Source organism: Ptychodera flava, chromosome 9, assembly GCF_041260155.1.
Source record: "Ptychodera flava strain L36383 chromosome 9, AS_Pfla_20210202, whole genome shotgun sequence".
Classification (NCBI taxonomy): Eukaryota; Metazoa; Hemichordata; class Enteropneusta; family Ptychoderidae; genus Ptychodera; species Ptychodera flava.
This window is the reverse complement of record NC_091936.1, coordinates 41,508,963-41,731,799: the sequence shown is the minus strand read 5'-3', so window position 1 is coordinate 41,731,799 and position 222,837 is coordinate 41,508,963. Positions and strand designations below refer to the sequence as shown.

General features: G+C 37.6%; 7 protein-coding genes and 1 pseudogene across 13 annotated transcripts; 5 read left to right on the top strand and 3 right to left on the bottom strand.

The window, feature by feature from the left end:
* Positions 1-397: 397 nt before the first annotated feature.
* Positions 398-13,548, bottom strand: LOC139141043 (cation-dependent mannose-6-phosphate receptor-like). Of its 2 annotated transcripts, none has more exons than XM_070710614.1 (9): positions 13,379-13,548; positions 11,389-11,641; positions 9,785-9,826; positions 9,229-9,289; positions 8,850-8,974; positions 7,489-7,573; positions 5,419-5,528; positions 4,369-4,495; positions 398-3,587 (listed from the first exon to the last, which is right to left on the bottom strand). In XM_070710614.1, exons 2-9 carry the CDS (start codon positions 11,577-11,579, stop codon positions 3,528-3,530), a joined length of 801 nt encoding a protein of 266 aa, XP_070566715.1. In that variant the 5' UTR covers positions 11,580-11,641; positions 13,379-13,548; the 3' UTR covers positions 398-3,527. The 2 variants fall into 2 exon arrangements, with proteins under 2 accessions (XP_070566715.1, XP_070566716.1); XM_070710615.1 differs by having other exon boundaries at positions 413-3,587; positions 13,338-13,517.
* A 233-nt stretch (positions 13,549-13,781) lies between these two features.
* LOC139141041 (sterol O-acyltransferase 1-like) lies at positions 13,782-36,623 on the top strand. 3 transcript variants are annotated; one of them, XM_070710609.1, is made up of 14 exons: positions 13,782-13,917; positions 23,824-23,897; positions 24,954-25,084; positions 25,247-25,309; positions 26,044-26,094; positions 27,092-27,199; positions 27,645-27,994; positions 28,379-28,602; positions 29,660-29,887; positions 30,885-30,983; positions 31,394-31,529; positions 32,491-32,633; positions 33,077-33,623; positions 34,497-36,623. In XM_070710609.1, the coding sequence occupies exons 1-13, from the start codon at positions 13,869-13,871 to the stop codon at positions 33,146-33,148; spliced, it is 1,728 nt and encodes a 575-aa protein (XP_070566710.1). In that variant the 5' UTR covers positions 13,782-13,868; the 3' UTR covers positions 33,149-33,623; positions 34,497-36,623. The 3 variants fall into 3 exon arrangements, with proteins under 3 accessions (XP_070566710.1, XP_070566712.1, XP_070566713.1); XM_070710611.1 differs by lacking the exon at positions 25,247-25,309; XM_070710612.1 differs by lacking the exons at positions 13,782-13,917; positions 25,247-25,309 and adding an exon at positions 23,411-23,662.
* Positions 36,624-38,771: 2,148 nt separating this feature from the next.
* Positions 38,772-83,940, bottom strand: LOC139141038 (telomere-associated protein RIF1-like). Its single transcript, XM_070710606.1, has 33 exons — positions 83,785-83,940; positions 79,606-79,773; positions 79,124-79,288; positions 78,712-78,749; positions 77,973-78,076; positions 73,523-73,617; positions 72,938-73,220; positions 64,587-64,725; positions 64,024-64,175; positions 63,318-63,438; positions 61,333-61,509; positions 59,932-60,042; positions 59,272-59,429; positions 58,643-58,726; positions 57,614-57,684; positions 56,754-56,934; positions 56,193-56,297; positions 55,874-56,023; positions 55,235-55,337; positions 53,904-54,052; positions 52,912-53,072; positions 52,008-52,256; positions 51,580-51,685; positions 51,040-51,285; positions 50,095-50,261; positions 44,006-47,453; positions 43,306-43,467; positions 42,735-42,863; positions 42,352-42,497; positions 41,832-41,910; positions 41,331-41,402; positions 40,503-40,578; positions 38,772-40,063 (listed from the first exon to the last, which is right to left on the bottom strand). The coding sequence occupies exons 2-33, from the start codon at positions 79,719-79,721 to the stop codon at positions 39,588-39,590; spliced, it is 8,019 nt and encodes a 2,672-aa protein (XP_070566707.1). The 5' UTR covers positions 79,722-79,773; positions 83,785-83,940; the 3' UTR covers positions 38,772-39,587.
* Positions 83,941-84,014: 74 nt separating this feature from the next.
* LOC139141040 (retinol dehydrogenase 7-like) lies at positions 84,015-134,592 on the top strand. 2 transcript variants are annotated; one of them, XM_070710608.1, is made up of 5 exons: positions 84,015-84,395; positions 116,495-116,824; positions 117,276-117,531; positions 118,325-118,488; positions 133,505-134,592. In XM_070710608.1, exons 2-5 carry the CDS (start codon positions 116,503-116,505, stop codon positions 133,735-133,737), a joined length of 975 nt encoding a protein of 324 aa, XP_070566709.1. In that variant the 5' UTR covers positions 84,015-84,395; positions 116,495-116,502; the 3' UTR covers positions 133,738-134,592. The 2 variants fall into 2 exon arrangements, with proteins under 2 accessions (XP_070566709.1, XP_070566708.1); XM_070710607.1 differs by lacking the exon at positions 84,015-84,395 and adding an exon at positions 105,842-105,991.
* Positions 134,593-144,388: 9,796 nt separating this feature from the next.
* Positions 144,389-148,823, top strand: LOC139141314 (uncharacterized). Its single transcript, XM_070710941.1, has 3 exons — positions 144,389-146,407; positions 146,626-147,528; positions 147,978-148,823. The coding sequence occupies exons 1-3, from the start codon at positions 144,389-144,391 to the stop codon at positions 148,821-148,823; spliced, it is 3,768 nt and encodes a 1,255-aa protein (XP_070567042.1).
* Positions 148,824-153,684: 4,861 nt separating this feature from the next.
* LOC139141037 (very long chain fatty acid elongase 6 pseudogene) lies at positions 153,685-156,048 on the bottom strand (annotated as a pseudogene).
* Positions 156,049-164,745: 8,697 nt separating this feature from the next.
* On the top strand, positions 164,746-182,043 carry LOC139141036 (guanine deaminase-like). 2 transcript variants are annotated; one of them, XM_070710604.1, is made up of 13 exons: positions 164,746-164,938; positions 169,552-169,640; positions 170,933-171,104; positions 171,877-171,964; positions 172,562-172,664; positions 177,602-177,737; positions 178,346-178,453; positions 178,763-178,860; positions 179,256-179,323; positions 179,858-180,007; positions 180,431-180,558; positions 181,219-181,246; positions 181,532-182,043. In XM_070710604.1, the coding sequence occupies exons 1-13, from the start codon at positions 164,819-164,821 to the stop codon at positions 181,594-181,596; spliced, it is 1,353 nt and encodes a 450-aa protein (XP_070566705.1). In that variant the 5' UTR covers positions 164,746-164,818; the 3' UTR covers positions 181,597-182,043. The 2 variants fall into 2 exon arrangements, with proteins under 2 accessions (XP_070566705.1, XP_070566706.1); XM_070710605.1 differs by lacking the exons at positions 177,602-177,737; positions 178,763-178,860 and having other exon boundaries at positions 181,532-181,795.
* Positions 182,044-186,297: 4,254 nt separating this feature from the next.
* LOC139141035 (uncharacterized) lies at positions 186,298-205,149 on the top strand. 2 transcript variants are annotated; one of them, XM_070710602.1, is made up of 5 exons: positions 186,298-186,866; positions 189,079-189,206; positions 197,913-198,025; positions 198,399-198,620; positions 204,175-205,149. In XM_070710602.1, the coding sequence occupies exons 1-5, from the start codon at positions 186,589-186,591 to the stop codon at positions 204,319-204,321; spliced, it is 888 nt and encodes a 295-aa protein (XP_070566703.1). In that variant the 5' UTR covers positions 186,298-186,588; the 3' UTR covers positions 204,322-205,149. The 2 variants fall into 2 exon arrangements, with proteins under 2 accessions (XP_070566703.1, XP_070566704.1); XM_070710603.1 differs by lacking the exon at positions 186,298-186,866 and adding an exon at positions 187,374-187,577 and having other exon boundaries at positions 204,175-204,464.
* Positions 205,150-222,837: the final 17,688 nt, after the last annotated feature.

Genomic DNA, 222,837 nt, shown 5'->3' with positions numbered 1-222,837 from the left:
TTCCGAAAATGCCATCTACATTTTCATTGAGTCTGTCTGATCTGAAGATAAGTGTGAGGTCAAATATTTACCATAAGTATTAAAATAACATACCTAAAACATATTACATAAAGACAATGCCACAATAAAACTGAAGACAACAAATCAAAATACTGTGTGAACTTATCTGACTGCAGCAAGTTTTTATTCAAAAAATTCTGCTTGAAAGGTTTTACATGCATTACTCACACCATGCACCGAAAACTCCTGCAATGCATGCTGGTAGGATTCCATGAGAGCATAACATACACCGTAACTGAGGAGAGGTCCTCTGACTTGGCTGTTGCTCTCCCATAAAAGGATACTCAATAAATGAACTTTAAAAGAAATTAGAAAACTGCAGTCTTTGAGACTATGTAGCCATGCAAAAGTTGAGTAATTACAAGATTTAATTTTTAAACTTAAAACATACCACAGCAAAAATATGAATTCATGTAGCTTCCTTAGTCCCATGGACTTTACGGAGCAAAAAAACCCATAAAAACATAAATAAATATGTACAGCAATCTAAACTTTACAAGTCACATTCTAATGCTTTGCTGAGGACACAAAGATCATAATTACACAGAAATGCAAGTATCTTGCCTTCCTAAATATCAACCAAGCATATCCACTCTGTTTTTGTCATGTTTTTTTCTTTGTCCTGATGGACAAATAATATTTTCTTTTAAGCCAAAGTTCAAGGTTCTGCAAAAACTCCTGGAGTATGGATAATAACAAGCCTCAAAGCGTCCAACAATCCATAAATACCAAAGTGAGCTTGTAAAATTAAATGAAAAGAATCAAAATTAAGTCATTGACAATAGTGATACATTCACAATTGCATATAATCAGCTGCAACCAGACTAGAAAACTTTCCCTCAATGGTGATAAAATTGTTATATGTATCTGTGTACAAGTTGATTAACTATACATGAACAAGTTGACTCAGCACTTGCATAAATACAAGATATTTAAGAAGTACTTTTTTATTGGTCAAGTTTTGAATCTGATATAAAAAATACACAATTGAGCCATTACCTCTAAAGATTGAAAATGTCCTGATACATCTGTTAACAGCTGGCATAGAAACCAACTCTCTGTCTGTATCAAATATTACTCTTCTTATTGACTTCTGATATCTTAGAAAACCAACATAATATTTGGAAAAAGAAGTTTGGATAGGAGACAACTGAAATCACATTAATCATTCATCTCCAATATTACATTTGCCTGAAGTGTGTGCACAGTGAACGACAGAATCACAGACTGAGGGGTATTGAAGCTTGGCTTTAGTGCACGATAGAGTCCCTATAAAATTTAACCAATTCACCCAAAGTCCCGGTAAACAGGTCCACAATCAACATTGACAACAATGAGTTTGGGTGAAACCATGGTGATGAAGGGGTTAAGGTTGACTTAACTGCACTTTATATTTCAATTTTCAAACCTGACAATCTGTGCAACTACCAATAAAAATGAACGTTGAATGGCACTTTTGCTCCCCCCCCCCCCCCCCAATACATTAGCCTCTGAGGTTTTACGTAAGTGTACCATTTTTTAAAACACATGCTTCAAAAGAAGGACTCATTGATTTTGCAACTTGAATATCTCATGTCTATGGACTCAAGCTGTTGAAATAGCAAAGTAAAAAATCCAAATGCTTTAGACTTTGATAAACTCTGTGACCATTGGTTAGCCTTGTTGATTTTTTTATATGTATACTGATGAAAAATGTAAGTAATCCTAACATTTGTAAGAAAGTTGGTAGGAGTTCTAAAATCTTTGAGTTGTCAGCTTTTCATTTTTTTACATGCATTCATTCTTCATATGTATTCTGGCATTTTTATTGCAACAATGTTAATTTTGAAAGCGTGTACACTAACGTTTCATGACCACGTATCAATTTCATATCCCTGAAATGTGATCTACTGCACGTGTAGTATTTCAAACCATTATTCCTGTCATAAAATCAGTGCAAATCAAACCCTTTCTTGATGTCATGAAATAGTCCCTTGAAATAGTTCCGCCTTACTTCACGAATAACTTAAGGAAGGCACATATCTGATTTTTCTCAGCAGTGAAATGAACTGCCTTAAACTTTTGCTATCTTCTCACCCAGTTCACTCTAGTTCCCTGTGAACAGGGCCACAATCACTATTGACAGCAATGGAGTTGGGCAAAACACAGTCCCTCCACAAGTGACTGTGGGCAAAACCATCCGTGGAGACTTACCGATTTAGGGAAGTTGGTTAATTTGATACAGCCTTGCAGTTTAATCAATCCCAGACTCCCTTGCACTATAAATGTACAGGTGCCTTCAAGATTTAAAATTACTTCAACTTGTTTAATGCTGATGCTTAACTTCCTGAAAGTATTTTTCATAAAAAACATCAAAATTAAAAATGGATAATTATATAATGAGCATGGTCAATGCCAGTAAGTATATGGCAAGACTAATCTGGTGATAGATACAGGGATATGTTCATGCACATCATGACATCCTTAATACTATTTCTTTCATTTGCGAAGACTGAGATGTTGCATGTCATGCTAGTAAATATCCATGAACACTTTTAATTTTCTGATGTCAGATACCGCCTATATCATGTGGCATATGCTAAATAAAAGGCAGAATCAAATCTATGTGTATGATCTTATTTCTGTAATTTGTTGTTGGCTGCATGATAATTTCAATTTTGCAATGTCTTTCTCCTACATTAAGTGTAAGTGGTAGACTACAATAACTTCAGATGTAATGGCACAAGCTGATGTGCCCATGGACAGAAGAGAAATGTTCTCTTCTTGTCTCTTGGTGGCGCTCTGCCTAATCAACAGCCTTTCCCATCAAAAAGCTTATCCGGGAAACAGTGATAACTTTACATGGGATTATTAAAATCTATCACAATGACAAACAAATGCAAAAAAATTGTCTTTCTAATCATTGGAAAAAAAGAATTACAAATCCGTATATACTCCTAGGTCAACTGCACCCTTGCAGCCTTTCACAATCACTTGAACTCTTGGAGCAAATGTTGAATTAATGCTGCAACAGGAAAAATTCTAAATTTAAAAGTACGGTGGATATATATTGTGTAATGGGTCATTTGTATTGCAAGTTAATGATTCACAGGCAACAAAATTCCATATCCTACTGGTTATGACCTTTCTTTAAAAATTAAAAATGCCTACACAACCCGAGCTTTGATAGGTTCCCTTTGCTACTGTAAAGAAAATATACGTGCATAACTTGTACAAATTGGCTGCAACTCAAAACTAGCAAACTTAAAGATCTAGCGGCATATTGTAAAGAGGCATACTCGGCTTCCTCTGCGAGGACAAATTTTTTCTGGTGAGATCATCAGATTTCTTGTTTCTTGAAGACAACACTCCACACTTCTGTGACTACATCTAAGGCCCCTGGAGTAAAATCTGTTTTTCACACAGTTCATCAGGATGTCCTAAGTTGCAATCCAACACAGAGCACAGTTCAAGTGTTGCTCTTCTTGCTATATTTGTTGATAGGCATCCTGTTTCTTGCAGGGGCTGATTGCAAACAGAAAGCCATCCTACAAAGTAAATCAACACAAATGCCTTGGTGACATGAAGAAAATTCACAGTATAGCATGATGTGAAATGCGTAAAGGAAATACTTTTCTATACATGGGTCTGATTACAGTTGACATTTGATCAAACATTCTTATGGTTGACATATTGACAGCTGATATGCTCAAATCTAAGACTTTATGACATATTATGTCTTTGTGTCATGTCAAATTCCTGGTAATAGTTTTGTGAGATATTCATCTGACTTTAGCATGTTCGTTGGTAAGTACATGTTGACTGAATTATTGAATGATAAAATACAAAAGAGACATTTCATTTATTACATGAAGTTTGGTCAATATCATGCCATGCTTGAGTAATTGCATTTTGTGCAGCAAAGATTCAAATGCGGACACATCGTGAAGTGCAGTATGGCACGATGTTTTCATACTATCCATCAATCATCAAACAGATGGGCAAAACTGTGGTGAACTGGGAGAATGAAGCAGGGAGCCACATTCTACAGCTAAGTGGGAGCCTCTGACAGAAGTGATAGACACTATGTAATACAGCAGTAGGGGTATTTGTAGTGGTGATGGTTGAACCCTGTAGAAGTCAAACTAGCAGAAGTAAAGCGTACTTCATTCACACAAACAATGTCAAATTTACTAATCTTACCAGATACAAAGAAAACACAGACAACTGTGATACATGTATGTCTTGTCAATAATGGCGTACGCTGAGAAAATCTGAAATCACTGATTTTGTAAGGTGGCTCAAGAACAGCTAATAATGTAATATTACCTTTATAAGATATGGTAGATCTGACCAGAATGACGCATTAGGTATTATCTCAGTACCATCTTTCTGACGTGCATATTTATTCACTAAGGCTCCTCCTATGAAGTAGGTTGCTAAAAGTACAAAAAATCTGGGGAAAAAAATGGAAAACAGCAGGAGAAATGAAGAACTGCTCTGTTAGATTGGAAAGGACAGAATTTCTAAAAGAAGCTGGCTCAAAATCTGTGAGAACTCACATAAATAACAATCTATGGTATGTATTAATCAACATTTTCTATCACAATGCCAAGCTGTGTCTTATACACAACAATCATCAATTCCTGATATAGAAGTGACATTATGTGATGTCAATGTGTGGATAATCTTACATATCACCCTTCAAAATGAAGTCAAAAGAGAGGCATAAATCCATTTGCATTGGAATATATGTATGAGAGCTGAAGTAGCAAAGCATACATGTACATATACACACATGGATAAGTGTATTCAATCATGTGTACTAATACAATGACAAACTTGAGTTGTTTTTTTTCATTGGATTTTAGACATAATGACCAGCTGTTCACTGGTGTTGGCTGGCCATTACCCTGATATCATTTTCCAAATCCATAAAAGTGAATAAAGTGTTCCTTCTGTAAATTTCTACTTCCCTCTAATGCCGAACAGTGACAATATACCATCTATTTCATTGTATTTGAAAAGTTTGGAACAAACAGCATAGATGTAGGGTTTGCATATAATGGTACCTTTAAGTAATTGGCTGATATTGCACTATACAACTTCATTATAGACATGAAACCTATGGAAATATTGAAACTATGTACAACAGTCTTTGTTACAATACTATGACAATGATATACGCCAGAATATGATAAAAATTACCGTGTTCATTACCATATCATTGCTGGCCAGCTGGAAATGGATGAGAATTCACAGAAAGCCTACCCCTTTAATGGATGAAAAACTTACTTATGGGGATAATGGCTACCCAATATCGGTAAATAAACAGTATATTTGGCTGATATTTGGTCAAATGAAGACAATGATACCTACATTATGCATAGTATACTGCCTGCACTCAAACCTCCAGACTGAGGGGGAGATGGGGCCACTCCTCCTTCACAGACACCAGGACAGGCACATTGCGTAGTTATCTCATATTTCTGCAAGTCACATGTAAATACAAAATGAATTTTCAATTGGACTTATTTAGATCTACAAGTAAATGAGATAATTTTCAGTTTAAAAAACCTCCTACTAAGGTTGACCCATTCTATGGCTTTCATTGATGACGTTGGACTATAACATGGTGAAATATCCTTGTCAGGTTATTACATGAAAGTAATGAAAATATATCTATGGACCTTATAATGGCTCAATCTTGATCGAGCTCTATTTTGAAACTTTATAATTCCCTCCCCTTCATCCGTGACATCACAATACTACGACTTTAAATACAATATTTAATACACAATACACAATACTACGACTATGATGTTTTTAAATCTCATGTTAAAACTTACCTTTTTAAAGATTATTTTTATTAGTATTTTAAATCTGTAACTTTTTAAACTTTAGCTTGGTATGTTCTGCGCCTTGAGGTGTTGTTTTTACACGGAAATAAATATTATTATTATTTAATACTGGTTAAACTTACTGCACTTTGTAAAAAACTGCACTGATCAGATTCCAGAGCACACAGTACAAAAGATTACTACAACGAGGGTTACATTTCTTATAACTTCTTTTACCTCTATACATAAGCAATAATGTAAGACATCTAAAGAATTGTTAAATTATATCTTGTAAAACTTTGTTGAGATGCACGTACTTCAGAGAAAATTCATATGTTTATAAAAAGTAACACTACGGGTACTTACAAGCTACCCTCCTTTTGGGAAGCAAGTAATAACAAACTTAAAAGGTCATTCTAAAAGTGACTTTGTCATTTTCGTTGGAAAAAATCAACCTCCATTTGTTTCAAAAAATAAGTGTAACTTATCTCCCCACTTTCTATCACATTATTCTGTATGGCCGAGGACACCATATATGGAAATTTTAGAAAGATGCTATCTCCTCTCTTTATCAAACAACGGTTTCCCAAGCATCAAAAATGGGAACTGAGAAGACCGGTGTGCTTGAAAGAATGTTTTCAAAACTGTCAAAACTAGTCTATTAATTTATCTACACATGGGATATATGGTAGACTGCACTGAGGAATCTGCAATGGTACAAATTATAGTGAATCATGGGATATCTCCAGTACTGTGCAGCACTGCGCATTGTGTGGCACAAGACCACTAATTAATTTCCCATAGGCCACCACAGTAGCGTTGAGCTCAATTTTCCTATTTTAAAACATTCAGTGGCACGAATCCTCTTAACAGGTGTTAGGTCAATGTCAGCTTGACTACTGATTAATTTTTCGTGTGGGCAAGTCCACGGAAATTTTGAGATAGCGATGAAAATAGTGTCCTCAGTGGTGTTTTTGACAAAATTCAGGCTTATTGTTATGATTTCTATGGCCCCTAGAACTCCTCATATTACCACTGAATGCTTCAGTCATTATTCACAACAGTCTGCATTTTGATTCAGGCAGAAAAATATCTTTACAAAAATTCTTGACATTAAAGTTCAAACTTTAACAAGCATCCATGCAAGTATCAAAATTTCAAGGTCTGCACTATTTTTCTTCCAAACTATCTTCATGGGTAACGGACCTGGAAGTGAATTAGAGGTCTTGTGCCATGTGACTTGATAGCTTTTAGATTCATCAGTTCTACCTACAAAGGTATATGGGAAGATTCATCACTCCTTGCATCATTATCCTTCCCCTAGATTCCTTTAATGCATACTTGAATTACAGATCTTCCTGTCTAATTTTGACTGTCATTCCCTTTGATGGGTTTAATTGACTCAGACTCAAGAGACTCCTTGTTCATTATGACTGCTAATTCAAATGTTCTTTTTCTAGTCAATCTTAAAACTCTTATTGAATGATACAAGCTGTGCACACCAATGATTTAATTATGTTGCTACGTGACAGCTGCCAAAGTTATGAAGCTTGATGAGCAAATGGAGAACTTTTTCCAATTCTTGAAAATCTGATAAGCTGATACTTACATAGTATGTAGCTACTTCTTCACCTGCAACCTTTATCTTTGGATTTCTGGCATTTTTATCACATTTCAGCGTCACTTCAGCCGTCCTGGAAAGCAATGATAATAACATTTTCATTTAACCTGGTGTGATGTATATCAGACACATTCTCATTTCTCATTGGTCTATAGACAGTGACAACCTTCTACTATATGTTGCTGATTGTGGACATGGTAGGGTGCCACATGTTGGACAGGATGTGCTCACCCTTTCCGGAATATCCAACATCACATTTTGATTTTATGACCACAGTCCACATATCCTTCTTTCTTGGACTCTGTGATTTTGTGTTTTGTGTTTGTACTTTGTCTGTCAATTGTATGTTTGTTTGAATTTTGCAATGTCTAAAAGCATGGCAGTGAAAATGAGGTTTGGATTTCATATAGAAGTATGTAGGCAAATTTCATCCCTGTGGCATATCTATACAAGAGCTGGTTTCAAGCCTTACATAAATGTTGATTGATCAGCAGTAGTAGAATAATGTGGCAGGATTGTGGCGATGGCAAAATTTTTATTTTCAAAGGCATGAATTCCTTCAAACAATATATTATATTAAAGCTCCATAAGCTGTATCTTTTGGCTATATTTTCAGAACTTTTGTTTTGTGGTTTCCCTACACTTTCTGCATTGAATCCCTAAACTGTAATTTAATGCTAAGTATTTAGCATATCAACACAACCTATATGAGTATAATCTACATTGTTATTGTTGAAAATTGTATTCAAGTCCAGACTAGAATTCATTTGTAAACAATAAACAATGATCACTACACACATACAAGCTGTGATGACAAAAAGAATACTCGAAATTTCAGCATGACAAATGGATTAGGGTCAGACACGGTAGTTGATATACAGAAGCAGAATACTGAAAAGCTTGCCACAAGTTACAGCTTATATCCCTTTTAAATGATTAAATGTGACTTTTGAACACTGTGGGGGTTTATCAATTTCAATCTCAATTCAATTTTCAATAACTTTTCCAGGATTTTCCAGGAGGCTTTCAAATTCAATGACTGTCTGGGAGCATACAGATCCTGTTTCAAAGCTCATCCCCACCTGCAGTCCTGCTAGCCAACCAGACAAAACAATGCACCTGGAATAGCATTGTACACGTGGAGTTTCATTGACAGTGAAGAGCTTTTTAAAATTTAAAAAAAAAAAGATAGAGGAAACCTTGCTACTGTGCTAGGAGATTAACAAGAGAGGACAAGTTCAGCACATCTATGTGGCAAAAACACAAGTAAACTGAATTTTGCATTGTATCGGTATGCATTGCTGAAATATGAGATTTTTATCAGTTTAATCTCTCCTGAAAGAATGTACCTTTTCACGGTGTCCTGTGTGTCTGAATATGTGAATTTCACATTATTTGATGTATCCACTGAGTAATCGACACTCTCTTGAGTTCCAAGGGTATATTCTGATCCATCACTGACAAACTGACATGCCTGTCAACCAAGATACAGAAATTTCAACAATTACTGAAAAAAACAAACAAAATGAACGTATTCACGTGCTGAGAAAGTGAGAAAAACTGATCAGTTGACAAAAACAAGATATACATGTACTGATGGTTGGGCACTAAGTATAGAAAACAAACAAACAAACCAGGTGAATGGCTTGAATGAGTAGCAATGTATGTATTTGTGAAAACACTTGAAATTCTACATCACTGTGAATATCACATCACAACTATACTTACAGCTTTGTTGGTGCAGGAACCACTAGAAGAACCCTGGCTGAATGGAGTGCAGGGATTGTAACTGTGAAATGACAGGACATCAGTTTGTAAATCAAGCATCATCCGAATTACAGATGTCCCCACGTGATAAGAATATGATCAGAGTACCAGTAAAGGATGACTTCTTTCACTCGAATACTGTATGTGGCTTTACAACGGGGAGGTGGTACTGCTACAAGCATGCTCTATGGTATACACAAGATTCTGCCTCCAAGACATTGAAGTGTGTCAGATTTTGGTAGTCATTTGTATGCTTATTTTTAATATTATTTGATATTGAGAAACATTCTGAAACGACCTAAAAAAATTAAAATATCAAAAACGTGTGAAAATTATCCAAAAGGGCTAGATGTACAGTGAATAGAGTTTGTGTGCCTCGTTACCTAAATTCAAAAACATTAATCACTTCCCAATCCCACTGATATGAGTTCAATCACTTCATGGGAAACAAAGAGACTATACCAAAAGGTATGGAGTGATAGGAGTAACGGGGTAAGAGTGGAGGAATGAAATATACCTGTACTTATGTGAACTGTCTTCTCCTTGTACCATGTTGATCCTGGGAAAGAGATAGAAAAATAGTATTATACTTCAGGTACAGTAAAACCGGTCCAAACCGAACCTTTCACAGAGACTAAGAAAATTGTCCAGTTTGGAAAGGTGTTTGGTTTATAGAGGCCCTTTTAACATAAAGTTCCATTGCAATGAGACAGGGAAAAGGGTTCAATTTAGATAGGTTTCCAGTTTAGACAGGGTTTGGTTTAGATAAGTCTCAGTGTATTTTGAAGACCTCTATAACTACATGTATAAGCTCTATCCTGAATAACTTAGTTTAACAAATGTCAGTTTGCAGAGTGTTATGTGAATACATGGTATCCCTTGAAAGAAAACTTAATTATCTACATGTATTTCAGAAACCTGACAGGCTTTACTAAAGTAGTGTGTGCCTTTGAAGTGAAAGACTTAAACTTTTGCTCAAAATTTCAACAATGAAACTCTCTACCATTTTCTCACTAAATCAAGAATAAAAATGAGGGATTAGCATGCAATGATTTGCACTAAAAAAACTTTACATAACATTTACAAAAATTTGAAATTCAGCATGGCACCATCCCTTTCTTAACTCTATTGGGAAAAATAATATATTTGATTTTAGAAAAACTAAGACAATGAAAAGTTTTCTTACTCAAAGTTTCAAATGAGCCTCCACAAGAGGTAGATCAGAAAAGAAAAAAATTGAGAGTCTAAATATCTGCCCCTTAGGAACATTCTACCTTTTAAAAAAAAGCTAATGAAACAATTTTGAGATCAAGTCATTAAACAGCAGTATCCAAATTGCAGCACCAAAAATACTGCTCAGGGACAGTCTGACAGATGCTGTAAGGTCAAGTCAATGGATATCATAACATTTACCTGTACATCAATATATCTTATTGATAAAAGCCAATGAATATCATCATATTTATATATGCCTATGTCTCTTCAAATGGTAATGTTGATTCTATGAGTCATAGTAAAGATGTGCCAAGTCAGTTGATATACATTGAATGAAAAATGTAATGTTTGACAAGTTATACCAAACTTGACCTGGCAGTAACAGAATTGGAACAGACAAGAAGAGGATTTCAAATGAATTGGAACAGAATAGAGATGCGTCCAATACAGATTTGACAAATCTAATAAAGATTTCTAACAATATCACAATAATTTTGGATGACCAAGAGATGAAAAACACACTCATGAATGATGACATGAACCTATGATTAGTAACTGCAAAGTAGTTGTAAAGGTGAGATATGGCTATTGATGCTCCCCATTTTTTGAACATCTGTGTAAACAAATAGATTTTCATTGATATTTGGTGTCAACAGAATCTTCTTAGGATCTCTACAAACGTTTTATACTCTCACAGTCCCTGTTCACCACATGTACATACATCTATTACCTACACTGATGTACCCCTAAACAGTCTGGCTAGGCCAGCCACAAGGCAAATATGTAGTGAGACCAGCTGCGCTAGGCTGAACTAAGTGCAACATCAGAGCAGGAGAAGGCCACAGTGTGTAGCCAGCCAGAGGCTATGACAGAATCTATATCAACTGACGTTGTATTTCAACTTACAGAGGAGGGTTTTTTGGAACGATGGCTCTCAGATCAACTTGGCCGAGTGAAGTTCCAGAGCTGTCCTTGTAATCACATGCACAATAATTCTGAGCTCCAACTAGGGCTTCACACTTGTCAGAGATCACACTGGAAGGCAACAATGTGATCACCACCGCTAAAACCAACTGAGAAATGCTTCTGTCAATCATGATGCTTCAGGTACTGGGCATCACAGGGCTTCCAAGGAAGTTAATCTTTTCAAGTCTGCTGGCTGAAATTAACATATGGTACAAGGTGTAAACACTACATGACAAAACACGATCATTTTCAGTATGGAATAAAAATATTGCGAGGAAAACAATGCAGTATATGGACATGGAGTGTTTGCAAATATTGTATTATTTGTCCAATTCTGTAGTAATCGTCATCTTTCAGGACACTGAAAAAACACGCCAATTGAGTTGGCTATCCAGCTTTCCTCTCCGCAAGACCCTAGTGTCCCAGTCTCGTCATCGCCTGGATTATCAATACTTCAGCACCCCAGCTGCTCCTGATCATCCTATGCAAACCATTGTCTTGTCTGATTTTTGTTCCCGTTTGATTGCCTTTTGTGTAATTTTCTGTGAATGGGATTTTAGTATTATTTGAAAAATAAATACAACTTCTTCCTGTTCTTCCCAAAATGTCTTTAAGAGCAAAATATTTCCCCAACAATCACGAAGCATTATGTGCAATGTACAGTGTTGTTGTTGACAAATGAAATCTAATCTGTACTTCAATTTACTCACTAACTTTGTATGACATTGACTGATATGGTATTTCCACATGATTTGGGGAACAGTAGAACAAAAAACTGTACTTCACAAGAGCTGCAGGTCACCTCACATGAGTAAACTGTGTTGGGGTAGTCTGAAAGTAATATCTGTTACTGACAATGACCTTTTGTTTTGCATGATTATTTTGAGGCTTATATTTATGTACTTTCAGAGCTATGATTAAAAGTAATACGAACGCTGCATTTGATATCATAACTTGCTTGTAATCCTGAGCTCTGATTGGCGGCAGATACCTTATACTTGCTTGAAATTCACGCATAGGGACACGGTCCCGATAACTTTACATTTTTGTGTGAAACTAATTTGTTACACAATAATATAAAATTTGATTTACCACTGCCCCATGTTCTCCTCAAAATGTGCAAAATTTCCCAATAAATAAATAGTAGCGGGACACTGTGTCCCCTGATTTAAAATTCCTGGCTGCAACACTGAAAGAACCCAAATACTGAAAATACATGACATGTAAAAGTTAGAGCTAAACAGAGTTTTCATCATCAACACCAAAACTGTTACTGTTTCAGTAGCTGCATCTTTAGCATGCACAAGCCATCCCTTTCCTGTAAGCATTGTTGGGCATGCATACGAGAAAATATCACTTGGTGGAATTTTAGGGACTGGCAATGTATCTCACGAAGACGAGGAGAAAAGTAAATGTGTAAAAAAACTGGGATGCTTGCACTTCTTCCAATTACATAAAAATGATTCAGTATGCAAAGTACCAGGGTGAAATGGAATTGTAATTTCTATTGGGCTACCTCTCCCCCATCTGTAGCATTTGGAAAATGATGCATCGATAACGTAACTTTATCAAGTCCCTTCCTTGCTGCTTTTAACCCCACTCTCACGAGCACTCTCTGGGGCAAGTGTGCTAGGTTGCGCCTTGGTCGTCGCTGTTTTGGGAAACAGTTCGCGCAAATTCAAAATAAAGCCCTGAAGATTTTGCTATTGGTTCTGATAGTCATGTCAGTTCACTTGATGATAGGTTGCTGTATTGAAATAGCTGTGCAAAAATCATAAATACATTGAAATATAACGGTCAGGAAGGGGCAATTAATGCAGCACTCTGGGTTCACGTAAGTACACGTAGTTCGCATCATTGGACTCAGTACTAACCAAAGGATGTCTTACATGTATCATAAAGCAATAGTCAATCGCTAGTTCTTTCTGACCTGTCATACACTTCTCTTGACATACAACCTGGTTGTTCAGTCAGAAGTGGGATTCCTTTCTTGAAGTAGTTCAAAAATGAAAGTTCCTGGGGTCAAGATTCAGGATGAGTGAGTTCCGTGTCAGCCTCCAGTCTCATGTGATGTTTAATCATGTGACCAAAAGACCCTCTAACATGGTGTTTCTGCATGGCAATTTATGGAAAGTGTGGTACAAACAATCATCAGATTGGGAACAGATTTGATGTAAAAAAATACAATTTAAATATAACTCAGTCAAATTTTCGCAACACTGCACACTTTAATCTCAGCTACAGCAAGTTGTGTTAATACTGTACTTTAGACTTGGTAGAGGGCGCAAGTGCATGTAGAAAAAAGGAAATACTAATTATTACGAACTTGGGGAGTGAACTTACTTTCGAGCCTGTGTATAAAAGACGCCGTAGCTTCTCCACAATGTGAGAACAAATTTGTATAACAGTGAACGTACAACATGTCAACAAGCCACGTCCACGACAGGATGCGTTTCTCTCACACGAACGGTAAGATGTTCAGATATAATCACACCCAATTCTCTCTCTTTGCAGTATTTTAAAGAGAGACCGTGTATAGTAATTTTAGTATGAAAGGTGACGTTTGCGTCCCAAGCCAAAACATCGACCATCGAAGCCGTACTCGAGCTCTCCTCCATCATCATCAACTTTTTTCGCGCCGCCGATTGTGTATGATAGCCTGTGCTTGAGTTTCTGAGAGCATGAGATCAATTTTTGTTGTTTTTAGGTTAACAGATACATTTGAAATAATTTCATACATCTGAAAATAACACTTGCTAGCGTGAGTCCATCTTCCATTGCATGGCGCGGTTTTTCAGTGACAGTGTCTATGGTTATCGGATCAGATTCATAGGGTATTCACTAGTACTCTAGTAGCGTATTTTGTACACAATTTATATGATGTAGTTTATGTGTCTAAAATAACCGTATTTGTTTGTTAGAAGACAGGAAAATGAAACAGGTTAGACTTTCAAAGTCAATAAACAACGTAATCAATCGATTACACAAACCCGGCATACTTCAAGTAGGGCTGTGTAAGTAAAGGTTAGTTCAAGGTCAACAAACTTTAGAGGACGGGTGAGGTTAAGATTACGGTATCGCGATCGCGTGGGAGTGGCTAGTGGGGGCAACAAACTTTTCCTTCACAGAAATGATACGGTGGCCAACGCAACGTGGACGCTCGTATTATTGCAGTAAGAGGTTGTGACTCATTCATTCATGAAAATAGTCGAATACGTCATTTTGGATCTGACGTCATCAAATTAGGCAGGAAGTTCTGATATTAAAGGATCAAATAAAAAAAAAATTATCGAGGATCAATGATAATTTAAATCATCACCTCTTAGTCTATGCTGTACAGTTTTATTATCTTGAATTCATTTGCAACAGGGGTTAACATAATTTGGTAACATACTATTTTGATTAAATCCATGTTTTCTCAGATGTGAATTTTTCTCCATAATGGAAAGAAACATTTCTTTTGTGTTGCGTGATTACTCCAAGGTAGAGTACTGCACGCTGTGTGTATTGTCATAACTTTCATCCTACAGTCACACAAGTTTAAATTGGACTTTTCATGATGATTTGAAACAAGTTTTCATTGAAACGGTGAATGAATCTGACGTGTGAATTTCACTTTACTTTGGAAAGTATTACAGGTCGTTTCTACCACCTTATACAATTGTTCATCCAGAACGGGGTTTACCACAGCACCTTGCTATAATTTCAAGAGAATGAATTCAAATTATTGTTCAGAGAGTTGAAATCTTTTATACCAAATATACTTTTAATTTTTTTTTAATTACCAAAACAAAGACTTAACAAAAGTTGCTCAGGCAACCTTGAAAACTGTTCCAGAAACAAGTGAAACAAATAATCAGGAGTTACATCTATGATAAGGACACTTCATCAAAATGTAACAAATTCAAGGTACATGCCAAAGACTTGGTTTTGCTCAAGATCAATCTGATTAAATCAGAAGTAGAGATGTTAATGGTTGTTACCATATATTCATCATGTTGCCTATCACATCTACTGTTCTGCCCGCAACTGAGGGGAGCCAGATGACTCCCTTTTGAACTATAACAAGCGGAATGAGACTTTCCCAAATTCTGCAAGATCATATATTTATATACCCTAGATCAAAACACTTGTATACCATACTGTTCAAAGCAAAACTTATTAAGGTTTGCTTAAATGTTCAGAATTGTTTCAGGGTGTTTTCAAAAGGGCAAAACAACTGTCGGACTGTGTAGTTTATCATTTCCCTTCTACCAGTATTTCAGAACTTTGCATGAAATGCTATAATATGTATGTTGACAGATAGTACAGTAATGTTATCGCAGATACTAATTCAGATATTGCCAATTAAAAGAATATTTCTATCTATGTAAATAAATTAAGTACAATTGTTGTTCTTATTTGATTTACTTTTATCTGAGATAGAGAATTTATAGGTCCACGGAGTGAAACGCATTCAGTGCTGATTTACAAGAGGGCAACACACTTTCCATCAATCACACATTTGGCGTCTATGCCAAACTGTTCTCATTAGAGGTGTCATGCATTTTCACATGTCCTCAGGGTTCAGGGTGAACAAACTTTCTTGATAGGGCAGTAGGGAACAGGATGCTCGGCTTAGCACTGTGCCACAGCTAATGTTGGCATCACTCATTGTTGTATGTGATAGGAATTCCAGTAGCTTGGAGAGTCACTCAAAGGGCATTTCCTGTCAAGGACAGGCGTGTAATTTGAGGAGAACAGCAAAAAGAAAATCTTGCTGTTGCAGACAAACCTATTCTATGAATATTGCTTGACAGAGCTTACCTTGCATTGTCCCATAGACATCCGAAGATTTTCTTTTATGGATTTTCTTGTTATACAGAACTGGCTGGACATGTGAAGTGGCTTGCCATTCACTGTACATCACAGCTAAAATCTGTGAATAAAGTTTGTTGTTCTCAAACTGGACAATCAATTCGTTGCAGCTTGATCTGGCAATTAAAAGTAAATATGGCTGGAATTTTCGCAAATGCTGCGTTACCATGACTTTGCAGTGTATATTCATAAATCTTTGTTAGTTTGTATAAATTCTCACATTTGTAGCTCTCCTTTTAATTCCTCATGTGTATTTTTTCTTAATTTTCATGATTTTTTAGTGTTGTGTTTGGAATACCCGTTTCGCAGCCATTTTATAACTTTCATAAATCTGCAAGTACTCACATTTTCCATATCTCCCAGGCTCCATTTTGACCACTTTATGTAATTATGTGAGATCTGTCTACACTAGCACTGACCTCATTCATCACCTTACTTGAACTTCTGTTGAACCTGTGTGCCATGTTGAAATAAGAAGAAAACTAAGGAAAATAAATACACAATCTAAACAACTACCTTGAATCTGTCAATATTTAAAACAATTTCATGTTCTTGGCCTTAAAATGTCATTGCAGTTCGTTATTTAGATAGTTCATACAAACTAAAGAAAAACATTTGTGTACAATGTATTTTGAAATGTTTTCATTGTCATCATTGAATTTTTCCTGTGAAAGTTAAGTTGGTCATTAGCTTATGTAAAGAATTTACTTCAAATATTGGAGGCACCAGGGAGGGATAGTGGTTTTACTGTAGTGAGACTCGTTTGTAGACTTGTGTTGATAAATGAATTGAATATTTTCTATTCAAAGATTCAAATGCAGAGTTCATGGTCAGTGCATTGACCTTGTCCTTTCTTCAACTTTACCACATGTTTAAGGTATACGACACTGTTGTGTGTATGGCAGCTCAGGACTCACACATGTACGTTACTAAAAGTCACTATGAAAGTGCCGTGTGAAAGCAGTGAGTTACCTCTGTGTGTTGGCAATTATTCAGTTACACAAAGAATGGCAAGCATGCATATTCAAAAAAGTCGAGAAGCACGCATGCCCCGTGATAGTGAGTGAATAGCTGTACGGTGAAAACTCACAGCTTGCTCATTCATGCTGAACAACGTTGTGTTCTACTTCAACTGATCAGTGATCGCTATTACCTTACTGGCAGAGTGATCTTTAAGATGAAAGCATTGCTGCTAAGTATCCATTCATCAGTTAGGATTGAGATCACCAACTTTCACCCCATTTGTTGTTTCGTGCATGTCTGTCTCGAAGTCTTCTCGTTCCAACCATCCTCTGTTTCTGTAAATTGAGTTAATTGCTTTAATCCCAATTGTTGGTTGCTACTGGTATCTATTCACTTTATAAATACTGGCCACCTTAAAAGTTACTTCACAGTTGTGAACATGTATATTTCCCGGCTAATGTGCTTTAAGGTAGCATATGCCTAGTGCCTTGTCAGTGAAAGACTTATAGTTACACTGCCTCAAACTTTTTGCAGTGAAACTTTCAGCCTTTCTCTTATCTAATCAAGAATACAGATCAGGGGTTACCATGTCAATATTGGTACTACTAGAAAAGCAAATTACCTGACATTTACTGATATTTTAAATTCAAAATGACCGCCATCCCTGTGTTAAATTATTAACAAATTAAAAATCATTTTTTTCCCGATTTTTGAAAAATTAAGATGGTAGAAATGTTTCTTACTCCAAGAGCTTTAAAATAGTCCCCGCAAGTGGTTGATCAGAAAAGAATTGTTCAAGTTTTTGGGTCCAAATATCTGTACCCTAGGCTAACTGGTAGAATTATCCAGAACTTAGAAGATGTAAATACTGAACCATCCATTTCTGAAACAAAAGGAAATTTGCTGGGGAATACCCTCTGTTTACTCAATGAGAAATGATTAAAGTTTTGATTTTCACCAAAAGAAGACGGTGAAACTTAATTTATGAGTCTACAGTTGCAGTAGGCAAGTAAAGTATTATAAAAATTTGAGAGTTCAAATATCTATCCCCTAGACGTCAATTTGTTGTTGAAAAAAATTACAATTTTGATTTTCACGAAAATTGAGAGAATCCATTTCATTTGTGATATTCAAACGTAACCCACTCAAACTGTAATAATTATGGTATTTACTATTAAATCATAAACATTTTTAGAATGTTGATTGTCCTGAAAATCAGCTCAATCAACGCATAGTATGAACTGTGCCCAAAAGATATTAAAGTAGACAAGTTTTTATTTTGATTGATTTGTGTTCTCAGTCAGCTTATTAGGGAGAATCGTGACTGGGTACGTTTGTTGGGACTGTCTGGGTGGGTTGGGACTGTCTGGGTGGGTTGGGACTGTCTGGGTGGGTTGGGACTGTCTGGGTGGGTTTGGACTCTCTGGGTGGGTTGGGACTGTCTGGTTGGGTTGGGACTGTCTGGGTGGGTTTTGACTCTCTGGGTGGGTTGGGACTGTCTGGGTGGGTTGGGACTGTCTTGGTAGGCTAGGACTGTCTGGATGGGTTAGGACTGTTGTATGAATTTGTAACTGTGTTACCAGAAGGCTTGAATTCTAAAACACATTGACCTCAGCTTTCAAGATCTTGTTACAGCTTGTTTCTCTTTACTGAAACAATACGTCATGTCTTGGAAGTTTAGATTATGAAAAGTGCAGTCTATTGCAGACTTGTTGCACAATAAAAATGTTTATTCATTTGATAATTTTCAATGCTCTGGTTCAGGGTGTTATAGAATTGTGACCGGTATGTTAAAAATCACACTACCGCCAGGGATACATATTTCTGTCACTGCAAAACCTACCCCCTCTCTAAATTCACCGACGATAACACCTTTGTATTTTCAGAAATGTGAATTTGGCCAATTTCACTGTTTCCTTTTAATACTATTGAAAAGTTTTCAACTGACCTACATGTACAGGTAGTTCACTCAGAAGTAAGTTGGTGGAAATAGAATTTGTTGAAATGTGAAGAAGGTTATTATGGTTATATATAGTAACTTGTTCCATTGTGAAACCAAAGTATGAAGATAACTCCTGCCATAAACCTCAATGACTGCAAAACATGCAGTGGATGGTCAGTGATTGTCATTCTATAAATATGTGAAACTTTGCACCCACGTCCATTGTTTACAAGCCTATGAGTCTAAAGAGACTACTTTAATGATCATACTTGAACAATGCTATTGTCCATGCATTTACAAAGTCCATCCTTGATTTACAATTATAATAATTATATTAATAGTTCATTGTTGAACAAAACTAGATAGGCTTTCCGTACCATATTACATGTAATTATTCATTTGGTGATTGTTGTTCACCTCAGCAGGACACACTGTCATCACTGTGAAAATTTTTGTTCATTTTTCCTCATTTTAGTCACTGGTTAACTTATTACTGTTAAATCATGATGCTGTCTCTTGTTGGTTGTAATCGTACAGAAGTCACAGGTACCTGTACCTACAGAATAGACTAGTGAATCAACCATGGTAGGAATTATGGCCATGTGAATAAAAAATCCACCCCTTCCTTTGTAGGCCAAAGGTCACCAATAGCAAATGGATCAAGAACAAAAAGTTCAAAAAAAATACAAACCTGCAGCATCTTTCCATAAAGTGATTACAACTTCCCTCTTGTGTTTCTGTTTTTCCATGCAATTCTATCGCTGTGGAATACATGATTGCACGGGAAAATGCGTTTGGTCGTCTCACTATCTTTCTAACTCCACCGAATCAACAGGTCATGTGATAATCGATATACTTGACAGTTTCCAGATTAATCACAGATTGGATTTGTTGATAAAATTTGTACAGGTTATCATGGTTTGTAACCACCATCTATCTATCAGCTAAGTATGTACTTTGCATCACACATCTCAAAACAAAGTTAATACTGCTGCCATATTATTTCCTGGTTCTTTCTGAATTTTTATTTTATTCCAGTCATCTTTTAACGGAATAAGCCGTCAGGACTTTTGAGGTTCCATAAAGCAAAATTGTAGGGGTTTAATACTTGCAGCACTGTAATGTTGTTCAATAAGAAGATAATAAAACTAGTGAGAATTAACATTCTGTAAATCAGTAATATTGTCTTTGTCCATTAAAGAAAGCAATCTATTATTAATAATAGAAGGTGAGTACTGACTATTTACATACGATAACAGTCTGCAAATACCATTTCCTTATGAATATGATTTTGAAATTTGAAAATGAAAAATTTTGCATATGGCAAAGCTTGAAATGCGATGACAAGCTTTGTAGGGAAATGTCTGATTTAGATAGGATGGAAACATGTTCCAGCACATCACATGCATAGGCAAATAAAAAACTATTATTATACTTACTGGTGAAATATAACTCTCTCACAAATAAGTCATAAATTTGCATATACAATACATGTCCTGTTCTTTAATGAAAGGTTTAATTACTTCTGTTTCATAACCGAGAATGAAAATCACAAGTCATACTGCAAATATTTGTTTTGAGAAGCCATTGGCTCCAAAGTCAACCTGTCGTTATTTACAATGTTAAGTCTGTAAGAAACTTTTTATTAGCTCACATTTGGTTATACCAATGTGAGTTTATCGTATAAGCTGAAGTCGATGGCGTCTGTATGTATGTATGTATGTATGTATGTATGTATGTATGTATGTATGTACAGTATGTCCGTCAACATCAAAAACACGCAAACCGCTGCACGTTTCAGCTTGGTATTTGGTGTGTGGATGCATCCTGGGCTATAGATGGGATTTTGTTCAAATGAAGTCTGCATTGGCAAAATTATGCAAATGAGCTTACAAAATGTGAAAATGGTCAAGAATTAATATCTCGAGAACCGCTGTTTTGATTGCTTTGAAAATTTGTGTGCAAGTACCTTAGGTAAACCTTATACAGTTTTATGAATATTGTGAAGATATCCTTAATTTTGTATTTTTACTGAATTTTTTGGTGATTTTTCTCATTTTCAGTAAAAATTCTTCTTCTCTGAAACCGCCAGCTCAATCGCTCTCAAATTTGGGTTGGACCTTTGTGAGGGTGGTACTCTTCTAATTTGTTGAAATTATGACAAAATTGGGAAAATTACTATTTTGGAGCAATTTTGTCATTTTTGGTCAAAAAATCTTAAACAGTATTTTCTTTTTAAAACTCCTGGACAGACAGCTTTTATATTTGGTACACAGACGTACAGAGATGACAATAGTTAGATATGTGGAAATTGTCCTCAAATATACAAATTTGTATTTTTAAGACAATATTGTCATTTTTGGTCAAGAAAACTTGTTCTCAAAATTACTTGTTTGATAGCTTTGTAATTTGGTATAAAGTCCCGAGGGATGTTATTAGATAAATTTTCCGCTGAAAGTGTTTGGAAACCCCTAAATTTGTATATTTTAGGTAATTTTCTCAGTGTGTGACCTTAAATGACCTACACTAACCTAGGATATTTTATGAGACAGTTTTGAAGGCTGTGAACATAATTTTGTCATATTTGGTATCAATTTGTAGAAAAATTTGAACCAGAAAACAAAGCTTAGGTGAATTTTTTCATTGCGGACCAATTTTTGCAACTTTTCTATGTATGACATACAAGAACTGATGAGAAATTTGGATCCAGGATAATTCCAGATGTTGTAATCACCGCCCACAGTGGAAGGCATTTCACCATCTGTAACTAACTTAAGTGCTGTTTACATTAGAATGATAACACTCACATTGTATTTACAACCACAAGGTTGTAAATACATTTCCTGTCATCTAGTGTTATGTAATACCAAGGAATGGAACATTTGATATTCAGGAGGGGTAGGGTCTAGAAGATTGATGAGGTAGCATTACTTTTTTACCAGATCCCTTGTACATTTTTTTACCCACTCCCACCTTTTCTTTTTATCAAACCTTCTCTGTCTATTTTTTGTTGTTGATATTTGCTTATGTATTTAGGATCTGCTTGTCCCATTGCTATAGAAGTTGATATGCATGTTCCTAAAGATGACCTCCATTACCTAAGTTGGAGACCTTATTTGCTTTTGTCATTCTTGTTTTTCCTGGTTTAAATATTTCTTGAATGGACCAATTCAAACCGAATGTGAGCAAACTGTCCTTGACGGTATTTTTTTCAAAAAAGGAATAGGGCTGCAGTGAAAACGTAAATTTCTGTACAAGTTTTAAAATGCATAATACAACCTGTAGACAGGTGAAGATTTATAAGATTGTGAATATCAAAACAAATGTCCCCGAGGCAGATTTTCAAGTGCTTGAGTTAAATATTTGCATATCAGTAAATCATCCATGTTGAAAACTGAATCTGAATCTGAAATCAAGTAGAATCACTTGATAGCATATCACCAATATTGGCAATAGACATTTTTCTATATTTTTCTTAATGTGTGTGAAATACCAGGTGATATTTGAGAAGCAGTGTTTGTATTGTTGGGTGACTCAATACTGCATCCTTTTGACCAGATTAATGTAGCTAATAGGCACCCCTTGCTGCGTAAACGAACAGGTTGCATATGTCTGTAGTGAAGATACCTGCACATAATTTGAAATACTCTATACACAAAATTTTAATCATTAATATGAGTCAGAGCACTCTGCTTCAGTGGTTTAATACGCTATACGAAGATAATAGATATGGATTCATCATTTCAAATTTCAGTATTTATAATAAAATGTAGATTAGTTTTGATTTACAGATTCATGGTGGAGAGGTAGAAATCATGGCTATGCTACTTTAAAGATGTGTCTGCAATTTTCACATTTTCACACTTCAACTGAAATTTATGAACCCATGAAAATTAAATACAAAATGTTTTTTTCTTTTCAATGATCAATATTTTTCAAAATATTCTTGTTGATATCCATTATTTCCCTGATTATTCTTTGAACACTTGTCAATAGATTCAAAATGTTCTCCTTACTTCAAAATTTGCAGATGATATGCTGTTTGACCAGCAATGAGGTTGCTATTATATTATGTAACTGAGAGCACAACTCATAATTTTCTCAGTCAGCCCCTTTATTGGCAGGCTGTCACCCCCGTACCATTCGACAATGAAATGTTCCATGATAGTGCCATTTGCTATCTGACCCAGCTGTTTGCCATTTGGTGATGATTTAACAAAATGACATGGTCATAGTACAATATGCCAGTGTCATTGGTAACCTGTGTCTGTACCAAATTATTCCATTTCTGCCATTCTGTTAGTCATCGAATTGGACCAAAGGAAAGTTTCAAAATGTCTATAATTTCACAGCCATTATGACTGCTTCCCTTTATTTGATGGATGAGAGTGTGTACCCGGTCAACTGATATGGAGCCCAAAAAAAGCTGGAACTCTCTGAAAGATTTCACAGGTTTGAATATTAACACAAGTTTGAATATCAGTCAATTTCAAAGTCCTTAAATGTACAATTCAAACGAACAAACCACCTGTTGTCGAATATACCTATATGCATATTTATATTGTGTGAATTCTATGAATTTATCGTTACATTCTTGTATATTTCTTTCCTAGGTGTTCTTAGTCAGCCAGACCCAGCTGTCAGGATAACCAGCACCCATGTACAACAAATACGAGACAAAGCACAGGTAGGATATTTTTAACCCTGTACCCTGTACGGTCAACCCTCTGTTCAGAATGCTGTATCTTCACTGTCTCATTTCACTATACATTAGACCAATTAGGTCATGGATAGTCTTTGAGTTGTACCAAACCTTTGTGGTGAAGTTAGATTGGTAACATGTGCACCAAACATTTGAAAGTTTCTGTCTGTGCGGCATTCATCAGTTTACAAATAATAATGTTCTCTGTGGGCAAAATCACTCAAAATAGTCATTGTAATTTTTCGATTTGATGATCCTGAAACAAGCTCCTCCTGTATTCTTCTAATAGATTTAAATGTCCTATCGCACTTAAAAGATTCATTAGAGTGTACTTTTAAGGGCAGTTAAAATTCAGTAACTCATTAAGTTAAATGTAAAGTCAGTGAGACAAGGTACTGTACTGTATAGGATTTGTGAAAGGTTAAAGTGATTATATTAGATACCAGTCATGGAGTCTCTGCTTGTATGTATTTGCACTGACCAAATACAATACACTATTATGACTCCGCAACTAGCAATTCTACTCGGGAACCCCTTTCCTTTATAATTGTCCAACCTTACTGACAGAAACAGAGTTTAGAGGATTTCCAAAGCCAAGATTGGTTTCAATCCCAGTGCTGTAACTCTTCAGTTTGATTGATATATGTAAGAGAATGTTGAAGGGGGTTGAGAATTTGAACTATTACAGATACACAATTGGTGTTTTCAGAAATTTATTTATTCACTGTAGAGTTAATTTTTTGAAGAGTATATATGCATGTTCATGTACTGTATGTCACTGATGTTGGACTAAACCGTGTGTTTTTCAATATAATTTTTTCTGTTCCTTCTAAATGTGTGTTTAATTTTGTACAGAAGATGTCCAACATCTCATGACTGTAATTGCTGTGGAGAAAAATCCTAACATATGGCCAATAATTGAAAAGAAAAGTTAATGATGTAATGTATTAATTTTTTTTAATGTGTGAATTTTTTCTCCATGAAATATGATCTGTTAACTATAAACAGAAATTAACCTTCAATTTTTTTAAATATTTTCAGAGTCTCAAAGCAGAATTCATTGAACAGTTAGACAGTCAACTTGGTGATGTGTTTGCTAATTTTATCGATGAAGTTGATGGAACCAGGTCTGGAAGATCCACTCCAATAGAGGAACCAAAACACAGAAAGAAGTAAGTGTCATGTTATTTCAATTTTTTCCGGTGACTTTAAAGAGGGAGTTATCTTTGAATTGTACTCAACGCTTTGTAAAAATCAGGATTGAATTTTTACTAACTTTCACCTGTTTATCTTCACTGTATTTTTTTTCCTGCCATTTCTGTAAATTTATCCAGTTTTGCCATCAATGGCACACTCCGCAATGCATCGAGAGGAACCAGGCCTGTAGGACTGGCAAAGTAAATATGAAATCCTAATTTTAGTAACTTGCACACTTATCATTTCTTGTTTGCAAGTTTTGGTTTGATTTACATCATACGGATGACAGTCAGGTTATGTTTTGTGTGAATCTGCAGCTGTCATCTTTTTATTGCCATGTAATTGCTTATATTATGAAACAATTATTATAAACCAATCTCACAGCTTGTCCAAAAATGTGTACCATAATATTGCCAATCATTACACTTTTATGTTCATATGCAGTGTTGCAAATTTTCTTTCAGTGTAAAATTTGGTTTGTACATGTATAATTAGGTTTATGCTAATATGATGTCAAGATCTAGCACTCATGGAAACAATTATTTAAATATTTTTATCTGACGTGTTTGTATTTGAGTTTTTTTTTAGACATTGTCAGTGTGTTATACTGTATACGAAGAAAAATTCAGTTATGAAAAATATTCTGTTGCTTTTTTGCTAATTGAATCTGGCATGAAGCTGTACGATTCTGAAACATGGAAAGCTTTGTGTTTTACTTTTCATTTCTTTGTTATGCAACAACTGCTAAGTTTTGATATCAGAATAATTATAGATCAGTCTATTACATAGCCATTTTATGCCAAAGATGCTCTGATCGAACACTTTTATAAGTGGTACACGTACGTTTGTCACGGTGAGTGTTGTGAACTACGTGTGATTTTGTGTGAAATTCAGATTTTTATATTTTTTGTTAATGTTGTGTTTTCTCCAACAGGAATAGAGAACAACAGGTGAAAACATTTGTTGCAAGGCGGTCAGTCCTCACGTAAGTGGCAAAATATAAAACTGGAAAATTACTGTTGGTAATCGTCATTGCTTATCTGATAACAAACAGTTTTTAATGATCGTGTTGTATTTCGATGGTCTACCAGTACATCACTGAAAGTATGATCAGGCACTTAGTGATAGGTGTGAAATCACTAAATCTGTCGCATATTGTATGTTACTGAATCAAGGAAAACAAAATTATAATATTTTAATTTTCATTTCACGACCCCACAGCCTTGAAACCTTGAGATGTTCAATCGATGTAGTCTGTCCATTCATGGCAATATTTGAGTAGATATTAAATCTGTAATTTCACCAAGGTATGAGCTTTGCTCCCAATGGTACCAGCCATAACTGTCATGATAGGAAGAGCATTCCACCATAAGCATTTTCAAATGGTAAAATAGAAATGAGATTAGTCCAGAGAATAAGTATACTTTTATAATGCACAATACTTTATGTCATAGCAGAAATGACTCACACACAGAGGGCAGTATTATGCCACAGCTGTCCCCCCTCCCCATTCCATATTATCAATAATCTGCTAAAAAAATTGCAACAGCTTGAAAGTAAACATGTTTTCCATACGTCTATCCTTGTTTGACCAGACAATCAATTCTTTCTTTTATGTGATCATGTACAAAATGTAAAGACGGGTCACTGTATGCTATTTTGATAGAGCCTTATGCTTGTAAAGTATCAAAGAATATATATTATCAACCAGAAAGTGATCTTAATGTTCAACTATGTTGATTTCAGTTGTTAGAAAAATTTCAATATGCCATGCGACAAGCATCTTTTGAAGTGTCACGTGATGTTCCTGGTTTACAAAAGAAAGATCGACAGCAAAAAATTCTCTCATGTATAAGTATTAACAAAATTTCATTGCTTGGATAGATGAGATAGCAATTTTGCTCACCAATTATCAAAATGTAATCTCTCTCTCTCTCTCTCTCTCTCTCTCTCTCTCTCTCTCTCTCTCTCTCATATCACAGGGAACTTCTTGAAGTGAGTCACATCAAGACAATTCAACACGTGTTTATTGCTGTACTTATCATCTTCAGTTTGAATACAATTGTCTACGATATTGTTGACACTGGCAGGTGAGAATGAGTTCTAAATACATGTGTTTTTGACATGGACGCCAGCACAGTTAGAGGGCACTTCCAGTCTAGTGTATTTACAATGGCTAACACAATGAATCCAGTTTGTAGTGAAAGTTCTGTTTACAAGTGTGCTTTACTGTCAGTGTGCGTTATACTCACAGTTGCCATATTTTTACATTCTTCATTGTATGTTCATTCCCATTCTCATCAAAGGAATGGGATTTGCTGTTTTAGAAACCCTCGACACCAGCTTTGACGTAGACTTTTGAAAAATGATTCCAGAAATAGGTATAAAGAGACACTCCATTTCCTGACATCTGACGAAATTGAATATAGAATGAATGAATAAATGACTATGTTTTTGTAGATCAGTATGTTATCTCTTCTTTCAATAAAGACACAAATACCATGTCTGCTCTTTTCTGTTCTCACATTCTTTCAGATTGCAGTTAAACTTTGAAACGATAACATGGGCCTTTGGCAAGTTTCCAGTGGTGATGTGGGTTTGGTGTTTGATGCTTATTTCCACTATGCTCCTTGTCTTCCCATTTTTCACGTTCTGGGCCCAGCATCGCCATTTTCAGTCACGTCTTCCGGACGCTTTCTGGCTCCTTCTGTACACTGCCTACCAGGTTGCCTTCATAGTACTCCCAGTCAAAGCACTCCTGATGTATGAACTCCCGCCAGCATCTACGATATGTGTGGTTACGGAGCAGGTTAGGTTTATAATGAAGGCTCACTCATTCGTGAGAGAAAACATCCCGAGGGCTCTAAGTTATAAACCTCATTCAGGTAACTTGAATGTTCAACTGTTGTTACGGTAGCAGTTTTGTCATTATTCTAATAACGTTTGCAATCAAATTGAATTCATATGTATAGAGATGTGGTGCCATATTTTGCATCCAGGCATCATTTCATTGTCGTTACTATAATGATAAAAGTATAAATGTATTGGCAGGTTTATGATTCATTCAATCGCTATTCCTATTTTTTTCATTAGATGTGTGATAAATTTACAGCATTCAAAATTACCATGAAAGCCGCTGTCCCTATATTCCAGACACCAACATTAAAGTCAAGACCAGTATGGGTGAAAATCCCCTTTGCAATAAAATCAGCAATGTTGCAATAAAATCAGCAATGTCATATTCAATCTTTGTTGTGCTGTATCGACAGACACTGACTTGAATGTGGAAGAGGATACAGACATGGATGAAATAGGATCAACATCATCGAACTCTGATTCCTCCGGGGCCTCTGCCTTGTTTGACGAGAGCTCTCCTTGTCCGGGATTCTCACAATATTTGTACTTCCTGTTTGCGCCCACGTTGGTCTACAGGGACCACTATCCAAGAACACCCTCTATTAAATGGAACTATGTTTTTTCAAATTTTATGCAGGTGAGACAAAAATTATCTTCCTAAATCATGTAACACGCTTCGAAAGATAGGATGAAATGAGAAATAAACATAATCTGTGTGTACACATTTTACATGAATTACATGTTTAACTCCATCATCTGTAATCTATTGTATGAAGTCAGTTGTTTTCCTATAGTTACCTCACTCTGCAGGTAATAAGTCAGAGAAGAAAAGTATGGAAAAAGTCTCAAGCTACCTTATTTGCAGAACAAATTTTCATATTCCTATTAGACATTTCATCTGCGCTTTGTTGGTATGAGTCTGCCAGTTTGATTGAATACTCTGTAACAGCCGACCATATTCACTGAATTCTGTGATAAATCGCCTCTATGACTCTTTTGCCAAGCAAACATCAGACATTATCATGCATCAAAATATTCAAGTCTGAATACTACATGTACCGTACATTCCATCAAAACTATGAGGATGTAAGGTCACCAAAGGGTCATGGGGCTGTTGTCATAGCCACACAACTTGGACCCAGTCCTTAGGCCGTCAATCACAATCATGCTTTCTGTTCACTTGGTACATCATCTTCCCTCCTTAAGGAGATGAATATTATTACTCTCAAATTTTTACAATTCCTTTCTGGTGTACCACTTGTGAGGGTTCATTTTAAAGCTCTTGGAGTACAAATGATTTTCACCGTCTTAGTTTTCCAAAAATTGAAAATTTTATATTTTCCCATACCCTCCATACAGTTAACACAGGGATGTTGGTCCATTTTGAATTTCAAATATCGTTATAAAATTTTATGGAATTTTTTTCTCTAGTACCAAAATTTGTAAGGTGACCCCTTGATTGTTATTGTATGATTTGGTAAGAAAATGGTTGAAAGTTTCATTGAGGATAGTTTGAGTAAAAGTTTATGTCTTTCACTTTTGAGGTGCATACTGTCTTAACTTTATCCAGAGTATTTGATGTATAGTAATGTTGTCCTCTGTGGACTTGCCATGACTAGAAATAATATTCATTCCTTTGTGAACAAAAGCTAATCTCGATTTTACATGTCATGAATTTTTTCACTCATTTTCAGGTCGTTGGATGTCTGTTCTACATTTACTACATTTTTGAGAGATTTTGCATGCCAGTTTTCCAAAATTTTGGCAAAGAAGAATTGACGATACGTAACCTAACCTTGTCTGTCTTTGGCTGCATGTTACCAGCTACCTTGGTTCTTATAATTAGCTTTTTTGCAATTCTTCATTCCTGGTTGAACGCCTTTGCTGAGATGCTGAGGTTTGCCGACAGAATGTTTTACAGGGTGAGTTTACATCAAAGATCAATAGTGCTGATCGCAAATGACATCATTTTGTCTCTCATTGATATGCATAAATAAATATTTGTCTGCATTTTCCGCATAAACGATAAAAATAAAACCTGCTAATGTTACAATAGCTACTAAAAGTCACACTTATTCGTATGAATTTATGTCTGAGTCTACAAGCTGCAACAACAGCCGCACATACAACAACAAAATTTGTCCAACTTTTAGGCAGCGTTGTCCAAAGTAGCATGCATGCAGCTATATTTAGTATTCCTGATATTGCGATCAATGCTATTTTGTGGACAGAATTTGAAATGCATTGTCTTTCACTACACCTGAACTGAAAATCTTCAAAAAAACTGAAATGAGTAAAATTGACCATGTCTCATGCACTGGATACAGGCTTCACTTTTTTGAATACCTGAAGGAACTCTTTTTACAGTGTTTACTTGAGTTTATGGATAAGCCTCTGTCACAAGATTTCAATAGCTTCTTGTACCTTTTTTGCCCTTTTTGGCAATTCGCCAGTTTGTCCTTTGACATCTACTTACAGGAGCTCCAATAGTTGCAAACTTGTGCCTTCGGCACGTCTGTTATACTCTTTAATACTGGCTAAAGACTAGTCATGATATTAGAATACAATCAAGTCCCATGAAAGTAAGAGATGACAGAAGTTGTCAAGAATCATCTACATCACCATCTAGTATAGACTCTACGTATACCTGGTGAAATGCTGTAGATGTTAGCAATCCACAGTTGGCTGTATTTCGTAAGACAATATACCAAGCGGAACTACAGACTTTATTCTGTACATTCTCTGATCTTGATCTATACTAACAGTCAGTCTAGAAATTTTAGCATTGTGAGTCAACAATCTGCAGTCCATACATACCTTGTTTCCAGTTTTGCACAAACAAACAGATTTGTACTTCCATTGTACATAGTTGCCACATGAATACCACGGTGATAACTTTGTTGATTTTTACTACTGCAGGATTGGTGGAATTCGTCGTCATTTTCCAACTACTACCGTACATGGAATGTGGTGGTCCATGATTGGTTGTATACCTACGTCTACAGAGACTGTCTCAGGGTAAGCAATGACTGCTGTCCTTGTACTTTTCATTTACAACATAAAATAGTAAAGTCCTGACTCTACGGGTTCTGTTCCTCTTAGCATAAATGTTATTATATTAAAGCTTTGTCAGTACCCGTGAATTTGTGACGTCATACCCTCCAATTATTACTGATAATGTACCCGATTATCCAGTACTGTGGCCCAAGATGTTTTCTACATCTACAAATTCACTGGCATCACCAAAACTATGAAATAATAGCAATAATGTACCCCTCCCAGCCCATAATGGAATTAAACAAACTTTGTAGTCCATAATGTACTCGGCTTTGCCTCGTACATTATGTCATGCAAAGCCTGCTTTCATCTTGCTTTCGGCATTATTGCTTAATTAATAATGAACAATACAATTTCTTCTTTGTTTTCAGGGTTTAGGCTACAGCAGACGTGCCTTGGCGATGTTATCAACGTTCTTATTTTCAGCTGTTGCTCATGAATACATCTTAATCATTGCATTCCGATTCTTCTATCCGGTTCTTTTCCTGATGTTTGCCGGCATTGGCTGTAAGTTCTCTACTAACTTTCTCTGATTTCTGTCTTTGAATAAAGTAAAAGATAAAACCTTGTAATTTGATAAGTGATCATCTGAACATAAACATTTCTCAGTAACAGGGTGATTGAGGAGAATGACCATGTTTGTCATTTTTTGGTGAAAATAGTAAACAGAAGTACATATTTACTAAAAGTGTCATGTATTTCAGTTGCATTTAAATATTTCAGCAGTAGATCATTCTTACTGTGAGCATTTATTCAGTCAGAAGGAAGACTTTTCCAGTTTAGACCTTGTGACCTCTTATAACTCTGAGTGCCAAAGTCAATTTTTGTCACCTGCACCTTTATAATAATGTGTATTAAACATAGGCAATTTTTTTCAGATCAAGACCATTCATTTTCATATTTTTCCCAAAATTTTGATAAAAAAGTACCAAATAAAAGTTTTGTCCGTTTGATCCAAAATTATCAAAACAGTTACAGAAAAATTAATAAAAATTGGTATAATGTTGTACGCAAAGAGCTAACTTCATGTCGCATTTGATACTGTAATCATCTGAGTATAGGCCCTTGCTTTTGTATAAGCCTCTCCACTGATTTCAGAGGATTTTTGCAAATGCTGTACATCCGTGTATAAGCTCCCACTCTGGTTATACTAAAATACAAAATGGTCAGGAAAGTATAATGGGTTGTTATAGTTTGAAAATTACTCTTCAAAATCAAAGAAACTATTAAAAGACGTTTAAACAATGGCACATTGAAGTTGCCGTGACAGCATTGTAAGGAAATTGGCATGTTTTTCTAGTACCTTTATTATTCTTGGACGAGTACAGTATTCACTACAAAGTGCAATAAATATGGATGATGAAGGCTTCAAAATATGACTAAAATGTTTCCAGATCTCTGTAATAAAATATTTTGAAACTTCTTCAGTTAAAAAATATATTTTCTCTTGTTTTGTTTTTTCCCGTAGTTTCCTTCATTTTCATAACGGACAAAGGTGTAGCCAGGGGATGGAATGTCTTCATGTGGGTGTCCTTGTTCATTGGGAATGGACTCCTGATGTGTCTCTACAGCCAGGAATGGTATGCCCGGATCAACTGCCCCCAGGAATCAGTAAGTCAAAGAATTTACTTGTTTTTCCAGTTTATTATTCACTTATTTTTAGGATTACTTTAATAGTGTAGACAAATACTGCTAATGTATGTCAGATGTCAGTGTAGTGTTATCAAGATATTATGTAAAGTGTTATAGACAGAAATTATACATACATATATAGAGTACATAAATTACATACATGTTCATATATATATATATATATATATATATATATATATTATATATATATATATATATATATATATATATATATATATATATATATATATATATATATATATATATATATATATATATATAACTTTAGTCCCTTAGCTGGGGGGCAGGGTATATTTGCATCAGCCTGACACAAGCGCATTGAGTCATGCTTACTGTATTGAGTAACATTCAAAGAGTTCATTGAGACAACTGACACAATCTCTTTATTTGTTGCTTCACAGAGTGATCTTATGGACATGTTCACTCCAAGGTCATGGACGTGTAAATATAAGCCTGTGTCATCATCATCATAGTCAAGTTCAAAGTTCAAAGTTCACACAGGTCATCTGAAGAGGAATGATGACCTGTTGGATTTGTCACTCAGGATGAGTCAGAAGAGAAGGCATTAAGTGTCGACTTTCAAAGTTCAAGAGAATCGTATGATGACCTTTGACCTTCTAACCTGCAGTTGTCAACTTGATCAGGAGAATAGTGCTATGACCATCGTGAGGTCTTCTTGAATTATCATACAGCTGCATTGCATGTACTTATTCAAACCTGTAACAAACAAGTGAATGTGATATCATCAATCAAAGGGATGGTGTTCAGAGTTCAAAAAAGATATTGAAAATTAATCAACAGCAATCAATAAGTCAGTAGCAATCACAAAGATTTACCTGTATGATCGATCTTATCATTTATGTTTTTTTGAAAGGTCTATCTGTAAGAAAATTTTATTGTATAGAAGAATTTAATTATAAAGTAAGTAAATTGCAATTGCTTAAAGAGGCCCTCCCACTTGGTAACATTTTTAAAACACATTTTTTTTATGCCAACGGTCGATATTTGACGCGACTCCGCGCGGTTCGTGAGATATCGATAAAAACATGTCATTTCCTGAGCGTATTTTTCACATCCCGAAGTTTTACGATCGTTTCTGATTATGACCTGAAATCCCCCGAAAGTGTTTTGTTGTGCTGATTGACGATATTCTAAGGAGTCCAAAAACGTTCGAATGACGCAATTAATTTACCTCCTACTGTGATGACTTTATATACATCATTATCAATGCCTTTACCTCTGGTAATTCTTTTTTAAAACTTCTTATTTTTTGTCGTTTTCATTATTCTCAATCAGTTGTATTAAATTTTTAAACAATACCACATAGATATCAGTTTTTACGTGTAAAATATTAGTTGCCTCTGATGACTACATTTTGTCGTCTGCCACACAGTTACGCGTGGTTCGATACATAGCGGCCGCCGCGTGTGGTTTGCGCGCATACCACGCGGCGGCCACTATGCATACTATGTATCAACCGCACCTATCTGTGCTAGTCACCTATGCAAATTCTGATGGAATCAGCAAACTTTGTATGGGACATGACCACTCACCAACGAGAGTGGTACTGCTGTGGCGTACAGCAGCATCAGCGTAGACTCGTACTCCATAGCGTAGTTGACAATGGCCCCAGTGCCGAAAGTTCTATGTTCGGAAGCTGAATTCAGGTGGGCCACCGGAATTCAAACTTTAACTTTTTTGAGGATATGTTTTTATTGATATCTCGTGATCCGCACGCAGTCACCATGTCAAATATCAACAGTTGGCATTAAAAAAATGTGTTTTAAAAATGTTACCAAGTGGGAGTGCCTCTTTAAAAAGAGCACATTTTAAGAATAAAGCATCATTATGCATGCGACAAAAAGATGTTTGCTGTTTTTGCAAATAAAGTTATGGTGTCAATACCGAATTTGCACACAACTTAGGCCAAGTACTTCACAAAATGGAATCTTTAAATGTAATATGATCTGAAATGTAAATTAACATCAATATTTCATCTTCACTTGCTGAAAATTTTTTAAGATTTTCTGGAAAAAATGGCTTCAAAGTTCACCATTAGAATGCAATTGTTCAGTGTCATAAATTCTTTATAGGATAATCAAAATTTAAACTACAACTTAGTTACCAGGACTTTAATGTGAAAACTATTGTCATCTGAGATATACTAATGAAACGAGTCAATTTGAATTTTTCTCAAACATTCTCAAGGTACTAGTTTTCATGAATTTCTACTGTTTCCATACTGTTAATTGAGAGGAAGTTTTCAGCAGTATTAACATTTCCTTTGTGTTTATTTATTGTTTAGATAGATATTTAGAGACGAGTTTGTCTCATGAGATCAATGCAAAATTTCAGAATTTTCTTGTAATTATGGATGGTGTCTTCCTTTGTTTCCATGACGAGTGCCGAGAACAATCCTGTCAGTGGTGTAGATTTCCAGAACCAATTATGGTTATCTCCAAACATCAGCAATATCAGGAAGGTTATTTTTAGCTATTTATTGAAATTTTTATCAGTGGTACAAGGTCAGGAACACATTTTTTGAGAGACGTTTTATTCAGTTGCAGATCATCAAGGTAATTTTCTGTCATCATCATTATTTGGTTATCAATTTATATCACATTATATCATTTCAAAATGATTTTGAAGACACTGTAATTTGGTTATTTCAAGGACAATTTGTATGGAACATGTTCAACTAGGATGGGATTTTAGCTACCTCTTGACTTCTTCTGTGGTTATATGGTACTAGTGTGGTATACATTCTATGGCCAAATCTTACAAGGTACTGTGTGATTGGTCAGTATCTCGACACTCCTTTTTTCAGACCAATCGGTGAGTGTGTATCACAGATATATAGATATTACAACCAATGGGATCATGTCTTCTTATGCATTGCAGGTTACCCTTTTGTTGTGAATCTATTGCAGCTGATTTGAATCCTAGAGCACACTGACAATTTTTTTTTTTCGGGAAAGTTAGCTTAATCAGGTATATGCAACAATGAACATGTATCATTCAATTCATCCAATGAGTATTGAGCACAGAGCAAAAAACATGTCTTTCAGTCCAGCCATTCATGCCCTATACTGTAGTCTGAATATACTCTTGGAAAATTATAGTGCAAAGTGTAACACTGGGAAAAGCTAATCAAGGTGTTTGTATTGCATGATATTTTGAATGTTCATCTCTAACATGGATTTTAATTCACTAAAACATGATGCATCGTACATTAAGAATATATTTTGGCTGTTAAATTTGCTCTTCACGTGGACTGGTATTCACAAAAAATTCCTGTAAGATACAACCCTTTCATCCCTTATATTTGATAAATTCCCTTTGTTTACAACAGATTGGTGAGACCAATATTCAGGGAAGTAGGGGTGGCAGCATTAAAGCAACCTTGGAGTCAATGGGGTTAATTGAAACACCTTATTTCACATGTCAAAATTCAGGTAAATTAGATGTATATAAATGAGGGGCATGAGTTTTTTTAATTATTAAAATGATGATTTTCAAACAGACAGGCATGGAATTTTGTGCACCTGTTCTATCAGGGGTGTACTTGTCATTTTTTATGACATACTATGTAATGAAATGTTCATCTTCAGTGTTGATGTGAATTATTGTTTAACAACATGATCACAGCATGATGTGTCTTTTTTGAGAAATTCTAACTACTTCGGGAAATTTTAGCATGATCTTTCATCCCTTTACTCCTTGAAATAAATATCTAACTTTTGTAGTTTAATGAAAACAAATGCTGCATTTCTGTGTTTCCTTTGTGCTTGTACATATAATAGAGATTATTTTTGATTGTTACATGTAATGACTAACAGAGTACTGATTTATTAGAATGTAACTGCTATCTAAATGTTTTAGATCTGAAACCATTTACCTTAAAGACTACCAAAGGTTATAAATAAAGATATTGCTTCTCTCCGTTAATGTTGTCAAGTTTAGTGATTTGCCTTTTCAACTATTGTTTTGGAATCTCTGAACACAATCAGAATCAGTCTTGTATATGCATAGGTTAAAAAATTTGTACTTTACTTTCACATAACTTATAGCGCCCTCTAGCGATTGTCTGAATGAATGCGCAAATTGAAGTGCTCTGTGGAAATGATATTTTCTCCATGCATCAGGGACAATCAAGTCTGTTCCTAACAATACCAAGAACAATATCGTTTGGTGAGAGAAAAAAATCTGTCCAACGGGCCCAGCCCACCCCAGTTTTCTCCATTTGACAATTTATTTCCTCAGAATCTTCACACTTGCAATATTGCCCTTGTTTATTGCTGCAGACGCAATAGCAGTGAACCATCCACAAGGGGCCACACCTAGGTTTAGTATTCTACATAACAATGATAGTGTGTTGATTCATAAAATTGTAGGATCTTACCCTCGGTAAAATTACAATCCTTGATGTACTTGAGAAAGGTATTAGGAATTTACTTGATTCAGAAAAGTTCCAAGAAAGTTGCATGGCTGTGATGAATGATGTAAATTTCTGTACAGTGCAACAAACTCTGTGTGTATATGAATGTATTTGATGAAAGCGACGTCAACATCCAAATACAATGAACTGATATTAACAAGCAAATCAAAGGCGTATCTGTGATACACTGGCACAGGTGGAAAAGGCAATTAAGCTCATTTTTAATTTACAGTAAAATGTTTTTATCTCCAGATGTTTTTGTATCTAAATTTTTCTATTGAGATCAGCAGATAGTTTTGCTTTCTGTTAAATGTAAAACTATTATTTCTGTTTTATGAGCATGTCCCCTTTGGGTTTTCATAGATTACCAGTTTGGTTCAAATCTGTAATAAGTGTGTGAGGCAGGGAAGAACAAAATGATCTGCACATTCCTCTGTGGATTTCCGGTCTACAAAAACAAAATCATAGCATTTTCTGTGGTCAAGGAAACAGTGCAGACTTTGCATCGCATCCACATATCCATCCTTCTATGGATACAAGTGCACATCAGTTTATTTGCTGTTTCATGTCTCACACAATTATTGAGCAGCATGGCATGCACAGTATATTGTAGATTTCCCCTCAGTAAAGTTCACCATATCTTGCAAAGTTCATAGACAAGGTATAAAAAACCTAAAAATAAAATTCTGAAAACGTACTTTTAAGCACATCACTCTTCTCAATTCTCATTTTAAATAATTTTGGAAATTATGCATGATTGAAGAGAGTATTTTTGTAAAATTCTCCACTGATTATGTCTTCAGCCATACAGTATAATGTGATGAAAAGTAGGGAGAATAGTTGCACCTGTTTTATGAAATAAAAGGATATTGATTTTTGCCAACGGAAATGACAATAGAAATTTGCATGCTGACTTTTCGAAGAGGTCCCCTTCAGTTCGTCATAACTTTTGCTGCCTATAAAGTATGGCATTTGTAGTACCTGCAGAATGTTACTTTTATGGTTGTTTTTGGAGATTTTTTGGGGAAACTTTCATTGAAATATCAAAACATACTTTTACTTGATTATCTAACATTCTGATGCTGCAATTATTGCTTATACGCAGAACTGAAGTTATAGAAAAGTAACTTTCAATGATACATATCAAGGAGAGCTGTAATTTATTGTATTGTGTGTTGTACAAATTGATGATTGGTCTCACTGAGAAATGGACCAATCACAGACAACCTTGCAAGATCCCCTTTTCCGATTGGCTGTGAGCCCTATGTTCATATCTGGCAGTTGGACTATGAGGGTCAACATTGTTCATCCACAATCACCTGTTTGGATAAAAGTAAAGTGAATTTACCATCCAGACAGACTTCCCAACATTCTTCTGGTCAATGTCGCAGGTGCACGTGTGTAAGTCTCTTGTCTCAGAGCGCACTGAACACTTGCTGACCTTTGGCCTGTCTCTTTGAAGGCCAGCAGACCAATTAATTTGAGCAGACATCCTACATTCAAGAATCCAGTGTGCTTTTTAACCTGTTCACCCCCAATTCCCTGTAAACAGGTCCACACTCACCATTGATAACAATGGGATTGGGCCAAACCATGGTGGTGAAAGGGTTAAAAATTCTGAACATTATAATAAAGATGTGCAACAAAAACAAACAAATATTAATATGAGAAATCTTTATTTCCTTTAACAACTTTTTTACAAATTAGTGATAGAAAACTAGAGCAAAACTTCTGCAATAAAAAGCACCAGTGTCACTTAAAAACAGCAAATTTATCTTCGTTCCAAAAAATCAATTTGTACAATGAGTCCTTATTCGTTATCCAATGTTTTACTGAACTAGCTAATCTACACATAAAAAGTCCAGTCTGCACAAAAAACTTGCATGATAGGATTTTGAAAAACAAATTATCAACTTCAAAAATAATTTAACATCTCCCATGTGTCCCTCTCTTAACATGACAGTAACAAAAATGCAACACCAATCAGAAATCCATCATAATATTGTAATATCAAAGATAAATAATTGTGTAAACTAAAATCAGAAAGATGCTGATTTCAGACTTTCAGAGCATGGAACTTGAGAAGTGAAAACGAGGTTGCTTTCAACTATAAAATTTTGATAATTTCTGTAAACTCTTGAATTACAACATGTTTTCTCAAAGAACAGGAAAAGCTACTCATGAAATTTTCAGTGACAGTAAGCGGTGACTGAGCTCAAAGTAAAGTAAAATTGGCCGACAAAAAAAACAAACAAAACAAGTAAATATCAGATTAATAACTGGAATGATTCCTACGGCAACAAGTCAATGCAGACAACAGATACAGCCAAAGTCAAGGTAAAACAACTTTAGATGTATTGTACCACCAGTCATTTCTTATCTATACACTTGCCTTGCATCAGATAGCATGGCAGTGGGCCTGACTACATTGTTCATTGTCTATATCGCACACATCGTCCTTTGTAGTTTTATTTTTATTTACACTTTGACTTGAGAGCACCGACGATCATGCTAAGCAAACCATTCACTTGCTGATGAGCTTGGAATATCTCTTCACTGGACAATTGCCTTAGGTGTTCCTCGGTGATTTCATCGGTGAGATTGCCAAGCCTCTCCATGAGTCGCGGCTTCTTTGGACTGCTTGGACAGTCTGGTTCCATAATTTCGATTTGAGTTTCGTCACTGACATCTGCGGCTGCAGCGTTTTCCTGTTCTTGTGATTCACATTTGTCATCATTGTGAACGTTTTCTTCTTGACCACATTTTTCCTTTTCTGGCAGTTCACTTCCTTTGTTGCTATCATTCCTCTGTTCGCTGCCTTGATGTACAGTTTCACAACTCTCACTGACATTGGAGGAATCTGTCTGCGACAGTTTGTTGATTTCTTCCAACAGCTGACTGGAGTCTTCAAGAAGTGCAGCCACCTCCTTCTCCTTCTTGTTGTCCTCATCTGCAAGGGCAAAGGTCATAAATGGAAACCAAAGGTCACTTTCATATTGACATAATTATGAAAGAGACCTTAGGTTGCCCTACCATTTATGAAGAAACCTGTCTCACGTTATCTGAACGTATGGTGAAAATTAAATAATTGAACCTGGGTACTTTCATGGCAATTTTGATAATGATTAATGCCAACAGACAACATTGTTTTCGGTAAAATCAACAAAGCAATCATTCAATCACCCTTAACCCTTTTGTGTAAGCATTGTATTGGTGAATGTTTCTGAGAAATCTGACATCTTGTGTGTAATATAAACTTTCAGTTAAGGGGAATTGGGAAGGCTGGTGCACGGATGAGAGATATTTTTCAGCACAAATGATTAGAATGAAAGGTAATACCAAGGCAGCATAGGGTGTGGATGAGGGGTGTGAAACAAGAGCATGGATACCTGTTCCTTTGCTGCCATTTTCAATCGTGGCAGGAGCCTGAATTGACGACTTTGTGTTCTTGCTGTTTTTCCTCAGCTGTGGAGATAGAAGGGAAAACATTATCTGTAGCTTATTGCTAGCTCAGGTGAATAGTTGACATAACTGACAGATTCTTGTTAATTTCACAAAATCTATAAAATGTAAGACAATTGAAACCATTCCAAGTATCTTCAAGTTTAAAACTGAGAAAGATAAATCTAGCACCTTTCCTTATTACAAGACTTATGAAACAGAATCATACAAAATATTTCATATTGCGATATCACTCATGAATAGGTTCATGAATAGGTGTGCCTAATCATGCAGTGCAGTTTGCATAGTCCAAGCACAGACTTGCATCCTGGTATTTTTAATGCAATGCAGTATTTAAAATTCAACACTTTGCTTCATGGTAAAATTAGATCTTTTGTTGTGGAGTAAGTGACAATAGCAAAATAACGTTGCCAGGAGAATCAGTCCAACTATTGAAGTCATAAACGGAGGGTGGGAACACGCCAAGACAATACTACTATTAGTGTACCAGTGTAGAGTAAAAAGGAGGCCCTCTACCCAATCTCCAATCTTCAAACGAAGCTAGTTTTTATTTTTTGATAAACATCATTTGAGGATTGCAGACCGGTCAGACTGCCCTGATTTTTTATTCCACACTGTTACAACAAGTAAATATTCTTGCCAGTGATGGTCTGAGTGCTAAATGAAACCGATGTTGTCATACTAATGACAATTCAAGAATGTTTGGTTAGATAGAGATTAGAGATTCCAGAATTCTTTCAGAAGACATACTGTACCTGTTTTTCAAACTTGCCCATGACGGTTTTGATAGTTTGCACTTTTGGTGAACGAATGGGAAGATTTTGAACCTGTAACGATGACAAAGGGAAAGTCAATATCAAAATGCTGCCATGGTTTTTTTTTTTGGCATCATGATGATTAGGTACGTGTTAAAAAATTGTTACTTTTGTTTCAAAAAATCACCGAATATGGACTGGAAGATAGTAAAGTATTGGTGGTGGAAGAACCAAGTGTTGAAACAAGTCACACCATCTCCACCATTCAGTGTTTGTCAGACTTTCTTCTATTTTTGTTCAGTACATCAAGTAATCAAATTGGCTTCTAATACTACCACAGTCCATTCTTCACATAACCTGCTCACCCCACCTCACTGTGAACAATCCACCAAATAGCCACTGACGACAATGGAGTCAGGCCAAACCATGGTTGGAAAAGACAAACTTTGCTTTGTCTTGTAGTTGGAATTTGGCTAAGCATTTAACACAATTTTTACTTACTTCGCCACAAGTAAGGGAGCACAGGTTCCCAACAGTGTGGATGTTACGAGCTCTTACAAGCTGACCAAGACCACGTGACCTAGGGTTAGGGACAAAACAATGAATTGGTCAATCAGAAAAACAAAAACATAATTACAAGTTTGTACTCAATGTTTTGAACAGCATTTCAAAAAATTACAAATTTTACTTAAGAATATTCTGGGAATGCAATCCATTCATTTTAACATTTCAACAACAGCGAGTGTAGCTTGACTATACACTTCAATGAATGCCTTGCACTGAAGTATAAACTTCAAATAAACTTTGGATAATTGAATATTTGTCAGAAGTTTAAATAAGAACCAATAAATTATACAATATTGGCTCAATGTTTGTGGGAATGGCAGCATTCATTAGTACCCATTAAACAATACTGTAACATACAACAACAAACAGAAATGGTTTATAGACAGAGTAACCCAAACAATGATGAGGCACTATTGTAGAAGGCAGGTTGGGAGAGATGTGAACGGTCACTTACCATATGGATGATGTTAACTGTGGTAAGACTTGATCCACTGGTGATTTGCAGTCATTCAGTTCCGGATAAACCTGATCCTGGCTATCCCACTCCTCTTCCTGAGAGCTTGCTTGGCTGCTTCCCTGTAAGAGCTTTGAAATCCGGCGCTGGAAAGATAATCACATAGTGTGCGTATACAGGAAGACTGACAGATAGAGGGAAGATTCTATACAGTAATGACCATAGGAATCTTCGTCTTTTCATTTGACAGCCTTACAGAAGACTTTAGACTCAACACCTGTTTGACAAGAACCACTGCAAGCAAAAGACACAACTCATTGAGACATAGCCAGCAATAAATAATCAATAACAATATATAAATAAACAAAATAACAAATAAATACCTTCCTATTTGTAGATGTTGGGGTTATAAATCCATTTTTATCTTGCTGCTGACCACTGATTGGACTGCTCCGATAACCACTGTTCACTGTCTTACCATAGCTGGACTCTCTCAATGGAGTTGTGATGTACTGCAAAATTAGGCAAAATTCCAGGCGTTTCATTTAATAGGACTTTTGTTCATTAACAAAACTTTCCATAGATGACAAAGTCTCCCATTTTATCCCCATCAGTCATGACTGGGGGGATGCGGAAATCTTTTAGTATTTTCAAAATTCATTTGTCTTTTCCAAAAAAAAAATCATGGTCATACTGAGACATACAAGTATGAGTTAAGACATCGTCAGAAATAACAGATTTTCAGGTTACGTATTATTGAAATCTTATGTTTCTATTATCTTCACTTCAGTGATCAAAACAACACTTTGTCAATCATAGAAGACTGTGAGTACTTTTCTACTGTACATGAAAATAAAAAAACAGCACTGTGCCAAGGATTTGTATATTAAAGCATCACAACATGGACATCGTAAAAAGATGAGAAACCCTCAATAGGATATGACCTTGACCTACCTTGGATTGTGAGGTAATGACCTTTGATGGTGTGTCAGTAACCAATGGTGATAAGGCCGACTTATTTAATTCTAAGCACCTATTGACAACTTTTTGTTCAGGTGAGTTGCAGTTTTCAGCTTCATCTTGTTCCAAAGGCTCAGCAAAACTAACCCTTCTCAGCTGAAAAAATGTCATAAAATGAGTTTACTACACAAACAGAATGAAACGGTGCATGATACAAGTCTCCAGATTATTGTATGATGTATAATTAAGTACTAGAATTTGAAAGGACCACAAGTACAAACAAAACCACTTGCGTAAACACACAAAGAAATATGTGTATTTGCAAACACGTTTGTACACATGGGTTTGTTTGTACTGCCATCATGTTCTTGGGTGTACTGAGCCCTGAAGAATGCTGTGCCTCCCGTGTATTCTGGGCTTCAAGCATTGACAAAGTAGTGTCATGAAAGAAGATATTGTCTCTTTCTCATAATTAGCTTTGAAAAAAATTAGCAGCACATAAAGAATTATAAGAAATTTTCAAAAATTGTGGTTTTGTTAATTGTAAAATTTACATCATTATCAAATCTCGTTTTTTCTTTAATACATGCCAAAACTATTGACAATATTTGATATGTTCAAAAGCATCTCACAAAACGGTTCAACATGTATAAAATTACACCTACATGTGATATTGTACGACCTTTGACTTTACCTTATTTGGAGGTGATGGTGAATCGGTACATTTCCTCTTCAGAATTCCACCACTTGGTGACATCTTGGGGGAGAGGACCTCTCTTGTCAACCTGAGGTGGGCTGGCGATGTAACCCTTCCTTGTGGCGAGCCTAAATCACTCTGCTTTTCACGAGATGATGGCGATGACGAAGGTGACAAATTTGACAATTTCGGGAACACGAATCTTCGGCTAGAGACAGGCGAACTTCTTGGCGATGAGAACGCAGTGTCTTTGTATGGCAGTGTTGAGGCTTTGGCAGTCGATCTAGGCGGGCTCTGACTACTGTCTATTCTCTCCACCTCATGTTCAATGGCAGTGTTTCCTTCATCAAGTTTACTCTTTGGCTCAGAATTTTCAACAACTGTCTTGATATCTGTATCTCTCTCCTCTTCTTTGTTTTCTTTTCCGACAAGGCTGGCCAATGGCAAGTCCCAATCATCATCATCACTGTCATTTTTCTCCCTATCTATATCATCCATCTGTTCACTATTCAAGATGACTTCCCTTGCACACTCATCACCATTGTCCTCTTCTTGTTCAATTATCTTTTCACTGCTGGCAGTGTCTTTATCATCATTTTCCTCCTGACAGTTAATCTGCCCATCACTTGCTGTGTCTTCCTTGCCTTCTACATTTTCATTTGTCTCTTCATCTGTCTGTTCATCCTCAGTCTCTTCATCCTCTTCACTATCATCTTTAACATCTGTTTCTTCTTCCCCATTTTGTTCTTGTACAGGACTGTGGAGACTGCCTGACTTTCCTGTCTTAGATTTCTTTCCTTTAAGACCATCTTTGGGAGACAGCTGTTTCCTAGCATCAGGTGACACAGTGACCATTTTTCTCCGAGCAATGGGAGATGATCCAAGTGTACGTCTCCTTGTGATCATCGGAGACTTGCTCCGTGTGACCATGGGAGATCTGTTTGGTGACTTCACTATTCTTAGCAGTACTCTCTTAGCTGCCTCTTGGTTTGGACTCCTCTTCTTCCGACCGACCAGTCTCTTTTTCCGGCCACTGAATCTTGGAGATGCCTCAGCATCAGCTTCAGCAGTTTTAGCATCATCAGAAACCTTTGGGATAACTTCAGAGTCAGCATCTGTCTCTGGAATTACACCCTCTACTTTATCATCATAAATCTCTTGTACCACCACATCCTTGCCTTCACTGTCTATCATGACTGGTTCGTTGACAGATTCAGGATCATCGCCCTGGTGATCAGCATCTTTCCTGTCATCAGTATCTGTGTCACTCTCTTCCACTCCCTCCTTGCCTGAGTTCACCTCAACAGTGCTGCAGACAACTGACGTCTTCTGTGGTTTGTCACTCTCTTCACAGTTTGTACCTTGATGCACATCACTTTCAGGTGCCTTGTTATCGGTCGCATGGGCTTCATCAGTCTCACATTTTTGTTCTTCTTCCGTATCCTTCTGGGAGGCAAAGAGATCAACACTCTCCATTGAAGAATTATACAAGTTGTTGACCTCATCTTTTGAATCGTCCTCCGTTAAGACATCTCTGTCAGAATTATTTGAAACTTCCTGATCTCTGTCCTGGGATTGTCTGCAGTATTTACTGACTCTTCTTCTTACAGGTCTTTGGTTTGTTGAGCTATCTCTGCTGCTCTCTGTCACCTCCTCGATCGTCGACAAAGGTGTGTTTTGTAGTTTGGCTGGCCTGCCACGTTTTCTCTTTGGGGTTGGCTCTCTCATTGGTTCTTCACACGACTCTGTTCCTGAATGTGGTGATGTTACAGCAGTCTTATGTTTCGGCTTCCTTCCTCTTTTCTTTTTCATCAAGGGTGACAGTTCCTGAGAAGAGATGTCAGCACCGTACTCTTGAGATTCCGTTTTTCTCATATTCGCTGCATCACCTGCAGAAAACCTTCTCTTTTTAGGTGGCCTGCCAACTTTTCTCTTCGGCGTGATGACATCTTTTGTCAATTCCTGAGATGACTCAGCTTTTTTGTGTTTTCTCCCAAGCTTCTTTTTCACTGGGGAAAGCTCCTGAGAGAAAACATCACCATCGAGCTCCTGTGACTCAACCTTGCTTTCTAATCCCTCATCAGATTCCCGGCTTGCTGTGTTTTTATTCCCTTGATCCCCTGTTTTACCACATTCTGTAACTGAGCTATCCCCATCATCCTCTTTATCCTCTGGCAGTGGGGTTACTCCTTCCATAGCTTCTGCATCCAGGTCTGGGTCCGCGACAACGTTTTTCTCCTGAGGTGAGTTGCCGATTATGCTTCTGCGCCTCTTTGGTTTCCTTCCTACAGAACAATGAGATTCCTTACCATCAGCTTTGTCATCATATTCTTCGCATTTTTTACAGGGAGACGATGACTTTGTATACTTCTTATTCTTCTTGGGACTGTACCTCTTGATCTCATCCTCACTCAGGCGTTTCAGCTTCAGCACCGGTGCTGACAACATGATTAAATTTCCTTTCACTGGTTTGGTCTCTGCCTGAGAATCAGCCACCGCAATGATCTCAGAGTTACTCTGGAGATCTGATGCTGAATCCGCAAACAAATCTAAGGATTGGGTCTCGGGAACAAAACTTGTCACCGGGCTCTTCACCTCGCTTGAATTATCAGCATCATCAGTTACCTTACTTTCAACTTCAAGACCAACTTCAACAACATTTTCTGATGTATGCTTTCCGCTTTCCTCCACGGCATTTGTTCTTATCAGAACTCCTAAGCTACGTCTTTTACTGTTAGCTGCAGCTGAATTTTCCTTTGGTGGAGTTCCTGCAATCATATCCTCATTTGTGGTATTTAGTTCCACGGTCCCATCTCTTTCCTTTCTGACATCCAACTCGGAAGCTTGTTCCTCACTAGAGATATTCATATCTTCCACAGAATCTTGTTCCACAGTTTCTGTGATGTCATTGTCTAATTTCTCCTCATCTTTGCGTTCCTTGGGAGTTTTTAGCCACTTGGATTCTGACACAATATCCAGATTTTTGACCTTGGCCTCAGGTTGACCTTTGGAAATCTCGTCCCTTTCAATTTTTTCACTCTTACTTTGCTTGGCTGCATCATTTCTCATAGACATTCCTGGATCAGACCGGGTCAATGTTTCGGAATCATTCCCATCATTGTTTTTGTCATCATAATCTCGGACATCAGAGAACAGCTCAAAGACGTTTACATGTTTATTTGTTCCAGAGTCAGTACCATCAGGTAGTTTTCCCATTTTCTCAGGGTCCTTCTCATCCTTGGTCTTGGTCCTCTCTATCAATCCAAAAAAACTAACTCTTTTACCGTCACTCTTTGCTTGTTCCTTCGTATCAAAACTACTTTCAGCGTTGTCTTTGTTTGCAGAAGTGACGTTAGGCACAACGTTGGTTTTTTCCCTGTCATTTTCATCTTGCTCTGGGTCACTGCTCTTAGAACTGGTGTCTTCATCCGACAGAGTTGGAGTCCTGTGAAAGATCGAGCAAACAGCACAACAAAGTGTAAGTCCTATTTCCTAGAACTCTGACATTTCAACGGATACATTCTGAAATTTAGGTCAAAAATGGCAGTTTAATAACCCTCAAATTACATCTGAAAGAGTAAACTTAAGATGGATGGGGCGTTAAGCCTTCTCTACCTTGTATTGGTGAAATTTATCATGGTTAATAGAACACATTACATTGTGCTAATTATTACCTTTCCAATATTAGAAAAAGGTATTTGAAATAGTGAACCTGTTACCACAATTAAAGTCAGGGTTCATACACTTCAAGTAAATCAAAATTCCAGGACTTTCCAGGAGTTTTTTTGCCATTTTCCAGGAGTATTTGTGGTTGAAAAATGCCATTTTCCAGGAGTGTTTGCACGATAAAGCTTGCAATTTTAATAAGAATCATACACTAATTGTTTCTAATGTTTTCATTGTCCACAAAACTTCAGCCCATAAGACATCATTTTGCTGACAAATGCAGTCAATGACGAGTTGACAGGTTTTGACGGTGACGACATCTTGAATAACATCGCTGACGATTGAGACAGTTCACAGTAAGTGAGGCTACCCACAATTCTCCATGATCTGTACACATGGAGATCACTCACTGAACTGAAGCAAATTTCTTCTGTACACAGAACAACTCGGTCCATATTTCAAAATTCTGGCAACATAGTTCTGATCATCATAATTTTCTGATTTCTCACTGTGAATAATGAGATAATCAACCACTTTTCCTCGGAGGAGATAGCAATTTTGTAATTTTGTCGACATAGATTTTTGACAGCCATACACAATATTTTCCAGGAAACTGAGGGAATAAGTTGCATCTGTGTTGGCAAAAGAAAGAGCATTGATTTTTTTAATGTTCGTAACAAAGGAAATTTGCATGTCTGACAGGTGGTATGATGAGACCATCTTAGTTGCTGATAACTTTATCTTGACAAGTGTGCAATTTTTAGTACCTCCAAACATCGACTTCTCATTCAATTTACTCTTGAATTTTAAACATAATCAATAATTTAGGAACATTAAAAAAGCCTTTAGCAAAAAATGTCTGAGTGAACAAATCAAGGGGAATTGTGGGTAGCCTCACTTACTGTGCAGTTGCGAGTTGCGAGTGTGGTGTCAGGAAAGATAAACTCAGGGAAGGCTTAGAATTAGTCGATGACTTTACATTTGATGAAGATCGGGCAAAGAAATCATTAACTTTTTATTTACTTGCTCCTGTTTTTTTCCTACCGGAGCTCGATGTTTTGCTCCTGTAGCTATAGCATGGCTTTTCATAGCCCCGAGTATGATGCTATGTGTTCCCTGCATTATAAAGCCTCCCACTACAGCCCTGCTGAGGTCCATAGACATGCGGTCCCAATTTGGACCGCACACGAAAAACTACTTTTCTAACTACTTTCGGCCGAAATCAACTCAATTCCAATCTATGCCTACCCGAATCACTCAACCCCTCACAGACTGCAAAACAGAACTGTTCGCATGACGTCCAAAACCATAAGTTTGCTGGTGATGCACGGTGAAGGGCACAAAGGGCGGCAATATCTCGCATGAATGTGCCGAATGGCAAGCCACGGGAACACAATGCATCATATGCAGTGCTAGGCTTTCCGATACATCGAAAGTCTTTTCACAAAGTTTGCATCTTGCTGCGAATTTATCTTGCGCCCGCTCAAGCCATCCTACGTACTCGGGCTGTTTCAACCAATGATCGCTGAATAAACACTTTGCAGGAGGCATTGCTGTGACTGGTGACCCGAACAAGCTTTAAATTTCAACACGGTCCCTCCACAACCTACTCATGCATACTTCAATGTCACTGTACGTGCGTGCAAAACCGTGGATAATGGAATACACAACATGGTCTCGCCCACGCTAGTACAAGGGTACCCCTTTACGACATTATAAGAAACACTACTACGCTTTCCAAATTTTGTCTCGGGAGGGCTCCCCACCTGTCGCAAAACATCTTTTCGCATTTTTGCAATTTTGACGTTCGACAATTATACTGTTTGACGTTCGCCCTTACGATCAGGCCGTTCTCGACTATGTGCGATCGTAACTAGCGATTTTCCAGGAGTTTTCCAGGAGTAAATTTTGATTTTCCAGGAGTTTCCAGGAGTTTCCAGGAGTGGTTTTAAATTCCAGGACTTTCCAGGACTTTCCAGGAGCGTACGAACCCTGTAAAGTACTCTTCGATAACAAATATTGTTCTCAACCCTTTCCCTGCCAGACACAATCACTTCCACATCAGCCAACTCAGTGAAAAGTGATATTGAGCAAAATCAATACGTATTTCAACCCATTTGACTTGGTCTGTTCCAACAGCTTCAGTCCATAAAAATAATGTTTACAGTATCTGTGATTTCAGGCGCCTTCAAACAATCAATTTTTTGTTAAAATGCACCAAATGAGACATATTGTGCTTCACTAGTTTTAATGAACTTGACCTGATGCTGAAATATGAACTTGGCAGGAACAGGGTTAAAATTAAAAGCTTACGCTACATGCCAGAAAACATAATAAATGTGTTTCTTGATAACAAATTTCCTGTCACCTAGTGTTGTATAAAACTGTATCTTTCATGAAATACTTCTATATGAACTTACTCTTGAACACTCTGGCTTGCCAACAGTTCAGCCATCAAGTTTGTGTCCTGTGAAGCGTCAAGGTCATTGTACATGGCTGGTACTACTGTGCGGCTCCGCAACACTTCCTTTTGATGCTCAGTCAACACACGTTTTTTCTTCGGTGAAGGGGCAATTTTCACAAACTCCTGATGAAGGAAAACACAGCCAAATTTTATTGCAATAAACAATACTTTGGTTTGATTCTGTCAGAGAATCCTTCAACATGTGTTCTGGCCATGTGATATGTTGTATTCAACTTTGAGGTTTTTCACAAAATGAAAGTCTGTCAGTAAATAAACGTATTGGAAAAACATGCTGTATCAAAAATTCAATACTTAATATTGTATAGTTTTATACACGTTGTTGCATTTCACACACAAATATGACAACAACAATTATGTGCAACTGAAGTTATATGTAACTTCATATTACGATCAGTGGCACTTTTGCCGTACTGATTACAGGCTCCATAACATTCAAAGTCACTTGAAATTCAGGAATTTTTTTAGCAATTTTCAAGGAGTCCTTTTTAGGGCCAAAATATTATTTCCAAGATACTTTTTTACAATACATTGTATTCCTAAAAAAAACCCATTTTTTAATGTCGTGGCTAACTATCTTGTCATTTTTTGAAAATTCTGGATGGATTATCAATTTTCCAGAACTTTCCAGGACTCAATGTCATTTTCAAGGACTTTTCCAGGACATTCCAGGAGGCTTTAAAATTCAAGGACTTTCAAGGAACATATGGACCCTGTGATTAGAAATATTTTTCTGAGAGTAAATATTTTGATGCTGTAATTTTATGAACGGTCAATTGTTGCTCAAAACATCACAGAGATGACAACTGCAAATAGACTGCATGCTGAAATTGGTGATCTGCTTTGCTGAAGTGTTGTATGATATGATATTAGTTTTACTAACCACTTTACTGTCTTCATCAATAGACAAGGGAAGTTTTCTTCTAACTGTAGCATTTTGTGGGGAGGTGAAACCTTTACTCTGTTTGCTGCCCCTCAATGGAGACGCCGTTCTCTTGGGAGAGGCCACTGACGCAGCTACAGTCTTCCCTAGGAAACTTCCATGCATCTTCTGTGGTGATGGACGGCCAAGGATTGGAACACCAGGAAGGACTGGAGCTGGAGGTGCCATAAGTTGGGAGGCCTCGCTCTGGAAAATGAAAAATTTGTTTTAAGTTTGAAACAGTATATGTACCGTTATGTGTTGCACATTCATTTTTTAAGCATAATAAGGTTTGCAAGAACTCGAGTTAACATCACATGGTCGGATACAATAATTACAAATTGCGGAGATATGCTGGGTATTTTTTCAAACTGTCTTCCAACGACAATCCAATGCATAGGAGGCTTTTATTGTAAAATGGTCAGATTGTAAGTATCACTTTTTGTTTAGTTGAAGCTAAAACTACCATTTCATGATCTCAAGAATTTTAGAATGACTAACATCATTTGCCAGACTGAACGATGGCTCTTCAAGCATTTCTATATCTTCCTCTTTGAAGCCTGGTAAGATTATTGGAGTCTTCTCTCTCAGTTTCTGTAGGCACAGTCTGGAATTCAACAAAATAAAGAAACTTTATAAGTTACAACTCTCAATCTGGTTGTCCACATACCAAATGCCAACACGCTGCAGTATATTCTAGTGGTGGTTCTACATTCTCAGCACTTTCAGCTAATGTTATGGAACATATTTTACATGACCCCAACACCATGTAAGGCATCAAAACTAACCAAGATATCCTTCAAAATAAAATTGCAACATCTCTCAATGCCCCTTTACTGCAATAATTTTACCATATTGTCTGCAATAAATTTGGTTTTAGAGGGAAAAAAGGAAAGATGATGGAAAGGTAGGAAAAGTTTCAAACTTACTTCAAACCTTTGGGATATTCCAGAGTCACAGCGCCGGCAAATGTAGCATTCCAACAGACGAGTGACCTGTTTTTGATGGCTCTCTTTGGATGATGCAGCGTTGCCTCAAACAGCGGAGACATGACAGACAGCATGGCAGTGTTGTACGGACCTTTGTATCGGCTTTCTACAGCAGTCAGAATGTCTGTCAACAGCTTTTCAAGTTTCTGGTTCAAACCCGGGGTGAACAGTCCACCGAATGATACAGGTCTGAAATGAATGAAATTAAATTTTATGTTTAACCCTTTCATAGTCATGGTTTGGCCGCAACCTACTTGTTATCAATGGTGGGTTTGAACCATTTACAGGGAATTGGGTGTGAACAGCACAAATTTTTACATGAGATGGGGAGACTTGTGGTAAAACTTGTAATTTAGGACAGAAAAAAGAACTAAAAAGGCGTTCTGACAGAAAAAATCTTTCAAGACGTATCAAACTTATGGCATGCACTTCATTTCCCTTATGATATTTTATCAGAATATTAAATTGTTTACAAATCACCATAGTAACATCAACACTCTGATATCATAAATCTTGAGATCAGATTATTTTGTGTTATGAATGAGCCTTAAATTTATTTTGATACTTAATTCTAAAATGACTTAAGGTGGAATCTTCTGTTGTGAGGGTTTCGAATCTTTGCTTTTATGTTGGCATTAAATTGCTGCTGATGTGCAGTGTGCTCAGAAGGTTATATCTGATTGGTCAATTGTCACTATTCAAAGCAACTTAGGGAGTCTATTTCTATTATTCAATTATGACGGCCAGATTCAGCAAACCAATTGGACAACAGCTTCCGAGCATGGATTTGCCAAGCACACCATTTGAACAACAGGAAATCAAAACATGAAAAATTTTCACTTACACTACGGATGCCACAAAGACATTTGCAATTGGCTCTGCAAGCTTCCCTAGGACATCTGCTATCATTGTTGCCATGGAGATGTGAGTGAACAGTGTTGATAGTATAGTCATCATGCCACTGACAGCAGAGGACCACAGCTGAGTAGTTACAGTGCTTGAGTTCTGTGAAAACATTTACGTTGGAAGATTTCAGTAAAGGCAGGGTTGTAACATTTAATGATTTCAATTTTTATATAAAAAAATGCTATACTGTAAAAGATGGCTGTATGAGTGAAATCCATGGTAAAATAGTGTAGTAAACCAAATGTTGTACAAGTCATATTATGCTAACGTGTACTACCATTATCACTCCATTTGTTCAACTGCTGAGTTTCACATCTTTATATCTAGCGCCCCCTATGGTATGAATATTCCAGTAAAAATAGCAGCCTACACAAATGATGTCGCCGCATCGCTCATATGTACAGTGTATATTGATTATTTTCTGTTGCAATTGTATATTTCTCAAGAGCAAATCTACAACTCCAACCCTCCAAGGTTATTTTTTTTCTGGTCAAGCTAATGGAGTGATTGTTGTTTTCATGATTAAGTTTTAATATCATCTTAAACATTCACCCTTTCCTGGGTCCCACAGAAATTTTGTTGCTTTGCTAACTTGGAACTTTTGTGAAATGCACGGTTCCTCTGAAAAGGTAACAAAATAGAAGAAATTCCAAGCCTGTGAAGAACAAACATTATCTAATCTGTAATGCGTCTATTATTTAGTTAAATTTAAAGGTGAAATTTCAAACAGAATTTGTGGGTAGGCTTTGACTGTCTATGGAAATCAAAACATGCAAAACTTTCTCCTTCGAGTTAGTGAACAACTTTCATTCAGTCAAAATGAACATTTGAGTTTTAAAATTTGCATCAGAAGTTAAAACGTGATAAAAGTAAATGTCAACACTGATAATATATTTTTTTGAAAAAGACAAAAAAGCTTTTCGAATCTACCTTGGTTAAGACTCCAGTAAATGATGTACTTCTTGTATCAGTGAACTGGTAGAGAGCGTACAGTAAATTGCACAGAAGATGTATTGCAGACGTCAAGTTCCCGAGGGGTCGATGACCTCTCCTGTTCAGCTTCGCAGGACTTGCGAATGCTGAAATCACAACATAGGAATACAAGTGTTTTCCAAACTGTTTGCACGAAAAAAAGGTAGCTTGAACAACTAAGAACTTTTTGTACAGTACAGTCATTGAGTTCCCAGTATCATCATAGGATATAGTCTAATTACTCTGGGAGGGCTGTTGACAGTCACAGGTTTGTTACTGAATAAAAGCTGCAAGCAAACAAAAGTGGACACTCCTGCTAAAAATTCTGACAAATTTTGTCAGCGTTGGGTGCATTGCTGTTGATATAGCTTGTAATCAGAGTTGTTCATGTCACTTCAAGTGTTCATTCGTAACATTGGCAGTCTACTATAAAGCTGATCATAAATATAGGTTCATGCATATTACATACAGGGTTCGTACATCTTGGGACAAATAAAATTCCAGGGCTTTCCAGGGTTTTTTGACCAGTTTTCCAGGGCTATTTCAACTAAAATCAAATAATTTTCCAGGGCTCTTGACCATGAAAACAAATTTATACTCGACTGCTATCGACACACCGTACCTATCTACTGCTTTAATTCCTGAGCTTTTTCTTCTAACTGTATAGCTACTGATTGTATTTCAGTTTGTTTTTCTCTTTTGCAGTCTTAGAATTTGCACTCCTATCCACAGACTATTTAACTTTGCGACAAAAGGCATTTCCCCGTAGATTCAGCTTTCTTGGAATATTTCTTATCAGATTTGTTAAGTTTAACTACATCAGTCTCAAGTATCTTCATTTTCCAGGGTTTTCCAGGGCTAAATCATTTTTCCAGGGTTTTCCAGGGCTAAAATAAAATTCCAGGGTTTTCCAGGACCGTACGAACCCTGTATATAAGAAGGTAATGACCAATTTCCACAAATTTTATCTTCATCTGTTTTTGTTTACATGTGCAGTTCCTGGTCAGACCCTCTTCATGCAATTTTATCGTTTCATACCTGTGCTGGTTGCCAAGTTTTTTTTAATGAGTCATGCATAAATTCCATGAGGTTTTCTAAAATTTTTATGGAAACTTTTTACATATTTAGCATACCCCTGATGTGACTGTGTTTAGAATTAGCCTCATTTAACAACCCGTGATACTTGTATCACACTAAAAGTTCAACTCTAAGTAAGATTGTTTAACTTGACACTGGGGTAGGATGACAGGTTCAAGAAATAGACCAAATGAAGTGAAAACGCTACTCACCACCACCACTTGCAGACTGCTGGTGGTTGGAAAACACAGAGAAGTCCACAGTGTGAATCATCACACCGCAAAGATGAACAACAGCATCGACAAAATTCATGTCCTGTTGAAAACATTACATTAACAAATTTTACAAATGCTCATGTAAAGAGACTGAAAATATGCATTATAAGCAAGTGTTTGTTCTCCAAAATTAGAGTTAAAAGAGCACAAAATACTGTCATCAAGACTTAGAAAACAGGCAATAATGAATGAAAAAGAGAAACTGGAAGCTAAGAGAGGATATACACTGGACTTTCAAACTGCTACAATTCTTTTCTGATCTACCACTTGTGGGGGCTCGATTTATAGCTCACAGATTAAGAAAAAATTTTCCCGTCTTAGTTTTGCAAAAATCAAAGATTATATTTTGCCCTTAAGAGTTAACACAGGGATGGCGGCCATTTTGAATTTCAAATATCAATAAATTTTAGGTAATTTGTTTCTCTAGTACCAAAATTTGTACTGTGACCCCTGATTTTTATTCTCCATTTGACAGTTTCATTGAGGAAAATTTGAGCAAAAGTTCAAGTCTTTCTCTTGAGGCGCATAATTCCTTACAGTTTCAGTACGTTTGAAAATAAAGACACAGTCACTCACCATGAGTGCATCATCATCCAGAATGGAGAGTATTCTCTGTGACAGGTCTTCACAACACACATTGGCTTCAGCTGTGGCAACCAATGCAGCACATCTGGCAAACGTACGGTACAGTTCTGACCACGTCTTCAGTAAAGTTTTCATAGTACCCTACATACACAAATGAGAACAGGTCGACTATGTGAGTTATGGACACCACTCACATACTAGGGAGGCTGGGGGAAAGCATATGAACTGGGCAAGACATAAGGTATGGTTAATCATCCACATTGTGGATTAGCATATATTAAAATTTGATTTTACAGAGAGGTTTGCTTACCTGAGCTATGTTATATGTAAATATTCTGTTGACAGGCAGTGTCAACGCCACGTACATAGTGCTGAAATCATGCTCCAATGAATCTCCTTGGTTGACTTCATTGCTCTGCAAAAAAAATGATGTGTATTTCATCATTTACACAAAGACAGTAACTACACTTACCAGTGTTACATACAAGTGGTATAGAAGGGTTAGCGATTTCATCAAGTCTGACAATGCATCATCTAACTTGATGAATTTCACAATGCAGTTCTGCATTTTACAATCAGGGAGCTTGTCCAAAAGTTATATGAGAGGAGCCAGATGTCTTAAGGTGTGATAAGGTAGTTTTGATTGTATAAGCTACATGGTTGGCTCTTAGGAAACCCTTTGAATTCAAAGTTGACTGACCTGGCATGACCTTTTAGGGACCTAAGAAGTCACTTCCAGTTAGATTACAAAATGATCTGGACTTCATGAACTATCAGTTCCTGGGGCAAGATAATTTCAGCTATAGAGCTATAGGGCTGTACATTGTCTGACGTGACAGGTACCAAAATGCTATTTTTTGGTAGACAATACCTGTGTCACATGATGCAAGAGTAGGTTCACCGTTATGCTCCAGATTCTCCACACGATCTCCTTGTTGTCAATAGATACCGCTGCCTTATCAAGCATTTCCAGAACGGAAAGAGTAAATCGAAGTACCGATGTTGGATTGTTCATACCACATTCTACCAGTCTTTGCATTATGCTGAAATATCTGATAAAAGAAGAAATTCATAAAATTTCATGTTAGGCTGATCCCTTTGGGTTGGCCAAAACCATGGTTATCAGAGGGGAGTGTGGACCTGCTTACAGGGCATTTGGGAGTGAACAGGTTTACCTTTTCATTAGAGGACTTTGACACATTGATATTCCTATTGTATAGTATTGGACTGTCAATGTATGAACTTTCATCAGTTTGTTTAACTATCCTGGAAAAATTTCATTGATTTTAACACCAATCCTGTCAGACCGTATCACTTCTCCTTGTGATGAGTATGTAAACAGCAGTACTGAATCAAATATATATGTATTTTCACCTTCAAAAACAATCTAAAAGTTTATTTTTATGGGAAGTACATTACATTCTTTTATTTGAGATACGGCATGTTGGTGAAAATAGCTTTTGGCTCTTCACAACTTTTTCTTGATTTGGCAGACATGGTGGGTCCCACTGGTTAAAACTTCACACAACAGTTCATGAATTGCACACCCTTCAAAAGACATTATAACGTCTGTAAAATCCTAAGAGTAAGGGCAAACTTTCACATAATGTTCTTGACTTTGGTGTCACATATTGAGTATCAATCTTTCAATTGTGTTTTCTTTCAAGGTGTTCTGCTGAGTTTCCATCGGACTGGATGCTGCATATTAAAATACAACCAGTAGACGCTTACCTTTCCAAATGAACTGCATCCAGTAGGCTGTGGTGGAACAACTGTTGTATCAAGTACAATGCTGGTGTTCCCTGTGAACAATATTACACACAACAAAAATTACACAACAGAAGGCATCCACTGTAACAGCAGACAGAGTAAAGTCATCAGACTTAATTTTAAATCCATTCCTCCATCACTCTCTTATGACATGAACTCAGATCCGCAATTATCTTGTTCAACGACAAAAACATTTTATCTTCAAGTATACGATGAGGATATAGTGAATTTACAAAATAATCATTCTCCTTGATCCAGAAAATTCATCTACATTTAAATAAATTTTGATATTTCATAAAATACAAACGCAAGCATGATACAAGTATTATTTGCTTTACTTAACATTATCATACACCTGCGTCTGTAACCTATAGAGTTACGTAATACAGAAAGTTTTGGTATCAGAGGACACGGAATCCAACGACTTTGATGCCAAGTACAATTAACTTTGGGTGTTATTGGACATGATGTGATCATAGACCTCATAACACCTTTACGTCAACATCGGGAAAAACGGGAGCAGAACTCCAATTTTTTTACAAAAAATTTATACATCTTAACATTCAGGTACTTCATGCAGTGAATAATAGCAAGTGCAAAACCTGTGAATTTGAGTGAAATTCTGCTGGTCAACTACAATTTCTACCAAGTGAACTGCGCTGTGCAAGTTTGAGTTTCGTTTTGTGTACAGAGTGGACTCGCTGAATGCATTCCTAGCCTGTTTGCGATCGACAGGCTCCCTCAAAACGCTATATTTTTACTTTTTCCAGTTAAACTGGACTAAAAAGCTGCATAATTATAAGGTTAGTTATTCACAAGATACAGGGATTTATGTCCTCAAACATTGTTTAGTGAAGGTATCGTCTTCTACATTATGCGTCTTGGACAATACCTCCACTGCATGATGTACTCGGACATAAATTTCAGTATTTTGTGAATAATCTTATGTTATTGAAATAGAAGAACTCATGAAATGACAGCATTACTTACATGCATCACTTCAGCATTTCCAACGTGGTAAGATGGCGAGGTCAGGGCTTTCTGTGGTAAATTGCTCACAATTTCCAGTAATTTCTGTAAATAGAAAGTATAAAAATATTGAAACAGAAATGATTATCAGCAATGAATTCAGTATTTGGCACTTCATCTGAAAGTGATGAAAATTTAATGATGGAAGTTATTACCGAGTTGTAGACAACTTTTTCAAAAGGAAACTTGTGTCTACATATGCTCTGAAAATAGACAGCTAGGAAACTTTAAAACTGAAAGTTGATGCTGCACTCCTGACTTCATACAAATGATTCACGTGGTAATTGTTTGAAATGAAAGTAAATGTGGTCCCCTGATCTCACTTTCAGGGAAAGAGAAATTAAGATAAATTTGATCAAGCCACATACGTACAGAATTTTGATGAAGATGCACAGATATCAGTAGGGGGACTTTAGGTTAACTCCTGACAAGACTAGTGACAGAAGATAAGATGAGGAAAGCACAATCATGTATGTCTGCAGACTACAAGGTACCACTAAAACAAATTTGTGACATGATTTTAGGCGGGAAAAAACTAGTTCGAAGGTCACAAAACGTTGAAAAAACGTTGAGTGCTTGAATTCCCTTACCAGTGTAAAGCTGGGAGTGAATTTCTCAGAATGTATGATGGACTGCAGACTTGTAAGATAAAGTGTAAAAATGTCAACAGTATCTTTCTTTGGTCCTCCCATTAGTAATGTTTCCATGTGAGATGACAGACACTGCCATATGTAAAGGACAAGAGATTCTGTTGGGATATAAAAAAGGTTTGATTATTCTTTTGTATTTTGGTGAATGACTTGTCAGTCATCAAGAAAAGATAACATGGACAGGGAAATCCAGAAAGTATATTTGGGCTCGCACTCACTACATTTTATCTTTCAATGTAAAAATGTAACTTAGTGAAGTCCAAAAGCAATATGTTTGATGCCATCAAATATCATAAAGCAAAGATTACAAATAGCTTGGCAGCATTGGACATGACACAGCATAGCTACTGTACCTTAACAAGTCAATTTGCCAGGATGGGATGTTTCTATCAAACCGTTCTAGATTCCCTACATTGACCACTTCATGTATTACAATGTAATATACTGGTCTTGCAAAACAGAAATCAGAAATACACAATACCGGACTGGAAGGGGGGGGGGGGGGGGGGGGTTTAAAAGGTATTAGGCCTTTATATGCACAAAAGCTCAATCTGTGGGTTGATTGTGAAGACTGTGAAACCAAAGAGCATGACTACTGACCTTTCAACTCATTGCCAATGCTGCAAAATATCTCTGCAACAGTTTGGATGAGGATAGCACCAACTTTTGTAAATGTTGAACTTGAACTTATCAGGAGATGCTTCAGAGGATCTGCAATCAAATAAATGGTTACATCTTCAACAAGTGACAGAAGTCTTTGAAAAGAACAAGGAAAGACCTAACATCATTTTGTCAAGTTACGGTAGAAGGCACATTGGGTACAACTTTTCAGGAGCTAAAATATTTATAACATTTTTCATGTGTGCCACTTGTGTCATCTCGTTTTGAAACCTTCTGTAGTTAATACTTTCACTGGATTCTTTCTATGAAAATGATAAATTTCCATAAAGTTAACAATGGGTATGGTGGACTTTTTCATTTCAAATGTCGGTAAATTTCGATTACTTTTGTTCTAAAATTTGCATTGTGACCTTAATTTCTATTTAGATACTATAAACAGTGCACTTTGGTATTTGGTTGCGAATATAAGGACCCCAAGGCTGAAAATGGGCACATTTGTCTGATATTTGCTTAGTGTTTATTTCACTCCCAGAGATCTTATATCCGGAACCAAATACCAAAGCACACATTTTATAACCTCATTACAATATGATAATAACGTTAAATACAAGTAGACAATGTTTTTTTTGACGCTGTGTTGGGATGAGTGTTTAGGAGCCTCAGCACAGACTCTAAAAGAACGTGTCAGTGTGAGCCACATAGCGCACTGATGCACAATCAAAATCAAACTCAAGCTGTAGACCTGTCTGACACAATGGCAAGTTGAGCTTTCAAGCTGTAATTTCCAAATTTCTGCAAGCTTCCAAATGTGGTGAAGGTTGTCTTGTCGTGAATATGAACCCCGTCTCCAGCCAATCAGATGGCCAGATTTGAGCGAAGCATATTATAATCTTCATTATGAAAGTACAAAGGTGTAAAAAGTTTCCTTTAGGAAATATTCAGAAAAGGATTTAAACTTTGTTTCAAGGCTTGCAGTAAGCTCAAATCACCATGATGATGAATTCTCATCCTACAACCACTCTCTTGGGATTCAATTTCTTTGCCATGGAGATAAAATTGGAAGAAACACCCATTGTTTGAAAAAAAATCATTGTTGCATATGCATTTCATAGAACACACTATACAATAACACATTCCAGATGAAAACACATGATTACACTTCCATTAAGCTTTGTTTCTTGTGCAATCACTATACAAGTATACCATGGAATATATGCATCTGGAAAATCATACGGAATTCAAATCTGGGTACAATAAACTGTTCAATACAGAAAGAATGACCTTTACGGTACCTGAAAATGAGCAAATGCAATTGCAGGTGGGTCAAAGGTCATTTGAAAGAACAAACTGATGAACTATTACATGTAAAAAGGGACTTACCAATAGTAAACTGTATCCCCGGTTGGTTCACTGCGCTGTTGTCAGCATTTTGGAGAAAATGTGCTATGATTTCTACACCTTTCATTTGCAAAGATTTGTAGGTCGGCTGCGAGGTGGCACTGTTCACAGTACCTTGAAGGTCTATCTGTGGAGTGGCAGGGCTCCCTCGAATTCCAACTGTCAGTGAGAATGAAAAGTCACTAAACTAAAACCTGTTTCGATGTAGTTTTACTTGACGATTTTCTGACATTTTGGATTTTGTTTACAGCTTTATCACAATCAAGTGTACAAAATGAAAAAATGATGTGTTATGGTAAAATTGTAAAAAACAATACCATTTCAGGGAATTTAATTAAATAGATTCTTTAAAATAATCACAAAAAATCTATAAACTAAAAAAAATCATGAAAATAGCCCTAAAATTGACAAAATTATGCCAATTTTACAGCTCAATATCTAGCTAAACTAGCTAAATTTCATGTTATGATGGGTAATTTCCTTTTCTATTATATTTTCAAGACAATGAATTGATGTGCTATAATCTATATCTGGTATGTACTGCAATAAGTAGATGTATTTAACCCATCATTCAACATGAAGCAGAATTCCTTTTCAATATGCGTGTGAAAGTGGGTCGGGATAGCCTGATCTCCAACGTCATCATAGAGTGGACACACTTTCAAATAAATTCAGTCTGGTGACTGAGAACTGTATCAAAGCCCCTGGGAAATGGATTAATTATGCGGGTTTGAAAATATTGTTAAATCTATTTAAAGGAAAATGGCAAATCAATGGGCCTGTATCACAGTTCACTATAATTTGTAGTAAAACACAAAAGGTATCTGATGACGGAAGATGCAGTGTCTGCGGGTTTGAAAATGTTGGTGAATCTATTTAAAGGAAAATGGAGGAAGATCAATGGGAATAATATAGGTCACTTTAATTTGTCGTAAAACAAGAGTATCTGATGATGACTCCGTTTATCAGGGATACTGTAAAATTTATACCAGAAATACTCCTGGGTATAGCCCTGATGCTAGTACAGAATATGAAATAGGATAGCCTGTCTTATTGTGTGAACTAAGAAATGTACAGATTATGACCATACAACATATGTAACTGCTAAATATGTAAAGTTGAGGGTAGTTTAAAATCAATATTGACCCAAATATTCAGATCATTTCACAGGATGTTAAATTCTGACGTAGTATGAAACATTTGCGTTCCAAAAAATTGTGTCACTTTGAATTCTACAACTCAGAAGATCTAACTGTATGTTTGATGTGGAAAGAAACGTTCATGTATCTCAAAAATTAAGTCATTTTGGAATAGGGAACCGAGAAAATCTAACGGTATGATTACATACAAACAGTGACTGTATGCTGTTTTATGGTGATTAGTTCATTAGCATGGATAACCCTGACTGAAATTGTAGGGTTGTTACTAAAATACAGCAACACGTTGCTACTGACAGAAATTCTCACAAATTTTGTCTTTGCACACCTGTATTTGAATGTATCCTTCAGCACATAATTTTTTTAGTTTCATTGAGAAGACTGACATCAAAGTAATTTTCATAATTCCTGTAAGATTAGTTTCCGGGTCTCATCCAAATATTCAGACAAATATTTATTTTTGCATATTAATGAAAGAAGTATGATGTCATTTCCAAACTGCCATGTTGGTAAGAATTTGTTGTCTCCATCATTGTCAGGAGAAAGCAAATATTTTAACATTTGGTGACCCCCTGGACCAACATAAATGGAAGTCCAGCATTCCAGTTTGCAAGTTATGCATTAATTTTTCATAAATAAGGTAGCACAGTCAAATGCGTTTTTAGGACAGCTTTTCAAACCCTCAAATTGTATGGGGCTTTTTTGGGTCTACCAATTGTGTGCACTCATGTTGAGGCTAATAAGATTGAAGTCTTTTAGATACTGTTTAGAGAAAAACTGTAAGGATACATATGTAGCATGAAATCTTACCGTTTCTGTGGTTATGAGGCGTTGATAGTCTGCTAAGTGAGCAATTTGTCACTGGAGTGCTTGGACACTGTAGGCTGCTTGCTGACAAACCAAGACAGAACTGGAGCAGTGGTACACATACCTGTTGGAAGAGTTGTAATCAACATTCAGATTGTCTTATTTCTAGATATAGTCACATCAATGGAGCTTTGTTGCTTTACAAGAACTGACGTACATTATTGTGCATACATATTTAAAGATAAAAGAACCCTGGCAACTTTTCTCTCCGAAAATTTTGTCAGTTTGTGAAATATTCACATACGAGAATACAATGCCAGAAAATTTAAAATTTCGCCTTCTATTGAAATTTTATGGAAAACCATGGGTACAACCTGGGGAGTGTTCAGTGCTTTGTTGCAAAGAATACGTCATGAGAAGTGACCCCATTTCACAGAGGCCGAATCCAGGCTGATAATGGTTCTACTCCGGAATAAAATGGATGCGAGGTGTTATTCATACTCAGTACATCCACAAAATCACATGATGGCGGTACAAACAAACCCATGTGTACAAGCGCATACAGAAATACACATATTTAAACACAAGTTTGCGCATGTGGGCTTGTTTGTACCGTGGTCCGATCAAATTCCTGGTTTAACCTATTGGAAACAGTGGGTAGGGAGGGACAAAACCATTGTGGTGAAACTGTGAAAGAGGGGTTCCTCACCTGGTCAAAATTCATGTTCAACATCACACCTAGAGCCTGAACAAGATGCCACCAGGCATCAAATTTGGCGAGGGCAATGTTCTCATTTTTGGTGGCGGTCACTTTGAAAGGCTGGAGCAGCAGTTTTAACCTCTTGTGGTTGCAAAGAATGGCTGGAAGACATGAATAAAGATGATGGTAAAGAAAAAGAATGCATATCAGCTCAATATTATGGAGAAATATAACCAACCAGAAATTAGGCCAAAGTAAGCAAATTCTTGTTTTGCATCCACCGTGAATTCAAACTTAAAAATTTAAAACAAATACAATGTTCCTTTATTTTATACTGTTCTCTTACTATGAACATATTCCTGAGACTGCATGCCTCAGGTAGATGCCATCTTATATAACCACATTGTTCAATACATTCAGTAGGGTAGCAAAGAATATTAAGTTCATTGCCACGAAAACTTCAAAAATCTATGTATGCACTGACACAAAACATACAAGAGTTGATAAACAGTGCTAATGATGGAAAGACTGAGTGTGTATTGTAGGGGTCTTGGATGGGATGTGAAACTTACCTGTATCAAGTGCAAAATTGTCAATCAAGTGTCGCCATGCCTGAAATGACGCACACCTGACCTCTGGAGATGAACTCTTGAATCCCTTTTCAACAATGGCCAGCAACCTGTTGATCAAACTGCCAGCTTTGTGTAGTTTCTTTGAGAGGGATGAAATAGAACAAGACTTTGTATCAGACATGAGTTGAGAAACAAAAGGCCTGTTTCAATAAAAGTCTTCACAAATGAGCACAAAGAAGAATATAGTTCATTCTAGAACCTGAACAGATTTGTATAACTTGAAAAGGAGAAGTTTAATCTTCTGAAGGATTTAATTTCCATTTTGCAAAACAAGCAAGGTACGAGGTAAAGCTAGCTAAACAAAGCTTTAACATTTCCAGAAACTGAACACACTGCCCATAATGTATAACAGAAATAACAAGTCATCGTTGATGACACAGTCCCCACTTGTTAATCAGTATTTTGATTACAGGTCCTCAAAGAGGATAGAGTCCTCTTCACTAGGTCTGTGATAAAAATACTTTTGAATGAATTCGCTTGATACATGTCTGAGTTATGGTTCAGGACACGAAAAAAATCGTAACAAAATGGTCGCACAGCGGCCATATTGGATCGCATCACAAAACAAATTGATGTGCATAGCTATGACATTGGTCGATGTCCTTGTACCAACTTTGAATAAAATTGGTCAAAACATGCGGATATGCCTGAGAAATGGCTCTGTACATGAAAAAATACCGTCAATGACGCTGTACCTTCTCTAATGTGTGGCCAGGTCAGGTAATTGGTTGTTGGCATGGAGTTGTTGGTAAATAGTTGATGATGTAGGGGCATGAGGTGGGATATGGACCCAAAGAACCCAAAAGATGATTAAATACATCAATCAAAAAAATTCTAAGCTGCAGTATAAACTGCCTAAAGATAGTTCAATGTGGAAAAAAGTTAAACAATTCAGAAATAAGAATTAACAGTCCAAAATAGTAATGACGCACTTCCTTACTGACCTGAGTGCATGTGAAATACACAACCTGGCATCTGTAAATTAAATGTATACCAAGTGATCATTTCCAGTCACTTTTAACTGTTTTTAATGGATTTTCCAAAGAGTCCTGTGGAAATGATGAAAAACGCTTATCTGGTCTTGTGTTTGTATAACCTCATGGCTGATAATTGTCATAGTATTGAAAAAAAATTGAAAGTGAAGAAATTACTGTTTTTAATAGGCATATTTTCCTTGAAATACATGACCGTGTAAAGAATATATGCTAAAAGTGTTTAAGAGTAAATTTCTTTTCAAAAAATAATTTAATTTGTGACCAAAGGATTTTTATTCTTTGAGTTTACAAATTCAAACATTGCAATTTGTTCAATCATCTTGTGCAGTGCAAAATTTATAAATGACTGAAAAACAAAAAAAATTGGCAGAATTACAGTCTTTGTGATGTAAAATTATGGGTTGACATCACGATAACTGTTAATCTGTTTGAAGTACTAATATACTATAATTTAAAAAAGAAAAATTCATGCAGAAACAGTAAAATATATTGTCAGCAATGTAGTGTTAATTTTGACTTTACATCAAAATATGCCTTTGCTGGATACCAAATATATAGGGCAAAATATCAGCCATGTTCAGCAAAATCCACACAACAGCATTGATCCTTTTCTAATTTGATTTGATTTGCTTACGTTATCCTTGTATGACAGTCAGTACAATATGGAACTTGAACACAACACAGTGAATAAGTATGCTATAAATGAAATGGTGTGGCTGCATCCACATGCAGCAATAGGTGTGCCTTTGTCTCTCACCCCTCATTTCCAACCTGTCCCATTCCTGAAAAAATAGTTTGGTCTCATATTTATAATGTTAATAATTTCTGTATTTGTTAAAATGTGCGCATCTCAAAAACTTTTGATCATAAACATTTTCATTGTTTTTTATAGCTGACCAATCAGTTAACCTGTTTATTTTGAATATTTGCGCATTTTTCCTCAGTATTTGACATTTTCTGAATACCTTTTTATTCAGTTTGTCATTTTCTAAAGTTAAATGCTCCATTGTGTGGTCAAGCTTTCCACAAGCATCAAATGTGGTACTCATATAGGAGGGTCTGCCTCTAGAGGGCGGGCATCATGAACACTCCTGTGTTTGTTGGTTAATTCCTCCACGTAAACTTCTGATTGTACTGTAAACATTGAACATGGCCGACGTCCGATTTTCCTGTCTAAAACTTTCACTCATTTTCGTTCATATGACTCTGAAAGTCCAGGAAACGATTGGGAAGAAAGAGTTATCTTGAAATATTGAGGTACTCGCCGATATTTTGCAAAATTAAATGAGAAAAAATGCAAGGAAAATGCCGACAGGCTTACACAATGACAGTTTTCAGACTCGGAGGCATATGATCATCTCTGCAGATTATGCAACAGGCCCAGATCACGTGAGGCCATGAGGGGATATCCACGCAACTCAGTACCAAACACTAGCGCTCACAGAGTGAGCAAACACAAAGTGAGTACCCCTAACGTCAGCTCAGTAGTCTGTAATAGATTGTAGTCAACTAAGAAACCTTGGAGAAAGGCTTAACACTGTGGCTAAGTCCCTTTTGATTTTTGTCATAGCTCAAAATCGTTCTCCCACACCTCAACCTGAGCCATGAACACCCCCACCAGTTTATGATATGACCCATCACAATGGCATGACGTCAACGGATCTTGACAGACGGAAGTCTTGACAGACGGAAGTTCTTGACAGCAGCATATTGGTTTTCAACTCAAATACCTTCTCTGTCTATAAATAGACACGAGAAGGTAAAAATCGTAATAAAATGGCCGCCTGGCGGCCATATTGGATCGTATCACAAAACAGATTGACGTGCATATGTATGACATAGGTCAATGTCCTTGTACCAACTTTGAATAAAATCGGTTGAGATATGCCTGAGTTATGGCTCTGTACATGAAAAAATCGTAATAAAATGGCCGCACAAAATGGCCGCACAGCGGCCATTTTGGATCGTATCACAAAACAAATTGCCATGCAGAGCTATGACATTTGTCAATAAGCTTGTACCAACTTTGAATAAAATCGGTTGAAACGTGCCTGAGTTATGGCTCTGTACATGAAAAAATCGTAATAAAATGGCCGTCTGGCGGCCATATTGGATCATATCACAAAACAAATTTACATGCATATCTATGACATTGGTCAATGTCCTTGTCCCAACTCTGAATAAAATCGGTCAAAACATGCCTGAGTAATGGCTCTGTACATGAAAAAATCGTGATAAAATGGCCGCCTGGCGGCCATATTGGATCGTATCACAAAACAAATTGATGTGCATATCTATGACATTGGTCAATGTCCTTGTACCAACTCTGAATAAAATCGGTCGAAACATGCCTGAGTAATGGCTCTGTACATGAAAAAATCGTTATAAAATGGCCGCCTGGCGGCCATATTGGATTGTATCATAAAACAAATTGACGTGCATCTGTATGACATTGGTCAATGTCCTTGTACCGACTTTGAATAAAATCGGTTGGAACATGCCTGAGTTATGGCTCTGTACATGAAAAAATCGTAATAAAATGGCCGCCTGGCGGCCATATTGGATCGTATCACAAAACAAATTGACGTGCATCTGTATGCCATATTAGTGGTGCGGCATAACCAAAATTTTCATAACAATTGTGCATTTTGTGATAAAAGTATGAAATTTGGTACGAATGTAGATTATCATGATATAAATCAATTTGGATACCGAGCCACCACGAGTTGAGCCTCGTTCTGGTGTGGCGGCCATTTTTAAATATGGCGACCATCAGTCACTATAAAATCCCATAGTTGCTGCTCTACAGATGATTCTGTGGTGAATAAAGGACGTATTTCCATCATAAATGCCTTTTAAGATTACCACTTGCATATTTTTTTGTTTTAAAATCAATTTGGATACCGATCCCTCACAGGTAGAGCCTCGTTCTGGTGTGGCGGCCATTTTTAAATATGAAGACCATCAATTACTGTAAAATCCCCTAGTTGCTGCTCTTACGGATGATTCTGTGGTGAATAGTGGATGCATTACCATCATAATTGCATATTAAGATTACTATTTGCATTTTTTATTGTTTTATAATTTCATTCTACCAGAAAAACGGGTTCTCTTAATAAAGTTATTGACAATATGTTTGCAACAAGGCAAAAGTGGAAGATTCAAAATTGTCAAATTGAATGTTTTATACGATGATCAGCTGTCAGCTGTTCTGTGTAGTTAGGCTATCAGAAGGTACTATTCAGAGTTTTTTTTATTTTATTCTTATTTGTAATCGTTGATGCACCAGTTTTTAGCATTTTTAGAGTTGTAGCTGGTACGTGCGACACTCGCCAGGTTTGCAAATAGGCCTAGATCGGCCCATGGCTGTCGTGGGGAGGGTATGATGCGTCCGTGCAATATTTTGACATTGACTAATTATCTTTTCTAATTTTTATAAGTCAGCCATTGCTAAGTTTTGCAGGGTGTTAAATCACAAGGCCTGACATGGAAAATTGTGCGGGGAATTTAACCCAATCTCTCACTCTTGTTCATCTACATTCACGCGTAGGTAGGCCTACATACCAAAAAGCACAATGATATTTACTGTATAACAAACCTTCTAGTTTTAGCTTACTTTAAAAACAATAACATTTTGAGCGGAAATCTCTTATATGTCCCCATAATTGTCAATGCTAGAGATTTATCATGTAACTACAATTTTCCCGTTTAAAATTTGACCACGTGGAGAACACGATCATATTTTTATATCATTTTTCGGCTATATGTATTATATTTTATACATTACTTTTCATAATTCATTTCACATGAAACTGATCTTGTGTAATTAGATATGTATTTTATGATTTAGATATTGGTTTTAGAGTTATTTCATTGTCAATGGTCTATTAATGCATAAATATATATATGGATTCATGCCAATAATATTTTGAACTTGGTATATTTTGGTACTAATTTCTTGGTCGTACATAATTTGTTGTTGAAATGCAAAAACGTGGCACCATAAATTAAATTGTATTACTCCACTTTCTTTTGTTTTAACAAACATGAAAGGTAGGGAAAGCAAACCTAAAACACAATGCTGCACTTTTGTCCGTCATGTCCGTGCTTGGCACTCCCCGGATCTCTGCTTGCTTTTGCATGGCTAGTCAGCTGGCGAGTATTTTATTCCTTTCCATGGTGTTTACATAGGCTGAGACAACAAGTTTAAACGACAATCCTAAATATTTGCCAATCATTTTCTTGTTATCCACTTGATACATACACCCAAGACCTAAGCAAGGTAGCGTTGGCTGCATGGCCAATTATCTGATCAAATGGGAACCTTCCCATACAAATAGTGACAATCCAGTCCAGATTGAAACATAAACCTTAGAGATTTTACGCAGTTCAGTATTCACAATAAATCATTTGCACATTCAGTTACACACAATTACAGAAAAGCTATTACCAAATTTTGAACGTTTTGAACATGTCAGCCCAGCTAAATCTGAACTACTTTATAAAGTATACTGAGTGTAGAAGCAATAATGAGATCGATCAAGTATCAGATACATGCTTTTAAACTATAGAACATCCTTTGATTTAATTCGTAAAGATTAGAAACGATAATTAGATCGGTTCAATATCGCATATATCCTGAAAATATTTTACTGAAGAATGCCATAAAGTACTTAGGAATGGATAGCAAAATTTCTGCTTATTTATGAAGTTTAGAAATTATCATTAGAGCATATCCCTATTTTTGTTAATGAAGAAAGCCAAGCTATATGACATATCTTTAGACACTTATGCTAATTTATGAAGTTTAGAAACGATAATTAGAGCAGCTAAATATCAGTTATATCTATTCCATATTATTTTGTTTATGAAGAAAGTCCAGATTTCTGATATATCTATACAAGTTTTTCTTCAGGCACGCCTAGGTAATTTTGATGTAATATATAATGTTTAGAAACGATTATTGGATCAGCTAAACTGTTGAATTAGCTGTTCTCATTGATACAGTTTAGAAAACAAAACTTTTAAAGGCTCAATTCCGCACCTTGCTTGTCATTCAGTTGGTTGTATAATTCAGTATAATGCCTTTCTTTTTTCATCTCCATTACAGGGAGTAGAACACATACCATAATTAGTTTTCAAAAATTGCTCTGCCAAAAATATTAAATTAGAGTTCCACATAAGAACTTTTCAGATCAAATGTTACAAAACAAACTTGAAACAAAATAATTTAATACGTCTGTTACAAACAAAACGGATTTCATATAAGCATTATATTGCCTTCTGTATTGTGTGGAGCAAACACAAATGGTAGAACGTAAGATAAACCATAATTTGAAATGTAATCTTTTGGGGTATTAGGTAAGTCTTGGTCCTATTTCATGAAAACTGTAAAGGATATTTGTATATTACAAAAGGTCACCTTAAAGAAAAATAAATCGCTTTACTAATGATACCCCACAGCCCGGTTATGTATAAGTTAGGCTCGGCATATGACTTAAACAAAGACAGGTTTAACAAAAATGTCCGTGGGTCTCAAAATCGTGATTTTGCGGTACCCTTCAACACATGTCTGTGACAGCTATTGCGTCCCAATATTTTTTCAGTTAAAAGTCTATTTCATATTTGTGACATGGCTTTGTAGCAAATAAAACAGATTTCACACAAGGCATTGCCAAAAGTCTATTTCGTATTTGTGACAGGTTCTTATAGCAAATAAAACAGATTTCATACAAGGCATTACCCTTTATTATATGTCTAGGTTAAAAAATGGTAGAATTTGACGTTTAACAAAAAAGATGCGATTCGTAATACTTTGACTTTACAGTTCCCTTTTCCAATGTTTTTTTCTGATAAAAGTCTCTTTCATATTTTTATATGTCTCCGTAGCAAATAAAACAGATTGCATACAGAGAATTGCCCTTTGTAATATGTTTAGGTAAAAATTGGTAGAATTTGAGATAAGCAGTGACAGTAATTTGCAATATAAAGTTTGGGGTATAGGGTAGTTTTGGTCATATTTTATAAAAGCTATGGAATATAATGCATACTAAAATATGTCATCTAAAAGAATAATAAAATCCCTTTCCAATGTTAGCCCACAAGCTAGGTTATTTAAAAAAAAAGCTCAGCAGATGACTTACAAGAAGACAGGTTTAACGAAAATGCATGCGAGTTGGCAATACTGTAATTTTGCGGTACCCTTCAACATATGACCGTTAGACCTATAGCATCCAAATATTTTTCCTATCAAAAGTCTATTTCACATTTTGACATGTCATTGTAGCAAATAAACAGATGTCATACAAAGCATTGCCTTTTGTGTTATGCCAAGGTAAAAAATTGGTAGAATTTCAGAATTTTTGGGTATTGGGTAAGTTTTGGTCCCATTTTATAAAAGAATCTATCGAAGATATTGCATATTACATATGTCATTTTAAAGAGGAATAAATGTACATTTTAATGATATCCGACAAGTCAGGTTACGTTAAAAAACTTAGCAGATGACTAACAAGTACTACAAGAAAATGCATGTGGGTAGCAAAATGGTTATTTTGCGGTACCGTTCAAAAGTCGACCATAACAGTTATTGCATCCCTATATTTTTTCTGTTAAAATTCTATGTCGTATTCTAGGGATCCCAAGGCTTCTACTAAGACAGGTTTGTTATCCTTTGGGTGCAAGTAGACCCCTCTAGCCCACGGCCTAAAATTTCTTGACTGCTGACATAGCGTCATCCTTTTATAGGATCTAATACCATGCATTTTATGCATAAGAATTGTGTTTTTTTGCCTGTATTTACCCGTTTAACAAGTCAGGTGGTGAAGAAAATTTATAAGAATTTTCAAATAACGCTTTTCACAGTTTCTTATTGAAAATATCCAACCTAAAGTTACCCAACAACATCTGCAGTTGACATTTACTAGGTGAGAAATACCTGTCTGGCAGGCATTTTGAAAAAATGGTTGCCATGGCAACGTTTTGGTAGATTTTCAGTGGCTCGGTATCTGAATTTGTTCAGTACATATTAAGACACATCTGAAACAAGTTTGGTGCTTTTATCACAAAATGCACAATGGGTTTGCCATGCCGCACCACTATGCCATATGAAGTAATCCTTGTATCAAGTTTGAATAAAATCGCTCAAGGCATCTCAGAGATATCTGCGTGAACGGACAGACGGACGGACGCACGCACGCACGGACATGACCAAACCTATAAGTCCCCCCCGGACGGTGTCCGTGGGGACTAAAAAGTATTTTGTAGACAACCATAGACACCAAAACTTCACATTACCTCACCAAGTAGATCAATGAAGTACTGCCAGATATGTAGGACGTAAATCTCTTGCCGACTGTCAAACAACTTGACCATTTCTTGAATAAAAAACGCCTTGAGCTCCGGCACCAGGGTTTTTACTATCTCTGGCTGGTGTGACATCAGTGCCGGAAAGCCAAGTTGCATAGCATGTACGGCTCTTTCCCGGATCTTACAAGCAGAGTGCACGAGGAGAGGGTAGACTAAGTTTCCCCATCTCATGGCATGGACTTTCATGCTCTCTGGTAGCTGCTCCAACAACCTGACAAGAGGGCAATGTGGAAAAATAAAAGTTTGTAAATTCTTGTAGTTGTATAAGATAGCAGTGGTACAGCCTACGGACACTAATGTGGTAGTTACAGTAAAACAGAACTCATTTTACAATTTTGTTTTCAAATTTACCGATGTAGGATTCTATGTAATATGGCTGGGCAAGGCTGGAACTTCAATGTAGCTAAGAGTGGATCATTCACGATGCTACCTTTATAAAGGGCCCTACCGAATGTTACTAGTAAGTTGGGACAGTGAATGCAAATCAGAATGTCTTTTTTTCAACTTGCTCACCTTATTATTGCGTTGATGGCTTCATGCTCCACTGCCATGGATTGGTAGCTACCTTCAACCAACACATGCTCTATGGCACACAGTATACTATGCAACTGTGAATAACAACATGCATAAAGTCATGTCACATGTAGCAAAATGGGTAATTTTATCAGGCAAAATGACACTTATTTGACTGCAGGGTTCACACACTCAAAGTCACTCAAAATGTTATGAAGAAGTTTTTCAATTTAAACTTCTTCATAACATTTTGTACACAAATCAACAGCTTTATTCATTTAATTCTGTGAAATATCCTTCGAACTTGTGTGGAATTTGTCAGAATTTTCCAGAGACAATAGAACATCTATTTTACAACTGTAACCATACGAAAGCCCTATGGCAAAATATTATGCATGCAATAGGTCGATCACTAGCTCTCAGTTCGACTCCATCAAACCTTTGTATGATTCTTGGTGATCCAGCAGATAATCTTAATGTGAACTTTATTTCTTTGGTAATTCGTAAATATATTTACAGATCAAAATTTGCAGGGCAACCCCCTTCTTTTCGGGGTTTTATTTTATTCCTCAGAAAAATTCATGATATTGAATTATGTATAGCTAAGTCCAAAGCAGTGTTCTCCACGGCGCCTTTTAAATGGGCGGTGCGCCCACTTTAATTTCACGGCCGCCCAGATAAAATCTACGCCGCCCAGTATAATTTTCGGCCGCCCATGCTTTTGAAACCCACCGTCAGCCTTTGTTCTGGGGTGGCGGGTTTGGTTTACGGCAATGTTTTTATGCATTGCTTTTGTTTGTTTCCGTATTTAATTTCAATAAAGTGTTAATTTAAATCAATAAGGCACATTTTGCTGTTGTTGTATGTGTGAATTTGTCATGTTAGTACCTCGTCAAGATATGTCACGACGATCATAGCGGAAGAAAGACCGCGAGAGAAGCTCGACCGACTTGTCAACCCATTCACACAATAAACTGTGTGGTCGCATCAAGATCTAAGTGCTGTCTCGATTGCTTTTGCCGAATTTCCCCCCAAGAAAGTACTTACATTTAAAATAATTCAGGGTTCTCCCCAGCCCAAAACAGCGTCACGGCCCGCGACGCTATCGTTCAACCCCTTTACTCCACCGACCCATCCAAAGAAATTGTAAAGGACAGAAAAATTGAGTAGTCAAAAGACAGCAAAAGTCAGCGACGATTTCCGCTCTTAATTGACGAAATATTTTGAAATCAAACTGATTACACATTCCCTAGATAGAGAAGTGGCAATTTGGTGAAATTTCTGTTTGACTCACACCTTGAAATAAAAAGTAAACGTGGAACGAAGACATCATGTATGCTGCCGATCAACAGCGTAGCATAGCACAGGGTTCATACACTTCAAGTAAATCAAAATTCCAGGACTTTCCAGGAGTTTTTTTGCCATTTTCCAGGAGTATTTGTGGTTGAAAAATGCCATTTTCCAGGAGTGTTTGCACGATAAAGCTTGCAATTTTAATAAGAATCATACACTAATTGTTTCTAATGTTTTCATTGTCCACAAAACTTCAGCCCATAAGACATCATTTTGCTGACAAATGCAGTCAATGACGAGTTGACAGGTTTTGACGGTGACGACATCTTGAATAACATCGCTGACGATTGAGACAGTTCACAGTAAGTGAGGCTACCCACAATTCTCCATGATCTGTACACATGGAGATCACTCACTGAACTGAAGCAAATTTCTTCTGTACACAGAACAACTCGGTCCATATTTCAAAATTCTGGCAACATAGTTCTGATCATCATAATTTTCTGATTTCTCACTGTGAATAATGAGATAATCAACCACTTTTCCTCGGAGGAGATAGCAATTTTGTAATTTTGTCGACATAGATTTTTGACAGCCATACACAATATTTTCCAGGAAACTGAGGGAATAAGTTGCATCTGTGTTGGCAAAAGAAAGAGCATTGATTTTTTTAATGTTCGTAACAAAGGAAATTTGCATGTCTGACAGGTGGTATGATGAGACCATCTTAGTTGCTGATAACTTTATCTTGACAAGTGTGCAATTTTTAGTACCTCCAAACATCGACTTCTCATTCAATTTACTCTTGAATTTAAACATAATCAATAATTTAGGAACATTAAAAAGCCTTTAGCAAAAAATGTCTGAGTGAACAAATCAAGGGGAATTGTGGGTAGCCTCACTTACTGTGCAGTTGCGAGTTGCGAGTGTGGTGTCAGGAAAGATAAACTCAGGGAAGGCTTAGAATTAGTCGATGACTTTACATTTGATGAAGATCGGGCAAAGAAATCATTAACTTTTTATTTACTTGCTCCTGTTTTTTTCCTACCGGAGCTCGATGTTTTGCTCCTGTAGCTATAGCATGGCTTTTCATAGCCCCGAGTATGATGCTATGTGTTCCCTGCATTATAAAGCCTCCCACTACAGCCCTGCTGAGGTCCATAGACATGCGGTCCCAATTTGGACCGCACACGAAAAACTACTTTTCTAACTACTTTCGGCCGAAATCAACTCAATTCCAATCTATGCCTACCCGAATCACTCAACCCCTCACAGACTGCAAAACAGAACTGTTCGCATGACGTCCAAAACCATAAGTTTGCTGGTGATGCACGGTGAAGGGCACAAAGGGCGGCAATATCTCGCATGAATGTGCCGAATGGCAAGCCACGGGAACACAATGCATCATATGCAGTGCTAGGCTTTCCGATACATCGAAAGTCTTTTCACAAAGTTTGCATCTTGCTGCGAATTTATCTTGCGCCCGCTCAAGCCATCCTACGTACTCGGGCTGTTTCAACCAATGATCGCTGAATAAACACTTTGCAGGAGGCATTGCTGTGACTGGTGACCCGAACAAGCTTTAAATTTCAACACGGTCCCTCCACAACCTACTCATGCATACTTCAATGTCACTGTACGTGCGTGCAAAACCGTGGATAATGGAATACACAACATGGTCTCGCCCACGCTAGTACAAGGGTACCCCTTTACGACATTATAAGAAACACTACTACGCTTTCCAAATTTTGTCTCGGGAGGGCTCCCCACCTGTCGCAAAACATCTTTTCGCATTTTTGCAATTTTGACGTTCGACAATTATACTGTTTGACGTTCGCCCTTACGATCAGGCCGTTCTCGACTATGTGCGATCGTAACTAGCGATTTTCCAGGAGTTTTCCAGGAGTAAATTTTGATTTTCCAGGAGTTTCCAGGAGTTTCCAGGAGTGGTTTTAAATTCCAGGACTTTCCAGGACTTTCCAGGAGCGTACGAACCCTGATAGCATAGCTTACAGGGAACTGTCTGTCACCGTACCGGCATTCGATGCATTCGTTGGCTGCACGTAAAAGCAACTCAACTTTCCAGAATCAAACGGTCAGTATCTTGTGAAAACAGCAACATAGCAATGAAAATTGTTATCGTCAGCGGTAAAAACTCTTAACAGATGGAGCGTTAATTGCTTTAAACAAATGAAAATGCAGAGAATAAAATCCTAGATCGCGTGCGTGAATAAAAATATACTGTAAACAATGGCGGATATGACATCAGAGTGGAACTCTTCTATTTTGGTACCGGGGGTGCGCGGGGTCAGAGAACCCTGATAAACGTACTGAAAAACGTAGTATTTTCCTAGCGATGCTGTCATGGGAACTTGGATGTCTCATTGTTTTACATCTTTTAATGGTTTCTTTGATCTGAGCAGTTTTACCAACTGTAACGGTATATTTTACTCTCCTAACCTTTCTTTATTGGAGTTAAACAAGGGTAGGAGCTTATGCAACTTAGTGAGGATGTACTAAATTTTGAAAAAATCAGTGGAGGGCTCTGCTCCATGAGTACCCTGTTTTGTCAATTTTTGATGAACACAAACTATATGTAAATATTATGCAAATGATTATGCAAATTAGCCACCCACTTAATTTTTTTATTTGTGGAGAACACTGGTCCAAAGATAAGCTTGACACTCATAATGAAAAGTGGTCGCCTTTTCTCGACCTTTTTCAGCAAATTTAAAAAAGCTGACTCTGTACACCACTCTGTTCTTGTTTCCCAGTTTTGTTTTTGTCTCTTTTTGCTTCTTTGTCTGCTGTTCTGTTTTTTTTTTGTCAATAAAAATTTTGTTCATTGCAAAAAAAAAAAAAAAAAGTCACTGAAAATTCAAGGAACCCAATTTTCCAGGACTCAATTTCATTTCGAGGACTTTTTCAGGACTTTCCAGAAGACTTTGAATACAAGAACTTTCCAGAAACATACCAACCCTGTGACTGTTTCAATTGGCTCTTGGAGAAATTACATTGATAACTATAAAATGAGATAAAATACACTTGAAAGCATTAAAGTTTTAGATAAGTATGATCAAGGACAAGGGATGCAACTTTCTACACCCACAGAGACACACTCACAGCAACACGGCAAAATCCTCTCTGCAGTCCTTACCTCATTTTTGACCACATCTTGGTTGAAGTTCTGTTTTGATATACACCACAGTGCTCTGGTACAAGTACATTTGTCAGCGGTTTTCAACAAAGTATTGCATAGAACTGGACAAGAGACAAATAATACAACAATTTGGTAACATGGAAATGAAAGCTTGGCAAAGCCATTTAAAAAATATTTGTGCCGACTAAAAAGTATGCTGTCTAAACTAAGGAGACCTAACATATTTTTAAGGTACACAGATGTCCCAAATCAAGACAGTACCGGGGGGTGGTTGCAAAAATGTGCTACTCTCTGGATCAAACATTGTATTTCTTCAACAACATTGGCTGATGCAGTAAAAAGTGACAAAATTAGATATGTACGTGTTCAACACTGGAAAAAATTCTCGTACATTAGAAATTTGCACCAAATTTCTTATTGTGCAGGACCCATTTGACATTTGAATTGAATGAAGTACAAAATTTTAAAAAACCCTTCCTAAAACATTACAATTACTCCTTCAAAGATTAGGTATATTATTCTTTTTCCAGGCAGTTTTTCTTTACATGTTTATGTGCTTAGCAATCTTACTGTGTACTAGAATGAATCCTACAAACCATTTTCCACTTGCCGTTTCTCGAAAATAAGTTTCAAAACTAAGAAAGGGATGAGGCAAAAGATCATTCTTTCAGCTTCTTTATCATGCCCTGAATAGGTCAATTTTCTGTCTTTTACCAGATGATCTCTGTAAACTCACCTTTCAAGAGTGATGTTGCATCCTTCTGTGAAAATGCTCTGAGTAAATATAAAATAGACAAATAAAATAAATCATACATACACAGGAAAATTAATCACTGAAATGCTGCAAACAACTGACGTGTTGATTTCCTCTGATTAAAGTTGTGTTTCACTGTCACTACGCTGTTGGTTTGTCAGTGCTATCACTGCTCTGAGATGAACAAACGGTAAATCAGTAATTGGTTGTTCTTTACTGTACATTCCAACGAACAGACAAAAAAAGTGCATAAACAGTGCTGTTATGTTAGTCTTTAAAAATTAATGTATTGGCTAAATTTCCACAGAGTTCCGACATGACTCATCTGATGATAAAATACTAGTGTTCATTGCTAGAAAGTTATCCATAGTCACATGCTGTGTGAATCAATTACCTTGATATGTCTTGGTGATGAATACAAAATCCAAGTGCTTGAAGAGAAGCTTGAGATAGTTCAGCATGATTGTCAAGCATGTCTCTCTGATAAACACTCACTAAGTTGGTTGTCTTCTGACAGATCTCCTTAGAAAGAACTTCTTTGACGTCATTACGGAGTCGACTGCAAAGACAGGTTTGTGCATGAGCTTTGGACTTGTGACTATATATAACTAGAGGTTGAGTTTTCCTTGGCATTGGAGATAACACCAAGTATTTTGCCAAAATGTACAAAACATGTTTTGCAAAGAACAATTTCATGAACTAACGGCAGCTTTATGCAAAGAGGTGTTGATCACTATACCAGTTCATGAAAATCATCACTGTCGCTTTGTGATTTCTCTATGTCAATCACTTCCCCATCTCACACAAAGATGGAATTTCCTTTTGCAAAATTGGACACAGGGCTTGGTAGAAGTTAAAAGGTCAACTTTTACTTACTCTGTCAGTGTAAGATAGGCATCCACTCTATCATCAACCACTGACGTTTTCTCCTCCAGGGTTTCCAGTAACGGTGAAAGGCCACTGGCAAAACTGCCTTCCACTGTCACCATCATTTTGGAAAATGGCACTGATCACTTTTCAGCAGTTTTCATTCAAGTCTTGATTCTGTAGAAAAGTTTGTAGAAGAACATCATACACCTGGTACAGTAAATTTACATTCATGTTTACAGTAGATACTGACATGTAGCAATATCATGGTATACAAATGATGCCTTTTGCATATTTTTGATGATGGCTTGCAGGGCTGTCAATGTTTTTTCAGAATAGAAGGGTACAAGTGAAAGAACAGGAGGGTACAGCCTTGTGCGGAGCGAAGCGGAGCAAAGCGTGCGCGGAAGCGCACGCCGGGGGAGGCCAGGAGGGGGGTGTCCCCCCTCCTTAAGCTGAAGCTTTTCTAATTATTCATCTTCAATTGGTGGCCTGTGGTGGCACTTTTGAGGGCAATTTACTGTCAAGTTTATTATAACTGAAGTATAAAAAGTAACATGAAATTGAATCTTGTGAAATAAATTATGGAAGACAAACAGGAGTATTACAGAGTTTATATGTTTATTGATACACCAGGTTATTATTATTATTTGCCTACAAATTGTGTTGAATTACAACCTGCTTAATAAAGATCATAATCTGAACCATAATCAGAATCACTGGAGTACTCATCTAAGCCCAAGGCTTGTATCGGTATAGCAGTACCAGCTGACAATACCTCAATATTGTGTGATTCTCAGGCTGATGAAACAGTAGCTTCAGCAGAAACCACATCTGCAAAAACTATTTCTTCAGATCACGGTCCCTCCACAAAAGACCGTGTTCAGATGTAGCTTTAGAAACTACACCTGCAGAAACTATTTCTTAAGAAACAACATCTGCAGAAAGTAATTCAATAATTGTAATACGTTCCCATTCAAAAACAGCTAATCGTATTAGAATCTAAAAAAATCTTGTCCCCACTGTAAAACTGATGTCATAACGTCACGACAAAAAATTCCGATCTGCGTCTGGTTGATACTGCTGTAATTTTATTTTGTCTGTTTCAAGACCTCTCCTCAGAGTTACGGCTATGAATTTCCAGTGTGAAAATTTACAAATGTAATGGGGTAAATACGAGACCATTACCAGAGACAATTTGAGTAGACGCTACGTCATACAAACAATTACAATACTCAAGTTTACATCCACTAATGAAATTGCGTGCCTTCGTTGTCCGTCGGCCTCTCAGTTGACAAGATTGAGAGTATGTTGATTTATTTACGTAGTAAATCCTTGCGCGTGAAAGTTAACGATCAAATATTTTCTCCTGATGACTATCATAGTATCTATTCTGATATCCCTCACAATAGTCAGAGTTTTGTCGAAACCCACGCCTGCCAAGTGGGTAGGCTCACTACATCATACATGCATGTTATATCCATATCCAAAACATGGTTTACCGCCGCGCCGCACATACGTGCAAGATACCGCGAAAGTATATAGTCAAGCCTAGCTAAATTTTGTGATTGCCCTAAACATCTTGGTAAATGATTTTGAAGGATCGGAATACCGATATTTGCTTTTGAGGAAAGATTTCGGATGTCGAAAAATATTTATCAAACTTCAATACTCGGGCCTTCGAAACAATCACAGTACACAGCATGTACTACCGTATGAATACATTTCATAGAACGGCGGCTTGGTGCAAACAAATTCAGTGGTAGTCAAAACTCACTAAAAATTATGTCAATCCCCACAAAGTTTGTTTTGCGTTGAGTAAACGATTCTTACTCATTGTAAAGAGCGTTCACGATCTGCAAACGGGAAAACAAATCAAAAATTCCAGTCGCTAAATACACGTAATGCTATGGCATTTTGCTCAGACGCGGCGTGAAATCTGCATTGCATGCTATACCATTGATGGATTGAAACCCCGATCACTGAAATTCCTCAGGAAAATGATTTACAAATATTGACATTACTTTTATATCCAGAGCTAGTGTGAGCCTCTGGGGGGTCTTTTTTGGACCCATAAATCCAACGAGGCTGTCGACTTTCGTAGCCATATCGATCGTGTACGTCCGAAAACCAATCAGAACACGTAAAGCTTTTTGACAGTACCGATTAAAACCAATCAGAAATCGGCTACCAACGAGCCTTAGGGGCTGCGCCTCTGTAGCACAGCGCAGCCAACGGTAGAATTTGGACAGGAAAGAATTCATAACGTGTGTAAAGATCATTATTGCAGGCCTTGAATAGGGAAAACAGGCGGCGGCAAGACCTGTGTCAGACGGCGATTTGCCGCCGGTGACCGGCTATAATTGACAGCCCTGGGCTTGAATATAGAAGACCTTCCATGATTCTATCACATTAGCCAATAGATACTTAGGAAGTAAATGAAAATTCTAAGGCAGCAATTGTTCCTGCTATCCTTGGTGTACTCTCTGATTCAAACATTGAGTAAAGGGTATGAATTTGCCTGTTGTAGCAGCAAGGAAAGAGAATGACCGTTGGGATTTACCCTCAGAAACTTTGTACATTTTAATATGTAGGTAGTATTGCAGATGGGATTTGTTACAACACAGACAATCTGATCCTTTCTATCTTCAATGCTGCCATATTCCAAAACGTAATTAATTTTCCTTGATAGTTACTATTTCAAGACGGACACAAAGCGATAACTCTTTCAACGGTTCATCATGGCTATTAAAAAGCTACTGTTTTTCACTGTGACAATTTCTCCAATGGGGTGTTTCTGCTTTGTCTATTGTGTAAGTTCAGAAAAATGGGAGTGTCCGCTGGAATTGCTACTTCTTCCATAGCCTAGGGTTACAAAGCTAATTCTCACTTCAGGCCAGGCAGTGGACCAACAGGTTACAAGTGTACCATGCTATTGATATGGCAATATACCAAGCACGACTACGGCAAGGTGCTGTAGTTCTTCCTGCCAAATGTGTTTGATTTCTTGCTTGTATCAGTTGTGCTTTCAAGCCAGACAGCAGAAAGGTCCTTGAAATAGCTATGTAAACAAAGTCTGTTTTTGAGTGACAAAGCCAAATTTCAAGAGTTGCAGTTGTTCACAGATAGAAACACATTACACCAACAAATTTGCAAAATATGTAACACCCTGCAGCAATCTCTGATTTTGAAAAATCAATGCATTATTAGTCTAGTATTTCTCTCCTTCAAACACGTGGATATAATCATGGAGGCAGTCTCTGCTACCTCCATGATATAACGAAGTGGCACAGTAGAGGTTGGTGTGGTACAATATGCTTCTGCATGCCTGCCGATTTTCCTACCCTACCATTGCTAACACAACAGCCCAGCCGCTCCTCCCTCCCCCCCCCCCCCCCCCCCCAATCTGGGAGTTAATTAACGTAAACAACCACTGCACTGGCATATTTACCTAGTATGTTTTTGATATTATTGGGCTAGTGATACTTTGAAAGCCCAAGTTTAACACATAACGTTCACTGGAACTCAACCTGCACATCTTCACGTGCAAAACTGCTATGCCCAACCGATATCGAGTACGTCTACTAGTAAATTATATAATTTATTATAAACAATACTCCTTTACTGATTACAAACGTTGCACGTTCATTCAACAAAAACATCAGGATTCAGTTTGCGACACGGAAGAGTTCATTCAAATGGAACGAGTCTGAAACAAAGGGTAATTTTATGACATCTTGACGTTTTTGGATTATACCTACAACGTTCATAAAATAACCGACGACTGTAATTCGCAAACAGCTATTGCACTGAGATCATATCATGGTATAAATTTGCAACTGCAGTAGGAAGCTTAGAAGTGGCCAGTGAGATAGTGAGAAATGAGTTCACAACTTTTACAATTTCCCGCTACAACCAGCGGTGTTGTAACTGCTTTCAAAGTCTAATAACGATAGGGCAAACAAAGACTACGCGTATAAAAAACCTTTTGCATTTTACTATGTAATTTACGTGTTTGGGTTTCTGTAGTTTTGGGGTAGTACCGAAAAAACGCGCCAAAAAGTCATGTGTAGTTTTACCCATCCGGTCGGCCATTTTGATCTGACCGTCTCAAACTCGAAGAGTGCGCACAGGTACTTCGTCCCAAACACAGCGTAACCTTTTTCCCTCTGCAAGGGTTCGACTTACCAAAGTGTTATAAGTGAACGTCAGACTGTAATGGCTTAGACATATCCTGGAAAACGTAAGGAAATTTGCAAACACTTTACACGTCTTGGTCATTCCACCATAACTGTCGTATCTAGCATAGTCAGCAACGTTTGCCGGGTCTGCAGCCAATGCCCGGATTTCGCGCGAAGTGACGTCACGAGCTACGCGCCAAAACTTGTTACGCTACGCATGCTGGGAACTACAGGGTCAAAGGTTACTGGAAAGGTCATATCACGGTTATTTGAGGTCGTTTACCTCGAATGTGACCTGATAACGCGCTGCAGCTGGGCTCCTACCAATAATACCAATATTACCGAGAGATGTGTTTACACACTACAGCTACGCCACAGCCCGGCGATGACAGCTACAAGCGCCGCTCTCCGCTAACGCCAGGATAATGCGATACTTGGCCCGCAACTGTCAACTGAGCTACACAGGATCTGTAGGATGTCATATCGTAAAACCGTCTGAGTTGAAAGTCAGTGAGAAGATTTCACCAAGCAAGGAAAGCAATTGAGCACTTCGATCTGTTTATGACCTCCAAGGTATCCTGTTCTGCACATCGCGTAGCAAGCACTGCAATTACTCGGGTAGGTCATTATTTTTTTCATGCCATTTCGCTCGAGGGCAACGACCGACCTCGCATGCACTCAATATCCCGTATTGACAATGCACACACAGTTCGACGACGCAATTCATGTCACTGCTCGCTGCAAGAATGCGAATGAAACTGGTTGAATGTACCAGAGTGCGTAAACCTAGTAGTGTGAGCTCTATAGGTCCGACACGGAGGTTTGTTTGCCTCTATTGGTCTGGGGCCACCAAATTTATTCATATAATCGTTGCTCCATGAAGCTGCAATACAGTAGCTCGAGGTTTGCCTGGCTTTGCCTGGCTATTATTTGAGTTTTGCCGTCCGACCCGAATATCCAGGCAAAACCTCGAGCTACTACTGTACTGCAGCGATGCTCCATGCAGCTAGGAGCTAAGGAAGAAACAAATGTGTTTCCCTCTGGTAGACTAGTAAACACTATCATGGAAGTAAGAAATCCATGACACTAACTGAATTTTATCGTAAAGCATTTACGCAGGACCACCATTACCATACCAAGTTTGCTTGGATTGAGATCTACACAGCCATAGAGACCGCTATAGAGTGACACTTTAGAGGGGAGGGCAGTCGGGGAGAGGTGAAGAAGTCCGCATTGTTTCAAATTCCTTTCATTCGGTACGACATAAATAACTGTGGCCCGTAAACAGTAAAGCAAATATTAATACAGGGTGTCCTTTCCAAAGGTTGAAAATACACAGGTTAAAGTACATGTTAAATTAAAGCCGTACATCATTAATTCATTGCTAGATTTGGTTTTAAATGTCATTAATTAGACGTTTTTGTATGAGTGTGAATGTGTATAACCCTATTTCACCTACTGACTTTAAAAGTAGGCAGAGAAAGAGGCGTGAAGTAGATGAAAGGGAAATTTGCATAACTGTTACAAAAATAAAGTGACCCTCAAATCACTTTATTAATTAAAGATGTTTTGATGAGGCTAGCTTTTCACCAGAAACGCCTGTATTGGTAAATGTTACTGTTATCATTGGAGTTTTGATATTTGAAGTGAAAATAAGTGGAATATGTTCAACAATCATTTCAAAAACTGAAAATTTTAGTTGTGTTACTAATACTAAAAGGTACAACTTCTGACTAATTTTTCACTACTCTGTCACAATGTATCAACTACAGAATTTTACTATAATTCGATCATCATGGCCAATGCCAGTGTCCTGCTTGCCAACACTGCCTGTATATGTGAAATGGCCATTGTTATTGTTGATAAATGTATTCTAGTCCGGACCTGAATACAAAATGTAAACAATAACAATGCAGATTATACTCACATAGGGTATATTTATGAGCTAAATATTAGGAATTTCTCCATGGTTCAGGGATTCAAACCAGAAACTGCAGATGATGCACAGAACAAACAAAATTTTAAAATGACCAAAGTTACAGCTGATGGATCTTTAAAGGGGCAGTGAACAAGAAACACACTAGAGCCAAGTTTACAATTTAACAAGTGTATGCAATGTTTGTTCTCCAGAATTTATTTTGTATTTGTGAATTTCTACATGCTATAGCTTGTGCTAGATATTTTTCTGAAACTTTTTGCATCTTGTTCATGAGTCTTCATTCACTAGTATTAAGTAACAATAGCTGTAACTTTTGATGATTTTTTTCACTCCTATTTTTTAATGTCAACTACAAGTACAGTTTTTTGCTACTCACCACTGGACTGTAAGCTACCAGAGATACACAGTGTTACCAGTTACTGTCAACTCATCTTTACATGTATGTTGTACATGTATGTATGTCGTCAATAATATAACAGTGCAGTCTACATTGTAGACTGAATTGTTATCGACAACTGAATTCTGGTCAATACTACTGAAATTCAAATGTAACAAATAACAGCGCATTTTACACGAAGGATATGTTGACAAGCTATTAAAATGGTGTTTCAACATGCTTTGAGGAGTAGAACAAGAGCTTGCCATTGACATACAAAAAAAAAAATAATGAAAAAAATCATTAACAGTAAGTTACAGCTAATGGTCTTTGAATATATGGTGAGTTGGGTTACCAGCAAACATATTTTTTCTTGGTCTAATAGAAATTATGATGAAAACCCTGTGAAATTTTAATAGCCAATCATGACAAGTAGTCCAAATTCCTTACTGAGCAAAATAGACTGTAGTAGTAACCCGGAATGTGAAAAGCCAAAGAAGGAAAATGTTTAATTCTTGACAGGATGTAATATTTCCTCTGTTTTTAAGAACCATAAAAGTCCACTTTTCCTGGAACTGAAATTTACCAGTGGAACTTAGGCATGCACCAGCCATCAGCCCAGTTTGTCGGGAGTGTTTTGCTGTTGGCTGTTCCAACCCTCTACTACAGCAGCATCGCCAATAGCCAAACGCTACTGACATACATGGAGGGCTGCCACTGCCTTATTAGCCTAGATCCTTTCCGTCCGCTTGCACTCTCTCATAACACCTCACTGGCAATGCACTGTGGTCCAATGCTTCTACCAGCTTATTGACCCTCAACGATACAGCCTAGTTACCAATCCCTGTTGGGTTCACTATAATACCTAGACCAATTTAAAGGGGAAGCAGTATAGGAAGAAATCATTGCAACTGTATAGAAAACAAGGGAGTGTGAAGAGAGTAGTTCACAAACTCTATCCCAGCAAGTCTGTTGGTCGGTCACCTGGTCAATGACCTCCCACTGCAGGAAGCTGTTTGGAATTTTAAAATGAAAGCTGTCTACTTCTGAGCTGAATCCAGGGAGGGGATTATGCTGTGTTACATGTGGTCAATTGACTGGAAAGAGAGAATGTCTGGGAGTTCATCGTCCCATTGCTAAGTGCCACAGGGAATTTACAGACTCAGACAAGTACAACTATTAAAGTGCTATTATTATACATCTGCGTCAAACCTAGTATGGAATAGTAAGTCTAGGTATCAGAGGATGCAGAATCAAATAATTTGACCAGGATATAACTTTAGGTGTTATTGAATGCAATTTGACCTCATGACACCCTAATATGGGGAAAAACAAGAGAAGAATTTACAATTTTTTGCAAAAAATATACATCTAAACATTGAGTACTTTACGTAGTGAACATTATACAAGTATTATTTGGTTTACTTAGCATTATCACACAACTGCGTCTGTAACCTATGGAGTTGTGTTATACAGAAAGTTTTCATATCAGGCCAATGGCATTCCAAAAACTTCGACACGAAGCACAATAATTTTAGGTGTTATAGGACACTATTTGACCATTGACCTCGTAACACATTTATGTCGACACCAGGAAAAACAAGAGCAGATTTCCCATTTTTTTACAAAAAATATACATCTTAACATTCAGTAGGTCACCAAGTGAATAATGGTCAGTTCAAAATCTGTGAATTTGAGTGAAATTGTGCTGCTGAACTACAATTTCTACCAAGTGTACTGTGCTGCTTTGGACAAGCTGAATGCATTTCCCAGACTGCTCGTGATCACGCGACACAGTGAATGAGTGGCATTTTCAAAAGACTATGATTTTGACTTTCTGGTAAAATTGGACAAAATATTGTACAATAATAAGGTTATTCAAAAATACGTGGATTTACGTCCTCCTACATTGTATGCATCAGTATTGTCCCTGGACAGTACATCCGCTGCACGATTTACTTGTACATAAATTCTGGTATTTTGTGAATAACCTTATATTATTGATAAACATAGTATATATTATATAAATACAAATAGTTGTCAAGTAACATGTCATGCAGGTATTATGTGGAATATTAAATGACATATATTATCATGAAGACTGTCAGTATATTAATTTTTTTTTTGTGGTGTACTTTTTGCTGAAAAAGATATTTTACTTTATATACATAAATACATACATAATATACATGTACATAATGTACAGACATACATTCATGTATGTACACCCCTTGCATGAATTAGGTCAATACCACGATCCAGTCACTTTTAGTCAGGTGTCTGATTTTTCTCTAATACCTAAATGTTATTTCAGATTTGCAATGTCTCATGGGCAATTTCATCTTGTGTGACCTACTCTCAGTGAGTAAGCCTTTCATGGAATCAGCATATATATATATATATATATATATATATATATATATATATATATATATATATATATATATATATATATATATATATATATATATATATATATATATATATATATATATATATATATATATATATATATATATATATACACTCAAATGTAAATACAAATGGAAGGACTTTTATTCAAAGACTGCATGCAGTTTACAATTAAGACTGCACTCATAGGTACTGAGAAAACTTAAGAACGACATAAAATTTGACTTATATAAGAGGATTTTGCCAAAATAATGGAGGATGTCTTCAATAAGCATTAAGGCAGGTCATATATATGTCCATTAATTAATCATTCCAATTTTCGGTCTGCATGTATCAAACAGATTCCTCATCATAATGAATAAACCATTTTGCTTTGCAGTGGTTGAAATCAGAAACATTTAGTGTGTTAATGCCAAACAAACATCAACTAATTCTTAGTACCGGGGAGATATCGGGAGCATTACGATAAGAAATGGACTGAGAAAGCGATGCATATACTGGTAGTACCAGTACAATGACCCATGCAAAGTTCGTTGCCCCACGTCAACATTATTCATCAAGACTACAGCTTGTACAAGGCAGACTAGTGCACTGAGAAAACTGACAAATTAGATAACATCTGATTGCATAATACTTAATGATTGACAGCTGTTAGGTTTGGTTCATTGAAACAGTAGAGGAGACCGCATCATTTTTTTGTTGTCAATATGAAAGTTGCACATTGTTCACTTTCATTCAGACAGCAGCTAAACTAGTAGTAAATTGTGGTTAGATGTTCTCCATTCAGATTATATTTGACTGTATTTTGAGAAAAGTTGTTTGTAAAGATGAAGATGTTACGTTCATGTGGCAATCACTAGAACTCTTGGAAAGTTAATGTACAACACATTTGTGCATCTAATTCATCGGCTGGTACAGCCTCATTCTCAATAGTTTTGTCCGTGTTCTCAGCATTGATGTTATCAAATCAAAACTTTTTCCTCACCAGCACAGCACATTCCTAATTTGAATTGCAAAACGTCACTATAATTTTATGTGTAAATTTAGCCTTGAACAATTTTCATCAATTTGAAGCAAACAGCCTAATAGCATCTGAATTCTCACAATTAAAAATACCTCCAATATAGAGTGGTAATTTGTCTTAAAGAATTGAAGGAAATCAATTCTGCTTCTTGTACACATACCGTACATCACCCCTGAATAAAAGATGTGTATACAAACCAGTTTTTTTAAATCATCTATTAAAATGTCTATTTTATTAGGAATTCATATTGCACTGACTGGAAAATGCTGAACAGCTTGAAGACATTTGACCAGAACTGAGGGTGGCATATTATTCCTTGGTACAGATAACAGCAAAAGCAAAATGTAATATCGAAAATTCTTTGCAAATTATTGTCATCAACAAATATTGTACACTGTGCGCACCATACTCATGAATATTCATATCCCAAGTGAGACTGTCAACAGAAAGGTACAGTTGCTGTGTCCAGTGGCAATGACGCAGCACTACCCTGGTCATTTCCATGATGGCATCTGGCTAGGCTGGAGAGAAACTATGTTGAGTCTTGGTGGGGATGAGAAACTTTGATGTCAGCATAGACTGGAGATCTTCTGCTGTCTATGATGCCAGGCACTGTTTTATCATCAGATAATTTTGTCAATTTTTATCTGAAGAAGCATTGATGTTATATCAGATGCACAAACTCTGATACTGAACCTAAAAATAGCCCTGATAACACTTATGCACAGCTGTCTGTACTGAATTTTCATGCATAGTTGTGAGTGGAATAGATAAGTTAGGAAGATTGTCTATTGAAAATAATAAAAAAAACTTTAATGGATTTTCTTTAACATATCTTATTACACTAATTTGTGCAATGTCAAATTTCTTTTTCATATTTTGATACAGATCAATGTAACCAAATTACTAATTAATAGCAGTTTTAATACAACACTGGCCAATTTTCTGTTGAGAATATCAACATTTTCACAAAAGACAAATGTCCAATCAGATGTAGACTGAGCCTATTATCTGTCAACACATTCAGGTACTGCATGTAATAATTGAAAAATACATAAAGTTTTGTTTCTTTTCCAGTATAGTCATGATGACATCACATGTCAAAAGCCTACGGTCCACTCAAACATGGTGTAACATGATGTTGCTCATGGAATTCTGACCGAATAACGGTAAACAAGTAAAAGAACAATGGAACAAGTAGAAAAAAGGTCAAAAAGGAAAAAAAAAACAAATAAACAAACAAATAAACAAACAAAAACAGTAAACAAACAGTAAAGAAAAACAAACAAGTAAACAAGCAAACAAACAAATGACTGATGGATCAATTGTGAGACTTCCTCTAGAGAAGAGGACCATGTCATAGCAAGGTGAATCTAGTCTGTTTCATGGAAGTCTTGCAATTGATCCGTCAGTAGTTTGTTTGTTTGTTTACTTGTTTGTTTTTGTGTTCTATTTGACCGTTTTTTTTCTATTTTTCAATTACTTATCTACTGTTATTCAGTCAGAGTTCCCTGTGCATGATGATCATTCTCGGAACGTTCCTGGAAAACAGAATGCTCACATTGTATTTACGTGAAACGGGTAATTGACAGTGACATAGTCCCCATTTGTAATTGGGAATTTGTCAGTGGAAGTTAAACTAAACTGTCAGTCAATACGATGCATATGCAAAACGAAATGAGCATACCAAAGACGAGTCTGTAACTGATGCCCATATTTGATAGTATTGTAAGCAAGTATAGAAATTAGTATAAATAGCATAGGGTTATGTCCTTCTACCAAGTTGGACAGAACTAGGTATGCCATACCCACAGGTCCGTGTAGTTGCCATGTAGTTACACAGAGAGAAGGGAAAAGTTTGGCACGACTTTGCCCTCCGGAATCCTCAGACGATGAAAATCCACGTATATCAATTGACGCATACAGTCACAAAACTATACCGTCCTTCGATAGATAAATACCTTTGACGTTAAATGTCCAACTCTTAGACTCGTTAATCGTTCTTAAGTCCCACTTTTGGCCCCAAACTCCTGGTCAGGTACATTATCAGGGTCATACGTACGTCAGACGTTTTGAATGGGGCAAATTACCCATAGTTCAGTGCGGATTAATTGGTGTTTTATTTTAACTCGTGACCTTTGCTGAAATATTTTCTAAAATACTTACCTACTGACAATGGTAAACTTTCCGTGGCTTGGGTTTCTTCGAAACGTGAATCTGGACGTTGTACACCAGTATGTAGCCCGTTTGATAGCTGATTTAAATTTAGCGGTTGTGGGGTCACAGGTTCATGTGAAATGCTAATGAGAACTGCGTTGCTGCTGTACGTAAGAGCCTGATGACCAGGGTGACCAGAGTTTCGGGCTGATATTGAGACTAAATGTTGGTTTGCCCACTTGTAACTTTAGCGTTAAAGGCAAGAGGTATTTTGCTATTGGCGTAGACCTTTTATTTGACTTTAAACTACATATTTTATTGGATTCATGGTCCGGAGGGCAAAGTCGTGTCAAACCTTCCCCTTCTGTCTATGTATACTGCACTGGCAACTCCAGGCACCTGTTTTCATACCTAGGCTCTTGAAATGTCAAAATTCAACTTATCTGCAAGAAAGTAGTTCAGGCATGTCTGAGTAATGGCTCTTGACATGAAAACTCAGAAAGCCAGATATGAACCAAAAATGCCCCGATGTTCATCGCACAAGAGACTTTCTATAATTAGCTATTGATACTACTAAATACCTTTCTTGTATGATCATCACCTGCAGCAACTTCATATTAATACATAGTATTTGATTTTACAATTTATTTTACTTTTCCCATCGGCTCTTCAACAGGGACACAAATTGTATATGATATTAATATATACACTGATGGCATGTTCATGTTCCATTTCCATAACATCCCCTCTTTACACACGTATACAGGTAAACCGGATTATCGTAAATCTATCTATGCAAATGTAAAATAGCTACGCTACTGATCGGACGTGCCGCGTTTGGTCCCAGAATCCCATAATTTTGCCATGTTTCAGGCATTCATTGTCATTGAATCTTGCATATGATGTCTGTGAATATATACCGACTAAACGTGAATCAAAAATAAACTGAAAAAATGTTCCGTTTTTTGTCGAAGAACACATATGTTTCAAAATATGTTCCCTGTATGACCATTTGACCTCTCTTTCATATGTTACAAAAGTGCCCATCATCATTATTCAAATATCTCACACGGTCAAAGTGATGCTATGAGAATTCAAAAACTCCCCACCCCCAGTGTATGCAAACAGCAGCGTCATCAGTAATTCCCCTATTGTGTGCCCACAGTCCTGTAACTTCGCGTTTAAGGGGATTTTGACGTATAGGCCTATCCTGTGTTTTTTGGACAAATCTATTCATATGTGAATTAATACACAAAAAAATTAATTTGCGCAACATAAGAATATAGAAATTACAATTATCATTATTAGTAGCTGCTTTTCTGTTTTTCCAAGCTGTGGAAAACCTCCAATGCTGTGATTGTCCTACACTCTACAAAGTTTATCAACATCGGAAGTCAGAGTCAATACACGTCTTTACCGAACTCATTACAGTCCACATACAGTGGTTTTCCAGCGGATGTCGTTCACAGATTATCATTATCCTGACCCATCGGTAATGCTATCACAGAAAAGTCAACAAGTATACCTTTGACAAAATCTATACATTAAAAGTATCTTTGCCTCGATATAAAGCTATAGAAAATTGAACTCTGTAATATTTTCAGAAAATTTTATTCTGCAGGGCCAAATTGTCAATATTGCTTTAAAGAGGAGTCGTAAAGTATCTTATAATTCGGCACATATTACAAATAGGCCATGCTACACATGATGTGACAGCTGTTCTCAATGCATCAACAATCATTTAGTTCCCTGAATTATTCATATTTAAGCAAATTACCGTTCACCTGTGACTGCAGTGGTCATTGACATGCACGCGCACTGATTGTGTTTCATTAATTATTGATATGAGAACAGCTTAAGGTTTTCATTACAGCCATCATGGAACAGAAGTGTTCAGTTCTGGCTTGCAAAAATGACATTGGTCTTATGACACTGGTGTGTTTTAATACTGATTGGTTTAAATATTGAGATTGTCTTCCAAAGCAGTTATTACAATGTGAATGAACCAATCAAGAATGCAATATATACATCCTTCACTTCAAAATTTTTTTTCATCTGGGGTCCTGATTTCTGACAGTCAATTTATGAGACATGGTCACAATTTCATTTGCCTCTCTTTTTAAAAATAGAATCATGCGAGTGCATGTTGTAAATTTTTTTAATCACTTAAATTGCAGTAATGCTGGAAGAAACAAAACTAGAATCATTCCATGGAATTTGGTATTTATGCAAATTATTAGCCAATAGAAAAAGAGCATAGATGTCAAATGATGCAGATTTAACCCTTATACCATGGTTTAGCCCACACTCATTATTAGGCATAGTGATTGTTGACCTGTTTACAGGGCTTTTGGGGTGAACAGTTTAAAATGACGGAAATAGATGAACTTTCAGAACCAAAGTTGAGAGCATTCGCATTTTTTTAAAAACGTTACAGGTCAATGTACTTATTCACTGAGAAATAAAAGGTAAACAGGCTTAATAAAGAGACTGCAGCAAAAGGACTATAAACTAAGTGAAAACCTTTGTACAAAAGCTTTTGTGCAATCAGGGCTGGTTACGGTGGAGTTTAGCCCATGATATTTGTATTCAATAGAGCCACAACATGGCTGTCTTAAGTGGCTTAAGTGTTTTATTGATTATTTGAAATGTGTTTCATTTCCAGGAAAGGAACGGTAAGAGTAATTTTTTTGAAAAGGGGCATTTAAGGTGTCATTGACCTCCAGTTCATGTTCCTGATGAACTTTTACAGGTTAAAATGAAAAAAGGTCAATTTTGAAACAGGATGTCATTAGAGCATTTTCAGAAAATAAAAGCTGATGGAATAGTGTGTATTAAATCTGTGCCACAACTGAAAACCATTAAAATTACATCCATTAAAAATTAACCAGGAGCCAACAGCGAATTAAAAAAACAAGAGTGTCAGGTACCGTTGCTACTGAAGGTCATAACTCTCTTGTATAATTTAAATTCTACCTCATTGTGGGGTTTGAGCTCCATAAATATCGCTGTGTGACTTAAAATACTCTGCATAACTCCAGTGGCAAGTTCTTTGATCCATATAAGATGTGTGGTTCCGGAAAAAAAAGAAATTGACAGTTAAAATCATTTACAGAGTATGTTTGCGAGCAATGCAATTACAGTTTACATGTCATTATGGGATCGACCACAAGGTCTTGAGGATGAAATTTCTAGCATTAAAATTTTTTTGGGTCACATACCGAAATTTAACAATTCAAGATTTTGTACGGTATGTATATTTTTTCCAGAATTCCACTTTCTTTTCAGAAGACAATTGTGTGAGTGTTTTTACTTTTGTATATGTAACAGAGGCTGCAACATGACTTTCTAACACATTTTGCTCAACAGAATTTGCTTTCCCTATTTTTTACCATCCTTTGACAACGTGTAATGGTCAAATCCTAGCACCTAGGGGGGCGTCTAATTTGTGATTGCCACCTCTGTGCTAAGCCTTGACCTATTGTTGTACTTTGTCCACACACATACAATTTCAGTAGGACCCAGCCAGGGCTAAAATGACACCACGTAAGTTTTCTGGGAATAGATTCACTGCATGTTCACACTTGATCATATGAACTCAGTGCCTCGGGATCTACACCTCTAACTGCGTGATTTAAATAGTATAATGATAGTGACGCTTTGTTCCAATTGTGCCAGCCAGCACAAATGACATGTCCGCACATATAAGCCCTATAACTGCATAGGCTTCCACACCAAGTATCTCTATTACTTGTACCAACTCCTGTCTGAGAACTCACACCTCAGGTCTTACACAAACTATTAATTCTATACTCCATGAAGATTAGAAGAACCAAGTATAAAAAGATTTCCGGTACAACTTAGCAGGAGGTGGAAAAATGAGATACCTTGAGATCCATTGAAAACATTTTATTAGGGGACAAAGCCCTATGGGGCTTGTCCCCTATTGTATTTACTCTGGATCACTTCTTCTTTTTCCTCTTCTTCCGACAATTCTTTGCAAAGCTAGATCTCCAAAACCGTTGCGCGCAGCCTTTTCAAATTTGCAGGGCATATTAAGCATACTGAGTACTGGTGCACCTGACCCTTCATATTTTGATTGGATACATGACCTGGCTGTTATTAATTATTAAAAATTTTAATTTCACCTAATTTGCATAAAAATTGAAAAATCGAAAATCTGTTAAGAAACTTTTTAGACCATACTACCTAGATGCTACATACCAAATTTCAGGAATTTTCACCTTGCCGTTTATGAGAAGAAGATTTTTAAAGTATTATTTTTCTGATTTTTCAATAACCTTTGACCTCCCCTATACCTCTGCAGCTAAGCTATACCAATGGCTTATTCTGGCCTATGTGAGAGTCCTGGGGGGGCCAGGGGCTAGTGACTACTGAACAATGACCTACAGGGGATCAAACTGCAAGTCAATATTTTGAGGATGAACTTGACCTATGACCCTGGCATGTTTCTCTACCACATTGATTATGCACATATGTAATTCCAGCCTTCAAACTAGTGCTAGAGTTCTGATTTTTGGTACACAAGGACATGTATCAGTGTTACGGTTTTTTAACAAAATGTCACATGACCAGCTCATCCTATACCTCATTGATTATGCACATATCTAATTCTGGGCAAGCCAATAGAGCTGGAGGTCTGATTTTTGGTATATAGTGATAACCATTGAAAACAATTTTTTTGACAAAATGTCACATGACCTTGATGACCCTTGACCCCAAATATACATATCTGTCCATAACTCAGTAACCACAAGGGCTACAGCCTTCATATTTGGTATGATGGGAGACCTTATGGTACCATAGGTCATGCCTCATTAAATATGCACATATCTAATTTTGGGCAAGCCAACAGAGCTAGAGGTCTGATTTTCGGTATATAAGGATAACTATGGGATACAATTTTTTTGACAAAATGTCACGTGACCTCGATGACCTTTGACCTCAATTACACATTTCTGTCCATAACTCAGTAACCACAAGGGCTACACCCTTCATATTTGGTATGATGGGACACCTTATGGTACCATAGGTCATGCCTCATTAAATATGCACATATGTAATTTTGGGAAAGCCAACAAAGCTAGAGGTCTGATTTTTGGTATATAGGGATAAATATGGGATACAATTTTTTTAACAAAATGTCACATGACCTTGATGACCTTTGACCTCAAATATACATATCTGTCCATAACTCAGTAACCACAAGGACTACACCCTTCATATTTGGTAAGATGGGATACCTTATGGTACCATAGGTCATGCCTCATTAAATATGCACATATCTAATTTTGGGCAAGCCAACAGAGCTAGAGGTCTGATTTTTGGTATATAGGGATAACTATGGGATACTACGGTGGCCCAAAACTACCTGTTCTCCGCATTCAAAGTCTGCGTCGCATTCAATTGTTTTTCTCTCACATATGTCTCCGCATTCAAAGTCTGCGTCGCATTCAATTGTTTTTCTCTCACATATGTCTCCGCATTCAAAGTCTGCGTCGCAATCAAATGTTTTTCTCTCACATAAGCTTATGTCTCCGCATTCAAAGTCTGCGTCGCAATCAAATGTTTTTCTCTCACATATGTCTCCGCATTCAAAGTCTGCGTCGCATTCAATTGTTTTTCTCTCACATATGTCTCCGCATTCAAAGTCTGCGTCGCAATCAAATGTTTTTCTCTCACATAAGCTTATGTCTCCGCATTCAAAGTCTGCGTCGCAATCAAATGTTTTTCTCTCACATATGTCTCCGCATTCAAAGTCTGCGTCGCAATCAAATGTTTTTCTCTCACATATGTCTCCGCATTCAAAGTCTGCGTCGCAATCAAATGTTTTTCTCTCACATATGTCTCGGCATTCCAAGTCTGTGTCGCATTCAATTGTTTTTCTCTCACATATGTCTCAGAGGTATGCCTCAGTGTACGTTATTCCGCGAAGCATAATTTCTATCGAACAGCGCTCTCAGACGGTCGCTATTGACAACGACGAACATTGTATCAAGTTATTTTCAATAGATTATCGATCGAAAATTTGTTTGGACGCCGCTTGTGCCGGCCGGGCGCTCGTGTGTTGAGGTCACGTCATAAACATTTCCACAATAACCCATATATTGACTTATACACTTAAATATCAACATTGAAGGTATCCGTTGGTTTCCTGTACTGAAATTAAATCGACGACAATTTTTTTAGTTTTGGTGATACTTTAACGTACGTTTCGGCACATTTTGGCGCACCTCGGCGTAGTTGGCGCCATTGTGAACGGGGGGGGGGGGGGGGGGGACTACATGCGAGTGAGCGAGACAACAATGTATCAATTTCGGACAAAAGGATATCGATCGATAACGTTCACTGCACGATTACAGTGGAGACTCTACGCCCGTTCGCCTCTGTTCTGTGTTATTCTTGCAGTTTACTGGGATTTTCATAGTTAATATTCGCCAAATTTGGTATTAATTAGGGACTGGACACAAATTACAGGGGGGGGTGGGCCGGTGTTTTTTGGGGGTGGGTCGCCATTTTTCGCGCAAGCATTTTTGAAGGGTCATAAAATTTTGTGCAAGCCTATGGGGGAGGGTCACCTTTTTTCATGCATCAAAGCTGAAATTGCATGTGCACGTTATGGAATACTGAAAAAAGAAAAAATACCTCCTGGCACTTTCATTTTCTGCCATTACCATTTTCGGCGCGCCCTTCGGGCGCAAATTTGAGGTATAATAAACAATGTATTGATGATCCAAGCAGCCACATTGATTTAAGTTGTCATGATTTCTACTTATTCAACACTATTGTGCATAACTGTCCCCTATAATGACTCTTTCAATAACAATTTGGGAGATTACTTATTTGACATCATTCTCCCATTGACAATACATTGGGTATAGGTCGGTGTCAAACGTTCATGTTGCTGTATGTACATTTTTTAATTTTTTGAGGACATTGACAGAATACAAACTGTTCAGAATAGTGCATAGTGTCATCAATAACAACTGGAAGCTTCAGGTCGAACAACTTTTGAATAACAATTTAGGATCAGATAACCTATGAGTTATTTGTAGTTTCCTCATAGCCTACAATATATAGTGAATCAACATTTTGGTGAAATTCCAAAATCAAATTTCTTGCACAACCATGGACTTGAAACCACTCTAGTCTAATCATGAATATTAATACTAATAATTAGGTGTACATAAATGCACAGGTTTACCAAGTTTTGTATTGGAAAAAAATTATTCATAGTTTCATCATACACTGCCATGTATAGTGAATGGACATTTCAGTGAAATTCCAAAATCAAATTTCTTGCACACCCATTGACTTGAAACTACTCTAGTCTAATCATGAACATTAATACCAATAATCAAGTGTACATAAATGCACAGATTTTCCTATTTTTGTATTGGAAAAAAATTATTCATAGTTTCATCATAGACTGCCATGTATAGTAAATCGACATTTAAGTGATATGCCAAAATCAAATTTCTTGCACAACCATTGACTTGAAACCACTCTAGTCTAATCATGAACATTAGTACCAATAATTGAGTGTACATAAATGCACAGATTTACCTATTTTTGTATTGGAAAAAAATTATTCATAGTTTCATCATAGACTGCCATGTATAGTAAATCGACATTTAAGTGATATGCCAAAATCAAATTTCTTGCACAACCATGGACTTGAAACCACTCTAGTCTAATCATGAATATTAATACTAATAATTAGGTGTACATAAATGCACAGGTTTACCAAGTTTTGTATTGGAAAAAAATTATTCATAGTTTCATCATAGACTGCCATGTATAGTGAATGGACATTTCAGTGAAATTCCAAAATCAAATTTCTTGCACAACCATTGACTTGAAACTACTCTAGTCTAATCATGAACATTAATACCAATAATCAAGTGTACATAAATGCACAGATTTTCCTATTTTTGTATTGGAAAAAAATTATTCATAGTTTCATCATAGACTGCCATGTATAGTAAATCGACATTTAAGTGATATGCCAAAATCAAATTTCTTGCACAACCATTGACTTGAAACCACTCTAGTCTAATCATGAACATTAGTACCAATAATTGAGTGTACATAAATGCACAGATTTACCTATTTTTGTATTGGAAAAAAATTATTCATAGTTTCATCATAGACTGCCATGTATAGTAATCGACATTTAAGTGATATGCCAAAATCAAATTTCTTGCACAACCATTGACTTGAAACCACTCTAGTCTAATCATGAACATTAGTACCAATAATTGAGTGTACATAAATGCACAGATTTACCTATTTTTGTATTGGAAAAAAATTATTCATAGTTTCATCATAGACTGCCATGTATAGTAAATCGACATTTAAGTGATATGCCAAAATCAAATTTCTTGCACAACCATTGACTTGAAACCACTCTAGTCTAATCATGAACATTAGTACCAATAATTGAGTGTACATAAATGCACAGATTTACCTATTTTTGTATTGGAAAAAAATTATTCATAGGGTTTCACCATAGACTGCCATGTATAGTGAATCAACATTTCGGTGAAATTCCAAAATCAAATTTCTTGCACACACATGGACTTGTAACCACTCTAGTCTAATCAAGAACATAAATATCAATAATCAAGCATACATAAATACACAGATTTGCCAAGTTTGTATTTTAAAAAAATTATTCATAGTTTCGTCATAGACTACAATGTATAATGGATCAACATTTTATGCGAAATTCCAAAAACAAAGTTATTGTACAAGAGATGCACGTGTTACCACCCTCTTCTAATCAAGCACAATTATGTCAATTATTCAGGGTCATATATACACAAATAGTGCATATTTTTAATTCTGAAAATTTTTTTTTACAGTTTTGTCATAGACTCCCATGTATAGTGGATCAACATTTTATGCGAAATTCCAAAAACAAAGTTATTGTACACAGATGCACATTTTACCACCCTCTTCTAATCAAGCACAATTATGTCAATTATTCAGGGTCCATATATGCACAAATAGTGCAAATTTTTAATTCTGAAAATTTTTTGACAGTTTTGTCATAGACTCCCATGTATAGTTTTGTCATAGACTCCCATGTATAGTGGATCAACATTTTGACAGAAATTCCAAAATCAAATATCTTGTTCACATGTGCACTTGTAAACAACCCATGCTAATCAAGTATATCTATATCAGTTATTAAACATCTGTATATGAACAGATATAGCTAGTTTTATACTGGAAAATACACGTTCGTAGTTTTCTTATAGTCGACTACATGTATAGTGAATCAACATTATCGATAAAATCTAAAAATTACATTTTTTGTACAGGCATGCACTTTTTACCTGCCTCTTCAAGCAAAGTACATTTACATGAATAACACGTATGATTTGATATTTTTTGGACAACGCGTTATATCGGCCACATTTTGCCTTCCTTTCGGGAGGGCGACTTAAAAAGTATAGCAAGTCAGAAGGGGGTCTTTAACACATTGTGGGTTTTTTGGGGGGTATTGAGTAACAGGGGAGGGTCACTTATTTTCATGCACGGATAAGGGGGAGGGTCACTAATTTTTGTGCATGAACTTTTGAAGGGTCACTATTTTTTACGCAGCGGTTTTTCGAAAAACACCGGCCCACCCCCCCCTGTAATTTATGTCCAGTCCCTTACAACAACCTGACTGGTATTTGGTCTGTATAATTTAAGAGACGCTAACCGATTAAAATGGGTCAATATTAGACCCTGATTCTGCATATGCTCACGCTGTAAGATCGCCATTTTATTGAGGGCAGGAGCAAAAATTCAGCGATCGGAAAAATAAAATGCAACTAAAACAAGTTTCGTCGAGAAATTCAAAAAACTAAAACGACAGCAATTTTGTATATATATCAAGGAAACACCGTGCCACTTTTCACTATAATTGGTTCAGAATTGAGAAATTTGAACGAGCGATAGTTGTACGGTCTGTTCAGTACATTAAACGCAATTGTTTTCTATGGGAATTCGAGCAGAGTAGACACATCGTAAAATGAAAAATACATCTGAAACCAACGGTTTTTTTCAGATGTATTTTTCATTTTATGATGTGTCTACTCTGCTCGATTTCCCATAGAAAACAATTGCATTTAATGTACTGAACAGACCGTACAACTATCGCTCGTTCAAATTTCTCAATTCTGAACCAATTATAGTGAAAAGTGGCACGGTGTTTCCTTGATATATATACAAAATTGCTGTCGTTTTAGTTTTTTGAATTTCTCGACGAAACTTGTTTTAGTTGCATTTTATTTTTCCGATCGCTGAATTTTTGCTCTTGCCCTCAATAAAATGGCGATCTTACAGCGTTTGCATATGCAGAATCAGGGTCTAATATTGACCCATTTTAATCGGTTAGCGTCTCTTAAATTATACAGACCAAATACCAGTCAGGTTGTTGTAATTTATACCAAATTTTGGCGAATATTAACTATGAAAATCCCAGTAAACTGCAAGAATAACACAGAACAGAGGCGAACGGGCGTAGAGTCTCCACTGTAATCGTGCAGTGAACGTTATCGATCGATATCCTTTTGTCCGAAATTGATACATTGTTGTCTCGCTCACTCGCGTGTAGTCCCCCCCCCCCCCCCCCCCGTTCACAATGGCGCCAAACTACGCCGAGGTGCGCCAAAATGTGCCGAAACGTACGTTAAAGTATCACCAAAACTAAAAAAATTGTCGTCGATTTAATTTCAGTACAGGAAACCAACGGATACCTTCAATGTTGATATTTAAGTGTATAAGTCAATATATGGGTTATTGTGGAAATGTTTATGACGTGACCTCAACACACGAGCGCCCGGCCGGCACAAGCGGCGTCCAAACAAATTTTCGATCGATAATCTATTGAAAATAACTTGATACAATGTTCGTCGTTGTCAATAGCGACCGTCTGAGAGCGCTGTTCGATAGAAATTATGCTTCGCGGAATAACGTACACTGAGGCATACCTCTGAGACATATGTGAGAGAAAAACAATTGAATGCGACGCAGACTTGGAATGCGGAGACATATGTGAGAGAAAAACATTTGATTGCGACGCAGACTTTGAATGCGGAGACATATGTGAGAGAAAAACATTTGATTGCGACGCAGACTTTGAATGCGGAGATATATGTGAGAGAAAAACAATTGAATGCGACGCAGACTTTGAATGCGGAGACATATGTGAGAGAAAAACATTTGATTGCAACGCAGACTTTGAATGCGGAGATATATGTGAGAGAAAAACATTTGATTGCGACGCAGACTTTGAATGCGGAGATATATGTGAGAGAAAAACATTTGATTGCGACGCAGACTTTGAATGCGGAGACGGGTGAGAGAAAAACATTTGATTGCGACGCAGACTTTGAATGCGGAGACATATGTGAGAGAAAAACATTTGATTGCGACGCAGACTTTGAATGCGGAGACATATGTGAGAGAAAAAATATTTGATTGCGACGCAGACTTTGAATGCGGAGACATATGTGAGAGAAAAACATTTGATTGCGACGCAGACTTTAAATGCGGAGACATATGTGAGAGAAAAACATTTGATTGCGACGCAGACTTTGAATGCGGAGACATATGTGAGAGAAAAACAATTGATTGCGACGCAGACTTTGAATGCGGAGACATAAGCTTATGTGAGAGAAAAACAATTGATTGCGACGCAGACTTTGAATGCAGAGACATATGTGAGAGAAAAACATTTGATTGCGACGCAGACTTTGAATGCAGAGACATATGTGAGAGAAAAACATTTGATTGCGACGCAGACTTTGAATGCGGAGAACAGGTAGTTTTGGGCCACCGTAGGATACAATTTTTTTGACAAAATGTCACATGACCTCGATGACCTTTGACCTCAAATATACATATCTGTCCATAACTCAGTAACCACAAGGACTACACCCTTCATATTTGGTAAGATGGGATACCTTATGGTAAGATATGCTGTACCTCATTAAATATGCACATATCTAATTTTAGGCAAGCCAATAGAGCTAAAGGTCTGATTTTTGGTATATAGGAATAACTAAGGGATACAATTTTTTTGACAAAATGTCACGTGACCTCGATGACCCTTGACCTCAAATATACATATCTGTCCATAACTCAGTAACCACAAGGGCTACACCATTCATATTTGGTATGATGGGAGACCTTATGGTACCATAGGTCATGCCTCATTAAATATGCACATATCTAATTTTGGGCAAGCCAACAGAGCTAGAGGTCTGATTTTTGGTATATAGGGATAACTATGGGATACAACTTTTTTGACCTTTGACCTCAAATATACATATCTGTCCATAACTCAGTAACCACAAGGGCTACACCCTTCATATTTGGTATGATGGGAGACCTTATGGTACCATATAGGTCATGCCTCATTAAATATGCACATATCTAATTTTGGGCAAGCCAACAGAGCTAGAGGTCTGATTTTTGGTATATAGGAATAACTATTGGATACAATGTTTTTGACAAAATGTCACGTGACCTCGATGACCTTTTTTCCATAAATATACATATTTGTCCATAACTCAGTGACCAATAGTCCTATACCCTTCATATTTGGCACGATCTTAGACCTTAGGATGCCACATGCAGTACCTCATAATTGTGCACATTTCCAACTTTGAGCTAGCAATAAACCTAGTGTTCTGATTTTTTGTTGGCAGATGTAACATAAGGAAAGAAAATTTTGTTGCAAAAAAGACGTGTAATGGTAATGACCTTTGCCCTCTCTGAATACATTTGCCTTCTTTTTCCCACTTAAGATTGCTTTGGCCCCGGCATTGCTGCTTGCAGCTATATTTGTTATTGTATCCAACAACTTTCAGAAACCACAAAAACCACAGAAATAGTTCACATGATTGGCTGCTCAACAATTAATGAATACTAGTTTGGCTGACAGTTCACTTACAACCACCTGTTCCATTTGAATGAAGTTGACACGTGTAGGCACACAGTTATTGGCCAATTAAACGAGGAATGTCAAAAATGTCACTTGGGTTTATGTTCCAGGCGGCCCAGTTCCAGGATGTGGGTCTTAATATAACGCTAAGTTCACTGACCAGCTGACCAACATCGGAAGATACCGATAATCTTTAAATGCTTCAAGAGTTTGTCTTCAAAATTGTTTCAGGGAAAGATTTGACAGTTTCCATGGGAATCTGAAAGTTTAACAATTTCAATCTCCAAACTTGATAGATATTTGAAAATGCCAATATTTTTCGCTTTAAAGAGAAATTTTCTAAATTGTTTGCAAATAGGGAAAAGAATGAGTTTCTGTATGAATTCAATAGTTTTATCATAAATCATTAGAACACTTTCCAGTGGAAATACCAGAAGATCTCCCCAATTGGAAAATTATCCATTTGCCCTGATGTTTCTTAAATAGTTCAGAATCCAGCCCACATTTCAGCCTCAGAGAACCCAAAATTATTTCACAGCAATGTACACTTGATCTTAAAGTTTGAGAAGAAATGGAGAATTTGCATGTGGAAAGACTCAAACTGTGATGCTGCAGTGAGACATTGGGTCGTAATTGTTTAGTCACTGGTTTGACATTAAGTTTAGGTAATTTGGTGTAATGGCATATTGAAAAATATTGCAAAAATATTACCAGTGATCACTACAAAGTAAAATTGTATTCACTTGTGTCACTCTGGCAGTGCAGTAACCACAGTTCTTAGTGTGCAAATTTGCCATTTTCCGTTCAAATTTCAAATTTAATGACTTACGATACCCTCAAAATGCTAGTCCAGGATGCTAAGTATGCACATGCAGTCACCATTTTCTCGTCACATGCATGGAGATACATTTAACTGAGGTCAGATAAGTGACCTACTTTTGTGATATTTTGTAATAAAGTGCCCTGGATTAAACTCTGCCTCTCTTTTATTACTAACGATTTATCACAGCAGCAAGGGAGAGGAGTCACACCAGGGCATGACAATGCTCTGCCGGTCAATGGACTCCATGCTCTGACAACCTCATTCAAATCAGAATTTGCATGTCACACAGCTTGGAAGCCGTGATTGGCCCAAATTCTCATTCCTAATTAGCAAGGACCAATAGCTAGGCCAGGGAAGTGTGCTTATAAGGAGTGCATTCATACATAAATCTATGCGTATGTATTTATATATATAGCAAGGAGGGTTGTTAACTTCACAAGCATATCTCCATGCATTTAGACAGCTTGCAGCTTTCTGTTGAAAGCAGAGGGTGTACAGTCGAGGACAGATCACCAGGTGAGTTTTGCCGAGAGTTCCTCAGTCCAGGCTTTGATTGGCATATGCAAACTTTTGAAAGCATTTACCCAACAAGCCCTGCAGGTTAGTGCATTTGCATGATAAAAGGTTGGCTGATAATACTCTGTCAGGAGTAACATGGAATACCGTGAAATATTGTAGCTCATATAGATAAGGAGTAAATTTATTCATAAAAGTCTTGTCAACTTGCTTTTGTTCTTTATATGGAGAAATTTTTCACCAACTATTTGCGAAAATATTGCAATTTTCTTCTTAAAAATGACAATAATATAAAATTAGAAATATCTTGGCTTGCCAAGTAATAATTTAAAAGGAACAAAGTTTTTTTTTTGTGATGACAAGAAAACATAGATTATTTGCATAAAGTCATTCAGTGTACAAAATGAAGATAGTATATAACTGCAAAAGTGTCAAAAATTACCCTTTGCTGAATGCAGAATGATGATTTCGTCTGTGACCTCTAGACAAAATTACTTTTTCCTATTCTGAAATGCTTTACAAATAAACATAGCCACAATGTCAGGGACAGCTGCTATCTCTATCTATATCAAGGGCACCACAAAATGAGATCTCATTACAAAAGTTTGCATGAGGTCAAAACTTTATGTAACAATGAATGTTAGACCATAAATGGTCCTCAGTGTTGTGTCTGGAACTCAATTGTTCTGTACAGACTGTGAACTGTTTCACTGAATGTTTAATCTTGTCTGATTGCAAGCCAAGTTAAAGTTGTGCACAGTTGACCAGTATTTCATCATGTTTCAAGAAGTCAAACGACACAAACTACTTTTCGTATTAATTGAAATTCATGGAAAAAGCTCAAAGAGTAACTTTGTCCCTTTAGAGTAACACAATGCAGCTATCTTACAAACTTATTTTAGCTTTAAAATGTTTGTCAGTGCCTTTGTTCTTCATGCACCACAGTTACTGGCCCAGGGTTTTCTCTTGACTGTACAATTGTGCATTTCAAGCCATTTTCTGCCCTTTAAGCACAGAAATCGCACACAAAACACAGCAAGCAAACACGCCCATATGATGGTGTCCCAAGTTCACAGTGTTGTGACCTGTGAATTTGCTGAACATTGTTTCTGCCCCTAAATGTCAAGTCTGCCCCCTAATTTTGATGAATGGGGCAGAAATTGCCCCTTTCAATGAACATGCAGAGAAAACGCTGCTGGCCCAGCAGCCATGCAGGTACCAATATTTTGGAAGAAGAATTCAAGTTTTTTTTCCTCATTTGCTTAATAGCGCTGATTGCGATTTCAGGTTTGTTATTAAATATATCTTCATGCATGTGACATTGGACATCGGTGCCTGAAATTCAGACAAATTTTGTTGTTGGATGCATGGCGGTTGTTGCAGCTTGTTGTCTGAGCCATGGATTCATATGAAATGTGACTTTTAGTCCATTGTAACACCAGCAGGTTTTATTTTTAATGTTCTTGTGGAAAATGTGAATAAACATTTGTATTTGCATATTAATGAAAGACAAATGACCTCATTTGTGATCAGCACTAGTACTATTTGTGAGAAGGAAACAGTCCCTGGTAAAAGGACTTTGACTAAAGTTTTTTTGTAAATTTTGTAAAATGAAGCAGACAGATTTTGCATGCGTACTTGCATGTACTAAGGGCATCCATTCTTGTGTTCATTATCCAGTGATGACCCTCTCTGCTTGGAATGGTACAGATTTGTCCTTTGAGTGCCAAAATCAGTTTTTGTCGCCTTTTTCAAATATGGCCCAGTCAATCCTGTTTCAGATTTTTTCCAAAATTTTGATCAAAAATTGTAGTCCTTGAAAAGTGATATCAATTTGGTCCAAAATTATCGAAAGAATTACAGCAAAATTCATAAAAATTGGTAAAATGTTGCATTAAAATTTTGGTGGGAAAAATTACAACTACACTCAAAGGGTTATTTAAAATCCAGGTCATAACAAATAATAGATGCCAGAGCTTAGGAGCTCAGCATTTGTATGGGCAATTTCAGCATCATCATGAGATGAGATACACTTAGCTAACAGTACCTCATTGCTGGTATAGATTCACTTTGCATTCAATAGTGCTGTTCATGGTTTCTCATTCGTTACTTAAGCAGAAAATGCAAGTAAATTTTGTCAGCATGGCATGTATGGCTGTTGTGGCAGCTTGCAGTCTGAATCGTTCATATATCTTTTAATACTCATTGTAACTCTAAAAGTTGGCTTCTAAATTGTATTTTTGTCACAAGGTATGTGTAATTTCCAAAAGTGTAATCTAAAATTGTTGACAAATATTAATTTTTTGCATATTAAAGAGAGAACAATGATATCATTTGTAAACACACCTATTACATTATATTGAAATCACTTCAAATACTGCCTACCGGGGCAGATTCTCAAAAAAATACTACACCAAAATATTAAAGCTACACTGGCTGTAATTTGTGATATCTTTTCCTGTATTTTTCTTGTTTTGTAAAATATAATCTCTTATCTCAACTCCAAAATAATGATAAAATACCTGATGTCTATCTTGTAAACACTAACTTGCACAATGCAATGTCCGTTGTGTAATTGTTGACAGTTCAATTTTGGTCATGACTTAGAATTCATGTGTTAATAGCACTTACCATTTTACACACATCGCTGTGCTGGCAGGGTGAATATTGAGTATTGTAACATTGCTTCTAAGGGAAGATTAAGGAAATTTATTAATTTCAAAGAATGAAAGTAAAGAAAAAAATAATCAAAATTCATAGAAATTGCCCCCTCATTAAACCAAATCAAACTGCCTTTATAATTGTATTTATGGTTGTCTTATCAGTAACCCAGTTTAATTCTGAAATCGTTGTCCAGGGCAATCATTTCAGTCAGAAACAGATGCAGTGTACTTGCTATAACTGTATTTAATCATTTAATCATTATTGTCACAGCCAATCTGCTGCTTTCTGTCAGTATTTGGAGAAACATCAACATGTTTGCAAGGAAATTAAACAGTCTAGATTATTGATGAGTGCAACACAGAAGGTCCTTATGTTATCATTTACTAAAGTTGTCCTGTAATTTGCCGTGAAAGCTATACCAGTAAACTAAGCCAGTGTAAACGAAATGGTGCCAAGGGCATTAAGGGCATGTTATGTCAGGGCCTTGTTTGTTTTTCCCGTCTACAAAAATGTCAACAAAATGCTCTCCCTTTGATGCCCTTTCCAGCATGTTGACATATGTTTTGGGGACAAAACCTTTCATGATCCTGCTAAACCGATTTCTGTATGAAGTCTGGCAAGTCCTCAACAATTAAAAACAGTTGTAATAATATGACCCAGAGCCAGAATGTACCTTTAGCAGTGTGTTTTTACACAAAAAAGATTAAGGCTGACTCAAGTTTACTGTGAACAAAGAAGTTGAAACTTAGCTGTAATTTGAACAAGTTACTTATTTTGTCAGTCTGAAGGACAAAAGTGATGTATAAAAGTACAGGTCCTTGACTGAGACATGAAAACAAAATCAGTTCAAGGAAAGTACATCCATGAAACAAATTTTCAGAAGAAAATTACGTCTTACGTATTTCTATACATAATATTGCAGACTCACATGAATAGACTCTTGTGTAGCATGTGGAAATCAGCATTACCATCTTGTGCCAACTCTATTGTAATCATTTTTTATGAGTCATTAATTTTTATGTTCCCATGTAAGGCACTGATTGCTGGTCATGCAGTTCAACTCACAGATCATTTGTTTTAGAGGGAAATAATTATTGCTTAGAGAATCTGCTCATGTGTGTGGTTTCATCACTAGTTTTGGGGTAGCAGAACCAGAAAGCGTGCAAGATGTAAATTTTCAATGCAAAATATAAGCAGTGAAAAATGTAATGAACGTACCTTGGCTTGGAGGTATGGAAGCAGTCTTAATTGTTGACTGTACCGTATAAGACGAAGTGCAAAATATAAGAATCAGCTGTATGCATCAAAGTGAAGTGCTAATGACAGTTGTAAGTTTGTTAAAGTATATTATACGTATGACGTCGGCCATTGTCAGCAACCATTTAAATGCAGCAAATATTTTCCCTGTTTTCTGCTTTCATTTTTTGAAAATTTTCATCATCATTATGACCAGCAAATTGTACTATGACTGTATTGATTTGATCAATTGATGATGTATTCTGCTGTTAACTTGATTGTGTTTTTTGTTAACTGATGAATTCAAACAGCTGGTGACACGTCATGTATGTTTGTCAATATTGCATGTCCTGTAATTAATGGGCTTGATGTCCCTTTTTAGGGATGCGTCCTTGCCAAACGTAAAGTTAAAAATAGACAAGTGTGTCCTCCATTTGCACCCAGTGAGAAGTACTGTTGCTGAAAGGCCACTCTGGGGATACAGTATTTAACCCTGAGCACCTATTCCCCCCCCCCCCACCCAAAAAAAAAATATCAGGGCAACATTTTATTAATTTTTATGAATTTTTCTGTATTTTTTCCCATGATTTTGGACAAAATGGACATAAATTTTTATGGGCTGCACTTTTTGACCAAAATTTTGGGAAAAATATGAAAAAAAATTGTTTAGATCTAAAAGAAATTGTTGGCGTTGTATAGTATAAATGCAACAAAAATCGACTTTGGCATTATTGCATTCTGTCAGTTCACATACATTACTCTAGAAGTGTAAGTTGTTCAATAACACAGTTCTGCTCTTCACCTAGATATACCATTTTGGTATGTGTATGTAAATTAAGGTAGAACCTGCCTCCCGGACAGATATTGGAACTTTCGAAACTTTTGCATTATTTTAGCCTACCACTTTTGAAGGCTCATTTTACATGTAAAGCTTATGGAATGAATCAAGTTTTCAATGGCTTAGTTTTGTGAAAATTGAGAATTTTACAGATAACCCAGGCATGGCGGTCCTTTTGAAATTCAAATACATGTATCAGTAGATATTGGGTAATTTGTTTCTCTGGTAGCAAACTTTGCACGGCAACCCTGATTTTTATTCTTGATTTATAAAGAGAATGGTTGAAAGTTTTCTTCTGGAAAATTTGAGAGAAAGTTTAAATCTTTCATTTTCAAGGGGCGAACTACGTTAATGTATGTTTCTATCCATAACACCATAGGTATGATGCAACATACAGCAGTTTGCCTTTTGGATAATGTTTTTTCTAAACCCTTTTGAGTCAATATAGGAATTCTTGAAATTACTTCGAGTCAGCCCAGTACCAGAACATTGTATCAATAATAAGTAAATAACTTGCTTTGAAAAGAACCTACTTGAGTCAGTGGCATAAATGTATTGATGTTGCTCAGAGTTTCAGAAACTTGACGATTTAAATCCAAGATATTACCTCAGTATTTGGTATGCAAAACTGCCTTGTATGATCAGGTCAAAGATCAAGTTCCCTTCAGGTGAATATATGACGAAAGTGTCTAAAACTTGGAAATTAGATAGAGCAGGGAAATGGTCAAGGTCAGGCAGATAGGAAGGAATTCTATGAACAACTTCACAAGTTTATATTTTGGGCAAAGTAAAATGTCTGGACTTTATACAATATTTCAGAGTGAATGTTCTATGATAGGTATTTTAATCATTTTTGCTAAAAAATTCTCTCTGTGCCTCTTAGGAATTCAGTAAATAAAAATAAGTATAATTTGTACCATGAGGTTATTACAAAAATATCACAAAGGACACAAGGACATTGGTGAAGCATATCACCTGACACAAAGCTGGGGCAATGCACAGTATCAATGTCCGAGTGCATCCTTTGCGGTATTTTCGTGATAACCTTATTATTATACATCTCATATTCATGACTGGGGCGTCAAATGCATCAAGTATTGACTGTTTTCATGCAATGCCAACAATTTTTTTCTGATTTATAGTACAAGTTTGAAATGCGATCCTAAATGTGCTTCCGTTCTGGTTAGCCTGAGCTCTACATCTACAATACGAAACATATTCTGGTACTTGTCCAATGGATCCCTTGAAATTGTTCAACAGTGAATGCACAGATTCAGCTGCAGGTGGTTGGGGCTCCTGGAAATGGTAAATGTTATGGAACATGCTTTCCGTACAACTTTTTAGTGCGTGCACAATCCTATTGTTCTCAATGGTAGATATAATAATGGCTTTTATGTTATCTTTAACAAGACTGCTCGTTAATTTTACACGTTCTCATCCACCACTTAAACATTTTGTGAATTTCAGTAAAAAGACAATTTCCTGCCCGTACGTTTTGTTTCCTTTTTTGTACCTTTGCGTGAAACTGGTTCTCATTCTCACTTTGCTCACTGTTAAAAAGTTTACGGTAGGTTCCGTTGCAAACTAATGTCCTCAATGACCGGAAAACCACAGTGACATGAACCTTCCCACCCCCATTTCCTGTTACAATGAGGTCGGACGTCCCAACAGCAATCAGAAATTATTAGTGTTTTGGCCATACCTTTGTGGATAGAGTCTGAAGTCAACATGGTTCACTGATTATACTGAAAAAAGTAAAGATGTGGTCACCACACAATGTAACTGAAGTGCGTCTTTTTGTTGTTGTATGATGTACTTTAATTTCTGCAATGCCATTTTCCTTTGCTTTGATGTATTGAAATCTGCTGACCAAATCGGTGCAGAATAAAATTACACAGCTCTCTTTTGAACAAGCCTTTTCATTATTTTCTTCTGAAGATAACATGTACTAGTACAAATCCGAATCGAGATAAAAAGGAAATATGTCTGCCATCTGCAATGGTATTGGTTGCATGCAGATAGCTTTCCAATCTGATAAAATCAGATGTAGAGATGGTGACGTATCTTGTTCTTTGTTGTTTTCCTAAGTCTGTCACCCATCTGGCACATTCAAATCTCAATTTGTATCAACCAAACCAGCCGACCGATCAGAAAGAAGTTTTCAACCACCTCTTTTGTTATGGTTGCAGCATAGGTAACCTGATCAGCTCCTTTAAAGCATGAGATTTGAACACTATGTTCTATGGCAGCAATGTTTTATGGCAGTCAGTCAGATGTAATCAGGCTACTCATAACTCCTGCCACTGGCAGATATACACAAGCTTCAGGTACGATGCACTAGGTAAATGCGATGTGGAGTAAATTGTACTTAAATCAAGTGTATACCTGCCTGTGATGGTAGAAAGCAGATTTTGAAATTCAGCAAACCTTTTGAAATAAAATTAAGAGTCCTTGGCTGAGTGAGTAGTGAGCAATATGCATAAATTGTATGCACACTCAGCTATGACAGTGAACTTCAGAACTGCACAGAAGAAACAAAGGTGGAAATGTTGCCATCTCTCCATCTGATTTGAATCAGTTTGATAACTTTCCTGTCTTAAAACAAGTGTTTGCATTATTTTCTTCCAAAGAATGACATCTCCATGAAGGAAATATGTTTGCCACCTTAAATAAGATTGGTTGCAGATAGTTTTCCTGACATTAAAAGGGAAATAATTGTGACTTTTGCTTATGTTTTCATTATTTTTGTTCCGAAAAATGCTGAAATGCAAAACATTAGCCTCAATTTTCAACAGTAACATTGGACATTACTGTGTCGATAAGTTGAATACCTGACATTTCATGATGATTTTGGAGGTAGAAAAAGAAACTGTATTGCATGAAATACCGTATGAACAAATGATGGAAAATATATCAATCGTTTGCTATTCCCACTTTCAGAGTAAACCTCCATGCTCTACATGTACCATGGTTTGTGTATGTACATGTTGACCTGTACTAAATATTTATTACAGGAAAAGTTGTTTGTTTGAAAAGGAACATACTACTCAAAAACCTCAATTGTGCATATCCTTGTGCCTCTAGCAAATGAAATCTTGTTAGACGCAATTCAAGGTGCAATAGTTCTGTATATACTCCAATGGAAAACACACACTTATTAGTAAGTGGTCAATAAGCATTATGAGCAGGTTTAACCATAGACAGTAAAGAAACACTCATACATGCTTATTTATGAGTCATACATAAATGGTACCATTAATACATTTGTACCCTTTGAGTGCTGTAATTTTTCCCACCAAAATTTAAGTGCAACATTTTTATCACATTTTATGAATTTTTCTGTAATTTTTTTTAAATTTTGGACCACATTGACATCACTTTTCATAGGCTACTGTTTTTGATTAAAATTTTGGGGAAAATCTGAAAAAACAATTGTCTGGCTTATATTTTATAAAGGAGACAAATATTGACTTTGGCGTTCAAAGTGTTAATATAAACCCTGGGAGTTACGTGCTTATATTATTAAATGCTTGGTCAAAATAAACAATGCTAGACACTAACAAGCCAGGCAATTGCAAATTTGTAAGACTATTCTGAAAAAAAAGTTAGCAGTGAATCTTTTCGTAATTTGAACACTGTACTAAAGTTTGTGTTTAAACTGTCAGAAAGAGTTTAAGGATGCAGTAAGCTCTGATGGTTTTCTAATCTTATGATGCTGTCAAGGCAAAACTGGTCATTGATCACTTCTTCAAGTCAGCAAAATCAAAACTGATTGGTTACTCTATCCTTGTACCTATATGGTGAAATTGAATAATTGAATGATTTTCATCTGGCGTTTTTCATTAGCTGGCAAATGCTAAGAATCTAATGTAACTTCATTCACATTGCTGTGGTATTTTTACCAAGCAATGCATTGCCTATTGCTTTAAGGTAGTATGCACCTCGAAGGTGAAAGACTTAAACTTTTGTTCTAACTTTCGTCAAGGAATCTTTCAATCATTCTCTTTCCACATCAAGAATAAAAATAGGGGGTCACCATGCAAATTTTGGTACCAGAGAAACAAATTACCCAAGTTTACCGATATTAGAAATTCAAAATGGCAGCCATCCCTGTGTTAACTCTATGGAGAAAAATTAAAAAGATTGAATTTCGAAAAAGTAAGACGGTGAAAAGTTTTCTTTCACCAAGAGCTTTAAAATGAACCCCCACATGTGGTATATCAGAAGAGAATAGTAAAAGTTTGAAAGTCCGAATGTCTGTCCCGAGGTGCGTTCTACCTTAAAATATAGGATTATCCAACATTTTCAGAAGTATTCATAGGCATAAAGTATTTTAAAATAAATGATGTTCTACACATATCCTGTTTTACAAAATGTAATGTATCTTGCATTCGCATGCCAGATGCATGCTGAATCTTCAAATTATTTTGAAAACAGAAAGACTGACAACATTTGCAAGGTCTGTACACAATTGAATATTTTGAGTCATGAATAGGTGAAACCTGGTGACTGTGAAAGTGTAGTAAGTGTGCCTGAAATAAGGGTTTCACTGCAAATTGTCAGCAGGTTAGTGAAAAATAATACGGCCGGAAGTGAGGGCATAAGTTGGCAGGCTGTCTGAGCATTGAAAGTATTCACGGCATTCTGGTGTATTGTAAACAGACATACCATCATAGAGCCCTTGAGGGTACCTTATACAGACTGGAGATGAAATCATGTACCCTACTTTACACATCAATAGTCCATGAATGGATACACCATCAATTCACAGATTGTGGTGGCCGATGAATGGGATCGATGTCCTCTAAGTGGTTAGGGTGACCGCTGCTTGTGCTAATGCACGGAAACCTGATCGTTTCCACATGGAAACGGAATCTTGGCTTCTGTCTTCCCCCCCTCTTGTCCAGACAGACAAAGTAGACCAGTGTGGTTAATTTGGCGGAACAGACTATTTAAGCAAAATGTTTGGGGTCCTAAAAATTCAACAATGTGTAAACATTTTTGGACCCTCCATTCTCAGAGCCTGGATGTCCGATTCTCATGCACTACAAGTCTGTTAGACTTCAAGATAATGTCACTCAGTGGTGTTCCTTCCACACTGGAGGAGGTCATGTCATGATTATGCTGTCATCGATCAAAATATAAGGATAGCAGAGAAAAAATAACTAAGTATCTAAATTAGACAATGAAATGACATTTTGTAAAGTGGCCGTAAAAAGTACATATATATCTTGGGTTTCAGTTAACAAGACTGCTGTAGATCTTTCATAATTAATATGCTGCTTACCTTTATGTCACAATTTTCACCACAGAGAATTTTATTTACTAGTTATCTCGTTGTTGTTGTTAATTTTGTCTATGTTATTATTTGCTGATAAACTTGAAGAACACTGATTGTTGATGTTATGACTGTTGTTGCAAATACTAAAAGCAAAGCTATTAATTGGACTTCCAAAGCTGAACAGTACCATGGAGGTACTGAGTATACAGTGCCAGCTTGCCTTATCCTGTACATAAAAGGAAGGAGTATAGCATTCAACAATGAACTCAGTACACCCAGGGTACTTCATAGCTATTCAAGTAGTAGTAGTTTATTGTATTTCAAGGCCTTTATAGCTATGGAAGCCAAAATACAACGTTTATAATACAATACGACTGAAACAACAACAACTTAGTGTTCTTCGGATTTATCAGCTCTAATGTCAGCAATGAGGAGCTTTTTTTACACATCTTTCATAAAGTTCCATACTCTTGTTGCATCACAGAAACCGAGATGTATTGCCTTCTCTGCTGTATTGCCCTCTTCATAATCTATAAAATCTGCGATTGGCTAGTGCATCGACCCATCATTGATGGCATTCCGTCCAAATACGTCCTCATCACAGGATGCGACACGGGCTTTGGGAACCTGCTGGCTCAACGCCTGGACAGAAGGGGTTTCCAGGTCATCGCCACATGCCTGACTGAGGAAGGCCAAGGGAACCTGAGGACACAGACATCTGAGAGGTTGCAGACAGTTCATATGGATGTCACAAGTGATGAAAGCATACGGAGAGCTTTCCAAGAAGTCAAGAAAATGTTGCCAGAGGACACAGGCAAGTAAAAGCACAAACAAACAAAGTTCAGAAAATCTGCACAAATCATGTTTTTCTTGTTATTATTGCAATAATTATGGTTTTTGTTGTTGTTTTTGTAATGTACGATTTATGGCTGTTTTATTGAATTTTCAATATTGTTAGTATTGGCAAACTTGCAGACTTACCATTGAATCTACTTATGATGAAATGAATAAAACCTCTGTTAAAATTGTACATAGTGGAAAAGAACAATGCTGCTTACTCTATTCTAATAAATCGACTCCTTGGCAAAAGGAAATTCAGCAGAATAAAGGAGCTTGTTTTATCTCCATTTAAAATCTTGCCAACCATTCCAGACACTTCAGACCAAATACTACAATCTGCTCACTTGTGAAATTTGAGCAGCTAAAATTGCTAATTGGTATGAAGGAAGTACAGTGATTGTGTAATTTCTCCTTTCTCTTTTCAGGACTCTGGGGTCTGGTGAACAATGCCGGGGTGACAGCAGTAGGTGGACCGTGCGACTGGCACAGACGGGAACATTACCAGAAATGTTTTGATGTCAATGTCTTTGGACTGGTCGATGTCACCATAGTTTTCTTACCATTGATTAAGAAAGCCCAAGGGAGGATTGTCAATGTTTCCAGTGTGGTGGGCAGATTTGCCGTCAGTGGTGCATACTCCATGTCCAAATTCAATGTGGAATGTTTCTCAGATGGATTAAGGTACTGGATTATGTAAAAGTGGAGTTCAGTGATTGTGAATGGAGGTGGGATACGCACCATGTGGCTGTCCGATACATCATCTGGCAATATATTACTGCAAACTACCAATATTTTGACATCTTTGCAAGTCAATTATGAACAAACAGGCCTCAAAGCGAATAAGTCATTGACAGAGCTGCATCTATAGCCTGAATCATTTTGGGGCAACATTAATTATGAGACACCACAAATTATAAATATCTTTATGTAAAATCCCAGATCTGTTATACCCAATCACAGTCCCTCCAGGGACTGTGGCCCAACCAATTTTGTACAAAGCCAAGAATGGATATTGCTATCATTAATTTGTTGTAAAGAATTATATAGCAGAGGAACTTTTGGCAATCATTTTGTTTTGCACAATTAATTATTTAGGGAAAATACGCAATGTCACTCTTTGCTGATAGATAGGTTCTCAGTCTAGCACTTACACACCAGTATTAACCCTTTGAGTGCCGTAATTTTTCCCACTAAAATTTTACAGCAACATTTTACCAATTCTTATTAATTTTTCTGAGTTTTCTTGATAATTTTGAACCAAATGGACCCCACGTTTTATTGGCTGCAGTTTTTCATCCAAATTTTTGCAAAAATATGAAAAAATTTGACTGGGGTATGTTATTTCACAAAGGCGACAAAAATTGACTTTGCCAGGTGTTCATAGGGTTAAAATTATATTATTTCGCCAAGTTAATTCAATGGCATTTTACAGATCTAAATATAGTCACATGTCAATTTTTCTTTTTTCACACAGAGTAATCATGAAAAAGTTCAATGTAGCAGTCAGTATTATTGAGCCAGCATTTTTTGACACCAATATGGTATCGAATGATAATATGATTTCACCCATGGAAAAGCTCTGGAATCAACTCACTCCAGAAGTCCAAGAAGAATATGGGCGAGAATTTTTTGACAAACGTAAGTAACAATAATCATATGCTGCAATGTTTTTTATTGCGGGCTCCTGCAAATATAATACAGTTCTCTGCCTGTCACAGGGTAATACATTAACCAGGGTCCGAAGCCCCTGCACTGTACATGGTTCATTTGCATACAATACATGTGTATATAAATATGTTAAACCACCAAGCTGAATACATAATTCTGAATGCTTGCTTTCAACATCAGCTCAGGAGTACAATACGAATTAACAGTTGATACTGAACAAAAAATAATAATCAAAGAATTATTCAAAAGGACAGACTGATGCACTACAGTTGCTTGGAGCTCAAATGGACAATAATTCAGCAATGTATAACATTATAGGCCAAAATATTGTTATTGGTCCTTGACATTCAGCAAAAGTGATGTGGCGACATGTTTTTTCTCCTTTTTTTCTTTCCTCTTTTCCTGTCTTTTTGTTATTCCTAACAATGCTGGTTTGTGGTTTGGCACTATTGATGCAACAGTTATTGTCTTTTATCACTGGCTGCATAATACTTCCGTTTTCTTTTTAGCAATTTTGGACATGCAAACAGGGATATCAAGGATAGCTGTACTGATCAGTATGTAACCGCCTCAAAAAGACATGACACGCAGGTTCTGAAATGACGTGCGCAGTGACCAGAAACAATCTTTTTTTTTTGGCTTTATATAAGCATGATATTGGTGTGTTTCATGTTCATTGTCTTCATAAAAAAACCAACCGTGTCAGACATGAATACAGGTGAATATAGAGGAAAGTACATGCCCAGACACCTTGCCTGAAGATCCGTAGACAGCTGTTGAAACCAACTCCCATTTGCACTTCTTGATGATCATCTGTAGCTTTGCAAAGATTCCTACTGATATTAATCGGTATTTTTTGTTGCCTGGAGACATATCTTATTCAGGAAGCAATTTTCAAAGCTACTACATGCTCATTATACAGGAAGCTAGTCCAAAGCTCTAAGTGAGCCAAGATTTTTTCTTGTTGGAAGTGAAATTAGAATAAAATTCTTCGAGACTAGATGTACAGCTCAAGAGTATCATAAGCTTTCTTAAAGAACCACGATATCATTTTACCAGATATGAACTGAAAATGCTCGTGTGTTTCATTATTATTGCAGTTATGTGTAAATTTGAACCTTTGGCACATGTTTGCAACTTCATTGAAAGTATTATGATCAACATAATGAACAATATTCACCGCCCATTAACTCTAAAAGATCATGAAGTATACAAATATGTAATTAGCTAGAATAAAAATACCTTCTTTGACTGCTGTCATTGTACCACCACTTTATATAGCAAGTGTAATTACCTTTAGCCAAGTCCTTCAAGCCATATATACCAAACTGTGAAAGCTCATTAGATATGCAAATTATAATTAGCTGACATGAAAATGTGAAATGACTTTCAATATTGTTTTCACCTGGTATAATCATCAATGTACAAGCATGTTTTGCCAACTTTGATCAAGTAAATCCAAGTATATATCCCTAATTAGGAAAGATCATTGAATATGCAAATTAGGAATTGGCTGAAGGAAAAATGCTTAATGATTTTCAATAATGTTGTATCATAGTATCTTTAATGTATATAGAAAGTTTTGTCATCTTTGGTCAAGTCAATTCAGATGTATATCCCTAATTGGGAAAGTTCATTATATATGCAAATTAGGAATTGGCTGAAGAGAAAATGCTTAATGGCTTTCAATAATATTGTATTATAGTGTCTTTAATGTACATAGCAAGTTTCATCAATTTTGATCAAGTCAATTCAGATATATATCCCTAATTATGAAAATTCATTTAATATGCAAATTAGGAATTGGCCGAAGTAAAAATGTCTTTTGACTTTCAATAATATTATATCACAGTATCTTTGATGAATACAGCAAGTTTCAACCACTACAATGAAGTTAATTCATATACCGGTATATATCCCTAATTAGGAAAGTTCATTAAATATGCAAATTCAGAATTGGCTGAAGTAAAACTGTTAAATGACTTTCAATAATGTTGTATCATAGTATCTTTAATGTATATAGCAAGTTTCATAAATTTTGGTCCGGTCACTTCAGATATATATCCCTAATTAGCAAAGTTCATCAAATATGTAAATTAGGAATTGGCTGAAGTAAAAATGCTTAATGATTTTCAATAATGTTGTATCATAATATCTCCAATACATGTAGCAAGTTTTGTCAACTTTGGTCAAGTCAATTCAGATATATATCCCTAATTAGGAAAGTTCATTAAATATGCAAATTAGGAATTGGCTGAAGAGAAAATGCTAAATGACTTTCAATAATATTGTGTCATAGTATCTTCAATACATGTAGCAAGTTTGGTCAATTTTGATCGTGTCAAATCAGATATATATCCCTAATTAGGAAAGTTCATTAAATATGCAAATTAGCAATTATCGTTCATGTCACCCCTTAATGGTTCCCACTGCTGATATATCTTGGTGTGATCAACATTTGTAGCAAATCTCATCAAATTGTGTGCAGTTGTTTTTAATGTATATCCGTTTTTTTTTCTAAAATCATTAAATATGCAAATGAGCAAAAAGTATGCAAGCCGCACCCACCAAAAACTAATCAGTTCTTGCCATTTGCTAACTGAATCTATGTACCGGATTTGATTCTGATCTGATGAGCCGTTTTTGAGATATCGGACCAACAGACAGACAGACAGACAGACAGACAGACAGACATCGCTGCGACATATGGGACTTCTTAGTGTGTTACCCAGTTCCTGTTCCAGTTCTGTCATACTGTAGCTCAAAAATTCTTCATTTGCATGTTAAACATGTACATGAACCAGATATGAACTGAAAATGCTCACGTGTTTCATTATTAGCTACTATAGACTATAGTCTATAGAAGCTATTGGGATGGGTATCCGTCCGGCGTCCGTCGTCAGTCTGTATGTATGTATGTATGTATGTCCGTTTGTGAGGCGTCCGTCCACTCAAATATCTTGAGAACCGCAGTACTTACTGATTTGATATTTGTTGTGTAGATGAAAAATATGATTTTGAGAAACTATTTTTTTTAATTTTTTGATATTGTTGAAAATAGGCAAATTAATGCCAAAAAAGGTGTTTTTGGTAAAAAATCTTCTTCTTCATAACCGCTGGTCAGACAGCTTTGTTATTTGGTATACAGGTTCCTAGGGGTAACCCAACTTAGATTTGTTCAAATTGTGATGAAATATGCAAATGTGTATTTTTAAGGAATTTTTTTGTCATTTTTGGTCAAAATTTGACTTACATTGTATGTAATTCTTGTACTGTATAAACCCTATCAATTCACCCAGAAAAAAATAATTAATATGATTTTAAATAATTGAATTAATTAGGAAATCATCAAAGCCAAAATAATTCTAGTGCAGAATTATCAGAAAGTTCAACTTTTTTTGACAGTTCATCTTGGAGGGTTAAAACATGTAAAGGCAACTTTCCTGAATCCTAGTCTCGCATGCCAGACCTCGAACCTGCATGCGACGCGAGCGGCGAAGCCGCGAGCAGCGAGATACCGCAGGTTACGAGGTCTGGCAAGAACCAACTGCTCAGGAATGTGATGACGTCAAAATTGGGCTGTCTTTCCTATGCTAATATTATATAGGGCTCAGCCCTTGGTGTCGCGCCAGGGGTTAAGATTGGCAATGTTATTTGTATTGATTCATGATAAACTGTAATTGTTACTTCATAAACGTTTATATGACAACTATGCCCAGTTTCCCTCTGATGAAAGCAGTTCACGTACTTACAGTGTTACACGACGTCAAACCCTGCAGCAGGGCAGGTATAGATTTTCTGTAGCGTGTAAAAATTTTGGACAAAAATTGGCAATTTTTACAATGATAACAGCCTATTGCGTTAAACAAAGGACGTATTATGCAATAATTATCATTGCAATGGTAACCGCACTGCCCACCTTCCACTTGCAAGCTGAAAACTATAGCGTTCCGTCTAAAAACTTGCAATTTTTGAATCTAATTATTGACACAGGGGGCGCTCTTCTATAATTCAATCCCAGCATTCTTTGCGTATGCCCCCGTTCATATGCACGACAGTTTTCTCCGTTTATCTATATCAACGATACTTTGTATCAGCGACAAGGTGTATAATAACATTTACTGGCTAATAAAAGAGGTATATTTTATAAAAGGCATGTTATATCATAGTAATTTGTTTCGTATTTGTTTATTTACGAGTACTCAAAAAAAAAACATGGCGGCGCCCATGAAAGAAGGCCGAGGGTACACTTCCGGTTACTCGCATAGTATATTATGAATAAGCGCATGCGTAGTCAGTAAGCCGCTGGCGCGACTAATAAGTATAACTTTGGACCACCGCGTACAGACGGCCATAACGCATTTTCACTGTACTTGTCCACCACGTTTCACATATCTGCGCCGAAAAAACACTCAAGCAAATCAACGGCGAGAATTTATTTGTGAGGCCATTTACCACCAGCTCATCGGCAGTTGAATGGGGCCAAAATCTGAGCTTCGTTTGAACGGAGCAAAATGAAAAAGCAAGCTCAATAGAGGATGTCGACGATCAACAAAATGCCATCGCAAGCATTGAAGCAAGGCCGGAGTAATCTTAAAATTAGAGATTGGCCATATCTTGTCGGCAAATTCACGGAAACGTCGTCTCCTTCCAGATAATCTATCATGGCTACCTCCTGCTTCGGTTTCAGGCTGTCCATCACCACTTTCTTCAACGGCATAGATCATTTTTGCAGATTTTTTTTCATAATGGTTACTGGGGATAGCGTAACCGTGATTTCATGAAGCCGTACTGTCAACGTAAGGCGGTTTACTTCGAATGAAACATTTCTGGATGAATGACACAATCATTCAGTCAAATTCAAAAGGCTATTTTTAGACGCTCCACCTACATTCATGAATAAACAACAGATGTACTCTTTCATCCAGCCGATTTTCGAAACATTCTATTGGACAGTATATATAGAACGTCGGTTCTAGCCAGACCTCGTAACCTGCGGTTACTCGCTGCTCGCGGCTTCGCCGCTCGCGCCGCACGCAGGTTTCGAGGTCTGGCATGCGAGACTACCTGAATCCCAACTTTGACATATTCTGAACCGTCATTTATTGTGCCCTGTATGTTATCTAAAAGAAATTGCTCAAAATAGTCAATAGAGATAGAGATAGAGAAAGTTCTAATTTCCATTTATGGTTGACTTGGTAAGGATAAAATAAAATTACTTTTTGAGGAAAAAAATAGAGTGGTCAATTAAAAGAGTGGTCAAAGTGATAGGGTTTTTATGGTAAAGCTGGGCCATAAGATTCCTCATGTGCTATTTATAGCAATTATGCAATCTGTGTAAACAGTGCAATGAAAGTTACATGATTCCTTATAATGCTTTTGATGACCTTGAACTTCTTAAGTTTCAAACGTTTGTCTCTTCACTTCAGTGTGCTTTCTCTGAGTATGTACAGTCTCAACTTATTCAACAGAACTCACTTACAATGTTAATCAAAGATATCCACCTTCTTCATCAATACATGTGTCACAAAAGGTTATTCTCTACATAACACAGCAGAGCTCTGTCAACTGTTGAGTTGCTTGTTCTTTCAAAACCGCTGGTCAGACAGCTTTAATATTTGGTTTACAAGTCCTAGGATGACCTAAGTGAGATAATTTCATACAGTCAGGAAATACTTAATTTTGTATCCATGTCTATGGTAGCTTCAGGGACTTTGGCCCTATGTTATATTGTGGTTATGTGTAAATTTTAACCATGGCCACATGTTTGCAACTTCATTGAAAGTATTATGATCAACGTAATGAACAATAATCACCGCCGATTAGGTCATGAAGTATACAAATATGTAATTAGCTGAAATAAAAATATTAAAGTTCTTTTACCACTGTCATTTTAACACTGTCATAGATCACTACTTTTAGTCAGGTGGCTTAGCAACCAAGATCGTTACACGAATGACAAAAGTGCCAAATTTGCTACAGAGGTTCACATATATATGTAGATCAAAATTAGCTATTGCTCCAAAAATTTTGGCCACCGGAAAGGCTCGATGACGTCATAAATTCAAAATGGCCGCCATTTTATTCCTTAAAAATGGTAAAATACGCTTTATTCGACTAGTTTTCAATATTTTTATTGAATATACTGACACAAACATTCTCAATTATAAATAAAACATTAAATTGACGCAAATAAATTATTATGATGACGTCATAAAGCCAAAATGGCCGACCAAATTCAAAATGTCTGCCGTAACATTGTTTAAAATGTTAAAGCACTCTTAATTAAGCATGTTTCAGCATTTTATCGCCTGAACTGAAATTAACACCCCAAATTACAGACAAAACATATAATTGATGCAAATTAATTATTGTGATGACGTCATAAAACCAAAATTGCAACCGAAAATTACAAAATGGTCTATTATGAAGTTCACTATGCTTGGTACCATAGCCCCTATACGTGACAAGATGATAGTTTCAAGGTAATGTACAATATGTATTAATATTCCATAAACTCAAAATAAAAGATAAATGTACCAAAACTTAGCCAATAAGTTCAACACAAGTAACAGACTCTTATGAGATTATTTATTATTAAACAATAATCTGTGTTTGAAAAATCGAATCGATATAAAAGGAAATGAAGGCAACCTCACACACAAGTTCAACCTTGTTTATGATACGGTATATATATAGTGAGTAGATCAATTTGGTTTCGTGATAGGGAAACATGGTGAGAAACCAATGAATCGATAGTGTTTTGACCCTCGTAATGTGACCTTGGTCCCAGAAAAAAGGTTTTATGTTGGTGATTCCTCCTACCGGCATTTCCGGCCAAAGTGAGGTCCCTTCTTCAGTCACTTGAATGGTCTTGTATTCCAACATGTTTAGTTTGATGGTAGCCATCAAAGAGAGATTAAGATAATTATGTTTTACTATGATTGTTGCGTGAATTGTAGCTCAGGTCGTTCATTTGTACTCTCCTTGTGTTTGAATTTTGCTTGAAGGAGGATACGTTATTATAGGTTTTCTGGAAAATCATGGCCAGCGTATAATCATCCTTCATTATTTTCCAGTTTCTTATCATATAGTTTGATTGGGCTGGTTATGATGAGGTTGTGCTGACAAGGTTTTTGTTACATCATTACTCTTACTTTTGTTGATGAAGGATGGCTGACGTTTTGTTACATTAACTTCTTTTTTGATACAAGTTATGTCTTTCTTTTTGTAATCTCGTTGTTGAAGTTTTTGCGTTGAGAAATTGACCATTTTATGAAGTCCATATTGTTGTTGCATGTGCGAACATATCTGAGTAATTCACCTTTAATGAAGCATTTGAAGGTTGGTGGCAGATAAATATCATCAGATGGTTCTGTGTTGGTTTTACAGTGGAGCCATCTCTCTCGATTGCGTCTCTGGCATTTGAAGACCACAAGGTCGAGGTATGAGATTTTGTCGATAAAATGTTAAATTATGAATTCCCAAGTTGAACGTATGGTACAGGGTGTTGCACTCCTCGGCAAATGTTCTGAATGTTATAAGTTTATGTTCTGTTCCTGAGTAAATCATGAAAATTATACCTTTTTAAACGTTTCCATACGAATATTTGACCGGATTTTGGATTTAATATAGTTTTCTCCGTTTCATGGTATGTTATATTAGCTATTTCTGGTGAGCCCATGCTTCAGCCATAGATTTGTTTGTATTTTTCTCAGTTGAATTAAAATATGTTGCGTTTCAGAATAATCGACAGTAAGGCTTTCATTTACGTTGTTGGTGGGGTTTTGTATCATATCAGTTGACTGGTAATGTTTCAGAGTCCAACGCTGCGATTGCTGTATTTATGGCTTCATTTTTGTCATATTTTACTACATTGATAACACTTCTAATGTTACCAGAATAGAGTTTGCTTGTATTTTTATTGATTCTAACTAGTTAATGAAGTTTTTGTGTCCCTGATATATGTAAGTCGTCTTCGCATGATTGGTTTTATGACAAAGTCTAGAAATTCCGAGATTTGGTTTATTGGGCTCGAGCAGCCATTTCTATTGAGACGTTGGATAATGATTGTTCCTTCTGCTTGGGTTCTGTATATTTTGGCAGGGGATAACATCGTGGTGTACAAATTATTCTACTTATGGGAATGGGGAAACTGTAAATCATCTCGTCAATGATCTTCTTGTCGCAGATAAACGATATCATATACAATTTCCACCTTATATATAATGTCGCCAAGTCTTGTCTTAATGTACAATAATAGTGTACATTTCGCAGCTGTCTATAACTTTCTTTAATGTCATTTGTCGTATTCAAAATTGCTGTGCCTCTTACTTTATCGATGGGTTTTATTGTGATTTATTTGTTTTTAGACAGATTGTTCAGAGCAGTCTTTCCTGCTAGACTTATGTTCTTTCTGATGTGGGTTGCGAATGGAATTTCCTCTATCGATCTAAGTTGCTTCGAGACAGTTTTACAATTTTGGGTTTTCCGCTGTTAGCAGTGTCGACGTTGGATTTATCTTAGAACATATGTCTGATTGATTGATGAATTGATCGTTTGTTTCTCATGATATTGCACAATCTTATGATGCGAATAGATTTGCTGATATCTGATAGGACAATTTTTTGCTCACGTGTTTACACACGTGAGCATATGTCGCAGCGATGTCTGTCTGTCTGTCTGTCTGTCTGTCTGTCTGTCTGTCTGTCTGTCTGTTGGTCCGATATCTCAAAAACGGCTGATCAGATCAGAATCAAATCTGGTATATAGATTCAGTTAGCAAATGGCAAGAACTGATTAGTTTTTGGTGGGTGTGGCTTGCATACTTTTTGCTCATTTGCATAATTAGTGATTTTAGAAAAAACGGATATACATTAAAAACAACTGCACACAATTTAATGAGATTTGCTACAAATGTTGATCACACCAAGATATATCAGCAGTGGGAACATTAAGGGGTAACATGAAAGATAGTTGCTAATTTGCATATTTAATGAACTTTCCTTATTAGGGATATATATCTGATTTGACACGATCAAAATTGACCAAACTTGCTACATGTATTGAAGATACTATGATACAATATTATTGAAAGTCATTTAGCATTTTCTCTCCAGCCAATTCCTAATTTGCATATTTAATGAACTTTCCTAATTAGGGATATATATCTGAATTGACTTGACCAAAGTTGACAAAACTTGCTACATGTATTGGAGATATTATGATACAACATTATTGAAAATCATTAAGCATTTTTACTTCAGCCAATTCCTAATTTACATATTTAATGAACTTTCTAATTACTTTTAATGAACTTTCCTAATTAGGGATATATATCTGAAGTGACTGGACCAAAATTGATGAAACTTGCTATATACATTAAAGATACTATGATACAACATTATTGAAAGTCATTTAGCAGTTTTACTTCAGCCAATTCCTAATTTGCATATTAAATGAACTTTCCTAATTAGGCATATATATCTGAATTAACTTGATTGTAGTGGTTGAAACTTGCTTTATACATCAAAGATACTGTGATGTAACATTATTGAAAGTCAAAAGACATTTTTGCTTCGGCCAATTCCTAATTTGCATATTAAATGAATTTACATAATTAGGGATATATATCTGAATTGACTTGATTAAAATTGATGATACTTGCTATGTATATTAATGATGCTATAATATTAACATTATTGAAAGTCATTAAGCATTTTCTCTTCAGCCAATTCCTAATTTGCATATTTAATGAACTTTCCTAATTAGGGATATATATTTGAATTGACTGGACCAAAGTTGATGAAACTTGCTATATACATTAAAGATACTATGATACAACATTGTTGAAAGTCATTAAGCATTTTTCCTTCAGCCTATTCCTAATTTGCATTTTCAATGATCTTTCCTAATTAGGGATATATACTGGGATTTACTTGATCAAAGTTGGCAAAACATGCTGTGTACATTGATGATTATACCAGGTTAAAACAATATTTAAAGTCATTTCACATTTTCATGTCGGCTACTTTATTATTTGCATATCTAATGAGCTTTCACAGTTTGGCATATATGGCTTGAAGGACTTGGCTAAAGGTAATTACACTTGCTATATAAAGTGGTGGTACAATGACAGCAGTCAAAGAAGGTATTTTGTATCATAGCTTATTACGTATTTGTATACTTCATGATCTTTTAGAGTTAATCGGCGGTAAATATTGTTCATTATGTTGATCATAATACTTTCAACATAATGAATATTGTTTATTATGTTGATCATAATACTTTCAATGAAGTTGCAAACATGTGCCAAAGGTTCAAATTTACACATAAACTGCAATAATAATGAAACACGTGAGCATTTTCAGTTCATATCTGGTTCTGTCTAGGCACTTAGGAATGGGAATAAATTTCAAGTTTGTGCTTGATGCTTTGATTTCAACATTTGGTAAGGTTTGATTTGCAAGATTTTTGATGAATCTGAGAACCTTTCTGAGTTCTTGCTTTTGTTTAATCATCGAATTTTTGTTTATGTTCTTCCTGGGGATTTTTCTTCTTTTGGTTTCAAAACAGCAAAACGATACCAAAAACGAAAGGCAAAGACGCTTTTCATAAATTCACGAAAGCTGCAAAAACAGCAAGGTGAGCTAGCTTCAAAAGTCAACAAAGTCTTCTCTTTGTTCATAAAGCCCTGACGAAACTGTCTTTTTTAGGCCAGCACATCCTCCAGAAAGAGAACTATTGCAGCACAAACTTATGTGTTTGTCACCACACATTGAGACATAAAAAAACCCCAGAAAATTCAACAAAGGAAGCAAATGACCAAACTCACAAACATAAAACCTTTTTTCGGGGGCTAAGGTCACATGACCAGGCTCAAGGCATGATCTATTCACCAGTTTCTTGCCATGTTTTTCGTTATCATGAAATCACACTACTATTGATCTACTCAATATATCGTAACACTTCCAAAGGTAGAACCGATATGTAAAGTTGCCCTCATTTCCTTTAAATTGATTCACTTTTTCAGACAGAGGCCATTGTTAAATAATCAATAATTTCATAATAGTTTGCCGCTTGTGTTGAGCTTATTGGCTAAGTTTTGGTACATTTATCATTTATTCTGAGTTTACGAATCATCAAGACAAATTGTACATTATCTTGAAACTATCATTTTGTCACGTAAATGGGCTATTGTACTAAGCATAGTGAACTTCATAATAGGCCGTTTTGTAATTTTCGGTTGCAACTTTGTTTTCATGACGTCATCACAATAATAAATTTGCATCAATTGTATGTTTTGTCTGTAATTTGGAGTGTTAATTTCAGTTCAGGCACTAAAATGCTTGACACAGGCTTCATCAACAGTAATTGAACGTTATCACACGATATCATGGCGGATATTTTGAATTTGGTCGGCCATTTTGGCTTTATGACGTCATCACAATAATTGATTTGCATCAATTTTATGTTATATTTGTAATTTGGGATGTTTGTGACAGTTTATTCAAAATAATATTGAAAACTGCCTGAATTAGCAGTATTTTACCATTGTAAGCAATATCATGGCGGCCATTTCGAATTTATGACGTCATCGAGCCTTTCCGGTGGCCAACATTTTTGGAGCAATAGCTAATTTTGATCTACACATGTATGCGAACCTCTGTAGCAAATTTGGCACTTTTGTCATCCGTGTAACAATATTTTTGTTAAGCCACCTGACTATTTATATAGCAAGTGTAATTACCGTTGGCCAAGTCCTTCAAGCCATATATGCCGAGCTGTGAAAGCTCATTAGACATGCAAATTATAATTAGCTGATATGAGAATGTGAAATGACTTTTGATATTGTTTTATCCTGGTATAATCATCAATGTACATAGCATGTTTTGCCAACTTTGATTAAGGTGGTTGGAAAGGCTAGAGCGTCAGTTATAAATTTCAACAAAACTATTAAAATATAAAAGTAGTCAACATTCTATGTGGAATAAAAAACTAGACATTTGGGCACAAAGGCATTGCAGAGTTATAGCCTGTTAAAACTTCTGAACAACTGACCAAATAAGAAGAAGTTGGGGAGTCCTTAGTGTATTAACTATGGTAGAGGTCCCCTAGCTTTTAATAAAATGTTTGAAAAGGGAAAGTCATTATTTGCTGTTTTTCAGGAAAGTTTGACAAGGCGGTGCTGGCATTCAGAGTGAGTGACTGCTAATGTAAATGCATTTTTAGATTCTTTTAGTGTCAAAGAGGTGTCAAAAGTGAGATTAACCAAAAAACCTGCTCTATGACTTCAAAAGAGGGGTGCAAATATGGCTTGTTTTCAACATTTTTGACAGAATAACAGTTTTCCTACATAATTGTATACCAATTTAATCCAACTTTGAAATGAGATATGGACATGGAATTTTTACAGCCTCCTAACAAGGTTACAGATAAGATTTGTACGACACAATTTTCCTATATTTGAAGTATTTTTTGAAAAATCACATTTTGAAATTTGAAAGAATTTTTAATAATTTTTTGATATATAAACCCATGTAAAATCATAAAAACAAATTTTATTTACAAATCCTGGCGTATAAATCTTACAATAAATAGTGTCAACATATTTATAACTAATTTGGTAATATTAATACTATCCAATTATTATTAAATTCAAATATGTAAATAAAATATGAAAAATTAAATTTTAATATTTACTGGTGTCATATTCCAAAATCATGGCTGCAAATATACAATTTTTATATTCTTTGGAGAAAATATTAACTAAGGGAGTTATCCTGAAAATTTGAACTAAATATCTTGATTCTAACACTTGAAACTTGACATTAACTCTGAGAAAAGAATTGGTGCAAAAATAGCCTTTCCAACCACCTTAAGTATATCCCTAATAAGCAAAGTTCATCAAATATGTAAATTGGGAATTGGCTTAAGTAAAAATGCTTAATGATTTTCAATAATGTTGTATCATGGTATCTGCAATATATGTAGAAAGTTTTTGTCAACTTTGGTCAATTTGATTCAGATATATATCTCTAATTAGGAAAGTTCATTTAATATGCAAATTAGGAATTGGCTTAAGTAAAAATGCTTAATGATTTTCAATAATGTTGTATCATGGTATCTGCAATATATGTAGAAAGTTTTTGTCAACTTTGGTCAAGTTGATTCAGATATATATCTCTAATTAGGAAAGTTCATTTAATATGCAAATTAGGAATTGGCTGAAGAGAAAATGCTTAATGATTTTCAACAATATTGTATTATAGTGTCTATAATGTACATAGCAAGTTTCATCAATTTTGATCAAGTGAATTAAGATCAATATCCCTAATTATGAAAATTCATTTAATATGCAAATTAGGAATTGGCTGAAGTAAAAATGTTTTTTGACTTTCAATAATATTATATAACAGTATCTTTGATGTATATAGAAGGTTTCAACAACTACAATCAAGTAAATTCAGATATATATCCCTAATTTGGAAAGTTTATTAAATATGCAAATTGGGAATTGACTGAAGTAAAAATGTTTAATGACTTGCAAAAATGTTGTATTATAGTAGCTTCAATACATGTAGCAAGTTTCATCAACTTTGGTCCAGTCAATTTAAATATATATCTCTAGTTGGCAAAGTTCATTAAATATGTAAATTAGGAATTGGCTGCAGTTAAAACGCTTAATGACTTTCAATAATGTTAAATCATAGTATCTTTAATATACATACCAAGTTTGGTCGATTTTGATCTAGTCAAATCAGATATATCCCTAATTAGGAAACTTCATTAAATATGCAAATTAGCAACTCTCTTTCATGTCACCCCTTAATGGTTCCCACTACTGATATATCTTGGTGTGATCAACATTTGTAAGAAATCTCATCAAATTGTGTGTAGTCGTTTTTAATGAATATCCATTTTTTCTAAATCATTAATTATGCAAATGAGCAAAAAGTATGCAAGCCAGACCCACCAAAAACTAATCAGTTCTTGCCATTTGCTAACTGAATCTATGTACCAGATTTGATTCTGATCTGATCAGCCGTTTTTGAGATAATGGACCAACAGACAGACAGACAGACAGACAGACAGAGGGACAGAGGGACAGACAGACAGACATCGCTGCGACATATGCTCACGTGTGTAAACACGTGAGCAAATAAAACAGCTATACACACACACACACACACACACAATCACACACACAAGCATGTCAATATATATATATATATATATATATATATATATATATATATATATGTGTGTGTGTATGTGTGTGTGTCTGTGTGTGTGTCTGTGTATATATATATATATATATATATATATATATATATATATATATATATATATATATATATATATATATATATTTGTGCTTGATTTATCATAGACAGTGGAGTTTCTCTACTGTCTATGGGTTTATAAAGTTGTTTGAAAAGCAAGATTTGAGCATATACATATTACAATAGAGTAAAATTTTGGAAGCTGGTTGAGTGAATGCACATTATGTACTTTCATTCATTGGGACCTCATTGTAAAACACCTACTATCATTTTTCATGTCATCTTTGATATCATATGACTCTAATGTTTTGCATTTGACTAAAATAAATAAGAAGAAAAAGCAGTTGATATAATAGGTATGTGCAAGTTCTACATCCCTTGAACCAAACAGCATGACAATGCTGAAAGATAATGCTTATGAGATGGCTCTGAGCCATGTCTTCAAAAGCAAATATCCATAAGAAAATGTTTACCCAATGCAAAGTAACTTTGATAGCTGGCATTCACAAGGCAATATTCATCAGTTTTGAATTATAAATATAGCTAATAATTTAGTCCCAATATTTAGGTCAAATGGCAGGTTTACTAATAAACACAATTGGATCTATTTTGCCATGGAATGGTACAGAGAATCATCTAACCTTCCGAGAACAACATCTCTCATCTGCTGATTTTTTTCCCCCTCATATTTCTTCAAACAGTGCTGTCAGACACACGTAAAGTCCGGAAACTGTGCTCACCGAAAACCTTCCTTGTTGTTGATGCAATGGAACATGCCCTGACTTCCGTAAGACCCAGGACAAGATATGCTGTGGGATGGCAGGCCAAGTGGTTCTTGTTGCCGCTGTCCATGCTGCCTTCCATGATATGTGATCCCATTCACATGAGACTGATGAACCTCGGAACACCCAAAATGATGCAAAGGTTAACTTGACAATTGTCTGAAGTTCAAGGTTGTATGCGCCAAGAAAGTGAAAGACTTTCCTCATGGAAAGTTTCAAACATTCTCTTACCAAATCAAGAATAAAAATCAGGGGTCACTGTGCAAAGTTTGTACTAGAGAAACAAATTATGTAACATTTACCAATATTTGAAATTCAAAATGGCTGCCATCTGTCTGTTCACTCTATGGAGAAAAATAAATTTGCGATTTTCAAAACACTAAGATGATAAAAGTTGTAGATCCGTAAAGAAATGTAAAAATATGAGGCCCCCAACACACATTCTACCTTAAACCCTCACTTTCAAAATTGAACCATCACCTCAGTGTACAGTTTTTGTTGTTGGCTTCTCAGAGCATTCCAATACTAATATAAGAAATGTTATTTCCTTTTTATATTGTAAATGGTAACATTTATTAATATTTAATAATATGAATGACAAATCAGTATTGTATCCATATTTTATTGACAAATACAGTTTCATGTATTCAATTGAAGAAATTTAGATTATTCATATTCCCAACTCTCAACTCATTTGTGCATATCATATTTTAAGATATTTTAAAACGGGATTGTTTTAGCTTTTCACTGGTACAGTAGTTAAAAGTGAGACAGTGACATCATTTGAAAATTATTTGATGTTTTTTAGATGTTGTCAAATTTTATTTAAGCTTATTTTTATTTAAGCTTACGATTTTTCAAATATTGGAATGATTGAACTTGTAACTTTCCACACAGTAGAATCCATTGTCTTTGTGCTCAGGTTAGTAAATCAACCTATGATGGAATTTCTTATCAAGTATTCAAATTCAAAAATAAAAAAAATTGGTACCACAGACCAACAAAAACCTGTCTCTTTTTGTATTGGATTTTTAAAAATTTTGTGACCACCATACCTCTTTGAACTCATACATCTGTACACTACCTCCAGACTGGTATACTCTTCATCAAACACACAGCGCATCTCTTCAGCACTCCCAGGACTTTTACAAAAATCTCTGTTGAATTGAATTTTTGTTTTACATCGGCCCAAAGATTTGAAACCACCTTCATTTCAGACTCTACGAATTTGAATCAAAAACATCTTTCTGCCAGGCCCTTAAAGGGACATGAGCTGCAACTTGTGGCAAGTTTTTCAGTATTCTGCTTCTGTATATCAACTACCATGTCTGACCCTAATCCGTTTGTCATGCTGAAATTTCGAGTTTTCTTTTCGTCAACACAGCTTGTATGTGTGTAGTGATCATTGTTTACAAATGAATTCTAGTCCGGACTTGAATACAATTTTCAACAATAACAATGTAGATTAAACTCATATAGGTTGTGTTGATATGCTAAATACTTGGCATTAAATTACAGTTTAGGGATTCAATGCAGAAAGTGTTGGGAAACCACAAAATAAGCGTTCTGAAAAAATAGCCAAAAGATATAGCTTATGGAGTTTTAGTAAAATACAACTCTTTGATCAGGAGACTATTAACCCTTTGAGTGCTGTAATTTTTCCCATCATAATGTTAGTGCAACATTTACCAATTATTGTGAATTTTTTCTGTAAGTTACTTTATAATTTTGGACCAACTGGATATCACATTTCATTGACCACAGTTTTTATCAAATTTCCACAAAAAATCAGCAAAATATTGACCGGGGTGTATTTCAAAAAAGGAGACAAAAATTGACTTCGGCGCTTGTTCCTTAAATTTATTTGGCACCTAGAGATCCTCTTGGAAATGAAGTGAGCCAGAAATCTACTGAATTAAGTTATCACTAAAGCCCTATTAGCGATATCTTTTCACATTTTAGCTAGCCATCCAATCCTTGGAGAGATGCCTTTGATTCATGTTACTGAGTCACATTGTGTTTGAAAATGTCACTATTTCAATCCTAAGTGATGGATTTGGTGCTTATGCGTATATTTGTGGTGGCCATATTTAAGTTGCAGCTCAAAAATTATTTTGTTGTTAAAATCCGAGTTGTGCGTTCACTGCCGATGTTTGAAAAATGTTCATGCCCTCTCGAAATTAAAAATCAGGGGTCACCACGGAAAATTTGGTTCTGGAGAAAAAAATTACACTACATCTACAGAAACTTGAAACTCCAAATGGCTGTCATTCCTGTGTTATTTCCATGGGGAAAATGAACTTTCAATTTTCAATTTTCATAAAAGCTGTTGAAAACTTTATTTACTCCATTAGCTTCAAAATGAGCTTTCACAAGTGGTAGACCAAAAAATGTAAAAGTTTGAGAGTCCTAATATCTGGCATGAGGCATAGTCTACGATAAGTATGTTTTATGAGTAGGTTGCCAGTCGGTTTGTTTTTATTGATTTTGCAGTTTATGCATTGATGATCTGTCATCAAAATTCGTACGAAAATCAGTCAGTGAGACATGGATCAGCCAATATATCAAATAAAAAGAGATGCTTGGTCATTTGCCTGAACAGTAACTTCTTTTGCCTCTTGGTCTTAAATAAAGTATCTCTTCATTAAAACTGGTGAAAATACGATGTTATAAGCTAATTGACTCTGGGTTTTTTTTTGCAAAGATTCCGCTAATTGCAATAATAGAAGTGTGTTTACATCAGTTCTTATCATAATCAAGTGGAAGACACAAGTTCAATGTGATGAAAAAATTACACATTTAAAAATAGTGAAGATCATCAAGTCGCAAGTCGTACCACTGACATGTTGAGTAGATAAACATTGAACAACACTCAGGGTAAAAAACTATACAACTATGAATTGTACATAAACAATAGACTGTATAAAAACTTACCAAACGTATAAAACCTTCGCTTTGCGGAGTATCTGATGAATTTTACAATGAATAGATAAACAGACAAACAAACAAACAAACAGAAATGTGTCATTGTCATTGTTCTCAACACAATAAAACGATATTCTCTGCCTCTCAACAACCACATCATGCAACTACTTCCGCAGCAAAGTTCTGCTGCCATTGTTGTTGTTTTTATCTTAATTTCTTCCCCCTTTTTTGTCATATGTATGATTGTTTTGCAGTTGCTTTGCACCAATTCGTCACCTGTACTCGTGAAATACACAACCTTTGAGATTTTCCATCGTCAGTGATCATAGAGGGCGCTTTTGCTATTGCCGGTTGTGCCTTTTGTGAAAGTCTGATTCCAGAAACTGAAAGATTCAGTCGAGTTTGTATGGGCCTCCGCCGAATCCAACCTACGTTGGAGTCTGGATCCTCCATGAACAGCAACGATTATATGTATATGCTCTTCTCACCTTGATGTGTGGATATTATTTCATTGTCTACGAAAATAGATTCGACTTCATCGTTTTAGTCCCAAATTTACGTGTTTTTTAATTCTTAGTTTTGTTCTTGCTATACTGCACTTTCCGGAAGTTTGTTGTAATGCAATAAAGTGTTAAAGTTTATACAAGTTCAATTTTCTAGGGGAAAAAAGCTTTTCAAAGTCCTAAAGACTGTCCTGAATATTATGTATACATACGGTACAAATTCTGAAAATTTAATTATTTCTTGTAGCATATACCCCCGATTCTTTCTATAATGTGATGTATATTGAACACGATTGGAACTAATTTGGGATATTTGGATAGTGAAGTAATGTCGGTTTAATCTGCAAATGTAAGCTCATCTGCTTTTCTTTTTAAGTTATACACTTGTTTTTATGAGTAATTTGTAATTTTGCAACATTCAGCTATAGGGCACCTATAACATTTTTGAGAAATTTGAAAAAATTATGAAGATCCAATTATCCCAAATTAGTTCCAATTTAATTTAGTTTAATTTGTCTGATTTCTCGGAGCTAATTCCAAAACTTGGGACCATTGTCGTTTTCAGTAAAATATCTTACGAAGAGGGACTTTCGAAAGTTGCACGAACTGGCATGATTACCCCGCCTACGAAGTGCATCCGAGTCAGGGCTCTACGCTGTTCCGCTGAGACTACCGTGTGGAACAGCGGTGAACACGCCCAGATGAAACTTAAAGTTTGTGTTCTTTTTACTTGAATTTCAGCAATAAAGTAAAAACTCTTAGCTATCAAAGAAAGGTACTAGTTTCTATGTTGATTAGGGTGAGATTTCTTTCTCTCAGCACAAATCGGTCGAAAAAGAGATCGAACATGTCACCGCCACAAAGAAGCGGCGGATATCATAAATTGGAGGATCGATCTCTCAGACTTTTAATGAAAGTTGTTTAAATCTATTTGTAGTCTGCCTCATTTCTGCCGCTGGCTGCGCGCTCACGGTAGAACTGGGACAGGGAGCGAGCAGGCTTGCTACACTACTTTTGCGAAAACAATAATCACATGACTGTTAGTCGATAAAAAGTGAGAAATTCGGAGGGGAACGCATGCAATACATTATTCAAAAAGTGCAGCGAAACATGCAGGCCCAGATATTGGAAAGCGGAAACGAAAAAATGAAATCTGTGCGATTGCACTCCAGCCATGCAGATATTTGTCATTCCCAGACTTCACTAACCTTCTCTGTTCATCTTTGCACAGCAACTCTTCATTCACAACGAAAGATTTATAATTCACAAAAAAGATTTATGAAAGTATTAAACCGTTACTGGGAACAAGAGCATTAAAGCAAACATCACAATAATCACTAGATCGCTCGCTATATTGGATGAATGACAACAATATTTATATTTACTACAAGAGAGTCTTTCGCCATCGTCTGGTCAGCCTGGCATGTTTGGTAAGACGGTAATTGCTTTTAGGGACACCCCGGCACGAATCAACAACCTTGCCTAGCGAAGTTGATCTTTTATCTGTAGGTAGCTTTCCGGTACAGTAACATTCTGAACATTTCAGCTTTATCATCGTTTTGTATCAAAACTACAGGTGTCTCTTTCAAGTCCATGCTCAGCTTGACAAGTACAAGTCTTGTACAGTATATTATTGACCAGGCTTTTTGGGGGGATGCAAGACTCTGGAATACTTTACCCATGGAAATGTAGATGGTCGCATGCACAACAGACTTCCCTGAGAAGTTCCATGAAGTTTCTATAAAATCAAATGTGTGAATGTCGGTTTTGCATGTTCGTCATGTCTGCCATCATGCGAGAATATTAAAGGGGTAGTATTGCTAACTTTTGATAATTTTTCCACCATTTTCGTTTTGAATGTCAACCATAATTCATTGTTCTACTCCCCAAGGCATGTTGATATACCAGTATTCAGCTCGTCAACTCGGCCCGTACATGTGCAAACCGTATTGTCATTATGTATAAAAGTGACCTCTGGTCTGCACTAGAAGTCAAATGTAAACAATAACAATACATATACACATATTTACCCTAAGTTAGCAAGCTAAATAGTGGGTTTTCAACATTCATTGGGAGTAGAATAAGAAGTTGCGATTGATATGCAAAATAAAAATGATGAAAAATTCACCAAAAGTTAGCATTACTGGCCCTTTAACCTTTGCTTCGTTGTTGACATTTCTTATCGGGAGACATTGAATTGAATACAGGACCAGAAAGGATGTCACAAAAATCATCCTAGAATCATTAAAACCTGAATTAAGTTCAGAAATAATGTCAGCAATTCGACAAGGAAAGAGAGGAGATCTACAAAATCTCAAATCAATGCAAAATAACCGACATTAAAAACCTCAGTTGCAAGCTTGATTTGAAGGTGATTCTCATAAGGCAAGGGACATTCAAAATATGAGAGAAGTTGATCTCAACGCTATTGTGAGTAAATCAGATGAAAGTTTTGAATCGAGTGGAAGAGGCTGATGACAAAAATGAGGCAATGAATGGATAAGTTAACATAATTCTATGATGGAGTTGAAAAACAGCTGAGACACAGCACTCACCCGGATCGATACCTGCAAAGAATCGGCACGGGGCAAAAGGCGTTATGTTGTTGATAAAAAAAATATAATATTTCTGTCATTACTGTATACTTACCTAAGTATCAAACTGCTCTGGAAACCTGAGTAATGTTTAGATTTATGCCAAATTCGCGCGCTTGTAGAAAAGACCCTCGGAAAAAAGAGCTGTAGTTGAGGTATTGAACGGTAGGCTAATGCGTGGTCACAATACTAGAATTGCCTTCGCAGTCTCTCCGAGCAGTAACGATGAGAACAAAAATTCTAGTTTCAGGCAAATTGACATGAATTTTAATAGTACGTATTTTTTGTCAATTAAAAACAATATTTCTAGGCCATTTTCTGACCATAAAAGACTGACACTGGAAATGAAATCATAATAGAGACACATTTTCACGTTTTGATGTTTTCCTTATAACCTCTAGCAGAAACGAAAAGTCAAAATTCTGATGGTCTTCGGCTAACAAACACATATACAAAGAAGATACCGTAATATGCGGGCAGCGGGTTGCACAAAACACATTCAGATTTGAAAGAAATTTTTTAAGTAAATCATACATTGTCAGTCTTGCAGCCATGCGGGAAGCGCCCTTGCGACAATGTCCCCCCAACCACAGTCCCCCGTGGGTGGAGGGACTGTGTCCAAACGAAACCTGTTGTCCCGCATTCTCACGCGTTGCGGGTCACCCCGCCCCGGGCCCACTCATGAGTCGACTGTGTTCAATAGATGTAGTCTACAAGTAATATCTGTCACTGACGACATGGATGTAAAAAATAGACAATGGCCTTCGTTTTGCATGATTATTTTGAGGCTTGTATTTACGTTCTTTCGAAGCTGTGATTAAAAGTAACTTAAACGCTGCATTTGGTTGTAGTCCGACTGAGCAATTGCCTGAAATTAAAGCATAGCGACGTGTTCCGGTAGCTTGAATTTTGTTTCTGTGAGACTAATTTATTATAAATTAATGCAAAATTTGATTGACACTGACGCATGTTGTTCCCAAATGTGCAAAATGTACCCCAAAATAAACAGTACAGCGGGACACAGTGTCCCTGGTTTAAAATTCCTGGCTGCAACATGGCAATGATTGTAGAGTATAAGTATTATTTACGTTGAACAATGGGTCCAAGGTCTTAACACTGACCATGGATGTAAAAAATAGACATCCATGCACTGACCACAGTGACCATGCAAGGGACATACGTGTGCTTTTAATTTATTACATTATTTTTTACGTAATTCCGATTCTTTTTAAACACTCACTATAAAAATTTAGCACACATCAAATTTCTAGATCCCACGCCCCTGTACCGTCAGCAGTGCAACGCAGGAAAGGTTTCACGTTGCAAAGGTTTCTTAAGATCAGCTTTTGTTTTCAGTTTGGACTAAATGTTAGCGATTTTTGCATTCCACCATGGGAGGAAAAGCATTTATTGTCAAGCAAAATATATAAATAGTTATGAAAAATGAAATATTGTTTGATACAATCAGATTGGTATTTGATCAGGGTAGACTTTCTGTCCCGTTCCGCATTACTTGAAAAATATCACTGAACGGCTTCAAAACGGTTAACTTTCAGCAGTATATAGAAAGTCACTGAACGCCTACAGACCACGTTTGACACATCATTGGACACTGTAAACTGTTGTCTCAAGTGTGATCCATAGGCGTTCAGTGACTTGTCCATGCATTGCTGAGCAGAAAGGAAATTTAACCTGTTGTACCATAGACCCTCGAGAAAAACCCACGAGGGTCTATGGTTGTACTCGTTTAATGACTTTTCAAGTAATGCAAGCTTAACCTATATCAACTACCAATCTATGACAATATTCATATTTCATAAGTTCTAATATTATTTGCGTAGACGCTTAATGCCTTTTCCGCCTATGTTTCCACTGGAAATTCACAATATGATATGGCACCAGAAAATCCGACATTTCATTCATATCCCAGTTGCGGACACGTGATAAAAGCATTAAACCTGAACGAAAACGTTTCTCTAAATTCTTCAGATGACTAAGAAAATACTTGAGCACACTGGGAAAATTACTGTTTATCATATTTACAAGGATGTCATTGCAACACAAGGCTTGCCAAAGTGGAATCATGCTCAATGCAGGCACCATGTTTCCGAATATCGGGAGGGGATTTTGTAGGGTCTATGAATGCAAGGGATCAACAGGTAGTTACGACCGCGTTGCTGCGCCGGCTGAAAGGACAGTCTTTTACAATGCACATGATTCATGACAGAGGTACATCGAAGCATGACAAAACATCTCATGCAATTTAGAAAACCAACAAAACTTTATCGTCAGCGCTCAATGTTCTCGTCATTATTTCTGCAAACAAAAGCGACCTTGTACACAGCTCAAGGCACAAACCACTATACACGGACAGGCGTCGTATTTGAAACCCGACCCGGAATAGGAAATATTACGGCTAGTCCTAAAAGAAGTGTACTAAAAGTAACAAAAATAACCACTTCTTGAAGAGTTATGAAATATGAATACTTAAGTAAAATTATTTCAGAAACTATTTTCGGCGTTATTCTATGTTGTTTTGTAAAGTTTGTCACCCGTTATACAGGTCATTTGATTGCTAATACTGAATAGGATGCGGAAGGACGAATAAAACAGAGAGACTCATATTATTACCCTCTGTGAAAATATTGATTTTATCACTTGACTGATACGCATATATTATCTATAAAATGAAACCACAAAGATTAAAAGAATGAAGGAAAAATGTTTGACCATTCTTTTAGATATCAAGTTTCAGAATCACGCTCAATTCAACTTTCCACATCTGATAAAATCCTCAGCTTTGTTCATCATCTTATAAGTGAAATATAATGTATTCATCCATGAGGAAAGATAACATTTTAATTGCATAACATAGGATTGAAGGGAAACTTTAATCCCGTCAAGAGTAAGCGAATTTCGAATATTCCAAACTGTGTATTTTACAAAGGAAGTAATACAGTAAATAATGTCAGATGTTGCGTTATTATCATTTTCGATTCCTGCAATTGCTAATCTTTTGATATTGATATTATTATCAAAGCTGTGTTTTCTGACTAAGAAAGAAATACATTTCTGACAGATTTCTTTTACATATTTACACTCAAATAAGATGTGTTCCAGTGTTTCTTCTTGGCCACAAATATGGCATTTCCCATCACTTAAATTGAAAGTTTCGGCCAAGCTTCCTGTGACTCGGCCTCTATGGAAAATCTTCCAATTTAAATCATTTACTGAATTGTTAACAATTCCTGTTAAATTAAGACGGCTGAATAAAGTATCTTTGTAGCTGTCAGTGAGAGTTAGATTCTCAGCTCATTTTTGACCAATTTGACCTTAGACTGCATGCCATTTCTTATCAACTAATTTCCAATAAAGTGACTTGGTTTTGACATCAACTTTTTGTCAGACAATAATTCTCTAAGTATAAAATATCACATATCTCTTCATTTTGGATGTTTGAAGTGATGATTTGTTTCCAGGAATCTGGAATAGCATTGAGGAGTGTTTCTGTCTTGATTTCCTCTTGCACATGTCTATTTGTACCTCCTCTAATTTTTGCAATTATTTCCCATTGTTCAAGCCAGTCATTTCTGTTATCATTCCAGATGTCCTCAAGCCTTAAAATTCTACTTTTTGACCATTTTTCATAAAAGAGGACACTTCCTTCATTTTTAATATTGTCATTATACCACAGAACTTCACTAAGAAGATTCTGTTTTGATGTTGGTAAATTCACTCTTGTAAAGTCTAAGTGACTTCCGGGTATTTAACGTATCCCCATACACAATTGGGGTTCGGTTGTTGTTGAATTTGAAATTGAGATGGATATAGTGATACTCACTATTCAGTTTATCGTTGCATTATTTTTTTCTTTAATGTCGACAACTTTTTGGCCACAATCATCATATCTGTGAATGAAAATGCCCCTTTTTATAACTTCTCGTTTGCCTCTCAAAATAAAATTCCATAATTTACTACTTACAGTATTTGCTTCATTAATAATTTCCCTAGGTATGTGATCAAATGGTGCCAGGTACCATAATTTTGATGCAGCCAGCAAATTAGCTACTATTGCCCTGCAGTCGGCCATTTTTCATGATTTTTGTTTGATACGAGATACTGTCGGAGAAGAAATGACACATCATTTGAACATTATTAATAGGACTAAGCAGAGCCTATGTGTTATCCGTCTACCAATCAGACTCTTTGGTAACTTTCATCCAATGACTGTGGACTATAATCTCCCGCCAAAAAATGTTTATCCTTTGGTGTTCTATACATTCGGTGCATGCGCTTGGCGCCTTTATATGTAATTGCTACAGTTGTGTTCCGGTTGGCGCCTTTTTTATCTCATGGCGTGTTCAGTAATAAAGCTTGTGTTCTCAGCATGAACTGGTGTCGTTCGCAGTTCTGTATATAAGTCAGACAAGAACCTTGATCATAAAACCCCATCACGACATTTTTTGGTGCCGAGACCGGATAAGGATGTCTGACGAGGAGCAGCAACCAACTGAAGCCGAGCAACTGGCAACGAAATTGGCCAAGTTGAAACTCAAGCGCAGGGGACAACGTGCCCAAATGACGAGGCTGTTCAACCGTGCAGAACAACTCACATCAACGTTCGCTGCAGCTGAGAACAAGACTGAAGCTTACAGGATACTCACAGCATTGAACACTCAACTGACTCAGAAATACGAATCTTTAACTAGATCGAAGAAGATATCTTAGATAATACGGATGAAGCAAGCTACGATGCTGCGAGCCAAGAATCCGGCGACTACATGTCCGAGATATTCGAGAGAAACGACAAGATCACTGATTTCATCAAAAACAACAAACCGAACAATGCGACTGGCCCATCGGCGAACTCCGACACCGCTACTCAAGACACATCGAAGAAAACTGTCGCATTACCGAAACTACAGCTGAAAACTTTCTCAGGAAACGTACTCGAGTGGGTGAGTTTCTACGACACTTTCAAATCGTCCATCCATAATGATAAGAACCTCGAGAACATTCAAAAGTTCACATACTTACGCAGCGTTTTAACTGATGAAGCTGCCCGTACGATTAGCGGTCTCGCCTTGACAAACTCCAACTACGACCATGCTTTAGAGCTACTCATCGAACGCTACGGACAGAATCATTTGATCATCGATGCGCACATGACTGCACTGTGGCAGATTCCTCAACCTACGAGTGACATTAACAGTCTGCGATTGTTTTATGACACATTAGAAAGTCATATTCGCGGTTTACAATCACTTGGCAAAGAAGAGAACGCTTATGGAGAACTTCTCATTCCCATGATTCGAGATAAACTACCTAACAATATTCGGAAACAAATCGCAAGAGATCACGGAAACAAGGCTTGGACTTTACCAGAGTTGCGCAAAGCCATCCTACGGGAAATCGACGCCATTCAAGCCGGAGTTCCACTCGATGAGTTATCGGTTGCGGACATAGCAACACAGCCTAATATGACCGCTTCATTTCATACTAAGGCCGCATCTACGCGCACAACAAAGCCTTTGAGAATCAAAACATGCGTGTTTTGTAAGGGAAATCACTACACAAGTGATTGCCAAGTTGTCACCGACCCGAAACGTCGCTTAGACATTGTCAAACGCGATCGTCTCTGTTACAATTGCCTTGGAAAGCATCGCGTGAGCGATTGCAAGTCTCGTTACACTTGCAAGATCTGCAAGCGTAAACATCACTCTACCCTTCATGACACCAAATCAGCTACACCGTCTGAGAAAAAGGGAACTTCTGAAGTTCATGTGGCATTGGCGAAAACAGACGACACAAAGGGGAAATCTACACCCAACGGATCGGTTCTCCTCAAGACGGCAGTCATTCCTATGTCGGTCGGCGATAGGAAACCTATCAACGCTACCGTGCTGTTCGACGATGGGTCCAACAGAACTTTTATCACGCAGCGATTTGCTGACAAACTCAACTTGAAATCGGACACTCATGAGAACGTTAGCCTGTCAACATTCGGGGACAATTCGAAACAAATTCATTCCATGAAAAGTGCAATGGTAACTTTGCACGAACAGAATGGACATACCAGTACTGTCAACGCCCTGATAATTCCCGAGATTTCGTCCAACCTATTCAACCACGTGTCCGCAGAAATACTCAACTCAGACCATCTACATGGATTAAAGCTTGCCCACCCTGTTTCCAATGTTAAAACTATGGAAATTGATGTACTCATCGGAGCTGATCAATATTGGAACTTTGTTGGAAACCATATCGTGCGCGGGGCAGGTCCAACTGCAATATCATCTAAGTTCGGCTACTTGTTGTCCGGTCCTACTGGAAAGCGTGGGAAATTGGACTCTGACATTAATATTCATCACGTGAATGTAGAAACACACACCGACGATGACATACGAAACTGGTGGAATTTAGAGCTCATCGGAGTGAAGGCAGACTCGCAAAATGATGAAAATACCGACTTCGAAACATATCGGGACACTCATCTACGTGTTGAAAATGGTAAATACATTGCCCGTTTACCATGGAAAACTGATCATCCCCCACTGCCTTCAAACTATGCGGCAACTGAAAATCGCACGCGCGCTATGGTTCGCCGTTTGACCCCTGACTTAACGAAGAGATATGACGACATCATCACCGATCAACTGCGCCGAGACTTCGTCGAGAAGATTCAAGATGACAACAAAACTGAAGGACATTATTTGCCGCATCGAGCTGTCAAGAAGGACTCAGTTACCACTCCAATACGTATTGTATACGACTGCAGTAGCAAACAAAATGCTGACTCGGCAAGTCTAAACGACTGTCTTCAAACTGGGCCGTCATTAATCAATGATTTACCTGCCATTTTGCTACGATTTCGCGCTAACCGAGTCGCTTTCGTCAGTGACATTGAAAAGGCATTCTTAAACATACGTCTAGAGGAAGACGAGCGTCAATACACCAAATTTTTTGGTTATCGGACACTCGTGATCCCGAAAGTCCATTTGATGTTTATCAATTCAAGTCTGTTCTGTTTGGGGCGGCTTGTTCCCCATTCATGCTCAACGCTGTAATCAAGACCCACTTGGAAAGTAATGCCTCCATACCGACTGCTGATGACCTCAAACATAATATTTATGTTGACAATGTGATAGACGGTGCAGAGTCTGATGAGAAGGCCGTGTCATATTACAACGACGCAAACCACCTCATGCAGTCGTGTGGGTTCAAGCTACGCTCATGGACGTCCAACAGTGAACGACTATGTGAACTCGCAAAACAGGACGATATCTACGAACCCTCTCGTGATGTACCAGTACTCGGCCTGCGTTGGGAACCAGAAAGCGACACGATGACCTACTCAGAAAATAATAGCGAGCCTATTCCAAATGAATTGATAACGAAACGAGATGTTCTCAGTTCCTCCGCTACACTGTACGACCCACTGGGCTTCGTAGCTCCAGTTCACATCAGAGCTAAACTCTTTGTACAGTCACTATGGAAACGCGGGCTCCCTTGGGACGAACCGCTCGACGCTGAATTGAACTCTCAATGGATACAGATCGCAGCGGACTTGAATGCTACACGCAAGACGACAATAAACCGCCAATACTTCTCAGGGAATAAAGATAACGACGACTGCGAAGTTCATGTTTTCGCTGACGCCAGCACTACCGCCTACGGAGCTGTAGTTTATCTCCGCAGTTCAAGTGAAACTTCTATCGTTATGGCCAAGGCACGCGTCGCTCCAACGTCCGATTTGTCACTGCCTCGGTTAGAACTGATGGCCGCCCTGATTGGCACTCGACTCAGCAAATTTGTAATAAACGCTCTCTCCGGCAAGATAAACATTACACAGCGGTATCTCTGGTCGGACAGTCAAATTGCGTTGTATTGGATCAACAGTGTCAAGAAGCTGCCGATCTTCGTAAGCAATCGCGTCAGAGAGATCAATGGTTTTCGTCACATCTACAAATATTGCCCCTCCGCTGACAACCCAGCTGATTTGTTAACTCGAGGCATTACTTCTGATCAACTAGCCAATTCTACTCTATGGTGGAACGGCCCTACTTGGTTGAAAGAAAATGGAGACTGGCCAATCTGTGAACTGTTTGATAGCGCAGTGCACCATATCGCTACAACGGACGACTTCATGATCGACCTCACACACAAATCGATGCTGAGGTTGCCGATAAAATGCAACACGTTGAGGATCTTTCTCGCCGATCCACTGAGAACATCGGCTCATCAAACACGGAAATCGACCCCGCAGTTGACGTTGGCATACAATACGCGGTGGACATTACTCGTTTCAGCTCGTTAGACAAACTATTCCGCGTTACTTCGTATGTATTTCGTTTCAAATCTCGACTGCAGCGAAAGAGAGACACGCCATCAGGAGCAGTCTCACCGGACGAGATACGACATGCTGAACAAATCTGGATTAAAGACGTACAATCTGAGATATATACAGACACTATTCATTCCATGAGGATGAATGTGAAGAGGTTCGGACCGTTGGTTCAACAACTCAACCTATTTCTCGATAACGAGGGCACACTTCGATGTGGCAGCCGTGTACACAATGCAGCATTGGACTATGTCACGAAATTTCCAGCGTTGCTGCCTCCTCACCATGAATTCACTAAACTGGTCGTTCTGAAAGCACACGAACGCGTATTCCATGGAGGAGTCCAGTCGACTGTAACACAAATTCGTCAACAGTACTGGATACCGAAAATACGACGTATCGTTAGCAAGATTCTTCACAACTGTGTTACCTGTCTGAAAGTTGAAGGAAAGCCGTACACTAACCCAGTCCAAGCTCCGCTGCCTGCATATCGCGTGAACATCACCCCTCCATTCAGTGTGACGGGGGTCGACTTCACGGGGGCTCTCCTCACCAAAGCTATTGATGGTAAACAAAACAAGGCATACGTGTGCCTGTTTACCTGTGCGGTTACACGGGCCATACACTTGGAATTGGTACCGGATTTGACGACTAAAACATTTCTACTCGCGTTTCGCCGTTTTGCTGCAAGACGATCCCTGCCTAGCCGAATGTTATCCGACAACGCCTCGACGTACATCTCTGGAGCCGAGGAGATACGCTCCTTGCTCGACACGCCTGATGTTCGAGATTATCTCTCATCTCAGCGAGTGAAATGGACTTTCATACCCAAACGTGCGCCGTGGTTTGGCGGCTTTTGGAGCGGCTCATAAGTCTCACGAAGAATGCGATTAAAAAGGTTCTCGGTCGATCATTCATCACGTATGATGAGCTTGCTACCGTCGTCACCGAAATTGAGACTGTATTAAATGATCGCCCACTCACCTTCGTTTCATCCAGTGCGGATGATGACGTTAGCCTGACCCCAAATCACCTGTTACATGGTAGAAGCTTGACCTCACTACCATACATCACAGTCTCCGATGAAGAAATCGAAGACCCGACTTTTGGAAACCACAATGATGTTAACAGACGTTACGCACATTTGTCAAATCTCCAACAACAGTTCTGGAAGCGGTGGTCAACCGAGTATTTGACAGCTTTGAGAGAACGTCACTCCGGTTCCGGAAACAAGCACAATGTAATTAAAGTGGGTGATGTGGTACTGATCCATAGTGATATCGATCGTAGGATGAAATGGCAGCTCGGGACTGTGAAGAGACTTGTTTATGGACGTGACAAGTTGGTGCGATCAGCTGAAATCTCCACCGCCAGGGGACACACCAACCGCCTATACACAAGTTATACCCCCTTGAGGTAGCCTCTCAAGAATTATCATCATCTGAAGACAAAGATGTGAACGAGCGGGAAGACATCCATCGGCAAGAAATTTCAGCTGAGAAAACCAATGACCCGCCCGAGTCGGGGAGACCGTCCAGAGATGCAGCCATTGCAGCCAGGATGAGAATATCCGAACTTTCATAAATTGTTGTAACTGTTGAGTCAATTAACTCTTTGAAATTTCTAAGTTTTTGTTCAACGAAACATTTATTGATAATTCATATTGAAAGTGTTCAAGATTATCTTTCGTCGCCGGGAGAATGTCGGAGAAGAAATGACACATCATTTGAACATTATTAATAGGACTAAGCAGAGCCTATGTGTTATCCTTCTACCAATCAGACTCTTTGGTAACTTTCATCCAATGACTGTGGACTATAATCTCCCGCCAAAAACAATGTTTATCCTTTGGTGTTCTATTACATTCGGTGCATGCGCTTTGGTGCCTTTATATGTAATTGCTACAGTTGTGTTCCGGTTGGCGCCTTTTTTATCTCATGCGTGTTCAGTAATAAAGCTTGTGTTCTCAGCATGAACTGGTGTCGTTCGCAGTTCTGTATATAAGTCAGACAAGAACCTTGATCATAAAACCCCATCACGACAGATACTACTTATATTGTTTGACATGTTGAAAGATACCGAATGAAAGGGTGACAACCGTTGTGGACACGATACATGAAACTATCGCGAAAAAGAATTAATGGTCATGACCATTAATTCATTTTCATCATGGTTTCATTTCATTTGTCTAAAACCGGGGTCGAATATATTCACGGTCACCCATTCATTCAGCATCTTTCAACATGTCAAACAATATAAGTAGTATCTCGTATCAAACAAAATTCATGAAAAATGGCCGACTTTGTCCCTCTGAAGGACAGATTCCCAGTTCGGAGAGTGCTGGTTGTGCCCATGGTGAAAATAGCGCCATCCTTCGGCGACATGCGCAGAACCGATCAAAACTGACCAATCAGGCACGGCGATCAACTGGCAGAATGTCTCAGTATAGATATACAGGAACGGTAACCTTTAACATTTTCAATAATTTTTTTTAACTACTGAAATACTTAGCATTAGCCTAGCCCACAAAACTCATTATTCACAATATGCCACGCTTTTGTTGATCAAGGAATTCTATTGTTCGGACTGTAGAATTCAGTTGTCAAGGACAACAAAGGCTGTTGTACTGATAAGCTGAAAACCAAGCAATTTGATATGCTTTTGGGAGTTGAATAGGAAACCGTATTCTACGAAGAGAACAAAAATATTGGAAATTACATAAAAATTACAGCTAATGGTTCTTTAGTATAATAAGCTGACACGCACGTTTAGTTGAATTAGAAGTGACATTGAATGTGTTTTTGGATATACTTTATGGCTCATTTAGCATCATGCCTGTTTTGAATTCCCTTACGATAATATTTGTGATGGCAACGAGACTACATTGAATTTTGACCCTCAAGGTTGGAACAGCGACTGTCCGTGCGACTTTGATTAAATTGCCCTACTTAAAATTACCATACCGGGACCTTAACTTACAGGCCTCAGATTGCTTCAAAGAACATCAAAGTAATAATAGTCTTCGGTTTACATGATTGCTGGCATTATGTCATTGTTTCGAAGGACACCTTGAAACCACTAAAATTACGGTAACTCTACCCCATCCGTGCATTGCCTTAATATTTGAACATGACAAGGCTGGAAACAATATAAAACAATTTACAAGACACGAACAAGCAAAACAATTTCGTCGATGAGGACATCAACAACAAGGCACTTCTACTGAACCAATAGCATAAACAGTTGTGTATGTAACGTCAATCATTTGTTGATACCCACAACACAAGACTGAGAATAAACACTTTACACGTTAAAGAAAAACACAGCAAAAATATCGATTGTACACATATTAGCCAGTATATCTAATAATACATTTGTTCAAGCAAAGACGTGACACATCAAATGTATGTGTCTGTTGACGTAAGTTTCTTTTCGTGATGCACGAAATCAAGTAGAGAGGACGATTCATTCTCAAGACAAGCGTAAATAAACAAATGGTAGCCGAGCGTACATGTGCTAGTAAGGCCAAAAATGTTTCGCGTGAGCGCATGCGTCAGGCTTTTGCATCAAACTGTTTTTGTGGAACGGAAATCGATAATTGAGAATATGAGGTGTTAAAGTCGCCACATGCTGCGCTTTATACACTCTAACTAAAATTTCCCCCAGCATTCAAATAACCAAAAGTCAATACAACATTTGAAAATTAAATGTTAACTCTTTGTTTGGAAAGCAGACATGACCGGCCAGAAGTTAAACAAACTATAAAAAATACGTGTCGTCGCCCCAGTTTTTGAAAAAAAAACATGACAAGAAATAATTCTCCTTTTCTTCAATCTTGATCTGCTATGCGGTAGCTTATAATATGGAAGGGGAAGTTAGTGAGGGAACTTTGCACTAAAAATCGAGAAGTGAGCAAACAATGAAGTGGCTCTCGTATCTTTACGCAGGCCATCTGCCTACATTGAGACAGGGTTCCTGGTGTCGAACTGTCATCAAACGTCTAATGATCTGTCTGAGGGGTTTTATTAATTGTACACACCTCTCCATACAGCTGTGGCACATGGTTAACGGCGGACTTTATCACAGACGCTAGATTTACAGAGTGTAAATACAGAGAAGGACCATATATCAGATTTTCAAGGGTCATTCGCCTCCGAAATGACACTTGGTTCTGTCGTTTGGTCCCGCCGCTCTACAGGTACATACATTCGACCTTCACCCGTAAAGTTAACCCGAGATGAGCACACCGCCATAAAACGGTGGTATGGCTGTGTACTAGCTTGTTTGCAGTCCTGGATCAAATTTACCTTAAAGATAACGGGAAAAAAATTCGAAATGTGTTTTTTTTTCAGAACAAAGCACTGAATATATATATTGACTGTAAACCATAACCATAGTCAAATTTTGATGCAGACCTGTTAATAAACGAACGCCCGTTAATATTAGACGATAACGTATACAGTACAACTAGTTAGATAAGTAAAGCACTTCTGTTCATTAACGTGTATAGTGTGCGATATCGTTGTCAACACGACCGACGTGTACCATGTACAGCAAGCTATCGGTGTATCATTAACCCAGTGAAATCTACCCACTTGTCTGTAACATGGGCGATATGGTGACCGTAACCCTGACGACATAATACTGTCATTGACAATGTCGAGGATAATCTTTTACATCGTTCAACCAGAAAATGTTGATAGAATTCATAAGACATCCCTTTTCTTAACAAATGGAAGGTTTGATTAATAAAATCTCTTATCTGGTAAAACCTCAAAATATTTCTATTCCACGAATTGCATCTTTCAGCACTTAAAGAACACTTGCTTCGTATCTTTGTCGATAAGTAAATATGTAATTTCTGACCAAATAGACAACATCTGCATGCAGAGGCGAGACCAGATTTCGATAATGACTATGTGTTTTATTTTACAGGTCAATGATTGATTTTAATATCAGTAAAGTCGTATGATATTTCATCAAAAACTACTATCCGATACTGTTTAATTCCAAGTTTGTACTCATGGCGTGTTTCGCAAAATGTTCAATGAAAGTACTCTTTACGATTTGCTACCCTATCCTACAGGCCATCGGGAACATCACGCGATAATGTCGGGTAAAGTTGATGTACAAGCCATATTCTCTTCGATGCGGGCTTACCCGGTCCAAGGTCGGCACACATTTAAATGACATGAAAAAAGGTACACATCTAAAAGGGGACTAATTTTGCTAGTTCTAACAAAATCTAAAATTTCTCGATCATTTCTGACAAAAACATAAATATCTGAAGAAAGATTTTGAGAAACTTTGACCTCTTTACTCGTCATTGTTGGCATGGCAACATACTAATATTTAAGCGATCGTTTGAACAAATATTGCCAGTTTACATATTATCGTTGATAACGCATGTTGAGGTTGTCGAGCGAAATGCTGTTTTTTCATTCATGGAAGCCCGAGAGCAAGACAAAATACATTCATTATTCATGTAGAGGTTGTATAATATAGCTGTGAACTATTTTCTCACGTTTTTTTGTTATGACAGAAAAAAAACATGTCTTGCTTACAATTATAAACGAAAGACGAGAGGTTTCAATCATTAACTCGATAACATCATACAATGTCGTCTATGAAAAAGGAACGGGTTGGCGCGCAAGACAACATGACCCCGAACAATAAATCAATAATGGAATGATGAACGATGTTTACGATACACATAACAACTACACATGTAAATTTCTTACTCATTGCATTGCATTGTGTTTAATATGTACCAAATTCTGTCCTGAAAGATTTAATATGCAGCATATTTAAAAGACATCACACTGCTTTCTGAAAAGCTGCCCGCCAAAAAACATCAAAAGCAACGCGGTCACATAAAAAGAAGGCGCGAAACGATGACCGGATAATTAATTACCAATGGATCAACAGGTGGTTGCGACCGTACGCTGGCAATAAAATCAGTCATTTTACAACGGGTGCGAATCTTAGCAGAGATTTTGAATTCAGAGCATTGTTGTTGGCATTTAACTTATCCTCTTTTTAATGGTGGCCTACAAAAATAATCCAGTGTACCGCTCGAGGCTTCGTAACTCAACCAACGGGAACGTGAGCCGGAGTGACATTTAACAAAACCTGTGACTGTTGAGAATTATTATTATGACTTGTCTTGAAGGAGGTGTAAAGATTACATAGCGTGACAAAGTATACACTTCTTGGAGTTATTAAATATAAATACGTTAGTAAAATATTTCAGAAACTCTTTTTCAGTGTTGTTCTCTGTTGTTTGTAAAGTTGGTCGCCCGTCATATAGGTCACTCGATTACTAATGCTGACAGAGGAGTCGTTGTATCTAAGAAACAGGGTGTGGCAATCATAACAAAAAGATGCAATATCAGACCCATATTAGTCACGTTTCTATCTTGCCCGTCTGAGATATGAAAATATAGATATAAACACTTGACTGATGCATGCATGTATGACCTGGCCAATAAAAATCAAAGCATAATGATTAAGCTGATAAAAGAAAAAGGAAAATCATTTGACCGCCTTTCCAAGATGTAATGATTTCCCTCGCCCTGAGTTGAGATTTTCAAGTGTTCCTGGTTGTCAGGTACCCATGATAACACTCGGTTCAACTTTCCTCACTGAAACGTAACACATTAACTATCGAACATCAATAATTATCCGACTGGATTCGGCGAATGTTCTCATTAAAAATGCAACTGGGTCATCATAGGCGCTAAAATGATTCAAAGGCGTATCAATTAATTGCACGGCCATAAAAAAAAATTTCGAGACAGTGTAATATGATCGCCGAACTTTCAGTGGTCGATGCATCTCAATCCGTCCAATCTGGGCGCCGTTCCCAAGTTATAAATCAAAAATGACAAGCGAGGCACATTCACAACTACTGGGTCACGCCACACTAGAAAAACCATCGGATTTTAGGCGTGGCGGTGGCTCAAGTTACACGTGTTTTAATCCTTCTTCTGCAGCTTCTTGGAAACAGGAGTCGGTCGGCAAATGTATGCATCGTAGAAGAACTTGGCGAAGAGGATTAAGTAACTAATGTACATGAGAGTTCCGAACGTGAAATTGGTGTCGGAGACATCGCACCTGACGCCCCGGGATTTCATTGAGTATGTATATCCGAGGATGAGACAACCACCGATCATCTGGGAGATCTGTAAAGTGGTAATGGCTATGGAGATTGGTCTGGGAAGCCGATAACCCGCCGCTCTGATAGCATAGTACAGGTACATGAAAGTGTGCACTATCATATTCATAATGCTAAAGCACCACGAAGTGCTGGCAAGTTCGCCGTGGCTGTGAAAACAGTAGACTAGGACCGTCGCATGGTGGTACCAGTGTAAAAATATCAGTTTCTGTTTTCTCAAGACGATGAAAATGGTGTCTCCGAGTTCTGGAATTTTTGAAAGGACAAATACGACTCCCCAAAATGGCAGGGCTGACCCGGAATCGCCAAAGTGATGGGTTTTATCACACAGAGTAGGGTAGATGCCATACCGTGAAACTTGGGAAAATAGGCTCAGGCAGCTCCGGATGGCACCCACCATGCTGAACAAACAGAGGAAAAGATTCCACGCCACCAGGGGACCCCTGAGATGAAACTTGGGCCTGTCCCGCATGTACCTCTGAATACCAAAAATTGTGACGATGTAGACAAGGCATAGGTGAATTGAATAGTGCCAATAACTGCTCATACGGTTGGCCCACTTCGCATGGTCGATGTAGTCAAGCTCAAAAGCACGCGGGCGTGAAAAAGAACTCGCTTCGTCGATTCCCTTGCCGAGAAGGATAGCTTCGGTCGCATATTCTGTTGCCGACATAATTTTTTCTGCTAGTTCAACACGGTTACGTCCACGTGTAAATGGCAAGATATGTCAGTTCTCACCTTCGTCTTTCCTCGAAAAAAGAATCCCGGCCGCGTGCAACGTTTTAGTATTTCTGCTCAGTAGCTCAGGGCGTTGTACTTAAATGCACCAACAACTAGGCGGTCTCACTCCCAGATATAATAATTAACCGAGTTAGATAACGACGTCGCTGGTTTTGCCGGTGTCCATGTAATAGCCGCAGATGTCACCGGCGCCAATCATCACTGCCATGGCCCAGGCCAGTCGGTTCGGGCCGGCGCGAATCTAACAGGCACTCCCAGTACTCGTTCCCTATTTTGAATACAACAGAAAACCTGTATACAAACTATGGCAGAAAACAGACAACTACCATTGTAGCCAGGATAGTAACAGCATATTTGTATATTTCCAAAGTTGTTTCTTTTATTTTACAGGTCAAAAATCTTTTTAGGAAAGGGGGGTGAGGATTCCTTGGGTTTTTGGACTTCTTCGACTGTAAACGCTTTCGCAAAATTTAAAAAGAAGCAGTAAGTTTTCAACTTCGTTTATTGACATTATGATCGAGCACTGTTTTTGCGAGTTCAAATGACGTGAGAGGTTGTAAAAAGCTTCATTCATACTAAAATGGTGACCGATATAGATACGCACAGCAAATCAGGTGTTGCGATTTACTGCCTCTCCTGATATGCTGTACGAATTACAATAGTTTTATTGACCTGGGATCGTACGAGTTTACGGAGAATGTATTAATCCTACTTGTATGTACTTTACGGGTGTAAATTTGCTTTATCTTATCCGACAATTGATTGGAAAAGTTGAATAAAATTACTGGAGAAAGTGGACATATATCTTTCCCAAGGCAGTAGCTTATTTCTATGGCAGTAAAATGAAAAATACCGTCTATGGTAAAATCGTCCAAAAATGGTTATTTTTCAAATAGTAACATCGACCTTGGTAGAACTATATTAGCTAGATACAGTAGCTTGTCCTGTCTGTCTATGGTTAAATGAATTTTATTCAAGTACGGTCGTGCGACCGCTGCAATTAGCGAGGTCCGTTTTTGTATCAACCCCTGTAAGCACTTATCGCGTTAAATGTCAGATGCACATAGTTCGACGTTTGACCTGCCTAGGGGGTATGATAGTAAATATGTATTTTACAGGTAACCAAGGCATTTTTATAGGAGAAGCATATAATCTTCCTATTACTATTACGTAAGTATTCATGGTGATTATTACCCTTTAGATAAGGATAACTCCATACAGACAAAGAACGCGATGAAAAGTACTCTGATACGCATATGGATACAAAGTCCTTTGGTCTTATCTTTCTTATTAAGGCCAGTCGAAAAATTGGGATTTAGGAACTGTACTTCTCATTCATTGCAGTGGACTTTTAATTCTCAGGATTGTGCCGATGTTCAAAGGATGAGTTGATTAAGCAATAAAGCACATCCAGCGACGGTATACCATGAGATTTTGACCAGTTCATGAAATATATGCACTCGCTATCGCTCGTACATATATGTCGTGAACTGGTCAAAATCGAGTGGTATACCGTCGCTGGGTGTGATTTATTGCCATTATATCATAACAGTATATAGAAATTCTGGCATGGAACGTCATAAAAGGACTTTTCCTCTAGCCAAGAAATAGTGCGCATGCCAGCCGTGGTATATCGCCAATATACCACGGTTCTTTTCGCGTCTCGATCAATCAGATCGCTGTATTTGCACCATCATTATACTGGTATGATATAATAAAACATACTGGCACAATATAAAATTGACCTGTATATCTTTGAACTATGCTACATAGTACTGTTGTCATTTGCACCTGTTCTGGTATAATCATGGACCTCCGGACTGTTCCACAGACCCTGAAAAAAGACGCGAGTTTGTGACTCAATAAATGTATGGGACTCAATTTTTATTCTACGACAAACAAAATTAAACGCCGATCATTAAATAATATGCGAGTCATCAAATTTGATGACCGTTAAAATTTAATCGCCGGGTTTCAACTATTTTTGTCGCGTAATAAGGTGGCCAGTGTGATTATACATTATATTTATGCTTTGACTTGATCACACCGCATAAAAGCCCTATTTTTGACTTGTAAATTAAGTGGATTCTCTCTCTATCGTTTCCTTCTGCGATGTCGAACATCCCTTGTTTTTTTCATTTTTCCCGCTTTTGAAAAGTCTGTCAATCATGAATGGCTCGTACTTTGTCCACAGTTCTACCCTCAAAACTCTCCAATTGCATGGTTATTGTGTGTATGGAGAGATTTGACGTCGGAGAACTAACCACTATTTTCCAACAGACAGACAGACAGTTCTTGACCTTATGGGCCATTTTTTCCTGTCTTGTATTTGAATGGTATTTTGGTGAATGGCGCGAGACGGTACGATTACAGTGAACTTTGGTAGGCCATTGATATATATCCGTACCTACGCAAACAGAATTGTCACTCATCTCAGCGAGGTACCAAGTTCTATTCAGCACGTACACCCTCTGCTACTACGACCTAAAGGAGATTACTTTGCTTCGAGTCTCTTTCGATTTAAGATCAAAGCTCTGTTATTACAATAGCAAATGTGAAGTGTGCCGTGCAGATTTAGATTTACACTTTTTCACTTCAAAAACTGAACGTTTTCCTCCCAAGTTATAAGTGTATGTACTATTTAAGGTCAGATAGCATCTATAGGAGCGCCTCAAAACTAGAGCAGTAATTTTCACCATGCCTACGGAGGTAGTTGTTGAATTGATTTGGCAATTCTGTCAAGTACACGTCCCGGAAACTAGTACATACATATCCCTGTCTGTCATCTTGTTGGCAATTTGCCCGATATGGGATCATGTAATTAAAACACCTAGTCAGCAGCTTTCAAAAGCATGATTTGTATATAGAGACAACAGTTTCGTTGAAAATGAAATGTTTGAGACAAATTTATAGAATTATTTTTATGCTAGACACATTGCTGGTGCTGGGACCTTTCTCTCCTGATTTTTCATTTAGTTTTATCACAGACAAATAGTATAGACAGACTGGAAACGCTGCATGCCTTTTGTTCCATGGTCGTCTCGGTAGACTATTGGCTTTTCATATTAAAATGAGCTTCAAAGGTGTTAAACTTTTTGGAGGCTTTGTTTGTGGTTGATAATTACACGAGATTATGCGAAAAATACGACGAGATGGCATCGTACTTCCAGTCGCGTAGCAACCATAGTTACTTTGTGAGCTCTCAGGCCAGAAACACTGCTTCACGCCAATCAAAACATAACACGCCAGCAGTTTCATAAACATGTCCTTCCTTGACGCACGTGTAAAAGACGGTATGACTGACCGTAAACCATTGAGTAAAACCAGACAGTATCGATAAAAGACTTTCAAATTTGGTTCAAACACACTCATTATATATTCATAAAAATATGAGAGGAATTTTTAAAACGGTAAGACTCACTTTCCTGAAGCTCAAAGCACTCCTGTTTTCGCCAGCACGTCAATTCCGCTCAGCACCACACGACAACAACAACACAAACTTTGCCGAACATACTTTCGCTTAACAATTGGCGAAAATCCGAAAATTAGCGAAGGATGCATAGTCGGCACTCTTTGGAAAAGAGAGGCGAGAGCAACCTGAGGCGAGGCGAACATGGATGGGTTACGTAACCGCTTCATGCCTTAAACAATACCTGTTGCGACTCTGTCAAGTATGTTTTTTTTCCACCTGAAAATTATACGTTTACTTCAAGGTTTCATGGCTCTAGGTGTAAAATACAATTAATAAAGCATATGGATGTTGGAAGAAATAATCTTTTAGTGAAATTATAATCTATGTTTCTCTGTGGTTTTATTTGGAAGCGCCCTCTTTGCTGTTAATACAACTGAGCCAGACGTGATCTGAAAATGCTGTCGTGCTGGTATGTAGGGCTTATAGTGTGCACAGCAAATCCACACTTTTATTGTACCTGACAATACGCCCATATTTTGTGACCATCCACTTCAGCGGTAAATATCACGAAACTTTGACACAGTCATTCTCGAGATAAAGATTATTAAACTTGAGGCGGCCATTACTGATGTAAAAACTCAAGTTTAAAACTTTTGTCAAATATGCCAACTATCAGTCATTTGATATGAAACAGCAATATGCTTTTAAAATTTCTCGTATTGACCAATAACAGTGTACCAGTTTTATCATGAGTCGAATTTTGTACCGTCACCATTGATATACACCTTTAATTGAAAGTATCATTAAATATGAAAATTAGCAATTAGCATACATTGAACGGCTACGTGTCTTTCACTTTTATCATATCTTTGTATCTTCGATATGTAAATATAAAGCCTTCCCAATACCCCCAATGATTCAGATGTTTTAAGTTGACCCAGATTAATCAACTTGACCGATCATAACAATTGAGGTTGACTTGGGTTCCGGCAACAAGTTGAAGATCATCTCATCCTGTATAGACAATATTTCCTATCCTTAATATTTTCCGTAGAATTTGTTTTTAAAGGATAAAGACATGCGCACCACGTACACATATACAAAAGCACAAATCGTCCACAGAGTAGCCAGCGGTCCGACACACGGCAGAGGGCGCTGTACGCATCAGAAAGGCAGGCATTTCTAATGCATATACAGTGACCGTCGCCGTGTAACGGTATCGAACCACTCTAGCGACCACAGGCACCGCCATAGTTGATAGCGCTGTCAGGGAAGGCCTCCCTTTCTACTACACTAAAAGGGCTGTCAGCTACGGCGGTGACTGTGCTAGCGACTGTGATATCGTACAAGTTCAACATGTATTTCAACAACGTATTTGCATTCATAGTCATTCGACAAATTTTGCTTTATTTTAGGCCCGTTTTAGAAGCCAGTCACAATTGTTAATGACTTTAATTTCCCTCACCACTGTAACTAGCTTTTCTTTTATAGAAGCCAGTCAGTGCAAAGACTTCCACCAAACAAGTGATAAAATGACAAAATATTCAAAATGACACGTGTTTCAGTTGAAAAGTTATTTTTTCAAATTTTATATGAAAAGTTTTGAAAAGTTATAGCAAACTGGACCTAAATAGACAGCCTCTCCCATGTACGTTTCGGATTTTTACTTTTACAAGGTCGACTGTATATTATTACATGAGCTCTGATTGGATAATAAACGATTTCGCTCCGCATGCAAAATATTATCCAATGTTGATAAGTAGACTTGGTCCAAATCTGTGATTTGTGAATGTTTTAGAGGGGTGAACGCAATGATTTGCGTTCTGTTTTCATGTAAAATGCATTAGTGGGATGAACGCGATTTTTTTTTGTGGGGGGGGGGGATGTGAACGCTGTAAAGGAGAGTTTCTCCCCGAATCACACTAACTCACTACTGCGCAGACTCAAATGTAACACGTTAAAATCGCTAGGAAAACTTGGCCTGGGCAGCCAAGTTCCAAATAGGTTCGTATGAAAGAGACACAAGAGAAACTATTATAAATAATTTTGTGTTTTTTAAAATTCACCGATTTGAACCAAGTAGAGGTGGTAAGTATAGCACATACCGTAACTACAAAGTAAGCAGGTCACAGTGCGGTAGCAGACGACAGAGTTGTCAAGATTTTGGATATAATGTTGTACGTCGTTGGTGACTGATTCACAAAGACGGTCGAATTTTTCAAAATATAATAAGTGCATATAGGCACATGGAATGTATCGCCAATTTTTCCTGACGGATATGTCGTCCGGAGCAGAATTCGAAGTTGAAATATCGGCAGTGAAACTCGCAAAGGAGTTCGGTTTATAAACGTGAAATCATACATGGATATAAAGTTGGATAGTCGTTGATAAAGTTAAACATTCAATGTTTCCAGTGTGAATTGAACGCATTTTGTGGTCATGTGAAAAGAAGAATCTCACACACCAAGGACATGGGATCAGGTTTTTTCACATTCGTAGGGGATATTTTGTATCGCATGAGCCGCAGGTCCTTGGGGTGTGATACTCTATTGATCCCGATTTACATCTAATGTCAGTTTTACTTTTCATGAAAATATTCATACGTAATTTTTCGCCTTTTGTTGCAAAAATCTTTCAGGCATCGTACTTCATTTCTGTCTTCAGTTGGTATTTCTTTAATAAATTTAATCCACTTTCGCTTCTCGAGATTGAATTGAAACTTTGCACTACATTTTCGGGTTTCTATTTTGGCTGAGATAAAAAAATATTCCCCTGGCAGCAATCGACAGGTCTCTAACTTTTACTACCTATTGATACCGCAATGGGTCAGTCGCATGGCCATACTCAACCGCCTGATGGCGCACATCTCTCTCTCTCAACATACGCTGTCTTCGTATGAAGAGAGTGTACGTCGGGAGAGAGTTGCATTGGGTCAAATAATGAGTGTCCTTGAAGCGTTTCTTATGACATCTACATTACGTTTGAAACAACAACAAAATAGTTATTTTCGTTGAATTTTATTGGTCAACAATAACAACATGACCAATATAAACAAATAACAATACAAACAACAACAACAACAACCAGATTTCAGGATTCCTGCTGGGTGGAGAAATAAATTTGTTCAAATGAACGTGTGTGCAAACGAGGTAAAAAGGGCACAATCCTTGAATATCTTAAAACCCTGCAACCATAGGCCAGATTGGGTTGAAACTTTGTATGCAGATTTCTTTAGGTAATATTAATTAGATGTGTTCAAATAATGGTGTAATAAATTTGGTTTTCATATCCCACAGTTGTTTTTATGCAAATGCTGTCAAGTCAGAATGAGATGAACAATTGTTATAGGTTTTAGAATTTTCTTTGTCAGTTTTGGTAAACAATCTCTTTAAATGAACCACTTCCAATGCCGATTTGAAATTTGGCATAAAGGTTCCTTTGAGTGGTAGTACTATAACTTATTCAGATAATGTTGAAATGAGCAAGTTCATTAAATATTTTGATAAGATTTTTTTTTTAAATTTTTGACAGCATGAATTTTGAGTACATGTGGTGATTAAATAAGCATTTGATATGGTAAAGTGTATTTGATGTCAAACTGCAGTTATTATAAATAAAAAAATCATTAGAAAGCTGAATGAGATTTGACACATTTGGTTTGATTTATATTCCATGATTTTATCAATGTTAAACAGTATCAATGTTGTGTATAGTTCAGATATTTTACATTTCCTGCCATCTGGCCTTTGTATCACTTAATTAATAGAAACATGGCCAATACCAATGTCTTTGTGCACACAATTATCGATTCATCTCAGTTGAAGATGCTAAGTTGGGTCAAGACTTGAAAGGATATGGTCATTTTCACCAGCTTAAGTTGGTCTCAATTTCGTCACCCTTGTGTAATTGGTTTTTATAAGTTTGTCAAAAAGTGGCGGCCCCAGTTGTACAGGAAGACAGAACATACCATAGCATTAGAGGTGTATCATCATTTTTAGCACTGCCAAATTGTTAACTATGGTTTAAAGAAACCACAAACGGCCAAACACTACTATATAGGGGTTGACCATTTGATATCCTTGGGGGCTTGGAAGATTTCGGGAAGAAAATTCCAAGAGGTTGTCTTTTGAAAAAAATCCAGCGAGGGATGACAGAAAAATAATTAAAAAGATTGCCAGCAGATATGAAGTAAAAAATAATGCACGGACAGGTACTCTTTTTAAAGATATCTTTCACCGTCAGCGAGCCCTTCAGGTACCTTATTTTCATATTAAACATCTTTCATGGTCACAAACATAAAACATCTGAAATCATTACATTTAATTTCATTAATGTCCTGATTTGATCAATATTAATTAATATTTTAACGCAAATTTGTTGTTTTACATGTACCCAGTGTTTCAATTTAAAACATTTAGTAGCAGTATTCATTTGTTGTGCTTGTGACAGTCACATCCTTTCACCTGAAAATATCTTGATTACTCGATAGAGCTTGTCTAAATAGCCTGCACTGGATATCCCGTGTTCATTGTTGTTATTTACAATCATGTGCCCGGCTTATCATGACACTAACATTGGTAGTGGTTTTCTTACGGATTGAGGCCTCGATGCTTCTATTTCTTTCAATCTTTCCAGCATTCAGCTGTTTGCCTATGGTTCCATGTAAACGTTTGTCATGTCATATGAAGAAAAGCGTCTTAACAAAATGAACAGCGAATATTTGCAGTTCAGCGCGCGTATGCACGTCATAAAAAGTTACCTCTGAGGTCGAGAGGGAAGTGAAAAAAAGACGCCAGAATTTACCTAGTCGAAAAAAATAATTAAGTAGGGAGAGAAAAAAATAGTGCACCAGAGTAAATCTTCCAAGCCCCCCCCCGAATATTAAATAGTCTACCCTTAGCTTGCATTTCGTTTATTTTGACAAACCACATCCGATCAAACGTGAGCACATTGTGTTTGACGCTTTTTTGTCTTTTTGTCGTAATTTGCATTCAGTAGTTTAATTGTCACGCCAATGCTTAATTTTCGCTTCATAGTCTGGTGACGTTGTGTAAAGTTCATGACCTTAACGCCCCACACCGTGTCTGTCTCTTTAAAGGCTATAGGGTCACACGAACACTACAACCAATGGTTAGATGTGAACAATAAATAATAAATGTTAATTATAATTTAGAGCTGGGACCGAACTGTGTCACTACTGTATACCTATAGAGAGAGAGTACGAGTAAGCTTTAGGTACACAGTGACATGTTATCAGCTTGTGTTCTTCAAAATGTTTCATACATACTATTTATTTATCATAATTAATATTGTTAGTTTGACACCGAGGTCATTGAAGTACATCCACGCCGGGGTCAAATTTTCTATATGACCCTCAAAGATCGTTTGAAAAATGACTTCACCTGTCTTTGGTTGCCAACGTTGACACCCCCCCCCCCCCCCGGCCTGCATTGTGTTGGCTGACCCCGTTCCTGATTTTTACTTGCATCGCGCATCCGCAGCGACAGGCTAGAATTAATATTTCAGGCGTTTCAACGATGAGCTGCCGGGAGTCCGATGAAACGAGTAGAATTTTCCGTGGTACATTTGTTCATGCCACTGCCAAGGAACCACTGGAAATTTGTGAAGATCGTATATTGGGGGTTACAGATGGCAAAGTAAGTGGAGTGCAGTGGATCATGTGCGTGAACGCCGTGGTGAGACTTCGGCACAGCTGCTGCTGTGTATACGAAGCCATAAAGGCTTTGTATGTATTATATGCCACAATGGTTTTACCTCTGTATATCGTGAGTGTTTTCTGTCAGTCTGCGATTTAAACAAAGGTCACGATGTGTATGACTTGTATCTATTTAACAACCAGTGAATAATGCATTCTGCTACCCCTACGAGATTGTCCGTTGGCTACACGCCCTTGGAACTCCGGCGGGCGCGGCGTAGCTAGCCAAAGCCAGACACTCAGCATACACGGGCACCCGTGGGTAGTTACATGTAGATTCAGTACTGTAGCTCGAAGGTTTTGCTTGGGTATTTGGGTCTGACGGCAAAACTAGACCAGTTGCGGTGGAGGGCAAAAGGGCAGAGGTCTGCCGACGCCATGACGGCGCATGTCGCCATATGCATACAAGGGACCTAAGGTGACCTTCATTCACGTCCGCCAGAACAAAAACAACATTCGATACAACTCGTTTCTCAGTGTTTCTTGTGTGAAAAGATGTCTCTGTTCAACTGCATTAGATTGACTTGTTCCCGCCAATACCACAGCAAGGCATGGTTTTGGTAAAAAAACATATTTATTTATTTATTTATTAGCCGTGTTCACAATAATGACATTGGCTCAGAAAGAAAGAGAAGGGGAAGAAAATGTACAACACTGAAAAGTTTTCATACGATGCGTAGGCTTATATAGGTATGGCTGTCTACAAGTAACCCACCTCTCGTGTTATATCATCTCCAGCCATTGTCAACACTGAATTCATATGACAATAATCGTACAGGCATAAAGCTTGGCCCTATAGTAGGAAATAAAAGCACAGTCCCCACGGGCCACAACATGTATATTATGTCCATCTATTACAGCTGTGATATACTTGTAAATTGTCCACGTAGGATGTCAGATACTAAATACAACAGCCACGCAGAGATTTATTGAGCGAAGTTGTGGTTGTGTGTACGGAATATTTTCGGTAATTTGACAGTGAATTTGTAGTCATATAACCTATGTATTGTTTAGGCCTATAGGCTTAGGTAGTGTGAACATGGGTGTTGTAACGAGACCTCAATGGTACATCAAATCACTACAAACGATATAGGTTGTACAGCTTATGCAAAGGTGACTGCACATTATCTGACCCTGACCTGACCCAACCCTCACCCCTCGGCCACGTTGTTAGGTCGAATGCGCTTCAAAGACAAATATTCAGCTGGATTCACGTATATTTTCAATTCATTGCTGGTATTCCAATTTTGCTCATTTTGATAGTGTAAATGAAGTTAACCGTGTGATTTTTTTGAAAATTGAACATATTTCCTCCTGGAGTTAACATGGGGATGGTGGCCATTTTGAATTCAAGTGTCGGTAAATTGAGTTGTTTCTGTAGTACCAAACTCTGTACGGTGACGCTTGATTTTATTCTTGATTTCGAAAGAGAAGTTAAAATTCGCTTAGGTAAGTTTAGGCAAAAGTTTACGTAACCTTCAGTTTCAACGCACGTCCTGCCTCAAAATGTTGAACGTCTCATATTGAATTTCAAAACTCAGTTCACGAAAGTATGAATTTACAACGGGAAGTGGTTATTAGTCGTCCGTGGGGACTTATAGATTGGGTCATGTCCGTCCGTCCGTCCGTTCACGCAGATATCTCAGACATGCCCCGGTCAATTTCTTTCAAACTTTGCACAAGGATAGTACCATACCCCATACATATGCACGTCGATTTGTTTCACAATGCGATCAAATTTGGCCGTGTTAGAGGACTTTTTAGTTTCCACCTCCATAGACTCTCATGTATAAGGCAGCTGTCCATAGACTCCCATGTATAAGGCAGTCCATAGACTCCCATGTATAAGGCAGTCCATAGACTCCCATGTAGAGTCAGTCCATAGACTCCCATGTATAAGGCAGTCCATAGACTCCCATGTATAAGTCAGCTCTGCATAGAATCCCATGTATAAGGCCAAGTAAAATAAAAATTTAGTTTCTCATCATATTCATATATCAAAAAGGATGCGGTGACACAGTTTTTAGCCCCACGGATGAAGTCCAGGGGGCTTATAGATTTGGTCATGTCCCTCCATTCACGATGATATCTCAGATATTTTGACAAGATGTCACGTGACCTCGGTGACCTTTGACCTCAAATATACATATTTGTCCATAACTCAGTAACCACAAGTGCTACACCCTTCATGTATGGTATGATGGGACACCTTATGACGCTACATACTGTACCTCATTAATTATGCACATATCTAATTCTGAGCAAGCCAATAGAGTTTGATGTCTGATTTTTCGTATATAGGGATAACTATAGAATAGAAATTTTTTGATCAAATGTCATGTGACCTTTGTGACCTTTTACCTAAAATATACGTTTTTGTCAATAAATAAGTAACCACAAGTGCTATGTCCTTTACATTTAGTAGGATGGGCGACCTTATGACAACACACGCTTTACCTCATTGATTATGCACATATCTAATTCTGGCAAGCGAATCGAGCTAGATGTCTGATTTTTGGCATATAGGGATTAATTAGCAATATATTTTTTTTTTCAAAATGTCACGTTACCTCGATGACTTTTTACCTTGATTATACATACCGGGGGTATATATGCATAACTCAGTAACCACAAGCTCTATACCCTCCAATTTTGATAGGATATTAGACCTTAAGATGTCACATCTTGGACATCATTTATTATCCACATATGTATTTCTTGGCTGGCCAATACAGCTAGAGGTCTGATCTATTTTCCCGATTTAAGAACCGTAACTTAGACATGCCTCATGTGTTTCAAATTGGGAAAAACAACATAGACCTATGAGCCCATAGATCTTAACATATACACTCCAATGATACTTCTTAAAGACCACATTTACCTGCCCCATCAAGACTAATACTCCCCTATTTCAAGTGGGGACTATGTCATTGTCAATGACTTGTTCAGGGTTACTGTATATAAAGATAAAACAGTTGTGTGCAGTATTTGTTAACTGATGGCTCAAAGACCCCGTCAAAGAAGCCAAATTGCTCGATTGTCTAATAAATAAATAGGTGTATTCTCGTATGCGAAATGTATGAGCATTGTATGCAAATTGACCTAGGATGAGTCATCATCGACGGAGAATAATTATATCCCAAATTGAGCATCATTTAAACTGTGGTTTGACTCAAAGACAACCAACACAAAGCGTCAAGGAAAGGTATATGCACACCTGTGCCAAAACTAGACGCTTATTTCATTGCAATTTGAGTGTTTAGTATCCGGTCCGGCTCTAGCTGCAATAATTGTAGCCGTGCGACTCGTGCTGTTGGGGCCCAAGCAGCACGGCCCAGCCCACTAAGGCTACAATCATTGCAGCTAGTCCGGGACGTGTCATGATAACTTACTTGAGGCTAGATGATTTAAGCTTATATTCTTTGTTTTGCGTCCATTGGCAATTTTGAGAGGCAGGCGGGTAGGGTTCAAAACTCACAAAAATATTTCCCAAAAACTTTGATCACTGGAAAACAGTGAGTAGCACATTGACGCAATTCAACAACGAACTAGAAAAAGGCATGACAAGAAAAACGTAACTTGGAAAAGCATCATTCAGATCATTCATGAATTTGTTGTGGAGAAAAATGTGCAACTGAGTTTTCAAATGTGGCAAGCCTCCTGGTGCCTAGAGAGAAGAATATCATTCCAAATGATAGTTGTACCGGTGCGGTACTGCAAAGGACCTTAGGCCTAAGCTTTGTCCAGTAATTGTCTTGAACGACCATATAATTTACGGTTAATGTCGATGTCGTCCCTAAGCCTGAATGTGTACCCTGCAATTACCTGAACTGTTTTAGAGGTATACTGTCACCTGTTCCAATTTTGCCACAGTTACCATGGAAAGAAAATCTAACCAATCATAGATTTTAAGCGGGTGGCCGCTTTTAAAAAACAGCGCCCTCACATGGGCATTTTGAACACAAGGAACGCCCCTTTGACCATATATAGGCATATTTAGATTACAGGTGACATTATATATTTATCAAGATTTTCTTATTTTTAGATCATATATATCAGATGTTAAACTGGCAAAAACATGTGATTGGTACACTCTCTATGTCCCGGATGACAGTGAAGCATAAAGAAATGGCCGAATCTTTAATGGACACCCACTTTTTAGAGGGCGCTAATAATGACCACACTTTCCCACAATTCCATCGTGATTGTCGACAGTTCCCAAAAAACCGACAGTGTAGTGCAGGAGTAGATCCATCATCCAAATATTGAAACAGTTACATCATAAATACTTGCCAATTTTAAAAGTATGTGACTGTGTTTCTCGTAACACAGCTTCGAAAAATAGTATGGGAAACTTTTTTCCGCGTTCGGCTTTCTGTGACCCAAAGGGAAAACTGAAAGAATGCCACCAAAGTCCCGCGTTTTGTTTGAAAATGCCGATACAAAGGGCTGGGATAACAAGACATGGTGAGTGAGGTTATCAGAAACAAATTATTTTTCTTTGCAACACAGTTCTGAAAATCATGAAACCGACATTCCAAATTCTCTTTCCAGATCCAGTTCATAGGTGGCGCTGATGAATTATCTAGCCTTTGTACCGAATACAACTTTATAGCAGAGGATGTCCAACAACTCAACGAAGGGTATGTGTCAGGCTTTTGCATGTAACGTCATCACATTCGTCCTTGTCACTTTACGTTGGTTTGCCGATAATACCCGAAAGTGTAGATGCAAATGACTTTTGCCTATCTTCCCACATTTAACTTTGGTCTAGCGATGTCAAGCTTAATCTTCCTCAGAGGCACTCACACCATGACAGTTTTCGCACATCGTCCGCTCGCACGGCTCGTTAGCCAGACAGGAGTCTTTCACTAACCACGGAAGCATCCAGCTGCCCGGAGCGGAGACCTTGGCAAGCGAAGATGGTTTTCGCACGGCCTTAGTATCCCCACCATAGTGTCCCACCAGAGATTACATGACCACCGATTATACGGTTTTTCTCCGGCAATGCCGGTTTTTAGAAGTCAGTTGACCGCATGTAACGAGCGGAGATCACAAATCTTTGTCTTCCAGCACAGCGCTAAAGTAATCATCAGTCATCGCGGAAGCAAAGTTCGTGATTTTTGTTTTGAGAAATTTTCACATTTATAGTTTAATGTCGAACACAAGTGGAAGTTTTTTTAACATGCAATAATTTGTGCGATTTAATACAATTTAGATAATTTTGCACAAATTCTGTCAATTAACTAATTTTTGGACGGCCGATGTTTTGTGTGAATGACAAAACTTGCGAAAATGTACATGAGCGAGCGAAATTCGACAATTCGTCATGCTTAAAATATGAAATGAGGACACAATCGAATGAAAATAGTATTCCTCACGTCACATCAATTCTGAATAATCACAATTATCCGTCGACATAGGGTCAAATACTCCGGTCCTCCGACTTCCCAAAATACTTTCGTCATTTCACTCCGTCTAAACAAAGTCAAAATTACCGTATGTATCATTATTGGTTTCTGTAATTTTTGCCGTCTAATTAATAGTAAGCATGAGATTCCGCGTTCCGAAAATTGTTGCAGTAAGTGCATTTTCCATTCGTAAACAACAATAGATGATGTAGAAATATAGACAAATATCAAAACGACAGATCTAAAGCATATCTGTAGATATTCAAACCTTGCTATTTGAACATGCCTTAGAATCAAATTTTGTTAATTGTATAGACAAAACGTTTATTAGTAAGTTCGAGCCGTTTTCTATTTTTTGTTGTTGATTATGCCACATTCTTTCAGCTCCCCAGTCTTTTAAATTTCATGTGCTTTTGGCATTTTCACAAGTTACCTGTCAAGTTTGCCTTTATTGTCGATATTTATACAACCAAATGCCCCACACTCATCTTTCATTGTTTTTTCTTCCCTTCTCTTTGTGGTAGGCAGTTTCTCATTCCAGGTTTTGTGGATACCCACTTCCATGCACCACAATATCCTTATACGGGAACTGGAATGGACTTGCAGCTTCTTGGATGGCTTGAAAAGTACGCTTTCCCGGTGGAGAGCAAGTACGCAGACGCGGACTTCGCCAAGCGTATGTATGACAAAGCAGTGGTACGTGTTTGATGAGTTCGTTGCATGCAATGCACTTGCAATGCAAGTACATCGCTGTACTGGTTAAATATTCTTCTCATTTATCTCGATACTATTTGTTGCTACCAGCAACAGCGTTATTTGGATCTCTCCATGTGACCAACAATACCGGCAAGTCGTAGTAGTGCTTCAATTCAAAACCTTTGCGATCACGCAGAGGGGAGATTTCCTCGAGTGTTGATCTGGGACGAAAAGAAGTATGTTTTCACATGCAGGCACGACTATGTATATCCGTCATTTCTTTAATCTATATTACACAGCTGATACATTGTGAACGCGACTCATACAATCAGGCTCCCTGACTTTCCACAATTTTCATTATTCGTTTTGTGTTTTGCCCGGATTTCTTGGTAGTTTCCCGCAAGCATGCCGAAATACATAGTGTTCGATTTGTCAACGTGGACTTCATTTTGTAAGTGTGAAAAGCACAGTTCGATGGCCCAGTACAAGAGGAACGTATCTCTTGTGTTAAAGCATAGAAGATATGTGCCTATTGCAATGTGCCATTGAGTTCAAGTGAAGGAAATGTTCTGTTCAGAAGTCAGTATACGGAGACGTCAGTATACGGTACCAACTCTCCATGTCATATGTGTAGATATGTAATTCACATCTTTATGTGTCCGAATACTGAGTATTTCAGCAGGTTTTAGGAGCAGACCGAAAACTCTACTCCATCAAAGCGAAGATAATACAAAGATCTTGAAGTTGAAAACTCATGTTGATTTTTTTCTAGAGACATTCTTTGAAATGGGGAACCACGACAGCCAGCTACTTTGCCACCATACACACTGAGGCTACGCTTGAACTTGCTAAAGTCGCAGGTGAGGCTAATATCAAGGTATAAAAATCCGACGGACGCATATCACGATGGAATCAAAGCATCAAAATGGCAATGAACCACGGCTGCAATACGATGACACCGTTGTTACCCATCTGCAGGGCCGCAAAATCGGTCAAAGGAGTTATAAAACATAGTCTATTGAGTACAGTGCAATTTCTTTGAAATTCAATTTTTAGTATGTCGCCACTGGCCATTTCAGAACCTTTCTCAGGCTTCCTTTGCTGTTTGATATTGCTCGTTTCTGGCCAACCCAACTTATTACCCCTCCCTCTAGCTAGCGACGGACCAGTCCGGCCCGCATCAATTACTCTCTTACTGCTGTGAACATCTGGGAGGGTTATTTTTCAAGTCCTATACCAGGAATATCATTAAGCGTTTGAAAACGAGCATGTCCTAGGAGTGACATCACATAGAGGCTAACGGAAAAGTTAGGCTGTGGTTTATATCGGTGTTAACATCGTTACACCCGCCAACATATTAATCGCCCTACGATTCACTGTGACAGTCGTACTAGGTTTGGTACACGTTGTGGTTCACTGAATTTTCTTTTATGTTCGACAATTCGGACATGTTTCAGCCAAACGGGGACAGAGGGCGTTTGTGGGAAAAGTTAATATGGATCAGAACTCGCCAAAGTTTTACATCGAGTCGACGGAGGAATCGTTGAGAGAAACAGAAAGGTTTGTAATTTATGTTTAATGATTTAAGCATAACGTAGTGTAAGATTGCGTCTTCCGCTACATACATGAACTGCTAATATGTCACGGAAAGGGAGTTCATTTGTGATCTCATCTACGTTTTTATCATCGCTGAGCAAAACCAAAGTAATGTGCTAACAGTTTCATTCTAAATACAAAAACACAAATGGTTCAACTCCGCCCCTTGACCACGTCTATGGTGGCCTGGAGTTGTCACCAATAAAAATACGTCTAAATTATTATTGTATTTTGTTTTTATGTCAAAAATTATTTAAAAAGCGATTTTTTAACAAACGAATTCGTGCGTAATAAGTGACATCGAAACAAAAAGGAAAAACTATCGCAAATAAGTCAAAATAAATTAGAAAAAAATAATTTTTTTGTTTCTTGAAAAGGAAAAAATCAAACATTAGACATTGAAAACAAAAATTGTTTGTTTTATAATTTTATCTTGATTAAAAAAGCAGGAACATTTCATTTGAAACATTTTTTAAGAAACAAAAAAAAATAAAATCATAATTGAAACTAAATATGATAAAGTGAAATTAAAATGAAAAACATTTCACGTGAAATGAAGAAATTAAATGTTAAATGAAAAAAAAATTGAAGTACAATTGAAAATAAAAATTCAAACTAAAATGAAAATAAAAGTAAATTCAAAGTAAAAAGAAAATTAAATTCAAAGTAAAATGAAAACGAAATGAAATGTATTTCAACTATGGCCGACAGTTATCATAGTAGACCAGCATCCTTTTCGGTTCCCATAGAGTTACATGCAGTCTAATGACAATCCTCGGCCGTCGTATCACAAGCAAAAATTTTCAAAAAGAACAAAATCAAAATTTGGCGATGACCGAGGATTGTCATAGTATACCAGCATGCTTTTCGGGAAGGAGATCCACAATCATGGCGGCGATACGAACGCTTCCCTCGCATATAGGGAGAAAAGTGGGCTTTGCGTGAGTTTACAAGCGCAGCATAGCATATCATGTACCTAGTCGAGGTCAGTGTAGTGACCTGTACATTCTATACATATGTTAATTTGTTGCATCTGTATTGGCACTGCACCTGTGTATTTTGCACCTGCATCTGTATTTTGTGTATTTAAAAGAGAAAATGAATAAATCGGACAGTCAGTGATATGTCATCGTCGTGTCAGCTCCCGTTACTGTGTGTATGGGTGTATGCCTTTCAACTTGGTCATTCTGAACATTACAGTCAGCGTGCTCGAAAAAGCAGACCAAAGCAAGTTCTGGATTCCAAATCGACTGTTTTCGGGGGAGAAATCGCGCGCCGCAAGTCCGCGGCGCCAGCTGTGGTGGGAGGCCAGTAACAGTACTATTAAACACACAGTCCTACACTGTTATACTGACAGGCCGATATATCCACAACAAGTGGACATAAAGTTCGCTGAGGCCGAAGGTCTTGTCAATAATTTCGCATACAGGACCCAGTGTGACTGACAAAAGTGCTGAAGGAAATAAATAAGCAAATTAAATCATAAAAGTGACGACGCTATTAGTATAGCGTGAAAACTGCAGGGTTAAGCTTACTAATTACGGAGCTGTCACTCTAGTCTATGGTTGGGCTTGATTTACATGTACTTGGCCGAACATGGAGGTCGGTCGGAGCAACTACAAGCTAGCTGTGTAGTCTGCTTGCCCGAGCACAGGGCATCGCGAGCAATATTGGTTTATTAGTTATGAATATGATCAATAAATATCATGTATTAAACTTTTTTTCATTATACAAGCCTTACCTGTGTCTACTTTTTGCGTATTACTAGTACTTCACCCTAGCTATCTGTGTATAGTATTTCAAAGAAAACAGTTAATATCTGTCAATTGCCCTCCCTAATCCCCGTCATTAATTCGTTCTGCTGATCACCGACTACTACCTTATGAGTTATTTGGTCAAGGGGATAAGCCCCCCCCCCCCCCCCACGTCGGTGGTCGGCAGAACAACAAATTAATGACGGGGATAAGGGAGGGCATTTAACAAATGTGGACTGTTTTCTTTGAAACACTATACAGAGATAAATAGGGTAAAGTATTAACACACACTAGCAACAGGTAAGGTTTGTATAATGAAAACACTTTAATATATGATATTTATTTATCATATTCATAACTTCTAGATGAATATTACTTGCAATACGCCCGAGGTAGAGTGTCAACACAGTCTCAGCAGCCGGCTCGACCGCCCCATTTGCGTATCACACTATAAACGGAGCCACTGTGGCAAGGGTGCGGGAAAAAGACTTTCCCGACGACCGAGAGTTAATGGCCCGAGAGCGAGTGTCGAAGGCACATCACAGGGGACCCAGAGATCTGGTTGTTGTTGTTTGCATTGTTGTTTATGTTTATTAGTCTTGTTGTTGTTGACCAATAAAATTCAACGAACATAATTGTTATGTTGTTTCAAACGTAATGTAGATGTCATAAGAAACATTACAAGGACACTATCATTATTTGACTCATTGCAACTCCCGCCGCGATGCTGTTGAAACAACAACAACAACAACAACAACACAGTTATATCCATTGAATTTTATTGGTCAACAACAACAACAACAACAACAACAACATACAACAACAACAACAACACGACCAATCAACATCAACAACAATACAAACAACAACAACAACAACCGAATCTCTTGATTCCCTGTGTAAAACGATTGAAACTAATTTGGCCGGGATAATTGGATTTTCATGTTTTTAAAATTTCTCAAAAGTGTTAGGTGCTCTCTGGCTGATTGTCGCAATATTACAAATTACTCATAGAAACAAGTGTGTGACTCATAAAGGAAAGCAGATGAGCTTACATTTGCAGATCAAACAGGCATTGCTTCGCCATCAAATTATCCCAAATTAGTTCCAATCGTGTTGTGTGCAGATACAGTGAAGAACAAGGGTGATAAATCGCTGCCCAGTCGTACAGGCGAGACTCGCGTCTTCGACACTCGCTCTCAGGCCATTACTAGCTCTCGGCCGGCCGGGGCTCTCGGTCGTCGGGAAAGTCTTATTCCCGGACCCTTGCCACAGTGGCTACATTTGTAGCTATATAAACAAATTGGGCACTCAGGCCGGTTGTGTAGACTTCACTCTGCCTCGGGCCTGCAGACTACAAAGCAGGCTGAAGTCACCCCGAGTAAATCAAGCTCGTCCATAGAGTGGCGGTCCGTAGTCAGTAACCCTGGGCCCTGCAGGTTTCACGCTAAGCTAATATCGTCGTCACTTTTATGATTTTATTTGCTCATTTGTTTCTTTAGCACTTTTGTCAGTCACACTGGGTCCAGAATGCGAAATTACTGACAAGACCTTCGGCCTAAGCGAACTTTATGTCCACTTGTTGTGGATATATCGGCCTGTCAGTATAACAGCGTAGAACTGTACTGTCACCGGCCTCCCACCACAGCCAGCGCCGCGGACTTGCGGCGAGCGATTTCTCCCCCGAAAACAGTCGATTTGGAATCGAGAACTTGCTTTAGTCTGCGTTTTCGAGCACGCTGACCTCGTCTAGGTACATGATATGCTAAGCTGCGCTTGTAAACTCACGCAAAGCCCACTTTTCTCCCTATATGCGAGGGAAGCGTTCGTATCGCCGCCATGATTGTGGATCTCCTTCCCGAAAAGCATGCTGGTATACTATGACAATCCTCGATCGCCAAATTCTGATTTTGTTCTTTTTGAAAATTTTTGCTTGTGATACGACGGCCGAGGATTGTCATTAGACTGCATGTAACTCTATGGGAACCGAAAAGGATGCTGGTCTACTATGACAACTGTCGGCCATAGTTGAAATACATTTCATTTCATTTTCATTTTACTTTGAATTTAATTTTCTTTTTACTTTGAATTTACTTTTATTTTCATTTTAGTTTGAATTTTTATTTTCAATTGTACTTCAATTTTTTTTTTCATTTAACATTTAATTTCTTTATTTCACGTGAAATGTTTTTCATTTTAATTTCACATTATCATATTTTAATTTCAATTATGATTTTATTTTTTTTGTTTCTTAAAAATTGTTTCAAATGAAATGTTCCTGCTTTTTTAATCAAAATAAAATTATAAAACAAACAATCTTTGTTTTCAAAGTCGAATGTTTGATTTTTTCCTTTTCAAGAAACAAAAACATTATTTTTTTCAAATTTATTTTGACTTATTTGCGATAGTTTTTCCTTTTTGTTTCGATATCACTTATTACGCACGAATTCGTTTGTTAAAAAATCGCTTTTTAAATAATATTTGACATAAAAAACAAAATACGATAATAATTTAGACTTACATTCGATTCTAGTCTCGCTACCTTAAATAGCCTTTGTCTTGTGCGGGGAGGGGGCGCAAACTACAAATACAGTATATTGAAATGCATCCTGGGTAAAAAGTTGACTCACCACAGCAAGAGTTTGAAATAGTGAGATGTCAATAATGCTTTTAACTTGCAGAATTCGTTCATCTTTTCATCTTTTTAGGTATTTCTGGCATAAAATTCCTGTATAACCTAGAACTTTACTCTTGCTTCTGTAATCTTATGTGTTTTACCTGCAGAAATCCACCATATTGAAAATATGGTCGACCACCTTTATACTTTTACGACCCACTTAGGTTGCAAAATCGTATTTAAGGTATCGAGAATTCACTTATCACCAATGTAGTCTACACAATATACAGGCAACGTGTACATTAAAAACAAAAAAGCGAAAGAAGTAATTGAAAGGTTATACAACTGCTGGCCCTTTTTAACCATATGTCCCTAACGAAAGGATTTGCCGAGACTTGAAGATCCGTCGCTCGAGGGCGCTCTCTACGCTCCCCGTCTCGGGGGAAGGGAGCGTCCGCGGACGACGGATCTTTCAGTCCAGGATTTGCCAGCCTACTTACCGATGTGATTTCATAGGAGTTTCCTGTCAGATTTATTGCAGAATTGAAAAAGCTGAATCTACCACGAATTACCCCAGTGATCACTCCAAGATTTTCGCCCTCGTGCACAGTAGAGTTGTTGGAAGGTCTTGGCAAGCTGGCTAAAAGATATGATTTACCGATACAGGTAACGAGCACTTGAATAAGCCAGGCTTGCTCCTATAGTATGGCTTGATACCTAATGTCAACCCAACGGCTTTGTCTGTCCCTAGAGATCTTGAAACAAGTTTACTTCAGCGAAAAATAACTCTGAGCTGTAGGATGTTTCTACAAGCATAGTTAACACTTTAGAAATGCACTTTCGGAATATTTATGGAATCAACTGCAGTTCAGTAGTGTTACTACATACCATACTACATACAGGCGAATCAGATTTGCAACAGGAAAAGACGTGTTTATTTATTCATCTATTCATCATAGTTGGGCGGAAACCCACCACCAGGATGACTTACGATTACTCAATGGAAAGGAAAAACAACAAGCAAGTAAAAAGGCCTTTTTCCAAGGGCAGTACACCGTGGTCTACTTCGGTCTCGAATTCTCATTTGTACAATCGTGAATCCGATGCCCAAACACAGGCAAATGTGATACCAACAAAATATAGCGTAGGACATGCGTGCGCTGCAATGCTAGCAGCCGTAAAACAACCTGACAAATTTTGCTCATGTCTTGAAGAATTACGTAATCCTAAAATTTACCCCTTCATTAGTATTTACGTGACTCTTTCTTTTCCAGAGTCATATGTCGGAAAGCGCTGAGGAATGTGAATTGGCTGTGTCATTGTTTCCAGACTACAAAAATGACACGGAAGTTCATGATAGAAGTGGACTGCTTACAGACAAAGTTAGTGCACAGTTTTTTAAATCTCTGTCTTTGGCGAACATTCTTGTCAACTAGTACTGAAAAGGCAATGACGTGAGGGGCGCGGGTCGCAGCCTGCGTGGACTAGGATCGTGTCTTGTTCAAGCTCCTTTTGTGATGTATTCTGTGATCATGGAATTGGTTGTGCAAACAGTTTTAGTCGATTTTAGGCCTAATATGTTCGCGATTCGAACTCCTCTTTATTATAGAGTTCACAATTTATCAAATATTCTCTGAAATTCAAGTACATGTATGTACGTTGATCCCTTGCAATGCGGTAATTTGTTCTAGACGTATATGGCGCACTGTCTTTGCTTGAGCGATGAAGAAATCGACATAGTCAGACAACGAGGTTGTGGAATTGCCCATTGTCCAAGTTCAAATACAGCGTGAGTTTGTGTATCTATCAATCAATCCATTTACCCTTGTATCCGTATCTGTCTACCGACCTACCCATCAATCTATCTTCTTTCTGGCTGCGTGTTTGTTTGTTTGTCTGTCTGTCTGTCTGTCTACCTGCTTGTCTCGCTACATACATGTTATTATATAGGTCTATACATATCAATTCATTCGTGTGTTTGTTAAAAAATAACACATTGATACTATTTCATCAAGGAGGGGAAGAAATTAACTTAGTTCGACTAGACTAACAATGCCCAGTTATTTCATTAGCAGAGACCAATGCGACACACAGCATGAATGGAATTTCCTTGAAATATACGAACAGTGTTATTGAAAGCAACTTACGTCATTCCTAGTTTCCCATTCTTTTCGTTGTCATCAGTGTGAGAAGTGGGATGTTTGACGTGAGGAAGATGCTGAACGCTAAAGTCAAAATAGGACTCGGAACAGGTACAGTTATGATATTATGTTGATATCGATCAATCTTATTGGGGTGGCTACTTGAGTTGTTGCAGGAAAGGGTTACCCTACCTAGGCTAGCCAGAGATCAGAACGAGGTGGGTTTAGTCAGTCTCCAGGAATATGGGTACGATCATTTGGACAAATGGCCCGTAATCAATGCCAAAATTCAGACAAACATCTTCAACTTTCGACTTAGCATTTTCAACATTCGAGGTAGCGTGTTCATCGTTCCACCTCTCATTTTTTGGCGTCGAAGTGTCATTTTCATGGGCGATCCATGCGATTTCGATTGTTGTCAAAGGCGGGTACGAGAGTTGAAAAATTCTACTTCCAGTGTTTAAAGTGCGAGGACGTAAATTGAGCGTGCGTGTCCGGATTTAGGCCTCAAGTTGCAAGCCGTACAGGATAAACAACTCAACACATTGGTGCAGAGAAGAGCATAACTCTGAGACATGTACAAAGCAAAGCCTCCGTGTTCGCTATTCCAGGATTTTTTCATGTTGTCTTTTCTCTTTTTTTCAGACGTTGCAGGTGGATACCAACCTTCCATTCTCGATGCAATCAGACAGGCAATCATCGTTTCTAAGTTACTGTCGCTAAATAAACCCAGTGATTATCAGTCAATCGAATATAGAGAAGCGTTTATGTTAGCAACGCTAGGCGGCAGTCAAGGTTAGTGAGTGGTTTTCATGATTCATTTAAAGGGGAGATTTTTTATCACTTTTATCTCTGCACAAATTGACTAACTAGACTCAACTCTCAAGGAGAACAAAGAGTTTAAATCACAAAAACCAATCAGTTTCAATTTGCTCCCGGCCGCAAGATCGGCGGCCTTTGCTGTAGTAAAATTCTAGCTTGCTTATGAACACTTTTCTATGAAACATAAAGTAACAACAAATACCTCATCATGGACAACATTCTTTCAGGACAGAGGATATACTAGTCCTCCCGGTTTTTACCTATCTCGGGTCATCTTAATGACAATTTATTGAAGAATTTGCGAGAGGGACATCACAGCCATTCAATATTACAAACCTTTTTTGAAGAGTTTTCATGCAGCTTTGATAACCGTGCTGACCGGCAAACCCATTCCAGTTCTAGGTTTAGACGATAAGATTGGAAATTTCGAAGTTGGCAAAGAATTTGATGCCCTCTTGATTGACGTGTGCTGTGAGGACAGTCCATTTGATGTCATCAATGATCTCTACACGGATAACATAGAGGTTGGTGCAAGTGCATTGTTGTAGCAAAACAAATCTTCCTACAATAGGGGAAATATCAATATTAAGGATAAGGCCTAAACTTAGATATTTGTCAATCTTTTGTTTAAACAAAACGAGAGCAAAGGATATTCCTCTATGTCTTTGCAAAGCTTGACATGACATTTATAATTAATCATGGCCATGGCCAGTAAAGAGACTATGAATACAGTGATGTTCACCAAAGTGTTTCGAGGTATGTTCAATGATACCCGGAGAATTCTATTTCACAGAAGATTCATGCGTTGATCCATTTGATGGATGAGTGTTTAGACAATATGTCCTATATCTGTTTCAGTTTTTTTCTTTTCCACTTTATCAAAGTGTTCTTTGCGATAAGATGCTAACAGTACTGTGTTATAAGGACTGTGACGCGTAACTAGCATCATCTTCCTTGTTGAATTATTCATGAAAGACAGCGAATTAGCTCTCTGTAACACTCATACCCGAACTTCATTTTATGAGTTTTGCAATTATGAAGAAACAAATCGCGAATGGACACTTTTGATCCAGCAAATTCAGTGCAGTTCTGAACACAAATAAAGCTGTTCTTGTTTGAGAAACCATACTTGCCGAAACAAGGTGTTCTTTGATTTAATTTGCACTCTCCATTTCATTTGTCAGGACAAGGTGCAAAAGTTCCTGTATCTCGGTAAGCCTGCACTTTTTAAATCGAACTATAAATTTGGATATTGGTGTCGTTGGATATTTGATACTCGATTTGATGCTTAAAGAGTGCACTGAGAGAGAGAGAGAGAGAGAGAGAGAGAGAGAGAGAGAGAGAGGAGGGATACCGGAGGGAGGGAGCTCAGCAATACAAACATTTTGTATCTTCTTTGTCTTTGACCAAATATTGAATTTCATTTTCCAACTAGGACAGTCGACCTCTCCACGTTGACTCGTTCATGTATTTACGTTTTCAACTTTATTTTTTCAGGGGATGACCGTAATATTAAAGAAGTTTACGTTTGTGGCGAACGCGTGAAAGAACCCAAGACATGAAAAGGGACCGCTGTTCACAAACGTGTCCGCACGGGTAATCGGTTATCTCAGGAATTGGGTTTTACAAACACTGTTGTATGAAGGACTACGAGGAACCGGGGCAAATGCAAAACTTACTTTGTTTATAAATCTAAGGGAGGTTATCACAGAGATATTAAGGCCACGAAACGTATCATTTATTTCTTGAAAAGGGTACCGTTGCTGCAGTAACTAATATATAACCACCTGCTCATCTTTTGTGTTTGTCGTATTTACTTTTTGTGGAGCCATCACGGCCAAACTTCAACAATTTAATAAGAGAAATAATGCTCCACCGGTCGCTTACTAAAAGAAGTTGCACCGTGAAAAGTTAGTTTTACATTTCATCGAACTATAACGATAAATGTAATGAGCGAATGTCGGCTGATCAGACGAAAATGTTTATCCAGAGCCATAATGTGTCGAAATTACTATTATTATTATTATTATTATTATTACACTTTATTTAAAGAGGGTAATCTGATTACAGTAAAGTAATTGTAATTTCCATCAGAGCCCTCATGAAAAGAAGGCAAAATACACAAACAAATCATCGAATAAACAAAAACGTATGGAATAGACGAATAGAAGATGTCGAAGACAAAGGAAAATAATAACGGAAACAAACGTTCACGCGACAAAATCATTGTATACTCTTGTATGGCTAAGTGTTATTAATGAGTGTTTCACTGTTAAGTTACTGTGTTGAACATTTCCATCGACAACCCTTCACCCCGTCAATACCTTCAAACTCGAAGGTAATATAGTCTATTTCGCGTTCTTTCACGCACAGATCATGTCAAATTACGTGTATACACGAAAACTTACGCTGTCGTATATAATAGCGGATCCGAACGTTTCATTAGAGAGCCAGTAATGCTTATTTCTTTACCGTTTTTATTTTTAATATCTATTATAATTTCTTCTTCTACTGCCCAAAGCATCATGTTGATATACAGAGTATTCAGCTTGTCAACCCCGACTGTACATGTTTAAACTGCATTGTTATTGTTGACAAGTCAATTCTGGTCCGGACTAGAATTCAAATGTAAACAATAACAGTACATTTTACACATATGGTCGCTATATTGACAGGCTCTCAGAGTAGAATAATAACTTGAAATTGACATAAAATAAAAATAAACAAAAAATTATCGAAAGTAAGCAATACTGCCCCTCAAGAATGCTGGCTGCATGTATTTGTAGACTGAAAGATCCGTCGCTCGAGGACGCACCCTGCGCTCCAAGGGGGCTCAGAGAGCGCCCTCGAGCGACGGATATCCAGTGTAAGGTATTTGTTGCAAGGGAGAAATCTACAAAAAAGTGCATGGAATATGTATGGAAATCCGGTAACGACATGCGACATGCGACCTGCGACTTCAAAACTGCGTCCTGCGTGTTTGTCAAAGTGCAACCTGCGACTTCCGGGTGCTCTAGTCTAGCTGCCACCTGCGAGTTTGAAACTGCGACCTGCGAGATCACGACCTGATCCATGATTTCAGGTATTTGGTGTTTATTGAGAGTATGAAAAGCAGTCACAAGTAATATCAGTGATAGGTGGTGTCATTTAGGAAAGAGATGAGCTTCGATGAAAAATGCAACTGAATGATGAAATTTGTGGCTGACACGATGCATTTTAGGCAATGATGAGCCTATGTCGAAATTCAAAAACACACTGATCCCCCCTATTGGGCATTTCAAAAACAGGGTGACCCCCCCCCCCCATGAATCCACCGCCCCCCAGGCCGAAGAAACTGACCAGTCCCTAAAAGCGGACGATCATGAAGATTGGGTTCAAAACCAAGGGAAATGTTTGATTTGACAAAGAGGACAAGATACCACTACCTCTCTGATTTCTCAGACTGTCTATGAACATGGTCCCGTATTGTGACGGAAAATTGAACGATCCGTGGATTTTAGCTTCAAGCGTAATTATGATTCGTTTAGTTTCAAGTGTAATTATGATTCTTTTTCAGTTTCTGGAATCACATGCAGATCAGTCTCCCATCTGAACCACCAGACTGGACGCAGGTCGCATGTCGCAGTTGTGAGTTTGACGCAGGACGCAGGTCTCTGTTGTGAAGTCGCAGGTTACACCTAGGTCTAAATGCCGAAGTCGCAGGTCGCATGTTTCAAACTCGCAGGACGCAGGTCGCAGTTTTGAAGTCGCAAGTCGCATGTCGCATGTCGTGACCGGATTTCCATAAATATGTGATGCAACTTCTGATTATCTCCTCGCCGTTTTGAGCATCGCTGGGCGTTGAAGGCGCGAGACATGTTGAATGCTGAAGGGAATGGTTGAAAGTGGATTCTGTTATTCTTGTAAGTCAGATGGGAGTGAGAAGTGACATTGATTTTGAAATACACCTTTAACCACTCAGTGAATCATAAAAAAGTATCTTTGGTGAAAACTAACTTGTATGAAGCAATTAGATAATTCAAAAAAGGACGGCAGTATTCGGACCGTCTTAAAGTTGTTGGCATAAAATTTGATGTTCATAAAATGACCTTATTGCACCTGAAAATCAAATTGTAAAACCAATAGATCAGCAACAGCTGTTCTAATGAGTTTGACAGAAAGGGATTTCAAAAATATAGTGTTGGTAATCCCGTAGAATTCTTATTTAAACAATTCCTAATACCTCAATCCCCACGCAGAAAGTTATCTGATCAGGTACTATACTCTGCCAGTATAAATGGTGACCGTTTTGGAAATAATGTCAACATATCCTTCAGAACAAATTATTTCTTGGCTTTGTCGTTGTTCGGAATGACAACGGTGACACAGAGTCTGGAAACCGCTATGGAAAGGAAGCCACTTTTTGCGAAATTTCTGACTAAACCTGTTTAAAATTCATAAAAATATTGAAGTGCTAATTTCCATTCAATTTCAGTCAATGTGAAAGTCTTGAAACAGCAATCCATAGTTACCAGTCGAATCGAAAAGTTCGGAGATAGTTCTGCCGGTCTGTATGTTTATCTGTCTCTCTATCTATCTCTCTATCTATCTATCTATCTATCTATCTATCTATCTCTCTATCTATCTATCTATCTATCTATCTAGCTAGCTATCTAGCTAGCTATCTATCTTACTATCTATATATCTGTCTGTCTATCTGTCTATCTGTCTGTATGTACATATATGTATGTATATATGTATGTATGAGCGTGTGTACTTGTGTATGTATGTATGTATGTATGTATGTATTCTGTATGTGTATTTGTGTATATGTATGTATGTATGTATGTGTGTATGTATGTATGTATGTATGTATGTATGTATGTATGTATGTATGTATGTATAATCTTTGTCTATCGAGTCATCTCCCTCTCTTGCTAGCTATCTACCTATCTATCTCTATAATCTATATATCTATCTATCTGTCTATCAACCTATTACCCTTTACTTTCTGAGCACAGATGTAAGTCTATTCTGGCAAGCAGACAAATGTCTTATTCGGCTGACCGAGGAGACGGAATTCCCGTCGGGGATTTCACAGTGGACACACTTGACTGAATCTTAAAGGGGAAAATGTAGGTGGATCAAGAGACACAAAGAAACCTTCAAAGAAATGTCTTTTTCGTGAGAAGACTTTATATGATGCTGCATTTGAATGAAATTCTGGTCATTTTTGGTTTGTGCTTATATATATAACGGGAGAATCAAACACGCTCAGCGTTCGGCTGTGCACAGATTGTTGTAATAGAGACGATCTCGTATGTAGTTAGTATAGAGGACGGCCTTGATTTGGGGGAGCAGGGGTGCAACTTGAAGGGCGGAAAGTAACGGAAGGACACTGTCAGAAAAAAACAAACTGTTTGGTTGAAGATATTCAAGAATATCCTTGTCTACCATCTCTAAATTTCAACCACGTTTGGTTGAAATAGCTTTCTTCGGTTAAATTACTTGCTTGTTTCATTCAAAGACCCACGCTCCATCTGGTAAAAACGGTCACCCAACCACTAACAGGGTAAGTTTTGTTCATCTGGACCAAATCATATATATTCACCAGTCCGTCCATCCATGACACTATATACACGATCACGAAAACACCCACCCACCGATCAATTCACCCCGCTACCCGCCCTTCCAATCGTCCCATCTGTCTATCCACTCTCCCAATCGGTGCACCCGAACCGGACTATCCTTCATGACCGACTAACACATCGCTCATGTCGTTTATGGTTTTTTGTAGCAGACTACAATCTACAATCCGATCTCTTAATTTTCCTGTGACATTTTATCGTTTCTGTTGTTTTATCAGTACACGCCTCCCTTCCATGGACGTCTGTTGGTTTCCTTTTAGATGTTGGAGTGTCTGCTTCAATCAGTGGAAACCATTCAAGATTACAATGCTGCCATTCATCGTACCGTGTGCATAGAAGCTAAAGTATCCCCGAACAAAACTCTGAACTTTCACAGGGCAGGAGGCAAAGGCTGTGGCTAGCGCACACTCGTGTTACCCGGCTTAAAAATTTCAACAAATTGGGATTTGTTTTTGTAGGAAACAAAGTTCTGAAGAAATATCCGTGGCCAAAGCAAACAACAGTAGCGCGCACCGGACTAATCTGTTGTGATTACGTGTGTGTGTTTGGGTTTGAGTGTGTTACGGGAGATTTTTTCAGAGTGGCCTGGTTAGCTCTGTGTCACCCTGAGGTTGACGCCGACATCGCACCCCGTTGTCGGCGGAGTTACTGCAGAAACTTGCTCGGGAGTTCAGGAATTCCGGAAAAAAGAAAACTAAGTACCTGGTTTGGAAACCAGTAACCAGGCTTTTGCCACCGTGTATTGCGAGAAACACTGTCGTCACCCTGAAGGTGTCATACAAGCTACAAGTTTTCAGGCTGTGGCAGAAATTCCCATGTGAAACAATATTGCCAGGTTATTTAATCGTCTGCGTTGTACCCGTCATCTGTATGCGACAACGAAAACACGCCCCTGTTTCTAACTTTGGAAGGTAGGCACAGACCACGATGGACAGTCCCTTTGAAGCAAATCGCCATCTTATGGAGTACATCTATTTAAAAATCAGAGGTAAATTTCCGCCGGGTATGAGTCGCCCTCTTTCGTCTACCTATCATTTTGACGATGTCATGATTGCTGTTTTGCCGATGGACTTGTTCATATACGAACGTCACTTACCGGACTGCTTCAGAATGCTTGGAGAACGCCTTTATCACGATCGCAATCGGGTCAACGTCTACATACACTCTAAAAAGTACAGACTACGCTTTCCCAACACAAACGGAGGGTGAGAAAATTTATATATATTTGTGGTTTGTGTTTATGTGTAATAAATGCGATTTTCAAGTGTGCGCACTTTACGTGTGTTTGCTCAACAATCGTCTTTGCTATCTGTCAGATCGTGTACCAGGTGTTTATAGTTTGACGGAACCTGACCTTTGAACTGTGCGTTGATTCCGACCAAGTGCCAACATTCGCTCACATGTGTAGACTGAATCACACCGTCTCTTGTTCAAAAGTTTTTACACCTAATAACGACTAACAAAGGCTGTCACACTTTCCAGCTCTTCCCTTTAAGTGAACTTTGGCCGTTTGCCAGCGTCGTTCAATAGCCGACTAAATCAGAATCCACACAACGCTTTGCTAGAGTATAGATCACGGAGTTCAGAAATTTTGTCGGTCGAGTCGATGTAATTCAGTTGAATTTCAACCACGGATATCACAGTTGCCTTATCTCGGGATTACACCAGCTCGGACTCCACGAGCGGACCACAAACCACCATAAATAATTCGAATACCTGTGACATCGCACCGTGTCTCGCAGTTGCGGAATGTTCAATCCTCATTGATCAAAGAACGAAAACAGCGCGCTATATTTGTGAGCGGTAGACCCGAAGAATGGGCCATAGCCAAAGTTCTAGGACCTATAAAACTGCAACATGATTTACTGCCCTAGCAGTTTGCCGGGCGACCGGCTAAAGATGCGCAGGCTAGACTGGTAAGGGGAAAGAACTCTGTTGTATAGACTTGGGTCGCAACGATGAGAATTGATGGCGAGTCGAGACGGCTGGAAGAAAATCGAGGATTGAAAAATAAGATATTTTGGAGTCGACCTTTTTTGCCTTGGGCGCTTTAACTTTTGATTTTAATACAGGAAAATGAGAAATACGTTGCTTCTGTGAGAGAGCTAGTGCGTGTATGCACCATGAGTACAGTTGTTTTTCACATTTGCTCGGGGAGGGTGGCCATGGCATCACGTTTGTTTATCTTGTTATTGTGCAAACTTGCACATACAGTTCCAGCTGGCCAGTCAATGGTTGTAATACTTGTTGACACACTCTTCAGTAAATCATTTTACTCCGACAAATTTTACTTTGAAAGGCAATTGATCAAAATAATCCGAAAAAGTGCGGCTATGAGGTTGCAAATCCCTGTGCATCGATTCGCTTATTCTTGAAATTAGACGATTATTTCGTATTTCATGTCACTTGATTCGTAGATTAGTTAGAATGAGAATCCATCTTTGATCTGATTGTTTCAGTTTTTAGCTCACATTTGGTGTACCAATTGTGAGGTTATCGTATAAGCTGAATCAGTTCATTTGCATCTGATTTGCGTGTCTGTATGTCTATATATTTGTGGGTATGTGCGGATGTATGTCCGTCACACACAAAGGCTCCCATACCGCCAAAGCTACCATCCCAGTATTTGGTGTACAGGTAGATGCAGGGGTTGAGATGTTAATTTGTTCAAATGAACACGTCAGTGTCAAAAATGTGCAAATGAGGTAAGAAAAAGTGAAATCCTGCAAATGTGCAGGAGGCATACCTGCCAGTGAGAAACAGGCAAACTCCACTGATCTTGACTCATTTCCTGTCATCGTTTATGAACTGTTACATATTAACAGACCAGCTGCAACCATAGACAGTAGATGGGGGAAGACCGTTTATACTAAACTAAGAGGGGCTTGTTTCTGCTATGCATGTTGCTAAAGTTGACCTCCAGTACCTAAAGTTAGACCTTAATTACTTTTGTCATTCTTGTTTTTCTGGTTTAAATATTTTTTGTTGTTTTTCTGGTTGTACTGTGCAGAATCATTGCCATAATATCAACGTAGAATTTTCCTCCACTGAACAGATAGAAACAACATTTATTGTTGATCATTGGTAACCCATACTAGTATATACCAATTCTGATCAAATTTGAGCGACACCGTATAATTGCGGTATTTTTTGTTCAACTGTTTTTCAGGGTATTAATTACACCCAAAACGTTTGCATAACAATCCATTCACTCGTCGGTTCTATTTGTCAACATTAAATTACTGTTGATGACCGTAACATCACGTAACATTACACGGAATTTGATGTTATGGATGCGGTCGATTGTGATATGAGACAAAGTGAAAACATATAATGCCATCTGATAATTTACGGCGAATTGTAATGTTGGAAAAGAGCAAGATCTGACATTTGTATGACACTTTCATTGTATGACAGGACACTGAAGGTGAGAACGATTGAAGATTTGGAATCCCTGTCCAACAGTTTGTTCAGCAAGCCATTACTGCTAGACGTGGAGTGGAAATGGAGGCGACCGCACAGAGGATATGACGCAGTCAGTGTTGGTAAGTCCACATCGTTTGATCGAAAAATCATGATGTTCGGCAGTTTTACCCTTTACAACATTGAGCCGATTCACTTTTTTACTTCATAAGCTTACGTCAGATTATTTACACACTGCGCATTCCCTTAATAAGTTCGTTTATTTCGTTAGGCATTTTAAGATGACGCCAACTTAATATTTAAAGTAGTTTGACATTCACAACAAATGGAAAAGAATTTAAAGACAAAGTTTACAGAGCGCCAAAACCAAAAAACAGTGTTTTTGCTCTATGACGCTCAATGGCTGAACCACACTGTATGCTCTCATCTCATTATGTGTAAGTTTATGTATTTACACACACATACACACACATGTGTGTGTATGCAGTTTCTATATATAATGAAATATTTTATAAGCTTCAAGTGGTAGAAATCTCGATTATTTTCGATTTTATACGCGCGCGAGAGAGAGAGATTAGACAAGCATATGTCTATAAGAATCGAAGGACAAAAACTGGAGGAACGATTTCATTGTATTTCTATGGAGTTGCTGCCGAAACTATTTACTTGGGATGCGTATCACAAGGACTGCAATACTGGTTAAGCCAGAATTGTGACGACTTGTCCATGAATTTCAGAGGCGCAGTCCGACTTACAGAAGCCTATTTGTATTTTATTGATGTCCACGTCAAACAGAGCACAACAGTCGCTGGGTCATGTGTTTTTTAGATACTCGTTAAGTCAAAGCTACACACAAACCTCTACAAGTCTGACGACACAGGAAGAAGTTCCCCATGGAAGCACATTTTGAATGCAGCTGTTAGGACCAGACAGCAACCTCCATGGCGGGAAACTCTTTACACACCCACTTTTTTGTCATGCAGAAAGAAAAAAATTCCGACAAGCATTCCCAGGTGCATAAAACAAGTGTTTTGAATAAAGTTTTAAGTCGTATTTGTTGACGCGCTCGCTTCTTGCGCTTTGGTTATGTGCAAGTTGTTTGAGTTCAGTGCACAGAGATGAAATATTCGTCACATCGACCAACCATAGTCATACACAGATTGCTTACAGCTCTGAAAGACACATAACTGTAAATACCCCCCCCCCAAAAAAAAGAATATCATGAGCAATATTTCCTCTGCGCAGACATGTCTCGAGTCACCACTATAATACAAAACCAAATCGATCATCACAGAGCCTAATTTACACCAAATAAATGACACAAATAGGAGAGCGGCACGATTATGTGCTGTCTCATTGGTAAATTTATCGTCAACTTGGCTGTAGATTTTAGATTTACGTGTACTTACTCCATTTCCACCCTTAAATGCTTTAAAACGTCGGCAGTACACGTACGAGTTTTAAGCTGTTGATCCGCCCGAAAATGAAAGAAATTTATTTTCGGGTCAGTGGACCTCAGCATGGATTTTCTCATCCCTTGACGAAAGAGATAGATTTGTTGATATATCATTCCAAGGGTACGTACCATACTAAGGGACTGGTCAGTTTCTTCGGCGGGGGGGGGGCGGTGGATTATTTTTTGCCGACGTCAAAAAGTGGCTGACCCCGCTATTCCAAATTTTGAAAACAGGGTGACCCCCCCTATTCCAAATTTCGAAAACAGGGTGACCCCCCCGGCGCGCGACATCGGTAAAACAAAAGGTGGACATAAATTATATGTGTGTACATATATATATATATATATATATATATATATATATATATATATATATATATATATATATATATATATATATATATAGATATATATATATATATATATATATTATATATATATATATGTTTTAATGAAATTGTTGACATGTCAGTTGTAAGATAGGAATTTCAAAGTGTCAATCTTAAAGTTTGAATACAGTATATTTTGAATGAGCTGTATTTTGAATGAGCTGTGAATGTATTTCACACTTTCTATGCTTAACCAGATGTCCTGAACTGTTGTACAGTAATAGATTAATGGATCAATCATTAATATCAAAGAGGAAAAACTGCGGCAGTGAATCAAAAACTTTGATGGGTGTTAAGACTTGCCAACCATCCAATAAATCTCCTGAGGAGCCATAGAGAGCTTTTTTAGCCAAATCTGATGTGCACAGTGTCTGAGAAGACCTTTTCTTGTAACATTGAAACCATAAAAGCACTAGCTAATAATGACAAAAACTGCCTTTTTTAACTGTTATTTTGTTCATAAAAAAGCATCTTTCAACAGAAAACCTGTGACACAAAGGAAAATAATTTCATCAATGAGAAGGAAAGATATCTTGTCATTTTTCTATCTCTAAAATAAGTCACTGTATCAAATATATATTGTGAAATATTTGTGCATGTTGCTTTCTCATACTGAATTCTCATAGAGAGAACAGAAAAGTATCAGGAATTTGTCATCCTTTTCATATAAAATGCAGATTTCATAATGGTACACTTTCACTTAGCAAACATCAAGATATCTCTGATTTATTTAAGTATGGCGTCCGAAGGGCGCGCCGAAAAATATGAAACATCCTTATATCTCTGATATATATGCCTTGTATATTAAAGTCATGCACCTGAAGGGCATGCTAAAAAATGTCTGATATATTGAAGTAATGAGCTTGAAGAGCACGCTGAAAAATATTGAACGTACAGATATCTCTGATGTATGTATGCTTGATATATTAAAGTCGGGGGTGCTGAAAAATATGACTGATTATTAAAGTTACGCGCCCAAAGGGCGCGCCGAAAAATACAACTAAATGATGAAATTTGTGGCTGACACTAGCATTTTAGGCAATGATGAGCCTGTGTCAAAATTCAAAAACACACTGACCCCCCCTATTGGGCATTTCAAAAACATGGTGACCCCCCCTATCACCAAAGTCACAACAGGGTGACCCCCACATGAATCCACCGCCCCCCCCCCCAGGCTGAAGAAACTGACCAGTCCCTAAGAGTATTAATCTCGTTGATTAAGCGCCTTTGTTTATGCAAGATCATGGAGGGACCATGCACAGTCCCTCGTGGGCTATTCAGCTCTGGGACTATTCGCCCCATAGACGAGTGTACAGAAGCGAGAAACAACGCTTCTGTACACTCGTCTATGGGGCGAATAGTCCCAGAGCTGAATAGCCCACCAAGGGACTGTGGACCATGGTAAGATATTAAACCGGGAATGTCGGTCGCGTGGAAACCGGAAAGTTGTATACCCATGTTATTGAGCATGCAGTACAGACACGAACACGAAGTGTCTGTTACCGGCTACCGAAAACTATGAAAAATAGTAAAGAATGAGCTACAAAATCACTATCAGTTTTAAGTTGCAGGTAGAATAAGTCTGTGCCTTTGTATAGAATACTAAAAAAATAGTAGAAAGTGAACAACCAGCTGAAAGTTGGTTGAGGAGACCTTAACTGCATATCATTTGCACCTAATTGTCGGCTACATGGACTGTGTGCCGTACAGAGGCGATGCTCGGTATCTCATTGGGTTTAGGGTTGCACTGTTGTCAGCTGATTCGACGCGCGAGGGCGCAATGTCTACAATGGCGGAAGTTAGCACAGGAGTCAACGCTGAATGCAAGATGACGTGCAAAAGCGGAATAGAGCTTTTGGGTAGGGTCGGTTTGTTGCCCACAACTACAACACACATCAAAAGTATGAGGGACAACATTAACTTGGGTTTACTCTATGGCTCATAACGTGTTTTTTCGAGTCGTTCAGGAGCGATTAGACAAAACGCATCTAACCATGCCAAGGAAAAATCCTTGAGTTCAAATACTTTTTTATCAAAAGTTATAATCGTCAACTGGAAAGATGTAAACGATTAATGTTCAATGTTCACGTGAAGAGATGAGGTATTATTTGTTAGTAACTAACACTTAATATTCCATTTTCTTACATTTTCGTTTAATTTGTATCACATTCAAAGTGACAAATGGGTCCAATAGAATCGGGAGATTTTATATTTTTGGACACCGTGGTGCGAAGCACCAAAGGTGTCCTATGTCGCCACAATGTCTGTGTGTGTGTCCGTCTGTCTGTCCGTCCGTCTGTCCGTCCGTCTGTCCGTCCGTCCGTCTGTCCGTCCGTCCGTAGACAGATTTTGTTCCACTCATAACTTAAGAACCCTTAGGTCCAATGTCATGCAATTTGGTATTTGGTATTATCATGATGAGACTTAGATCTGATTAGATTTTGGTGGGTGTGGCTTATTAATTAATTGCTCATTTGCATATTTTATGACTTTTTTCGTTCACGCAGATATCTCAGAGACGCCTGGAGCGATTTCGTTCAAACTTGGTAAAAGGATAGTACTCTACCTCATACAGATGCACGTTGATTTGTTTTACAATGCGATCAAATTTGGCCGTGTTAGAAGACTTTTTAGTTTTCACCTCCATAGACTCCCATGTATAAGGCAGTCCATAGACTCCCATGTTTAAGGCAGTCCATAGACTCCCATGTATAAGGCAGTCCATAGACTCCCATGTATAAGGAAGTCCATAGACTCCCATGTATAAGGCAGTCCATAGACTCCCATGTATAAGGCAGTCCATAGACTCCCATGTTTAAGGCAGTCCATAGACTCCCATGTATAAGGCAGTCCATAGACTCCCGTGTATAAGGAAGTCCATAGACTCCCATGTATAAGGCAGTCCATAGACTCCCATGTATAAGGCAGTCCATAGACTCCCATGTATAAGGCAGTCCATAGACTCCCATGTATAAGGCCAAGAAAAATAAAAATTTAGTTTCTCATCGTATTCATATTGCAAAAAGGATGCAGTGACACAGTTTTTAGTCCCCACAGATAAAGTCCAGGGGGCTCATAGATTGGGTCATGTCAGTCCGTTAGTCCATCCATGTGAGTCCATCCGTTCACGCAGATATCTCAGACGCTTTGACAAAATGTCACGTGACCTTTGACCTCAAATATACATATTTAGAGGTTATAAACGGCAAGCGAGGGTATTTGGTTGCGGATATAAGACCTCTGGGGTGAAAATTAGCATATTTGGCGGGAAATAATCACCGAGCGAAGCGAGGTGATTATTTCACCTAAATATGCTAATTTTCACCCCAGAGGTCTTATATCCACAACCAAATACCCGAGCGCACCGTTTATAACCTCATTATAATATGCTAAAGTTAAAAACAAGTGGACAATGTCGTTATATAGGGCTGAAGTCGGAGCGAGAGTTCAGGAGCGCCCAGCCTCACACAAACTCTAAAAAGAACGTTTTAGAACGCGCGCGCATGCACAGTTGAATTCATAAAATACGGTTACGCAACGCATCGATATCGCGATTAGTCATCCAACTTAAAGAATTTTACTTCAAAAAACTCTCAAAAAACTTAAAAAAATTATGTTGTTGTTACTTGGCCTCCGCTGCTTACAGAAACTCTTCATTTGTTGGTTCGTCAAGCTGCACTAGACTAAAATTTAACAATCAAAATCAATCTGAAGCCATAGACTTGTTCGACATGACGCGTTGAGCTCTCAAGTTGTCGTTCTAAATTTGCGCGAGCTCAAAAATGTTACGCGAGGCTCAGGTCTTCTTGTTGAGAATATAAACCCTGGCTCCAGCCAATCAGATTGCCGGATTCCAGCTAAGCATATTATAATTGTCCATAACTCGGTAGCCACAAGTGCTAAACCTTTCATATATGGTATGATGGGACACCCTATATTGTACCTCATTAATTATGTGCATATCTAATTTTGAGCGAGCCAATAGAGCTAGAGGTCTGATTTTTGGTATATATGGATAACTTAGCAATACAATTTTTTTGACAAAATGTCATGTGACCTTGGTGACCTTTGACCTCAAATATACATATTTGTCCATAACTCAGTAATCACTAATGCTACACCCTTCATATTTGGTATGATGGGACACCTTATGACGCCACAGATTGTTCCTCATTAATGATGTGCATATCTAATTTTGAGCGAGCCAATAGAGCCAGAGGTCTGATTTTTGGTATGTACGGATAACTTAGCAATGCTATTTTTTTGACAAAATGTCACGTGACCTCAATTACCTTTGACCTCAAATATACATATTTGTGCATAATTCAGTAACCACAAGTGCTACACCCTTCATATTTGGTATGATGGGACACCTTATGACGCCACATATTGTACCTCATTAATTATGCGCATATCTAATTTTGAGCGAGCCAATAGAGCTAGAGGTCTGATTTTTGGTATATAGGGATAACTTAGCAATACAATTATTTTGACAAAATGTCACGTGACCTCGGTGACCTTTGACCTCAAATATACATATTTGTCCAAAACTCAGTAACCACAAGTGCTACACCCTTCATATTTGGTATGATGGGACACCTTATGACGCCACATATTGTACCTCATTAATTATGCGCATATCTAATTTTGAGCGAGCCAATAGAGCTAGAGGTCTGATTTTTGGTATATAGGGATAACTTAGCAATACAATTATTTTGACAAAATGTCACGTGACCTCGGTGACCTTTGACCTCAAATATACATATTTGTCCAAAACTCAGTAACCACAAGTGCTACACCCTTCATATTTGGTATGATGGGACACCTTATGACGCCACATATTGTACCTCATTAATTATGCACATATCTAATTTTGAGCGAGCCAATAGAGCTAGAGGTCTGATTTTTGGTATATACGGATAACTTAGCAATACAATTATTTTGAAAAAATGTCACGTGACCTCGGTGACCTTTGACCTCAAATATACATATTTGTCCAAAACTCAGTAACCACAAGTGCTACACCCTTCATATTTGGTATGATGGGACACCTTATGACGCCACATATTGTACCTCATTAATTATGCACATATCTAATTTTGAGCGAGCCAATAGAGCTAGAGGTCTGATTTTTGGTATATAGGGATAACTTAGCAATACAATTGTTTTGACAAAATGTCATGTGACCTTGGTGACCTTTGACCTCAAATATACATATTTGTCCATAACTCAGTAATCACTAATGCTACACCCTTCATATTTGGTATGATGGGACACCTTATGACGCCACATATTGTCCCTCATTAATTATGCACATATCTAATTTTGAGCGAGCCAATAGAGCTAGAGGTCTGATTTTTGGTATATAGGGATAACTTAGCAATACAATTATTTTGACAAAATGTCACGTGACCTCGGTGACCTTTGACCTCAAATATACATATTTGTCCAAAACTCAGTAACCACAAGTGCTACACCCTTCATATTTGGTATGATGGGACACCTTATGACGCCACCTATTGTACCTCATTAATAATGCACATATCTAATTTTGAGCGAGCCAATAGAGCTAGAGGTCTGATTTTTGGTATGTAAGGATAACTTGGCAATACAATTTTTTTGAAAAAATGTCACGTGACCTCAATGACCTTTGACCTCAAATATACATATTTGTCCATAACTCAGGAACCACAAGTGCTACACCCTTCATATTTGGTATGATGGGACACCTTATGACGCCACATATTGTACCTCATTAATTATGTGCATATCTAATTTTGAGCAAGCCAATAGAGGTAAATGTATGATTTTTAGTATATGGGGACAGACTATAGGATAGAAATTTTTTGACAAAATGTCATGTGACCTCGATAACCTTTTACCTAAAATACACGATTATGTCAATAAATAAGTAACCACAAGTGCTATGTCCTTTATATTTAGTAGGATGGGAGACCTTATGACAACACATGCTTTACCTCGTTAATTATGCCCATATATAATTGTAGGCAAGCCAATAGAGCTAGAGGTCTAAATTTTGGCATATATGGATTAATTAGCAATACAATGTTTGTTTTTTTCAAAATGTCACGTGACCTTGATGACCTTTGACCTTGAATATGCATATATATGCATAACTCAGTAACCACAAGTTCTTTACGCTTCAATTTTGAAAGGATAGTAGACCTTAAGATGTCACATCTTGTACCTCATTTATTATGCACATATGTATTTCTTGGCAGGCCAATACAGCTAGAGGTCTGATCTTTTTTCCCGATTTAGAACCATAACTTAGACATGCCTCTTGTTTCAAAATTGGAACAATGACATAGACCTATGTGTCCATAGATCTGAACATATACACTCCAGTGATACTTCTGACCTCATTTCCTTGCCCCATCAAGACTAATACTCCTATTACAAGTGGGGACTATGTCATTGTCAATGACTTCTTACTTCTAGAATATACAGAATATTATCTCACATAGTGAGTGTCTGAATATTATTCTGAATTGTATTCCAAAGCACATTCTGAAAGGACTCTTCTGGAATATACAGAATATTATCTCACATAGTGAGTGTCTGAATGTTAATCTGAATTGTATTCCTAAGCACATTCTGAAAGTAACTCTTCTGAAAATTTTACATTCTTTGCCACTGCACCATCTCCCTAATACATACTGATGACCCACGGTGTCCACTCAAGTCTCACTTTGATAGTGATATGTCATCAAGGAGTTCATAAATATGTTATATCTACTCATCACCGTAATAAACTTAATTTATTAAATATTAACTAACTGACCGGTTGACTATTTACGAGTTATCAGTAAGATTCTTCAAGTCGGGAATCGGTCAGTTTGTATTCACTCCGGCTGTACATAGATGAATTTCACGCATTCAGACATCCTTCGTTAGATATTTTATGCAAAATATCCTACTTCGAGAATGTATACGTTTTTTCTTTCTTCCAAATTCCACAGAGTATTCGCTAGTAGTGGTCAACACGAGCAACCGATATGTTAGATTGCAGCTGGAAGAGGGTTTCAAGGAAGCCAGGAGATCCCTCAAAGCCGGAAGAAAGTTTTCCATCGAGGTATTTATGCAGTCTCTCTCTCTCTCTCTCTCTCTCTCTCTCTCTCTCTCTCTCTCTCTCTCTCTCTCTCTCTCTCTCTCTCTCAGCAGTTTTTAAAAATTGCTCTTAAGGTATTTGTTCCACTTCTGAACACCTCTCAAGAAGTGTCAATTGCTGAGAAAACACAAGAAGACGAAACATAAACATTAGCAATTTAAATTAACATTGTAATGATGCATATGTAGATAGATGGATGGATAGATAATTATATATAACGAGAGAGAGAGAGAGAGAGAGAGAGAGAGAGAGAGAGAGAGAGAGAGAGAGAGAGGAGGGAGAGAGTGCCAGATTCGCTGGGTTTGTAATGTAATATTCCCTTTTTCTACGAATACAGTTTGACTTTACGCGCTTGGTTGTCCAGTGGTACACGAAAATCGTCCGGGAAATGGAAGGTGGGGACGACGTGTGCAGCTGTGGCGAAAATGTCGGCCGATACGGCCGTCTGTGCATCACCAATGCCTCTAAGTACTGGCCTTACTTCCGGTTCAACAACCACACTTGTCCCTACTGGTGTCTATGCCTCCCGTGCTGTCTCTTAACATATCCGTGTTATGAGGTACGTACGTCAGTTACTGTTTTCACCTAGCCATTCGACTATCGAGGGACCACATATCGGGCTAACTACTTTTAAAGTGGTGAAACAGAGATTCTTGGAAGGTAGACTAACAATGATTTCTGTGGCAGATATGGAGATCTTGCTTCAAACTATGACAGTTTAGTTACGCGAGTGATGCATGTTGATAGTCCTAACTTTGACAGCTTGCGGTAGCCCAGCAGCTTACTGAACAACCTTTGGCGCTTTTAAGGCTGCATTCACAAATAACGAATAACGATTAGGGGGGGGGGGGGGGGGGGCTGGAGGAATTTCGATTGAAATCTTATTTTTTTTCAGATCCCCCCCCTAAGTACCCAAAAAATTTTTCAAATGCCCCCCCTCTATAAATTTTTCAAGTCCCCACCATCTATCACAGGCCCGCATATTTGTAAAGGATGTGAGCGCAGAGAAAATAAACATGTATCGCGCCGTTCTGCTCACAGGTGTACAACACAACCTGTTTTAGCACTTTCTATAGTCATATTCCCAAGGCAAGTTCTTTAAACGCATCAGTAAATTTTTTAGATTTATTGGTCTAAAAGCCAACATGAGTTAATCCAACTCTGGCCAGGTCAATTGCTCCTGCTGAAGAGCACACAAAATGACAATCATGAGAGAGTAGGCAAATTGTGAATTTTGGCTAATTGCCATATTGCACAGTGACCTACCAAAAATTGTTTCAACACTACAAGACATATATGAATTAGATGCTTCTCAAAATTGACAATACTGGAAGGTAAAATGTTTCATCAAATAAATGTTTTAATCTCTGAAATTTTGGGTGTAATAATTTTAAATTTGTTTAAAAAATAAATAATTCCATTTGGTCACATATTTTTTCTTTTAGTCTTTACTATTCAAAGTTTTACATCTGTATCATTTTATAATAAGAATGTGAAAATTTAGAAAATCAAGCATGATGACCCCATCTTTTTTTCTTTAATATTTGATTATTCTCATATGCCAGAATTCAAATATTTCTATGTGTTCTTCCATGTGTTGCTCTCTGGCCTGATCTTGTGTACAAGTATGTTTCACTGTCATGAGCGTCATTTGACCCAAACTCTTCTTCAACTACCATTTACATCAGAGTCAGAGCTATCTCTATCACTGTTCAGGTATGCAGTGACAGTGACACTGCAGGAGGAGAGCATTAATGATAGTGACACTACCCGTAGGCAGTAGCTGTATTAACTTTGATAATTTTGGCAATATTTTTGTACAGTTTTACAACTGCGTTCTTGTTCTACTCCCTACAGCCTGTTGAAATGTCTAGTATTCAGCTTGCTATCACAGCCTATATATGTGTACCATGTATTTGTATGACTGACAACTGACTGTCAGCCTCGACTCCAATTAAATTATCACGAAATACATATTTATATTTATATATACAGGCTTCTTCAACAAACTAAATATTGTGTGTTTGAGCATGCTGTAGGGACATTCCAAGAAACTATAGTTGTTCCATAGCATAGAAATATTGCAGAAATCATTAACAGTTGCAGCTTCTGCCCAGGTTACGAGGCTCAAGTTTGTTTTTTTACGACAAATCACACATTTAAATTTTTTCGACATAAAAGTCATGAAATGTGACAAAATGGTTCTAAATTTTGTTAAATTGCTACTAACATTAAAATATTTTGATGACATAAAAAATGGTATTCATTTTTCATTGAATTGTCTACAAAAACTTGGAATTGGAAAATGTAAAACACAAAAGGGAACCAAAAATTTTCAAGTCCCCCCCCTACAGGTAGAGCAAAATTTTCAAGTCCCCCCTCTACTACCCAAAAAAATTTTGAATCCCCCCTGAACTCCTCCAGCCCCCCCTAATCGTTTTTGGTGAACGCAGCCTAAGGGTTGCAGCATGGAGGCAGACTATGCTTACCTTCTCCCCGACATCATATTGTGTAGTTCATTTGATACTTTCTTACATTGCTTATGTCTTTTTCGTACTTTGAACGTAGTAAATTTTAAACACCAGATTTTGTATTCTCTCTATCCTTGGCGTCGTCGGAGCTCTTTCGCTTCTAATTTATTCACTTTAATCTCGTGTTTAGCTCTATTAAAAGTGAAAAGTGTATTTTTCAAGGTTTTATCTCTTACTGGGCAAAGTTTGCAAAACAATTTCATCACTCGTCGGCAGACATTAGTTTACATTTTGTATGTACATCGTAGTTTAATTTCAAAGGTGACGAAGACGTGGTGTCGTACACGCACACAAATTGTTTTTATATAACGTGCTGGTGAAATAATAAACCTTACCTGTATCGAAAGTGCCACGTATTTACGGTTATCCTGTATCTATAGAAAGAATAAAGACATAAAGAAACCATACTTAGGCTTAACAGTTTATACGTCAAGAAAACACAGGAAATTGTGGCGTCAGATGTTACATGCTACCAGCAAACGAATCATACGATGTAGATGTACATGTACCTCAAATTGAAGTCTCAATATATATACATGATTAGCGCTATAGATATTCTTTCATGTCGCGAGTATATGAGAATGTATCAGGAAAGTTAAAGAGTCAAAGAAACATGTTTCACTCCATCGTAGCCTTATCGGAAATATGTCTTAAATCGAAACGATGCTGAAATCTAAAACGTTAACGCGCTTTTGCTTCAAGTAAGTTGGCAACCCCATTGCTGGCTATAAGATCTCGAGAAATGAAATAAACTACAAATGCACATAGAGCAAACTCTCGTCGCATAGCCAAGTGTGGTGAGTGTTACGCGTGACTGTGTCAATCTGCAGAGACGAGAACAAGAAAATGTGATAAGACACAATTGGAACTAATTTGGGATAATTGGACAATGAAGTAATATTGGTTTAATCTACAAATGTAAGCTCATCTGCTTTTCTGGAATAAGCGAACACAAAGCTAACACATATGTAGAAATCATCCTTGGTGAATTTTCCCTTTAAGTTATACACTTTTTATGAGTTATTCGTAATATTGCGACATTTGGCTATAGGGTACCTAACATTTTTGAGAAATTTGAAAAAGGCGCTTTTAATAAAATTCTTTGTTTGCCGTCCGCGTGCTGGTAGTTTTTCAGAGAAAATTAAGAAAACAAACATAATGTTAACACTATTACAAATAAAATATTATTTTTTCCAAAAGAAACCAAATAAATGATCTCATGTTAATACACTTGTGTTTTTGTCTGTATTTGTTTTAAACCTGGCTTGCTGGTAGGTTTTTCAAGAATCTAAGGACGGCAAAAGAAGAATTTTCTTTAAAAGGCCAAATGTGAAGATCCAATAATCCCAAATTAGTTCCAATGGTGTTAATTCAGCAAAACGCTTCAGAGCACTCGAGAATGAAGATTTGATATTGAAAACCTCATCGGCATTCTTGAGCATTGCTTGCAACAACGCTGGCTTCCTATTCCTTGCAAATGAAAAAAAACCCAAAAAAACGACAAATGGTCGAATAAAATTGAAGGAGGATGCGAGCCTATAGTGCGATGGGGTCGCTTCGAAGCGAATCGAATCAATTTCCGACAGCTGACGGATAAGAACCAGCGATTCCTGTGATGGTTTACAGTCAAATCGTTGTCGTGATCGATTGATCGAAAGTTTGGGGGCCGTTCATCTGGTCTTCCGTTACTGTCAATTATCTGTCGATGTGTTTACCGCTGCCAGTGAGCTACGACCTCGTGCTGTTTTAATCTGTGAAGTCAAACGCTGTGGCCCAGGCCATATATTTCATTCGTGCCCACTCTAACCATTTGTCATTCGTTAAATTTAGCTTTCCCTGAAATCAGCTCATGCGTAAAAAGTGATAATTTTTAATCACTTCCGGCTCATCGAGTTTGGCTTCAAGTGAGGGTATGTATGCAAATTCAATGATGTGAATATCAGATCTCTAGATCACTCACACTTCGAAGATCGATGAACGGACGAGATACTTGCATAATGCCTGAACGTCACGTACGTGTGTTCTGACCTGTGCTGCTGATTTCACAGTATGTAATTCTCTGAATTTTCCTGACCCCTTGGCACAACATTTTACTTTTAATTTGACCTCGTTGTTGTTATCTTAATCGGAAATTGAACACAATATAACATCGTCTCATCCACTCGGAGGAGGCGTTCGATATCTGCGATGAATCTTTCAGTCGTTGAGGGCGCAGTTTCACCAAAGCATTGCCGATGCCGATGCTGATGCTGATGCGATGTGCGAATTGTTGTGTAAGGGAGCTTTCAGTAATTACAGGGGGGAGTGGGCCGGGGGAATTTCGCGCACACCTGTACCGTAAAATGTGACCCTCCCCCTATCCTCCTATCTAAAATGTGACCCTCCCCCCTTGTCTGACATTCTAAAACTTGACCCTAACCCCAAGCACTGCGGTATTTTCCCCTGAAATAACTGAAACAGTATCAGCTAATTTACATAACAATTGGTTCAATTGTTATGTTAAGGACAAATTACAGAGGGGAGGGCTGGTGTTTTTAGAGGGACAGTCGCAATTTATCACGCAAGAATTTTTGAAGAGATATGGTATTTCATACATTTGAGGGAGGGTCACCATATTTTGTGCAACTATAAGAAGGCAAGATGGGCTGAATTAGTGCTTCATCCAAAAATATCAAATCATAATACATGGAGTCTATCAGGCAAATTATTGACAATTTACCCCCACAAAACATGCTATATCTGTATATTATATATGTTTCATAATGTATTTAAATGTACTTTGCTTGAATTGGGAAGTAAAATGTGCATTCGTGTAGAAGAAATTGATTTCTGAATTTCATCTAAAAAGTTGGTTCACTATCCATGGTGTCTATGATGAACCTATGAATAGTTTTTTCTAACCCAAAAACAGGTAAATCTTTGCATTTGTGTAATCTTGATTGTTGATATTAATGCTCTTGATTAGGCTAGAGCGGTTACAAGTCTATGGTTGTGTAAGAAATTTGATTTTAGAATTTCACCAACATATCAATTCACTATGCATGGGGGTCTATGATGAAACTATGAATAATTTTTTTTTCAGTACAAAATTAGATAAATCTGTGCATTTATGTATGCTGGATTATTTACATTATTGTTCTTGATTAGACTAGAATGGTTACAAGTCCATGGTTGTGCAAGAAATTTGATTTTGGAATTTCACCGAAATGTCGATTCACTATGCATTGGGGTCTATCATGAAACTATGAATAATTTTTTTTCAGTACAAAATTAGATAAATCTGTGCATTTATGTATGCTGGATTATTTACATTATTGTTCTTGATTAGACTAGAGTGGTTATAAGTCCATCGTTGTGCAAGAAATTGATTTTGGAATTTTACTGAAGAGTTGATTTACTTTACATGGTAAAGTTTTGGCCATAAAATCAGCTTCTGTCAAAAGTGACCCTCCCCCAAAGATGGGTTTATAAAAAGTGACCCTCCCCCTTGAGCTGTTTTCTAAAAAGTGACCCTCCCCCAATTCCCCCGCCCACCCCCTGTAATTACTGAAAGCTCCCTAAACTTTGTCATATATTTCGCAGATACACCGGCAGTTGTCGTGCACCGATGTGTATTTTGAGATGACGGGTGAGGTTGTCTTCCTCGAAGAAGTTTGGGATTCCTTCATGAGCAAATTTGTCCTCCAACAGCACCTACAGGTGCAAGACGTCGACGAATGTTCAAGTTGACACTCCCTGGAGCAGACGAGTTTCTAAAACGACGACAGACCCGAAAACGCCGGGCGCCAAAGTCAATCATTTTCGAAACCGTAGAAGCTGGTCTTGCTGCAGGGTCTATTTATTTGGAAACCAAAGCTCTGTAAACTTCTATCACAAACAAGAGATTTCTGCGATGAAAGACGACGACCAATGCCTCGCATATAGTCTGAATATAGTGGTCCCCAGTCGCTTGGCTTTTCTCGGCAACAGTTTATACTGACTAGCCAAGCAAACGCGTTCACTCTACGATCCTACGCAACAGCCTATTACTAACTCCATCAATTTATTCTGTTCAGATGTTTACATGCCCAGAGACATGAAGCAAGTCTAGTCTGAATACACAGTTGAAACCAAAAATCAACGCTTGATACATGACTACCATGAATGCGCGGGAAACATTGCAAAGGGGTCCTCCGAACAACCACCAACCAAATCAATCTACATCTAAAAGTCGAACAGAATGATCGATAATAACATGCAAAAGCAAATGAAGACTTGATTATTTTGCGCACACACAACTATTAAGGGAGACTACCCTCTTGAGAGAACAAAGACTTACATACATGTCGATTGGCAACCTTGTATGGAAACGTTCAAAAAGACCGAACCTTTTCAGGTTTGGGATTTATTTACATATCTTTCCAAACAAACTGCTTGCATTAACCGGCTACATGGTGACACCAACACTCTTCTATTTTCTCTGTCATATATGTTCAACCCGAACCGGTACACCCGAAAGGTGTAAAACTGTAATTTATTTGGAATCTTGTATATTATTTCAGCTGCTGCAAATGTAAACGCCATTATTGACAGCTTTTATTATTCGCGACGGTATTGGTGAATTCTATCGTTTCAACATGGAAGTTGAGGTGAAAGGGTCACGACGCGTGCGTCTTTTGCCTAAACCTGCTTCTGATGAAACACTTTATTCAGAAAACTGTGCACGCCCTAGTGTTGACAGAATGAGAGAACTCAAAAGCTGATTACGGACATCAGACCAATGCCACAGTGATCATTTTCTCCCATTCTTGTATTGTCACATCGATAAATCATACAACAACGATATAACACACATTTGGAGGCAAATAGAAAGTTAGCTCTGCAATTCTGAGATACCGTTTATTTCTCGCAGTTTCATTATTTATGTAATTCTCAATTCTTATTCTTCATATCAGCTCGCCTTTGAAAACGGCAAAAATACACAAGGTTTTAAATAATTCAATATCCTTGCCTTGGAAAATAGGCCATGTTTTGTATATTGTATACATAACAGTAATAAGAACGTGGTTGATACAATTATCTACATCATTGCATGAAGCTCTGATCGAAGCGCTGAGATAATTCTTCCCCTCAATGATGGATTACAGTGGTTTGCTTTGAAGCATTGGCATTAGACGAACTAGACATATTGTCTAAATCTAGGTGTTGCCAACACTGTCAGGTGTAATTATCAGCTGAGCAGTAATTCCAGTCGACCACAGAGAAATCAACTCTGCCAAAGTTGAAACATTGTCTTGCAGCAGGTCAGACGTAGTCAAAACAACTATACCTGGAAGCAAGTGACAAGACTTGGACAGTGCTTGGACATATGTGGTGGTGTTGTTTAGACTACGTCTGACCGTCTGCTAGACAATGTTTCAACTTTTGCAGAGTTGATTTTTTTATGATTGACTCTAGTAACCGCTTAGCTGTTAATTGCACCCGACAGAGTTGGCAACACCTCGAGTTAGACAATATGTCTAGTTCGTCTAATGTCAATGCTTCAAAGCAAACCACTGTAACATGCATGTATGGTACAACTCCGCTACGTGTTAGTGTCAATTTCACCTTCTCAAAGGTCACCAGAGATTTTCACCAAGGACGGATCTGAGATCAATGAAGAAAGTGACCATTACCAGTCAAGCGACGAAAACGGTTTAGAGTTTTTTCCATGTCGATGAAATATCCCCTTAAATCGACAGTGAACCCGATAATGTCGTGACGAATGTCAAATGTATATCGCCAAGGTTATTTAGGTTCACCGAAACACACACTAGCTATTAGCATAAATTTCCATAGTTCCAGAAATTAAAGCTCCCGCGACCCTTTTTTTGGGTTTCTCCTTTCTTGTTTCACTCCAACATTTTATTCTAAAATACCCAGTTTTCAATTTCTCCTGTATATGAGTGCAATTGTCCATAACTAAATCTTAATTTCACTTTTAATTTCACTTGTCAAAAATAACATTGCATATTACCCACAGTGCACCGTGTTTGCAGGGGCAAATACTTGGTATTTCAACGTACTTAAGAAAGAAAGGGGGAAAATACACTTGTTTTGGAGAACAAAAACGAGGATAGTATTTTCGAAATAGTATCAGAAGTTAGAGCTATCGTCCCTTTAAGGTAGTATGCGCCTCTAAATTCAAAATGAACGCACACATGATGTAGATCAGAAAAATAATGTAAATTTTGAGAGTCCAAATATATGTTCTTGAGGCGCTTTCTACCTCAAGATGTCATCAGCTCCTTGAGTCTTGGTGTGTTCTTCCTCTGAATCTTATAGTTTTACCGAAACCCAGTTGAAGTAATGGTTATCATCTATATGGAGAATCGCCGAACACAGGCAATGGAAATCCAGTGTCCTAGTTTATGTATCTTTCATTTGCGAATATCTCTGTAAAACTGTGAACTGCATCTCCATACCTACGAAAAAGAAAACATGGCGGGGAGGGGAGGAACGAGGACGAAAACTTTTTACCGCGCAGTATTTGTTCAAAATTAGACTTTTTAACGAAGGGCACACAGCAGTTTATATTGTACGGACTCTGTGCGAAAACCTCAAACAGACGCGGTAGCCGTTTCCCTTAAAGGTGAAACGTGCAATTTAGATTTTTTATTCGACTCGGATTCTCGGGAGTTCATTGACTTTGTAATCTTCAATACAAAAGATCGTGACGATGTTGCACGTGTGGTGAAGCCCCGTTGTGACCCGCGGCATCGATACGGCATCAGAGCTGTGTTACAGAAAAAGTAACCTTTAAAAGCATTGTCATTAAGCGCTCTTGAATGTCGATAGACACTCATTTAGGTGGTATTTTTAGTGTACAGAACAGGTCACCGTTTTCGGTTCAAGTAGCCGAGAAAGAAAGGTCACAACAGAAAGAGATGATAATATCGTCACCAATGACACTAAATTTGTTGACATTTATAATATATATTTCATAGTTACATTTGCTGGCCAGGCTTTGCTTTGGTCAAAGGAGTAGAGTTGTTCCCAGTATTCAAACGCCAAAAATGAGATGCTGTTAATAGGCTTCTGCTTTTAAAGAAGTTGTATGTAGTTGACATTTTTGACGAGAAACTACACAAGCTTGTTTGAACAATTTATATTGAACGGGTCTGTCCCAAAGCCTACCAGCAACATACTCGTGCGACAGACGTTTGAATACAAAGTTGAAACGTGCAAATTAGGAGTTTGTTCGAACTAGATTACAGCGTTCAATAAAACTGTGTTTTTTCAGATGAAATGAAATCATGCAGGGGATACTTTGTTTGTGCGGCGAAGCCCCTTTATGACCCAGCGGCGGTTGGTAGCAAGTAAAGGGATACAGTCGTCGGAACTGCGCTCAAAGGTCGTATGGGACCCATACGACCAATGGCAACACTGTATCCAAGGACGATGGTGATTGATGAAAGTTAAAACATGTCTGTCATAATCTACATCGTATCATGTAAATGTTGCAGCTATGATGATGAGGTGTAATTAACGGTGTAATTAAATATTCTTGAAAATCTAAACAAGCAATATAATAAGAAGAATAAATCACTGTTAACACCATTTTCTGTTGCAAACATGAGTTTTAAAATTTTAGGATGAAAGCATTACCTAAAAGGAAGAGAAAGTCATATCGTTGTTAGAATGTTAGAATGGTTGACATTTATACGCTTTTAGTCGTTAAATTTGTTAATTTCTATGAAAAGGGAATTTAAGACATGGATAAACACTCTCAAGGATTTGGTGCGGTTAAATCATGCGCTCCATCAATCGCTCCATTAACGTTAATAGTGAATGTGTAAGGATAAGCACGTCTTTGATTATTCATAGCATTTCACCCGACCGAAGCTAACATATTGTGTTCTGCTTTTTAATGGTCTACAATATCAACAATGGTCGCATATCAGGCAAGGCTTTCGACAGACAAGATAGTCGAACAGTAATCTAACTTCCGAACCTGGTCATTAAGGGGCGTCACAGACATATTTCGTTGTGACCTAGACTGTAGACAGTGACCCAGTTAACCGAACCTGGTCTCAGAAGCAGAGAACCCAGTTCGCTCGCTTTGAGTTTTCACGAAACTATAACCAGCTGAACGTCATTCAATGACGCCAATAAGACGGAGCTTTTACAACTTAATGATATCTTTTACCAGGTAAATGTACCTTCATATTTAACACCGAAAAAGCTGCAGCAAACTGTATTCTTTTGGTACAAAATTTAATGACGATTAATGAACATCCCTCCCTCCCTCCCTCCCTCCCTCCCTCCCTCCATCCATCCATCCATCCATCCCTCCATCCCTCCGTCCATCCCTCCCTCCCTCCCTCCCTCCCTCCCTCCCTCCCTCCTTCCCTCCCTCCCTCCCTCCCTCCCTCACTCCATCCATCCATCCATCCATGTGTCTAGGAGGTCAACAAAAATTTTCAGACACAACTGAGAGTTGACCTTGCCTTGTTGAGGTAATTGTAGTTGTTTGTTACTGTTGCCTGCAATTTGAAATCGTTTTTTATCGTAGTAGGTCACTATTTGAATCCAAACACACAGCACAGGGTCACGAAAATGACAAAAAGCCCATCAGATTGAACCTTGCCTGCATACATGCCCTCGTGCCAGTTTTTCGATGATGACAAATAAACGTGTATCGGAACATCGTGGCTGATATACGTATTAGATAAGTAGCTTCGTTGAATGTAGCTATAGTATGGAGTATTTTCACATCCATGGATAGACTAATATTCTCATGGTTGATCGCAAGACGTTAATTTAGGAATGGGATTCCAGATTAACAATTAACTATTGATGACAAGACAAGGGGGTTCAAAGCTAGTTGCATAAGTACGACGAGAAACAGATTTCGACGAAGATGTTGGGCAACTCAAAATTACTATTCTGTCCAATGTACCTTCTTTCCCAACATAGCTGTTAAGATAGATTGCGTCTCGGGAAGAGATTTTCGAACTCCCAAACTTGTACAATACATTTCTCGTCTACCACTTTAGGGGGCTCATTTTGAAGCTTATAAAGTAAAAAGGTTTTGATTAGCTCTTTTTTGTGAAAATAGAAAATTCCATTTTTCTCCATACAGTTAACATGGGGATGACGGCCATTTTGAATTTCAAGTGCCGGAAATCATTGGGTAATTTGCTTCTCTAGTACCTATTTTTGCACAGTTATCCCTGATTTTTATTCTTTATTTGGAAAAAGGAATGGCTTAAAGTTTCCTGGCGGAAAATTTGAGCAAAAGTTTAAGTCTTTCAAGTTTGAGGCGGGAACTACCTTAAACTGTTGTCAGAAAGCTAACTCCCAAGCAGTCAGTATGGGATAGTGACACATTGCTATGATGTCTTCCCCTGTGTGACCGACGCAGAAATTTAATGGGTAGGTGCTGCCTTTCAAAAATGAGAACGGAGATTTATCCGGAAAACATCAGTTTGAGAGATATTAAGTTTCCAGATGCCTACAATTGTCATTGAAGGTTGCCTTTGATTATTCCCGACGTTTAGAATGTTCGTTGTCAACAGGGCATTGTGCGTACGTTTGACTATCTGGTCGCTTAAATAATTCGCACCTCGCAAATGAAATACTTAACTTTTGCTCAAATTTTCTTCAAGCAACTTTTCAACTGTTCTTTTTCAAAATCAAGAAATGCAAAGTTTGGTACTGGAGAAACAAATTACCAAATATTTACCAATATTTGAAATTCAAATCCCTGTGTTAACTCTGTTGAGAAAAAATAAAATTCCCGATTGTCACAAAAACTAAGTCGGTGAAAACTTTATTCAAAATGAGCCTTCACAATAGGTAGGCCCAAAAAATATTGTAAAAGTTAGGGAGTCCGAATCTATCCCCGAGGCTCAATCTTTACCCCCAAATGGAGAAGGGTCCGCTGACCTCCCTCCGAGCTCAGACATTATCTCCGTCCTGTGGCGGAGCAGGTCAAAAATTTGCATAGTTCATTGCGCATGCAAGGTAGACATTAGCAATATGACGATCTATATAAGACGCAGTCTTGGCAATATGACAAGCCAATTAAAACTGTGTGGCGACTCTTGTACTAACACAAATAATGTTATTCACTGTCCAATCTGCCCGGCCTACGATTTCCGGCCAAACAGGCTACAAAAAGTCAGAAGCCATCTCGTCGCCAGTCATTGGCAACACCCGATAGAGGACGCTACGGACTGAGATAGATTTGAAATTTCTTATCGTGACAGTTTTAACGGTAGTGCTGTTTGCTTCGAGCTGGGACATTTTAAAAGTTTCGTCATATGCACATCGTGTTGGATATTGCATTTTGTTGGAAACTCGGCGGGGTTTTTTTTTTTTAATGTTGACTATAGATGGAGACTCGAGCACATTGGACGATACTACGGACTAATCTAAGACGTGGACGGAATTTTAATCTTACTGCAGTTTGCTCCGAGCTGAGACATTTTGATAATTAAGACACATAGCGTGTCGGATATTCCGGCAAAGTAATGACATTTTTCGTAAGCATGGATTTTAGATATTATTAATATCATTAATCTTTATTTAAACTCGATAACTCCATAGATGAAACACCTCTTTTCATTGAGGTCGAATAGACAAAAGAAAATCATATTACAGCACCAACTTGAAAACACGAAAAACACAGAAGTACAAATATCAAAAAAACTACGAAGAAGTATCAGACTATGGAAGACCGGTCACGACATGCGACATGCGACTTTTTAAAACTGCGATCTGCGGTTAGGGTTTGGGTTTAGGGGTTCGGGTTAGGGTTAGGGTAGGGGTTAGGTTAGGGTTAGAGGTTAGGTTTTCTCTGGTAAAAAGCCTTACTTCGCTCTCAACCCTGGAGGTTAGGCAAAGGGATGGAAAAATTGTAACGGCATAACTTAGGGTTAGTTAGCGTTAGGGGTTAGGGTTAGGGTTAGGGTAGGGTTAGGGTTAGGGTTAGGTCGCAGATCACAGTTTAAAGACGCAGGTCGTATGTCGCAGGTCGTGACCGGTCTTCCATACTATGTCTGAGTCCTAACGTGGCCGCTATTTCTCCCACGGTGTATTAGAAGTATGCAGAAATAAGCTCGTCTCTACCTCTGTAATCCATCGTTAGGAGGAGAACGAATGACATGTATGCAAACGCCATATTAGTTTTGCAACTTGTATGTCGCAGTTTAAGAACTCGCATGTCGCAGTTTAAGAACTCCCAGGTCGCAGTTTTAAAAAAAACTCGCATGTCGCATGTCGTGACCGGTCTTCCATATTGGACAAGTAAATAGAATACAGAAAGTTGTTACAAGATTTCTTAAAGCTATGATTGATTTGGGGAGATTGTTATATTCATCCACACCCGAAACAGACAAAGTGTTTTGATAAAGAAGTGTACGTGCTTTGGGAACTTTAAGGAGGTTCTGATTGGAAGAACGAAGTGATCTGGAAGGGATATAATTATTGAACATACTGCTACACAATTAGGGGTTAGATTGTGAGTTGCTCTGTAAATTTGGGCCAAGATATAGTCCTGAGATTATTGTGGATGCACCAAACGTGAGTGATAGGTCATTTTTGGCGTGGACGGAGTTTTAACGTTAGTGCAGTATGCTCTGAGCTGAGACATTATAACCGTTTCGTTATATACACAGCGTATAGGACGCGCACATTGCTGCCAATGATTGACTTTTCGTATCCATGGCCTTAAGATAGAGTTATGAGCTTGTAGGAGGATACAACGAACTGAGATAGATTTTAAATTTCGAAGCCTGGATGTAGTTTTCATCTGCATTTTGCTCCGATTTGAGACATTTTAAAAGTCTTGTCATATAGGCCTACACAGCGTATCGGATATTGCAGTTTGTTAGAAACTTAGCGTTTTTTCTTTAAAATATTGACTATAGATAGAGTGTCGAGCAAAATGGAGGATGCTACGAACTGAAATAGATTTGAATTGTCTTATCATGGAAATATTTTAACGTTACTGAGTGCAGTTTGCTCCGAGCTGAGACATTTTAAAAGTTCGTCATATTCACAGCGTATTCAGTGTTGTCCTTAGAAGCCGGGTGCCGGGTAAATAACCCGGCTGTTTTGCATTTTTTCCCGGCTACTTTTAACGTATTAAATTAGATTGTTTTTATAGACCTATTAATTTCGGTATTGCACTGCCAGCTGTTAGACGGCACACGTACGATTAGCAGTTTCGCGACCCCTTTCCCCCGCATGGAACTGCACAAACACAAAACAGTTTCTAAATACCCATTTGTGGCTTTTTAGCCCTATCTTTTATTTGTCAAATAGTGTGATTGGCTGATGGACGCGCCTACGGTGTTGCCTTTGTTACGAGCAGTGTAATTGGTTTGATTAGTATGAAGGTCATCTTAGGTCATTTTTAACCGTGCCGTCAAAAAGAAATGTGGCGTCGGCCACTGGCACCTTGCCGATGGAATATTTTTTCCCGAAGAAAGTCCGTTCGAAAGGTATACTTGATTCCAACAATACATTTAGTTTATGTATGAAAAACTTCAATTTCGCTGAATTTGTGAGAGAAAAGCGCCGAAAAGATATGATTTTGATCGACGGTTCGAAGTTCATGAGACTGGCAAGCTAGTTTTCCGCTGCCGCGCTGGCTGCCAAAGTCACTACGAGTATGATCTTCTCAACAAATCAAGTTATTCTCAGAGCAATACCGACGCATTTTCTAGATTAGTTTTTAACAAAATGAGCTGGAACTGATTTTTTTAGAACCAACTGTTTATTTGAATGGGTATGTTATTTCCATCGATTATTTTTACGTACTAGAATCCACGGTCACAGGCATGTGTGTTGCCGACCGTTGCCGATCGGCGCATCATCGTCACGGCTTCACCGTAGCGCTGATCCCCCGTTGTTTAAGACAACAGGACAATACGTCGTGGATTCCGGCATGGGTTCAATTTCACTGCGCTTCTCGATGTTCTGTATGTTGGGTTGCCCGATAGTGTCCTTCGATGGACCCTCTGAATCATTTTTTTTTCACGGACTCGTGGAGCAAATTCGAAAGAAAATGTTGTTGTTTCCTTCCGGACGCCATACTGCGTATCTGCTTTGATCAAATTTGGGGACAGCGAGACGCGATGATCGTGCACGGTTGGCATTTATTAGTAATTTGTTGCAACATTTCTGTCAATCACTCACTTTGTGTCATAAGTTTCAGAAACTATATGTGGTAGGCCTAATGAAGAATGGGAAATGAGCAATGAAATGAGCAGACTGCAGGTGATTTAAGATTAAATGTTAAATCTTCACTGCAAATAAAACCATAAGTTTGTCATAAATAATACAAAAACAAAACAAAATCATGTTTGTTTGTTTTGTTGTATGTGAACCACGTCCAAGACACACAACAAAAGTACTGTTTCAGTCTCAGCTAAATGTCACCTCAGATGCCACCAGAGAACACCATTTCCACTCCAAAATTTCATTTTTCGCCTTGCGAGAGGGGGGGGGGGGGCACCCCCTCTCGCGCTCTCCCCCCCTTGTTCGCTACGCTCACTCGCCGATCGGTCGCTTCGCTCCCTTGTAGTCTCCACCCGTCTACTTTCTTAAATTACCCGGCTACTTTTAAATATAAGGACAACACTGCGTATTGGATATTATGTTTGTTGGGAACTCGGCGTTTTTTCTTTTAAATGTTGATTATAGACGGCGACTCGAGCATATTGGAGGATGCGACGGACTGAGATTGATTGGTAATTTCTTAACATGGACGGAGTTTTACATTAGTGCAGTTTGCTCCGAGCTGAGACATTTTGATAATTTATGTATTACACATAGCATGTCGGATATTGTGGCAAAGTGATTAAATTTTTCGTAAGCATGGACTTTAGATATAGTTCTGAGATTATTGATGCAACCGAACGTGCATTGAGTGATTTGTCAATTTTTTTTTGGCCTGGATGGAGTTTTAACAGTTTTAACGTTAGTGCAGTATGCTCCGAGCTGAGACATTATAACCGTTTCGTCATATATACAGCGTATTGGATCTTGCACATGCTGCAATAATGGTTGACTTTCGTATCACTGGCCTGTAGAGAGAGATGTGAGCTTATTGGAGGATATAACGGACTGAGGTAGATTTTAAATTTCGAAGCCTGGACGTAGTTTTATCTGCAGTTTGCTCCGACTCGGAGCTGAGACATTTTAACTCGTCCTAGGCCTATACAGTGTATTGGGTTTTGCAATTTGTTGGAAACTTAGCATTTTCTTAAATGTTGACTATAGATAGGGTGCCGAGCATATTGGATGGTGCTACTTACTGACTCGGAGATAGATTAGTAATTTCTTAACATGGATGGAGTTTTAACATTAGTGCAGTTTTTTCGGAGATGAGACATTTTGACCGTTTCGTAATATGCATAGCGTATTGCATGTTGCAGATTACTGCAAATAATTGACTTTTCGATCCGTTGACTTTAGATTGTCCTGAATTTATTGTTTCTGTACTATTCATAGCGTGTCGGATATTGCAGATTGCTGCAAAGTGAATGACTTTTCGTATCCGTTGAATTTCATAGAGTCCGGAGTTTATTAAATGATGTTGCAGACCGAGATAGAATGGTAATTTCGTAGCCTGTACGGAGTTTTAACGTTACTGCAATTTTGCTCCGAGCTGAGACATTTTGACCGTTCCTCATACACACTGCGTATTGCATGTTGCAGATTGCTGCAAACAATTGACTTTTCGTATCTGTGGACTTTCGATAGAGTCCTGAATTTATTGTAGATGCAACGGACTGAGATAGATTGGTCATTTCTTAGCCTGGACAGAGTTTTAACGTAAGTGCATTTTGCTCGAGCTGAGACTTTAATATTTTTTGTACCTATACATAGTGTGTCGGATATTGCAGATTGCTGCAAAGTGAAAGATTTTTCGTAACGGTGGACATATAATAGAGTCCTGAGTTTATTAGAGAATGCTGCGGACTGGAATAGATTAGTAATTTCCTAACCCGGACAGAGTTTTAATGTTAGCGCAGTTTGCTCCGAGCTGAGACTTTGATAATTTTGTACCTACACATAATGTGTCGGATATTGCAGATGGCTGCAAAGTGAATGACTTTTCGTATCTGTGGATTTTGATAGAGTCCTGAGTGTTATTGGAGGATGCTGCAGACTGAGATAGAATGGCAATTTCGTAGTCTGCAATTTGCTCCGTGCTGAGACATTCTGACCGTTTCCTCGTACACATTGCGTATTGCATATTGCAGATTGCTGCAAACTATTGACTTTACGTATCCATGGACTGTAGATAGAGTTTTGAGTTTATTGTGTATGCAAAGGACTGAAATAGATTTGAAATTTGTTAACATTGTCAGAGTTTTTACCTTAGTGCAGTTTGCTCCGAGCTGAGACAATTGATAATTTTGTACTATACATAGTGTGTCGGATATTGCAGATGGCTGCAAAGTGATTGACTTTTCATACTGTGGACTTTGATAGAGTCTTGAGTTTATTGGAGAATGCTACGAAATGAGATAGATTAGTCATGTCCTTGCCTGGACGGAGTTTTAACGTCAGTGCAGTTTGCTCCGAGCTGAGACTTTCGTACCTACACTTTGCGTGTTGGGTATTGCAGTTGGCTGCAAAGTGAATGACTTTTCGTATCCGTGGACTTTGACAGAGTCCTGAGTTATTGGAGAATAATACGGAATGAGATACATAGTGATTTCTCAGCCTTGACGGAATTTTAGTGTCAGTGCAGTTTGCTCCGAGCTGAGACATTTGATAATTTTTGTACTACACATATATTACAGATTGCTGCAAAGTGATTGACTTTTCATATCTGTGGACTTTGATAGAGTCCTGAGTGTATCTGGAGAATGCTACGAACTGAGATAGATCAGTAATTTCTCGGCCTTGACGGAGTTTAACGTCAGTGCAGTTTGCTCCGAGCTGAGACTTTACTAATTTTGTACCTATAGGGCCTACATAGTGTGTCGGATATTGCAGATTGCTGCAAAGTGAAAGATTTTTCTTAACGGTGCCCATTAAATAGATTCCTTAGTTTATTAGAGAATGCTCGGACCGAGATATTTTAGGAATTTCCTAATCTGGACAGTATTAACAATAGTGAAGTTTGCTCCGAGCTGAGACTTTACTAATTTTTGTACCTATACATAGTGTGTCGGATATTGCAGATTGGTGCAAAGTGAATGATTTCGTATCTGTGGACTTTGATAGAGTCCTGAGTGTATTGGAAAATGCTACAGACTGAGATCGAATTGTAATATCGTAGACTGGACGGAGTTTTAACGTTACTGCAAATTGCTTCGAGCTGAGACATTTTGACCGTTTCTCCATACACACTGCGTATTGCATATTGCAGATTGCTGCAAACTACTTTTTGTATCCATGGACTGTAGATAGAGTTCTGAGTTTATTGTGGATGTAACGGACTGACATAGATTTGAAATTTCTTTACATGGTCGGAATGTTACCTTTGTGCAGTTTGCGGCTCCGAGCTGAGACCTTTTATAATTTCTGTACTATACATAGCGTGTCAGATATTGCAGATGGCTTCAAACTATTGACTTTTTGTATGTATGGACTGTAGATACAGTTTTGAGTTTATGTAGATGCAACAGACTGCGATAGATTTGAAATTGTTTTCATTGTCGGAGTTTTAACCTTGGTGCAGTTTGCTCTGAGCTGAGACATTATTTCATTTTGTACTATACATAGCATGTCAGATATTGCACAGAGGGCAGCAAAGTGATTGACTTTTCATATCTGTGGACTTTGATAGAGTCCTAAGTGTATTGGAGAATGCTACGGCCTGAGATAGATCAGTAATTTCTCAGCCTTGACGGAGTTTTAACGTCAGTGCAGTTTGCTCCGAGCTGAGACTTAAATAATTTTTGTACCTACACTTAACATGTTGGATATTGCAGATAGCTGCAAAGTGATTGACTTTTCATATCTGTGGACTTTCATAGAGTCCTGAGTGTATTGGAGGATGCTGCAGACTGAGACGGATTGGTAATTTTTTTTAGCCTAGACGGAGTTTGAACGTTAGTGAAGGTTACTCGGAGCCGAGTCATAGATTGTCAGATATTGCAGATTGCAGCAAAGTGAAACTGAAGACAATAGATGGCCGTGAGCATATTGAAGAATGCTTGGAATAGAGATGATTTCGTCGTTTCTTAACAAAATAGGAGTTTAACGCTATAATGCAGGTTACTCAGTTCTGAGATAATAATTAAATAATTTTGTTACACGCATAGCTGGTGCGGTCAGATAGTACAGATTGCTGCAAACTATTTTCGTGTCACAACTACACGCTACTGTAATCTTTTCAAGGTATTCTTGTGTCAACTTTTTTATCTCATAATTCGACGAGCAGCATCGGAAAGTTGGTATCTATTTGCGTCACAATGTATGTTGTACAATGGAGAGAGAATGAAATGAAAGCCGTGGAGGAGTTTTCTTTAATCTTCGAACACTTCCTTGACAAGTGTTCACAAAATAACTTCGGAAATTGCGAAAGTGATCTCTATCGCAAATTCTGTTAACTTTTAGAAATCTCGTGATGTTTTCGTTGTAAACATTTGCTTAATTGCCATGGAGATAATTTTGACCCTCTTATCAAAATTGAAAATTAAGCTTGTGAACTTCATAAAATGTCTGTCTGCCGAGCTTTAATAAAATATTAAAACTTTTTGCAGCGGAAAATATGTGTTTAGCAACACCTCCAATATGGCTTTCAGCTGGCGTTTCCTGTCCTGTCAAAATGTTAGTCTTTTTCGTTTTATGTAAGCTTTGGAAACCACAAAATAATAAAAATAATAATAATAATAATAATAATAATAATAATAATAATAATACAGGAAATCAGTACAGAAGAATTTTCTCTCTGCTTTTTGACCGTAACGTACAACTTTTCAAATATCACTGATAGGTATTTGGTTGTAGGAAAATAAATAAATTCCTTTCAGGGGAAAGTTTTCTATTTGGCGACAGGGTTTTTCCTCAGCTTCCTAAAAAGTTGGTAAAGTAAAACAGAATTACAGTCAACTCGCACTTTTTCCAACTCGCCCAGAACCAACTCGCCCGATTCAAACTCGCCCGATACCAACTCGCCCGTTGTTTTGAGATAGGGTGTTGTGCGTAGATTCCATGTAAGCTAACCCGATGGCCCAAGGCCAGCTATTTTCATGTCATGCCAGGCCAGTAACTCGTGAAAGACGGTCCTGCTGTTCCTAAAGAAGTGAGCCAGTACGCAGTAACTATCCCTATACGTAAAGAAGCCGAACGAAATTTATTCTTTCAAGAGATTTCAAAACGTGAAGTTCGCAAATAAAAAGTTTTCCGTGTTGGCACATATTTCAAGCAGCCCCTGTGGTTCTCTATGTTAGAAATAGGCCTATAACGTTTTATGCGTACCAGTTGCTGCGAAAACGAGCCCTGCCACTCCTTGACATGTTCTTCCACTCCAATGACCAAGCTACCCGAGTGGCAAAGGCTACGGATTCGCAGCAAGCGTACCAGTAGCTCTGCATGGCAGGGCTGTGTGTTTACCGGCGTTATACGGCCTCCGCATAACGCCGGTAAACACACAGCCCTGCCATGCAGAGCTAGCGTACCAGGTAATCATAAAATTGCAAAATAATATCGGGCGAGTTGGTATCGGGCGAGTTGGCATCGGGCGAGTTGATTATGGGCGGGTTGGAAAAAGTGCGAGTTGACTGGTACCCAAGAATAAGGTTCTTTTACATACAAGGTAAAGCGAAAAAATCTTGTAGGTTATTTGGCGATGTCTACTTAGCATGCGCAATGAACTATGCAAATTGTACGACCTGCTCCGCCACAGAACGGAGATAATGTCTGAGCTCGGAGGGAGGTCAGCGGATCTTTACCCCCAAATGGGCGTATTTATCTAAACTTCATGGAATGGTTATTTGCGGGAGAAGGAAAACGTGCTATGGAGGTTGAAAAGTGTAGAATGAAAACAATATGTGCTATCTTCAGGTTTGTAATACAGCCAACTTAGCGGCCAATTTGTACTAGCAAATTTGTCAAGTCATCGGTTTGAAGTGAGAAAGTGAAATGAAAACACCAGGTGGTTAGTTAGATTCTGATGCTAGGGAAGATGTATTGAATAACGATATCGATGCCTTCATATTCAGAAGGAAAACAACAGTGAGAAAGGATACTTGAAGTGGATGGAGAAGAGGAACGATATTACCGGCGGCCGAAACCAGCTGAATGTGATATTTTTTCCGGTTTCACATTTCCGTTGGTGCCCTAAGGGGCCCGGGGATCGTGTTGAGGCACTCACCAGTCACCGGTCAGCGACTCGCGTAATTGAGAGATTTCTGCCACGTGCTCGCCCCGAGCATATTTGACTTTTCAAATGAATACCTGTCGTCTTGAAGAATTCAACTAACATTCACACCCATATGGAGAAAGGAAAGAAATGTGCTAACAAGCTGCGATCACGGAGGAAGACACGCGTGGCAGTAGGAAAAGGGACACTGTGAATGCAACCTCTCCACAGGTGTGCAAATTTTAAATAGCCAAGCTGTGGTCAATTGTATGCGGTTGTGTGAGATGTGAAGCTGGATAACAAAATGTGCGGAGAAACTTTTAATTCGGCGAACACTCTGCTGGGGAACACGTGAAAGAGAGGAGAATACCATTCGAAAAAAGTATATTTCGAAAGGGCTACCTTTGTGACTTGCTATGGTGATCACGCGATAAATGCACGCGATAAATCCATAGAACAGAAATCTTGAAAAGAAATGAGAAAATGTGCTCAAACATTAACATATTCAAATTTCATCACCATTTTAACAAACTAGCAGTGAATCATCCCTAGGAACGTACACAACAAATTTAAACATAAAGTAAATATGAAAACTGGGAATGTTTGCGCGAAAATTTTTCGTCAGCATATTTCACGATCATTCAATCATGTATTAAGTAAGTCTTCCCAAGACATCGTAAACATAATTTGAAAGCAGTCAGCTTAATTGGATTTGAGGAGAAGATCTTTTGATCAAAAATGACAAAATTAACCATCGGCAAAATTTCAAAGTGCAAATTTCGTCTTCATTTGGACAAATCGACGTTGATTCATCACGAAATGACACGTCCTTTTAGATTTTAAAGCAAATGTTCAGTTGTCGTAATCAAGAATTGAAATATCAGAAAAGCCAATATGGTGTCCCCTTTATACTTGCCTTGCAGATAGCCCCATTATACTTGCCTAGCAGATAGCCCATTGCCTTGCAGATAGCCCCATTGCCTTGCAGATAGCCCCATTGCCTTGCAGATAGCCCAATTGCCTTGCAGATAGCCTCAAATATTATCTGATACATCTGAGGTCTTTAACCTTGTTACCCGGTCTTTCTTAGTTAACCTCGTACGATCAATCATGCAAAGTGGGATTGGCCAGAGTTAGTAAATTCTTGGTTTTACGTCCGCTCTCCCATTGTTTTACTGTAAGAAACACAAACCTTCCTGCAGAATCCTACCTAGTTGGCGATATTCTGTAGAAAAACCGGCAACATTTTAGAAGTGTCATAGCCAAAAAGTGATGACGTCAAAGGTGTGTGTGGACATGTAGGAATGAGCCAAAGGTTACGTTCTAAGGGTAAGAGTCATGTCTTTTTCAGCCACCATAATGCCTGTGCAGAGGGAAAAGTTAGTATACAGGCATATATATATATATATATATATATATATATATATATATATATATATATATATATATATATATATATATATATTATATATATATATATATATATATATATATATATATATATATATATATATATATATATATATATATATATATATATATATATATATGTATGTATGTATGTGTGTGTGTGCGTGCGACACATGCAAGGCTTGTATAATGAAAAAGGTACTTTAATGCATGATATACATTGATCGTATTCATAACTTCTAGACTAATAATGCCTGCAGTACCCTGTGGCACAGGCAGTATTGAAAACGGGTGAATATACTATTGCTTTCGGGGTCATTTTGTACATGACAACAAATTTGATGTATAAAATGTCAGAGCAGTGGTATTGTACCTGGAATGAGATGGACTTGTTGCCGCCATGACAAAAACTAAGTAACCCTAACCCTAACCCTAAAATGTGTGTCAGTCTTTATTTGCTTGATTTTGTGTCGTCTGATGCACGGTGAGGGCCGGGGTTGGGGTTAGTTGTCGGAACTGGTCAACTATTCCGTTTCCTGGCTACACTGTGCTTCACTGACTCAAAAACTAAGCAGTCGGAAATTGTGAAAGTGATTAGCAGAAAGTGAAAATCAAATATGGCATGTCAACTAGACGTTTGTGTTATGCGTACACGGCGATTTGACGTCATCACTATTTGGCTATACCACTTCTAAATTATTGCCGAAAAATCAAACCAAAGCGACAAAATACTTTTTTGACGGAAGTCATATTATAACCATATGAATCACGTGGTGACGTAAACTATTCTCTAGAGGCATGTAATTATTGGAATGTTCATGTTATATTGGAAAATTGTCAGATAAAAGCCAATCAGTTGAGTGTTAAGTTGTTTTTGTTTTTCAACCGCTTATCCACCCACCTTTCGGAATTTTGTGTGGATGCAAAAGAAAGAATTTGGTTTCTTTAGCCTAACTGTATCGGGTTTGTAACACTGGTCGGAATGCACGAGTCGCACGTTTGATAACAGTCAGATTTTTGAGCTGTTTCGTCATAGAACTTTGATTTGTTTCTTTGAAACTGGGACACGAAACAGTATCTGGAGCAAAGGGCGCCCTTTGTGTGAGAAACAACGATGCTGCGTAGTATGTTTGGATGGTGAAAGCAATCTACATATAATCCATCATCATCGCTTACATGAGGCTGATGTGACAAATTGACCGAAACTTTTCAATGCTGTTTCTATGTCGCTCGGATACAAGACTCGCTGAAATACGTGTAGTTTCATATTACTAGGTGCTTGGTTGTTTGATAAGTGCCTAAAATTTTAAGTAAAAATCTCAATTATTTTATGAGATGGGTACCGAGACGGCCCATGATATATAGGTTCTATCCTAACATTCTTGAAAAGTGACGAAAATCTGTGTTTGCTAAAACCATAACGTTCAAATAATTGAGTTGGCAAGTTTCTATTTTTCCTTCATACTCTTAGATGACCTTTCGTTTACGAGAAAAAGTCTGAGCTTTATTTTGAGAATTCTATTGAATGTATTCATCAG

Bases quoted from the DNA above. Each gene is read 5' to 3' on its own strand.
- LOC139141036 (XM_070710604.1), top strand. From the start codon at position 164,819: ATGAGCTGCCGGGAGTCCGATGAAACGAGTAGAATTTTCCGTGGTACA. The intron at 169,641-170,932 runs GTATGTGTCAGG...TCTTTGTGGTAG, and splicing joins GTCCAACAACTCAACGAAGG to GCAGTTTCTCATTCCAGGTT. The intron at 178,454-178,762 runs GTTAGTGCACAG...AATTTGTTCTAG, and splicing joins GTGGACTGCTTACAGACAAA to ACGTATATGGCGCACTGTCT.
- LOC139141040 (XM_070710607.1), top strand. From the start codon at position 105,925: ATGCATTTAGACAGCTTGCAGCTTTCTGTTGAAAGCAGAGGGTGTACA. The intron at 105,992-116,494 runs GTGAGTTTTGCC...GTTGCATCACAG, and splicing joins AGTCGAGGACAGATCACCAG to AAACCGAGATGTATTGCCTT. The intron at 116,825-117,275 runs GCAAGTAAAAGC...TTCTCTTTTCAG, and splicing joins AATGTTGCCAGAGGACACAG to GACTCTGGGGTCTGGTGAAC.
- LOC139141035 (XM_070710602.1), top strand. From the start codon at position 186,589: ATGGACAGTCCCTTTGAAGCAAATCGCCATCTTATGGAGTACATCTAT. The intron at 189,207-197,912 runs GTAAGTCCACAT...CAAATTCCACAG, and splicing joins ATATGACGCAGTCAGTGTTG to AGTATTCGCTAGTAGTGGTC. The intron at 198,026-198,398 runs GTATTTATGCAG...CTACGAATACAG, and splicing joins GAAGAAAGTTTTCCATCGAG to TTTGACTTTACGCGCTTGGT.
- LOC139141314 (XM_070710941.1), top strand. From the start codon at position 144,389: ATGTCCGAGATATTCGAGAGAAACGACAAGATCACTGATTTCATCAAA. The intron at 146,408-146,625 runs GCAAGTCTAAAC...TATCAATTCAAG, and splicing joins GCAAACAAAATGCTGACTCG to TCTGTTCTGTTTGGGGCGGC. The intron at 147,529-147,977 runs GTAAGCAATCGC...TCTCGACTGCAG, and splicing joins TCAAGAAGCTGCCGATCTTC to CGAAAGAGAGACACGCCATC.
- LOC139141043 (XM_070710614.1), bottom strand. From the start codon at position 11,579: ATGATTGACAGAAGCATTTCTCAGTTGGTTTTAGCGGTGGTGATCACA. The intron at 9,827-11,388 runs GTAAGTTGAAAT...TCTCTTTCCCAG, and splicing joins GTTCCAAAAAACCCTCCTCT to GATCAACATGGTACAAGGAG. The intron at 3,588-4,368 runs GTAATATTACAT...TTTACTTTGTAG, and splicing joins ATCTACCATATCTTATAAAG to GATGGCTTTCTGTTTGCAAT.
- LOC139141041 (XM_070710609.1), top strand. From the start codon at position 13,869: ATGTCAACAAGCCACGTCCACGACAGGATGCGTTTCTCTCACACGAAC. The intron at 23,898-24,953 runs GTAGGATATTTT...AAATATTTTCAG, and splicing joins AAATACGAGACAAAGCACAG to AGTCTCAAAGCAGAATTCAT. The intron at 27,995-28,378 runs GTAACTTGAATG...CTGTATCGACAG, and splicing joins AAGTTATAAACCTCATTCAG to ACACTGACTTGAATGTGGAA.
- LOC139141038 (XM_070710606.1), bottom strand. From the start codon at position 79,721: ATGATGGTGACAGTGGAAGGCAGTTTTGCCAGTGGCCTTTCACCGTTA. The intron at 58,727-59,271 runs GTAAGGGAATTC...TTCTATTTACAG, and splicing joins TCACTCCCAGCTTTACACTG to AAATTACTGGAAATTGTGAG. The intron at 41,911-42,351 runs GTAAGTGACCGT...CCCTAACCCTAG, and splicing joins CAGTTAACATCATCCATATG to GTCACGTGGTCTTGGTCAGC.